At 46.3% G+C, this 288358-nt stretch overlaps 1 protein-coding gene across 1 annotated transcript; it reads left to right on the top strand.

Moving 5' to 3' along the window:
- Positions 1-97052: 97052 nt before the first annotated feature.
- Positions 97053-206934, top strand: LOC141155507 (cingulin-like). Its single transcript, XM_073642373.1, has 3 exons — positions 97053-98243; positions 105073-105201; positions 206785-206934. Exons 1-3 carry the CDS (start codon positions 97053-97055, stop codon positions 206932-206934), a joined length of 1470 nt encoding a protein of 489 aa, XP_073498474.1.
- Positions 206935-288358: the final 81424 nt, after the last annotated feature.

A 288358-nucleotide genomic window follows, 5' to 3' on the forward strand; every position in this document is an offset into this window, starting at 1 on the left:
GTACTCAAACTATGTATTTTTTGGCCTCTACTTAGCTTTTGCTGACAAATGTTACAGATAACACGAGTTGGGTCATCTTTATCGATCTGAAAAAATGCCCAGGCTATGCAAGGCTTAGCACCCATGCGACCTGAAGAGCCACCACGACTTGTGGTGAGAGGCAGAGTTGTGTTTGAGGATGCAGTTGTTGACGTGCTTCCAGTACTACGTCTCTGTCCAGGAAGGCGCAACCTGACCTCGTCGTCACTAGCATCTTCCTCCACCTCCTCTGCTGACCTCATCTCTTGGCTGACTGTGGGTTGACAGTAAGTGGGATCTCCAACCTCATCATCATCACCCTGTGTGTTATCACACCCGTCGTCCTCAGAGCCAACCTGTTCCTGCCCTGACAAAAAACTAAAGTTGTCGCTCCAATCAGGTATTTGAGTCTTATCATCGTCTTCCTCATTGTCTCCACCAACAGGAGTTACAGTTTGGGAATGAGGGTCTACATTATGGTCAGAACCTTCTGCGTCTGGTCCTGGATCCGACTCATAAAGATTCTGGGCATCAGTGCAGATCATTTCCTCGTCTGGATTCACAGAAGCGCTGGAGTCGACCTCTGATTCCCAGGCTATAGTATGAGTAAACAGCTCTGCAGACTCAACCATCTGTTCTACCTCATACTCAGACGGGCAGCTGGAGATTTGGGAGCTGTGAGGAAGCAAATGCGATTTGGGTGACACCTTTGAGGACTGGAGTATTTGTGATGTTGAAGTTGATGTGGAGGAGAGCCCACTTAAAGGAGCACTTGATATCCGTTGAAGCACCTGCTGTTTTTGTGCCTCATCTGGAATTTGTAGCGATTGGCGTGGCCGTAAGAAAGGGATCTTATCACATTGTTCGCTAAAAGAAGTAGACATTTTAGTTTGGCTGGAAGATGGTCTTTCTTCTGCAGATGTTACTGTTGCTTTAACACCTACCCCACGGACACAACCCTTTTTCCCCTTCCCAACACGCCTATTCCCCTTTCCACCAGCAGCAGGCCTTTTTCCACTCATTTTGGTGGTTAACTAATTCACAACTCTGGAGTTGTTTGCACAAAAAAACAATGGATGGTAACCAAGCAGAGCTGAGTGGCCAAACTGTGGTATTAGGCCAAAACTATTGGCTGGGTTAGATGCAGAAAAAAATATATTCAGTTTGCAACCTGATGGAGGTCAGTATAGATGGACTAATACAACAAGTCCCACACACAGCTAGAAGCCCAAATATTTTTTCAGAGGTACTGTAGATGCAGATACAAATTATTTTTAATTTGCAACCTGATGGAGGTCAGTATAGATGGACTAATACAACAAGTCCCACACACAGCTAGAAGCCCAAATATTTTTTCAGAGGTACTGTAGATGCAGATAAAAATTATTTTTAATTTGCAACCTGATGGAGGTCAGTATAGATGGACTAATAGAGAAAGTTCGACACACTGCTAGAAGGCCAAATATTTTTTCAGAGCTAGATGCAGAAAAAAATTATATTCAGTTTGCAACCTGATGGAGGTCAGTATAGATGGATTAATAGAACAAGACCCACACAAAGCTAGAAGCCCAATATTTTTTCAGAGGTAGATGCAGAAAAAAATATATTCAGTTTGCAACCTGATGGAGGTCAGTATAGATGGACTAATACAACAAGTCCCACACACAGCTAGAAGCCCAAATATTTTTTCAGAGGTACTGTAGATGCAGATAAAAATTATTTTTAATTTGCAACCTGATGGAGGTCAGTATAGATGGACTAATACAACAAGTCCCACACACAGCTAGAAGCCCAAATATTTTTTCAGAGGTACTGTAGATGCAGATACAAATTATTTTTTATTTGCAACCTGATGGAGGTAAGTATAGATGGACTAATAGAGAAAGTCCGACACACTGCTAGAAGGCCAAATATTTTTTCAGAGCTAGATGCAGAAAAAAATTATATTCAGTTTGCAACCTGATGGAGGTCAGTATAGATGGATTAATAGAACAAGACCCACACACAGCTAGAAGACCAATATTTTTTCAGAGGTAGATGCAGAAAAAAATATATTCAGTTTGCAACCTGATGGAGGTCAGTATAGATGGACTAATACAACAAGTCCCACACACAGCTAGAAGCCCAAATATTTTTTCAGAGGTAGATGCAGAAAAAAATATATTCAGTTTGCAACCTGATGGAGGTCAGTATAGATGGACTAATACAACAAGTCCCACACACAGCTAGAAGCCCAAATATTTTTTCAGAGGTACTGTAGATGCAGATAAAAATTAGTTTTAATTTGCAACCTGATGGAGGTCAGTATAGATGGACTAATAGTATGATGCTATGCCCAAAAGATTTTACTTCACTAGGTGCAGTAAAAAAATTGGTATTCTATACACAGGTGGTATATCTTGCAACACAGATAGGCTACTTCACTGACTAACACACTCTGCAATAGGCCAAAAAGGATTAGCTTTGCTAGATTCAGCCAAATGCTGTGAAAAAAACTTGCACAGCACTGGCACAGACCTGCCTGGCAAAAACTGATAGGAACTGATGTAACCTAGTCCTGAAAAGGACTCCAATTACAATTAGTCTTTACTCCCACAACCTATCTATTTAAGAGCACAGACCTACCTGATAAAAGTCATAGGAAATGCTGTAACCTAGTCCTTAAAAGGACTGCAATCACAACTATTCCCTACTCCCAAGCTATCTGTATATTTGTGCGAAAATTGGCTTGAAATTAACAAGGTATAACGCACACAGCAACAGCGGTGCCGTCTAACACGCAGCTGCAGCAGTGAGAAAATGGTGGCGACGGGGAAAATGGCTTGGTCTTATAGGGCAAGGACATGTGACATACACTGCCAATGACACATGCCCTTGCTTGTGTGAACAAAAGCACTTCGCTCCGTGTGTGCGCTGCTGATAGGCTGACAGATTGCACCTCCCCACTGCAAATGCGGGAAAGAGAAAAAAAAATGGAGATCTTCATTGTTCCTGCAGAGATCCGTCCCCTGCCCCTCCCCCCACCCCGCTGTACACTCAAACTGCGTATTAACATTAATTTTCATTATTACTGAGAAAAAATCCAGTTATGATTTTGGTGCACGAACAGTTATCGAACATAACCTCGAACAGCCGAATTTTTATCAAATTGTTCGTGTTCGCCGAACGGCTCGAACACCGCCCAAAACAGCTCGAATTTGAGATTGGCGAACAGTTCGAGTAGAACAACGCTCATCTCTATTTAGGACTTTTATTAGTTTTGTGTATGGGGCTAAAAACAGGCAGGAAGTTGCTAACTACCTGCCTGTTCTGCTTTGGATGATTTCTGTCGGCTCAGCTGTCGATTCTCCTGCTTCATTCAACTCTCGTCAACGGAGAAGCACCTTCTCTTCTGCTCTGTTGATGGGTTGCCGATGTAGACGTCATGCTGATTCACAGCCTGCTCCCAGCTGTCAATCAGCATGATATCGGCAGTGATGTCCCGTTGACAGAGAAGAGCGGAAGAGAAGATTGATGTCAGAGGATTTGCCAGCAGGATCTGTCCGTAAACCCTCTGAGCAGGCATAATTCCTTGCTGGACAGAACAGGCACATAGTTAGCAACTTTATTTCCTAGCCCCATACAGAAAAGTAATAAAAGTCCTGGACAACCCCTTTAACTGCCTTTACTCTGGGCCATTATCCATTTTTCATTTTCATTTTTTGCTCCCCTTCTTCCCAGAGCCATAACTTTTTTTATGTTTAGGTCAATATGGCCATGTGAGGGCTTATTTTTTGTGGGGCAAGGTTGCACTTTTGAATGACACTATTAGTTTTACAATATTGTGTACTGGAAAATTGGAAAAAAATTCCAAGTGAGGTGAAATTTCAAAAAAAGTGCCATTCCACAGTTGATTTTTATTTTTTTTACATTGTTCACTAAATGCTAAAACTGACCTGCCATTATGATTCTGCTCATTATGAGTTTACAGACACCAAACATGTATAGGTTAATGTTTATTTAAGTTGTGAAAAAAAAAAAGTCACTATTTCCGAGACCCGTTGCGTCTCCATTTTTCGGGATCTGGAGCCAAGTGAGAGCTTATTTTTTGCGCTCTGAGCTGACGTTTTTATTGATAGCATTTTGGGGTAGATGCAATATTTTCATTGCTCATTATTGAATTTGATTGCAATGTTGTGTCAACAAAAAACCCATAATTCTGGCGTTTTGATTTTTTTTCGTTATGCCATTTACCGATCGGATTAATTCTTTTTATATATTGATAGATCAGGCGATTCTGAATGTGGCAATACCAAATATGAGTATTTGTGATTTTGTTTATTGTTTTATTTTGAATGGGGCGAAAGGGGTGATTGTAAACTTTTATATATTTTTTATTTTTTTTGGATTTTTAAAAACATTTTTTTTTACTTTGCACATGCTTCAACAGTAGAGTTGAGCCACCCCCGTAGTGTTCGGGTTCGGTTTGGTTAGTTGAACACCGGTGTGTTTGCCGAACTGTTCGTCGAACACCTTCGAACACCGTTAAAGCCAATGGCAGGCAAACAAAAACACATAGAAACACATAGAAAACACCTTCAAAGGTGTCCAAAAGCTGACAAACTGCTCAGAAGACACAACTAACATATGGAAAAGTGACAAGTACATATAGTCATGCGAAAAGAAAAGAGGTGGAGGAGTAAAAGGAGGGGGAGACACAGACATAGGCATGTCATGCCCTTCTAAAATCAAGAAAGGCTGGAGTAAAAATCTAAAATCAGCCTACCAACACCCAGACGTCGTGACAAGAAAATTAAAAAAAAAAAATCTTTAGGTAGAATGGCGGTTCCATTCAGAACACTTTCCTTACAAGACGTAGTGGTATCCCAGTTGTGAGTTGTGCCAAAAACGGAACCCAATACATTCGGACTAATCCACCATTTGTCATATCCCAGGGGCAGGTCAGTAAACGACAACATCGACGCGGAACCAAGTACAGTAGTATATACTGTACATCGTTTGACAAGGCAATCAGGCGGATCAAGAAGTTTGGAAGGGTCACGCTAATGGCCAAAACAGACATTGATGCGGCGTTCCAGTTACTTACTACCTGTGCCTCCGAATAGTGTCCACCTATTGGGCTGCTTCTTGGAAGGAGCATACCACAGAATATAGATCGCTGTTTGCCCATGGGGTGGTCCAGATCCTGCTCACTATTTGAGGCGTTAAGTTGCTTCCTCGAATGGGTTGTAATGGACGTTTCTAAGGGGGCACATATTATCCATTAGCTCGACAACTTCATATGCCTGGGCCCAAAAGATTCGCCACAGTGTGAATACACGCGGTAGTCCACCTGTGAGAAGGAGAGAGCTGGAGGGAGAACGGACACCACAGAGCCGAGGGGTTAGAGGGAGAACGGAAGAAGGAAAGAGAGCGAGGGAGGTAAGGGAGTACAGTGGAAGGCCGACCTGAGCACCCCCATGTTCCTGCTGGGCGGGGAACAGCCCTGGGAAGAAAAGCCGCTTGCGCATCCCTTTGAGGTTACGGGCGCGAGCGGGCAGAGGGACTACACTGGAGTGCGAAGCCGACACGGCCAGTTCGTTCCTGCCCGTGCGACCTCCGTGCCGCCGCATTTGTGCCAGAGCCGCGGTGGACATTGATGGCCAGCCCCCCTCTCCCAATACTGGTGCCTGTCCGCTGGTGGGTCAAGCCCCACTGCGGTGGGGGGGGGTAACATCTGCAGAAGACAGACCATCTTCCAGCCAAACTAAGATGTCTACTTCTTTTCGTGGAAAATGTGATACGATCCCTTTCTTACGGACACGCCCATCGCTACAAATTCCAGAAGAGGCACAAAAACAGCAGGTGCTTCAACGGATATCAAGTGCTCCTTCAAGTGGGCTCTCCTCCACCTCAACTTCAACATCACAATTACTCCAGTCCTCAGAGGTGTCACCCCAATTGCACATGCTTCCTCACAGCTCCCAAGTCTCCAGCTGCCCGTCTGAGTATGGGGTAACACAGATGGTTGAGTCTGCACAGCTGTTTACTCATACTATAGCCTGGGAAATGGAGGTCTGCTCCAGAGCTTCTGTTAATCCAGACGAGGAAATCATCTGCACTGATGCCCAGAATCTTTATGAGTCGGATCCAGGGCCAGATGAAGAAGGTTCTGAGCATAATGTAGACCCTTGTTCCCAAACTGTAACTCCTGTTGGTGGAGACAATGATGAAGACGATGATGAGACTCAAATACCTGATTGGAGCGACAACTTGACTTTTCGGTCAGGGCAGGAAGAGGTTGGCTCTGAGGACGACGGGTGTGAGAACACACAGGGTGATGATGACGAGGTTGGAGATCCCACTTACTGTCAACCCACAGTCAGCCAGTCGATGAGGTCAGCAGAGGAGGTGGAGGAAGATGCTATTGACGACGAGGTTAGGTTGTGCCTTCCTGGACAGAGATGGAGAACTGGAAGCACGTCAACAACTGCATCCTCAACCACAACTCTGCCTCTGACCACAAGTCGTGGTGGCTCTTCAGGTCGCATGGGCTCTAAGCCTTGCATAGCCTGGGCATTTTTTCAGATCGATAAGGATGACCCAACTCATGTTATCTGTAATATTTGTCCCAAAAATCTAAGTAGAGGCCAAAAAATCCATAGTTTGAGTACTTCATACATGAACCGTCACATTGATATGAAGCATAAGTTGCAGTGGGAAGCTCACTGTGCTACAATGCGGCCTAGCGGGCCGGGCCAACCATCGTCTGCCCCATCTTGTGCATCCGCGGCCTCTTCATCCTCTGTGATTGGGGGGAAAGCAGTCACGCATGTTTTTGGACGTAGACCTGCCACCTCTTTATCCGCAACAGCCAGTGTGATTGGCAGGTCATCATTTCATTTGGAAGTGGAAACACCAGCTGGTGTTGAGCGCTCTCCGACATCGAGAGCACCACCTTTGGATCAAGGCAGCATAACTTTTCTGCCTGCATCTTCCTCACAGACCGGCTGTTTGCCGGTGTCACCCTACTCAACCCCGTCTAAGCACAACAGCCAGCCCTCGGTCCCTCAGATGTGGACAAGTAAAAGACCATTTCCTCCTAGCCATGACAAAGCTAAGAGGTTGAATTTGACCATCTGCAAGCTGTTGGCAACAGAAATGCTGCCTTTCCACCTGGTGGACACAGAGGATTTTCGAGACCTTATGTCCGTCGCAGTGCCCCAGTACCAGATGCCCAGTCGGCACTACTTCTCAAAGAAAGGTGTGCCTGCGCTACACCAGCATGTCGCACACAACATCACCGCTTCTTTGAGAAACTCTGTGTGTGACAGGGTGCATTTCACCACAGACACTTGGACGAAAAGGCATGGACAGGAGCATTACATGTTGCTGACTGGGCACTGGGTAACTATGGTGACAGCAGGGCAAGGGGCTGCTGTCCAAGTCTTGCCGTCCCCATGAGTTGTGCGTCAATCCTCTTTATCCAGAAGTTCCTCCACTGTTTCTGCCTCCTCAACCTCCTCTCGTTCCTCCACCTGCACCCAAAGCCTGTCTGGTAATGCCACCCGCTTTCTAACTGCGCAGAAGGAATCCTGCACACCTCCTTACTATGCTGGCAGCAGGGCTCAATGGCATCAGGCGGTGTTTACTTTGAAATGTCTGGGAAATGTGAGTCACACAGCTGAGGAGTTGTGGTCAGCTCTGTAGACCCAGTTTCATGAATGGTTGTCTCCACTGGACCTGCAACCAGGGAAGGCCGTGTGCGACAATGCTGCAAACCTGGGTGCGGCCCTTTGCCAGAGCAATGTCACACATGAGCCTTGTATGGCTCACGTGTTGAACCTGGTTGTCCAGCAATTTTTAGCCCACTATCCCGGACTAGATGGCCTTCTGCAGAGGGCACAGTCGCTGTGTGCTCACTTCTGCTGTTCGCATCCCGCAGCTCAACGACTTACATCTCTATAGAAGTCGTTGGGCCTGCCAGTTCACCGGCTGAAATTCGATGTGCCGACACGGTGGAAGTCAACTCTGCACATGTTGCAGCGACTGTGGCAGCACCGACAAGCCCTGGTGTAATACGTTCTGACGTATAGCCTGGGCCAACGAGATCCAGAGGTGGGGCAAATCACGCTGCAGGAGTGGTCTCATATCAGGGACCTATGAACCCTTCTGCACAGTTTTGAAATGGCGACAAAGATGTTTAGTGCTGACGATGCCATTATCAGCATGACTATTCCGGTGATATACATGCTGGAGCACACGTTAAACAGAATTCGGAGTCAGGTGGTGGGACAAGAGGAGGTGGAGGAAGTAGAGGAGGATTCGTATGCGGAAGGGATAACATTTCCAAGGTCCAGACGGTCGGCAGCACCAAGGCTCCAGGAATGGGTGGGTGGGAGAGAGGGATTAACCAGGGCGCATGGTAGCAGCCAAACTGTTGAGGAAGGTGCAGGAGCCAAGGAAGAAATGGAGGACGAACTGGCGATGGGCATGGAAGACTCATCAGATGAGGGAGACCTTGATCACATTTCTGTTGTGCGAGGTTGGAGGGAGAGGAAGCAAGCATGATTCTTACCTCGCTACCAACAAAACAAGGACTTGGTCCTCCTGGATGCGCAAGGCACATGAGTGCCTTCTTGCTGCACTACCTGCAACATGACCCTCGGTTTGTCAGAATTCGAAGTAATCCCGACTACTGGGTTGCCACACCCTTAGATCCCTGGCACAAAAATAAATTTGCCGAAATAATTCCTGCCATAGAAAGGGATTCACACATGCAGGAGTATCAGCAGAGGCTGTTGCAGAATCTTACATGTGCTTTTCCACAAAACACCAGTGGTGCACGTAGTGAATCTCACAGTTCTAACTTGCCAACCGTGGGACTATCGAGTCTTCATCACTCAAACCGTAACAGTAACACAGTATCTGCTGGTAACAGCAATTTTGTGGAATCGTTTCACCACTTTTTTAGACCATCCTTTGCAAGGCCACAGGAGACAAGAAGTCTGACACATAGTCAACGCCTAGAGAGGATGGTACAGGAGAATCTCCAAGTGACCTTCGAAGCCATGACTGTGTCACTGGACCCTTGCTCATTTTGGACTTCCAATCTGAAAAAATGTCCGGAGCTCGCCACTCACGCCTTGGAGATCTTGTCATGCCCTGCAGCCAGCGTTCTCTCTGAACGTGTGTTCAGCGCTGCTGGTGGTGTGCTGACAGATAAGCGCACGCGGCTGTCCACTGAGAATGTAGACAGACTCACGTCCATAAAGATGAACAAATCATGGATCCGCAAGGACTTTTCTCCCCCTGTGTCATCCTGGGGAGACTAAAAGCTTGAGGATTTGGTAAAATCACCTCACCAACCGTTTTAAGCAACTCTAGGGCAATTGATGCCACTTAAGTGGTGTCTGTGCCACAATTTTTGGAAAAAATGGAGACTCTTTTTGGAGTCCCCTTGCTGTGTTTTACGTGATGTTGGCATCGTCAATTCCAGGTGGGTTGGGTCGCTCCCCCCCCCCTTTTAACCATACGAAACTACATACACTATGGCCTGCGTAACACAGATGGTTGAGTCTGAAGAGCTGTTTACTCAGAGGTCTGCTCCAAAGCTTCAGTGTCTGCTAGTCAGCGTAGTAGCCCAGCTCTGAAGCAAGCTACACCGCCTGTGTATCTAATAAGAATTTTTAACTGCATCTAGCCTAGGCAATACTTTGGGCGTAGTAGCCCAGCTGTGAAGCAAGCTGCACCGCCTGTGTATCTAATAAGAATTTTTAACTGCATCTAGCCTAGGCAATACTTTGGGCGTAGTAGCCCAGCTGTGAAGCAAGCTGCACCGCCTGTGTATCTAACAAGAATTTTTAACTGCATCTAGCCTAGGCAGACTGTGGGGACCCCCAACCAAACCCAGACGCTCAGCCCCCCTACCGCCCCCCTTTCCTTGACAATACAATAATGTAACTCTTACAACTGGATGGGTGAGGATCGGTCACAGCTTTATTAACTCTTTATACTCATTCCATTAAAAAGGCATTTTATTTCTAAAATAGCTCATAGCCTCCCAGCAATAACAACTGCAGGGGTCTCCTGCGGGCCCTGGTTGTCTTGCCAACCCATCGGCAACCCGCGGTCATGTCACAAGAGCGCCGATGGGCGCCACTAATGATGTCCTTCCCGCGTGGCGATGTTAAATGCCACTGTCAGAGAGTGACAGCGGCATTTAGCATGTTAACAGGATCACGATTCCACCCGTAGCTGTTAGGGGCACAATGCAGTTGGACACATCAACTGTAATGTCTTCGGAAAGATGCGGGCTCATCGCTGGAGCCAGCACCAAAGGGAGAGACCTGACATGTGCCGTAGATATATGGCACATATCAGAAAGGGGTTAGTGCTGCAAATGTATCCTCCTTACCTTGTACAAATCTGGTCTGGCCACATAGACATCTTATGACAGAGTATTACAAAAGTAAGCATTTTATAATGCTGGTAATCTTGCCTCACACATCTCAGGATATGTAGAGGCAGCAAAAGAGGTAAGGAAGGATACAGCTGTATATTACTGTCATTAGTGTGTCACGTCCTGATGTGACCCGTGGGGGATCTGGGATCAAAAGGTCACAACATTTAATCAATCACAGGTCCTCTTTAGCATCCGTTTGTCTAGTACCTTGAACTTGAGTGGATTTACTTTCATTTGGTGCTGGAAGGGAATAAGGACCCTTTCCCTTCTGGCTGTGAACTTGTAGCTTGAGTACTCAGCTGTAGCACCTTGTGACCACTCCATTCCACTATATGCAAATTGCCTCTTCTCATACTTTGCACTGACGAGGGCCAACAGCCCGAAACACCATGTCTGCAAATTGAGATTCTGATTCGGCTTTTATCCTAAGTCATATTGCACGACTCATTAAAGGGTTGATTGTGACTTGTAGGATTGCTGCTTCCAATAGGTGGCACTATAGAGTTCAAGTCCTCTTTTTCTCTGAAGAGGCAATTTGCATATTAAATTTCGCTGTGGAGCATTGAACGGCGAATAAGCCTCCTTACCTTGACAAGCCAGTGCCGGTATGTCACTCTCCACAAGGAGAAATGTTGCCCCTTAGACCTCAGTCCAGAACCTCTCATCTAGCCAAATCAGTTCTCATACTTTGCACTGACGAGGGCTAACACCGTGTCTGCAAATTGAGATTCTGATTTGGCTTTTATCCTAAGTCATATTGCACAACTCGTTAAAGGGTTGATTGTGACTTGTAGGACTGCTGCTTCCAATAGGTGGCGCTATAGAGTTCAAGTCCTCTTTTTCTCTGAAGAGGCAATTTGCATATTAAATTTCCCAGAGCAGCATTGCACGGCGAATAAGCCACCTTACCTTGACAAGCCAATACTGGTATGTCACTCTCCACAAAGAGAAATGTCATTCCACTATATAAACCCACTGCTGGCTTCATTCCTTGCCGGTTAAAGATCTTATATACCGACCTCTGTGAAGGAGCCAGTTTCTGGATAAACTGTGGTATTCGTTCTGTTGCAGCAGCAGAGTTTTATTTTGGAGAAGCTGAGGAGCGTTATTTGTTGTGTCTTTTCCCTCCTGTTTGTCTTACCTTCCTTGTGTTGTTTTATTGTAGCAGTGGGACTAGTGTATCTCTGGCCTATGCACTAGACAAAGTAAGTTCAGGGCAAACGAGGGCTTAGGCATGTGATCATGCAAAGGGGAAAGGACCCCTCTAGGGACGATAGGGAATGCAGGGATCTGACTCAGGTGTATGTTCGGAGGTGACCACTCTCCCTTCTCCCTATTGCCAGGGCCTTCCTTGTACATCTTCACAAGTGTTCCCCTCAAGTTGTGCCACATGCTGGGCATCCTCTCGCCCCCAGCGTGACCATTACTATATATTCTAGTTGTAAATATTCTTAAACTGAGAACATGATAAAAAAAAACTATGTAAACTTAACAACAATGTCAGACACTGAAACTTTTTAATCTCACAACAAATCCATGTGAAAAGTTTTTACTAAGATCATCCAAGATCGATTTCTCAGTATTAACTACAAAGAAACGGTGATCCTTCATTGATTTTCTTAGGTTATTGATTCTAGGAAGAAAGTTGACTTTGCATATTAAATGAGTACTGAAACCCCAACTTTCAAGTGGAAGATGAAAGCATATTCACTGCTTCGTGATAGATGTCTATTACCATAGTTAAAGGGAAGACAGCACACTATGACATAATCCATCTTGAGTTGTACAGCAGCACAATGGTCTATTGTAAAAAATATATATATTCATAATGCATTTCTTTTTTGTGCAAATGAGCCATAGGATGCATCACACTCTGGATTTTATAACTGTTTTCAGTAACGCTTCTTGCATCTACTTTTGCAGAATAATGTATTTATCTATTCATCTGAATATTTATGTTGTGAAAGCACTAAAAGCATTGAACACTTAGCCTGCATTAACTTTAGGGCTGCTGATTGCTAATTTTAAATGTAAATATTCACAACTTTTCTTATAAACTTTATTTTGTAAGTTATACTGGATTAATAATCATTTTATTCTGCTTTTAAAACTTATCTAAAGGGGCTGAAAAGTCTTTCATAAATTTTGTTAAAAAGCCTCTCAGTTGGCTATTAATAACACTTACACCGCTTTAGCACAACCACCAAAAATTGTTGTAGGTCGGTCCTCTTATAAGAGGCCAATATATAGGCAAGATAAGGAATTAACAATCTGTCACGGAAAAATCTGTTCTTGACGGTGATCTACAGACATTATCATCCCTGTCCCCATTAGTGCTCACAATCTAAATTCGCTATAAGTATATCACCTTGAGAAAACCCACGCAAACACGGGGAGAACATACAAACTCCTTACAGATATCATCATTGGTGGAATTTGAACCCAGGACCCCAGTGCTGCAAAGCAACAGAGATAACCACTGAGCCATCGTGCTGTCCCTATTGGACAATGACTCATGATTAAACAATTGGCACTGGAGTAGGGTAAGTACACCCATGTTAAATGTTGAGATTCATAGTTTTAAAAAAGCTGGAATGCCACAGGTTACTCTAATGCATGGGTCTGAAACACGCGGCGTGTGGCCCTCAGGCAGCGTCCCGGCACAGTGGCGTATGACGTCACTGCCATGTGCAGATGATAGCTGCTAGCCTCTGATATGCCGATGGCTGGCATTGGTATTGCTGTGCAGAGAGCCGGTCTCTGAGTGGCAATACACTGAAATAAAGTGCTGATGTCCGCGGCTCCTGGATCGGGCCACGATTATCAAGGGGTCTATGGAGCCTGCGGCCCGCATGTGCAGAAAGGACGCTGAGGGAATGGAGGACAGGTTAAAAGAATCTTTTTTTTTCCTTTTTCATCTGTATGTGAAGAACGGCACAGGGGACATATCTACAATATGAGGACCTGGATGGGGACGTACGTATCTAGATTATGGGGACCTGGATGAGGACATATCTACAATATGGGGACCTAGATGGGGACATATCTACAATATGGGGACCTTAATGGGGACATATGTACAATATGGGAACCTGGATGGGGCCATACATACAATATGGGGACATGGATGGGGGACATACCTTCAATATGGGGACCTGGATGGAGGACATTACGACAAGATGGGGACCAGGATGGGGCACATTACTACAAGATAGGGACCAGAATGGGAAGATTACTCCAAAATGAGGACCAAGATGGGGACCAGGATGGGGCACATTACTACAAGATAGGGACCAGGATGGAGCATTACTACAATATGAGGACCAGGATGGGGCATTACTTCAAGATGGGGACCAGGATGGGGGACATTACAGCAAGATGAGGACCAGGATGGGGCATTACTACAAGATGGAGACTAGGATGGGGGACATTACGACAGATGGGGACCAGGATGGGGCACATTACTACAAGATGTTTGCCAGAATTACTATATGGTGCTAATTGTAAGACAATATTACTGTATGTGGCCAATTATGGGAAACAAAATTGTAGGAATTTATAAAAAAATATATTTCAAACTAAAGCATGAAAAAATATTTTGCCACTAAAAATGATTTTTTATATATAAACTAAAGTAAAGAAAAAAGTGCACGTTTATTATCGCCTCATCCGTAACGACCCAAGCTATAAAAAATAAAATACAACACGTCAAAAATGTTCAAAAGGTGTACAGAAAAAAAATGGTATTACTAAAAATGTCACTTTGTCCTGCAAAGAATGCGGCCCCCCAAATACAATTTTTTTGTGTGCGGCCCATATACCCGGCCGAGTTTGAGACCCCTGCTATAAAGAGACAATTTAAATTTTTCTTCAGTTGAGATGTTTTGCACACGTAAAAGCACTGCCCAAAAGTCTACCTGCTACCTGGATTACTACAAGGTGGAATATTGAGGCTGAACACTTGACATCACTCTTTTCTGATCAGTACTTTGTGCTAATGTAAAACTGAAAAACTGTCCTGTCTATAGATAAACATCTTTGTATTGACTAATAACCTACATTATGTTTAAAAGTTGTAAAGCCTCGGGCACTGACTTTAGGACCTGTGCACATGTTGCAGATTTGTAGCATTTTTTCTCATTTTTTTCTACACAGATATCTCAAAAAAACCTGAAGGGTTCCCTTATGCCCACAAAGTGAATGAGAATCCTGATGTCTCATGCATATTTTGACTTGCAGATTTGCAGATTTTATTGATACTAATGAGTGGGGGAAAATCTGCAACAAAAATTAGTGACTTGTACAGTTTGTAACCACTGTCCCACTCACTGCATGCACCACTCTGTCACGGGTGTGTCAGATGAGACTGACTGTCGCCCATCAGTTGGTTACAGAAGATCTCTTCATTTGGCATTACAGACACCTTCTTGAATCTGTCTCACTCTACGACCCAGCAGCTACCTCCCTCCTGTTCTAATTTACACACGGCCTGGGTGTTTAAATACTTTCTGTTTGCTACTGAGAGGTGGCGGTGATATTCACATGTTGTCTTGTGAAGGCTCGGAGTTGTTGCAGTCTGCTGACTCCCTCTCTGGTCCTAGGAGGATGTTTGGAGTAATCTCTCTGAAGTCAGCTCAAGCTAAATTACTTTCCCCCGTGTTTGTCTCCTTTTTTGTCTTTAGTTACTAGTGGGGACTGACTAGGGCTCACCCCCCCCTCTTTTCCTATCCAGGGCCAAGGGCTAGGGAAATACAGAGTTGAGGTTCCTGTGTGGCGATAGGGGAGACAGGATGATATCAGATCAGCCTAGGAGGTCTCCACTCCCCCCTTCCCTAGAGTCTGGGCCCCTTACCCTCTTCCCTTCGTGTTACACTTATTCTTTCCCACACTTTGCATGACAGCTCCTCTCAGTATCAAACAATCTCGCTGAGCTGCTTTAGCACTGCTACATCCACCTGTTGTTGGAGAATCTCCCCGTGGCTATAGGGAGGGGCATACAGACTCTGCAGGAGTTTAAAACCACTGTGTCCTACAGAGTTTTGCTTCCTTGGCCAATACTCTTCCAGTATCAACATGTTAGGCTATGGGTTGAACTAGATGGACTTAGTCTTCCTTCAACCTTAAAAACTATGTTACTATGTATGTTACTATATTAGGCAGCTCCTCCCTCCACACCTTGCCTGAGCTTTGGTCCTAATTAGTGTTGAGCCACCCCCGTAGTGTTCGGGTTCGGTTCGGTTCGTCGAACACCGGGATGTTCGAGGAACTGTTCGTCAAACTGTTCGTCGAACACCTTAGAACACCGTCGAACACCGTTAAAACCAATGGCAGGCAAACAAAAACACATAGAAACACATAGAAAACACCTGCAAAGGTGTCCAAAAGCTGACAAACTGCTCAGAAGACACTCTCTTTAAAAAAGCCGGCCGGCAAATTCAGCAGCGGCATACACCGGTACCCGACAATTTAGACAAGAAGGAATAGAGCATCACACATAGATTAGATAGATAGAAACATGTCAGTCACACATATAAGAAGCACAGTGACAGTGTTGGTTACTGCACTTGTCATTTAGTGTAAAGGATTTATTAAAAAAAATATTAGTGTTTTCATGCACCGTCTCTTTAAAAAAGCCGGCCGGCAATTCAGCATCTGTACCCGACAATTTAGAACAGAAAGAATAGAGCTTCACACATAGATTAGATAGATAGAAACATGTCAGTCACATATATAATAAGTACAGTGATAGTGTTGCTTACTGTACTTGTCATTTAGTGTAAAGGATTTATTTAAAAAAATAATAGTGTTTTCATGCACTGTCTCTTTAAAAAAGCCGGCCGGCAATTCAGCAGCGGTACCCGACAATTTAGAACAGAAAGATAGAGCATCACACATAGATTAGATAGATAGAAACATGTCAGTCACATATATATGAAGTACAGTGATAGTGTTGGTTACTGTACTTGTCATTTAGTATTAAAATAAAGGATTTATTATTAAAAAAATTGGCGTGGGGTTCCCCTTAATTTTAGGCTCTAGCGGAGGTTAAGCAGACGGCTGGGGCAGATGTTTGAAGCCTGGGAAGGGGGTAATACCCACGGAGCTTCCCAGGCTACTAATATCAGCCCCCAGCTGAATACATAGCCTTTACTAGCTATTAAAATGGGGGACCCCCCAAAAAAAATGACGTGGGGTCCCCCCTAATTTAATAGCTAGCAAAGGCTAGGCAGACAGCTGGGGGCTGATATTAATAGCCCAGGAAGGGAGCCATGAATATTGGCCCCCTCCCAGGCTAGAAACACCAGCCGTCAGCCGCCCCAGAAATGGCGCATTCATAGGATGCGCCAATTCTGGCACTTAGCCTCGCTCTTCCACGCTGTCCTGGTGCGGTGGCAGGGGGTAATAGGGTTGGGGTTGATGTCAGCTTATAATGCCAGCTGACATCAAGCCCAGGTTAGTAATGGAGAGGCGTCTATAAGACACCCCCATTACTAACTCCATAGTCAAAGTTAAAAAAAACACAAACACCCAGAATAAAGTCCTTTAATTGAAATAAAGACACAATCCTTTATTGTTCTAAATTAAACCATACTTACCATCACGCCCATTCCAGCTGAAGCCAACGATCTCCTGCAATAAAAGAAAAATAATAAAGCAACCTCATCCTTACCTTTCCATGGTTCCCACGACAGCTTCAGCTCTGCTACATCGAGATGACAGGCTGGACCGCAGCAGAACGCTGCCATCCAGCCTCTCATCCCGCAGACACTGAGAAGCGCAGGCTTGCTTGCGCTGCTCAGCCTCTCTCTGTGACGACATCCAGATGAGCCGAGTTCATGTCCAATGAACTCGGCTCACCTCATGCACGTCACTGACAGCGTGGGAAAATTCTCACGCTGAAGCGGTGAGTGCAGGAGAATTCTCCCACGCTGTCAGTGACGTGCATAAGGTGAGCTCATGTCCAATGAACTCAGCTCACCTCCTGCACGTCACTGACAGCGTGGGAGAATTCTCCTGCACTCAGCACTTCAGCGTGAGAATTTTCCCACGCTGTCAGTGACGTGCATGAGGTGAGCCGAGTTCATTGGACATGACCTCGGCTCATCTGGATGCCGTCACAGCGAGACAGTGAGGAGCGCAAGCATGCCTGCGCTTCTCAGTGTCTGCGGGATGACAGACTGGATGGCAGCATTCTGCTGCGGTCCAGCCAGTCATCTCGATGTAGCAGAGCTGAAGCTGTCGTGGGAACCATGGAAAGGTAAGGATGAGGTTGGTTTATTATTTTTCTTTTATTGCAGGAGATCGTTGGCTTCAGCTGGAATGGGTGTGATGGTAAGTATGGTTTAATTTAGAACAATAAAGAATTGTGTCTTTATTTCAATTAAAGGACTTTATTCTGGGTGTTGTGGTTTTTTTAAATACTTTACTAGAAATTCATGGCGGTCATGTCTAATACTGGCGTGACCCCATGAATTTTGAGCTTGGGGCCAGCTGATAATACCAAGCTGGCCCTAACCCCTTTATTACCCAGTGAGCCACCGCACCAGGGCCCTGGATGAGTTGGGTACAGCGCCAGAAGATGGCGCTTCTATGAACGCGACATTTTCCGGGGTGGCTGCGGACTGCAATTTGTAGCGGGGGGGGGCCCAGAAAGCTTGGGCCTCCCTGCGCTGCAGATTCCAGCCCCCAGCTGCCTAGTTGTACCTGGCTGGACACAAAAATAGGGCGAAGCCCCACGTACTTTTTTTTAAATTATTTCATGAAATTCATGAAATAATTAAGAAAAAAGGCCTTCCCTATATTGTTGTGTCCGGCCAGGTACAAATAGGCAGCTGGTGGTTGGGGGCAGCCCGTTCCTGCCTGCTGTACCTGGCTGGACACAAATATAGTGCGAAGCCCCACTTCAATTTTTTTTAATTATTTCATGAAATTCATGAAATAATTAAGAAAAAAAGGGCTTCCCTATATTGTTGTGTCCGGCCAGGTACAAATAGGCAGCTGGTGGATGGGGGCAGCCCGTTCCTGCCTGCTGTACCTGGCTGGACACAAATATAGTGCGAAGCCCCACTTCAATTTTTTTAAATTATTTCAGGAAATTCATGAAATAATTTTAAAAAAATTGACGTGGGGCTTCGCACTATATTTGTGTCCAGCCAGGTACAGCAGGCAGGAACGGGCTGCCCCCAACCACCAGCTGCCTATTTGTACCTGGCCGGACACAACAATATAGGGAAGCCCTTTTTTTCTTAATTATTTCATGAAATAATTTAAAGAAAATTGACGTGGGGCTTCGCCCTGTTTTTGTGTCCAGCCAGGTACAACTAGGCAGCTGGGGGCTGGAATCCGCAGCGCAGGGAGGCCCAAGCTTTCTGGGCCACCCCCGCTGCAAATTGCAGTCCGCAGCCACCACGGAAAATGGCGCGTTCATAGAAGCGCCATCTTCTGGCGCTGTACCCAACTCATCCAGGGCCCTGATGCGGTGGCTCACTGGGTAATAAAGGGGTTAGGGCCAGCTTGGCATTATCAGCTGGCCCTAAGCCCGAAATTCATGGGGTCACGCCAATATTAGACATGACCACCATGAATTTCTAATAAAGTATTTAAAAAAAACACAACACCCAGAAAAAAGTCCTTTAATTGAAATAAACACACAATTCTTTATTGTTCTAAATTAAACCATACTTACCATCACGCCCATTCCAGCTGAAGCCAACGATCTCCTGAAATAAAAGAAAAATAATAAAGCAACATCATCCTTACCTTTCCATGGTTCCCATGACAGCTTCAGCTCTGCTACATCGAGATGACAGGCTGGACCGCAGCAGAACGCTGCCATCCAGCCTGTCATCCCGCAGACACTGAGAAGCGCAGGCTTGCTTGCGCTCCACAGTGTCTCTCTGTGAGGGCATCCAGATGAGCCGAGTTAATGTCCAATGAACTCGGCTCACCTCATGCACGTCACTGACAGCGTGGGAAAATTCTCCTGCACTCAGCGCTTCAGCGTGGGAGAATTCTCACACTGAAGCGCTGAGTGCAGGAGAATTCTCCCACGCTGTCAGTGACGTGCAGGAGGTGAGCTGAGTTCATTGGACATGAGCTCACCTTATGCACGTCACTGACAGCGTGGGAAAATTCTCCTGCACTCAGCGCTTCAGCGTGGGAGAATTCTCACGCTGAAGCGCTGAGTGCAGGAGAATTCTCCCACGCTGTCAGTGACGTGCAGGAGGTGAGCTGAGTTCATTGGACATGAGCTCACCTTATGCACGTCACTGACAGCGTGGGAGAATTCTCCTGCACTCACCGCTTCAGCGTGAGAATTTTCCCACGCTGTCAGTGACGTGCATGAGGTGAGCCGAGTTCATTGGACATGAACTCGGCTCATCTGGATGTCGTCACAGAGAGACGCTGAGCAGCGCAAGCAAGCCTGCGCTTCTCAGTGTCTGCGGGATGAGAGGCTGGATGGCAGCGTTCTGCTGCGGTCCAGCCTGTCATCTCGATGTAGCAGAGCTGAAGCTGTCGTGGGAACCATGGAAAGGTAAGGATGAGGTTGCTTTATTATTTTTCTTTTATTGCAGGAGATCGTTGGCTTCAGCTGGAATGGGCGTGATGTTAAGTATGGTTTAATTTAGAACAATAAAGGATTGTGTCTTTATTTCAATTAAAGGACTTTATTCTGGGTGTTTGTGTTTTTTTTAACTTTGACTATGGGGTTAGTAATGGGGGTGTCTTATAGACGCCTCTCCATTACTAACCTGGGCTTGATGTCAGCTGGCATTATAAGCTGACATCAACCCCAACCCTATTACCCCCTGCCACCGCACCAGGGCAGCGTGGAAGAGCGAGGCTAAGTGCCAGAATTGGCGCATCCTATGAATGCGCCATTTCTGGGGCGGCTGACGGCTGGTGTTTCTAGCCTGGGAGGGGGCCAATATTCATGGCTCCCTTCCTGGGCTATTAATATCAGCCCCCAGCTGTCTGCCTAGCCTTTGCTAGCTAAAAAATTAGGGGGGACCCCACGTCATTTTTTTTGGGGGGTCCCCCATTTTAATAGCTAGTAAAGGCTATGTATTCAGCTGGGGGCTGATATTAGTAGCCTGAGAAGCTCCGTGGGTATTACCCCCTTCCCAGGCTTCAAACATCTGCCCCAGCCGTCTGCTTAACCTCCGCTAGAGCCTAAAATTAAGGGGAACCCCACGCCAATTTTTTTAATAATAAATCCTTTATTTTAATACTAAATGACAAGTACAGTAACCAACACTATCACTGTACTTCATATATATGTGACTGACATGTTTCTATCTATCTAATCTATGTGTGAAGCTCTATTCTGTCTGTTATAAATTGTCGGGTACCGCTGCTGAATTGCCGGCCGGCTTTTTTAAAGAGACAGTGCATGAAAACACTATTATTTTTTTTGATAAATCCTTTACACTAAATGACAAGTACAGTAATCAACACTGTCACTGTACTTCTTATATATGTGACTGACATGTTTCTATCTATCTAATCTATGTGTGAAGCTCTATTCTTTCGGTTCTAAATTGTCGGGTACAGGTGTATGCCGCTGCTGAATTGCCGGCTTTTCATGTTTCACTGTGAGCACTGTTCCCATCGATTTGGGCAATCACTGTAATGCCACAACCACCATGGCTGTGGCATTACAGTGAGTGGCAGACAATCCCTGCATGATTGGTGCTCTAAATAGCACCAGACATGCAGGACACGCTTTTGGTGCACGAACAGTTATCGAACATAACCTCGAACAGCCGAATTTTTTGCAAATCGTTCGGGTTCGTCGAACAACTCGAACACCGCCCAAAACAGCTCGAATTTGAGATTGGCGAACAGTTCTAGTCGAACACCGCTCATCTCTAGTCCTAATTGCAGTTTGTTTCTAGTTCCCTGTCAAGGTGCTTTATTGTTTATTCTCTCCTGTTACCGACTCAGCTTGTTTACTCATTTTGTCTGCCCTCTCCGCTCCTGACCCCACGGCTTCGTATTCTGAACCTGTGCTGCCCACTATGACCTCCCACTTCCTAACAACATCTCTGTCTTCGCCCTCAATGCCTCGTATTTTGCATTTGACCCATTGGTCAGATGCTGCAGGTCCAGGGACTGCCCTGGAGTGGCACCTGGTGACTACCCTAATGGCCCAAATCTATTTTCAACATCAAAGACTCAAGTGAACACTAAATAGTCACTTAGTTACGCACCTCCAGGGCAAGCACGGCCAGTGGCGCAGTAGATCCACACCCACCATTGCCATAGGGGTTAAGAACAATTTGATCTTTAGAGATCCCAAGATCAGGCCCTGGAACCCCGAGAATGAGGCTTGGCATCCCAATCTTAAATGGAGCAGATATGCACATGTTCAGCCTCTACTCCATCCAATGCCAATGGGACAGCTGGAAATAGCGAAACACAGACCTTAGGTTCTCTTGCAGTCCCATAGATAACCATTGCCCCCTCCTCAAATAGCTACCATATGTATTATACTGTAACATGCCTGGATATACTGTATACTTAAGATTTTGTCATATCTGTTTATTCTTTTGTTTAGAAACATACAAATAAACACAATTTACTTTTAATTTTAATTTAGTAGTATTCCTTCCATCCTGAGTTAAGCACACCCATGAGCAATTCAGCCACTATCTCTTTGATTGCTTCATATGAAGGCACTGTCCTCTGTTCACAAAAGCACAATCAACAAGGAAAAATGATGACTTATTTTGGCTTTTTGCTGTAAGAATACGGCAATTTAGCATTCAAATTCTGACAACTAATAATAGCAGGTGATGTACAAAATGCACTCAATATAACATTTTTTAGTATTCATTTAACATAACTCTACAAACACAAATGGAACAACTGACACTTTGATGATAACATTACTTTGAATAGGTAAATTCAGTTTTGAAGTCATATAATCTACAATACAAAATCAGAAGCAGCAACACCAGAGTGACCTTATGATATTAAGTAGCGTCCATAATGTATCTTGCATGTTCTGTTATGGACATGAACCTTATCTTGTGCTTGCATTTTTTTAAACATAATGATATATATATCTATAATATAACCGGGGATGCGTGTCTCTGTCTGAAGCCTTTATATTCTGCCCATGCGCGACGCGCAGTCTGGCTCCAGACAGCAGACCGCATCCAGCCGTTACAGGTAAGAGGAGTGTATGGCGCCAGAGATCGCGGTGTGCGTAGACACTGAACACATACAGCGAACTCCGGCGCCATACTTAGATACTTACCTGACCGGGAGGAGCGTTGCCGCGGCGCCTCTCTTCGCCGGAGACCAAGGCAGGAGTGAGGTGTCGGATCGGTGCATGCGCATAGCGCTATCTGGCGCCATTTTACTGAAGACACATTTGCAGTGTGTCTTCAGCGAAATGGCACCGGACAGCGCGGTGCTCCGGCTCCGCGCTCCTCCCCCGGCCCCTGGCAGAACAGGACACAGCAGCGCTGAAGCACAGAGAAGAAAGGTGAGTATAACTGTTTATATTTTTTATGTGTGTACAGCGTGAAAGGGACGAGGGGGCCACACATACCAGGATTGTGGGGTGAGGGGACCATGCATACCAGGATTGGGGGGTGAGGGGTACCACACATTTGAGGATTGGGGGGTGAGGGGTACCACACATACCAGGATTGGGGGGTGAGGGGTACCACACATGCCAGGATTGGGGGGTGAGGGGACCATGCATACCAGGATGAGGGGTACTACACATACCATTATTGGGGGATGAGGGGTGCCATGCATACCCGAATAGGGATGAGGGGTACCATGCATACCAGGATGAGGGGTATCATGCATACCAGAATAGGAATGATGGGTACCATGCATACCAGGATAAGAATAAGGGGTGTTATGCATACTAGGATGAGGGATTGGGTGCCACGCATACCAGGTTTCTGGGATGAGGAGGCCATACATACCAGAATAGGGATGAGGGGTGCCATGCATTCCAGGATGGGGGTGAGGGAGCCATGCTTACCAGAATAGGGGATGATGGAGCCATGCATACCAGGATAGGGATGAGGGGTGCCATGCATATCAGGATTGGGAATGAGGGGTGCCATGCATACCAGGATTGGGGATGAGGGGTGCCATGCATACCATGATTGGGGATGAGGGGTGCCATGCATACCAGGATTAGGGATGAGGGGTGCCATGCATACCGGGATTGGGGATGAGGGATGACATGCATACCAGGATTGGGGATGAGGGGTGCCATGCATACCGGGATGGGGGATGAGGGGTGCCATGCATACCGGGATGGGGGATGAGGGGTGCCATGCATACCGGGATTTGGGATGAGGGGTACCATGCATACCAGGATTGGGGATGATGGGTGCCATGCATAACGGGATTGGGGATGAGGGGTGCCATGCATACCGGGTTTCGGATGAGGGGCCATGCATACCAGGATAGGGATGAGGGGTGTCATGCATACTAGGATAAGGATGAGGGGTGCCATGCATACTAGGAAGAGGGATTGGGTGCCATGAATACCAGGTTTCTTAGATGAGGAGGCCATACATACCAGAATAGGGATGAGGGGTGCCAGGCATTCCAGGATGGGGGTGAGGGAGCCATCCTTACCAGGATTGGGGATGATGGAGCCATGCATACCAGGAAAGGGATGAGGGGTGCCATGCATATCAGGATTGGGAATGATGGGTGCCATGCATACCGGGATTGGGGATGAGGGGTGCCATGCATACCGGGATTGGGGATGAGGGGTGCCATGCATACCAGGATTGGGGATGAGGGGTGCCAAGCATACCAGGATTGGGGATGATGGGTGCCATGCATACCGGGTTAGGGGATGAGGGGTGCCATGCATACCGGGATTCGGATGAGGGGCCATGCATACCAGGAAAGGGATGAGGGGTGCCATGCATACCAGGATGGGGGATCAGGGTTGCCATGCATACCAGGATTGGGGATGAGGGGTGCCATGCATACCAGGATTGGGGATCAGGGGTGCCACGCATACCAGGATTGGGGATCAGGGGTGCCATGCACACCAGGATTGGGGATGAGGGGTGCATTGCATACCAGGATTGGGGATGAGGGGTGCATTGCATACCAGGATTGGGGCTGAGTGGTGCCATGCATACCAGGATTGGGGATGAGGGAGCCATGCATACCAGGATTGGGGATGAGGGTGCCATGCATACCAGGATTGGGGATGAGGTGTGCCATGCATACCAGGATTGGGGATGATGGGTGCCATGTATACCGGGATTGAGGATGAGGGGTGCCATGCATACCGGGATTCGGATGAGGGGCCAGCATACCAGGATAGGGATGAGGGGTGCCATGCATACCAGGATAAGGATGAGGGGTGCCATGCATACTAAGATGAGGGATTGGGTGCCATGCATACCAGGTTTCTGGGATGAGGAGGGCATACATACCAGAATAGGGATCAGGGGTGCCAGGCATTCCAGGATGGGGGTGAAGGAGCCATGCTGACCAGGATTGGGGATGATGGAGCCATGCATACTAGGATAGAGATGAGGGGTGCCATGCAAATCAGGATTGGGAATGAGGGGTGTCATGCATACCAGGATTGGGGATGAGGGGTGCCATGCATACCGGGATTGGGGATGAGGGGTGCCATGCATACCAGGATTGGGGATGATGGGTCCCATGCATACCGGGATTGAGGATGAGGGGTGCCATGCATACCGGGATTCAGATGAGGGGCCATGCATACCAGGATAGGGATGAGGGGTGTCATGCATACCAGGATTGGGGATCAGGGGTGCCATGCATACCATGATTGGGGATGAGGGGTGCCATGCATACCAGGATTGGGGATCAGGGGTGCCACGCATACCAGGATTGGGGATCAGGGGTACCATGCATACCAGGATTGGGGATGAGGGGTGCCATGCATACCAGGATTGAGGAAGAGGGGTGCCATGCATACCAGGATTGGGGCTGAGTGGTGCCATGCATACCAGGATTGGGGATGAGGGAGCCATGCATACCAGGATTGGGGATGAGTGAGCCATTCATACCAGGATTGGGGATGAGGGGTGCTATGTATACTAGGATTGGGGATGAGGAGTGTCATGCATACCAGGATTGGGGATGAGGGAGCCATGCATACCAGGATGGGGATGAGGGGTGCCATGCATACCAGGATTTGGGATGTGGGATGCCATGCAAACCAGGATTGAGGATGAGGGGTGCAATGCATACCAGGATTGGGGATGAGGGGTGTAATGCATTCCAGGATTGGGGATCAGGGGTGCCATGAATACCAAGATTGGGGATGAGGCGTGTCATACATACCGGGATTGGGGATGAGGGGTGCCATGCATACCGGGATTGGGGATGAGGGTTGCCATGCATACCGGGATTCGGATGAGGGGCCATGCATACCAGGATAGGGATGAGGGGTGCCATGCATACCAGGATGTGGGTGAGGGGCCCATGCTTACCAGGATGAGGGATACCATACATACCAGGATAGGGATGAGGGATGGGGTACCATGCTTATCAGGATAGGGATGAGGAGTACCACAGATACCAGGATTGGGGATGAGGGGTGCCACACATACCGGGATTGGGGGTGAGGGGTGCCATGCATACCAGGATTGGGGTTGAGAGGTGCCATGCATACCAGGATTGGGGGAGAGGGGTGCCATGCATACCAGGATTGGGGATGAGGGGTGCCATGTCTTCCAGGATTGTGGTTGAGCGGTGCAATGCATACCAGGATTGGGGATGAGGGGTGCCATGCATACCAGGATTGGGGTTGAGAGGTGCCATGCATACCAGGATTGGGGGTGAGGGGTGCCATGCATACCAGGATTGGGGGTGAGGGGTACCATGCATACCAGGATTGGGGGTGAGGGTTGCCATGCATACTAGGATTGGGGATGAGGGTTGTCATGCATACCAGGATAGGATGGTGGGGGCAGCACAAATACCAGGAGGGGGGCAGCACATTACAGCATGGGAGACCATATTCCAATAAAAATGCTCGCCACCCGGGCGTAGAAAGGGTTCAATAGCTAGTATATATATATATATATATATATATATATATATAATACACTGCTCAACACTTAAACAACAGAATATAACTCCAAGTAAATCAAACTTCTGTGAAATCAAAATGTCCACTTAGGAAGCAACACTGACAATCAATTTCACATGTTGTGAAATTGGAATAGACAATAAATGGAAATTATTGGCAATTATCAAGACACACTCAATAAAGAAGTGGTTCTGCAGGTGGGGACCACAGACCACTTCTCAGTACCAATGCTTTCTGGCTGATGTTTTGGTCACTTTTGAATGTTGGTTGTGCGTTCACACTCGTGGTAGCATGAGACGGACTCTACAACCCACAGAAGTTGCTCAGGTAGTGCAGCTCATCTAGGATGGGACATCAATGCGAGCTGTGGCAAAAAGGTTTGCTGTGTCTGTCAACGTAGTGTCCAGAGGCTGGAGGCGCTACTAGGAGACAGGCCAGTACACCAGTAGACGTGAAGGGGGCCCTAGGAGGGCAACAACCCAGCAGCAGGACCTCTACCTCCGCCTTTGTGCAATGAGGAAGAGGAGGAGCACTGCCAGAGCCCTGCAAAATGACCTCCAGCAGGCCACAAATGTACATGTGTCTGCACAAATGGTTAGAAACCGACTCCATGAGGGTGATATGAGGACCCGACTTCCACAGATGGGGGGTTGTGCTCACAGCCCAACACCATGCAATACTCTTGGCATTTGCCACAGAACACTAGGATTGGCAAAGTCGCCACTGGCGCCCTGTGCTCTTCACAGATGAAAGCAGGTTCACACTGAGCACATGTGACAGATGTGACAGAGTCTGGAGACGCCGTGGAGAGCGATCTGCTGCCTGCAACATCCTTCAGCATGACCGGTTTGTCAGTGGTTCAGTAATGGTGTGGGATGGCATTTGTTTGGAGGGCTGCACAGCCCCCATGTGCTCGCCAGAGGTAGCCTGACTGCCATTAGGTTCTGAGATGAGATCCTCACACCCCTTGTGAGACCATATACTGGTGTGGTTGGCCCTGGTTCCATCTAATGCAGGACAATGCCAGACCTCATGTGGCTAGAGTGTGTCAGCAGTTCCTGCAAGATGAAGGCATTGGAGCTATATATTGGCCCGCCCGTTCCCCAGACCTGAATCCGATTGAGCACATATGGGACATCATGTCTCGGTCCATCCACCAATGTCACATTGCACCACAGACTGTTTAGGAGTTGGCGGATGCTTTAGTCCAGGTCTGGGAGGAGATCCCACAGGAGACCATCCGCAACCTCATCAGGAGCATGCCCAGGCATTGTAGGGAGGTCATACAGGCACGTGGAGACCACACACAATACTGAGGCTCATTTTGACTTGTTTTAAGGACATTAGATAAAAGTTGGATCAGCCTGTAGTGTGTTTTTCCACTTTAATTTTGGGGGTGACTTCAAATCGAGGCCTCCATTGGTTAATAAATTTGATTTCCACTGATAATTTTTGTGTGATTTTGTTGTCAGCACATTCAAATTTGTACAGAACAAAGTATTCAATGAGAATATTTCATTCATTCAGATCTAGGATGTGTTATTTGATTGTTTCCTTTATTTCTTTGAGCAGTATATACAGTACAGACCAAAAGTTTGGGCGCACCTTCTCATTTAAAGATTTTTCTGTATTTTCATGACTATGAAAATTGTACATTCACACTGAAGGCATCAAAACTATGAATTAACACATGTGGAATTATATACTTAACAAAAAAGTGTGAAACAACTCAAAATATGTCTTATATTCTAGGTTCTTCAAAGTAGCCACCTTTTGCTTTGATGACTGCTTTGCACACTCTTGGCATTCTCTTGATGAGCTTCAAGAGGTAGTCACCGGAAATGGTTTTCACTTCACAGGTGTGCCCTGTCAGGTTTAATAAGTGGGACTTCTTGCCTTATAAATGGGGTTGGGACCATCAGTTGTGTTGTGCAGAAGTCTGGTGGATACACAGCTGATAGTCCTACTGAATAAACTGTTAGAATTTGTATTATGGCAAGAAAAAAGCAGCTAACTAAAGAAAAACAAGTGGCCATCATTACTTTAAGAAAGGAAGGTCAGTCAGTCCGAAAAATTGTGAAAAATTTGAAAGTGTCCCCAAGTACAGTTGCAAAAACCATCAAGCACTACAAAGAAACTGGCTCACATGAGGACCGCCCCAGGAAAGGAAGACCAAGAGTCACCTCTGCTTCTGAGGATAAGTTTATCTGAGTCACCAGCCTCAGAAAACACAGGTTAACAGCAGCTCAGATTAGAGACCAGGTCAATGCCACACAGAGTTCTAGCAGCAAACACATCTCTACAACAACTGTTAAGAGGAGACTTTCTGCAGCAGGCCTTCATGGTAAAATAGCTGCTAGGAAACCACTGCTGAGGACAGGCAACAAGCAGAAGAGACTTGTTTGGGCTAAAGAACACAAGGAATGGACATTAGACCAGTGGAAATCTGTGCTTTGGTCTGAGGAGTCCAAATTTGAGATCTTTGGTTCCAACCACCATGTCTTTGTGCGACGCAGAAAAGGTGAACGGATGGACTCTACATGCCTGGTTCCCACCGTGAAGCATGGAGGAGGAGGTGTGACGGTGTGGGGGTGCTTTGCTGGTAACACTGTTGGGGATTTATTCAAAATTGAAGGCATACTGAACCAGCATGGCTACCACAGCATCTTGCAGCGGCATGCTATTCCATCCGATTTGCGTTTAGTTGGACCATCATTTATTTTACAACAGGACAATGACCCCAAACACACCTCCAGGCTGTGTAAGGGCTATTTGACCAAGAACGAGAGTGATGGGGTGCTACGCCAGATGACCTGGCCTCCACAGTCACCAGACCTGAATCCAATCGAGATGGTTTGGGGTGAGCTGGAGAGCAGAGTGAAGGCAAAAGGGCCAACAAGTGCTAATCATGTCTGGGAACTCCTTCAAGATTGTTGGAAGACCATTTCCGGTGACTACCTCTTGAAGCTCATCAAGAGAATGCCAAGAGTGTGCAAAACAGTCATCAAAGCAAAAGGTGACTACTTTGAAGAACCTAGAATATAAGACATATTTTCAGTTGTTTCACACTTTTTTGTTAAGTATATAATTCCACATGTGTTAATTCATAGTTTTGATGCCTTCAGTGTGAATGTACAATTTTCATAGTCATGAAAATACAGAAAAATCTTTAAATGAGAAGGTGTGTCCAAACTTTTGGTCTGTACTGTATATATATATATATATATATATATATATATATATATATATATACACCGTATTTTTCGGACTGTAAGACGCACCGGACCATAAGACGCACGTAGGTTTTAAAGGAGGAAAATAGGGAAAAAAATGTAAGCAAAAAATGTGGTCATGATGCCGTGTTATGGGGGAAGGGGTCTGCTGCTGACACTGGTTTTGGGGTAATGTCCCCAATTCTGTTAATATCCTCCATCCTGGTATGTATGGCCCCTCCTTCGTGGTATAAGTGGCCCCTATCCCATCCTGGTATACCTGGCCCTCATCCCCATCCTGGTATGCATGGTACCCCTTGATTCCCCATCCTCGTATTCATGGCACCCCTTTATCCCCCATTCTGGTATGCATTGCAACCCTTTTTACCCCATCTTGGTATTCATGACACCCCTTGATTCCCCCATCCTTGTATGCATGGCACCCCTTGAGACCCCATCCTAGTATGCATGGCACCCCTTGAGCCTCCATCCTGGTATGCATGGCACCCCATCAGCCCCCATCTTAGTATCCATGGCACCCCTTGAGCCCTCATCCTGGTATGCATGGCACCCCTTGAGCCCCCATCCTGGTATGCATGGCACCCTCTGAGCCCACATCCTGGTATGCATGGCACCCCTTGAGCCCCCATCCTGGTATGCATGGCACCCCTTGAGCCAACATCATCATATGCATGGCACCCCTTGAGCCCCCATCCTAGTTTTTATGGCCCCTCCTTCCTGGTATAAGTGGCGCCCATCCCTTCCTGGTATACCTGGCCCTCATCCCCATCCTGGTATGCATGGTACCCCTTGATCCCCCATCCTGGTATGCATGGCACCTCTTGAGCCCCCATCGTGGTATGCATGGCACCCTCTGAGCCCCCATCATTGTATGTATGGCACCCCTTGAGCCCCCATCCTGGTATGCATGGCACCCCTTGAGCCCCCATCCTGGTATGCATGGCACCCCTTGAGCCCCTATCCTAGTTTTTATGCCCCCTCCTTCCTGGTATAAGTGTCCCCCATCCCCATCCTGGTATACCTGGCCCTCATCCCCATCCTGGTATGCATGGTAGCCCTTGATCCCCCATCCTGGTATGCATGGCACCACTTGAGCCCCCATCCCGGCATGCATGGCACCCCTTGAGCCCCCATCCTGGTATGCATGGCACCCCTTGAGCCCCCATCCTGGTATGCATGGCATCCTCTGAGCCCCCATTCTGGTATGCATGGCACCCATTGAGCCCCCATCCTGGTATGCATGGCACCCCTTGAGCCCCCATCCTGGTATGCATGGCACCCCTTGAGCCCCCATCCTGGTATGCATGCCACCCTCTGAGCCTCCATCCTGGTATGCATGGTACCCCTTGATACCCCATCCTGGTATGCATGGCACCTCTTGAGCCCTCATCCTGGTATGCATGGCACCCTCTGAGCCCCCATCATTGTATGCATGGCACCCCTTGAGCCCCCATCCTGGTATGCATGGCACCCTCTGAGCCCCCATCCTGGTATGCAAGGCACCCATTGAGCCCCCATCCTGGTATGCATGGCACCACTTGAGCCCCCATCCTCGTATGCATGGCACCCCTTGAGCCCCCATACTAGTTTTTATGGCCCCTCCTTCCTGGTGTTAGTGGTCCCCATCCCATCCTGGTATACCTGGCCCTCATCCCCATCCTGGTATGCATGGTACCCCTTGATCCCCCATCCTGGTATGCATGGTACCTGTTGAGCCCCCATCCTGGTTTCCATGGCACCCTCTGAGCCCCCATCATTGTATCATTGTATTCATGGCACCCCTTGAGCCCCCATCCTGGCATGCATGGCACCCCTTGAGCCCCCATCCTAGTATGCATGGCACCCCTTGAGCCCCCATCCTGGTATGAATGGCACCCTCTGAGCCCCCATTCTGGTATGCATGGCACCCATTGAGCCCCCATCCTGGTATGCATGGCACCTCTTGAGCCCCCATCCTCGTATGCATGGAACCCCTTGAGCCCCCATCCTGGTATGCATGGCACCCCTTGAGCCCCCATCCTGGTATGCATGGCACCCCTTGAGCCCCCATCCTGGTATGCATGGAACCCCTTGAGCCCCCATCCTGGTATGCATGGCACCCCTTGAGCCCCCATACTGGTATGCATGCCACCCTCTGAGCCCCCATCCTGGTATGCCTGCCATCCCTTGATACCCCATTCTGGTATGCATGGCACCCTCTGAGCCCCCATCCTGGTATGCATAGCACCCTCTGAGCCCCCATCCTGGTATGCATGGCACCCCTTGAGCCCCCATCCTGGTATGCATGGCACCCTCTGAGCCCCCATCACGCTGCCTACAAAAAAAATAAACAATCATACTCACCTCCTCTCTCCTCCAGCGCAGTCCTACTCTGCTGCTGGCACTCTCACTGTGTGAGCCGCGCATGGCAGGGCGCACATGGCTTCCCTGTCATACGCCCTCACACAGTGTGAGACGCTGTGCTGGAATAGTCACTGCTTCCCATGCCGGTACTCTGTGCGTGGGGAGCAGTGACCATTCAGTCGGTTCAATAGCCGGCACACTGTACCGCAGCGCGGCTCCTGCTGCCGCTCTGTGGTCAGTGTGCCTGCTGTTAAAGAACATGGATATTCACTACAACCCATGGGAGTGGGTTGTAGGGAATATTCATGAGCTTTAATAGCGGGCACACAGACCGCAGAGCGGCAGCAGGAGCCACGCTGCGGCTCCAGTGTGCCTGCTATTAAGAAAATTGAATATTCATTGCTCTCCACGCCCATATGCGTAGAACACTGCATAGAACAAATATGCGTAGAACACTGAATTCCCTTTGGAGTCAACTGAACACACGTTTGAGCTCTGTAATGCAATCACAGCCTTTTTAATGTACAAATCACTTCAACCTATCTGGCTATGGGAAAACAGATGGTAATAACCAGAGTTAACCAACTGCATATTTAAAAACATACTGCAGTATCAGACTTCTAGGCTACCTAAATTGTATAAACACAGTAGTGATGAGCGAGCGTGCTCGTTTAACCCTTTAACCGAGCATGCTCGGGTGCTTACCGAGTATCTTCAGCGTGCTCATATATTATGTTCGAGTCCCTGCGTCTGCATGATTTACAGCTGTAAGACAGCCTGAACACATGTGAGGATTCCCTAACAAACAGACAACCCTTGCATGTGTTGAGGCTATCTATCAGCCTTAAATCATGCAGACGCAGGGACTCGAACATAATATGCGAGCACACAGAAGCTACTCGGTAAGCACCCGAGCATGCTATGTTAAAAGGTTAAACGAGCACGCTCGCTCATCAATAATAAATAGTTTAAAATGCTCGGGTACTCGTTGCTCGGGTTGAGAAGATTGGAACGCTCGAGTGCTCGGTCCGAGTAACAAGCCCAATGTAAGTCTATGGGAAATTCGAGCATTTTTCCGGGGCCCCCCCTTGCGGTCAGCAGAGGGCATAAAAATTGCCCAAATTGAGGGGAACAGTGTCCAAATGACATGGGAACAGCATGGGGAAAACCCTTGGAAGCATCTCTGACTCCCAGGTCACTGCTGTCAACAAAGTTGTCAGAGGTATTATGCCACTTTTACGGACTCATAATAAAACATACAAAAACTAAACCAAAATGGATTTTCCTGGGAAATATGTTAAGGAACATCCTTTCCAGGGTAATGACTTGTATATAAGGCAAAATAAATAACCAAAAACAAAAATGCTCCTCCACACCTTGGGCTATGTTCACACGTAGCATTTTTGATATGTTTTTTTGCACTTTTGCATTGCTTTCAACGGTGAAAAATGCATTCACCAGTAAATGTCATTTTAACATATTACTACCTTATCTGGCCATGTGGTGTGTGAGACATCATAGGACACATCCTGTTTCATTTATGAAGGAGGGCCTCTGAAAGTCACAAACACTATTTTTATAGGGCCATCAGGCGGCCATTACTATTCTTAAAGGGCCAGAAGTCGGCTTTGCTTTGTTGTTCCCATTATTCAACAGTGTATCTCCTATACTGTTATTGGGTATGTAGTGACTGCAAGGGCTGCCAAAAATTTGGATGCACCCCAATACCCCTTTGAAGAGACATAGGAGAGGGTCTCAGTAACAAAAATGTTCCCATTATAAAAGAGTGTGTCTCCTAAAGTGGTAATGCCCATGCAGTGACTGCAAGGGCTGCCAAAATTAGGGAAAAACCCCAATACCAATTTAAAGACATAGACCTGGGCCACAGTAACGACATGTTCCCATTAGAAAGGAGTGGGTTTCCCATACTGTTTGCCTATGCAGTGAATGCAACAGCTGCCAAAAATTTGGAGGAACTCCAATGTCCCTTGCAAAAGACGTAGAGGTCGGAGGGCCTCCTGAAAACAATGTTCCCATTTTTAGGAAGTGGGTCTCCCTTACTGTTTGCCTATGCAGTGAATGCAATGGCTGTCAAAAATTTGGAGGAACTCCAATGTCCCTTGCAAGAGACGTAGAGATTGGTGGGCCTCCTGAAAACAATGCTCCCATTTTTAGGAAGTGGGTCTCCCATACTGTTTGCCTATGCAGTGAATACAACGGCTGCCAAAAATTTGGAGGAACTCCAACGTTCCTTGCAAGAGACGTAGATTTGGTGATATGGTAGATATCATGGTGATATGGTGGTGGAGGATGAGGATGAGGAGAAGGAGGAGGACAAGAGCAAATAGACAAAATCAGGAAGCTTATACCCATGTCTGGGTGTGAAGACAGAAGTGCATGCGAATAGAGTTAGACCTCCCAAAAAAAAGACACTGGATTTGAGTTTATGCTATGCTGCTATCATTTGGTGGTGTTGAGAAGTCTGACCCAATCCAACCCTTGTTCATTTTTATAAGAGTCAGCCTGTCAGCTTTTCAGTTGACAGGCAGATACACCTATCGGTTATAATTCCACCAGCAGCACTAAAAACCCGCTCTGACAAAATGCTAGCAGCAGGGCAGGCCAGGACCTCCAAGGTGTAGAGAGCCAATTCATGCCATGTGTCCAGCTTGGATACCCAATAATTATAAGGAGCAGAGAATCACAGAGGACATTGGTACGGTCGGCAAGGTACTCCCTCAGCATTTTGTGAGAATTTTCCCTCCTTGGGAGAGTACCCCGCGCCTCAGGGCCTATGCGATGGGAGGGTCTGAAAAAACTGTCCCAGAGCTTTGACAGTGTTCCCCTGCCTCTGCTGGATTACATTTGTATCTCTCTCATCTGTACTCTTTGGTTGTCTAACGAACTGTGATCTCTGCAGCCATTTTTTTCAGATGGGAATTTTTTTAATAATTTCGCAGCAAGGGCATTCTGGTACTGCCCCATTTTATTAGGCCTGTCCGGCAAGGGAATAAGGGATAGAAAGTTCTCCTTGTAGCATGGGTCTAGAAGTGTCACCAACCAGTAATGACTGTCACCCAAAATTTGGACAATGCGAGGGTCACGGAAAAGGCAGCGCAATGTGAGAGCAGGAGTTATACTTTATCTGTCCTAACTCCATTTTGATTTTGGTACGTGCATCTTCTGCTTACCAGGATGGAATTTGAGCTGGTATGTGTGAGATAAGGAGTATTTTGGAATGTCTTTGTCTAAAGACTCAGAGAAAACAGGGAAACGAAAGTCAGAAAGATGGGTGTCAGTAGTGTTACCTTTAGCCAATTAGATATATGTATGCTAATGCCAGCACATATTTAGAAATAAGCTGAGCCAATTATATTGTTTTAAAGTATGAATACTAATAACCTATATAAACCTTGACCAATGATGTAATAAACACAGATCTAGCCTGATGTTCAACTATATCAGTCGTAGTTCTTCCGTGCACGTATCTGAATTTAATTTGGAACAGGCACAACGTCTCAGAACGTCTCACATTATGTGGTGACGTCAGTAGCATAAACTCAGCCATGTGTTCCAGACTACAAAGAGGCAAGACTTCCGTGTCCTCACCAAGAGGATGACTGACCATGCTCTCCTCCTCATCCTCCTCCTCCTCTTCCTCCTCCTCCCTGTCCTTAGGCCATCCACGCTGAACAGACGGTATGACAGTTGTGCAGGTAGTACTGACTATAGTGCAGGAAAATAGCTCCTGTTCTTCCTCCTCCTCCTGCTCCTCATTGTCAGCCAATCCACGTTGGGATGAGATGAGGCTGGGCTGTGTGGAATCACCCTGTATGATTCCTTGCTCCATATCATCAAGCTCCACCTGCAATGCATCCTCTTAAATTGTGAGCAGAGAGCGTTTCAGAAGACAGAGAAGCCGGATGGTAACGTTAATTATGGCGTCATCGCCGCTCACCATCTTGATGGACTCCTCAAAGTTTTGGAGTATGGTACAGATGTCTGACATCCATGTCCACTCCTGAAGTCTTATGTGCGGAGTCTGACCTGAATACTGATGGCCGTGTTGATGCTGGTAGTCAACAACTGCCCTCCTCTGCTCACAAATCCTTACCAACATCTGCAATGTAGAGTTCCACAGCGTGGGGACATCACACACCAGTCGGTGAGCTGGAAGCTGCAAATGCTGCTGAAACATGGCAAGGGCGTCAGAGGCTGTAGCTCACTTTCTAAAATGGGCACACACACGGCATATTTTGACGAGCAGATGCGAAAGATCTGGGGAGGTTTTGAGAAACCGCTGAATCATGAGGTTAGGCACATGGGCCTGGCATGATACGTGTGTGAGCTCCCCTCGCTTCAGAGCCGCCACCAGGTTCCGGCATTGTCACACAAGACCATGCCTGGCTGTAGGTTCAGCGGTGAGAGCCACAGATCTGCCTGCTCTTTCAGAGCAGTCCACAACTCTTCAGCGGTGTGTAGTTTGTCACCTAAGCATATTAGCTTCAGCACAGACTGTTGTCGCTTGGCCGAGGCAGTGCTGCAGTGCTTCCAGCTTGTGACTGATGTGCTCATTTCGGAGATGGAGGCTGAAGAGGAGGAGGTGCAGGAGCTGTAGAATGTGGAGGAAACCCTGATTGACCCAGGGCCCGCAATCCCCGGCATTGGGAGGATGTGTTCAGTCCCAAGGTTGGACTGGGTCCTGGCTTCCACTATATTAACCCAGTGTGCCATCAGCAAGATGTATCGTCCCTGCCCACAAACACTTGTTCATGTGTCCATGGTTAGGTGGACTTTCCCAGTAACTGCATTGTTGAGGGCACAGCTAATGTTGTGGGACACGTGCTTGTATAATGCGGAGACGGCACACCGGGAGAAATAGTGGCGGCTGGGGACCGAGTACCAAGGGATGGCTGCAGCCATCAGGTTGTGGAAAACTTTGGTCTCCACGAGCGTGAAAGACAACATTTCGAGCGCAAGCAGTTGCGACATGTGTAAATTTAGTAGTGTGGCCTGTTGGGCGTTGGCTGCGTATTTGTGCTTGCATTCCAAGGACTGGGGTAGGGACAACTGAATGCTGCGCTGGGACAAGGAAGTGGATGTGCTTGCTGATGGTGCTATGCTAGTTGAGAGTGTGCACCGACAGGTGCAGGGCGGGAGGCATCTTTGCATGTGCCGTGGACAGGGGATTGGCGTGCACGCACAACAGCGAAAGAAGCAGTGGTGTCATCCACAGACACTGTTTCTGGACCCTGGGGTTCGGCCCACTTAGTAGGGTGCTTTGCTGCCATGTGCATGATCATGCTGGTGGTGGATGGGTTTTTTCTGTTTTTGCAGCTTAAAGATGGCTTGTTTCACCTGCATGGAGAGCTCCTTTGACCGCATGTTTACTTCACACCAAAACCTTCCAAATGCAAGCACCACACCTCAAATCAACTCCAGGCCTTTTATCTGCTTAATTGAGAATGACTTAATGAAGGGATTGCCCACACCTGTCCATGAAATAGCCTTGGAGTAAATTGTCCAATTACTTTTGGTCCCCTTTAAAAACAGGGTGGCACATGTTAAGGATCTGAAACTCCTAAACCCTTCATCCAATTTTAATGTGGATACCCTCAAATGAAAGCTGAAAGTCTGATCTTCAACTGCATTTGAATTGTTTTGTTTATAATTCATTGTGGTAATGTCTAGAACTAAAATTAGAAAAATGTTGTCTCTGTCCAAATATATATGGACCTAACTGTATGTGATATGTCTGACTGAGAACCACAGTTTTAAATAGCAGGCCTGTAATTTACTAAATTTATTCTTCACAGAGACCTAGTGTGAATAGCTTGACCGACACACTGCAACGAAATCGAAGGCAGAAATGGCTGATTTTGGAACACTGCTATATGTGATATATCTGACAGAGCACCACAGTTTTAAATAGCAGGCATGTAATTTACTAATATTATTCTACATAGACTACTAGTGTGAATAGTTTGACCGACACACTGCAATGGAATGGAAGGCAGAAATGGCTGATTTTGGAACATTTTTATATGTGATATGTCTGACAGAGAACCACGGTTTTAAATAGGAGGCCTGTAATTTACTAATATTATTCTACACAGAGACTTAGTGTGAATAACTTGACTGACACACTACAACAGAATAGAAAAGGAGGACAATATTTTCCAGGTTCAGTTCAAATTTCTGGATTTTTATCGCTGAAACATGACACAGATCTGGCTGTATTCTGGAGTGCTAACAAGCAAATGGAGTATAAAAATGGTGTTCTCTGGATTGCTTTTTAAACATATAACCAGAATCCAGAAAAAAAAAAAATATCTCTAACCCTGATACCTGGGGCTATGTCTACAATTATTTGTCACAGCAGGATCACTAAGAAGTAGTGTTGAGCCACCCCCGTAGTGTTCGAGTTCGGTTCGTCGAACACCCGTGTGTTCGCCGAACTGTTCGTCGAACACCTTCGAACACCGTTAAAACCAATGGCAGGCAAACAAAAACACATAGAAACACATAGAAAACACCTTCAAAGGTGTCCAAAAGCTGACAAACTGCTCAGAAGACACAACTAACACATGGAAAAGTGACAAGTACATATAGTCATGCGAAAAGAAAAGAGGTGGAGGAGTAAAAGGAGGGGGAGACACAGATATAGGCATGTCATGCCCTTCTAAAATCCAAAAAGTGAGAAGCCGACACGGCCAGTCCGTTCCTGCCCGTGCCTCCTCTGTGTCGCCGGGTTTGTGCCAGAGCCGCGGTGGACCCTGACGGCCAGCCCCCCTATCCCAATACTGGTGCCTGTCCGCCGGTGGGTCGAGGCCCCCCACGGTGGGGGGGGAGTAACATCTGCAGAAGAAAGACCATCTTCCAGCCAAACTAAGATGTCGACTTCTTTTCGTGGACAATGTGATACGATCCCATTCTTACGGACACGCCCATCGCTACAAATTCTAAATGAGGCACAAAAACAGCAGGTGCTTCAACGGATATCAAGTGCTCCTTCAAGTGGGCTCTCCATCACCTCAATTTCAACATCACAAATACTCCAGTCCTCAGAGGTGTCACCCCAATCGCACTTGCTTCCTCACAGCTCCCAAGTCTCCAGCTGCCCGTCTGAGTATGGGGTAGCACAGATGGTTGAGTCTGCACAGCTGTTTACTCATACTATGGCCTGGGAAACGGAGGTCTGCTCCAGAGCTTCTGTTAATCCAGATGAGGAAATGATCTGATCTGATGCCCAGAATCTTTATAAGTCGGATCCAGGACCAGATGAAGAAGGTTCTGAGCATAATGTAGACCCTTGTTCCCAAACTGTAACTCCTGTTGGTGGAGACAATGATGAAGACGATGATGAGACTCAAATACCTGATTGGAGCGACAACTTGACTTTTCGGTCAGGGCAGGAAGAGGTTGGCTCTGAGGACGACGGGTGTGATAACACACAGGGTGATGATGACGAGGTTGGAGATCCCACTTACTGTCAACCCACAGTCAGCCAGTCGATGAGGTCAGCAGAGGAGGTGGAGGAGGATGTGACTAGCCCTGGGGATGGGGATGACTCGGTACCCGGGCATTTGCCTGGCCTTGGGGATGTCGCGGTGGTCGGCTCCCTGGCCCGTACCCTGGGGTCTCTCTTTAAAAGGGTGGATAATTGTTAATTTTATAAGAGTTCATGACGCCACCTGTGGTATCTGGTGACAAGCACCAGCGCTGCAGCAGTCCACTGAGGCCGGTGATAAGGCAGCTCGATGGTATAGCTCCCCACAGGTGGACCTAGGTCTCAGGGCAGCGTATGCAGGGGGAATGCAGGACAGGCGAGACCCAGCTGGGTCAGAGCAAGAACGGGAACGGACATGGTAGTCACTTCAGTACCTTTTACTTGTGGAAATTCAGGCACATCCCGGAGCACTGTAGGGTGAAGGGTGCATATCAGGATCCTCCCCAATGAGCGGGTGTAGGGCCTCCTGTTTCTTGCCTCTGCGTAGTAAGTTTCTGACCTGCCTGGAGCTAGGCCTAACTTTGTCTCTGTCCTGCGCAGGCTGACCTTGTGGTAGGGCCTTCTCTTGGAGTTCACGCTCGCAGTATGCGGGGCCTAAGCGTCTCCTGGCTCTGTTACATATCAGCACCTTAGCGATCCTGGGACTTGTAGTTCTCCATGGATTCCGGTTATGCCTTACTGGGTCATAGAGATACCGGTAAGCTCGGATCCTGTGTCCGGTAAATGCTTCGGGGTTAGCTGGTTAAGCTCCTCTGCCCCTTATGTACTAACTCGCCACTCGCCTTCGGCCTACTCGGGCCCTCACTAGGCTATACACACTAACGGCAGCTTGCCGCGCTTCACTGATCTTATGGCACCGGCACACCTTAAGCTCTATCTGGGCTCCCTGAATCTAGCAAGCAGGAGCCTCGTGCTCCACTGCTGAACTATTAACTGCGTTCTCTAGACTAGAGTGAGCTCCACTGCAGACTGACCTCTCTTAGGCTTCTCTACTGCAGGAACTCTTCAGAGGAACTGAACTGCCTAGCTCCACTTTCCCTATTTATATCCCTAACGGGCTCCCTCTGCTGGTCTGAGGTGGAAGGTGGAGATGTGTGAATGTTTATGGGGGCCTCTTGTGGAGGATTCCATCAATGCACTCTTCTAGGATCTGTGATACCAAGCGCAGCGGGGCATCACAGATGCTATTGACGACGAGGTTAGGTTGCGCCTTCCTGAACAGAGACGGAGTACTGGAAGCACGTCAACAACTGCATCCTCAACCACAACTCTGCCTCTGACCACAAGTCGTAGTGGCTCTTCAGGTCACATGGGCTCTAAGCCTTGCATAGCCTGGGCATTTATTCAGATCGATAAGGATGACCCAACTCGTGTTATCTGTAATATTTGTCAGCAAAAGCTAAGTAGAGGCCAAAAAATCCATAGTTTGAGTACTTCATGCATGTACCGTCACATGGATATGAAGCATAAGTTGCAGTGGGAAGCTCACTGTGCTACAATGCGGCCTAGCCGGCTGGGCCAACCACCGTCTGCCCCATCTTGTGCATCCGCAGCCTCTTCATCCTCTGTGACTGGGAGGACAGCAGTCACACATGTTTTTGGACGCAGACCTGCCACCTCTTTACCCGCAACAGCCAGTGTGATTGGCAGGTCGTCAGTTCATTGGGAAGTGGAAACACCTGCTAGTGTTGAGCGCTCTCCGACATCGAGAGCACCACCTTTGGATCAAGGCAACCTAACATGTCCGCCTGCATCTTCCTCACAGACCGGCAGTTTGCGGGGGACACCCTACTCAACACCGTCTAAGCACAACAGCCAGCCCTCGGTCCCTCAGAGGTGGAAAAGTAAAAGACCATTGCCTCCTAGCCATGAGAAAGCTAAGAGTTTGAATTTCACCATCTGCAAGCTGTTGGCTACAGAAATGCTGCCTTTCCACCTGGAGGACACAGAGGATTTTCAAGACCTTATGTCTGTCACAGTGCCCCAGTACCAGATGCCCAGTCGGCACTACTTCTCAAAGAAAGGTGTGCCTGCGCTCCACTAGCATGTCGCACACAACATCACCGCTTCTTTGAGAAACTCTGTGTGTGACAGGGTGCACTTCACCACAGACACTTGGACGAGAAGGCATGGACAGGGGCGTTACATGTCGCTGACTGGGCACTGGGTAACTATGGTGACAGCAGGACAAGGGGCTGCTGTCCAAGTCTTACCGTCCCCACGAGTTGTGCGTCAATCCTCTTTATCTCGAAGTTCCTCCACTGCTTCTGCCTCCTCAACCTCCTCTCGGTCCTCCACCTGCACCCAAAGCCTGTCTGGTAATGCCACCTGCTTTCTAACTGCGCAGAAGGAATCCTGCACACCTCCTTACTATGCTGGCAGCAGGGCTCAACGGCATCAGTGTTTACTTTGAAATGTCTGGGAAATGTGAGTCACACAGCTGAGGAGTTGTGGTCAGCTCTGGAGACCCAGTTTCATGAAAGGTTGTCTCCACTGGACCTGCAACCAGGGAAGGCCATGTGCGACAATGCTGCAAACCTGGGTGCGGCACTTCGCCAGGGCAATGTCACACACGTGCCTTGTATGGCTCACGTGTTGAACCTGGCTGTCCAGCAATTTTTAGCCCTCTATCCCGGACTAGATGGCCTTCTGCAGAGGGCACGGTCGCTGTGTGCTCACTTCCGCCGTTCGCATCCCGCAGTTCAACGACTTACATCTCTACAGAAGTCGTTGGGCCTGCCAGTTCACCGGCTGAAATGCGATGTGCCGACACGGTGGAATTCAACTCTGCACATGTTGCAGCGACTGTGGCAGCACCGACAAGCCCTGGTGCAATACGTTCTGACGTATAGCCTGGGCCAACGAGATCCAGAGGTGGGGCAAATCACGCTGCAGGAGTGGTCTCAGATCAGGGACCTATGAAGTTGACGCGCCCCCTGGGCCATGGGGTACCCTGAGCCGGGCCGGTAGACGCTGGGGGTTGTAGTCACTGTGGCGGTGACCCAGTCCGTGACCCAGGGCGGTCAATCCAAGGGTAATTTGTATATATGGATTTTATAATGTCTGACTACGCCACCTGTGGAGTGCGGCCAAAGGGGCCGTCGCTGCGGAACAGTCCTCTGAAGCTTGTGGTTTTGCAGCAACGGTATTATTACAAACCACAGGAAGAGTGTAGCTTCAGGGCAGTGTGGGTGGATGATGGTGGTTGTAGTGCAGGGAGTCAGTAATGAACACAGAGTCCGTGTGATGCCGTCTCAAGATATTACTCACAGTTGTTGTAGTCCAGATTACAGGTACCAGAGCAATCTCCCCCGTCGTGCTGTGCATACTCAGTGAGGGGCTCAGTCCACCCCCAGATAGCTCCGGAGTACTTAGCAGGACCCCCTTCTGTGTGTCCTTTCTCTGGCCTTCTCCCTGCACCTCACACCCAGTGACACTTCTATCCGGTATACTCGGGCCTTGGCGGGTGACGTGTGTTCCGTCCCCTGGGTCCTATGTGGCTACCTTCTTAGTGAGACTGGTGTGGACTTTGGCCTGCAGTACATGAAATGCAGCAGCCTCCGGTTTCTAGTTGAGCCTTGCTGTTTCTCCGCTAGTTGAGGGACCGGTTCCCCTTATCTGGCCTGACCCCTCTACCTCCTGGTAGCAGCGGGAGTACGGGTGGCCTTCTGCACTGCCCGTAGCCGTAGGGTCCCTTCGGTTACTGGAGCCTTCCAGCTCCCACTCCTCTCTTCTCTCCTTCAGTCCTGGGCCTCCCAGGCTAGGCCCGCCTCCGGAGCAGAGCTCATGCCTAGTCTCTGCTCCTGTCACTTTTCCTCCTCTGTCTGGCTTGCTCTTTCTAAGATGGCTTCCTATTTATACTCTCCTTGTCATGTGCTCCCCTAAGCTGCTCCCCTAAGCACCCACTACATAGAACCCTCAAACCAGCTAGAGACCTGGGACTGTGCTCTCCCTTAGGAGCAATCTCGCCCTACCCCCACTGCGGGTATGTGTTGGATGCAGGAGTCAGGGTCCCGAGCCATACGCCTTCCTTACCTGAGGGTGAGATACCACACCTCTGGGTGAGATGCAGTAACTCTGTGGCTACTGAACCCTCAGGGGCGCCACACACCCTTCTGCACAGTTTTGAAATGGCGACGAAGATGTTTAGTGCTGACGACGATGCCATTATCAGCATGACTATTCCGGTTATTTACATGCTGGAGCACACATTAAACAGAATTCAGAGTCAGGTGGTGGGACAAGAGGAGGTGGAGGAAGTAGAGGAGGAGTCGTTTGCGGAAGGGATAACATCTCCAAGGTCCAGACGGTTGGCAGCACCAAGGCGGCAGTCATGGGAGGGTGGGGGAGAGGGATTAACCAGGGCGCATGGTAGCAGCCAAACTGTTGAGGAAGGTGCAGGAGCCGAGGAAGAAGTGGAGGACGAACTGGCGATGGGCATGGAAGACTCATCAGATGAGGGAGACCTTGATCACATTTCTGTTGTGCGAGGTTGGAGGGAGAGGGCAGAGGAAGGAAGCATGATTCTTACCTCGCTACCAACACAACAAGCACTTGGTACTTCTGGATGCGCAAGACACATGAGTGCCTTCTTGCTGCACTACCTGCAACATGACCCCCGGATTGTCAGAATTCGAAGTAATCCCGACTACTGGGTTGCCACACTCTTAGATCCCCGGTACAAAAGTATATTTGCCGAAATAATTCCTGCCATAAAAAGGTATTGACGAATGCAGGAGTATCTGCAGACGCTGTTGCAGAATCTTACATGTGCTTTTCCACAAAACACCAGTGGTGCACGTAGTGAATCTCACAGTTCTAACTTGCCAACGGTGGGACTGTCGAGTCTTCATCACTCAAACAGTAACAGTAACACAGTATCTGCTGGTAACAGCAATTTTGTGGAATCGTTTCACCACTTTTTTAGACCATCCTTTGCAAGGCCACAGGAGACAAGAAGTCTGACACATAGTCAATGCCTAGAGAGGATGGTACAGGAGAATCTCCAAGTGAACATCGAAGCCATGACTGTGTCACTGGACCCTTGCTCATTTTGGTATTCCAATCTGGAATAATCGCCGGAGCTCGCCACTCACGCCTTGGAGATCTTGTCATGCCATGCAGCCAGCGTTCTCTCTGAACATGTTCAGCGCTGCTGGTGGTGTGCTGACAGATAAGCGCACGCGGCTGTCCACTGAGAATGTAGACAGACTCACGTTCATAAAGATGAACAAATCATGGATTCGCAAGGACATTTCTACCCCTGTGTCATCCTTGGGAGACTAAAAGCTTGGGGATTTGGTAAAATCACCTCACCAACCGTTTTAAGCAACAGTGGGGCAATTGATGCCACTTAACCCTAGAACGCATGACCATAAAAATCTACACTTTCACATACCTGGGGCCCTTTAGGCCCGTGTGCAAATAACATGGAATAACTCAAACTCAAATGACAAACAACTATATACATGAAGAATACCTAGAGTTTCAAAATTCTAACTAAAGTAATCTTGCAGAAAATAGAAAACAATTAACTGGGCGGGCCTGCAAGGCCACAGGTATGCGTTCTAGGGTTAAGTGGTGTCTGTGCCACAATTTTGGGAGTCCCCTTGCTGTGTCTTACGTGACGTTGGCATAGTCAATTCCAGGTGGGTTGGGTCGCACCCCCCCCCCTTTTAACTGTAAGAAACTACATACACTATGGCTTGGGGTAACACAGATGGTTGAGTCTGAAGAGCTGTTTACTCAGAGGTCTGCTCCAAATCTTCAGTGTCTGCTAGTCAGCGTAGAATTTTTAACTGCATCTAGCCTAGGCAATACTATACAAGGGGGCGGTCCTTGTAAGGGAGCGGGTGGCAACCAGGCAGGCAGTCACAGCAGGTGACCGGGACAGTCTCTGGAAGAACGAGCAGGAGGTCACGGCAAGTGACCGGGGCAGTCTCTGGATGAAGGGTTGGTACGACCTGTAGCGGCTGATGATAGACGTGAGCTCCCAGGTGAGCAGGTGAGAGTCTCTGGATAAACGGGTGGTCACAGCATGTGACGGCGGAGCCTCCAGGAAGACCAACAGACAGGCAGCAGATGAGCGCTTCCAGGTGAGCGGGCAGAAGTCTCTGGACAGGCGGGTGGTCACAGCACGTGACGGCAGAGCCTCCAGGTAGGCTAGCAGACAGGCAGCAGATGAGCGCTCCCAGGTGAGCGGGCAGGAGTCTCTGGACAGGCAGGTGGTCACAGCACGTGACGGCGGAGCCTCCAGGTAGGCTAGCAGGTAGGTAGCAGATGTGCGCTCCCAGGTGAGTGGGCAAGTTGGTCCATAGACAGACTGACAGGAGTTGGAAGGCAGACCGTCGGACCTCAGGCAAGCAGGCAGGTAGCTGATGTGCGCTCCCAGGTGAGCGGGCAAGCTGGTCCTTAGACAGACTGACAGGAGTTGGAAGGCAGACCGTCGGACCTCAGGCTAGCAGGCAGGTAGCAGAATATCAGGCAGGCATAAGACAGCAAGCTGGCAGGAATCTGGCAGGTATCTGGCAATGGGACCTGAGGGCTGAAGCAGAGTAGTGAACAGTGCTACAACATTGCTCGGACACCTCCATTTTGGAGGAGGTGCCTTAAATATGGGAGGTCCTCCGGCAATTGGCCGGGGACTCCTTAGGACGGCGCGCGCGGTCCCTTTAAGGGAGGGGAAGCGCGCGCGCGCCCTAAGCACACTGCCGGGGAAGGAGCGCGTGCCGGAAGCAGCGGGGGAAGAAGCGCTGGAGGAGGCCGCGCCAGGAGCGGGGAGGTGAGAGGGACGGCGTCTCTGCCTAGTACGGAGCAGAGACGCCGATGCTACAGTACCCCCCCCTTTAGGCCCCCTCTTTTTTGGGCCAGAAAGAAATTTTTCAAGGAGAAGCGGGGCGTTGATGTTCTCCCTGGGTTCCCAAGTTCTCTCCTCAGGACCAAACCCCTTCCAATCTACCAGAAAAAAGGTCTTTCCTCTTACCCTCTTGGAGGCCAGAATACTCTCTACCTCAACGACGTCATCAGCGGAAACCGGAGCAGGAGGAGCACCTGGATTTTTGGAAAAAGAGTTAAAGACAACGGGTTTGAGGAGAGATACGTGGAAGGAGTTGGGGATCCGTAGGGTGGCCGGGAGTTTTAATTTGTAGGCCACAGGGTTAATTTGCCTGAGGACTTCGAAGGGACCGATGAAACGAGGACCCAACTTGAAGGAGGGTACTTTGAGCCGCACATGTTTGGATGAGAGCCAAACCTTGTCTCCCGGACGGAATTGAGGTGGATCCAGATGTCTCTTATCAACATATCTCTTCATCCGCTCAGAGGACAGAAGAAGAGCGGACCTGGTACTCTCCCAAATAGTAGAAAATTCGCTGACAAGAGACTCCGCAGCAGGGTTGTCCACAGAAACGGAGACAGGAAGTGGAATCCGGGGATGCTGGCCACTGACTATAAAGAACGGGGATTTGGAAGAGGATTCGCTCTCATGGTTGTTGTAAGAGAACTCGGCCCATGGTAGGAGATCCACCCAGTCCGAGTGGTGAGCATCAACGAAGTGCCGGAGGTAACTGGTCAGGATCTGATTAATCCGCTCCACTTGACCATTTGACTGTGGGTGATAAGCGGAGGAGAAGTCCAGGGTAATGTCTAGCAGCTTACATATGGCTCTCCAGAAGCGTGAGGTGAACTGAACCCCACGATCCGACACGATGTGGCGGGGCAGGCCATGGAGACGGAAGATGTGGCGGATAAAGTCTTTAGCCAGCTCGGGTGCAGACGGAAGACCAGGCAGGGGAATGAAGTGGGCCATCTTAGAAAAGCGGTCTGCAACAACCCAAATGACAGTACAACCGGCAGAAATAGGAAGATCGGTGATGAAGTCCATAGCGATGTGTTGCCAAGGAGCAGCAGGTACGGGAAGGGGCAGGAGATGGCCGGCTGGTAGATGTCTGGGAACTTTATTACGAGCACAGGAAGAGCAGGCCGCGACGAAGTCTACCACATCCTTACGCAGGGTAGGCCACCAGTAATGCCGGGTAATGAGTTGGAAGGTCTTCTTTTGGCCAGCATGGCCAGCAAGTTTAGAAGAATGACCCCAGCGAAGAACCCTCTCCCGATCTGGTACAGCTACAAATGTCTTACCGGGTGGGAGACGAGTCAGATCCAAGGGGGCCACATTCATCACTTTGGAGGAGTCGATGATGTGCGTAGGCTCCTCCTCCTGATCAGAGGACAGGAAGGACCGGGACAAGGCATCAGCTTTGACGTTCTTGTCCGCCGGACGGAAATGAATAATGAAGTCGAAACGGGCAAAAAACAACGACCACCGGGCCTGGCGAGGATTGAGTCTCTGGGCATTTTGGAGATATGCCAGGTTTTTGTGATCCGTGTAGATAATTACCGGGTAGAGTGCCCCTTCAAGCAGATAGCGCCACTCCCCCAGTGCCAAATTGATGGCTAGCAATTCACGGTCTCCAATGGAGTAGTTGCGCTCAGACGAGGAGAAGATCTTGGAGAAGAAACCGCAGGTTACCATTCTCCCGGTAGAAGATTTTTGGGTGAGCACCGCTCCGGCTCCGGAGGAGGAGGCATCAACCTCCAGGAAGAATTGTTTATTACTGTCCGGACGGTGCAGGACGGGAGCAGAGGCGAAGGCTTTCTTTAGGGAAAGGAAGGCCTCCTCGGCTTCAGGCGACCATGTCCTGGGATTAGCCCCCTTACGGGTAAGTGCAGATATGGGAGCAGTCCGAGACGAGAAGTGTGGAATGAAAAGACGATAGTAATTAGCGAAGCTCAGGGATCTCTGTATCGCCTTCAAACCTTCAGGACGAGGCCATTTTAGAACGGAAGAGAGCTTTTCGGGATCCATCTGCAGGCCTGTCTGGGAGATGACATAGCCCAAGAACGGTAGGGAGGTCTGATCGAAGAGGCACTTCTCGTATTTGGCATAGAGATGGTTCTGCCGAAGCCTAAGCAGGACCTGACGAACATCCCTTCGGTGTGTGGAGAGATCCGGAGAGAAAACCAAGATATCGTCCAGGTATACCACTACGCAGGAGTACAGGAGGTCACGGAAGATGTCGTTAACTAGTTCCTGAAAGACAGCGGGAGCATTACAAAGACCGAAGGGCATCACAAGGTACTCATAGTGACCGTCCCGGGTATTGAATGCCGTCTTCCACTCGTCTCCTTGTCGGATATGGACCAGGTTATATGCTCCTCGAAGATCCAGCTTGGAGAAGATCCTGGCGCCCTTGAGACGATCAAACAATTCGGAAATGAGCGGCAGGGGGTATTTGTTTTTTACAGTGATGAGATTAAGTCCTCTGTAGTCAATACAGGGGCGTAGCGAGCCGTGTTTCTTTTTGACAAAGAAGAATCCGGCTCCAGCCGGGGAGGTAGATTTTCGGATAAATCCCCTAGCCAGATTCTCCTCGATGTACTCAGACATGGCCCGGGTCTCGGCTGCAGACAACGGGTAGATATGCCCACGGGGCGGAGTGGAACCAGGTACCAGGTCGATCGGGCAGTCATATGGCATATGGGGTGGCAACGTCTCTGCTTCCTTCTTACCGAAGACGTCCGCATAGGGCCAGTAGGGAGCCGGGAGACCAGGTAAATTAGCAGGAGTAGGCGGAGGACGAAGTGGGCGGACCAGGACCAGGCAGGTCCTATGGCAGTCTGGACCCCATCGGAGTACTTCTCCGGATCGCCAGTTCAATACGGGTTCGTGTGTCTGGAGCCAAGGTAGACCTAGCAACAGGGAGTGAGAAAGTCCGGACAGCACATGGAATGAGATCTCCTCAGAGTGCAGCATTCCCACCTGCAGGATTATGGGTTCAGTGACGAACAGGATGGTCTCCGAGAGAAGTCTTCCATCCACGGAGGCGACTGACAATGGTTCAGCCAGGGACTTGGTGGGAATTCGGTATCTCTCTACCAGAGACTGGGAGATGAGGTTTCCAGCAGCTCCGGAATCCAGGTGGGCGAGTTCAAAGTGGCGGTTCTTTCCCCAAGCAATAGAGACCGGTAGAGTCAGAGACGGAGAGGGCTTACTTTTGTCTAGGACGACCTCTCCGAGCGGTCCTAGACACTGGCGTTTCCCGGCTTTTCCGGGCAGGAACGAATGAAGTGCTCCATACTGCCACAGTAGAAGCAACTCCCCTCGGCACGGCGTAAGTCCTGACGGGTTTTGACCATCTTGGTCTGGTCTACCTGCATAGGCTCAGGAGAGTGTACTTGGGGAGAGACGGAGGGAATGACGGGTTTCTGAAAAGTAGGAGCTAGACGTGGGAACCTCCTCTCACGGGTGACCTCCTTGGCACACTCCTGGAACCGTAGGTCAATCCGGGTGGCAAGAGTTATTAGGTCATCAAGAGTGGTAGGAATGTCCTGACCGGCGAGTTCATCTTTAATACGGCCGGACAGACCCTCCCAGAAGACAGATACCAGAGCGTCGTTATCCCAGGCCAGCTCCGAGGCAAGGGTACGGAACCGTATGGCATATTGGCCCACAGTGAGACTTCCCTGACGGAGGCGTAGCAGGGATGATGCGGATGAGGTCTTCAGTCCGGGTTCGTCGAAGACTTTCCGGAAAGCCGTGAGAAAGGCAGGCAGGTTGGACACCAGGGGGTCTCCTCTCTCCCAAAGAGGATTTAGCCAGGCCAGGGCCTCCCCGGTGAGATGGGACATGATGAAGGCAATTTTGGCCCGGTCAGAGTTAAACTGATGGGACAGGAGTTCAAAGTGCAGGGTGCACTGATTAATGAAGCCCCGAGCCTGAGCGGGGTCGCCTCCGAAGCGAGGAGGTGCAGAAAGCCGGGGTCCGGGGAAGGATACCATGGAATTGGTGGGCAGCGGAGCTGCCGGATTGCGAGTCATGGCACTGGCGGAGGTTGCTGGCGGAGCAGTCAGAGTGTCCAGGCGAGAATTGACATTCCGCAGGTGACCCAGGATGGACTCCTGTTGGGACCTCTGACGGGACAGTTCATGACACAGGTCCGAGAGCGAGGGAGCTTGGGTGCCACCGGGTTCCATGGTCCGAGCAAACTGTAACGAGTCTGGGAGGCGGAACCTCTGAGCTACTATACAAGGGGGCGGTCCTTGTAAGGGAGCGGGTGGCAACCAGGCAGGCAGTCACAGCAGGTGACCGGGACAGTCTCTGGAAGAACGGGAAGGAGGTCACGGCAAGTGACCGGGGCAGTCTCTGGATGAAGGGTTGGTACGACCTGTGGCGGCTGATGATAGACGTGAGCTCCCAGGTGAGCAGGCGAGAGTCTCTGGATAAACGGGTGGTCACAGCATGTGACGGCGGAGCCTCCAGGAAGACCAACAGACAGGCAGCAGATGAGCGCTTCCAGGTGAGCGGGCAGAAGTCTCTGGACAGGCGGGTGGTCACAGCACGTGACGGCAGAGCTTCCAGGTAGGCTAGCAGACAGGCAGCAGATGAGCGCTCCCAGGTGAGCGGGCAGGAGTCTCTGGACAGGCAGGTGGTCACAGCACGTGACGGCGGAGCCTCCAGGTAGGCTAGCAGGCAGGTAGCAGATGTGCGCTCCCAGGTGAGCGGGCAAGCTGGTCCATAGACAGACTGACAGGAGTTGGAAGGCAGACCGTCGGACCTCAGGCAAGCAGGCAGGTAGCTGATGTGCGCTCCCAGGTGAGCGGGCAAGCTGGTCCTTAGACAGACTGACAGAAGTTGGAAGGCAGACCGTCGGACCTCAGGCAAGCAGGCAGGTAGCAGAATATCAGGCAGGCATAAGACAGCAAGCTGGCAGGAATCTGGCAGGTAACTGGCAACGGGACCTGAGGGCTGAAGCAGAGTCGTGAACAGTGCTACAACATTGCTCGGACACCTCCATTTTGGAGGAGGTGCCTTAAATATGGGAGGTCCTCCGGCAATTGGCCGGGGACTCCTTAGGACGGCGCGCGCGGTCCCTTTAAGAGAGGGGAAGCGCGCGCGCGCGCCCTAAGCACACTGCCTGGGAAGGAGCGCGTGCCGGAAGCAGTGGGGGAAGAAGCGCTGGAGGAGGCCGCGCCAGGAGCGGGGAGGTGAGAGGGACGGCGTCTCTGCCTAGTACGGAGCAGAGACGCCGATGCTACACTTTCTATTTCCAGGCCACGGAGGATCCAGCGTACTCGTATGCAGGACGCTGACCCCCACCCATCACTCTTAATGCTTGTTCCACTCCGTCCTGGAGTCCTGACAGGAATATGTCCAGTCCAATATCTATTAAGTGAACACCGTCGGGCCGTATGAGGCCTGCTTTATCTCCTTCCAGTTGTCGGTGTCGTATCACTACACCGCCTCTGTCTCTTCTAAATTTTGCCATCCGAATATTTATTACCCGCCTTGTCCATTCGATGGCCGTGATGTCTCGCGCACCTTGCCATACCGCTATCGGCACAATCTCTGACCATACTATAGCTAATTTTGTGAAAAATTCTCTGAAGCGCTCAGTGTCTAGTTTCATTATTGCCATTAGTTATGCGCTCTTGTGATGACCTAGGTTGTTTCCCCCGGCCTGTATAACTAAGATGACCGGACCTCTTGCCTCTCTCCCTACCTTGATTACCTCCATTAGTACCTGTGGCCATAGCAGGCCTCTAATACCTCTCCAGTTGAAATATGTGTTATGAAACTCTAATTTCCTCCCACCTGGGCGGACTTTCGCCCTTTTTTGTGCCCAATATATATACGAGTGGCCTATCACTCACACTGTTGGCTTAGCGTCACCTGTAAAAGAAACAAACCACGTTAGGATAACAAGTCCGGTCTTATGTATCTCGCCAAACACGTGGATCGCCATCTCCCTATCCTCTGAACTTCCGTTTCTGACAGTCCTGCTCTTGCTGCTTCCGTGGCCGCACCTATGCGGAATGAGTGTGTCCCGTAATCTTTGGGGTGGTTCCCTGCCGATGTTATGCATTTATTAAATATAGCTTGGAACAGGTATCTTGATAATGGCGTTCCATCAATGTGTGATAGGAAGAAATTACTTTGTGATCTGATGGTTAGATATGTTTTTACTATTGTTACCCGACTCAGTGTACCGTTTGTGGGTTGTAGATGTACCCAAGTACCCCTGCCCGCTGGAACCGTTTTCGATTGGTGTATGCGTAGACGTATTGCATTATTGGCTATGACTACGTCCTGGTGTAATAAGCCTCCACTGGTGGTAATTTTGGATTGAGGGACTAATTCACTTATACATAGCGCCCCGAAGAAGGCGATCACAAATGCAGTAGACATTAGTGTTGCTTCAAATTGTGAGTGTCATGTTAATGGTGTTAGGGATATGATGTGAGAAATCAGTTTTAGTGACAAGGGACGGGACGTCTACATTCCTGACTTGGCTGACCCCTTTTCCACCCTTTTATGGATTGTCTGATGATGAATCTTTGTCACATCTCCCCAATTCAGTAGTTGGAAGTGAAATGCTACTCCGGTCAGACACCGCTGCGCTGACGCTCCTGATATGCCCCTCATCATTAGCTGGTGGAGAAATTCTATGGTGACTTGTGATCTGGCTTGTTCACATTGGTCAACCCGTCTGCCTGCTACTAGTCGTGTCCACTCTTCCCATGCCTTACCGTATGCTTGCCACGTTGACGGGGCAACTGACGCTCTGATTAATGGCATCAACAATTCGCCACTAGATCCCATAGGGAGGGTGGGCAACTGTTGCCCGATGGGTGGGCGTTGTGGAAGAGCTCTGTGAAAATCTGCCAATTGAATTGTTATAAAGCATTAGCAGCAGCTTTATACCCCTCGGCATAGTGGCTAGCGCGGACCCATACATTGTGTTTTAGGCACAGGAATGCTAGCCTGCGTAGTAGGCCTAGCACTGGGAGAGACGATGATGCCATCTTATTAATGCAGTGCGCTAGGCTGGTGTTTTGTGTTATGAAGCGTATATTTTTGTTAGCCAGGCACGCGCCCCATATTTCTATTGCTACCACTATTGGGAAAAATTATTTTCAGGGCTAGATGCAGCTAAAAATTATTATTAATTTCAAAGCTGGTGGAGCTTGGTATAGATGGCATAATACAATGAGTCCCACACACTGCTAGAAGCCCAAATATTTTTTCAGAGCTAGATTCAGAAAAAAATGATATTCAATTTGCAACCTGATGGAGGTCAGTATAGATGGACTAATAGACCAAGTCTCACACACTGCTAGAAGCCCAAATACTTTTTCAGAGCTAGATGCAGATAAAAATTATTTTTAATTTTCAACCTGATGGAGATCAGTATAGATGGACTAATAGACCAAGTCCCACACACTGCTAGAAGCCCAAATATTTTTTCAGAGCTAGATGCAGATAAAAATTATTTTTAATTTGCAACCTGATGGAGATCAGTATAGATGGACTAATACACCAAGTCCCACACACTGCTAGAAGCCCAAACATTTTTTCAGAAGTAGATGCAGAAAAAAATGATATTCAATTTGCAACCTGATGGAGGTCAGTATAGATGGACTAATAGAACAAGTTCCACACACTGCTAGAAGCCCAAATATTTTTTCAGAGCTAGATGCAGAATAAAATTATATTGAATTTGCAACCTGGTGTAGGTTAGTATAGATGGAATAATAGAACAAGTCCAACACACTGCTAGAAGCCCAAATATTTTTTCAGAGCTAGATGCAGAATAAAATTATATTGAATTTGCAACCTGGTGTAGGTTAGTATAGATGGAATAATAGAACAAGTCCCACACACTGCTAGAAGCCAAAATATTTTTTCAGAGCTAGATGCAGAAAAAAATGATATTCAATTTGCAACCTGATGGAGCTCAGTATAGATGGACTAATAGACCAAGTCCCACACACTGCTATAAGCCCAAATATTTTTTCAGAGCTAGATGCAGATAAAAATTATTTTTAATTTGCAACCTGATGGAGGTCAGTGTAGATGGACTAATAGACCAAGTCCCACACACTGCTAGAAGCCCAAATATTTTTTCAGAAGTAGATGCAGAAAAAAATTGTATTCAATTTGCAACCTGATGGAGGTCAGTATAGATGGACTAATAGAACAAGTCCCACACACTGCTAGAAGCCCAAATTTTTTTTTTGGTAGATGTAGAAAAAAATGATATTCAGTTTGCAACCTGATGGAGGTCAGTATAGATGGACTAATAGACCAAGTCCCACACACTGCTAGAAGGCCAAATTTTTTTTCAGAGCTAGATGCAGATAAAAAGTATTTTTAATTTGCAACCTGATGGAGATCAGTATAGATGGACTAATAGACCAAGTCCCACACACTGCTAGAAGCCCAAACATTTTTTCAGAAGTAGATGCAGAAAAAAATGATATTCAATTTGCAACCTGATGGAGGTCAGTATAGATGGACTAATAGAACAAGTCCCACACACTGCTAGAAGGCCAAATATTTTTTCAGAGGTAGATGCAGATAAAAATTATTTTTAATTTGCAGCCTGATGGAGGTCAGTATAGATGGACTAATAGAGAAAGTCCCACACACTGCTAGAAGGCCAAATATTTTTTCAGAGCTAGATGCAGACAAAAAATTATTTTTAATTTGCAACCTGATGGAGGTCAGTATAGATGGACTAATAGAGAAAGTCCCACACACTGCTAGAAGGCCAAATATTTTTTCAGAGCTAGATACAGATATAAATTATTTTTAATTTGCAACCTGATGGAGGTCAGTATAGATGGACTAATAGAGAAAGTCCCACACACTGCTAGAAGGCCAAATATTTTTTCAGAGCTAGATGCAGAAAAAAATTATATTCAGTTTGCAACCTGATGGAGGTCAGTATAGATGGACTAATAGAACAAGTCCCACACACAACTAGAAGCCCAAATATTTTTTCAGAGCTAGATGCAGATAAAAATTATTTTTAATTTGCAACCCGATGGAGATCAGTATAGATGGACTAATAGACCAAGTTCCACACACTACTAGAAGCCCACACATTTTTTCAGAAGTAGATGCAGAAAAAAATGATATTCAATTTGCAACCTGATGGAGGTCAGTATAGATGGACTAATAGAACAAGTCCCACACACTGCTAGAAGGCCAAATATTTTTTCAGAGGTAGATGCAGATAAAAATTATTTTGAATTTGCAGCCTGATGGAGGTCAGTATAGATGGACTAATAGAGAAAGTCCCACACACTGCTAGAAGGCCAAATGTTTTTTCAGAGCTAGATGCAGACAAAAAATTATTTTGAATTTGCAATGTGATGGAGGTCAGTATAAATGGACTAATAGAACAAGTCCCACACACTGCTAGAAGGCCAAATATTTTTTCAGAGCTAGATGCAGAAAAAAATTATATTCAGTTTGCAACCTGATGGAGGTCAGTATACATGGACTAATAGAATGATGCTATGCCCAAAAGATTTTACTTCACTACGTGCAGTAAAAATTGGTATTCTATACACAGGTGGTATGTCTTGCAACACAGATAGGCTACTCCACTGACTAACACACTCTGCAGTAGGCCAAAAAGGATTAGGTTTGCTAGATTTAGCCAAATGCTGTGAAAAAAACTTGCACAGCACTGGCACAGACCTGCTTGGCAAAAACTGATAGGAACTGATGTAACCTAGTCCTGAAAAGGACTGCAATTACAATTAGTCTTTACTCCCACAATCTATCTATTTAAGAGCACAGACCTGCCTGATAAAAGTCATAGGAAATGCTGTAACCTAGTCCTTAAAAGGACTGCAATCACAACTATTCCCTACTCCCAAGCTATCTGTAGATTTGTGCGAAAATTGGCTTGAAATTAACAAGGTATAGCGCACACAGCAACAGCGGTGCCGTCTAACACGCAGCTGCAGCAGTGAGAAAATGGTGGCGACAGGGAAAATGGCTGGGTCTTATAGGGCAAGGACATGTGACATACACTGCCAATGACACATGCCCTTGCTTGTGTGAAAAAAAGCACTTCGCTCCGTGTGTGCGCTGCTGATAGACTGACAGATTGCACCTCCCCACTGTAAATGCGGGAAAGAGAAAAAAAAATGGAGTTCTTCATTATTCCTGCAGAGATCCATCCCCTGCCCCTCCCCCCACCCCGCTGTACACTCAAACTGCGTATTAACATTAATTTTCATCATTACTGAGAAAAAATCCAGTTATGATTTTGGTGCACGAACAGTTATCGAACATAACCTCGAACAGTCGAATTTTTCTCAAACTGTTCGTGTTCGCCGAACGGCTCGAACACCGCCCAAAACAGCTCGAATTTGAGATTGGCGAACAGTTCGAGTAGAACAACGCTCATCTCTGCTAAGAAGTTGAACATGCAATGGACCCTCTTGTGCTGTATCATGCACTGCAGTCTGTCACATACCCTGCCTGCCTTGGTTTTCAAGCAAATAACCAGGATTAAAATAAAAAAAAAATTGCCCTGGTCCCTGATACCTGGGGTTATGTCTACAAATATATGTAAGCACAGCAGCAGCAGGAACATGCTATGGACCCTCTTGCACTATATGCACTGCAGTCTGCCACATACACTGCCTGCCTGCCTAACTCCTGCTATCACCTTCACCACTGAAAATATGCACCTGGATTAGTCCTCAGAGGGACTGTTAGTTCAGATGGATATATAGATATATGTTGTGGAATACTTATACTAACTCTAAACAAGCAAATCTCTCCCTGACTCAGCAGCAGCTTTCCCTGCTCTGCCTGATTCCGGGGTAGACTGTGATCAGCATAGCGGCGCCAGGTCTTATATAGACCTGATTATGCTGTGCTGCCAGGGATTCACTGTAATGCCCACAACCAACATGGCTACTGCATTACAGTGCGGGGCAAGCAATCCCTGCATGTTCGTAGTCTCTCTAAAGAGCACCAAACATGCAGGGAGGGGACCCGAGTTTCCGCCCAAGCAACCAGGAAATACTCACTGAGCGCCGAGCTTTGTAGAGCACCGTGATACTCGGGCGAGTACCGAGCAGTTTCGAGCACGTTCGCTCATCACTAATAATAAACAGTCAAAAACTTATCCTCTTTGTGCGGCAAATGCAAGCATTACTGTGGATATAGACAGGTGGTGCATATCAAAGAAGCCGTGGCGTTTGATCATTGCTTGGTGCAACAATTATCCCTGTTTGGGCAGCATAAAGAGGTTTGCACTTTGCTAAATAACAAAGCGATAGCTTTTTGATCAGTCATCCAAAAATTATCCCTTTAATATGGAGACAAAACAAGTGCACTGTAATGTTTTGATTGTGAAGAAGTAATGGCCTGTCAGCCAGAATTGAAAAAAAATATCTTTTTTTGTGGTGCACACCTGGTTTACTAATCACAAAATGATTAGGCTCATTTACAATGGATTTGTATCAAGCCTTCCAAGAATTATCTTATTTTTTTCTGGAAACAAAACAGAAGTACTATTTTGAAAGAGAAGAAGTTATGGATTGTTGTCACCAGCCTTTTAAAAAAATTAAGCCTATTTTGATAGCTGTTTCCATCAGATACAAAACATAAGAGTATTTTTTGCAATAGTCAATATTACTGTCTAGCACTATAAAACACAGTGGTCAGTCAGTAGAAGTGTGGCTGTGCAGTAGCTACAGCATGGGCAGCACAATAAAGTTAGAACAGGTCAAACAAAGAAATGCTTTGCTGTTTAGTGCCTGAAACGACAGCCCCGGCAGCAGCAGTACAGTTTAGCATTATGAAACACAGTGTACAGCCAGGAGGTAAGTGGCTGGCATAGCTTGGCAATGGCTATGGTACAATAGAAAGTTAGGATGGGCAGGCCATGAAATGCTTGTCAGTTTAGGGTCAGCAACTGCAGCCCTGGCAGCAGCAGTACTAGAGTATAGATGAAAAGATGGACAGCGAGTAGAGAGTAGATGTCCAGCAGAGTGTGGACCATTGCCACTGGCAGCAGCAGAAAAGTGTAGATGACAGTCATTGGACAGTCAAGCAGACAGACAAATGGTATAGCTATTTAAATCACTGGATCAGCCGATGTTGCAAGAAAGTCTGCCCTGATCCATGCCTGATTCATTTAGACAAATAAGAATTTTTTCACGCCTGAAGAGGATACCTTGGTCTCCTTTGGTCTGACAAGTCCATCGACCATGCTGAACACCCTCTCTGACATTATAATGGAGGCTGAACATGTTAGTATGCCCATAGCAAACTGGTCCACTTCTTGCAACTGTTCCAATCTGCTGACTCAAATGTCTATGGGGCATTCAGGGTATATACTGAATAAATTACATAGTCTAGGTATGACTGGCTGCTCTTGGCGGTGCTAATCTGTTTGCTATTTTGCATTAGGTAGCACTGCAGTACATAAAACACCTGTTATATTATGTAATGTATACCTTAATCACTGCTGCCTTGCCTAATTTATGTAGCCCTAGCACTGGTACAGGTGGGAGATTGTTGGCTCTGCAGGAAGTGGAAAGAGGCTTACTGGTCAGAAGTACAGTCGGCAAGCTTTGGAAGCTGGAAAATATTCCCCAATTTTGCTTTTATAATGAAGGTCAAAAAGCATGATTATAAAATATTCATAGCTTTGCTTGATTCTAATGATACCCTCTCAGTCCATGAGCAATTGAGCATGCAGCTTCCCATACTCACTAGCATGACCGAGGCCCCATTGGTTACCTTTCTGCATTCCTCTGCAATGGTTGGTCATCATGGTCAGCATCTTCATTGTTATCAACATTCACATGCTAAAGCTGCTCCCCCTCCCAAACTTCTTCCTCTCACACCTCTTTCATTTCCTGCTGCATGTAACATTGACTTTGAGGATTCTTAACAACTTCTTATAGAAGTTGCTGTTCTTCCTCCAACCCCTGTTTCATTCTTATGAGTATTTTTTCCAATGTAAATATGAGGGGATTGACAGTTAAATGGGCAAGGGTTCTTTACAGTTAGATAAGTCAAACTGTGGAATGCCCTACTGCGAAAGGTAATAATGACAGATATTATAATAGCATTTAAAAAAGGGGGTGACATGCTTATCTCACAACACATGTCATTGTGGGTTATAAATAATTTAATGATAGAGAATGTACAGTACAGACCAAAAGTTTGGACACACCTTCTCATTTAAAGATTTTTCTGTATTTTCATAACTATGAAAATTGTACATTCACACCGAAGGCATCAAAACTATGAATTAACACATGTGGAATTATATACTTAACAAAAAAGTGTGAAACAACTGAAAATATGTCTTATGTTCTAGGTCCTTCAAAGTAGCCACCTTTTGCTTTGATTACTGCTTTGCACACTCTTGGCATTCTCTTGATGAGCTTCAAGAGGTAGTCACCGGAAATGGTCTTAAAACAATCTTGAAGGAGTTCCCACAGATGCTTAGCACTTTTTGGCCCTTTTGCCTTCACTCTACGGTACAGCTCACCCCAAACCATCTCGATTGGGTTCAGGTCTGGTGACTGTGGAGGCCAGGTCATCTGGCGTAGCGCCCCATCACTCTCCTTCTTGGTCAAATAGCCTTTACACAGCCTGGAGGTGTGTTTGGGGTCATTGTCCTGTTGAAAAATAAATGGTGGTCCAACTAAACGCAAACCGGATGGAATAGCATGCCGCTGCAAGATGCTGTGGTAGCCATGCTGGTTCAGTATGCCTTCAATTTTGAATAAATCCCCAACAGTGTCACCAGCAAAGCACCCCCACATCATCACACCTCCTCCTCCATGCTTCACGGTGGGAACCAGGCATGTAGAGTCCATCCGTTCACCTTTTCTGCGTCACACAAAGACACGGTGGTTGGAACCAAAGATCTCAAATTGGACTCATCAGACCAAAGCACAGATTTCCACTGGTCTAATGTCCATTCCTTGTGTTCTTTAGACCAAACAAGTCTCTTCTGCTTGTCGCCTGTCCTTAGCAGTGGTTTCCTAGCAGCTATTTTAACATGAAGGCCTGCTGCACAAAGTCTCCTCTTAACAGTTGTTGTAGAGATGTGTCTGCTGCTAGAACTCTGTGTGGCATTGACCTGGTCTCTAATCTGAGCTGCTGTTAACCTGCGATTTCTGAGGCTGGTGACTCAGATAAACTTATCCTCAGAAGCAAAGGTGACTCTTGGTCTTCCTTTCCAGGGGCGGTCCTCATGTGAGCCAGTTTCTTTGTAGTGCTTGATGGTTTTTGCAACTGCACTTGGGGACACTTTCAAAGTTTGCCCAATTTTTCGGACTGACTGACCTTCATTTCTTAAAGTAATGATGGCCACTCATTTTTCTTTACTTAGCTGCTTTTTTCTTGCCATAATACAAATTCTAACAGTCTATTCAGTAGTAGTGTTGAGCCACCCCCGTAGTGTTCGAGTTCGGTTCGGTTCGTCGAACACCCGTGTGTTCGCCGAACTGTTCGTCGAACTGTTCGTCGAACACCTTCGAACACCGTTAAAACCAATGGCAGGCAAACAAAAACACATAGAAACACATAGAAAACACCTTCAAAGGTGTCCAAAAGCTGACAAACTGCTCAGAAGACATAACTAACACATGGAAAAGTGACAAGTACATATAATCATGCGAAAAGAAAAAAGGTGGAGGAGTAAAGGAGGGGGAGACACAGATATAGGCATGTCATGCCCTTCTAAAATCCAAAAAGTGAGAAGCCGACACAGCCAGTCCATTCATGCCCGTGCCACCTCCGTGTCGCCGGGTTTGTGCTAGAGCCGCGGTGGACCCTGAAGGCCAGCCCCCCTCTCCCAATACTGGTGCCTGTCCGCTGGTGGGTCGAGCGAGCCCCCCTGTGATGGAGGCAGCTCTAAGCTTTTTAATTTAAATTGTCTCTCTAATTTGAATGAATACACTTTACATCCTTTTACAAGGATCTATTGGAGGGCAAGTCTCTTGCCAGCAGCCACGTAATTCCAGCTCCAGTAGCGTCCACTAAAGCTGCTGCAGTTAAAAAGCTTTTATTAGGATCGAGCTCGGCTGTCCACCGCAAGGCATCCTACCGCCAATCCCAGCCCCTATGCCTTGGGGTGCCTCCTGATGCTCTTCACTGAGTATCCCGTGGTCCCGAAGCATTTCCTTTGAAAAAATTAAGTGTCCAAACTACAGGTGGTGTAGCTTGCTTAACAGCCGGGATAATCCGCTGACTAGCAGACACTGCTACTAGGCACAAAGTATTTCCTGGGCTAGATGCAGTTAAAAATTTATAATTAGATACTCTCGTTGGATGCTGAGAAAGCATTCCATAGAGTCTCCTGGCACGCCATATATTATTCTCTTAGAAAGCTTGGGGTAGGGGTCTAGGGGACCCTTTTATAGCCAAAATCACGGCCCTGTATCGCAATACATCACCTAGGCTGAAGATAAATGGAACTGTAGCACCCTGAGGGCTCAGTTGCTACAGAGGTATTGCACCTCACCCAAAGGTGTGATATCTCACTCTCAGGTAAAGATGGAGTGTGGATCAGGACCCGACACCTGCATGCATTACACCACATTGCCGTGGGGCAGGGCGACCAATATGCCCCTGAGATGGGCACGACAGTCCCTGTCCCTGGCTGCAGTGGGGGGAGGGAACACTGAGGAAGGGGAACCCTGTAGTGCAGGAGCAGGGAGGAAGCAGTTCCTGGGTGCATTGAGAAGGGAGTATAAAAGGTGGGTGTAGTGCCGGCGTCCCTGCCCTCTGCTAGGCAGGGACGCTGCTCCCCTCACCGCTCTGCTCCGTGCCCGGCTTCCTTCCCCCGCTCTGCTGTCAGCGCGCGCTCCGTCCCGGCGTCCTCCTCCTGCTCTGCTCTCAGCGCGCGCTCCTTCCCGGCCCCTGTGCTTAGGGCGCGCGCGCGCGCGCTCCCCTCCTCTTAAAGGGGCCGCGCGCGCCGCCCTAAAGAGTCCCCGGCCAATGGCCGGAGGACTTCATCATATATAAGGCACCTCCTCCAAAATGGAGGTGCCCGAGCAATGTTGTTTGCACCTGTGTCTCACCTGTGCTTCAGCCCTCAGGTCCCGTTGCCAGTTACCTGCCAGTTACCTGCCAGTTACCTGCCAGTTACCTGCCAGTTTCCTGCCAGTTTCCTGCTAGTTACCTGCCTGATTCCTGCCTGAATACTTGTTACCTGCCTGCCTGCCTGAGGTCCGACGGTCTGCCTTACAACTCCGGTCAGTCTGTCTAAGGACCAACTTGTCCGTTCACCTGGGAGCGCATCCCCGTTACCTGCCTGCTTGCCAGCCCGGAGGTCCCGTTGTCACGTGCGGTGACCACCAGCTATTCCAGAGACTCTTGCCCGCTCACCTGGGAGCGCTTCTCCGTTACCTACCTGCCTGCCAGCCCGGAGGTTCCGCCGTCACGTGCCGTGACCACCTGCTATTCCAGAGACTCTCGCTTGCTCACCTGGGAGCACACATCTACCATCTGCCTGCTAGCCTACCCGGAGGCTCTGCCATCACAGGTCGTACCTACCCCTTACCCAGAGACTGCCCTGATCACTTGCCGTAACTCCCTGTCCGTTCACCCAGAGACTGCCACCCGCTCCCTTACAAGGGCCGCCCCCTTGTATAGTAGCTCAGAGGTTCCGCCTCCCGGACCCGTTACAGTTTGCTCGGGCCATGGAACCCGGTGGCACCCAAGCTCCCTCGCTCTCGGACCTCTGTCTTGAACTGTCCCGTCAGAGGTCCCAACAGGAGGCCATCCTGGGTCACCTGCGGAATGTTAATACTCGCCTGAACACTCTGTCTGATCCACCAACAACCTCCACCAGTGCCATATCTTGCAATCCGGCAGCTCCGCTGCCCACTAATACTATGGTATCCTACCCCGGACCCCGGCTCTCTGCACCTCCTCGCTTCGGAGGCGACCCCGTCCAGGCTCGGGGCTTCATAAATCAGTGCACCCTGCACTTTGAACTTTTGTCCCATCAGTTTAATTCCGACCGGGCCAAAATTGCCTTTATCATGTCCCATCTCACCGGGGAGGCCCTGGCCTGGCTAAATCCTCTATGGGAGAGAGGAGACCCCCTGGTGTCCAACTTGCCTGCTTTTCTCTCGGCTTTCCGGAAAGTCTTCGACGAACCCGGACGGAAGACCTCATCCGCATCCTCTCTGCTACGCCTCCGTCAGGAGGGTCTCACCGTGGGCCAATATGCCATACGGTTCCGCACCCTTGCCTCGGAGCTGGCCTGGGATAACGACGCTCTGGTATCCGTCTTCTGGGAGGGTCTGTCCGGTCGTATTAAAGATGAACTTGCTGGTCGGGACATTCCTACCTCTCTCGATGATCTAATAACCCTTGCCACCCGGATTGACCTACGGTTCCAAGAGCGTGCCAAAGAGGTCACCCGTGAGAGAAGGATTCCACGTTTAGCTCCTACTTTCCAGAAACCCGTCATTCCCTCCGTCTCTCCCCAGGTACACTCTCCTGAGCCTATGCAGGTCGACCAGACCAAGATGGTCAAAGCCCGTCAGGACTCACGCCGTGCCGAGGGGAGCTGCTTCTACTGTGGCAGTAAGGAGCACCGGATCCGTGCCTGCCCGGAGAGGTCGGGAAACGCCTGTGTCTAGGTTCGCTCAGAGAGGTCCACCTAGACAAGAATAAATCCTCTCCATCCCTGCTGTTGTCTGTTTCGATCATCTACGGGGAGAACCGTTATTTCGAACTAGCCCAACTTGACTCTGGAGCAGCCGGGAACCTTATTTCACAGTCCCTGGTTGAGAAATACCGCATCCCCACCAAACCTCTGGCTGTACCCTTGTCTGTCGCTGCCGTGGATGGGGGCCTCTTACCTCGCCCCATTCAACTCATCACCGAATCCATTACCCTGCAGGTGGGAATGCTGCATTCTGAAAGTATCTCCTTTCATGTTCTGCCTGGACTCTCTCACGCCCTCTTGCTAGGTCTGCCCTGGCTCCAGAGACATGCACCCGTGCTAGACTGGCAAACCGGAGAGGTCCTTCGCTGGGGACAAGACTGTCATAAAACCTGCCTGGTTCCCGTCCATCCCGTCCGTCCTTCTCCTACCCCAGCTAATCTACCTGGACTTCCGATTCCTTATTGGTCTTATGCAGATGTCTTTAATAAAAAGGAGGCAGAGACATTACCACCACATAGACCATACGACTGTCCCATCGATCTGCTACCCGGTACTACTCCTCCCCGTGGGCGTATCTATCCTTTATCCGCTGCTGAGACCCGGTCAATGTCCGAATATATTGAGGAGAATCTGGCCAGAGGATTCATCCGGAAATCTACCTCCCCGGCGGGAGCAGGCTTCTTTTTCGTCAAAAAGAAGGACGGCTCTCTCCGTCCCTGTATAGACTATAGAGGCCTAAACCTGATCACGGTGAAGAATAAGTACCCCCTTCCGCTCATTCCAGAATTATTTGATCGTCTGAGGGGGGCTAGGATCTTCACCAAACTGGACCTTCGTGGGGCGTACAACCTGGTTCGTATTCGTCAGGGGGATGAATGGAAGACGGCATTCAACACCCGGGACGGCCACTATGAATACCTGGTAATGCCCTTTGGTCTCTGTAACGCTCCTGCCGTCTTTCAAGAGTTGGTCAATGACATCTTCCGGGACCTTCTCTACTCCTGCGTAGTGGTGTACCTGGACGACATCTTGGTCTTCTCTCCGGATCTCCAGACTCACCGGAGGGACGTTCGTCAGGTCCTGCTCAGGCTAAGGCAGAACCATCTCTACGCTAAATTTGAGAAGTGCCTCTTTGAGCAGACCTCGCTTCCGTTTCTGGGCTACATTATCTCTCAGACCGGCCTACAAATGGATCCTGAGAAACTGTCTGCCATCGAGAAATGGCCCCGACCGGAGGGGTTGAAGGCCATTCAGCGATTCCTGGGCTTCGCCAACTACTACCGCCTCTTCATACCACACTTCTCTTCCCGGACGGCCCCAATTTCTGCGCTCACCCGTAAAGGTACTAATCCCAAAGAGTGGCCACCCGAAGCAGAGGAGGCCTTTCTTTCCCTTAAACAGGCCTTCTCTTCCGCCCCGGTGCTGCATCGCCCAGATGGCAACAAGCAGTTCTTCCTGGAAGTTGACGCCTCCTCCTCTGGAGCCGGAGCAGTACTTACTCAAAAATCATCTTCCGGGAGGATGGTAACTTGTGGCTTCTTCTCAAAACTCTTCTCCTCCTCAGAGCGCAATTATTCCATAGGAGACCGAGAGTTATTGGCCATCAAACTGGCATTGGAGGAGTGGCGTTACCTGCTCGAGGGGGCTCTTCACCCGGTAATAATTTACACTGACCACAAGAACTTGGCTTACCTCCAGCATGCCCAGAGACTTAACCCGCGCCAAGCCCGGTGGTCCTTGTTTTTTGCTCGTTTTGATTTTGTCCTTCATTTTCGCCCGGCTGACAAAAACGTCAAGGCGGACGCCTTGTCTCGATCCTTTCTGGTGTCTGATCTCGAGGAGGATCCGAAACACATCATCGATCCCGCCAGAGTAATGCAGGTGGCTCCCGTGAGTCTAAATCGTCTTCCTCCTGGTAAGACGTTCGTACCAGTACCTGATCGGGAGAAGATCCTACACTGGGGTCATTCGTCTAAACTAGCTGGCCACGCCGGTCAGAAAAAGACCCTCCAGCTTATTACCCGGCACTACTGGTGGCCTAACCTGCACAAGGATGTAATTGACTTTGTTTCTGCCTGTGTGTCCTGCGCCCGCAACAAAGTTCCGAGACACCTGCCGGCCGGCCGCCTCCTACCTCTGCCAGTACCTGCTGCCCCCTGGCAGCATATAGCGATGGACTTCATAACTGATCTGCCCGTCTCTGCCGGTTGTACGGTCATTTGGGTGGTCGCTGACCGCTTTTCCAAGATGGCTCACTTCATTCCACTGCCAGGTCTTCCGTCTGCACCCGAGCTGGCTAAAGACTTTATCCGCCACATCTTCCGTCTTCATGGCCTGCCCCGTCACATCGTGTCGGATCGAGGAGTACAGTTCACTTCCCGTTTCTGGAGAGCCACTTGTAAATTGCTGGACGTCACCCTGGACTTCTCCTCCGCTTACCACCCACAGTCTAATGGTCAAGTGGAGCGGATCAATCAGAACCTGACCAGTTACCTTCGGCACTTCGTTAATGCCCACCATTCTGACTGGGTGGATCTCCTGCCATGGGCCGAATTCTCGTACAACAATCACGAGAGCGAGTCTTCCTCCAAATCCCCGTTTTTTGTAGTCTACGGTCAGCATCCTCGGATCCCGTTTCCCGTCTCCACCTCGGTGGACAATCCGGCTGCGGAATCTCTTGTTAACAAATTTTCCTCCATATGGGAGAGTACCCGGTCCGCACTCCTTCTGTCATCCGAGCGTATGAAAAGACACGCTGACAAAAAACGTCTGGACCCTCCTCAATTCCGCCCTGGGGATAAAGTCTGGCTCTCGTCCAAATATGTCCGGCTCAAGATCCCTTCCTATAAGTTAGGGCCTCGGTTCATCGGCCCACTGGAGGTCATCAGTCAGATCAACCCGGTGGCCTATAAATTGAAACTCCCGGCCAACTTACGGATCCCTAACTCCTTCCATGTGTCTCTCCTCAAACCTGTGGTGCTTAACTCTTTTTCCAAGTCTACAGGTACGCCTCCTGCTCCGGTTTCTGCTGAGGACGAGTTTGAGGTAGAGAACATTCTTGCCACCAAAAGGGTAAGAGGAAAGACCTTTTTTCTGGTAGATTGGAAGGGGTTTGGTCCTGAGGAGAGAACGTGGGAGCCCCGGGAGAACATCCATGCCCCTCTCATCCTAGCTAAATTTCTGTCTGGCCTAAAAAAGGGGGGGCCTAAAGGGGGGGGTACTGTAGTGCCGGCGTCCCTGCCCTCTGCTAGGCAGGGACGCTGCTCCCCTCACCGCTCTGCTCCGTGCCCGGCTTCCTTCCCCCGCTCTGCTGTCAGCGCGCGCTCCGTCCCGGCGTCCTCCTCCTGCTCTGCTCTCAGCGCGCGCTCCTTCCCGGCCCCTGTGCTTAGGGCGCGCGCGCGCTCCCCTCCTCTTAAAGGGGCCGCGCGCGCCGCCCTAAAGAGTCCCCGGCCAATGGCCGGAGGACTTCATCATATATAAGGCACCTCCTCCAAAATGGAGGTGCCCGAGCAATGTTGTTTGCACCTGTGTCTCACCTGTGCTTCAGCCCTCAGGTCCCGTTGCCAGTTACCTGCCAGTTACCTGCCAGTTACCTGCCAGTTACCTGCCAGTTTCCTGCCAGTTTCCTGCTAGTTACCTGCCTGATTCCTGCCTGAATACTTGTTACCTGCCTGCCTGCCTGAGGTCCGACGGTCTGCCTTACAACTCCGGTCAGTCTGTCTAAGGACCAACTTGTCCGTTCACCTGGGAGCGCATCCCCGTTACCTGCCTGCTTGCCAGCCCGGAGGTCCCGTTGTCACGTGCGGTGACCACCAGCTATTCCAGAGACTCTTGCCCGCTCACCTGGGAGCGCTTCTCCGTTACCTACCTGCCTGCCAGCCCGGAGGTTCCGCCGTCACGTGCCGTGACCACCTGCTATTCCAGAGACTCTCGCTTGCTCACCTGGGAGCACACATCTACCATCTGCCTGCTAGCCTACCCGGAGGCTCTGCCATCACAGGTCGTACCTACCCCTTACCCAGAGACTGCCCTGATCACTTGCCGTAACTCCCTGTCCGTTCACCCAGAGACTGCCACCCGCTCCCTTACAAGGGCCGCCCCCTTGTATAGTAGCTCAGAGGTTCCGCCTCCCGGACCCGTTACAGTGGGCACCATCTTAGTTCAGTGCAGAGAAGTCTGAGCAGAAGTGACAGGGAGCAGGGGCTCTGCATGAGCTCTCCTCCGGAGGCGGGCCTAGTAACAGAGGCCCAGGCCTGGAAGAGGGAGAAGGAAGGAAGAGGAGCAGAGAAGGCTCCAGGAACGAGGAACGAAGGGATCCCAGGGGTGCGGACGGGCGAGTCGCCACCGCACGCCCGAATCCACCTGCGTGGAGGGGTCAGGCCAAAGGGGGAGACCGGTCCCCGAAACTAGTGGAGGCAGGAAACGACCCTCAGCTAGAAACCGGAGGCTGTGACATTTTATGTGGTGCAGCCCCTCGCTACACCCGCTACGAAGGCACCACATAGGGTCAGGGAAACTGGCGCCAAGTTTACCAAGAGGAGGCCCGAGGCAGCCGGACAGAAGGGTTGGTAAGAAAGGCCAGACAAAGGACACACAAAGGGGGTCCTGTGAAGCGCTCCAAAGTTATCTGGGAGTTGTCTGAGCCCTTCACCTGGTGAGCACAGTACGACGTGGGCAGTCGTTACCTGCAGAAGTGGTCTGGATAATAAGAACTGTGAGTAAAGGCCCTGGACTGCATCACTGACTCCGTGTCGTTACTGCTGCTGCCCTGCACCATCACCCCCATCCTCCGCATACACTGCCCTGAGGCTATACTCCTCCTGTGGGGAGTTATGCTACGCTCTGCTGCACCCACAACACCAGCCTCAGTGGTCTGCCCTGCAGCGGCGGTTCACTCTGACCGCAATCCACGGGTGGCGTAGTCGGTCATTTAAACATCAAAACCACATAAATAGTTCCGCCACTGGTTTGACCGCCCTGAGCCACGGAACCGGGTCGCCGCCACGGAGACTACAACCACCAGCATCCACCAAAAAGGGCCTGGCTCCGGGTGTCCCAAGGCCCAGGGGGCGCGTCAGAACATTTTCATCACCTTTCATAATCACCAATGGGACAAGGCAGGGATGTCCTCTGTCCCCTCTCTTATACATCCTAGTGACGGAGCACCTGCTCTCATCAATTCGCCATAACCCCAATATTAGGTGGATTGAGGTGGGAGGCACCGAGTACAAGTGCTCTCTATTTGCTGATTATGTCCTAGTATATATCACTCAATCACATATATCCATCCCTGCTGTTATGGCTGAAATAGATCACTTTGTTACATGGTCAAATTTTAAAATCAATGCAGCGAAGTCTGAGGCCCTCGATGTCTCCCTCCCCAAATCCATACAGGATTCCATCCAGTCCAACTTTCCCTTTTCCTGGCCCTCACAGGGTATCAAATACTTAGGAATTCGAATTCATAGATACCTCTCCAGTCTATGTTATCATAATTTTGGGCCCTTTATTGAACAACTCCATACAGACCACGGTTGGCAAGTTAGAACTGTAAGATTCACTACGTGAACCACTGGTGTTTTGTGGAAAAGCACATGTACACTGTGTTCCAAATTATTATGCAAAAAGTGTTTAGGAGTGATAAGGGAAGAATTTGTTTGTTTGTCAGTTAAACTCATTGATGGTGATGTGTGTCAGGGCTCTTTATAGCACTGTAAGCAATTGCAGACACCTGTGCTAATTAGTTTGGCAGGTGTGTCCAATGAAAGGCAAGACTACTTAAGAAGGCTGTCCCATGTTATTAAGCAGCCTACATTTTCTGCCAAAATGGGAAAGAAAAAGGATGTGTCGGCTGCTGAGAAGCAACAAATTGTGGAGTGTTTAGGTCAAGGCATGACTACAATCAACATTGTGTGATGATCAGGATGAAGCGTCTTGGCAATCAAGAAGTATGTAGCTGATTCACAGTACACACGTGTGCGTCCTGGTAAGAGCAAATTGAGGACTCTTTCCTACAGGCAATTACGTCAGGTTAAAAGAGCAGCGGCAAAAAAGCCTTGTCACAGCAGCAGACAAGTTTTTGAAGCTGCTGGTGCCTCCAACGTCCCCCGAACAACAAGATGCAGGGTCCTTCAGAGGTTTGCAGCTGTGCGTACGCCATCCTGTCGACCTCCTCTATCCACTGCACACAAGCAGAAACGGCTCCAGTGGGCCAAACATTACATGAAGACTGATTTCAAAACTGTTTTGTTCACGGATGAGTGCCGTGCAACGCTCGATGGTCCAGATGGATGGAGTGGAGGATGGCTGGTTGATGGACACCCCACGCAAACACGGCTACAGCGCCAACAAGGAGGAGGTGGAGTAATGTTTTGGGCTGGAATCATGGGGAGAGAGATTGTCAGCCACTTTAGGATCCCTTAAGGGGTAAAGATGAACTCCATAATGTATATGGAGTTTCTCAAACAGCACTTCCTGCCATGGTTCAAGAAGAAGAACCATGTATTCCACAGCAAGATCATTTTCATGCATGATAATGCACCGTCTTATGCTGCACATAACACATCTGCATCTCTGGCTGATATGGGCATAAAAGGGGACAAACTTATGGTGCGACCCCCATGCTCCCCTGACCTCTACCCCATTCACAACCTCTGGAGCATCATCAAAAGGAGAGTCTATGATGGCGGGAGGCAGTTCACATCTAAGCAACAGCTCTGGGAGGGTATTCTGTCCTCATGCAAAACAATTGAAGCAGAAACCATCCAAAACCTGACAAATTCAATGGATGAGAGAGTTCAGAAGCTCCTTTCGAACAAGGGGTCCTATGTGCAAATGCAACATCACCTAGAATAAAGTTTTGAGTTGAAAACTGTTTGATTTCAGTTTCTAATAACCTGCTAATGCTCATATTTTCAAAAATGACCATTTTTTTGGTCTTTATTAAAATGAAAAGGTTGATCGAAGAGTGTGGGGGATCTAAGAGTGTGGCAACCCAGTAGTCAGGATTACTTTGAATTCTGACAATCTGAGGGTCATGTTGCAGGTAGTGCAGCAAGAAGGCACTTATGTGTCTTGCGCATCTAGGAGACCCAAAATTATTTTCTGGGCTAGATGCAGCTAAAAATTATTATTAATTTTAAATCTGGTGGAGCTTAGTATAGATGGCCTAATAGAATCAGTACTACAAACTGCTACAAAGCCCAAATTATTTTCCAGCCAAGATACAGATAAACATGATTAGTAATTTGAAAGCTTAAAACGGTTGGTGAGGTGATTTTAACCAATCATCAAGCTTTTACTCTCCCCAGGATGACACAGGGGTAGAAAAGTCATTTCGGATCCATGATTTGTTCATCTTTATGAACGTGAGTCTGTCTACATTATCAGTGGAGAGCCGCGTGCGATTATCTGTCAGCACACCACCAGCAGCGCTGAACACACGTTCAGACAGAACGCTGGCTGCGGGGCATGACAAGATCTCCAAGGCGTAAGTGGCTAGCTCCGGCCATTTATCTTGATTGGAAGCCCAAAAAGAGCAAGGTTCCAGTGACACAATCATGGCTTCAATGTTTACTTGGAGATACTCCTGTACCATCGTCTCTAGGCGTTGACTATGTGTCAGACTTCTTGTCTCCTGTGGCCTTGCAAAGGATGGGCTAAAAAAGTGGTGAAATGATTCCGCAAAATTGATGTTACCAGCAGATACTGTGTTTCTGTTACGGTTTGAGTGCTGAACACTCGACGGTCCCACGGTTGGCAAGTTGGAACTGTGAGATTCACTACATGCACCACTGGTGTTTTGTGGAAAAGCACATGTAAGATTCTGCAACAGTCTCTGCTGATACTCCTGCATGCGTGCATCCCTTTCTATGGCAGGAATAATTTCTGCAAATTTACTTTTGTGCCGGGGATCTAACAGTGTGGCAAACCTGTAGTCAGGATTATTTCTAATTCTCACAATTCGAGGGTCATGTTGCAGGTAGTGCAGCAAGAAGGCACTCATGTGTGTTGCGCATCCAGGAGCACCAAGTCCCTGTTGTGTTGGTGGCGAGGTAACAATCATGCTTCCTTCCTCTGTCCTCTCCCCCCAACCTCGCACAACAGAAATGTGATCAAGGTCTCCCTCATCTGATGAGTCTTCCATCAGTTCGTCCTCCACTTCTTCCTGGGCTCCTGCACCTTCCTCACTAGTTTGGCTGCTACCATGCGCCCTGGTAAAACCATCTCCCCCACCCTCACATGCCTGCCGCCTTGGTGCTGCCGACCGTCTGGACCTTGCAGATGTTAGCCCTTCCGCATACAACTCCTCCTCCTCTACTTCCTTCACCTCCTCTTGTGCCACCACCTGACTCCGAATTCTGTTTAACATGTGCTCCAGCATGTAAATCACCGGAATAGTCATGCTGATAATGGCATCGTCAGCACTAAACATCTTCGTCGCCATTTCAAAACTGTGCAGAAGGGTGCATAGGTCCCTGATCTGAGACCACTCCTCCAGCGTGATTTTCCCCACCTCTGGATCTCGTTGACCCAGGCTATACATCAGAACGTATTGCACCAGGGCTTATCGGTGCTGCCACAGTCGCTGCAACACGTGCAGAGTTGAATTCCACCGGGTAGGCACATCGCATTTTAGCCGGTGAAGTGGCAGGCCCAACGACTTCTGTAGAGATGTAAGTCGCTGAGCTGCGGGATGCGAACGGCGGAAGTGAGCACACAGAGACCGTACCCTCTGCAGAAGGCCATCTAGTCAGGGATAGTGGGCTAAAATTCCTGGACAACCAGGTTCAACATGTGAGCCATACAAGGCACGTGTGTGACATTGCCCCGGCGAAGGGCCGCACCCAGGTTTTCAGCATTGGCGCACACGGCCTTCCCTGGTTTCAGGTCCAGTGGAGACAACCATTCATGAAATTGGTTCTCCAGAGCTGACCACAACTCCTCAGCTGTGTGACTCACATTTACCTGACATTTCAATGTAAAAACCGCCTGATGACGTTGAGCCCTACTGCCAGCATAGTAAGGAGGTGTGCAGGATCCCTTCTGTGCAGTTAGAAAGCTTGTGGCATGACCAGACAGGCTGTTGGTGCAGGTGGAGGACCGAGGAGAGGTTGAGGAGGCAGAAGCAGTGGAGGAACTTTGAGATAAAGAGGATTGACGCACAACTCGTGGGGACGGCAAGACTTGGACAGCAGCCCCTTGTCCTGCTGTCACCATAGTTACCCAGTGCCCAGTCAGCGACATGTAATGCCCCTGTCCATGCCTACTCGTCCAAGTGTCTGTGGTGAAATGCACCCTGTCACACACAGAGTTTCTCAAAGAAGCAAAGATGTTGTGTGCGACATGCTGGTGGAGCGCAGGCACACCTTTCTTTGAGAAGTAGTGCCGACTGGGCATCTGGTACTGGGGCACTGCGACGGACATAAGGTCTCGAAAATCCTCTGTGTTCACCAGGTGGAAAGGCTGCATTTCTGTAGCCAAGAGCTTGCAGATGGTGAAATTCAACCTCTTAGCTTTCTCATGGCTAGGAGGAAATGGTCTTTTACTTGTCCACATCTGAGGGACCGAGGGCTGGCTGTTGTGCTTAGACGCGGTTGATAAGGGTGTCCCCGGCAAACTGCCGGTCTGTGAGGAAGATGCAGGCGAACATGTTAGGTTGCCTTGATCCAAAGGTGGTGCTATCGATGTCGGACAGCGCTCAACACCAGCTGGCGTTACCACCTCCAAAGAAAATGATGACCTGCCAATCACGCTGGCTGTTGCGGGTAAAGAGGTGGCAGGTCTGCATCCCAAAACAGGTGTGACTGCTGTCCCCCCAGTCACAGAGGATGAAGAGGCCGCGGATGCACAAGATGTGACAGACGGTGCTTGGCCCGGCCGGATAGGCCGCATTGTATCACAGTGAGCTTCCCACTGCAACTTATGCTTCATGTCCCTGTGCCGGTTCATGCATGAAGTACTCAAACTATGTATTTTTTGGCCTCTACTTAGCTTTTGCTGACAAATGTTACAGATAACACGAGTTGGGTCATCTTTATCGATCTGAAAAAATGCCCAGGCTATGCAAGGCTTAGCACCCATGCGACCTGAAGAGCCACCACGACTTGTGGTGAGAGGCAGAGTTGTGTTTGAAGATGCAGTTGTTGACGTGCTTCCAGTACTACGTCTCTGTCCAGGAAGGCGCAACCTGACCTCGTCATCACTAGCATTCTCCTCCACCTCCTCTGCTGACCTCATCTCTTGGCTGACTGTGGGTTGACAGTAAGTGGGATCTCCAACCTCATCATCATCACCCTGTGTGTTATCACACCCGTCGTCCTCAGAGCCAACCTGTTCCTGCCCTGACAAAAAACTAAAGTTGTCGCTCCAATCAGGTATTTGAGTCTCATCATCATCTTCCTCATTGTCTACATTATGGTCAGAACTTTGTGCCTCTGGTCCTGGATCGGACTCACAAAGATTCTGGGCATCAGTGCAGATCATTTCCTCGTCTGGATTCACAGATGCGCTGGAGCCGACCTCTGATTCCCAGGCTATAGTATGAGTAAACAGCTCTGCAGACTCAACCATCTGTTCTACCTCATACTCAGATGGGCAGCTGGAGATTTGGGAGCTGTGAGGAAGCAAGTGCGATTGGGGTGACACCTCTGAGGTCTGGAGTATTTGTGATGTTGAAGTTGATGTGGAGGAGAGCCCACTTAAAGGAGCACTTGATATCCGTTGAAGCACCTGCTGTTTTTGTGCCTCATCTGGAATTGGTAGCGATTGGCGTGGCTGTAAGAAAGGGATCTTATCACATTGTCCACTAAAAGAAGTAGACATTTTAATTTGGCTGGAAGATGGTCTTTCTTCTGCAGATGTTAATGTTGCTTTAACACCTACCACACGGACACAACCTTTTTTCCCCTTCCCAACACGCCTATTCCCCTTTCCACCAGCAGCAGGCCTTTTTCCACTCATTTTGGTGGTTAACTATTTCACAACTCTGGAGTTGTTTGCACAAAAAAAACAATGTATGGGAACTGAGCAGAGCTGAGTGGCCAAACTGTGGTATTAGGCCAAAACTATTGGCTGGGTTAGATGCAGAAAAAAATTATATTCAATTTGCAACCTGATGGAGGTCAGTATAGATGGACTAATAGACCAAGTCCCACACACTGCTAGAAGCCCAAATATTTTTTCAGAGCTAGATGCAGATAAAAATTATTTTTAATTTGCAACCTGATGGAGGTCAGTATAGATGGACTAATAGAACAAGTCCTACACACTGCTAGAAGCCCAAATATTTTTCCAGAGCTAGATGCAGAAAAAAATTATATTCAATTTGCAACCTGATGGAGGTCAGTATAGATGGACTAATAGACCAAGTCCCACACACTGCTAGAAGCCCAAATATTTTTTCAGAGCTAGATGAAGAAAAAAAATATATTCAATTTGCAGCCTGATGGAGGTCAGTATAGATGGACTATTAGAACAAGTCCCACACACTGCTAGAAACCCAAATATTTTTTCAGAGCTAGATGCAGAAAAAAATTATATTCAATTTGCAACCTGATGGAGGTCAGTATAGATGGACTAATAGACCAAGTCCCACACACTGCTAGAAGCCCAAATATTTTTTCAGAGCTAGATGAAGATAAAAATTATTTTAATTTGCAACCTGAAGGAGGTCAGTATAGATGGGCTAATAGAACAAGTCCCAGACACTGCTAGAAGCCCAAATATTTTTTCAGAGCTAGAAGCAGAAAAAAATTATATTCAATTTGTAACATGATGGAGGTCAGTATAGATGGACTAATAGACAAAGTCCTACACACTGCTAGAAGCCCAAATATTTTTTCAGAGCTAGATGCAGATAAAAATTATTTTTAATTTGCAACCTGATGGAGGTCAGTATAGATGGACTAATAGAACAAGTCCCACACACTGCTAGAAGCCCAAATATTTTTTCAGAGCTAGATGCAGAAAAAAATTATATTCAATTTGCAACCTGATGGAGGTCAGTATAGATGGACTAATAGAACAAGTCCCACACACTGCCAGAAGCCCAAATATTTTTTCAGAGCTAGATGCAGAAAAAAATTATATTCAATTTGCAACCTAATGGACGTCAGTATAGATGGACTAATAGAATGATGCTATGCCCAAAAGGTTTTACTTCACTAGGTGCAGTAAAAAAATTGGTTTTCTATACACAGGTAGTGTAGCTTGCAACACAGATAGGCTACTCCACTGACTAACACACTCTGCAATAGGCCAAAAAGGATTAGCTTTGCTAGATTTAGCCAAATGCTGTGAAAAAAACTTGCACAGCACTGGCACAGACCTGCCTAGCAAAAACTGATAGGAGCTGATGTAACTTAGTCCTGAAAAGGACTGCAATTACAATTAGTCTTTTCTCCCAACCTATCTATTTAAGAGCACAGACCTGCCTGATAAAAGTCGTAGGAAATGCTGTAACCTAGTCCTTAAAAGGACTGCAATCACAACTATTCCCTACTCCCAAGCTATCTGTAGATTTGTGTGAAAATTGGCTTGAAATTAACAAGGTATAGCGCACACAGCAACAGCGGTGCCGTCTAACACGCAGCTGCAGCAGTGAGAAAATGGTGGCGACGGGGAAAATGGCTGGGTCTTATAGGGCAAGGACATGTGACATATACTGCAAATGACACATGCCCTTGCTTGTGTGAAAAAAAGCACTTCGCTCCGTGTGTGCGCTGCTGATAGGCTGACAGATTGCACCTCCCCACTGTAAATGCGGGAAAGAGAAAAAAAAATGGAGATCTTCATTATTCCTGCAGAGATCCATCCCCTGCCCCTCCCCCCGCCCCGCTGTACACTCAAACTGCGTATTAACATTCATTTTCATCATTACTGAGAAAAAATCCAGTTATGATTTTGGTGCACGAACAGTTATCGAACATAACCTCGAACAGCCGAATTTTTTTCAAATCGTTCGTGTTCGCCAAACGTCTCGAACACCGCCCAAAACAGCTCAAATTTGAGATTGGCGAACAGTTCGAGTCGAACAACGCTCATCTCTATTCAGTAGGACTATCAGCTGTGTATCCACCTGACTTCTGCACAACACAACTGATGGTCCCAACCCCATTTATAAGGCAAGAAATCCCACTTATTAGACCTGACAGGGCACAGCTGTGAAGTGAAAACCATTTCCGGTGACTACCTCTTGAAGCTCATCAAGAGAATGCCAAGAGTGTACAAAGCAGTAATCAAAGCAAAAGGTGGCTACTTTGAAGAACCTAGAATATAAGACATATTTTCAGTTGTTTCACACTATTTTGTTAAGTATATAATTCCACATGTGTTAATTCATAGTTTTGATGCCTTCAGTGTGAATGTACAATTTTCATAGTCATGAAAATACAGAAAAATCTTTAAATGAGAAGTTGTGTCCAAACTTTTGGTCTGTACTGTATAGTTGGTGGATAAAGGTTGAAATTGGTAGACCATTGTCTTTTTTTAACCTATATAACTCCTGTATGTAAATGAATCACATCATTCATCCCACAGTTCTACCTGCTAGCAAATTTATTAACTTTTGAAGGGCTTCAGTAGATGAGATGAGTCCCCTATCAACTATTAATGGCTGATTTCAAAGTTACCCAAGCTTTAGTTTGACTGTTGTACAGTGGCATGTAAAAGTTTTGGCACCCTGGTCAAAATTGATGTTATTGTGAACAGTTAAGCAAGTTGATGATGAAATGATTTCTAAAAGGCTTAAAGTTAAAGATGACCCTGCATGGGTAGTACCTAGTAGCATCCCCTTTTGCAAGTATCACAGCTTATAAACTTTTTTTGTAGCCAGCCAAGAGTATTAATTCTTGTTTGAGGTATTTTCATCCATTCTTCCTTGGAAAATTCTTCCAGTTCTTCCACCGCTTTATGCTGTTTAAACACACACTCCAATATATGTAGTGTTGAATTCCACCATGTTGAAACATTGTACATCAGGTGACACACAGGCAGACCATTCCGTGTTGCAAAGCATTAAGGGTATGCTTCACCATATAAGAATGGTAAAATGCCCAGATACTCTCCTGGCCATGGCCACTATTTTTGTCAAAAGGATATTACTTTAAGAAATGTTGAATGAATAAATTCAGGACATTACCTTTGTCACAAACTGCGTTGGCAGCACTTAAACTTAAAAGAATGAAAAGACTGATTGTAGAAAGTAGGCGCAATGCTGTGCCCTGTTGCTTTTTGGGAAGAATTTTCTGTTTATTGAGGAGAATGCAGAGCTGGTGTAGGAGAAGGTGGATAACCGTTGCCTAGTGGTGGAATCAGACATAGTGCACAACTTTGAAGACTTCATCAAATGTCCTCATTGCGGTGAGGCATCGCTGGCACTCAAAACATCCACCCAGAGGGTCATGAATGACATGGATTTTCCCTGACCATGCTTGCTGCTCTACTTGTCTATGTTGTAGTGCACAGTCAAATTTAATGCCAAGTCAAAAACGTGGCCCATGTTCTCCTGCATGTGAGAGCTCACAGCAAGCACCCCTTTTTGCTACAAATAATGGTAGCTGGATATATTTTAGTAAGGCTGAGGGCAGACCACAATTTCTGAAAAAATATAGAAGTCAACTAGGTGATACGACAGTGACTGTGCCACCATCAACTTGACCAGGTGGGAATGGAGTTAGCAAAAAAGGGGATGACTGGAAACTGTAATGCAGCGGCTTGCTGCATTACTAAAATGTCCAGGGGGTGTGTTCTGGCTGACCACGTACCTCCCCTTCAGGTGACTGATCACATGACTGTGACATCATCACAGGTCAAGTGCGCAAAGAAGGATATATAAATCCTGGTGGTTTTGAAACAGAGGGGAGAGGCAAGAGGCCTGGTCCCTGTGTCTGGGACACTATTAGCCTTGGAGAGGCAAGAGGCCTGATCCCTGTGTCTGGGACACCATTAGCCATGAGAGGCAAGAGGCCTGATCCCTGTGTCTGGGACACCATTAGCCTTGGAGAGGCAAGAGGCCTGATCCCTTTGTCTGGGATACCATTAGGCTTGAGAGGCAAGAGGCCTGATCCCTGTGTCTGGGACACCATTAACCTTGGAGAGGCAAGAGGCTTGATCCCTGTGTCTGGGACACCATTAGCCCTGTAAGGCATGTGGCCTTAAAGCACAGCTTTGGCAGAACCGAGCTGATAGAAGCAGCCAAGACCCGCCAAATGTAAAAGCTGTGCGTTATATGGACATTAATGTTGTTACTAGAGATGAGCGTTGTTCTACTCGAACTGTTCGCCAATCTCAAATTCGAGCTGTTTTGGGCGGTGTTCGAGCCGTTCGGCGAACACGAACAATTTGATAAAAATTCGGCTGTTCGAGGTTATGTTCGATAACTGTTCGTGCACCAAAATCATAACTGGATTTTTTCTCAGTAATGATGAAAATTAATGTTAATACGCAGTTTGAGTGTACAGCGGGGTGGGGGGAGGGGCAGGGGATGGATCTCTGCAGGAACAATGAAGATCTCCATTTTTTTTTCTCTTTCCCGCATTTGCAGTGGGGAGGTGCAATCTGTCAGCCTATCAGCAGCGCACACACGGAGCGAAGTGCTTTTTTTCACACAAGCAAGGGCATGTGTCATTGGCAGTGTATGTCACATGTCCTTGCCCTATAAGACCAAGCCATTTTCCCCGTCGCCACCATTTTCTCACTGCTGCAGCTGCGTGTTAGACGGCACCGCTGTTGCTGTGTGCGCTATACCTTGTTAATTTCAAGCCAATTTTCGCACAAATATACAGATAGCTTGGGAGTAGGGAATAGTTGTGATTGCAGTCCTTTTAAGGACTAGGTTACAGCATTTCCTATGACTTTTATCAGGGAGGTCTGTGCTCTTAAATAGATAGATTGTGGGAGTAAAGACTAATTGTAATTGGAGTCCTTTTCAGGACTAGGTTACATCAGTTCCTATCAGTTTTTGCCAGGCAGGTCTGTGCCAGTGCTGTGCAAGTTTTTTTCACAGCATTTGGCAGAATCTAGCAAAGCTAATCCTTTTTGGCCTATTGCAGAGTGTGTTAGTCAGTGGAGTAGCCTATCTGTGTTGCAAGATATACCACCTGTGTATAGAATACCAATTTTTTTACTGCACCTAGTGAAGTAAAATCTTTTGGGCATAGCATCATTCTATTAGTCCATCTATACTGACCTCCATCAGGTTGCAAATTAAAACTAATTTTTATCTGCATCTACAGTACCTCTGAAAAAATATTTGGGCTTCTAGCAGTGTGTGGGACTTGTTCTATTAGTCCATCTATACTGACCTCCATCAGGTTGCAAACTGAATATATTTTTTTCTGCATCTACCTCTGAAAAAATATTGGGCTTCTAGTAGTGTGTCGGACTTTCTCTATTAGTCCATCTATACTGACCTCCATCAGGTTGGAAATTAAAACTAATTTTTATCTGCATCTACAGTACCTCTGAAAAAATATTTGGGCTTCTAGCTGTGTGTGGGACTTGTTGTATTAGCCCATCTATACTGACCTCCATCAGGTTGCAAACTGAATATATTTTTTTCTGCATCTACCTCTGAAAAAATATTTGGCCTTCTAGTAGTGTGTCGGACTTTCTCTATTAGTCCATCTATACTGACCTCCATCAGGTTGCAAATTAAAAATAATTTTTATCTGCATCTACAGTACCTCTGAAAAAATATTTGGGCTTCTAGCTGTGTGCGGGACTTGTATTAGTCCATCTATACTGACCTCCATCAGGTTGCAAACTGAATATATTTTTTTCTGCATCTACCTCTGAAAAAATATTTGGCCTTCTAGAAGTGTGTCGGACTTTCTCTATTAGTCCATCTATACTGACCTCCATCAGGTTGCAAATTAAAACTAATTTTTATCTGCATCTACAGTACCTCTGAAAAAATATTTGGGCTTCTAGCAGTGTGTGGGACTTGTTCTATTAGTCCATCTATACTGACCTCCATCAGGTTGCAAACTGAATATATTTTTTTCTGCATCTACCTCTGAAAAAATATTTGGCCTTCTAGTAGTGTGTCGGACTTTCTCTATTAGTCCATCTATACTGACCTCCATCAGGTTGCAAATTAAAACTAATTTTTATCTGCATCTACAGTACCTCTGAAAAAATATTGGGCTTCTAGCTGTGTGTGGGTCTTGTTCTATTAATCCATCTATACTGACCTCCATCAGGTTGTAAACTGAATATATTTTTTTCTGCATCTACCTCTGAAAAAATATTTGGCCTTCTAGTAGTGTGTCGGACTTTCTCTATTAGTCCATCTTTACTGACCTCCATCAGGTTGCAAATTAAAACTAATTTTTATCTGCATCTACAGTACCTCTGAAAAAATATTTGGGCTTCTAGCAGTGTGTGGGACTTGTTCTATTAGTCCATCTATACTGACCTCCATCAGGTTGCAAACTGAATAAATTTTTTTCTGCATCTACCTCTGAAAAAATATTGGGCTTCTAGCTGTGTGTGGGTCTTGTTCTATTAATCCATCTATACTGACCTCCATCAGGTTGCAAACTTAATATATTTTTTTCTGCATCTACCTCTGAAAAAATATTTGGCCTTCTAGTAGTGTGTCGGACTTTCTCTATTAGTCCATCTATACTGACCTCCATCAGGTTGCAAATTAAAACTAATTTTTATCTGCATCTACAGTACCTCTGAAAAAATATTTGGGCTTCTAGCAGTGTGTGGGACTTGTTCTATTAGTCCATCTATACTGACCTCCATCAGGTTGCAAACTGAATATATTTTTTTCTGCATCTACCTCTGAAAAAATATTGGGCTTCTAGCTGTGTGTGGGTCTTGTTCTATTAATCCATCTATACTGACCTCCATCAGGTTGCAAACTGAATATATTTTTTTCTGCATCTACCTCTGAAAAAATATTTGGCCTTCTAGTAGTGTGTCGGACTTTCTCTATTAGTCCATCTATACTAACCTCCATCAGGTTGCAAATTAAAAATAATTTTTATCTGCATCTACAGTACCTCTGAAAAAATATTTGTGCTTCTAGCTGTGTGCGGGACTTGTTGTATTAGTCCATCTATACTGACCTCCATCAGGTTGCAAACTGAATATATTTTTTTCTGCATCTACCTCTGAAAAAATATTTGGCCTTCTAGTAGTGTGTCGGACTTTCTCTATTAGTCCATCTATACTGACCTCCATCAGGTTGCAAATTAAAACTAATTTTTATCTGCATCTACAGTACCTCTGAAAAAATGTTTGGGCTTCTAGCAGTGTGTGGGACTTGTTCTATTAGTCCATCTATACTGACCTCCATCAGGTTGCAAACTGAATATATTTTTTTCTGCATCTACATCTGAAAAAATATTTGGCCTTCTAGTAGTGTGTCGGACTTTCTCTATTAGTCCATCTATACTGACCTCCATCAGGTTGCAAATTAAAACTAATTTTTATCTGCATCTACAGTACCTCTGAAAAAATATTGGGCTTCTAGCTGTGTGTGGGTCTTGTTCTATTAATCCATCTATACTGACCTCCATCAGGTTGTAAACTGAATATATTTTTTTCTGCATCTACCTCTGAAAAAATATTTGGCCTTCTAGTAGTGTGTCGGACTTTCTCTATTAGTCCATCTTTACTGACCTCCATCAGGTTGCAAATTAAAACTAATTTTTATCTGCATCTACAGTACCTCTGAAAAAATATTTGGGCTTCTAGCAGTGTGTGGGACTTGTTCTATTAGTCCATCTATACTGACCTCCATCAGGTTGCAAACTGAATAAATTTTTTTCTGCATCTACCTCTGAAAAAATATTGGGCTTCTAGCTGTGTGTGGGTCTTGTTCTATTAATCCATCTATACTGACCTCCATCAGGTTGCAAACTGAATATATTTTTTTCTGCATCTACCTCTGAAAAAATATTTGGCCTTCTAGTAGTGTGTCGGACTTTCTCTATTAGTCCATCTATACTAACCTCCATCAGGTTGCAAATTAAAAATAATTTTTATCTGCATCTACAGTACCTCTGAAAAAATATTTGTGCTTCTAGCTGTGTGCGGGACTTGTTGTATTAGTCCATCTATACTGACCTCCATCAGGTTGCAAACTGAAAATATTTTTTTCTGCATCTACCTCTGAAAAAATATTTGGCCTTCTAGTAGTGTGTCGGACTTTCTCTATTAGTCCATCTATACTGACCTCCATCAGGTTGCAAATTAAAACTAATTTTTATCTGCATCTACAGTACCTCTGAAAAAATGTTTGGGCTTCTAGCAGTGTGTGGGACTTGTTCTATTAGTCCATCTATACTGACCTCCATCAGGTTGCAAACTGAATATATTTTTTTCTGCATCTACATCTGAAAAAATATTTGGCCTTCTAGTAGTGTGTCGGACTTTCTCTATTAGTCCATCTATACTGACCTCCATCAGGTTGCAAATTAAAACTAATTTTTATCTGCATCTACAGTACCTCTGAAAAAATATTGGGCTTCTAGCTGTGTGTGGGTCTTGTTCTATTAATCCATCTATACTGACCTCCATCAGGTTGTAAACTGAATATATTTTTTTCTGCATCTACCTCTGAAAAAATATTTGGCCTTCTAGTAGTGTGTCGGACTTTCTCTATTAGTCCATCTTTACTGACCTCCATCAGGTTGCAAATTAAAACTAATTTTTATCTGCATCTACAGTACCTCTGAAAAAATATTTGGGCTTCTAGCAGTGTGTGGGACTTGTTCTATTAGTCCATCTATACTGACCTCCATCAGGTTGCAAACTGAATAAATTTTTTTCTGCATCTACCTCTGAAAAAATATTGGGCTTCTAGCTGTGTGTGGGTCTTGTTCTATTAATCCATCTATACTGACCTCCATCAGGTTGCAAACTTAATATATTTTTTTCTGCATCTACCTCTGAAAAAATATTTGGCCTTCTAGTAGTGTGTCGGACTTTCTCTATTAGTCCATCTATACTGACCTCCATCAGGTTGCAAATTAAAACTAATTTTTATCTGCATCTACAGTACCTCTGAAAAAATATTTGGGCTTCTAGCAGTGTGTGGGACTTGTTCTATTAGTCCATCTATACTGACCTCCATCAGGTTGCAAACTGAATATATTTTTTTCTGCATCTACCTCTGAAAAAATATTGGGCTTCTAGCTGTGTGTGGGTCTTGTTCTATTAATCCATCTATACTGACCTCCATCAGGTTGCAAACTGAATATATTTTTTTCTGCATCTACCTCTGAAAAAATATTTGGCCTTCTAGTAGTGTGTCGGACTTTCTCTATTAGTCCATCTATACTAACCTCCATCAGGTTGCAAATTAAAAATAATTTTTATCTGCATCTACAGTACCTCTGAAAAAATATTTGTGCTTCTAGCTGTGTGCGGGACTTGTTGTATTAGTCCATCTATACTGACCTCCATCAGGTTGCAAACTGAATATATTTTTTTCTGCATCTACCTCTGAAAAAATATTTGGCCTTCTAGTAGTGTGTCGGACTTTCTCTATTAGTCCATCTATACTGACCTCCATCAGGTTGCAAATTAAAACTAATTTTTATCTGCATCTACAGTACCTCTGAAAAAATGTTTGGGCTTCTAGCAGTGTGTGGGACTTGTTCTATTAGTCCATCTATACTGACCTCCATCAGGTTGCAAACTGAATATATTTTTTTCTGCATCTACATCTGAAAAAATATTTGGCCTTCTAGTAGTGTGTCGGACTTTCTCTATTAGTCCATCTATACTGACCTCCATCAGGTTGCAAATTAAAACTAATTTTTATCTGCATCTACAGTACCTCTGAAAAAATATTTGGGCTTCTAGCAGTGTGTGGGACTTGTTCTATTAGTCCATCTATACTGACCTCCATCAGGTTGCAAACTGAATATATTTTTTTCTGCATCTACCTCTGAAAAAATATTGGGCTTCTAGCAGTGTGTGGGACTTGTTCTATTAGTCCATCTATACTGACCTCCATCAGGTTGCAAACTGAATATATCTTTTTCTGCATCTACCTCTGAAAAAATATTTGGCCTTCTAGTAGTGTGTCGGACTTTCTCTATTAGTCCATCTATACTGACCTCCATCAGGTTGCAAATTAAAACTAATTTTTATCTGCATCTACAGTACCTCTGAAAAAATATTTGGGCTTCTAGCAGTGTGTGGGACTTGTTCTATTAGTCCATCTATACTGACCTCCATCAGGTTGCAAACTGAATATATTTTTTTCTGCATCTACCTCTGAAAAAATATTGGGCTTCTAGCTGTGTGTGGGTCTTGTTCTATTAATCCATCTATACTGACCTCCATCAGGTTGCAAACTGAATATATTTTTTTCTGCATCTACCTCTGAAAAAATATTTGGCCTTCTAGTAGTGTGTCGGACTTTCTCTATTAGTCCATCTATACTGACCTCCATCAGGTTGCAAATTAAAACTAATTTTTATCTGCATCTACAGTACCTCTGAAAAAATATTTGGGCTTCTAGCTGTGTGTGGGACTTGTTGTATTAGTCCATCTCTACTGACCTCCATCAGGTTGCAAACTGAATATATTTTTTTCTGCATCTACCTCTGAAAAAATATTTGGCCTTCTAGTAGTGTGTCGGACTTTCTCTATTAGTCCATCTATACTGACCTCCATCAGGTTGCAAATTAAAAATAATTTTTATCTGCATCTACAGTACCTCTGAAAAAATATTTGGGCTTCTAGCTGAGTGCGGAACTTGTTGTATTAGTCCATCTATACTGACCTCCATCAGGTTGCAAACTGAATATATTTTTTTCTGCATCTACCTCTGAAAAAATATTTGGCCTTCTAGTAGTGTGTCGGACTTTCTCTATTAGTCCATCTATACTGACCTCCATCAGGTTGCAAATTAAAACTAATTTTTATCTGCATCTACAGTACCTCTGAAAAAATGTTTGGGCTTCTAGCAGTGTGTGGGACTTGTTCTATTAGTCCATCTATACTGACCTCCATCAGGTTGCAAACTGAATATATTTTTTTCTGCATCTACATCTGAAAAAATATTTGGCCTTCTAGTAGTGTGTCGGACTTTCTCTATTAGTCCATCTATACTGACCTCCATCAGGTTGCAAATTAAAACTAATTTTTATCTGCATCTACAGTACCTCTGAAAAAATATTTGGGCTTCTAGCAGTGTGTGGGACTTGTTCTATTAGTCCATCTATACTGACCTCCATCAGGTTGCAAACTGAATATATTTTTTTCTGCATCTACCTCTGAAAAAATATTGGGCTTCTAGCAGTGTGTGGGACTTGTTCTATTAGTCCATCTATACTGACCTCCATCAGGTTGCAAACTGAATATATCTTTTTCTGCATCTACCTCTGAAAAAATATTTGGCCTTCTAGTAGTGTGTCGGACTTTCTCTATTAGTCCATCTATACTGACCTCCATCAGGTTGCAAATTAAAACTAATTTTTATCTGCATCTACAGTACCTCTGAAAAAATATTTGGGCTTCTAGCAGTGTGTGGGACTTGTTCTATTAGTCCATCTATACTGACCTCCATCAGGTTGCAAACTGAATATATTTTTTTCTGCATCTACCTCTGAAAAAATATTGGGCTTCTAGCTGTGTGTGGGTCTTGTTCTATTAATCCATCTATACTGACCTCCATCAGGTTGCAAACTGAATATATTTTTTTCTGCATCTACCTCTGAAAAAATATTTGGCCTTCTAGTAGTGTGTCGGACTTTCTCTATTAGTCCATCTATACTGACCTCCATCAGGTTGCAAATTAAAACTAATTTTTATCTGCATCTACAGTACCTCTGAAAAAATATTTGGGCTTCTAGCTGTGTGTGGGACTTGTTGTATTAGTCCATCTCTACTGACCTCCATCAGGTTGCAAACTGAATATATTTTTTTCTGCATCTACCTCTGAAAAAATATTTGGCCTTCTAGTAGTGTGTCGGACTTTCTCTATTAGTCCATCTATACTGACCTCCATCAGGTTGCAAATTAAAAATAATTTTTATCTGCATCTACAGTACCTCTGAAAAAATATTTGGGCTTCTAGCTGTGTGCGGAACTTGTTGTATTAGTCCATCTATACTGACCTCCATCAGGTTGCAAACTGAATATATTTTTTTCTGCATCTACCTCTGAAAAAATATTTGGCCTTCTAGTAGTGTGTCGGACTTTCTCTATTAGTCCATCTATACTGACCTCCATCAGGTTGCAAATTCAAAATAATTTTTTTCTGCATCTAACCCAGCCAATAGTTTTGGCCTAATACCACAGTTTGGCCACTCAGCTCTGCTCGGTTACCATCCATTGTTTTTTTGTGCAAACAACTCCAGAGTTGTGAATTAGTTAACCACCAAAATGAGTGGAAAAAGGCCTGCTGCTGGTGGAAAGGGGAATAGGCATGTTGGGAAGGGGAAAAAAGGTTGTGTCTGTGGGGTAGGTGTTAAAGCAACAGTAACATCTGCAGAAGAAAGACCATCTTCCAGCCAAACTAAAATGTCTACTTCTTTTAGCGGACAATGTGATAAGATCCCTTTCTTACGGCCACGCCAATCGCTACAAATTCCAGATGAGGCACAAAAACAGCAGGTGCTTCAACGGATATCAAGTGCTCCTTTAAGTGGGCTCTCCTCCACATCAACTTCAACATCACAAATACTCCAGTCCTCAAAGGTGTCACCCAAATCGCACTTGCTTCCTCACAGCTCCCAAATCTCCAGCTGCCCGTCTGAGTATGAGGTAGAACAGATGGTTGAGTCTGCAGAGCTGTTTACTCATACTATAGCCTGGGAATCAGAAGTCGACTCCAGCGCTTCTGTGAATCCAGACGAGGAAATGATCTGCACTGATGCCCAGAATCTTTATGAGTCGGATCCAGGACCAGACGCAGAAGGTTCTGACCATAATGTAGACCCTCATTCCCAAACTGTAACTCCTGTTGGTGGAGACAATGAGGAAGACGATGATAAGACTCAAATACCTGATTGGAGCGACAACTTTAGTTTTTTGTCAGGGCAGGAACAGGTTGGCTCTGAGGACGACGGGTGTGATAACGCACAGGGTGATGATGATGAGGTCGGAGATCCCACTTACTGTCAACCCACAGTCAGCCAAGAGATGAGGTCAGCAGAGGAGGTGGAGGAAGATGCTAGTGACGACGAGGTCAGGTTGCGCCTTCCTGGACAGAGACGTAGTACTGGAAGCACGTCAACAACTGCATCCTCAAACACAACTCTGCCTCTCACCACAAGTCGTGGTGGCTCTTCAGGTCGCATGGGTGCTAAGCCTTGCATAGCCTGGGCATTTTTTCAGATCGATAAAGATGACCCAACTCGTGTTATCTGTAACACTTGTCAGCAAAAGCTAAGTAGAGGCCAAAAAATACATAGTTTGAGTACTTCATGCATGAACCGGCACATGGACATGAAGCATAAGTTGCAGTGGGAAGCTCAGTGTGCTACAATGCGGCCTAGCCGGCCGGGCCAACCACCGTCTGCCATATCTTGTGCATCCGCGGCCTCTTCATCCTCTGTGACTGGGGGGACAGCAGTCACACCTGTTTTGGGGCGCAGACCTGCCACCTCTTTACCCGCAACAGCCAGCGTGATTGGCAGGTCATCATTTTCTTTGGAGGTGGTAACACCAGCTGGTGTTGAGCGCTGTCCGACATCGATAGCACCACCTTTGGATGAAGGCAACCTAACATGTCCGCCTGCATCTTCCTCACAGACCGGCAGTTTGCCGGGGACACCCTTATCAACCCCGTCTAAGCACAATAGCCAGCCCTCGGTCCCTCAGATGTGGACAAGTAAAAGACCATTTCCTCCTAGCCATGAGAAAGCTAAGAGGTTGAATTTCACCATCTGCAAGCTCTTGGCTACAGAAATGCTGCCTTTCCGCCTGGTGGACACAGAGGATTTTCGAGACCTTATGTCCGTCGCAGTGCCCCAGTACCAGATGCCCAGTCGGCACTACTTCTCAAAGAAAGGTGTGCCTGCGCTCCACCAGCATGTCGCACACAACATCACCGCTTCTTTGAGAAACTCTGTGTGTGACAGGGTGCATTTCACCACAGACACTTGGACGAGTAGGCATGGACAGGGGCGTTACATGTCGCTGACTGGGCACTGGGTAACTATGGTGACAGCAGGACAAGGGGCTGCTGTCCAAGTCTTGCCGTCCCCACGAGTTGTGCGTCAATCCTCTTTATGTCAAAGTTCCTCCACTGCTTCTGCCTCCTCAACCTCCTCTCGGTCTTCCACCTGCACCCAAAGCCTGTCTGGTCATGCCACAAGCTTTCTAACTGCGCAGAAGGGATCCTGCACACCTCCTTACTATGCTGGCAGTAGGGCTCAACGTCATCAGGCGGTTTTTACATTGAAATGTCTGGGAAATGTGAGTCACACAGCTGAGGAGTTGTGGTCAGCTCTGGAGAACCAATTTCATGAATGGTTGTCTCCACTGGACCTGAAACCAGGGAAGGCGTGTGCGACAATGCTGCAAACCTGGGTGCGGCCCTTCGCCGGGGCAATGTCACACACGTGCCTTGTATGGCTCACGTGTTGAACCTGGTTGTCCAGCAATTTTTAGCCCACTATCCCAGACTAGATGGCCTTCTGCAGAGGGCACGGTCGCTGTGTGCTCACTTCCGCCGTTCGCATCCCGCAGCTCAGCGACTTACATCTCTACAGAAGTCGTTGGGCCTGCCACTTCACCGGCTAAAATGCGATGTGCCTACCCGGTGGAATTCAACTCTGCACATGTTGCAGCGACTGTGGCAGCACCGACAAGCCCTGGTGCAATACGTTCTGACGTATAGCCTGGGCCAACGAGATTCAGAGGTGGGGCAAATCACGCTGGAGGAGTGGTCTCAGATCAGGGACCTATGCACCCTTCTGCACAGTTTTGAAATGGCGACGAAGATGTTTAGTGCTGACGATGCCATTATCAGCATGACTATTCCGGTGATTTACATGCTGGAGCACATGTTAAACAGAATTCGGAGTCAGGTGGTGGCACAAGAGGAGGTGGAGGAAGTAGAGGAGGAGGAGTTGTATGCGGAAGGGCTAACATCTGCAAGGTCCAGAAGGTCGGCAGCACCAAGGCGGCAGGCATGTGAGGGTGGGGGAGATGGTTTTACCAGGGCGCATGGTAGCAGCCAAACTAGTGAGGAAGGTGCAGGAGCCCAGGAAGAAGTGGAGGACGAACTGATGGAAGACTCATCAGATGAGGGAGACCTTGATCACATTTCTGTTGTGCGAGGTTGGGGGGAGAGGACAGAGGAAGGAAGCATGATTGTTACCTCGCCACCAACACAACAGGGAATTGGTGCTCCTGGATGCGCAACACACATGAGTGCCTTCTTGCTGCACTACCTGCAACATGACCCTCGAATTGTGAGAATTAGAAATAATCCTGACTACTGGGTTGCCACACTGTTAGATCCCCGGTACAAAAGTAAATTTGCAGAAATTATTCCTGCCATAGAAAGGGATGTACGCATGCAGGAGTATCAGCAGAGACTGTTGCAGAATCTTACATGTGCTTTTCCACAAAATACCAGTGGTGCACGTAGTGAATCTCACAGTTCCAGCTTGCCAACCGTGGGACCGTCAAGTGTTCAGCACTCAAACCGTAACAGAACCACAGTATCTGCTGGTAACATCAATTTTGCGGAATCATTTCACCACTTTTTTAGCCCATCCTTTGCAAGGCCACAGGAGACAAAAAGTCTGACACATAGTCAACGCCTAGAGACGATGGTACAGGAGTATCTCCAAGTAAACATTGAAGCCACGACTGTGTCACTGGACCCTTGCTCTTTTTGGGCTTCCAATCTGGATAAATGGCCGGAGCTAGCCACTTACGCCTTGGAGATCTTGTCATGCCCCGCAGCCAGCGTTCTGTCTGAACGTGTGTTCAGCGCTGCTGGTGGTGTGCTGACAGATAAGCGCACGCGGCTCTCCACTGATAATGTAGACAGACTCACGTTCATAAAGATGAACAAATCATGGATCCGAAACGACTTTTCTACCCCTGTGTCATCCTGGGGAGAGTAAAAGCTTGATGATTTGTTAAAATCACCCTACCAAACGTTTTAAGCTTTCAAATTACTAATCATGTTTATCTGTATCTTGACTGGAAAATAATTTGGGCTTTGTAGCAGTGTGCAGCACTGATCCTATTAGGCCATCTATAATAAGCTCCACCAGATTTAAAATTAAAAATAATTTTTAGCTGCATCTAGCCCGGAAAATAATTTTGGGGCTCCGAGTTGCGCAAGACACATAAGTGCCTTCTTGCTGCACTACCTGCAGCATGACCCTCATATTGTCAGAATTCGAAGTAATCATGACTACTGGGTTGCCACACTCTTAGATCCCCCAAACTTTTCGATCAACCTTTTCATTTTAATAAAGACCAAAAAAATGGTCATTTTTGAAATTATAAGCATTAGCAGGTTATTAGAAACTGAAATCAAACAGTTTTCAACTCAAAACTTTATTCTAGGTGATGTTACATTTTCACAAAGGACCCCTTGTTCGAAAGGAGCTTCTGAACTCTCTCGTCCATTGAATTTGTCAGGTTTTGGATGGTTTCTGCTTCAATTGTTTTGCATGAGGACAGAATACCCTCCCAGAGCTGTTGCTTAGATGTGAACTGCCTCCCGCCATCATAGACACTCCTTTTAATGATGCTCCAAAGGTTCTGAATGGGGTAGAGGTCAGGGGAGCATGGGGGTCACACCATAAGTTTGTCCCCTTTTATGCCCATATCAGCCAGAGATGCAGATGTTTTATGTGCAGCATGAGATGGTGCATTATCATGCAGAAAAATGATCTTGCTGTGAAATACACGGTTCTTCTTCTTGAACCATGGCAGTTAGTGCTGTTTGAGAAAATCCACATACATTATGGAGTTCATCTTTAGCGCCTTCAGGGATCCTAAAGGGGCCGACAATCTCTCTCCCCATGATTCCAGCCCAAAACATTACTCCACCTCCTCCTTGTTGGCGCTGTAGCCGTGTTTGCGTGGGGTGTCCATCAACCAGCCATCCTCCACTCCATCCATCTGGACCATCGAGCGCTGCACGGCACTCATCCGTGAACAAAACAGTTTTGAAATCAGTCTTCATGTAATGTTTGGCCCACTGGAGCCGTTTCTGCTTGTGTGAAGTGGATAGAGGAGGTCGACAGGATGGCGTATGCACAGCTGCAAACCTCTGAAGGACCCTGCATCTTGTTGTTCGGGGGACGTTGGAGGCACAAGCAGCTTCAAAAACTTGTCTGCTGCTATGACAAGGCTTTTTTGCCGCTGCTCTTTCAACCTGACGTAATTGCCTGTAGGAAAGAGTCCTCAATTTGCCCTTATCAGCACGCACACGTGTGTACTGTGAATCAGCTACATACTTCTTGATTGCCAAGACACTTCATCCTGATCATCGCACAATGTTGATTGTAGTCATGCCTTGACCTAAACACTCCACAATTTGTTGCTTCTCAGCAGCCGACACATCCTTTTTCTTTCCCATTTTGGCAGAAAATGTAGGCTGCTTAATAATGTGAGAGAGCCTTCTTAAGTAGTCTTGCCTTTCATTGGACACACCTGCCAAACTAATTAGCACAGGTGTCTGCAATTGCTTACAGTGATATAAAGAGCCCTGACACACATCACCATCAATGAGTTTAACTGACAAACAAACAAATTCTTCCCTTATCACTCCTAAACACTTTTTGCATAATAATTTGGAACGCGGTGTACATGTGCTTTTCCACAAAACACCAGCGGTTCACGTAGTGAATCTTACAGTTCTAACTTGCCAACCGTTGTCTGTATGGAATTGTTCAATAAAGGGCCCAAAATTAAGATAACATAGATGGGAGAATTCTCTATGAATAGGAATTCCTAAGTATTTGATACCCTGTGAGGGCCAGGCAAAGGGAAAGTTGGACTGGATGGAATCCTATATCTATTTGGGGAGGGAGACATCGAGGGCCTCAGACTTCGCTGCATTGATTTTAAAATTTTACCATGTAACAAAGTGATCTATTTCAGCCATAACAGCATGGATGGATATATGTGATTGAGTGATATATACTAGGACATCATCAGCAAATAGAGAGCACTTGTACTCGGTGCCTCCCACCTCAATCCACCTAATATTGGGGTTATGGCGAATTGATGAGAGCAGGTGCTCCGTCACTAGGATGTATAAGAGAGGGGACAGAGGACATCCCTGCCTTGTCCCATTGGTGATTGTGAAAGGTGATGAAAATGTTCTGACGCACCCCCTGGGCCTTGGGACACCCGGAGCCGGACCCTTTTTGGTGGATGCTGGTGGTTGTAGTCTTCGTGGCGGCGACCCGGTTCCGTGGCTCAGGGCGGTCAAACCAGTGGCGGAACTATTTATGTGGTTTTGATGTTTAAATGTCCGACTACGCCACCCGTGGATTGCGGTCAGAGTGAACCGCCGAAACAGGGCAGACCGCTGAGGCTGGTGTTGTGGGTGCAGCAGAGCGTAGCATAACTCCCCACGGGAGGAGTATAGCCTCAGGGCAGTGTATGTGGAGGATGGGGGTGATGGTGCAGGGCAGCAGCAGTAACGACACGGAGTCAGTGATGCAGTCCAGGGCCTTTACTCACAGTTCTTATTATCCAGACCACGTCTGCAGGTAACGGCTGCCCACGTCGTACTGTGCTCACCAGGTGAGGGGCTCAGACAACTCCCAGATAACTTTGGAGCACTTCACAGGACCCCCTTTGTGTGTCCTTTGTCTGGCCTTTCTTACCAACACTTCTGTCCGGCTGCCTCGGGCCTCCTCTTGGTAAACTTGGCGCCAGTTTCCCTGACCCTATGTGGTGCCTTCCTAGCGGGTGTAGCGAGGGGCTGCGCCACATAAAATGTCAGAGCCTCCGGTTTCTAGCTGAGGGTCGTTTCCTGCCTCCACTAGTTCGGGGACCGGTCTCCCCCTTTGGCCTGACCCCTCCACGCAGGTGGATTCGGGCGTGCGGTGGCGACTCGCCCGTCCGCACCCCTGGGATCCCTTCATTCCTCGTTCCTGGAGCCTTCTCCGCTCCTCTTCCTTCCTTCTCCCTCTTCCAGGCCTGGGCCTCTGTTACTAGGCCCGCCTCCGGAGCAGAGCTCATGCAGAGCCCCTGCTCCCTGCCACTTCTGCTCAGACTTCTCTGCACTGAACTAAGATGGTGCCCACCTTTTATACTCCCTTCTCAATGCACCCAGGAACTGCTTCCTCCCTGCTCCTGCACTACAGGGTTCCCCTTCCTCAGTGTTCCCTCCCCCCACTCCAGCCAGGGACAGGGACTGTCGTGCCCATCTCAGGGGCATATTGGTCGCCCTGCCCCACGGCAATGTGGTGTAATGCATGCAGGTGTCGGGTCCTGATCCACACTCCATCCTTACCTGAGAGTGAGATATCACACCTCTGGGTGAGGTGCAATACGTCTGTAGCAACCGAGCCCTCAGGGTGCTACAGTTCCATTTATCTTCAGCCTAGGTGACGTATTGCGATACAGGGCCGTGATTTTGGCTATAAAAGGGTCCCCTAGACCCCTACCCCAAGCTTTTTAAGAGAATCATATATGGCGTGCCAGGAGACTCTATGGAATGCTTTCTCAGCATCCAACGAGAGTATCTAATTACAAATTTTTAACTGCATCTAGCCCAGGAAATACTTTGTGCCTAGTAGCAGTGTCTGCTAGTCAGCGGATTATCCCGGCTGTTAAGCAAGCTACACCACCTGTAGTTTAGACACTTAATTTTTTCAAAGGAAATGCTTCGGGACCATGGGATACTCAGTGAAGAGCATCAGGAGGCACCCCAAGGCATAGGGGCTGGGACTGGCAGTAGGATGCCTTGCGGTGGACAGCCGAGCTCGATCCTTATAAAAGCTTTTTAACTGCAGCAGCTTTAGTGGACGCTACTGGAGCTGGAATTACGCGGCTGCTGGCATGAGACTTGCCCTCCAATAGATCCTTGTAAATGGATTTAAAGTGTATTCATTCAAATTAGAGAGACAATTTAAATTAAAAAGCTTAGAGCTGCCTCCACCACAGGGGAGCTCGCTCGACCCACCAGCGGACAGGCACCAGTATTGGGAGAGGGGGGCTGGCCATCAGGGTTCACCGCGGCTCTGGCACAAACCCGGCGACACGGAGGTGGCACGGGCAGGAGCGGACTGGCCTTGTCGGCTTCTCACTTTTTGGATTTTAGAAGGGCATGACATGCCTATATCTGTGTCTCCCCCTCCTTTTACTCCTCCACCTCTTTTATTTTCGCATGACTATATGTACTTGTCACTTTTCCATGTGTTAGTTGTGTCTTCTGAGCAGTTTGTCAGCTTTTGGACACCGTTGAAGGTGTTTTCTATGTGTTTCTATGTGTTTTTGTTTGCCTGCCATTGGTTTTAACGGTGTTCGAAGGTGTTCGACGAACAGTTCGACGAACAGTTCGGCGAACACACGGGTGTTCGACGAACCGAACCGAACTCGAACACTACGGGGGTGGCTCAACACTAGTTGTTACCTTGCTGAAGTCTGTATCTGAAGCCAAGCGGGCATAGCTGCCACTGAAAAGGCTCTAGGATATTACATGTGTAACATTCCTGCGAGCCACTGAGATGGACTATGTTATAAGCAGTTTATGATGTGTAATAAACTGCTGGACTTCATATTACCGGAAAACGTTGCATATGTGCTTAAATCGACCCAGTGAAGTGAGTGCCCCTCAACATGATGAATAGCGCTACCTTACAATTGGTTAGAGAATGCGGGCAACTGCAGCCTGGTTGCAAGGGGTAACGGCACAGGACGATGAACGTGGATGCAAGCATCTGGCTGTAACTCGCCGGGGTTACGAAAATTGTCGTCACACTCAAAACTGGTTTGCTGTGGATTGGTGGGGCCACGAAGATTATAGCATCTGGCTGTAACTCGGCGGGGTTACGAAAATTGTCGTCGCACTCAAACCTCGTTTGCTGTGGCTTGGTGGGGCCACGAAAATTTTTCCGGGGAGAGAGGTGTGAACAGCCTACCACAATGGCTATGAATGGAGCAGTATCCCCAGACGGAATGGTGAAGTGGCTAGATGATCGGCTGCAAACGTTCTTCAGCAAAATAGAGTGTTCTGAAGAAATGCAGGAGCTGAAAAAGATGGCTGTGAAGGGAGCAGCAAATGAAATTGAAGCTGTTGAATGATTAAAGTGCCTGTTAAAATCGCAGCAGCAGGCATTTGAGAAACGACAACAGGATTCGCAGCTGGCATTTGAGAAACAACAGCAGGTATTTGAGAAATGACAACAGGACTTGGTACAGGAATGGCAGGAGCTGTTGGCCCTTTACAGAATGGCAGCAGAGGACCATTCCTTGAGTCCTCCTGAGGCACTGGCACTATGCCAGAGTGCCCAGGGAGGTAGTAAGATATGTTGTGAACTGGGTCCTAAGTCTATTGCGTTTTTTTTTTTTTAAATACCCCCCTACAGGTGTGGTTGTCCAAAAGGGGGCAGAGTCTCAAAAGAGGGTGGAGCATAGAATACCAAAGTTGGTTACTGATTGTGTGTTGGTACCTCCTAAAAATGACAATTCGACCGTTGATAACTGGGTAGCGTCAATAGAAGGTGTTGACATCAAAGTGGAAGGTGACTTGTTGGTCCACAACACCATGGGGAGTGACACAGACCCCACAGATGACAGTGACACTACGAAAGTAGAAAGAGAGTTCAGTCAGGAGGAGTTAAACGAGGTGAGAAAGTCCCCCGCTCGTCGTCGAAAGCGTAAGGGCCACAAAAAAGTTGCTCCTGTAGACTTCGCTGAAAGGGTAAATAAAGAAAATGCAATCCTGGGTGCCTTTATTCCGAGTGTGGATCCTCCTTTAGAAGCAGAGATCAGGATGGAAGAGGAGGTGACGTTGCCAGTAGCAACCTCTGGTACAGTATCAGACAACAATGAAGATCAGGTGGAAGAGTTGGATGCAGTTCTGCCAATTCGTTACAAGCAGGATGATCTACTGAGACAAAAGGATCAGGAACCGACAGCCCTGAAAGGGGTGCTGAAAGAGGAGGTGGCCAATCATGACCAAGCGCTGGAGCCTATCAGGCAGCAGTATCAGAGTGACGTGCAGCAACTAAGGAAAAACATGGAGAAAGTGTCCCAGGACCAGCTGAACCTGGAGTCTGAACGGCAGAAAATAAACCACGTTGTGAGGAACTTGCAGCGAAAACTGGAGGAAAGCAGGGAGGAAATCAACAAATGGAAGGAAATGTTCCAGAAAAATAAAGAGAACCTCCGCAAAACCAAAGCGGAGGTTTTTCAGTTGAAGCTTGAGAAAGTGGAGTATGAAGATGAGCTGTACGAGATGAAAAATCGTCTCTCCCTGGTGCAGTCAGAGCTGATACAGGAGAAGCAAAGGCTGGATGAGGGTCTACACCAGAGGGATAGGGAGCTATCTGCCTTAAAAGGGGCGCTGAAGGATGAAGTTTCTGGACGTGATCAAGACCTAGAACAACTGCGCGAACAATTCCACCAGGAACTGTGTGAATCCAAGAAGGAGTATGATGAACTCATGAGGGAGCTGCAGCAATTCCAAGACCAAGTAAAGTCTCTAATGCAGGAGAAGGAGTGGCTGGAGGACTCTCTCTACCAGCGAGACTGGGAGCTATCCGCCCTGAAAGGGGCATTAAAAGATGAAGTGTCTGGTCACGACCGTGAGGCAGAAAAGATGCATGAAAAGTTCAATAGGGAACTGCAACAAACCAAGAGAGACTATGAGGATCTCCTCAAGGTTAAGAAAAAACTAGAGGATGATAAGGCGGATGCAGAGCACATGCGCCAAGTGATTGAGACTACTCTACAGGATACCCGTGATGAGAATGATGATCTCCGCAGAAAGATCTCGGGACTGGAAGCTCAGGTGAAGGAGCTAAAGATGTTCTGTGATGATCTCCAGAGGGCAGAGACGTGCCTTAAGGATAGAATCGGCAGGGTGGAAGCTGAACGGAAAAAGATGGAGGAGTCTATCGGAGAAGGGAGGTATGAAGCAAATGCCTCCTCGAATAATGTGAGCTTGGATGATTTGGTGGATGTAAGAGCCAAGAACAAGGAGCTCAAGGAGACGTTACAAGCCCATTTGAAGCAAGAGAAGCTTGGGAGACTGGCTGTCGAGAGCCGAGTGGGCGCATTGGAGACAGAGAGGTCTGAGCGAATTCTGCTGATAAAGGAACAGTTGAAGCAGGAATAGCTTCAGAGATGGGTTGCTGAGAGGCGAGTAGCTGAGCTAGAGGAAGAAGTTGTTGAGCTTAAAGGTCGCCTGGCAAAGTACCAATCAGTGAATGAGGCCTCCTTGGAGAAGGAGAAGGGCAAACAAATTGCACTTAATCCTTTAAACCATGAGAAGGTGGACCTGAGGAGAGCTGAGAGAGTGTTAAAAGAAGATAAGTATGGAATGAAAGTTGTCAAGATGAGAATTCTTGAGTTCATAGCTGTGAGTCAGCTCAGGGGAAGCATAGAGGGTGAAGAAGCTGAAAGTCAGTTGTCCCTGAAACCTGAGCCAGATGATTGTTTGGAAACCACTGGTGAGACAGAAACGTATCGGTACAAGTGCCTCATAGATGTACCCGAAGATTTGAGAGACGAATGCACCAGAGAGTCAGTGCATGAAGAGTTTAAGAAGGCCGTGGGAGCCTGTAAGGTGTACTCGACCTCAGAAGCTAAACAGCTGGTGGTCCTGTCCACAACCGAAGTCACAGTGAAGATGGTGGCTATCCTAAGTGACATGCACTGGCGATGTGTTCGCACAAAGTGGTTTGTCCGATTGAAAACGGAACAAGCCATTAGACAACTGGAGCTTATGAGAAAAGCTCAAAGTCTGTGGGAAGAAATCATCTGGGTGTCTCATGCTCTAGTAAGAAAGCTCATTGGGAGAAATGGCCGAACCATGCAAATGATGGTAAAGAAGTCTGGTGTGATAAAAATAAGCAGTCCACGTGATCATCAGGACTGGACACCGGATGAAGACGGCATGGTGTCATTCTCTGCTGTAGGCACAGAAGAAAATCTTGCATATATACGAATGTTGACAGAGTACCGAGTGACCTACCTGTGAGAGGTAGAACAGTTGAATCTCGCCAGACAGCAAATGGAAAGACAGCGTCGCCTGTGCAGCAGAAGATGGCAGCCATTTATAAATTGTGAGACCCGACAGAGAAAGGGCTCTCTAAATAATAGAACGGCTCCAGCAGAAGTTAGAGACCTTTCAAGATGTCCTGAGGATAGTGGGCGTGGGTTTAGAGGTAGTGAGACCTCCAGTAACTCAGGTCTGAGAGGCCCATGCAAACGTCCCAACAGAGTACGAGACAGTACGGAGTCGGACCGGACCTTAGATACAAGCACAAGTTAGTCACACTGCTGTATTGACCGCTGGGAGCGGGGGAGGTCTGACAAGGTTACGACTAGGAAATGTGACTTGACGAAGTTGGAGACAATGACGGATGGTAGGTCCCTAAGGAATGGGCTGATGTTGATGACTAATGTTCCAGGGGCTGAGCAGCGCAAATGTCAAGTACATGGTCTCTGTGTGAACTGTGGGTTATAATGTGATTGTGTATATTATGTGTTCAACCCCACAAGTTTGAACACAGGGGGGGATATGTAATGCAGCGGCTTGCTGAATTACTAAAATGTCCACTGGGTGTGTTCTGGCTGACCACGTACCTCTACTTCAGGTGACTGATCACATGACTGTGACATCATCACAGGTCAAGTGCGCACAGAAGGATATATAAATCCTGGTGGTTTTGAAACAGAGAAACAGAGGGGAGAGGCAAGAGGCCTGGTCCCTGTGTCTGGGACACCATTAGCGTTGGAGAGGCAAGATGCCTGATCCCTGTGTCTGGAACACCATTAGCCTTAATAGGCAAGAGGTCTGATCCCTTTGTCTGGGACACCATTAGCCTTGGAGAGGCAAGAGGCCTGATCCCTGTGTCTGGGACACCATTAGCCCTGGAAGGCACATGGCCTGGAGACCACGTCTGGTAAGCCTTAAACCACAGCATTGGCAGAACAGAGCTGATAGAAGCAGCTAAGACCCGCCAAAGGTAAAAGCGGTGCGTTATATGGACATTAATGTTGTTACCTTGCTGAAGTCTGTATCTGAAGCCAAGCGGGCATAGCTTCCACTGAAAAGGCTCTAGGATATTACATGTGTAATATTCCTGCAAGCCACTGAGATGGACTATGTTATAGACAGTTTATGGTGTATAATAAACTGCTGGACTTCATATTGCCAGAAAACGTTGCATGTGTGCTTAAATCGACCCAGTGAAGTGAGTGCCCCTCAACATGATGAATAGCGCTACCTTACAAAACGTACCCTTATTTTTTTCTCCACACAATCATGAATTTATGGATATATAAAAAAAAAAATCCGAGCACTAGCGCTGCAAAGCATATAAAATGTATTTCCATCTTAAAATAACACATCTCAGGGAGCATATTTTCCTTCCTCATATATAAAAAACAAGTGACAAATGCATAGTGAAGTGCAGGTATAAATACTGTTCATAGCACCACTCACGGTCTGAAGGGTCAGTGCGAGTGGCTACAATGAGGTTATGTCACTACATACCATAAAATAGTTATAAGAATTAACTGACAAATACTGAATCAGTTATATTATACATTAATACTAAAATCAAGTTTATTCAGTTAAAACAATCAAAGTTTATTTTATTCCACTGACATATTTCACTATTTCTGGTAATGAAATTGGCATGGTATTGGTAGCACTACTAGAAAAACTTTATTTGTTTATTATATATAGAGATGGCTACTCTTAGTTTTCACCTGTACACACCATTTTTCTGTTTGGAAGTGGCAGTCAGTCTTTTTGTTATTTGTATATTGGCTCTCTGACTGAGCAATCCACCCTCCAGCCTGTAGCGGTTTTCATTGCAGCAAGATCCTACCTATCCATAAATGTAGTCTTCAGCCTTGGAGAGGATTCACAGCAGCAGGAGATCACCTTGTCGTTGGCTCTGCTAGGCATGCTTGAATTGGCCAAATTATGGGCTAAGCATCTCAATTTTTTTTATTATCTAGAGCAGTAATGCAATTTACGTTTCAAATATTTGATGTTGACATGGTATAGCACTACAGAGTGCAACTTTATTTGCTTGTTAAAGGGAATCTGTCACCACTTTTGACCTATCTAAACTATTACTATGGGCATACAGGTTATAGACTGCTGAGGAGAGTGATCGCTGTATGCCTCATATCAGATGTGTTGTTGCTGAGAAATCATCTTTTATCACTTCATATAAATGGCCTCTTCCAGGCTCTGGGGCGGATGGTTCCTGGAAGATAACTCTGCCTCCAGAGCTTGTTTTAAATATAAGGTGGAGTTATTAGTGTGATGTGGGATGGCCACTCTCTGCTCTCCTGATCTCACCTCAGAGCTGTGTGTGATTATACCTGACACATCTGCAGGCTCCTCTCAGCTCCAGCTTCCAGCTCACAGGCAGACAGAGCTGAGAAGAAGCAAAAAATATGTTTGCAAAAAGACAAGGCTAATTTCTCCTGTTCTGTGTTAGTTACATGTCTCACACTGGTAACTCCACCTTCATGTAAAATAATCTCTGAAGGCAGAGTTATCTTCCAGACACCATCCTCCCCCATAGCCTGGAAGAGGTAATTTATACAAAGTGAAAAAAGATGATTTCCCAGCAGCAACACATCTGACATGAGACATATAGGTAGGACTTCTTTCTGTATTCTATAACCCGTATGCCCATAGTAATAGTTTAGATAGGTCAAATGTAGTGACAAATTCCCTTTAACTGTAGGAAGGGTCCTGAGCTCCTAGCTTCACCACCTGTTTCCTACCTCTAAGTTTGCCTTGACTTAACGTATCACTGCCACCTTGCCTACCACTGCCAGTGCCCCTACCACTGCCAGTGCCCCTACCACTACACCTTATGGAGACACTAACACAGCTAGGCTTTTTATTCATGTTCTCCTTTTTGTCCAGCCCCATGTCATACAACCACAAAGGCTGAATGTTCATCTCATCAAAAAAGAAAATCAACTCAAAGAGCCTGTTGTTATGAAATACTGTATCTTCGTTTGCCTCTGGAGTGCTGTGGTTTAGGGGACTATAGGGCATAACAAAAAAATAGGTTATTGACGGAATTGAAAGACTATAGTTTAATTAACTGTCATAGCAATCAAGGAGCTGGACTGTGCAGAAAACAGGCTCGAGCTGATGGTGTTGCTGTTGTTGAGAAAAGTGATGTGCCATATATTCAACAAATCCCCCCCCCCCCCCCCCCCAATTTACACTTGCTGGAGGCAAAGGAGGCCAGTTGGGTTCTGCATATGCTGGTACTACGCCAGGATGGCAAGTATCAATAGTGGCGGTGCTTCTGCTAATTGCTCCCACATTCCTAACCATGTTTTGTTTTGTTTTTCCCCTATATTACTACATCCATTGTCACTTTTTCTTTTACCATACATTTTTACAATAATGTACTTATCTTTTGAAAATCCTTTCAACCCCACTTATAACCTCCTTTCCAAAAAGGGTGTCACAAGCAATGCTAGATAGGTAGATAAAAATCCAGAAAACCAAGTGCAGCAACAGGCTCCAATATTGGTGAGGGTCATACATGTCAAATTTAACTAGTAACACAGGTGTGCAAAACAGATCTGCACATTTATATGTCTGGATTTTTTTTTATCATTGTTTTTTATGTATATATTTTTAACAAAATTACCCCCTTCCTACCAAAAAGGATGTACCTAAATAATAGAGTAGAAAGATCCACACATAAAAAGCCAGCAATTGCAACTGTAGTTTATATTGGTTTGGTGTGTATGGGGGTCAAATTGGACTAGTAAAACAGATGTGCAAAAATAAACATGCACTGTTACCTCTTTATATTTTCTTAATATATATTTTTTTTACGTTTTCTTTTAAACAATTCTGCATTTTTGGATGAATTGTAAGTCATAAATTTTGCAAATTGACTGGGTTAAAATTTGACACAAATTTGATTTCCATTGAATCGAATTATTCATCTCTAGTAAATATGCAAGTTTTCCATTATCTTCTACAAGCTGCACAAAGAAAAAAAGGAGGGTTCTGTTTTTCCATGTTCATCCTTTTTATCCTGTACAAACTTACGTTCACTTAGGTTCTGCATCTAGTAATACACTTTCTGAAACCATTCAGTGTAACAGGGAAAATTTTGAAAGAAGTAAATAATTTTTCCCAGCATTGTATATATGAATATTGTATTATGTGAATTGACTTAACCTTTGCTTGCATTTTCTCTGAATAAACTCCTGGTATAAATATATTGTACAAAATATAAAGTCTCCTGAAACATCCCTCACATTCAAAGTCCTTCAGTTTTGAGATTAATGGTCCTTATCTCAATGGAGTTTAACCTTTTAATTTCAGTGCATCATGGTGCCATGTCAGTAATGAAAATTTCACCAGGAAGAACCATTTGCATACATTTAGAGACATAAAACATAAGCTACTCTATAAGCAGGTGATCTCCTCTTCTAATTATTCTTTAGCACACTAGCATCGGGAGCTATTTATATGTCAATTCAGCAAAAGTACTGGCATAAAGAATATGAGATGACCTTGATGGGTTATTGTGTGAGCTGTTTACAATGCAAAATTCTTCAGTATCTACTTGAAGTTATTGTAAATACTTTATAAAGGGAAAAAAGTCTTTTACATTGATAAAAAGGAAGCATGTCATGCTTTAGCTTTTAAAAATAAAATAATGTTCACGAAGCTTGATTTTCGTACAATAAGTATTATCACCATGGGAAATATAATTTGAATACATGGCATTACAGTTACAACCAAGTCATTACCCTTAGATTAAAGAAACATGGTATCTCAACAGGACCCTTTATATGGGTGGAAAAAGGGTCAGTTGCCCTGAGACCTCCACCATGTAGGTGCATCAAAAACATAGTTCCCTCTAGCACTCCTCATACACTCAAAATCATATTAGAAACATTTAAAATTTGTTTCCAAATCCGGTATATGAAAGTTTTAAACTAGGGCAAAACTGGCAACTTCCCCTACCCCAATATTTATGAATATTGATCACTAATGGTAGGACAATCATTAAGATGAGCAAATCTGAAAAAATTAGAATTCAGTACATTGACTTATACGTACCTCTCCCCAGCCCTCTTTTTCAAGTTGCTGGCACTGACTATGCCTAGTAAAGTCATAATCTCATAGACAGACAAACGTCATGATATCACATGAGGTCTAGTCAATCCTGGATATGCCAAAACCCCCTGTGAAGATGGAGAAGACAACTAGAAGAAGACTGGAGTACTGGGTGGGAGCTGCATGAAGGGACACGTGAGCGTCTGGAAAAGATAAGTATTTTAATTTTTATTTTTAACCCTTTCCTGACATCTACAATTTATCAAAATGGTGGCCATGTGGCCCACATTTTCCTGCATTCATCCAAAGCAGGTTGAAAAAAATTTGAGCCAAAATCAATTCACCAATTCATTAAAGCAATATGTTCATCTGTGCGCATCAACCTTGTTTTGGCTGACTATCCTATCCCCAAAAACTAATATTCAACAGCATCGGAAATGGATTGGATATGGTGAATAATGTATTCAGCATACAATTGCCATCAAGATGATCAAGCTCTCAATACAAATTAGGTTTATCAACAAAATTGATGAACTTTCTGCTGTTTGCAATAAACTAATGAAACAAGCAATTTAAACAGTTTGCTTGAGTTTGGTCAGAAAATTTGGTTCACATTCGTGGCCAATACAATGAGCTTATTTGTGGCACAATAAATAACCCCCCAACCAATCTTGTATTAATGAACCATCCTAGTGTTTTTTGTATAAACCAGAAAAAGAGCACCATAAAAATAGAAAGTCACAGTGCAGTTGCAAACATATCTTCATACTTCATTCCTGTGATCATGGCATCCAAAGAGTTGAACCTCACCAATTGTCTTTATATGAGATATCTAGCTAAGGTAAAATGGTCAGAGTCACAATATCACAGGAATGCTAAAGAATTAAATTGTGAAGATACATTGGATATAGAAAGTCTGCACTCCCTTGCTAAAATGTCAGGTTTTTGACATGTAAAAAGTTCATACTTAGAAGAATCATTTCAGCACTATTTCCATATTTAATGTCACCCATAATTAGAGATGGGCGGACCCCTGGATGTTCGCCTCCGGCGATATTAAAGTACCCGAACATCTATTAAAAGTTTGGGTTCAGGTACCAGAAAATGAATGGGGGGCCTGAACAGCTGTGGTTTCCCACGCTGTCATCTGAGTGACAGCGCGGTTAACAGTGTCTCTGATTTGCGATACATTGTTACCGCCAGTCACAGTGCTGGGGGCTCACACTGTCAGATGTCAGCGTGAGCCCACAGCTGTGACTATGACCCTCGGTACAAAGCTTACCTTGTGTCACAGGCATTAGCCGAAGAGAGATTACTACCCCCTATCAGCCGACGACTGCTGTCACTGTTAACAGCAAGCATAGCCACGGATGGGAGTATTCATCAGCCAGCGCCTGTGCTCAAAGTAAAAATTATTATTTTTTAAATAAATAAATATTGAAATGAAAATAAAAAATGCAGTTATACTCACCTAACACCAAATTCCTGAAGTTATTGTCCCCTATAAAAAAAACATAAAATAAAAAACATAATACTCACCTAATACCTAAACCCCGAAGCCCATGTCACATGTAAAAAAAGAAAAAATAATAAACCACCATATCCCTCACCTCTCCGCCAAAATTCACCCTGTCCTACGATGATCATATCACTTGTAGAACAGTCACATCAGGAGATGTGACTGCTCTACCCTGCAAACGGCTACACACTGACTGGTGCGTAATCGCTCCTGTAGTGTATAGCGTTTGTGCTGTAAGTGATCACCGGGGTTCATCAGCTGATGAACTCCTTTAACCTTTCTCACATCAGCTCAGTGCTATACACTGCAGGAGCAATTACGCTCCTGACAGTGTGTAGCCGGCTGCCGGATAGAACAGTCACATCTGCTAATGTGACTGTTCTACAAGTGATGCGATCATCTTGGGACAGTGTGGATTAGTATTGTCTCATCAGCTTGACGCCTTTGACCAGCGGTAAGCATTTTACCGCAGGTCACAGTCACAGCTGCGGGATCAGACTGACATCTGACATGATAGATATTATTTAACATGAGTTTAAATGTGATTGACTAATTCTGAACACAACCATATCCCCAATGATAAGAGAGTGTTCACACTTATGAAACCCTATTATATTAGTTTTCTCATTTTTATATTCCCCCTCAAAATAATTTGTTTGTTTCTTAATGGATATTAACAGTAGAGATGAGCGGTGTTCGACTCGAGCTGTTCGCCAATCTCAAATTCGTGCTGTTTTGGGTGGTGTTCGAGCCGTTCGGCGAGCACGAACAATTTGAAAAAAAATTCGCGTGTTCGAGGTTATGTTCGATAACTGTTCGTGCACCAAAATCATAACTGGATTTTTTCTCAGTAATGCTGAAAATTAATGTTAATACGCAGTTTGAGTGTACAGTGGGGCGGGGGGAGGAGCAGGGGATGGATCTCTGCAGAAGTAATGAAGATTAGAGATGAGCGTTGTTCTACTCGAACTGTTCGCCAATCTCAAATTCGAGCTGTTTTGGGCGGTGTTCGAGCCGTTCGGCGAACACGAACAATTTGATAAAAATTCGGCTGTTCGAGGTTATGTTCGATAACTGTTCGTGCACCAAAATCATAACTGGATTTTTTCTCAGTAATGATGAAAATTAATGTTAATACGCAGTTTGAGTGTACAGCGGGGTGGGGGGAAGGGCAGGGGATGGATCTCTGCAGGAACAATGAAGATCTCCATTTTTTTTTCTCTTTCCCGCATTTGCAGTGGGGAGGTGCAATCTGTCAGCCTATCAGCAGCGCACACACGGAGCGAAGTGCTTTTTTTCACACAAGCAAGGGCATGTGTCATTGGCAGTGTATGTCACATGTCCTTGCCCTATAAGACCAAGCCATTTTCCCCGTCGCCACCATTTTCTCACTGCTGCAGCTGCGTGTTAGACGGCACCGCTGTTGCTGTGTGCGCTATACCTTGTTAATTTCAAGCCAATTTTCGCACAAATATAGAGATAGCTTGGGAGTAGGGAATAGTTGTGATTGCAGTCCTTTTAAGGACTAGGTTACAGCATTTCCTACGACTTTTATCAGGGAGGTCTGTGCTCTTAAATAGATAGGTTGTGGGAGTAAAGACTAATTGTAATTGGAGTCCTTTTCAGGACTAGGTTACATCAGTTCCTATCAGTTTTTGCCAGGCAGGTCTGTGCCAGTGCTGTGCAAGTTTTTTTCACAGCATTTGGCTGAATCTAGCAAAGCTAATCCTTTTTGGCCTATTGCAGAGTGTGTTAGTCAGTGGAGTAGCCTATCTGTGCTGCAAGATATACCACCTGTGTATAGAATACCAATTTTTTTACTGCACCTAGTGAAGTAAAATCTTTTGGGCATAGCATCATTCTATTAGTCCATCTATACTGACCTCCATCAGGTTGCAAATTAAAACTAATTTTTATCTGCATCTACAGTACCTCTGAAAAAATATTTGGGCTTCTAGCTGTGTGTGGGACTTGTTGTATTAGTCCATCTATACTGACCTCCATCAGGTTGCAAACTGAATATAATTTTTTTCTGCATCTACCTCTGAAAAAATATTTGGGCTTCTAGCTGTGTGTGGGTCTTGTTCTATTAATAAATCTATACTGACCTCCATCAGGTTGCAAACTGAATATAATTTTTTTCTGCATCTAGCTCTGAAAAAATATTTGGCTTTCTAGCAGTGTGTCGGACTTTCTCTATTAGTCCATCTATACTGACCTCCATCAGGTTGCAAATTAAAAATAATTTTTATCTGCATCTACAGTACCTCTGAAAAAATATTTGGGCTTCTAGCTGTGTGTGGGACTTGTTGTATTAGTCCATCTATACTGACCTCCATCAGGTTGCAAATTAAAAATAATTTGTATCTGCATCTACAGTACCTCTGAAAAATATTTGGGCTTCTAGCTGTGTGTGGGACTTGTTGTATTAGTCCATCTATACTGACCTCCATCAGGTTGCAAACTGAATATATTTTTTTCTGCATCTACCTCTGAAAAAATATTTGGGCTTCTAGCTGTGTGTGGGACTTGTTGTATTAGTCCATCTATACTGACCTCCATCAGGTTGCAAATTAAAAATAATTTGTATCTGCATCTACAGTACCTCTGAAAAAATATTTGGGCTTCTAGCTGTGTGTGGGACTTGTTGTATTAGTCCATCTATACTGACCTCCATCAGGTTGCAAAATAAAAATAATTTTTATCTGCATCTACAGTACCTCTGAAAAAATATTTGGGCTTCTAGCTGTGTGTGGGACTTGTTGTATTAGTCCATCTATACTGACCTCCATCAGGTTGCAAACTGAATATATTTTTTTCTGCATCTACCTCTGAAAAAATATTTGGGCTTCTAGCTGTGTGTGGGACTTGTTGTATTAGTCCATCTATACTGATCTCCATCAGGTTGCAAATTAAAAATAATTTGTATCTGCATCTACAGTACCTCTGAAAAAATATTTGGGCTTCTAGCTGTGTGTGAGACTTGTTGTATTAGTCCATCTATACTGACCTCCATCAGGTTGCAAATTAAAAATAATTTTTATCTGCATCTACAGTACCGCTGAAAAAATATTTGGGCTTCTAGCTGTATGTGGGACTTGTTGTATTAGTCCATCTATACTGACCTCCATCAGGTTGCAAACTGAATATATTTTTTTCTGCATCTACCTCTGAAAAAATATTGGGCTTCTAGCTGTGTGTGGGTCTTGTTCTATTAATCCATCTATACTGACCTCCATCAGGTTGCAAACTGAATATAATTTTTTTCTGCATCTAGCTCTGAAAAAAAATTTGGCCTTCTAGCAGTGTGTCGGACTTTCTCTATTAGTCCATCTATACTGACCTCCATCAGGTTGCAAATTAAAAATAATTTTTATCTGCATCTACAGTACCTCTGAAAAAATATTTGGGCTTCTAGCTGTGTGTGGGACTTGTTGTATTAGTCCATCTATACTGACCTCCATCAGGTTGCAATTTAAAAATAATTTGTATCTGCATCTACAGTACCTCTGAAAAAATATTTGGGCTTCTAGCTGTGTGTGGGACTTGTTGTATTAGTCCATCTATACTGACCTCCATCAGGTTGCAAATTAAAAATAATTTTTATCTGCATCTATAGTACCTCTGAAAAAATATTTGGGCTTCTAGCTGTGTGTGGGACTTGTTGTATTAGTCCATCTATACTGACCTCCATCAGGTTGCAAACTGAATATATTTTTTTCTGCATCTAACCCAGCCAATAGTTTTGGCCTAATACCACAGTTTGGCCACTCAGCTCTGCTCGGTTACCATCCATTGTTTTTTTGTGCAAACAACTCCAGAGTTGTGAATTAGTTAACCACCAAAATGAGTGGAAAAAGGCCTGCTGCTGGTGGAAAGGGGAATAGGCGTGTTGGGAAGGGGAAAAAAGGTTGTGTCCGTGGGGTAGGTGTTAAAGCAACAGTAACATCTGCAGAAGAAAGACCATCTTCCAGCCAAACTAAAATGTCTACTTCTTTTAGCGGACAATGTGATAAGATCCCTTTCTTACGGCCACGCCAATCGCTACAAATTCCAGATGAGGCACAAAAACAGCAGGTGCTTCAACGGATATCAAGTGCTCCTTTAAGTGGGCTCTCCTCCACATCAACTTCAACATCACAAATACTCCAGTCCTCAAAGGTGTCACCCAAATCGCACTTGCTTCCTCACAGCTCCCAAATCTCCAGCTGCCCGTCTGAGTATGAGGTAGAACAGATGGTTGAGTCTGCAGAGCTGTTTACTCATACTATAGCCTGGGAATCAGAGGTCGACTCCAGCGCTTCTGTGAATCCAGACGAGGAAATGATCTGCATTGATGCCCAGAATCTTTATGAGTTGGATCCAGGACCAGACGCAGAAGGTTCTGACCATAATGTAGACCCTCATTCCCAAACTGTAACTCCTGTTGGTGGAGACAATGAGGAAGACGATGATAAGACTCAAATACCTGATTGGAGCGACAACTTTAGTTTTTTGTCAGGGCAGGAACAGGTTGGCTCTGAGGACGACGGGTGTGATAACACACAGGGTGATGATGATGAGGTTGGAGATCCCACTTACTGTCAACCCACAGTCAGCCAAGAGATGAGGTCAGCAGAGGAGGTGGAGGAAGATGCTAGTGACGACGAGGTCAGGTTGCGCCTTCCTGGACAGAGACGTAGTACTGGAAGCACGTCAACAACTGCATCCTCAAACACAACTCTGCCTCTCACCACAAGTCGTGGTGGCTCTTCAGGTCGCATGGGTGCTAAGCCTTGCATAGCCTGGGCATTTTTTCAGATCGATAAAGATGACCCAACTCGTGTTATCTGTAACATTTGTCAGCAAAAGCTAAGTAGAGGCCAAAAAATACATAGTTTGAGTACTTCATGCATGAACCGGCACATGGACATGAAGCATAAGTTGCAGTGGGAAGCTCAGTGTGCTACAATGCGGCCTAGCCGGCCGGGCCAACCACCGTCTGCCATATCTTGTGCATCCGCGGCCTCTTCATCCTCTGTGACTGGGGGGACAGCAGTCACACCTGTTTTGGGGCGCAGACCTGCCACCTCTTTACCCGCAACAGCCAGCGTGATTGGCAGGTCATCATTTTCTTTGGAGGTGGTAACACCAGCTGGTCTTGAGCGCTGTCCGACATCGATAGCACCACCTTTGGATCAAGGCAACCTAACATGTCCGCCTGCATCTTCCTCACAGACCGGCAGTTTGCCGGGGACACCCTTATCAACCCCGTCTAAGCACAATAGCCAGCCCTCGGTCCCTCAGATGTGGACAAGTAAAAGATCATTTCCTCCTAGACATGAGAAAGCTAAGAGGTTGAATTTCACCATCTGCAAGCTCTTGGCTACAGAAATGCTGCCTTTCCGCCTGGTGGACACAGAGGATTTTCGAGACCTTATGTCCGTCGCAGTGCCCAAGTACCAGATGCCCAGTCGGCACTACTTCTCAAAGAAAGGTGTGCCTGCGCTCCACCAGCATGTCGCACACAACATCACCGCTTCTTTGAGAAACTCTGTGTGTGACAGGGTGCATTTCACCACAGACACTTGGACGAGTAGGCATGGACAGGGGCGTTACATGTCGCTGACTGGGCACTGGGTAACTATGGTGACAGCAGGACAAGGGGCTGCTGTTCAAGTCTTGCCGTCCCCACGATTTGTGCGTCAATCCTCTTTATGTCAAAGTTCCTCCACTGCTTCTGCCTCCTCAACCTCCTCTCGGTCTTCCACCTGCACCCAAAGCCTGTCTGGTCATGCCACAAGCTTTCTAACTGCGCAGAAGGGATCCTGCACACCTCCTTACTATGCTGGCAGTAGGGCTCAACGTCATCAGGCGGTTTTTACATTGAAATGTCTGGGAAATGTGAGTCACACAGCTGAGGAGTTGTGGTCAGCTCTGGAGAACCAATTTCATGAATGGTTGTCTCCACTGGACCTGAAACCAGGGAAGGCCGTGTGCGACAATGCTGCAAACCTGGGTGCGGCCCTTCGCCGGGGCAATGTCACACACGTGCCTTGTATGGCTCACGTGTTGAACCTGGTTGTCCAGCAATTTTTAGCCCACTATCCCAGACTAGATGGCCTTCTGCAGAGGGCACGGTCGCTGTGTGCTCACTTCCGCCGTTCGCATCCCGCAGCTCAGCGACTTACATCTCTACAGAAGTCGTTGGGCCTGCCACTTCACCGGCTAAAATGCGATGTGCCTACCCGGTGGAATTCAACTCTGCACATGTTGCAGCGACTGTGGCAGCACCGACAAGCCCTGGTGCAATACGTTCTGACGTATAGCCTGGGCCAACGAGATTCAGAGGTGGGGCAAATCACGCTGGAGGAGTGGTCTCAGATCAGGGACCTATGCACCCTTCTGCACAGTTTTGAAATGGCGACGAAGATGTTTAGTGCTGACGATGCCATTATCAGCATGACTATTCCAGTGATTTACATGCTGGAGCACATGTTAAACAGAATTCGGAGTCAGGTGGTGGCACAAGAGGAGGTGGAGGAAGTAGAGGAGGAGGAGTTGTATGCGGAAGGGCTAACATCTGCAAGGTCCAGACGGTCGGCAGCACCAAGGCGGCAGGCATGTGAGGGTGGGGGAGATGGTTTTACCAGGGCGCATGGTAGCAGCCAAACTAGTGAGGAAGGTGCAGGAGCCCAGGAAGAAGTGGAGGACGAACTGATGGAAGACTCATCAGATGAGGGAGACCTTGATCACATTTCTGTTGTGCGAGGTTGGGGGGAGAGGACAGAGGAAGGAAGCATGATTGTTACCTCGCCACCAACACAACAGGGACTTGGTGCTCCTGGATGCGCAACACACATGAGTGCCTTCTTGCTGCACTACCTGCAACATGACCCTCGAATTGTGAGAATTAGAAATAATCCTGACTACTGGGTTGCCACACTGTTAGATCCCCGGTACAAAAGTAAATTTGCAGAAATTATTCCTGCCATACAAAGGGATGCACGCATGCAGGAGTATCAGCAGAGACTGTTGCAGAATCTTACATGTTCTTTTCCACAAAATACCAGTGGTGCACGTAGTGAATCTCACAGTTCCAACTTGCCAACCGTGGGAACGTCAAGTGTTCAGCACTCAAACCGTAACAGAACCACAGTATCTGGTGGTAACATCAATTTTGCGGAATCATTTCACCACTTTTTTAGCCCATCCTTTGCAAGGCCACAGGAGACAAGAAGTCTGACACATAGTCAACGCCTAGAGACGATGGTACAGGAGTATCTCCAAGTAAACATTGAAGCCACGACTGTGTCACTGGACCCTTGCTCTTTTTGGGCTTCCAATCTGGATAAATGGCTGGAGCTAGCCACTTACGCCTTGGAGATCTTGTCATGCCCCGCAGCCAGCGTTCTGTCTGAACGTGTGTTCAGCGCTGCTGGTGGTGTGCTGACAGATAAGCGCACGCGGCTCTCCACTGATAATGTAGACAGACTCACGTTCATAAAGATGAACAAATCATGGATCCGAAACGACTTTTCTACCCCTGTGTCATCCTTGGGAGAGTAAAAGCTTGATGATTGTTTAAAATCACCCTACCAACCGTTTTAAGCTTTCAAATTACTAATCATGTTTATCTGTATCTTGACTGGAAAATAATTTGGGCTTTGTAGCAGTGTGCAGCACTGATCCTATTAGGCCATCTATAATAAGCTCCACCAGATTTAAAATTAAAAATAATTTTTAGCTGCATCTAGCCCGGAAAATAATTTTGGGGCTCCGAGATGCGCAAGACACATAAGTGCCTTCTTGCTGCACTACCTGCAGCATGACCCTCATATTGTCAGAATTCGAAGTAATCATGACTACTGGGTTGCCACACTCTTAGATCCCCCAAACTTTTCGATCAACCTTTTCATTTTAATAAAGACCAAAAAAATGGTCATTTTTGAAATTATAAGCATTAGCAGGTTGTTAGAAACTGAAATCAAACAGTTTTCAACTCAAAACTTTATTCTAGGTGATGTTACATTTTCACATAGGACCCCTTGTTCGAAAGGAGCTTCTGAACTCTCTCGTCCATTGAATTTGTCAGGTTTTGGATGGTTTCTGCTTCAATTGTTTTGCATGAGGACAGAATACCCTCCCAGAGCTGTTGCTTAGATGTGAACTGCCTCCCGCCATCATAGACACTCATGATGCTCCAAAGGTTCTGAATGGGGTAGAGGTCAGGGGAGCATGGGGGTCACACCATAAGTTTGTCCCCTTTTATGCCCATATCAGCCAGAGATGCAGATGTTTTATGTGCAGCATGAGATGGTGCATTATCATGCAGAAAAATGATCTTGCTGTGAAATACACGGTTCTTCTTCTTGAACCATGGCAGGAAGTGCTGTTTGAGAAAATCCACATACATTATGGAGTTCATCTTTAGCGCCTTCAGGGATCCTAAAGGGACCGACAATCTCTCTCCCCATGATTCCAGCCCAAAACATTACTCCACCTCCTCCTTGTTGGCGCTGTAGCCGTGTTTGCGTGGGGTGTCCATCAACCAGCCATCCTCCACTCCATCCATCTGGACCATCGAGCGCTGCACGGCACTCATCCGTGAACAAAACAGTTTTGAAATCAGTCTTCATGCAATGTTTGGCCCACTGGAGCCGTTTCTGCTTGTGTGAAGTGGATAGAGGAGGTCGACAGGATGGCGTATGCACAGCTGCAAACCTCTGAAGGACCCTGCATCTTGTTGTTCGGGGGACGTTGGAGGCACAAGCAGCTTCAAAAACTTGTCTGCTGCTATGACAAGGCTTTTTTGCCGCTGCTCTTTCAACCTGACGTAATTGCCTGTAGGAAAGAGTCCTCAATTTGCCCTTATCAGCACGCACACGTGTGTACTGTGAATCAGCTACATACTTCTTGATTGCCAAGACACTTCATCCTGATCATCGCACAATGTTGATTGTAGTCATGCCTTGACCTAAACACTCCACAATTTGTTGCTTCTCAGCAGCCGACACATCCTTTTTCTTTCCCATTTTGGCAGACAATGTAGGCTGCTGAATAATGTGAGAGAGCCTTCTTAAGTAGTCTTGCCTTTCATTGGACACACCTGACAAACTAATTAGCACTGGTGTCTGCAATTGCTTACAGTGATATAAAGAGCCCTGACACACATCACCATCAATGAGTTTAACTGACAAACAAACAAATTCTTCCCTTATCACTTCTAAACACTTTTTGAAATAATAATTTGGAACACAGTGTACATGTGCTTTTCCACAAAACACCAGTGGTTCACGTAGTGAATCTTACAGTTCTAACTTGCCAACGGTGGTCTGTATGGAGTTGTTCAATAAAGGGCCCAAAATTAAGATAACATAGATGGGAGAGGTCTCTATGAATAGGAATTCCTAAGTATTTGATACCCTGTGAGGGCCAGGCAAAGGGAAAGTTGGACTGGATGGAATCCTATATGGATTTGGGGAGGGAGACATTGAGGGCCTCAGACTTCGCTGCATTGATTTTAAAATTTGACCATGTAACAAAGTGATCTATTTCAGCCATAACAGCATGGATGGATATATGTGATTGAGTGATATATACTAGGACATCATCAGCAAATAGAGAGCACTTGTACTCGGTGCCTCCCACCTCAATCCACCTAATATTGGGGTTATGGCGAATTGATGAGAGCAGGTGCTCCGTCACTAGGATGTATAAGAGAGGGGACAGAGAACATCCCTGCCTTGTCCCATTGGTGATTGTGAAAGGTGATGAAAATGTTCTGACGCGCCCCCTGGGCCTTGGGACACCCGGAGCCGGACCCTTTTTGGTGGATGCTGGTGGTTGTAGTCTCCGTGGCGGCAACCCGGTTCCGTGGCTCAGGGCGGTCAAACCAGTGGCGGAACTATTTATGTGGTTTTGATGTTTAAATGTCCGACTACGCCACCCGTGGATTGCGGTCAGAGTGAACCGCCGCTCCAGGGCAGACCGCTGAGGCTGGTGTTGTGGGTGCAGCAGAGCGTAGCATAACTCCCCACGGGAGGAGTATAGCCTCAGGGCAGTGTATGCGGAGGATGGGGGTGATGGTGCAGGGCAGCAGCAGTAATGACACGGAGTCAGTGATGCAGTCCAGGGCCTTTACTCACAGTTCTTATTATCCAGACCACGTCTGCAGTTAACGACTGCCCACGTCGTACTGTGCTCACCAGGTGAGGGGCTCAGACAACTCCCAGATAACTTTGGAGCGCTTCACAGGACCCCATTTGTGTGTCCTTTGTCTGGCCTTTCTTACCAACCATTCTGTCCGGCTGCCTCGGGCCTCCTCTTGGTAAACTTGGCGCCAGTTTCCCTGACCCTATGTGGTGCCTTCCTAGCGGGTGTAGCGAGGGGCTGCGCCACATAAAATGTCACAGCCTCCTGTTTCTAGCTGAGGGTCGTTTCCTGCCTCCACTAGTTTCGGGGACCGGTCTCCCCCTTTGGCCTGACCCCTCCACGCAGGTGGATTCTGGCGTGCGGTGGCGACTCGCCCGTCCGCACCCCTGAGATCCCTTCGTTCCTCGTTCCTGGAGCCTTCTCCACTCCTCTTCCTTCCTTCTCCCTCTTCCAGGCCTGGGCCTCTGTTACTAGGCCCGCCTCCGGAGCAGAGCTCATGCAGAGCCCCTGCTCCCTGCCACTTCTGCTCAGACTTCTCTGCACTGAACTAAGATGGTGCCCACCTTTTATACTCCCTTCTCAATGCACCCAGGAACTGTTTCCTCCCTGCTCCTGCACTACAGGGTTCCCCTTCCTCAGTGTTCCCTCCCCCCACTCCAGCCAGGGACAGGGACTGTCGTGCCCATCTCAGGGGCATATTGGTCGCCCTGCCCCACGGCAATGTGGTGTAATGCATGCAGGTGTCGGGTCCTGATCCACACTACATCCTTACCTGAGAGTGAGATATCACACCTCTGGGTGAGGTGAAATACCTCTGTAGCAACCGAGCCCTCAGGGTGCTACAGTTCCGTTTATCTTCAGCCTAGGTGACGTATTGCGATACAGGGCTGTGATTTCGGCTATAAAAGGGTCCCCTAGACCCCTACCCCAAGCTTTTTAAGAGAATCATATATGGCGTGCCAGGAGACTCTATGGAATGCTTTCTCAGCATCCAACGAGAGTATCTAATTACAAATTTTTAACTGCATCTAGCCCAGGAAATACTTTGTGCCTAGTAGCAGGGTCTGCTAGTCAGCGGATTATCCCGGCTGTTAAGCAAGCTACACCACCTGTAGTTTGGACACTTCATTTTTTCAAAGGAAATGCTTCGGGACCACGGGATACTCAGTGAAGAGCATCAGGAGGCACCCCAAGGCATAGGGGCTGGGACTGGCAGTAGGATGCCTTGCGGTGGACAGCCGAGCTCGATCCTTATAAAAGCTTTTTAACTGCAGCAGCTTTAGTGGACTCTACTGGAGCTGGAATTACGCGGCTGCTGGCATGAGACTTGCCCTCCAATAGATCCTTGTAAATGGATTTAAAGTGTATTCATTCAAATTAGAGAGACAATTTAAATTAAAAAGCTTAGAGCTGCCTCCACCACAGGGGGGCTCGCTCGACCCACCAGCGGACAGGCACCAGTATTGGGAGAGGGGGGCTGGCCATCAGGGTTCACCGCGGCTCTGGCACAAACCCGGCGACACGGAGGTGGCACGGGCAGGAGCGGACTGGCCGTGTCGGCTTCTCACTTTTTGGATTTTAGAAGGGCATGACATGCCTATATCTGTGTCTCCCCCTCCTTTTACTCCTCCACCTCTTTTATTTTCGCATGACTATATGTACTTGTCACTTTTCCATGTGTTAGTTCTGTCTTCTGAGCAGTTTGTCAGCTTTTGGACACCTTTGAAGGTGTTTTCTATGTGTTTCTATGTGTTTTTGTTTGCCTGCCATTGGTTTTACCGGTGTTCGAAGGTGTTTGACGAACAGTTCGACGAACAGTTCGGCGAACACACGGGTGTTCGACGAACCGAACCGAACTCGAACACTACGGGGGTGGCTCAACACTAATGAAGATCTCCATTTTTTTTTCACTTTCCCGCATTTACAGTGGGGAGGTGCAATCTTTCAGCCTATCAGCAGCGCACACATGGAGCGAAGTGCTTTTTTTCACACAAGCAAGGGCATGTGTCATTGGCAGTGTATGTCACATGTCCTTGCCCTATAAGACCCAGCCATTTTCCCTGTAGCTACCATTTTCTCACTGCTGCAGCTACATGTTAGCCGGCACCGCTGTTGCTGTGTGCGCTATACTTTGTTAATTTCAAGCCAATTTTTGCATAAATCTACAGATAGCTTGGGAGTAGGGAATAGTCGTGATTGCAGTCCTTTTGAGGACTAGGTTACATCGTTTCCTATGACTTTTATCAGGCAGGTCTGTGCTCTTAAATAGATATGTTGGGAGTAAAGACTAATTGTAATTGCAGTCCTTTTGAGGGCTAGGTTACATCAGTTCCTATCACTTTTATCAGGCAGGTCTGTGCTCTTAAATAGATAAGTTGGGAGTAAAGACTAATTGTAATTGCAGTCCTTTTGAGGGCTAGGTTACATCAGTTCCTATCACTTTTTGCCAGGCAGGTCTGTGCCAGTGCTGTGCAAGTTTTTTTCACAGCATTTGGCTAAATCTAGCAAAGCAAATCCTTTTTGGCCTCTTGCAGTGTGTGTTAGTCAGTGGAGTAGCCTATCTGTGTTGTAAGCTATACCACTAGTGTTGATCGAGCACTAAAATGCTCGGGTGCTCGAAGCTCGGGCTGAGCTCGCCATGATACTCGGGTGCTCGACCGAGCAACGAGCCCAATGTTAGTCTATGGGTGACCCGAGCATTTTTGCGGTGGCACCCCCGGCAGTCTTTTAAAAGCCTAACAAGTGCCCAAAACGATAGTGACAGTGCTCAAATGACATGGGGACAGCATGGGGATCGCCCCAGGAAGCATTTCTGACCCCCAGGTCACTGCTGTCAACAACGTGGTCAGAGGTATTAAGCCACTTTTATGGGCTCACAATAAAACGTTCAAAAACTAAACTGAAACTTTTTTCCTGTGAAATATGTTAAGGAATTTCTTTTCCAGGGTAAAGACTTGTGTATAAGGTAAAATAAATAACCAAAAACAAAAACACTCCTCCACACCTTGGGCTATGTTCACAAGTAGCATTTTTTATGCATTTTTGCACTTTTGTATTGCTTTCAACTGTGACAAATGCATTCACAGGGAAATGTCATTTTAACATTTTGCAACCTTATCTGGCCATGTGCTGTGTGACACATGCATAAAGTGCTGAAAAGACATGGGAACAGCATGGGGAAGACCCCTGGAAGCATCTCTGACACCCAGGTCACTGTCTAAAAGTGTGGCCATCATAAGTGATCCTTGCCGCATCAAAAGATGTTGACTTGCAACTATTCCCGTGCAAGTTCTAGTCCCAGGGCAGTGTTCAATTGTACCTCCCCCTTTCCTTGCAATACAAGCGCAAGTATGCAGCCTGCCACCCACCCACCCCCAGGCTGCAACACTATACTGCTTGCTTGCTTGCACTTGAAATTGGGCCTTTTAGGCATGTGGAGGCGGAATCTGGCCACCACGTCATGGCTGGGTTGGCGGCCTGGAATCCATACTTAGTCCCCAGCCGCCCGGCGGCCAGGTGTCCATGCTCGGTCCCCAGCCGCCCCGCGGCCGGGTGTCCACACACGGTTCCCAGCCGCCTGGGGGCAGTCGGGTGTCCATAAACGGTCCCCAGCCGCCCCTATTTCTCCTTGGAACATCTCCCCAAACACTTTTCTTAGCCTGGCCTGCTTTAGGGCAGCATTGTATGAGCCCACCAGAGAACCAGACTCCTCCGGTGGGCCCTGGCTTCTCCATCAGGGGAGTTGAGAGTGCCAAGGTGAGGAGCATGATGATGATGACAGAAGTTAGCATCTGCTTTGTTTTATTTTAATGCAAGTGTAAGTGTGCAGCCTGCCACCCACCCACCTCAGACTGCAATGCCATACTGCTAGCTTGCACTTGAAATGGGGCCTTTTAATTTGGAGGAGGCCGAAGCTGGCCACTACCTCATGGCTGCATCGGCAACGAGGTATCCATACTCAGTCCCCAGCCGCCCCTATTTGTCCTGGTGTGCCTTATACATAAGATTAAGCGGGTATACCAAAACATTACCTGTGCCCTCCCCAGTGCATTTAGTGGGAAGGAGAGCCTATTCTGCTGTAGTGTGTGCATGCCAAAACCCTGTTCATGGTACATGCGAAGATGCCTCCCACCCTGCACCTGTCGTTGCAGATTTGCAACTATCCCCATTCAAGTCCTTGTCCCAGGGAAGTGTTCAATTGTACCTCTCCCATTCCTTGCAATGCAAGCGCAAGTATGCAGCCTGCCACCCACCCACCCCCAGGCTGCAACACCATACTGCTTGCTTGCTTGCACTTTAAATTGGGCCTTTTAGGCATGTGGAGCCGGAATCTGGCCACCACGCCATGGCTGCGTCGGCGGCCTGGTATCCATACTCAGCCCCCAGCTGCCCGTTGGCCGGATGTCCCAGCTTGCTCCCTAGCCTCCAGGGGGCGGCCGGGTGTCCATAATCGGTCCCCAGCCACCCCTATTTGTCTCGGTAACCTTTCCCACACTTTTCTTAGCCTGGTCTGCTTTAGGGCAGCATTGGCCGAGCCCACCAGACAACCAGACTCCTCCGGTGGGCCCTGGCTTCTCCATCTGGGGAGTTGAGAGTGCCAAGGTGAGGAGCATGATGAGGATGATAGAAGTTAGCATCTGCTTTGTTTTGTTGGAATGCAAGCGTATGTATGTAGTACCGCTAGCGTGTTCAGATGGGAATTTTTTTAAGGCAAGGGCCTTCTGGTACTGCCCCATTTTTGTAGACCTCTCCACCTCAGGAAAAAGAGAGTGAAAGTTCTCCTTGTAGCGGGGGTCTAAAAGTGTCACCAACCAGTAATGACTGTCACCCAACATTTTGACAACGCGAGGGTCACGGTTAAGGCAGTGTAACATAAAGTCAGCCATGCGTGCCAGACTGGTAACGGGCAAGACTTCTGTGTCCTCACCAAGATGACGACTGACCATGCTCTCCTCCTCCTCCTCCTCCTCCCCCCTGTCCTCAGGCCACCCACGCTGAACCGACGGTATGACACTTGTACAGGTACTACCGTCTACAGCGCATAATAGCTGCTCCTGTTCTTCCCTCATGTGTAGGCATTGCAGGACCTTAGGTATCCACGGTTGTGACCACTAGCAGCTAGATAACTAAATGTCACTATATCAGTGGACGTAATCATGGATACCTAAGGTCCTGTATTGCCTGCACATGAGGTAAGTGGAATAGTGAATCAAAAATACTATACTACATTTCTAATTGTAGGTATTTGCTAATATTATTATTATTATTATTATTATTATTATTACACCTACTATATATTGGGATAGGATCTTGGTGATGGGAATACCCCTTTAAAGGGATTGTCCAATGAACAAAGTACATTTTCATTAATAGATCTTGGAATAATAATAAGTTAAACAATTCGATGTGCTAATTTTTTTTCCTGTGCTGAGATAATCACTATATACTGTGTAATGGTTGTACATGAAGTGAAGGTGGCACGAATCGTTCCTTTAAAGTCCAGTTTTATTCAAACATCATATTAAAACTGGTACCAGGAACCTATGTACAATATCCATCCCTGTTATTAGTTTTAATGCGATGTTTGAATAAAACTTTGGATTTCAAAGGACCAGTGAGTGTGACCATTCTCTTCACTCTATGCATTATATGGACTAATTCTTGGTGAGCACTCGGATCCTGATGGTGTGGCTGCCAGACCCATACTTACTATATACGGAAACTCACATGTCCTTGGTGCCGGTTTTACCTCCTTTGACAACAATTGTGTATAATGGTTGTGTCTGACCATGCAGGAACATGGTCTGATCATCCCACATCTCCTGGGCAGGGGAGGATGCAAATGAGAGAATACAGACAGGACAACATGGGATTGCATCTGATTATTTCTGTGAAGTAAAATATGATTTTAAACAGAGAAATGTATTACCTCACAGAAAGAATCAGCTGTGATCACATGCTGCAATGTCTGTATACTCTTTTGTGTCCTCCCCTGCCCAGGAGCTGTGGTATGATCAGACCATGTTCCTGCACGGTCAGATACAGACATTACACAGTACACAGCAGGGGCACATTTATAAGATTATCTCAGCACAGGGACATTTTGTTAGCACATTTTATTGTTAAACTTATTGTTATTCCAAGATCTGTTGATTGAAACTTACTTTGTTCTTGGTAAAACTCCTTTAAAATATGTTGATGTTAGAAAGTAGTTGTTTCAAGAATGCAAATTTTCACTTATCCACAACTGGGACCTATCAACTGCTGACATCACTGACTCCTCTAAGCTGTGTGCTCTGGAAATGATAGCGTTAAAAAATACCATTCTGTGCAAACAATTATGTCCGTTATTGTGCTTGTTAGTCTCATTAGCAGGTTTTATTTTAACATTTAATTTCCAGAATGCTCACTGTAGAGAGAAGACTGTCTGAGACCTCCAATAATCATAAGAACAGCGCTCTAGAGGGACCTGTTTATCAGAGTAATGTACCCACATGTGCACCACTTCTTTATTCTTTTACCATAGGACTGCTGGAGATAGCTGAAAGCAGTGGTGCACAAGCAGGATCATTGTTTCAAATAGGTTCCTTCAGAACCTACAGGAGCTCTCTCTCCTGTAGAGTGTAAACTCTTATGATCAGCGTAGTCCTCTCTATCTCCTGTAGAATGTAAGCTCTTATGGTCAGAGGGGTCCTTTCTCTCTATCTAATGTAGAATGTAAGATGTTATGATCAACGGGGTCCTCTCTATCTACTGTAGAGTGTAAGCTCTTATGATCAGTGAGCTCCTCTCTCTGTCTCAACTGTAAAGTGTAAGCTCTTATAGTCAGTGGGGCCTTCTCTCTGTCTCCTAAACAGCATAAGCTCTTATGGTCAGCTGGGGTGTCTCTCTCCCCTATAGAGTGTATGCTTTTATGGTCAGCATGGTTCTCTTTCTCTATACACTCATCCACGAGTATTATCCAAGCAATTACAAACTTAGCAGTTTGAAGATTCGTTCAAATTTTTGTCGCAGCAAATCAATTTTTTGGGGAAAATTCAGCAAACTCAGCGAATTTGATTTTCAAAAGATCCACTCATTTCTAGAGTATAGATGATACTTTGCATTCTTAGAATAATCCCTTTAATGTAGACATGTAATTACTGTAATACATTTTGTCTAATCTCCCATCTGAAAAGAAAATGAACACGCTATTAGCATTATACAGTATATATGTTACTGTAAAAGTCAGAAGGCCGGTAAAACCTAGGATTTACCGGTCAATCTGGACATTTACCGAGGCCGTCGGTAAAAGCTCAAAATGAAAAATAAAATTGGACTTTTACCTGTGAAGTCTTGGTAAATGTTAACATTTACCGTCGAGCGTGGTAAAAGTCAGAAATATCAGGTGTGAAGATGGAACATCTGACTTTAACCAAGCGCAGTTGGTAAATGTGCACATTTACCACGTCTTCTTGGTAAATGTCAGAAGGCCGGTAAAACCTAGGATTTACCGGTCAATCTGGATATTTACCTAATCAGACACCTTTCCCGCGGTGGCTTGCACTTTTTATTACACCCTTCTCAGCTACATTTACCAAGAAGCCGTGGTAAATGTGCACATTTACCAACTGCGCTTACACCTCCTCTCGGTCCTCCACCTGCACACAAAGCCAGTCTGGTCATGCCACAAGCTTTCTAACTGCGCAGAAGGGATCCTGCACACCTCCTTACTATGCCGGCAGCAGGGCTCAACATCATCAGGCGGTTTTTACTTTGAAATGTCTGGGAAATGTGAGTCACACAGCTGAGGAGTTGTGGTCAGCTCTGGAGAGCCAGTTTCATGAATGGTTGTCTCCACTGGACCTGAAACCAGGGAATGCCGTGTGCGACAATGCTGCAAACCTCGGTGCGGCCCTTCGCCGGGGCAATGTCACACACGTGCCTTGTATGGCTCACGTGTTGAACCTGGTTGTCCAGCAATTTTTAGCCCACTATCCCGGACTAGATGGCCTTCTGCAGAGGGCACGGTCGCTGTGCGCTCACTTCCGCCATTCGCATCCCGCAGCTCAGTGACTTACATCTCTACAGAAGTCGTTGGGCCTGCCACTTCACCGGCTAAAATGCGATGTTCCTACCTGGTGGAATTCAACTCTGCACATGTTGCAGTGACTGTGGCAGCACCGACAAGCCCTGGTGCAATACGTTCTGACGTATAGCCTGGGCCAACGAGATCCAGAGGTGGGGCAAATCACGCTGGAGGAGTGGTCTCAGATCAGGGACCTATGCACCATTCTGCACAGTTTTGAAATGGCGACGAAGATGTTTAGTGCTGACGATGCCATTATCAGCATGATTATTCCAGTGATTTACATGCTGGAGCACATGTTAAACAGAATTCGGAGTCAGGTGGTGGCACAAGAGGAGGTAGAGGAAGTAGAGGAGGAGGAGTTGTATGCGGAAGGGCTAACATCTGCAAGGTCCAGACGGTCGGCAGCACCAAGGTGGCAGGCATGTGAGGGTGGGGGAGATAGTTTTACCAGGACGCATGGTAACAGCCAAACTAGTGAGGAAGGTGCAGGAGCTCAGGAAGAAGTGGAGGACGAACTGATGGAAGACTCATCAGATGAGGGAGACCTTGATCACATTTCTGTTGTGCGAGGTTGGGGGGAGAGGGCAGAGGAGGAAGCATGATTGCTACCTCACCACCAACACAACAGGGACTTGGTGCTCCTGGATGCGCAAGACACATGAGTACCTTCTTGCTGCAGTACCTGCAACATGACCCTCGAATTGTGAGAATTAGAAATAATCCTGGCTACTGGGTTGCAACACTGTTAGAACCCCGGTACAAAAGTAAATTTGCAGAAATTATTCCTGCCATAGAAAGAGATGCACGCATGCAGGAGTATCAGCAGAGACTGTTGCAGAATCTTACATGTGCTTTTCCCCAAAACACTAGTGCTGCACGTAGTGAATCTCACAGTTCCAACTTGCCAACCGTGGGACCGTCGAGTGTTCAGCACTCAAACCGTAACAGAAACACAGTATCTGCTGGTAACATCAATTTTGCAGAATCATTTCACCACTTTTTTAGCCCATCCTTTGCAAGGCCACAGGAGACAAGAAAACAAAAACAGTAGGAGCGCCAATGGTGAAGAGCCTGAGGTTTGGGGGGAGGGAAATGAAGGGGGAGATGTTGTGACCACTCACGTGGTCCTGTTGTGCAAAGGAGCCCCACACAACAAGGGAAAACGCTTCCAGATGGGAGTCTGTAAGATGACCACAACTTAGCAGGCACTGCTGTAGGGAGCTTTTGTCTGCTTCAGCGGTCACATGACCAGGACCGTGTGACCGAAGTGGGTGGTTCACAATGACATACGGCAGGTCCTGTAGTAGGCTAGTTGTAAACAGAGCAGCTTCCACCGCACTCCACAGGGGAGATTAGCAATCAAGAAATAAGGAATTGTGCGGTGTTATTGAAGCGCTAGAACAACTAGACAGGGGATTAGGTTATAACAAACAAATCTTTTATTGTTTAGTATGCTCTCTAATGTCACAACGCGTTTCGATAGCAGACGCTATCTTCCTCAGGTAGATCTACCTGAGGAAGATAGCGTCTGCTATCGAAACGCGTCATGGCGTTAGAGAGCGTACTAAACAATAAAAGGTTTGTTTGTTATAACCTAATCCCCTGTCTAGTTGTTCTAGCGCTTCACTAACACCGCACAATTCCTTCTTTCTTGACAGGAGACAAGAAGTCTGACACATAGTTAACGCCTAGAGACGATGGTACAGGAGTATCTCCAAGTAAACATTGAAGCCATGACTGTGTCACTGGACCAGTGCTCTTTTTGGCCTTCCAATCTGGATAAATGGCCAGAGCTCACCACTTACGCCTTGGAGATCTTGTCATGCCCCTCATACAGCGTTCTGTCTGAATGTGTGTTCAGCACTGCTGGTGGTGTGCTGACAGATAAGCGCACGCGGCTCTCCACTGATAATGTAGACAGACTCACGTTCATAAAGATGAACAAATCATGGATCCGAAACGACTTTTCTACCCCTGTGTCATCCTGGGGAGAGTAAAAGCTTGATGATTTGTTAAAATCACCTCACCAACCATTTTAAGCTTTCAAATTACTAATCATGTTTATCTGTATCTTAGCTGGAAAATAATTTGGGCCTTGTAGCAGTGTGCAGTACTGATTCTATTAGGCCATCTATACTAAACTCCACCAGATTTAAAATTACTAATCATGTTTATCTGTATCTTGGCAGGAAAATAATTTGGGCCTTGTAGCAGTTTGCAGTACTGATTCTATTAGGCCATCTATACTAAGCTCCACCAGCTTTCAAATTAATAATAATTTTTAGCTGCATCTAGCCTGGAAAATAATTTTGGGGCAATGAGTGCCTTCTTGCTGCACTACCTGCAACATGATCCTCAGATTGTCAGAATTCGAAATGATCCTGACTACTGGGTTGCCACACTCTTAGATCCCCCACACTCTTCGATCAACCTTTTCATTTTAATAAACAACAAAAAAATGGTCATTTTTGAAATTATAAGCATTAGCAGGTTATTAGAAACTGAAATCAAACAGTTTTCAACTCAAAACTTTATTCTAGGTGATGTTACATTTGCACATAGGACCGCTTGTTCGAAAGGATCTTCTGAACGCTCTCGTCCATTGAATTTGTCAGGTTTTGGATGGTTTCTGCTTCAATTGTTTTGCATGAGGACAGAATACCCTCCCAGAGCTGTTGCTTAAATGTGAACTGCCTCCCGCCATCATAGACACTCCTTTTGATGATGCTCCAGAAGTTCTCAATGGGGTTGAGGTCAGGGGAGCATGGGGGTCACACCATAAGTTTGTCCCCTTTTATGCCCCTATCAGCCAGAGATGCAGATGTGTTATGTACAGCATGAGACGGTGCATTATCATGCATGAAAATGATCTTGCTGCGGAATACACGGTTCTTCTTCTTGAACCATGGCAGGAAGTGCTGTTTGAGAAACTCCCCATACATTATGGAGTTCATCTTTACCCCTTCAGGGATCCTAAAGGGGCCGACAATCTCTCTCCCCATGATTCCAGCCCAAAACATGACTCCACCTCCTCCTTGTTGGCGCCGTAGTCGTGTTTGCATGGGGTGTCCATCAACCAGCCATCCTCCACTCCATCCATCTGGACCATCAAGCGTTGCACGGCACTCATCGGTGAACAAAACAGTTTTGAAGTCAGTCTTCATGTATTGTTTGGCCCACTGGAGCCATTTCTGCTTGTGTGCAGTGGATAGAGGAGGTTGACAGGATGGCTTACGCACAGCTGAAAACCTCTGAAGGACCCTGCATCTTGTTGTTTGGGGGACGTTGGAGGCACCAGCAGCTTCAAAAACTTGTCTGCTACTATGACAAGGCTTTTTGGCCGCTGCTCTTTTAACCTGATGTAATTGCCTGTAGGAAAAAGTCCTCAATTTTCCCTTATCAGCACGCACACGTGTGTACTGTGAATCAGCTACATACTTCTTGATTGTGCGATGATCAGGATGAAGTGTCTTGGCAATGTTGATTGTAGTCATGCCTTGACCTTCAAACTCCACAATTTGTTGCTTCTCAGCAGCCGACACATCCTTTTTCTTTCCCATTTTGGCAGAAAATGTAGGCTGCTTAATAATGTGGGACAGCCTTCTTAAGTAGTCTTGCCTTTCATTGGACACACCTGCCAAACTAATTAGCACAGGTGTCTGCAATTGCTTACAGTGATATAAAGAGCCCTGACACACATCACCATCAATGAGTTTAACTGACAAACAAAAAAATTCTTCCCTTATCACTCCTAAACACTTTTTGCATAACAATTTGGAACACAGTGTACATGTGCTTTTCCACAAAACACCAGTGGTTCACGTAGTGAATCTTACAGTTCTAACTTGCCAACTGTGGTCTGTATGGAGTTGTTCAATAAAGGGCCCAAAATTAAGATAACATAGACGGGAGAGGTCTCTATGAATAGGAATTCCTAAGTATTTGATACCCTGTGAGGGCCAGGCAAAGGGAGAGTTGGACTGGATGGAATCCTGTATGGATTTGGGGAGGGAGACATCGAGGGCCTCAGACTTCGCTGCATTGATTTTAAAATTTAACCATGTAACAAAGTGATATATTTCAGCCATAACAACAGGGATGGATATATGTAATTGAGTGATATATACTAGGACATCATCCTGAAATGCAGAGCACTTGTACTCGGTGCCTCCCACCTCAATCCACCTAATATTGGGGTTATGGCGAATTGATGAGAGCAGGTGCTCCGTCACTAGTATGTATAAAAGAGGGGACAGAGGACATCCCTGCCTTGTCCCATTGGTGATTATGAAAGGTGATAAAATGTTCCATTTATCTTCAGCCTAGGTGACGTATTGCGATACAGGGCCGTGATTTTGCCTATAAAAGGGTCCCCTAGACCCCTACCCCAAGCTTTTTAAGAGAATAATATATGGTGTGCCAGGAGACTCTATGGAATGCTTTCTCAGCATCCAACGAGAGTATCTAATTACAAATTTTTAACTGCATCTAGCCCAGGAAATACTTTGTGCCTAGTAGCAGTGTCTGCTAGTCAGCGGATTATCCCAGCTGCTAAGCAAGCTACACCACCTGTAGTTTGGACACTTAATTTTTCAAAGGAAATGGTTCGGGCCCCCGGGACACTCAGTGAAGAGCATCAGGGAGGCACCCCAAGGCACAGGGTCTGGGACTGGCGGTAGGACGCTTTGCGGTGGACCGCCAAGCTCGATCCTTATAAAAGCTTTTTAACTGCAGCAGCTTTAGTGGACGCTACTGGAGCTGGAATTACACGGCTGTTGGCATGAGACTTGCCCTCCAATAGATCCTTGTAAAAGGATTTAAAGTGTACTCATTCAAATTAGAGAGACAATTTAAATTAAAAAGATTAGACCTGCCTCCACCGCTGGGGGGCTCGCTCGAACCACCAGCGGACAGGCACCAGTATTGGGAGAGGGGGGCTGGCCATCAGGGTCCACCGCGGCTCTGGCACAAACCCGGCCACACGTAGGTCGCACGGGCAGGAACGGACTGGCCGTGTCGACTTCGCACTTTTTTGGTTTTAGAAAGGCATGACATGCCTATATCTGTGTCTCCCCCTCCTTTTACTCCTCCACCTCTTTTCTTTTCGCATGACTATATGTACTTGTCACTTTTCCATGTGTTAGTTGTGTCTTCTGAGCAGTTTGTCAGCTTTTGGACACCTTTGAAGGTGTTTTCTATGTGCTTCTATGTGTTTTTGTTTGCCTGCCATTGGTTTTAACGGTGTTCGACAGTGTTTGACAAACAGTTCGACGAACAGTTCGGCGAACATACGGGTGCTCGACGAACCGAACCGAACTCGAACACTACGGGGGTGGCTCAACACTAATTAACAGACTATGGGCACATTTAAGGTAGTAAATGTTTTGAAATAATTTTTCTTGGTATTATTTTTATATTTGACAAAAACTTGACTTTTTAACAGTGCTGTGTAGACTTTTCATGTCCACTCTATGTATGAGTTGTAAAAAACAAAGATACAGAATTAGGTGGACAGAGAAGTTGATAATTTTCATTGTACAATATTCTAATTACAAGTAATGAGTTTAGTTGCACTGCATAAATATTTCTCCAAAAACAAAAACAAGTGAGACAGTACAAACCATGCATTTATTACTACACAGATGCTTCATTGGGAAATATTGAAGAAATGATGATTTCTATGGCACCGCAAAAACCTAATTGTTCAATAGAACCCTTATGTCGTGGTCTGTGTTTTTTGGCTACTTTGTAACACACCATTTTATTCCTTAAGTTTTTACAAAGCATTTTTTAATGAACTTGTTTGCCAGGGAGCCAATCTCTAGTGAACAGCTTGTTGGAAGTTTAATTAGAACATTATCACACACAAAACAGATCAATTGGTGAGAGCTGGTAATGCATGCGAGCCTAGCTAGATTGCCGCATAAAATATATTTAAAGTAAAACCATACAGCATTAGAAATAAAACTTCCTTAATAAATTCCGCCATATTTCTCATCACATCAAATCATGCAAATATGAAGAATAAGTTCTCTTATTAAGCCAAAATGTAGTTGCCAAGGAAAAGGGAGTAAAATGTTTCACTTTTAGAGTGGATCGAATCCTTTGAAATTCACATTTATCAACTTCGGCTATTTTGTCCCACAAATTAAATTTGTGATGAATAAATTCTCATTTAATCAAAGGTATTCCAATTGCCCTGAAAAGACGTGCATTATTATCAAGTTTCTCTTAGGACTATATCCAATCTGAGCTCTTTAACGCAAGCAGCCTTAGTAATGTCTTAGTGACCTCCATATATACTCTATGGCTATGGGTAAACAATGAGTACTGGTTTTCACTGCTGTTTAATCATACACACCCTTTGTACAGTATATTCAGAGTTTTGGGGCTTTTTATCACTAATTATATTGCTAAGATGTGAGCTGTGACATCCTGTCTATTCTTTGCAATGGCTGTGTTATATTATTATTATTTATTTATATAGCGCCATTGATTCCATATAGTATGTGATATGTTAGTTGCAAGAGATCATGTGAGCCTTTCCTGGCTAATGCAATCTTTGACATTTTTGGTGATCAATGTAAATTGAATAGCAAATTATTTAAATATGACAGATGCAGTAAATTTCTTAAAATTTTACACCAATTTATTTGCTCATCAATACTAACCTATCTTACTTTTTCCAACTTGAAACCTTTAAGAAACATTTTCAATTTTACGTTATAATACACATGACAATGTGAATTTTTTAATTTTATTTTTAATTGCCTTCAGCTTGATTTCAAAGAATGGCGACTTGGTGGATTGGTGATCTGTAGGAAGATCGAACCTGTGCATGCCCAGACAGGTCCACCAGGGTCTTCTCCACCATTATCTTGATAGTATAAGCCATCGGGCTGCTGTTCTTCCTCTTCGCCTTGTTCCTTCTATTCTCTCAACCATGACGTTCTTCTCCAGTGATTCCTCTCTTCGTATGATGTGTCCAAAGTAGGCAAGTGGTAGCTTGGTGATCCTTGCTTCGAGTGACATGTCGGGCTTGATTTGTTCCAAAATTGAATTGTTTGTTCTTCTTGCCATTCACGGTATTGACAATATCCTTCTCCAGCACCACAATTACAGACCTCAATTTGTGACACATTAAGTTTTGTGCATCATGTTTCATTCTATATGGGTTAGTATTGAATACAACATATTGCAATGTACTCCATAATGTAACTCTGTATTGTCACTGTATTAACGATTTATTTTACATGGATCGTGCACCACAATCGTGTTCATGAGTTCCAAAAAACTGCATTGCAAGCACTGTTTGTTCTTATGGCTGCCATGATGATGCATCTATGCTACCGCAAGGGCCAATGAGGTGACGGAGGGAGCTCTCTCCCCCTGCATAAACTCCTAGATGCCACTGTTGCTATTGAGTATAGCATCTAAAGTGCTAAATAGTTGGAGTTGCTATAAATCTCCTGTTCCTATTGTTGCACTCACATTACAGCTGACACTGCAGTTGGTATGGACTGTCGGCTTCCACGGGGCTACATGATTCTGGGGATTGCAGTAACTGAACTGCAATCTGAAAATACAGCTTTATCCTTTTGTAGGAAGAAATAAATATTTTGTTGCTATCCCCTCATGCTGCCAAGACAGCTCTGAACCAGGATACATAAAATCAACAAGACCTCTGAAAGTGTCCTATGGTATCTGGCACCGATATAATAACAGCAGAGTCTGTATCTCAGCAGATCTTATATTGATTCCCAATTTACAGGCCCATGGTGACCAAAGAACATTGTTTCTCCCTTTCCACAATGATTTGTATAGATGAAAATTCCCAAATTTTATTTTTTTATTATTTTGAAGACATGGAATTTTGGAGACCTGGTAAGTTTTGTCAGCCGCATTAAATATACCTGAATATTGCGAAAGTTTGAAAACGTTAATGGAATATTGCTGCATAAACGACTGCATTCTAGAAGATCATAAAAACAAACGAAAAATGCATAAACACTTGGATAGATAAGCCTCATGAAAGAAGCAGTTTTTTTTCTACTTGGATCTTCTATTAAATTGGCAACTGTCCACTGAAGCAGGACTTCCAAATAGCTGCAGTCGTTCTTCTCTCTTCCCACTAGCACTGCATCATTTCAGCATGAAAAAATTATTATGATCATCTTTAATTCAAAGGATAATTACAAATGTCTCTGGCATAATTTACACCATTGTTTTCTGTTATTATTATGTTCTCATTATGGAGTGGAACAAAACAAACACCCTCCCCTGTATGTACCAAGAGCTCATAGAGCACCTCAGGATGTAAATGTCATCCGCTTTCATTTAGTTCATGGTTGAAATGTAGCATTTATGTGAAACTTACTACTAATCATCCCATTCCCATTTATCATTTGGGTAGTCAGCTGTAGATTATTACACATTACTGGTAAATAAAATGAGTCTATGTGTTACATGAGGCTATCTTATTCACTGTATATAAAACAAGTGCAAAGGCCTTAATGAAATTAATGAATTAATGATAATGTACTTTGTTCATTGGACAATCCCTTTAAAGGGGTATTCCCATTTCCAAGATACTATCCCAATATGTAGTAGGTGTAATAATAATAATATTAGCAAATACCTACAATTAGAAATGTAGTATAGTTTTTTCTGATTCGCTCTGTCTCTTTCCTCATGTGCAGGACATTGCAGGACCTTAGGTATCCACGGTTGCGACCACTAGCAGCTAGATAACTAAATGTCACTATATCAGTGGACGTAATCATGGATACCTAAGGTCCTGTATTGCCTGCACATGAGGTAAGTGGAATAGTGAATCAAAAATACTATACTACATTTCTAATTGTAGGTATTTGCTAATATTATTATTATTATTATTATTATTATTATTACACCTACTATATATTGGGATAGGATCTTGGTGATGGGAATACCCCTTTAAAGGGATTGTCCAATGAACAAAGTACATTTTCATTAATAGATCTTGGAATAATAATAAGTTAAACAATTCGATGTGCTAATTTTTTTTCCTGTGCTGAGATAATCACTATATACTGTGTAATGGTTGTACATGAAGTGAAGGTGGCACGAATCGTTCCTTTAAAGTCCAAAGTTTTATTCAAACATCTTATTAAAACTGGTACCAGGAACCTATGTACTATATCCATCCCTGTTATTAGTTTTAATGCGATGTTTGAATAAAACTTTGGATTTCAAAGGACCAGTGAGTGTGACCATTCTCTTCACTCTATGCATTATATGGACTAATTCTTGGTGAGCACTCGGATCCTGATGGTGTGGCTGCCAGACCCATACTTACTATATACGGAAACTCACATGTCCTTGGTGCCGGTTTTACCTCCTTTGACAACAATTGTGTATAATGGTTGTGTCTGACCATGCAGGAACATGGTCTGATCATCCCACATCTCCTGGGCAGGGGAGGATGCAAATGAGAGAATTCAGACAGGACAACATGGGATTGCATCTGATTATTTCTGTGAAGTAAAATATGATTTTAAACAGAGAAATGTATTACCTCACAGAAAGAATCAGCTGTGATCACATGCTGCAATGTCTGTATACTCTTTTGTGTCCTCCCCTGCCCAGGAGCTGTGGTATGATCAGACCATGTTCCTGCATGGTCAGATACAGACATTACACAGTACACAGCAGGGGCACATTTATAAGATGATCTAAGCACAGGGACATTTTGTTAGCACATTTTATTGTTAAACTTATTGTTATTCCAAGATCTGTTGATTGAAACTTACTTTGTTCTTGGGAAAACTCCTTTAAAATATGTTGATGTTAGAAAGTAGTTGTTTCAAGAATGCAAATTTTCACTTATCCACAACTGGGACCTATCAACTGCTGACATCACTGACTCCTCTAAGCTGTGTGCTCTGGAAATGATAGAGTTAAAAAATACCATTCTGTGCAAACAATTATGTCCGTTATTGTGCTTGTTAGTCTCATTAGCAGGTTTTATTTTAACATTTAATTTCCAGAATGCTCACTGTAGAGAGAAGACTGTCTGAGACCTCCAATAATCATAAGAACAGCGCTCTAGAGGGACCTGTTTATCAGAGTAATGTACCCACATGTGCACCACTTCTTTATTCTTTTACCATAGGACTGCTGGAGATAGCTGAAAGCAGTGGTGCACAAGCAGGATCATTGTTTCAAATAGGTTCCTTCAGAACCTACAGGAGCTCTCTCTCCTGTAGAGTGTAAACTCTTATGATCAGCGTAGTCCTCTCTATCTCCTGTAGAATGTAAGCTCTTATGGTCAGAGGGGTCCTTTCTCTCTATCTAATGTAGAATGTAAGATGTTATGATCAACGGGGTCCTCTCTATCTACTGTAGAGTGTAAGCTCTTATGATCAGTGAGCTCCTCTCTCTGTCTCAACTGTAAAGTGTAAGCTCTTATGGTCAGTGGGGCCTTCTCTCTGTCTCCTAAACAGCATAAGCTCTTATGGTCAGCTGGGGTGTCTCTCTCCCCTATAGAGTGTATGCTATTATGGTCAGCATGGTTCTCTTTCTCTATACACTCATCCACGAGTATTATCCAAGCAATTACAAACTTAGCAGTTTGAAGATTCGTTCAAATTTTTGTCGCAGCAAATCAATTTTTTGGGGAAAATTCAGCAAACTCAGCGAATTTGATTTTCAAAAGATCCACTCATTTCTAGAGTATAGATGATACTTTGCATTCTTAGATTAATCCCTTTAATGTAGACATGTAATTACAGTAATACATTTTGTCTAATCTCCCATCTGAAAAGAAAATGAACACGCTATTAGCATTATACAGTATATATGTTACTGTAAAAGTCAGAAGGCCGGTTAAACCTAGGATTTACCGGTCAATCTGGACATTTACCGAGGCCGTCGGTAAAAGCTCAAAATGAAAAATAAAATTGGACTTTTACCTGTGAAGTCTTGGTAAATGTTAACATTTACCGTCGAGCGTGGTAAAAGTCAGAAATATCAGGTGTGAAGATGGAACATCTGACTTTAACCAAGCGCAGTTGGTAAATGTGCACATTTACCACGTCTTCTTGGTAAATGTCAGAAGGCCGGTAAAACCTAGGATTTACCGGTCAATCTGGATATTTACCTAATCAGACACCTTTCCCGCGGTGGCTTGCACTTTTTATTACACCCTTCTCAGCTACATTTACCAAGAAGCCGTGGTAAATGTGCACATTTACCAACTGCGCTTACACCCTTCTCAGCTACATTTTAATGTGCACATTTACCAACTGCGCTTACACCCTTCTCAGCTACATTTACCAAGAAGCCGTGGTAAATGTGCACATTTACCAACTGCGCTTGGTTAAAGTCAGATGTTCCATCTTCACACCTGATATTTCTGACTTTTACCACGCTCGACGGTAAATGTTAACATTTACCAAGACTTCACAGGTAAAAGTCCAATTTTACTTTTCATTTTGAGCTTTTACCGACGGCCTCGGTAAATGTCCAGATTGACCGGTAAATCCTAGGTTTTACTGGCCTTCTGACTTTTACAGTAACATATATATATATATGTATATTTCTATATATATTTTCACACACATATCTATATATATGTATATATATATATATATATATTTTTATATATATATATATACAGTATATATCACTACACAGGTCTGCTATCGTTAATAGTTTATGTCACATGAGTGGCCTCAGATGCCCACTTCATGATGAATGTCTTTGCTGACACTTTATTTTTTTGCCTTACGGAAAAATGATCTCATCTTTTGCTGACTAAATAGTTTTTACAGAAATATTATCTGTTGGCTATTATAGTGAGTATAGAAAGCTAACTTTAAAGATATTTGTCCTTGTGTGGTGTGATATTCTCATGATCCACCAATTTAAGAACTATTAAAAGAAAAAGACAAAACAAAGATAAAATGTTTTGAAGGAAATATTTGATAAGGATCTAATAGTACACATCTATTCATTTTTTTCTGTTTTTTTTCTTTATTAACAGCATGGAAATCTGTCTGAGATGTAGAGATATGTAAGAAAAGTAAATGGTTGGGATCAATGTTGGACCTCTGTGAATGCCATAATGAATGTGCATTCGTACATTTGCTTGGAGAACTTAAACCAAAAGAGGTAAACAAATGGCAAATAGTGTACATATAAAAAAGTGGTGCACACTAACAATATATCACATTGATTAATCCGTGATTACCCCTGAAGTATTTTACATTTAAACAATTTTTTATTAAATTCCACATGCTGTACACCAGGAGGCTGTACTTATCTAAACTAGTACTCCACTTAAATTACATTTTGCAATACTATTTACATTTAAAAAGAAGTACTGGTTAGTGGTCTCCGATGAGTGTGGTGAGAACAAGAACTATCATTTTAATTTTCATAAAAATACTTGCAATTATGTGCCTTGTCTGCTATTAGTGAGGTTATTAATGGTTGTCTGAAGAATGTTCTTCCACGCTGAATGCACTTTGACACAAAAATCATCAAGATTCACTCCTGGCAGCTCTTTTAGCAATTGCTGACCAATGGTGTTCCAGATGTGCTCAATGGGAGACATGTCTGAAGACACTGTAGGATATGGTAGCATGTTTAGGCCATGATGGCTGCTCACATTAGCACAAGCAATATGTGGCATGGCATTGTCGTATTGAAAAACATCTCCTAGGACACTTTGGAGAAATGGCCATTGTAACGGGTCTGGGAGGCGGAACCTCTGAGCTACTATACAAGGGGGCGGTCCTTGTAAGGGAGCGGGTGGCGACCAGGCAGGCAGTCACAGCAGGTGACCGGGACAGTCTCTAGAAGAACGGGCAGGAGGTCACGGCAAGTGACCGGGGCAGTCTCTGGATGAACGGGCAGATGGTCACGGCAAGTGACCGGGGCAGTCTCTGGGTGAACGGGCAGATGGTCACGGCAAGTGACCGGGGCAGTCTCTGGGTGAACGTGCAGATGGTCACGGCAAGTGACCGGGGCAGTCTCTGGGTAAAGGGTTGGTACGACCTGTGGCTGCTGATGGTAGACGTGAGCTCCCAGGTGAGCAGACGAGAGTCTCTGGATAAACGGGTGGTCACAGCATGTGACGGCGGAGCCTCCAGGAAGACCAACAGACAGGCGGCAGATGAGCGCTCCCAGGTGAGCGGGCAGAAGTCTCTGGACAGGCGGGTGGTCACAGCACGTGACGGCAGAGCCTCCAGGTAGGCTAGCAGACAGGCAGCAGATGAGCGCTCCCAGGTGAGCGGGCAGGAGTCACTGGACAGGCAGGTGGTCACAGCACGTGATGGCAGAGCCTCCAGGTAGGCTAGCAGGCAGGTAGCAGATGTGCGCTCCCAGGTGAGCGGGCAAGCTGGTCCTTAGACAGACTGACAGGAGTAGTAAGGCAGACCGTCGGACCTCAGGCTAGCAGGCAGGTAGCAGAATATCAGGCAGGAATAAGACAGCAAGCTGGCAGGAATCTGGCAGGTAACTGGCAACGGGACCTGAGGGCTGAAGCAGAGTAGTGAACAGTGCAACAACATTGCTCGGGCACCTCCATTTTGGAGGAGGTGCCTTAAATATGGTGAAGTCCTCCGGCCATTGGCCGGGGACTCCTTAGGACGGCGTGCGCGGCCCCTTTAAGAGGGAGGGAGAGCGCGCGCGCCCTAAGCACAGTGGCCGGGAAGGAGCGCGCGCTGCCAGCAGAGCGGGAGGAGGACGCCGGGCACGGAGCAGAGAGGTGAGGGGAACAGCGTCCCTGCCTAGCAGAGGGCAGGGACGCCGGCGCTACAGTACCCCCCCCTTTAGGCCCCCCCTTCTTTAGGCCAGACAGAAATTTAGCAAGGATGAGCGGGGCATGGATGTTCTCCCGGGGCTCCCATGTTCTCTCCTCAGGACCAAACCCCTTCCAATCTACTAGAAAAAAGGTCTTTCCTCTTACCCTTTTGGTGGCAAGAATGTTCTCTACCTCAAACTCGCCCTCAGCAGAAACCGGAGCAGGAGGCGTACCTGTAGACTTGGAAAAAGAGTTAAGTACCACAGGTTTGAGGAGAGATACATGGAAGGAGTTAGGGATCCGTAAGTTGGCCGGGAGTTTCAATTTATAGGCCACCGGGTTGATCTGACTGATGACCTCCAGAGGACCGATGAACCGAGGCCCTAACTTGTAAGAAGGTATCTTGAGTCAGACATATTTAGATGAGAGCCAGACTTTATCTCCAGGACGAAATTGTGGAGGATCCAGGCGTTTTTTGTCAGCGTGTCTTTTCATCCGTTCGGACGACTGAAGGAGTGCGGATCGGGTACTCTCCCAAATGGAGGAAAATTTGCTAACGAGAGATTCCGCAGCCGGGTTGTCCACAGAGGTGGAGACAGGAAAAGGAATCCGAGGATGCTGACCGAAGACTACAAAAAACGGGGATTTGGAGGAGGATTCGCTCTCGTGATTGTTATAAGAGAACTCGACCCATGGTAGGAGATCCACCCAGTCTGAATGATGGGCATTAACGAAGTGCCGGAGGTAACTGGTCAGGTTCTGATTGATCCGCTCCACTTGACCATTGGACTGTGGGTGGTAAGCGGAAGAGAAGTTCAGGGTGACGTCTAGCAGTTTACAAGTGGCTCTCCAGAAGCGTGAGGTGAACTGTACCCCACGATCCGACACGATGTGGAGGGGCAGGCCATGAAGACGAAAGATGTGACGAATAAAGTCTTTAGCTAGCTCGGGTGCAGACGGGAGGCCTGGCAGGGGAACGAAATGAGCCATCTTGGAGAAGCGGTCAGCGACCACCCAAATGACCGTACAACCGGCAGAGACTGGGAGGTCAGTTATAAAGTCCATTGCTATATGCTGCCAGGGGGCAGCAGGTACAGAAAGCGGAAGGAGGCGACCGGCTGGCAGATGTCTCGGAACCTTGTTGCGGGCGCAGGACACACAGGCAGAAACAAAGTCTATTAAGTCCTTGTGCAGGGTAGGCCACCAGTATTGCCGGGTAATAAGCTGGAGGGTATTTTTCTGACTGGCGTGGCCAGCCAGTTTAGACGAGTGACCCCAGTGAAGGATCTTCTCCCGATCAGGTACTGATACGAACGTCTTTCCGGGAGGGAGACGATTTAGACTCACGGGAGCCACCTGCATTACTCTGGCGGGATCGATGATGTGTTTCGGATCTTCCTCGAGATCAGACACCAGAAAGGATCGAGACAAGGCGTCCGCCTTGATGTTTTTGTCAGCCGGGCGAAAATGAAGAACAAAATCAAAGCGAGCAAAAAACAAGGACCACCGGGCTTGGCGCGGGTTAAGTCTCTGGGCATGCTGGAGGTAAGCCAAGTTCTTGTGGTCAGTGTAAATTATTACCGGGTGAAGAGCCCCCTCGAGCAGGTAACGTCACTCCTCCAATGCCAGTTTGATGGCCAATAACTCTCGGTCTCCTATGGAATAATTGCGCTCTGAAGAGGAGAAGAGTTTAGAGAAGAAGCCGCAAGTTACCATCCTCCCGGAAGATGATTTTTGAGTAAGTACCGCTCCGGCTCCAGAGGAGGAGGCGTCAACTTCCAGGAAGAACTGCTTGTTGCCGTCCGGGCGATGCAGCACCGGGGCGGAAGAGAAGGCCTGTTTTAAGGAAAGAAAGGCCTCCTCTGCTTCGGGCGGCCACTCTTTGGGATTAGTACCCTTACGGGTGAGCGCGGAAATTGGGGCAGTCCGGGAAGAGAAGTGCGGTATGAAGAGGCGGTAGTAGTTGGCGAAGCCCAGGAACCGCTGAATGGCCTTCAACCCCTCCGGTCGAGGCCATTTCTCGATGGCAGACAGTTTCTCTGGATCCATTCGTAGGCCGGTCTGAGAAATAATGTAGCCCAAAAACGGAAGCGAGGTCTGCTCAAAGAGGCACTTCTCGTATTTAGCGAAGAGGTGATTCTGCCTGAGCCTGAGCAGGACCTGACGAACGTCCGTCCGGTGAGTCTGGAGATCCGGAGAGAAGACCAAGATGTCGTCCAGGTACACCACTACGCAGGAGTAGAGAAGGTCCCGGAAGATGTCATTGACCAACTCTTGAAAGACGGCAGGAGCGTTACAGAGACCAAAGGGCATTACCAGATATTCATAGTGGCCGTCCCGGGTGTTGAATGACGTCTTCCATTCATCCCCCTGACGGATACGAACCAGGTTGTACGCCCCACGGAGGTCCAGTTTGGTGAAGATTCGAGCCCCCCTCAGACGATCAAATAACTCCGGAATGAGCGGAAGGGGGTACTTATTCTTCACCGTGATCTGGTTAAGGCCTCTATAGTCTATACAGGGACGGAGAGAGCCGTCCTTTTTTTTGACGAAAAAGAAGCCTGCTCCCGCCGGGGAGGTAGATTTCCGGATGAATCCCCTGGCCAGATTCTCCTCAATATATTCGGACATCGACCGGGTCTCAGCAGCGGATAATGGATAAATACGCCCACGGGGAGGAGTAGTACCAGGTAACAGGTCGATAGGGCAGTCGTATGGTCTATGAGGGGGTAGTGTCTCTGCCTCCTTTTTATTAAAGACATCAGCATAAGACCAATAAGGAATCGGAAGTCCAGGTAGATTAGCTGGGGTAGGAGAAGGACGGACGGGATGGACGGGAACCAGACAGGTCTTATGGCAGTCCTGTCCCCAGCGAAGGACTTCTCCGGTCTGCCAGTCAAGCACGGGTGCATGTCTCTGTAGCCAAGGTAGACCTAGCAAGAGGGCGTGAGAGAGTCCAGGCAGAACATGAAAGGAGATACTCTCAGAATGCAGCATTCCCACCTGCAGAGTAATGGATTCGGTGATGAGTTGGATGGGGCGTGGTAAGAGACCCCCATCCACGGCAGCAACAGACAAGGGTACAGCCAGAGGTTTGGTGGGGATGCGGTATTTCTCTACCAGGGACTGTGAAATAAGATTCCCGGCTGCTCCAGAGTCAAGTTGGGCTAGTTCGAAATAACGGTTCTCCCCGCAGACGATTGAGACTGACAGCAGCAGAGATGGAGAGGATTTATTCTTGTCTAGGTCGACCTCTCTGAGCGAACCTAGACACAGGCGTTTCCCGACCTTTCCGGGCAGGCACGGATCCGGTGCTCCTTACTGCCACAGTAGAAGCAGCTCCCCTCGGCACGGCGCAAGTCCTGACGGGTTTTGACCATCTTGGTCTGGTCGACCTGCATAGGCTCAGGAGAGTGTACCTGGGGAGAGACGGATTTCTGAAAAGTAGGAGCTAGACGTGGAAACCTCCTCTCACGGGTGACCTCTTTGGCACGCTCCTGGAACCGTAGGTCAATCCGGGTGGCAAGAGTTATTAGGTCATCGAGAGTGGTAGGAATGTCCCGACCGGCAAGTTCATCTTTAATACGGCCGGACAGACCCTCCAAGAAGACGGATACCAGAGCGTCGTTATCCCAGGCCAGCTCCGAGGCAAGGGTACGGAACCGTATGGCATATTGGCCCACGGTGAGACTTCCCTGACGGAGGCGTAGCAGAGATGATGCGGATGAGGTCTTCCGTCCGGGTTCGTCGAAGACTTTCCGGAAAGCCATGAGAAAGGCAGGCAAGTCGGACACCAGGGGGTCTCCTCTCTCCCATAGAGGATTTAGCCAGGCCAGGGCCTCCCCGGTGAGATGGGACATGATGAAGGCAATTTTGGCCCGGTCGGAGTGAAACTGGTGGGACAGGAGTTCAAAGTGCAGGGTGCACTGATTTATGAAGCCCCGAGCCTGGGCGGAGTCGCCTCCGAAGCGAGGAGGTGCAGAAAGCCGGGGTCCGGGGTAGGATACCATGGTATTAGTGGACAGCGGAGCTGCCAGATTGCGAGTCATGGCACTGGCGGAGGTTGCTGGCGGAGCAGTCAGAGTGTCCAGGCGAGAATTGACATTCCGCAGGTGACCCAGGATGGACTCCTGTTGGGACCTCTGACGGGACAGTTCATGACACAGGTCCGAGAGCGAGGGAGCTTGGGTGCCACCGGGTTCCATGGCCCGAGCAAACTGTAACGGGTCTGGGAGGCGGAACCTCTGAGCTACTATACAAGGGGGCGGTCCTTGTAAGGGAGCGGGTGGCGACCAGGCAGGCAGTCACAGCAGGTGACCGGGACAGTCTCTAGAAGAACGGGCAGGAGGTCACGGCAAGTGACCGGGGCAGTCTCTGGATGAACGGGCAGATGGTCACGGCAAGTGACCGGGGCAGTCTCTGGGTGAACGGGCAGATGGTCACGGCAAGTGACCGGGGCAGTCTCTGGGTGAACGGGCAGATGGTCACGGCAAGTGACCGGGGCAGTCTCTGGGTAAAGGGTTGGTACGACCTGTGGCTGCTGATGGTAGACGTGAGCTCCCAGGTGAGCAGGCGAGAGTCTCTGGATAAACGAGTGGTCACAGCATGTGACGGCGGAGCCTCCAGGAAGACCAACAGACAGGCGGCAGATGACCGCTCCCAGGTGAGCGGGCAGAAGTCTCTGGACAGGCGGGTGGTCACAGCACGTGACGGCAGAGCCTCCAGGTAGGCTAACAGACAGGCAGCAGATGAGCGCTCCCAGGTGAGCGGGCAGGAGTCACTGGACAGGCAGGTGGTCACAGCACGTGACGGCAGAGCCTCCAGGTAGGCTAGCAGGCAGGTAGCAGATGTGCGCTCCCAGGTGAGCGGGCAAGCTGGTCCTTAGACAGACTGACAGGAGTAGTAAGGCAGACCGTCGGACCTCAGGCTAGCAGGCAGGTAGCAGAATATCGGGCAGGAATAAGACAGCAAGCTGGCAGGAATCTGGCAGGTATCTGGCAGGTAACTGGCAACGGGACCTGAGGGCTGAAGCAGAGTAGTGAACAGTGCAACAACATTGCTCGGGCACCTCCATTTTGGAGGAGGTGCCTTAAATATGGTGAAGTCCTCCGGCCATTGGCCGGGGACTCCTTAGGACGGCGCGCGCGGCCCCTTTAAGAGGGAGGGAGAGCGCGCGTGCCCTAAGCACAGTGGCCGGGAAGGAGCGCGCGCTGCCAGCAGAGCGGGAGGAGGATGCCGGGCACGGAGCAGAGAGGTGAGGGGAACAGCGTCCCTGCCTAGCAGAGGGCAGGGACGCGGGCGCTACAGCCATAAAACTAATTCCGCCACTAAATCAATATAATCCCAAGCTGATAGTGTAACAGGAATGAAAAGTAGAAGGATCCAGCTACCATATATTATGCTACCCCACACCATAATCCTGGAAATAGGACCAGTATGATGTTCCATCATGAAGTAGAAGGAGCTGTAGGGAAAGTACAAACAGCAAGGTGACCCTATTTAAGGAGGGAGAAAAGATGATAAAAAGGTATTGCTCTTTTAGGGGATGGTGGGTACTCCTGTTAAAAAGATCCACCTGCTGCTGCCTCATGGCTGGGGATAGTCCTCAGTAATACAGTTGAAACCAGAAGTTTACATACTCTATACAAAAAGACACATATGCATGTTTTTCTCAATACCTGACATGAAATCAGAATAAAGCTTTCTTGTTTTAGGTCAGTTAGGATTACCATAATGTTTAATATTTACCAAATGCCAGAATAATGAGAGAGAGATATTTTTTTAAGGCATTTTTATTACTTACTGCAAAGTCAAAAGTTTACATACACTAAGATTACTATGCCTTTAAACAATTCTGGACTGCCCATATGATGATGTCATGTGTTTGGAAGCTTCTGATGTTTTTTTTTGGCAATATCTGAGTTAATTAGAGAAACACCTGTGGATGTATTTTAATACACACCTGAAACACACTGCTCCTTTGTGTAGCATCATGGGAAAGTCTAAAGAAATCCGCCAAGATATCAGGAAGAGAATTGTGGACTTGCAAAAATCTGTCTCATCCTTGAGTACAATTTCAAGATACCTGAAGGTGCCTCGTTCATCTGTACAAACAATTAGACGCAAGTACAAACAATATGGGAATGTCCAGTCATCATACCACTCAGGAAGGAGACGGGTTCTTTGTCCCAGAGATGAACGTGCTTTGGTCCGACATGTGCATATCAACCCAAGGACAAAATCAAAAGACCTTGTGAAGATGATAGCGGAAGCTGGTAAGATTGTGTCAATATTCACAGTGAAACAAGTACTGTATCAACAATCAAATATAAAAAAGCCAGATTAATGTTTGCAAATGCACACAGGAACAAAGACCTTAACTTTTGGAGACATGTCCTGTGGTCTGATGAAACTAAAATTTCATTTTTTGGGCATAATGACCATCATTACGTTTGGAGGAAAAAGGGAGAAGCTTGGAAGCCTAAAAACACCATCCCAACTGTGAAACACGGGGGTGGCAGCATCATGTTGTGGAGTTGTTTTGCTGCAGGAGGGACTGGTGCACTTCACAAAATAGATGGCATCATGTGAAAAGAATATTATGTGGCAATACTGAAGCAACATCTCAAGACATCAGCCAGGAAGTTAAAGCTTGGGCGGAAATGGGTCTTCCAAATGGACAATGACCAGAAGCACACTGCCAAAATGGTAACAAAGTGGCTTAAGGATAGCAAAATTAATGTTTTGGAGTGGCCATCACAAAGCCCTGATCTCAAGCCTATTGAAAATTTATTTGTAAAGCTGAAAAAGCAGGTGCGAACAAGGCGACCTACAAACCTGGATCAATTACACCAGTTTTGTCAGGAAGAATGGGCTCAAATTCCGACCAACTATTGTGAGAAGCTTGTGGAAGCATATCCCAAAACGTTTGACCCAAGTCATTCAGTTTAAGGGCAATAGTACAAAATACTAATGAAATGTATGTAAACGTGTGACTTTGCAGTAAGTAATAAAAATGCCTTAAAACATTCTCTCTCTCTCATTATTCTGGCATTTGGCAAATATTGAAAATTATCATAATCCTAATTGACCTAAAACTGGAAAGGTTTATTCTAATTTCATGTCAGTAGTGTTGAGCGAGTATGTTCTGTTAACCCTTTCGCCGAGTATGCTCGGGCAAGCACTGAGTAGTTACAGCTGCTCAGTGTTATGTTTAAATCAGTCCCATGTGCATGATTTGTGACTGTTTGACAGTGTTAATACATGTGAGAAATGTCTATTTCTTACACATTCCTCACATGTAATAAAGCTGTCAAACAGTCTCAAATCATGCACACGGGAGTGATTTAAACATATCACCGAGCAGCTGTAAGTACTCAGTGCTCGCATGAGCATACTCGGCGAAAGGGTTAACAGAACATACTCGCTCATCACTACATGTTAGATATTGAAAGAAACATTCATATGTGTCTTTTTATATAGTGTATGTAAACTTCTGGTTTCAACTGTATGTTCAATTAAGGAATAAAAAACACTTTTGAAATTGGTGGAAGAAGATGACTTGCTGCAAGAGGATATGAAGAAGGATCTTTTATTTGGACAATGTGGTTCGACTTCGGACTGGCATCTTCAACAAGTCATAAACCCAACAGATCATCATATAGGTTATCCGATAAATTGCAAGTGCATTACTCAGAATTAAACAATATGAAAGCATTAATTATACTGCACAAACCCATGTCACCCATTCTGTAATTGGACCAATTCACATAACGGCTACACCTAAAGGTACTCTGTTCCAAAAAGTAAGAAAAAAGTAAAAGTAAAAAAAAAGCCTGTTTATGTCTCAATAAGTCTACATCCCCTCATACATCATACATGTTATATTTCTGTCAATCAAATTATTGCAGTCAACCAAGCCCTACTGTGCTTTCTTTGAGAGAACCGCTGTCAGACAACTCTGGTGGCAACTTATTCCATGGACAGCATAATATTTGGCAGTACAAGTTAAGGTATGCTGGTTCAGCTATTCCTACAGACCGCAGACTGCTTTCCCTCCCTGTGGCCCGCTGAAGGTTATTTCCATGCTGGAAGTTTGGCCAGAGCGATGCAAAGATGTCACTTGTGCTGACTCACTGCTGGACAAGCTGGATGAGGAGACATAGGCTGCTTTAGATGAACAGCCAGGATTAGGATTATTTTTACTATTAATATGGGGCTTAGGGTCTGTTGGGGTATCATACTATATATAGGGAGCTATAGGACCATCTTTCTGTATTTAGGGTGCTATGGGGCCATCATACTGTATATATTGAGCTGTGTGGCCATCATACCATATCTACTGGAGCTGTGGGGTCAATATACTACATATAGGGAGGTGTGGGGTCATCATACTATTTATTGAGAGCTGTGAAGCCATCATACTGCATATAGAAAGTTGTGGGGCCACTATATTGTATATAGAGAGATGGTGGGACATAACACTTACATAGGGAGCTCTTGGGACATCATACTATATATAGGGAGTTGTGGGGCGACATTACTGTATATGGGAAGCTATGAGGCAATTATACTGTAAATAGGGTGCTTGGGGGTGATTATATTGTATATAAGGAGCTGTGGGTCCATATTACTGCTTGGGGAGCTGTAGGGGGCATCATACTGTTTATGGGGACTGTGTGGTATCATTGTAAAGAAGCACAATGGGGGATAATTATCATTATATGGAAGCCCAAGGGTATTATTATTATAAATAAACAGAAGGGGTGCTTTTATTATTATAAGAAAGTATAGGGTATTTATTATAAAGGTTCAAGTGGAATTATGATTAAAGGAGGCAGAATAAGGATTATTATAAGACAGTACAGGTAAACATTATTTCTATATAATGTTGTAAAACTGCAAGTAGGCAGGGGAGAGCATTATTACTATGAAGAAGTACAAAGGAAGCATTATTACTGTGTAGAAACATAGAGAAGGCACATTTATTGTGTGGGGCACAAAAGGAGGGTACTATTAGTGTGCAGGGCACAGAGGGGGCAATATTACTGTTTAGGGCGCTAGTTTTAGCACTTAATGGTTTGCATAGAGGTAGGGGAAATTAAGGAAGGAGCTGAAAAAGGAGCCAAAGATGTCTCTGTTATATTTTGCAGGGATGAGTTATGGATGAAAGAAGTCATTAAAGTGGTCTGGGCCAAATGGAAAAGAAAAGGGAAAATTAAAGACTACGTTCATAGAGAACATCACTGGTGAGTATCTGTACAGTATATACAGTACATACTGTATATGGTCTGTAGAGCACTGGTATGGAACTGATATTTCACTCAAATGGTCACTTTATTGTGGTATTATCAGTTCTACTACTGTGATTTTGATTATTGAGTATGGTGCTATTATTATTACTGTATGTGTTGGTAATATTTGGTTATGGACAGGTGTTATTATTTATCTATTACATTGCAATATTGATGCTAATATTGGTCCTGATATAGTCATGTTTGAAAAAAGGGTTGTCCACCCCGAGTAAATTGTCGACAAGCACCAATACACCATTAGGATATGGCTCCGCTAGCTTCTTCCAGCAATTGTCACATAATCACAAGTATGTGATTTGCAAACTTGCTATTACATATGGACTAAAACAGAACATTGAGCAAAGTGGCCGAGACTCTATTCGACACTTGACTACATCTATGCAAATCTTTTTCTGCCCAGCCGAAGTATTGTAGTGCACATGTGCTTGTGCTCTTTGGACTTTCCCCGGAAGGCAGAGTGAAGTACGCCTGCGATGGAGTGCGATAGAAGATAAAGTGTGGATGACATAGGACGCTTCATCCACACGAACCAATAAGGACAACGGCGATCACAAGAAGAGAGAAGGTGCAGGATCAAGACCAGCGATGTCCATCGGTCTGGACCATGCTGTAAGTTAGTATAATTAAAGTTATTTTTAGTGTTATGCAGAATGCATTGAGGATATACAGTACAGACCAAAAGTTTGGACACACGTTCTCATTTAAAGATTTTTCTGTATTTTCATGACTTTGAAAATTGTACATTCACACTGAAGGCATCAAAACTATGAATTAACACATGTAGAATTATATACTTAACAAAAAAGTGTGAAACAACTGAAAATATGTCTTATATTCTAGGTTCTTCAAAGTAGCCACCTTTTGCTTTGAGGATTGCTTTGCACACTCTTGGCATTCTCTTGATGAGCTTCAAGAGGTAGTCACCGGAAATGGTCTTCCAACAATCTTGAAGAAGTTCCCAGAGATGCTTAGCACTTGAAGGCCCTTTTGCCTTCACTCTGCGGTCCAGCTCACCCCAAACCATATCGATTGGGTTCAGGTCTGGTGACTGTGGAGGCCAGGTCATCTGGCGTAGCACCCCATCACTCCCCTTCTTTGTCAAATAGCCCTTAAACAGCCTGAAGGTGTGTTTGGGGTCATTGTCCTGTTGAAAAATAAATGATGGTCCAACTAAACTCAAACCGGATGGAATAACATGCAGCTGCAAGATGCTATGGTAGCCACGCTGGTTCAGTATGCCTTCAATTTTGAATAAATTCCCAACAGTGTCACCAGCAAAGCACCCCCACACCATCACACCTCCTACTCCATGCTTGACGGTGGGAACCAGGCATGTAGAGTCCATCCGTTCACCTTTTCTGTGTCGCACAAAGACACGGCGGTTGAAACCAAAGATGTCAAATTTGGACTCATCAGACCAAAGCACAGATTTCCACTGGTCTAATGTCCATTCCTTGTGTTCTTTAGCCCAAACAAGTCTCTTCTGCTTGTTGCCTGTCCTTAGCAGTGGTTTCCTAGCAGCTATTTTACCTTGAAGGCCTGCTGCACAAAGTCTCTTTTCAGTTGTTGTATAGATGTGTCCGCTGCTAGAACTCTGTGTGGCATTGACCTGGTCTCTAATCTGAGCTGCTGTTAACCTGCGATTTCTGAGGCTGGTGACTCGGATAAACTTATCCTCAGAAGCAGAGGTGACTCTTGGCCTTCATGTGAGCCAGTTTCTTTGTAGCGCTTGATGGTTTTTGCAACTGCACTTGGGGACACATTCAAAGTTTGCCCAATTTTTCGGACTGACTGACCTTCATTTCTTAGAGTAATGATGGCCACTCGTTTTTCTTTACTTAGCTGCTTTTTTCTTGCCATAATACAAATTCTAACAGTCTATTCAGTAGGACTATCAGCTGTGTATCCACCTGACTTCTGCACAACACAACTGATGGTCCCAACCCCATTTATAAGGCAAGAAATCTCACTTATTAAACCTGACAGGGTACATCTGTGAAGTGAAAACCATTTCCGGTGACTACCTTTTGAAGCTCATCAAGAGAATGCCAAGAGTGTGCAAAGCAGTCATCAAAGCAAAATGTGGCTACTTTGAAGAACCTAGAATATAAGACATATTTTCAGTTGTTTCACACTTTTTTGTTAAGTATATAATTCCACATGTAATAATTCATAGTTTTGATGCCTTCAGTGTTAATGTACAGTTTTCAATGTCATGAAAATACATAAAAATCTTTAAATGAGAAGGTGTGTCCAAACTTTTGGTCTGTACTGTATATATACAACATTCTAGAGTGCTGTATATAATGGCTTATAAGCCCTAATTTATATGGGAAAAACCTGGTGACAGGTCCCCTTTAAATGCCACACTCTCTGATTATCAGTAGCTTTTAAATTGTCAAACAGCAGCAATGGGGGTAACTCTGGTCGCTGCTGTTACAGTAAAATGCCAGCTGTGTATCAGAGCATAACAGGCATCTCCCAGTTATGGTGCGATCTGAGTTCCTGAGCCCTCTCCTTACATTGGCACTAGATATATCATATACCGATAAGTGGTAATAACTAGTGTTGAGCGAGCACTAAAATGCTCGGGTGCTCGAAGCTCGGGCCGAGCTCGCCGTGATACTCGGGTACTCGACCCGAGCAACGAGCCCAATGTTAGTCTATGGGAGACTCGAGCATTTTTGCGGTGGCACCCCCGTCAGTCTTTTAAAAGCATAACAAGTGCCCAAAACGATAGTGACAGTGCTCAAATGACATGGGAACAGCATGGGGATCGCCCCAGGAAGCATTTCTGACCCCCAGGTCACTGCTGTCAACAACGTGGTCAGAGGTATTAAGCCACTTTTACGGGCTCACAATAAAACGTTCAAAAACGAAAGTGAAACTTTTTTCCTGTGACATATGTTAAGGAACATCCTTTCCAGGGAAAAGACTTGAGTATAAGTTAAAATAAATGACCAAAAACAAAACAACTCCTCCACACCTTTGGCTATGTTCACAAGTAGCATTTTTTATGCGTTTTTGCACTTTTTTATTGCTTTCAACTATGACAAATGCATTCACCGGGAAATGTCATTTTAACATTTTACAACCTTATCTGGCCATGTGCTGTGTGACACATGCATAAAGTTCTGAAAAGACATGGGAACAGCATGGGGAAGACACCTGGAAGCATCTCTGACTCCCAGGTCACTGTCTAAAAGTGTGCCCATCATAAGTGATCCTTGCCGCATCAGAATATGCAGACTTGCAACTATCCCCATGCAAGTTCTAGTCCCAGGGCAGTGTTCAATTGTACCTCCCCCATTCCTTGCAATGCAAGTGCAAGTATACAGCTAGCCACCCACTCACCCCCAGGCTGCAATACTATACTGCTTGCTTGCTTGAACTTGAAATTGGGCCTTTTAGGCATGTGGAGGCGGAATCTGGCCACCACGTCATTGCTGTGTTGGCAGCCTGGAATCCATACTCAGTCCCCAGCTGCCCGGCAGCCGGGTGTCCATACTCTGTCCCCAGCCGCCCCGCCGCCGGGTGTCCACACACGGTCCACAGCCGCCTGGGGGCAGCCGGGTGTCCATAAACGGTCCCCAGCCACCCCTATTTCTCCTTGGAACATCCCCCCACACACTTTTCTTAGCCCGGCCTGCTTTAGGCAGCATTGGACGAGCCCACCAGAGAACCAGACTCCTCCGGTGGGCCCTGACTTCTCCATTGGTGGAGTTGAGAGTGCCAAGGTGAGGAGCATGATGATGATGACAGAAGTTAGCATCTGCTATGTTTTCTTTTAATGCAAGTGTAAGTGTGCAGCCTGCCACCCACCCACCCCCAGACTGCAATTCCATACTGCTAGCTTGCACTTGAAATGGGGCCTTTTAGTTTGGAGGAGGCCGAAGCTGGCCACTACCTCATGGCTGCTTCGGCAGCGAGGTATCCATACTCAGTCCCCAGCCCCCCCTATTTGTCCTGGTGTGCCTTATACATAAGATTAAGCGCGTATACCAAAACATTACCTGTGCCCTCCCCAGTGCATGTAGTGGGAAGGAGAGCCTATTCCGCTGTAGTGTGTGCATGCCAAACCCCTGTTCATGGTACATGCGAAGATGCCTCCCACCTTGCACCTGTCATTGCAGACTTGCAACTATCCCCATTAAAGTCCTTATCCCAGGGCAGTGTTCAATTGTACCTCTCCCATTCCTTGCAATGCAAGCACAAGTATGCAGCCTGCCACCCACCCACCCCCAGGCTGCAATACCATACTGCTTGCACTTTAAATTGGGCCTTTTAGGCATGTGGAGGCGGAATCTGGCCACCACGCCATGGCTGTGTCGGCGGCCTGGTATCCATACTCAGTCCCCAGCCGCCTGGTGGCCGGGTGTCCCCGCTTGCTCCCCAGCCTCCAGGGGGTGGCCGGGTGTCCATACTCGGTCCCCAGCCACCCCTATTTGTCCCGGTAACCTTTCCCACACTTTTCTTAGCCTGGCCTGCTTTAGGGCAGCATTGGCCGAGCCCACCGGACTATCAGACTCCTCCGGTGGGCCCTGGCTTCTCCATCAGGGGAGTTGAGAGTGCCAAGGTGAGGAGCATGATGAGGATGATAGAAGTTAGCATCTGCTTTGTTTTGTTGTAATGCAAGTGCATGTATGTAGTAACGGCTAGGCCTGAGGTGGTCAGCGTTTTGGCGCATATCCTACCTCCTCCCAGGATTGCTGGATGTTTTCCTGCTACTATCCAAGTTCTATGACTCCCGTTAAAACAAAGCTTCAGGTGATAAATGATGGATGAGGTAGTGTCAAATGAGAAAGAGCAGGAGGAACAGGGACCATTCACATCAATATCAGGCCAGTCAACCAGATATGTCTTGTAGGATATGTTTCTGTAACAAAAGGAGCGGTTCGGCTACACAGTTATAGGGCATACAGTGAGTGCAATGCCTACCAAAAATTTCGAGGCACTCCAATGCCCCTTGGAAATGACATGGAGGTCAGAGGGCCTTAACTAAACCTTTTTTTCCATTTATAGCAACTGGGTCTCCTGTGCACTGTTGTCCTAAGCAGTGAATGGAAGGCTTTCCAAAAATTATGAGGAACTGCAATGCCCCTTACAAGAGCCATGTGTGGCACCCCACGGGTCTGGTCACCATAGTAATAGAGATATTACGTCGGAGAGCAAGTGGGAGGTTTCCTGGTCAGGATCCCTTAAACATGCAACATCCTCCTGCCCCAGTCCTGGGAGGGGAGAATTCTGCCCTTATAAACTGGATCTGGGGCTGGGTTGAGTGAGTCAGAGAACAGAGAACAGTCAGAGTCAGAGTGAGAGCAAGGGAAAGTAACAGCAAGGAGCTCTGTAGGAGCTAGGAGCTAAAGACCAGGGGCTGGAAGCTGAGCAGAGCTCGCCCTGGCAGAAGACAATAGGAACCGGACACAGGAGTCCGAGGCTGTGAGGACTTATATATCCAGCAGCAGAAACCAGCCGGCAGGGGATTTCAGGTCCTCTGGTCATAGAAGCCCGGAGGCTCAGTCACAAGCAAGGGACCAGCACCGCCGTCGTGGAGCGGAGGCTAACAGAAGGCCCCAAGTCACCAGCCATACGGGTGAGCACTACACGGTACACTCAGGGACGTGGGCTACTTCTACCCGCTTACAGCAAGGTAGCCAGGAAGAGTGCAGACAGACGGGGAGGCCTACAACTCCACCTGGCCAGGGGAACTCCTGCTTGCTCACAGACTGACCAGGCCTCTTATGCTAGCCAGTACTCCCAGGAGGGTCTACCTTATAATCATCAGTAAAGACCCTGAACTGCACTGCAAAGACTCTGAGTCGTTCCTGCTGCGCTCGTGCACCATCACCCCCATCATCCACACTCACTGCCCTGAGGCTATACTCCTCCTGTGGGGAGTTATCCCATTCTCTGCTGCGCACAAAACACCAGCCTCAGCGGTCTGCCTCGCAGCGGTGGTACTCCCTGACCGCAATCCACGGGTGGCGCAGTCGGACCATTAACCTCAAAACATAAGAAAGACTGCCACTGGTTTGACCAGCCTGAGACACGGGACTGGGTCACCGCCACGGAGACTACAGACCCCAGAGACCCGGCACCGGGTATCCCACACACGTGTACACACGGCCCAGGGGGGCGCGTCACATGCAGTACAGCATAATACAAACATAAGTCCCATTATTGGGGAGTGGGTGTCCCATATTATTTGCTTATGCCTTGCAAGCAAAAGCTGCCAAAAATTAGGACGGAGCAACTTGCAATGCCCCTTACAAGAGCCATGCAGTACAGCATTTTGCAAACATAAGTCCCATTATTGGGGAGTAGGTGTCCCATAGTATTTGCTTATGCCGTGCAAGCAAAAGCTGCCAAAAATTAGGACGGAGCAACTTGTAATGCCCCTTACAAGAGCCATGCAGTACAGCATATTACAAACATAAGTCCCATTATTGGGGAGTGGGTGTCCCATGGTATTTGCTTATGCTTTCCAAGCAAAAGCTGCCAAAAATTAGGACGGAGCAACTTGCAATGCCCCTTACAAGAGCCATGCAGTACAGCATATTACAAACATAAGTCCCATTATTGGGGAGTGGGTCTCCCATAGTTTTTGCTTATGCATTCCAAGCAAAAGCTGCCAAAAATTAGGACGGAGCAACTTGCAATGCCCCTTACAAGAGCCATGCAGTACAGCATATTACAAACATAAGTCCCATTATTGGGGAGTGGGTGTCCCATGGTATTTGCTTATGCTTTCCAAGCAAAAGCTTCCAAAAATTAGGACGGAGCAACTTGCAATGCCCCTTACAAGAGTCATGCAGTACAGCATTTTACAAACATAAGTCCCATTATTGGGGAGTGGATGTCCCATAGTATTTGCTTATGCCTTGCAAGCAAAAGCTGAAAAAAATTAGGACGGAGCAACTTGCAATGCCCCTCACAAGAGCCATGCAGTACAGCATATTACAAACATAAGTCCCATTATTGGGGAGTGGGTGTCCCATAGTATTTGCTTATGCTTTCCAAGCAAAAGCTGCCAAAAATTAGAATGGAGCAACTTGCAATGCCCCTTACAAGAGCCATGCAGTACAGCATATTACAAACATAAGTCCCATTATTGGGGAGTGGGTCTCCCATAGTATATGCTTATGCTTTCCAAGCAAAAGCTGCCAAAAATTAGGACGGAGCAACTTGCAATGCCCCTTACAAGAGCCATGCAGTACAGCATATTACAAACATAAGTCCCATTATTGGGGAGTGGGTGTCCCATGGTATTTGCTTATGCTTTCCAAGCAAAAGCTGCCAAAAATTAGGACGGAGCAACTTGCAATGCCCCTTACAAGAGCCATGCAGTACAACATATTACAAACATAAGTCCCATTATTGGGGAGTGGGTGTCCCATAGTATTTGCCTATGCCTTGCAAGCAAAAGCTGCCAAAAATTAGGATGGAGCAACTTGCAATGCCCCTTACAAGAGCCATGCAGTACAGCATATTACAAACATAAGTCCCATTATTGGGGAGTGGGTGTCCCATAGTATTTGCTTATGCCTTGCAAGCAAAAGCTGCCAAAAATAAGGACGGAGGAACTTGCAATGCTGGCACCCTGGTGGTATAGTGGTGGTGGAGGCTGAGGATAAGGAGAAGAAGATAAAACAACCGAAACGAGGAAGCGTATACCCATGTGTGGGTGTGAAGCGGTGCATGTGAATACACCTCCCGAAATAACACAGTGGGTTTGACTTTATGTTACTCTGCTGTCATTTGGTGGTGATGAGATGTCTGGCCCATTCCTGCCCTTGTTCATTTTGATAAGGGTCAGCTTGTCAGCATTGTCAGTTGACAGGCGATTGCGCTTATCAGTTATAATTCCCCCAGCGGCACTAAAAACACGCTCCGATAACTTGCTAGCGGCAGGGCAGGCCAGGACCTCCAAGGCATACAGAGCGAGTTCATTCCAAGTGTCCAGCTTGGATACCAAATAATTAAAAGGCACAGAGGAATCACGGAGGACGCTGGTACGGTCGGCAAGGTACTCCCTCACCATCTTTTGTAACTTCCACTCCTTGTGAGAGTACCCCGCGCCTCAGGGCCTGTAAGCTGGGCGGGTGTCAGAAAGCTGTCCCAGAACGTTGACAGTGTTCCCCTGCCTCTGCTGGATTGGAGTTGCATCTCACTCGCCTGTACGCCTTGGTTGGGCAACGAACTGTGACCTCTGCCGCTAGCGTGTTCAGATGGGAATTTTTTTAAGAGTTCTGCAGCAAGGGCCTTCTGGTACTGCCCCATTTTTGTAGACCTCTCCACCTCAGGAATAAGAGAGTGAAAGTTCTCCTTGTAGCGGGGGTCTACAATTGTCACCAACCAGTAATGACTGTCACCCAACATTTTGACAACGCGAGGGTCACGGTTAAGGCAGCGTAACATAAAGTCAGCCATGCATGCCAGACTGGTAATGGGCAAGATTTCTGTGTCCTCACCGAGATGACGACTGACCATGCTCTCCTCCTCCTCTTCCTCCTCCCCCCTGTCCTCAGGCCACCCACGCTGAACCGACGGTATGACACTTGTACAGGTACTACCGTCTACAACGCATGATAGCAGCTCCTGTTCTTCTTCCTCCTCCTCCTCCTCCTCCTCTCCCTCATTGTCCCCCAATGCACGTTGGGATGAGATGAGGCTGGGCTGTGTGTAATCGCCCGCTACGGCTTCTTGATCCATCTCATCATACTCTGGCTGCAATGCCTCCTCTTTAATTCTCTGCAGAGAGCGTTGCAAAAGACAGACAAGTGGGATGCTAACACTAATGATGGCGTCATCGCCACTCACCATCTTGGTGGCCTCCTCAAAGTTTGTCAGGATGGTACATATGTCAGACATCCAGGTCCACTCCTGAGGTCTTATGTGTGGAGTCTGACCTGAATATCGACGGCCTTGTTGCAGCTGGTACTCCACAACTGCTCTCTTCTGCTCACAAATCCTTTGCAACATGTGGAGGGTAGAGGTCCAACGTGTGGGGACATCACACACCAGTCGGTGTGCCGGAAGCTGCAAACGCTGCTGCAACACAGCAAGGGCGGCGGAAGCTGTAGCCGACTTGCGAAAATGAGCTGACAGGCGGCGTACTTTCACGAGCAGATCTGGCAACTCGGGGTACAATTTAAGAAACCGCTGAACCCTGAGGTTAATCACATGAGCCAGGCATGGTACGTGTGTGATCTCACCTCGCCTCAGAGCCGCCACCAGGTTACGGCCATTGTCACACACGACCATGCCGGGATGTAGGTTCAGCGGTCTCAGCCACAGATCTGCCTGCTCTTTCACAGCTGTCCACAACTCACAAGCAGTGTGAGGTTTATCACCTAAGCTTATGAGTTTCAGCACAGCCTGTTGCCGCTTGGCGGAGGCAGTACTGCAATGCTTCCAGCTTGTAACTGATGTGGTGATATTTGAGATGGAGGCTGAACATGAGGAGGAGGAGGAGGATGCGCAGGAGCTGTACACTGTGGGGGCAACTCTGACTGACATAGGGCTCGCAATCCTCGGTGTGGGGAGGATGTGTTCCGTCCCAAGGTCCGACTGGGTCCCGGCTTCCACTATGTTTACCCAGTGTGCCGTCAGAGAGATGTACCGTCCCTGGCCACAAGCACTTGTCCACGTGTCCGTTGTCAGGTGGACTCTCCCAGTAACTGCGTTGTTGAGGGCACGGCAGACGCTTTGGGACACGTGCTTGTGTAGTGCGGGGATGGCACACCGGGCAAAATAGTGTCGACTGGGGACCGAGTACCGAGGGACTGCCACCACCATAAGATTGCGGAAGGATTCCGTCTCCACCAACCTAAAAGGCAGCATTTCCAACGCAAGCAGTCATGAAATGTGCGAATTTAGGACTGTGGCCTCTGGGGCGTTAGCTGCGATTTTCCGCTTTCGTTCAAAGGTCTGGGATATGGACAATTGAACGCTGCGGTGGGACGTGGACGTTGAAGCTGTTTCTTGAGAAACTGCCATAACAAGTGAAGACTGAGAGGAGGGGGCATCTTTACATGCAGTATGGACAGGGGATTGCCTTGCACACACAACAGGGGGTTCTATTGCACGCACAACAGTGGAAGAAGCAGTGGTGACACCCGCTGACACTGGTCGTGGACCCTGGGTTTCGCCCCACAAAGTCGGGTGCTTTGCTGCCATGTGCCTGATCATGCTAGTGGTGGTCAGGCTGGTAGTTTTGTCACCCCTGCTGATGCTGGCATGGCAGGTGGAACATATGGCCTTTTTGGGGTTATCAGCAGAGTCTTTAAAAAAAATCCAGACTCTGGAAGACCTACCGCTTGTACTGGCAACGTCCCTCGTGTTGGTGTTACGGGGAACGGTTGCCTGCCTTCTGTCTGTGGCCACCACACTGCTTCTTCCTGCCTGTTGGGGTACTCTGCCTCCCTCCCCCTGTGTGCTGCTGGCCTCACTCTGCATGTCCTCCTTCCACGTTGGGTCAGTTACTAGATCATCCACCACCTCCTCCTCTTCCACTTGCGCACCACGATCCTCCTCCTCACTTCCTGGCAATTGTGTCTCGTCATCGTCCACCTCTTGTGACAGACTGCCAACATCGACTTCCTGTGGCCATGGCTGTTCAAATATTTGGGCATCGCAACATGGGATATCCTCTTCCACCATTTCAAGCGTATCAGGCGAGGGGCCCAAATATGGAAATGGACCAGTGAACAGCTCTTCAGAGTGTCCAAGTGTGGGATCACTGGCTGTCTGACGACACTCGGCATGGTGGGAGGAAGGAGCATCAGGGTGAGGAGGAGTATGCGGTCGAGACTCACGGCTACTAAGAGTTGACCGTGTGGAAGACAGACCGGAGGTGGTGGTGCCCAGGTAACTGGAAGTATTATCTGCTATCCAATTAATGACCTGTTCACACTGATCAGTTCTCAATACTGGTGTTGTTCTGTGCTTCCCTAGTAATTCGGTCAAGAAGTGGGAGCGAGAAGATGTGGCTGTTGGTTGTGGCACATTTTCACCTTGGCCACGGCCCCGTCCTCTGCACGAACCATCACCAGAACGTCCACTTCCACGTCCCTTGCCACGCGCCTTGCCCATTGTAAATGAAGTAAAATAGCTTACATTTGCACTATCAATGGAAAAAGGGTAATAAAGAGTAGATTAGAACCGTGGAAGAGGAAAACCACAATTATTGTTTACTGGAGTATACCACACCTTTTTAAATAGATATATTTGCGGCTGAACAGCGAGCGACACACTCAAACTGCTTTTTTTTTAGATACCAAAGGCCCAAAACGGAATAGTACAGCGATTTGACCCGTGGAACTGCGAAACCACACTGGGATGTCGGACCGACACAAGACTATTTTCAAAAGATACATTTTTGTGTCACAATAGTCAGGAGACACTACTGTTTTTCTTTACGGAAAAAACTACCAAAAGCTGAATAATAGAGATTTTTTACCGTGGGATGGCAAAACCACAGTTATTGTTTACTGGGGTATACCACACTTTTTTAAATAGAGATATTTGCGGCTGAACAGTGAGCGACACACTCAAACTGCTTTTTTTAGATACCAAAGGCCCAAAACTGGATAGTACAGCGATTTGACCCGTGGAAATGCGAAACCACACTGGGATGTCGGGCCTACACCAGACTATTTTCAACAGATATATTTTTGTGTCACAACAGTCAGGAGACACTACTCTTTTTCTTTACGGAAAAAACTACCAAAAGCTGAATAATAGAGATTTTTTACCGTGGGATGGCAAAACCACAGTTATTGTTTACTGGGGATACCACACTTTTTTAAATAGAGATATTTGTGGCTGAACAGTGAGCGACACACTCAAACTGCTTTTTTTTTAGATACCAAAAGCCCAAAACTGGATAGTACAGCGATTTGACCCATGGAACTGCGAAACCACACTGGGATGTCGGGCCTACACAAGACTATTTTCAACAGATATATTTTTCTATCACAACAGTCAGGAGACACTACTGTTTTTCTTTACGGAAAAAACTACCAAAAGCTGAATAATAGAGATTTTTTACCGTGGGATGGCAAAACCACAGTTATTGTTTACTGGGGTATACCACACTTTTTTAAATAGAGATATTTGCGGCTGAACAGTGAGCGACACACTCAAGCTGCTTTTTTTTTAGATACCAAAGGCCCAAAACTGGATACTACAGCGATTTGACCCGTGGAACTGCGAAACCACACTGGGATGTCGGACCAACACAAGACTATTTTCAACAGATATATTTTTGTGTCACAACAGTCAGGAGACACTACTGTTTTTCTTTACGGAAAAAACTACCAAAAGCTGAATAATAGAGATTTTTTACCGTGGGATGGCAAAACCACAGTTATTGTTTACTGGGGTATACCACACTTTTTTAAATAGAGATATTTGCGGCTGAACAGTGAGCGACACTCTCAAACTGCTTTTTTTTTAGATACCAAAGGCCCAAAACTGGATAGTACAGCGATTTGACCCGTGGAACTGCGAAACCACACTGGGATGTCGGGCCTACACAAGACTATTTTCAACAGATTTATTTTTGTTTCACAACAGTCAGGAGACACTACTGTTTTTCTTTATGGAAAAAACTACCAAAAGCTGAATAATAGAGAATTTTTACCATGGCATGGCAAAACCACAGTTATTGTTTACTGGGGTATAAGACACTTTTTTAAATAGAGATATTTGCGGCTGAACAGTGAGCGACACACTCAAACTGGTTTTTTTTTAGATACAAATGGCCCAAAATGGATAATACAGAGGTTTGAACCGTGGAAGTGCAAAACAACACTTCTGTTTCTCTAGCCTACACCAGACTATTTTCAACAGTTATATTTGTGTCTGAAAAATCAGAGACACGCTTTTTTTTGGGGGGGGGGGGACACACCAAAGGTTAATAAGACGGGTATTTGTACAGTGTGAAGGAGGAAAAAAAAAGAGGATTTAGATGAAAAAAATGGATTTATCCTGGCCCCCGACACCTGGTGCTAAGTCCAGCAATTTCAGTAACAGGAGCACACAGGACTGTAATGCAGCATTTGCTGGTATAACCACTGTGTCTCCTATACAGCCTGCCTGGTATCTGGGATGGATATTAGTCCTGAAAAGGACTGTTTGTTTGTTCTGGCAGCCTTTACAGACCCTACACTAACTATTTCGCAGTTTATATCTCTCCCTAAATCAGCAGCGCTGTCCCTACACTGTCTAATCCGGAGCGACTGTGTCCAAGATGGCGGCGCCCGGTTTTAAATACTCGAGGTGACGCTGTGCAGCCAGCCAATTACTGTAATGCCCACAACCAACATGGCTGCAGCATTACAGTGACTGGCTGGCATTTTCTGCATGTTCATTGGCTCTGTAAAGAGCGCCAAACATGCAGGGCGGAGACCCGAGCTCCCGCCCGAGTAACCCGGAAATGCTCGGTGCTCGCCGAACATCCCGAGTAGCGTGATGCTCGGGCGAGTACCGAGCAGTGTCGAGCATGTTCGCTCAACACTAGTAATAACCTATCCTTATAGGTGAGATGGGTGAGAGCTTGGCTTACAGACTAGAAGTAGCACAGCACTGTACTTTGCATAGAGGCCATGAAGGGCAAGCACTAGAGATGAGTGTTGTTCTACTCGAACTGTTCGCCAATCTCAAATTCGAGCTGTTTTGGGCGGTGTTCGAGCCGTTCGGCGAACACGAACGATTTGAGAAAAATTCGGCTGTTCGAGGTTATGTTCGATAACTGTTCATGCACCAAAATCATAACTGGATTTTTTCTCAGTAATGATGAAAATTAATGTTAATATGCAGTTTGAGTGTACAGCGGGGTGGGGGGAGGGGCAGGGGATGGATCTCTGCAGGAATAATGAAGATCTCCATTTTTTTTCTCTTTCCCGCATTTACAGTGGGGAGGTGCAATCTGTCAGCCTATCAGCAGCGCACACACGGAGCGACGTGCTTTTTTTCAAACAAGCAAGGGCATGTGTCATTGGCAGTGTATGTCACATGTCCTTGCACTATAAGACCAAGCCATTTTCCCCGCGCCACCATTTTCTCACTGCTGCAGCTGCGTGTTAGACGGCACCGCTGTTGCTGTGTGCGCTATACCTTGTTAATTTCAAGCCAATTTTCGCACAAATCTACACATAGCTTGGGAGTAGGGAATAGTTGTGATTGCAGTCCTTTTAAGGACTAGGTTACAGCATTTCCTACGACTTTTATCAGGCAGGTCTGTGCTCTTAAATAGATAGATTGTAGGAGTAAAGACTAATTGTAATTGGAGTCCTTTTCAGGACTAGGTTACATCAGTTCCTATCAGTTTTTGCCAGGCAGGTCTGTGCCAGTGCTGTGCAAGTTTTTTTCACAGCATTTGGCTGAATCTAGCAAAGCTAATCCTTTTTGGCCTATTGCAGAGTGTGTTAGTCAGTGGAGTAGCCTATCTGTGTTGCAAGATATACCACCTGTGTATAGAATACCAATTTTTTTACTGCACCTAGTGAAGTAAAATCTTTTGGGCATAGCATCATTCTATTAGTCCATCTATACTGACCTCCATCAGGTTGCAAATTGAATATAATTTTTTTCTGCATCTAGCTCTGAAAAAATATTTGTCCGTATAGCAGTGTGTGGGACTTTCTCCATTAGTCCATCTATACTGACCTCCATCAGGTTGCAAACTGAATACATTTTTTTCTGCATCTACCTCTGAAAAAATATTGGGCTTCTAGCTGTGTGTGGGACTTGTTCTATTAATCCATCTATACAGACCTCCATCAGGTTGCAAACTGAATATAATTTTTTTCTGCATCTACCTCTGAAAAAATATTTGGGCTTCTAGCTGTGTGTGGGACATGTTCTATTACTCCATCTATACTGACCTCCATCAGGTTGCAAATTGAATATAATTTTTTTCTGCATCTAACTCTGAAAAAATCTTGGGCTTCTAGCTGTGTGTGGGACTTGTTGTATTAGTCCATCTATACTGACCTCCATCAGGTTGCAAACTGAATATATTTTTTTCTGCATCTACCTCTGAAAAAATATTGGGCTTCTAGCTGTGTGTGGGACTTGTTCTATTAATCCATCTATACAGACCTCCATCAGGTTGCAAACTGAATATAATTTTTTTCTGCATCTAGCTCTGAAAAAATATTTGGCCTTCTAGCAGTGTGTGGGACTTTCTCTATTAGTCCATCTATACTGACCTCCATCAGGTTGCAAACTGAATATAATTTTTTTCTGCATCTAGCTCTGAAAAAATTTTTGGCCTTCTAGCAGTGTGTGGGACTTTCTCTATTAGTCCATCTATACTGACCTCCATCAGGTTGCAAATTAAAAATAATTTTTATCTGCATCTAGCTCTGAAAAAATATTTGGGCTTCTAGCTGTGTGTGGGACTTGTTCTATTACTCCATCTATACTGACCTCCATCAGGTTGCAAATTGAATATAATTTTTTTCTGCATCTAGCTCTGAAAAAATATTGGGCTTCTAGCTGTGTGTGGGACTTGTTGTATTAGTCCATCTATACTGACCTCCATCAGGTTGCAAACTGAATATATTTTTTTCTGCATCTACCTCTGAAAAAATATTGGGCTTCTAGCTGTGTGTGGGACTTGTTCTATTAATCCATCTATACAGACCTCCATCAGGTTGCAAACTGAATATAATTTTTATCTGCATCTACCTCTGAAAAAATATTAAGGCTTCTAGCTGTGTGTGGGACTTGTTCTATTAGTCCATCTATACTGACCTCCATCAGGTTGCAAATTGAATATAATTTTTTTCTGCATCTAGCTCTGAAAAAATATTGGGCTTCTAGCTGTGTGTGGGACTTGTTGTATTAGACCATCTATACTGACCTCCATCAGGTTGCAAACTGAATATATTTTTTTCTGCATCTACCTCTGAAAAAATATTGGGCTTCTAGCTGTGTGTGGGACTTGTTCTATTAATCCATCTATACAGACCTCCATCAGGTTGCAAACTGAATATAATTTTTTTCTGCATCTAGCTCTGAAAAAATATTTGGCCTTCTAGCAGTGTGTGGGACTTTCTCTATTAGTCCATCTATACTGACCTCCATCAGGTTGCAAATTAAAAATAATTTTTTATCTGCATCTAGCTCTGAAAAAATATTTGGGCTTCTAGCTGTGTGTGGGACTTGTTTTATTACTCCATCTATACTGACCTCCATCAGGTTGCAAATTGAATATAATGTTTTTCTGCATCTAGCTCTGAAAAAATATTGGGCTTCTAGCTGTGTGTGGGACTTGTTGTATTAGTCCATCTATACTGACCTCCATCAGGTTGCAAACTGAATATATTTTTTTCTGCATCTACCTCTGAAAAAATATTGGGCTTCTAGCTGTGTGTGGGACTTGTTCTATTAATCCATCTATACAGACCTCCGTCAGGTTGCAAACTGAATATAATTTTTTTCTGCAGCTAGCTCTGAAAAAATATTTGGCCTTCTAGCAGTGTGTGGGACTTTCTCTATTAGTCCATCTATACTGACCTCCATCAGGTTGCAAATTAAAAATAATTTTTATCTGCATCTAGCTCTGAAAAAATATTTGGGCTACTAGCTGTGTGTGGGAGTTGTTCTATTACTCCATCTATACTGACCTCCATCAGGTTGCAAACTGAATATTTTTTTTTCTGCATCTACCTCTGAAAAAATATTTGGGCTTCTAGCTGTGTGTGGGACTTGTTCTATTAGTCCATCTATACTGACCTCCATCAGGTTGCAAATTGAATATAATTTTTTTCTGCATCTAACCCAGCCAATAGTTTTGGCCTAATACCACAGTTTGGCCACTCAGCTCTGCTCGGTTCCCATCCATTGTTTTTTTGTGCAAACAACTCCAGAGTTGTGAATTAGTTAACCACCAAAATGAGTGGAAAAAGGCCTGCTGCTGGTGGAATGGGGAATAGGCGTGTTGGGAAGGGGAAAAAAGGTTGTGTCCGTGGGGTAGGTGTTAAAGCAACAGTAACATCTGCAGAAGAAAGACCATCTTCCAGCCAAACTAAAATGTCTACTTCTTTTAGCGGACAATGTGATAAGATCCCTTTCTTAAGGCCACGCCAATCGCTACAAATTCCAGATGAGGCACAAAAACAGCAGGTGCTTCAACGGATATCAAGTGCTCCTTTAAGTGGGTTCTCCTCCACATGAACTTCAACATCACAAATACTCCAGTCCTCAAAGTTGTCACCCCAATCGCACTTGCTTCCTCAGAGGTCCCAAATCTCCAACTGCCCGTCTGAGTATGAGGTAGAACAGATGGTTGAGTCTGCAGAGCTGTTTACTCATACTATAGCCTGGGAATCAGAGGTCGACTCCAGCGCTTCTGTGAATCCAGACGAGGAAATGATCTGCACTGATGCCCAGAATCTTTATGAGTCGGATCCAGGACCAGACGCAGAAGGTTCTGACCATAATGTAGACCCTCATTCCCAAACTGTAACTCCTGTTGGTGGAGACAATGAGGAAGACGATGATGAGACTCAAATACCTGATTGGAGCGACAACTTTAGTTTTTTGTCAGGGCAGGAACAGGTTGGCTCTGAGGACGACGGGTGTGATAACGCACAGGGTGATGATGATGAGGTTGGAGATCCCACTTACTGTCAACCCACAGTCAGCCAAGAGATGAGGTCAGCAGAGGAGGTGGAGGAAGATGCTAGTGACGACGAGGTCAGGTTGCGCCTTCCTGGACAGAGACGTAGTACTGGAAGCACGTCAACAACTGCATCCTCAAACACAACTCTGCCTCTCACCACAAGTCGTGGTGGCTCTTCAGGTCACATGGGTGCTAAGCCTTGCATAGCCTGGGCATTTTTTCAGATCGATAAAGATGACCCAACTCGTGTTATCTGTAACATTTGTCAGCAAAAGCTAAGTAGAGGCCAAAAAATACATAGTTTGAGTACTTCATGCATGAACCGGCACATGGACATGAAGCATAAGTTGCAGTGGGAAGCTCAGTGTGCTACAATGCGGCCTAGCCGGCCGGGCCAACCACCGTCTGCCATATCTTGTGCATCCGCGGCCTCTTCATCCTCTGTGACTGGGGGGACAGCAGTCACACCTGTTTTGGGGCGCAGACCTGCCACCTCTTTACCCGCAACAGCCAGCGTGATTGGCAGGTCATCATTTTCTTTGGAGGTGGTAACACCAGCTGGTGCTGAGCGCTGTCCGACATCGATAGCACCACCTTTGGATCAAGGCAGCCTAACATGTCCGCCTGCATCTTCCTCACAGACCGGCAGTTTGCCGGGGACACCCTTATCAACCCCGTCTAAGCACAATAGCCAGCCCTCGGTCCCTCAGATGTGGACAAGTAAAAGACCATTTCTAACTGCGCAGAAGGGATCCTGCACACCTCCTTACTATGCTGGCAGTAGGGCTCAACGTCATCAGGCGGTTTTTACTTTGAAATGTCTGGAAAATGTGAGTCATACAGCTGAGGAGTTGTGGTCAGCTCTGGAGAACCAATTTCATGAATGGTTGTCTCCACTGGACCTGAAACCAGGGAAGGTCGTGTGCGACAATGCTGCAAACCTGGGTGCGGCCCTTCGCCGGGGCAATGTCACACACGTGCCTTGTATGGCTCACGTGTTGAACCTGGTTGTCCAGCAATTTTTAGCCCACTATCCCAGACTAGATGGCCTTCTGCAGAGGGCACGGTCGCTGTGTGCTCACTTCCGCCATTCGCATCCCACAGCTCAGCGACTTACATCTCTACAGAAGTCGTTGGGCCTGCCACTTCACCGGCTAAAATGCGATGTGCCTACCCGGTGGAATTCAACTCTGCACATGTTGCAGCGACTGTGGCAGCACCGACAAGCCCTGGTGCAATACGTTCTGACGTATAGCCTGGGCCAACGAGATCCAGACGTGGGGCAAATCACGCTGGAGGAGTGGTCTCAGATCAGGGACCTATGCACCCTTCTGCACAGTTTTGAAATGGCGACGAAGATGTTTAGTGCTGACGATGCCATTATCAGCATGACTATTCCGGTGATTTACATGCTGGAGCACATGTTAAACAGAATTCGGAGTCAGGTGGTGGCACAAGAGGAGGTGGAGGAAGTAGAGTAGGAGGAGTTGTATGCGGAAGGGCTAACATCTGCAAGGTCCAGACGGTCGGCAGCACCAAGGCGGCAGGCATGTGAGGGTGGGGGAGATGGTTTTACCAGGGCGCATGGTAACAGCCAAACTAGTGAGGAAGGTGCAGGAGCCCAGGAAGAAGTGGAGGACGAACTGATGGAATACTCATCAGATGAGGGAGACCTTGATCACATTTCTGTTGTGCGAGGTTGGGGGGAGAGGACAGAGGAAGGAAGCATGATTGTTACCTCGCCACCAACACAACAGGGACTTGGTGCTCCTGGATGCGCAACACACATGAGTGCCTTCTTGCTGCACTACTTGCAACATGACCCTCGAATTGGGAGAATTAGAAATAATCCTGACTACTGGGTTGCCACACTGTTAGATCCCTGGTACAAAAGTAAATTTGCAGAAATTATTCCTGCCATAGAAAGGGATGCACGCATGCAGGAGTATCAGCAGAGACTGTTGCAGAATCTTACATGTGCTTTTTCACAAAACACCAGTGGTGCACGTAGTGAATCTCACAGTTCCAACTTGCCAACCGTGGGACCGTCAAGTGTTCAGCACTCAAACCATAACAGAACCACAGTATCTGCTGGTAACATCAATTTTGCACAATCATTTCACCACTTTTTTAGCCCATCCTTTGCAAGGCCACAGGAGACAAGAAGTCTGACACATAGTCAACGCCTAGAGACGATGGTACAGGAGTATCTCCAAGTAAACATTGAAGCCATGACTGTGTCACTGGACCCTTGCTCTTTTTGGGCTTCCAATCTGGATAAATGGCCGGAGCTAGCCACTTACGCCTTGGAGATCTTGTCATGCCCCGCAGCCAGCGTTCTGTCTGAACGTGTGTTCAGCGCTGCTGGTGGTGTGCTGACAGATAAGCGCACGCGGCTCTCCACTGATAATGTAGACAGACTCACGTTCATAAAGATGAACAAATCATGGATCCGAAATGACTTTTCTACCCCTGTGTCATCCTGGGGAGAGTAAAAGATGGATGATTGGTTAAAATCACCCTACCAACCATTTTAAGCTTTCAAATTACTAATCATGTTTATCTGTATCTTGGCTGGAAAATAATTTGGGCTTTGTAGCAGTGTGCAGCACTGATTCTATTAGGCCATCTATAATAAGCTCCACCAGAGTTAAAATTACTAATCATGTTTATCTGTATCTTGGCTGGAAAATAATTTGGGCTTTGTAGCAGTGTGCAGCACTGATCCTATTAGGCCATCTATACTAAGCTCCACCAGATTTAAAATTAATAATAATTTTTAGCTGCATCTAGCCCGGAAAATAATTTTGGGGCTCCGAGATGCGCAAGACACATGAGTGCCTTCTTGCTGCACTACCTGCAACATGACCCTCATATTGTCAGAATTCGAAGTAATCATGACTAGAGATGAGCGGTGTTCGACTAGAACTGTTCGCCAATCTCAAATTCGAGCTGTTTTGGGCGGTGTTCGAGTTGTTCGACGAACCCGAACGATTTTCAAAAAATTCGGCTGTTCGAGTTTATGTTCGATAACTGTTCGTGCACCAAAAGCGTGTCCTGCATGTCTGCCGCTATTTAGAGCACCAATCATGCAGGGATTGTCTGCCACTCACTGTAATGCCACAGCCATGGTGGTTGTGGCATTACAGTGATTGCCCAAATCGATGGGAACAGTGCCAACAGTGAAACATGAAAAGCCGGCAATTCAGCAGCGGCATACACCTGTACCCGACAATTTAGAACCGAAAGAATAGAGCTTCACACATAGATTAGATAGATATAAACATGTCAGCCACATATATACGAAGTACAGTGAAAGTGCTGCTTACTGTACTTGTCATTTAGCGTAAAGGATTTATCAAAAAAAATAATAGTGTTTTCATGCACCGTCTCTTTAAAAAAGCCGGCCGGCAATTCAGCAGCGGTACCCGACAATTTAGAATAGAAAGAATAGAGAATCACACATAGATTAGATAGATAGAAACATGTCAGTCACATATATATGAAGTACAGTGATAGTGTTGGTTACTGTACTTGTCATTTAGTATTAAAATAAAGGATTTATTATTAAAAAAATTGGCGTGGGGTTCCCCTTAATTTTAGGCTCTAGCGGAGGTTAAGCAGACGGCTGGGGCAGATGTTTGAAGCCTGGGAAGGGGGTAATACCCACGGAGCTTCCCAGGCTACTAATATCAGCCCCCAGCTGAATACATAGCCTTTACTAGCTATTAAAATGGGGGACCCCCCCAAAAAAAATGACGTGGGGTCCCCCCTAATTTAATAGCTAGCAAAGGCTAGGCAGACAGCTGGGGGCTGATATTAATAGCCCAGGAAGGGAGCCATGAATATTGGCCCCCTCCCAGGCTAGAAACACCAGCCGTCAGCCGCCCCAGAAATGGCGCATTCATAGGATGCGCCAATTCTGGCACTTAGCCTCGCTCTTCCACGCTGCCCTGGTGCGGTGGCAGGGGGTAATAGGGTTGGGGTTGATGTCAGCTTATAATGCCAGCTGACATCAAGCCCTGGTTAGTAATGGAGAGGCGTCTATAAGACACCCCCATTACTAACCCCATAGTCAAAGTTAAAAAAAACACAAACACCCAGAATAAAGTCCTTTAATTGAAATAAAGACACAATCCTTTATTGTTCTAAATTAAACCATACTTACCGTCACGCCCATTCCAGCTGAAGCCAACGATCTCCTGCAATAAAAGAAAAATAATAAAGCAACCTCATCCTTACCTTTCCATGGTTCCCACGACAGCTTCAGCTCTGCTACATCGAGATGACAGGCTGGACCGCAGCAGAACGCTGCCATCCAGCCTCTCATCCCGCAGACACTGAGAAGCGCAGGCTTGCTTGCGCTGCTCAGCGTCTCTCTGTGACGACATCCAGATGAGCCGAGTTCATGTCCAATGAACTCGGCTCACCTCATGCACGTCACTGACAGCGTGGGAAAATTCTCACGCTGAAGCGGTGAGTGCAGGAGAATTCTCCCACGCTGTCAGTGACGTGCATAAGGTGAGCTCATGTCCAATGAACTCAGCTCACCTCCTGCACGTCACTGACAGCGTGGGAGAATTCTCCTGCACTCAGCGCTTCAGCGTGAGAATTCTCCCACGCTGAAGCGCTGAGTGCAGGAGAATTTTCCCACGCTGTCAGTGACGTGCATAAGGTGAGCTCATGTCCAATGAACTCAGCTCACCTCCTGCACGTCACTGACAGCGTGGGAGAATTCTCCTGCACTCAGCGCTTCAGTGTGAGAATTCTCCCACGCTGAAGCGCTGAGTGCAGGAGAATTTTCCCACGCTGTCAGTGACGTGCATGAGGTGAGCCGAGTTCATTGGACATTAACTCGGCTCATCTGGATGCCCTCACAGAGAGACACTGTGAGCGCAAGCAAGCCTGCGCTTCTCAGTGTCTGCGGGATGACAGGCTGGATGGCAGCGTTCTGCTGCGGTCCAGCCTGTCATCTCGATGTAGCAGAGCTGAAGCTGTCATGGGAACCATGGAAAGGTAAGGATGATGTTGCTTTATTATTTTTCTTTTATTTCAGGAGATCGTTGGCTTCAGCTGGAATGGGCGTGATGGTAAGTATGGTTTAATTTAGAACAATAAAGAATTGTGTGTTTATTTCAATTAAAGGACTTTTTTCTGGGTGTTGTGTTTTTTTTAAATACTTTACTAGAAATTCATGGTGGTCATGTCTAATATTGGCGTGACCCCATGAATTTCGGGCTTAGGGCCAGCTGATAATGCCAAGCTGGCCCTAACCCCTTTATTACCCAGTGAGCCACCGCATCAGGGCCCTGGATGAGTTGGGTACAGCGCCAGAAGATGGCGCTTCTATGAACGCGCCATTTTCCGGGGTGGCTGCGGACTGCAATTTGCAGCGGGGGTGGCCCAGAAAGCTTGGGCCTCCCTGCGCTGCGGATTCCAGCCCCCAGCTGCCTAGTTGTACCTGGCTGGACACAAAAACAGGGCGAAGCCCCACGTCAATTTTCTTTAAATTATTTCATGAAATAATTAAGAAAAAAAGGGCTTCCCTATATTGTTGTGTCCGGCCAGGTACAAATAGGCAGCTGGTGGTTGGGGGCAGCCCGTTCCTGCCTGCTGTACCTGGCTGGACACAAATATAGTGCGAAGCCCCACGTCAATTTTTTTTAAATTATTTCATGAATTTCCTGAAATAATTTAAAAAAATTGAAGTGGGGCTTCGCACTATATTTGTGTCCAGCCAGGTACAGCAGGCAGGAACGGGCTGCCCCCATCCACCAGCTGCCTATTTGTACCTGGCCGGACACAACAATATAGGGAAGCCCTTTTTTTCTTAATTATTTCATGAATTTCATGAAATAATTAAAAAAAATTGAAGTGGGGCTTCGCACTATATTTGTGTCCAGCCAGGTACAGCAGGCAGGAACGGGCTGCCCCCAACCACCAGCTGCCTATTTATACCTGGCCGGACACAACAATATAGGGAAGGCCTTTTTTTCTTAATTATTTCATGAATTTCATGAAATAATTAAAAAAAAAGTACGTGGGGCTTCGCCCTATTTTTGTGTCCAGCCAGGTACAACTAGGCAGCTGGGGGCTGGAATCTGCAGCGCAGGGAGGCCCAAGCTTTCTGGGCCCCCCCCCGCTACAAATTGCAGTCCGCAGCCACCCCGGAAAATGGCGCGTTCATAGAAGCGCCATCTTCTGGCGCTGTACCCAACTCATCCAGGGCCCTGGTGCGGTGGCTCACTGGGTAATAAAGGGGTTAGGGCCAGCTTGGTATTATCAGCTGGCCCCAAGCCCAAAATTCATGGGGTCAAGCCAGTATTAGACATGACCGCCATGAATTTCTAGTAAAGTATTTAAAAAAAACACAACACCCAGAATAAAGTCCTTTAATTGAAATAAAGACACAATTCTTTATTGTTCTAAATTAAACCATACTTACCATCACACCCATTCCAGCTGAAGCCAACGATCTCCTGCAATAAAAGAAAAATAATAAACCAACCTTATCCTTACCTTTCCATGGTTCCCACGACAGCTTCAGCTCTGCTACATCGAGATGACTGGCTGGACCGCAGCAGAACGCTGCCATCCAGTCTGTCATCCCGCAGACACTGAGAAGCGCAGGCATGCTTGCGCTCCTCACTGTCTCGCTGTGACGGCATCCAGATGAGCCGAGGTCATGTCCAATGAACTCGGCTCACCTCATGCACGTCACTGACAGCGTGGGAAAATTCTCCTGCAATCAGCGCTTCAGCGTGAGAATTTTCCCACGCTGTCAGTGACGTGCATGAGGTGAGCCGAGTTCATTGGACATGAACTCGGCTCCTCTGGATGTCGTCACAGAGAGAAGCTGAGCAGCGCAAGCAAGCCTGCGCTTCTCAGTGTCTGCGGGATGACAGGCTGGATGGCAGCGTTCTGCTGCGGTCCAGCCTGTCATCTCGATGTAGCAGAGCTGAAGCTGTCGTGGGAACCATGGAAAGGTAAGGATGAGGTTGCTTTATTATTTTTCTTTTATTGCAGGAGATCGTTGGCTTCAGCTGGAATGGGCGTGATGGTAAGTATGGTTTAATTTAGAACAATAAAGGATTGTGTCTTTATTTCAATTAAAGGACTTTATTCTGGGTGTTTGTGTTTTTTTTAACTTTGACTATGGGGTTAGTAATGGGGGTGTCTTATAGACGCCTCTCCATTACTAACCTGGGCTTGATGTCAGCTGGCATTATAAGCTGACATCAACCCCAACCCTATTACCCCCTGCCACCGCACCAGGGCAGCGTGGAAGAGCGGGGCTAAGTGCCAGAATTGGCGCATCCTATGAATGCGCCATTTCTGGGGCGGCTGACGGCTGGTGTTTCTAGCCTGGGAGGGGGCCAATATTCATGGCTCCCTTCCTGGGCTATTAATATCAGCCCCCAGCTGTCTGCCTAGCCTTTGCTAGCTATTAAATTAGGGGGGACCCCACGTCATTTTTTTTGGGGGGTCCCCCATTTTAATAGCTAGTAAAGGCTATGTATTCAGCTGGGGGCTGATATTAGTAGCCTGGGAAGCTCCGTGGGTATTACCCCCTTCCCAGGCTTCAAACATCTGCCCCAGCCGTCTGCTTAACCTCCGCTAGAGCCTAAAATTAAGGGGAACCCCACGCCAATTTTTTTAATAATAAATCCTTTATTTTAATACTAAATGACAAGTACAGTAACCAACACTATCACTGTACTTCATATATATGTGACTGACATGTTTCTATCTATCTAATCTATGTGTGATGCTCTATCTTTCTGTTCTAAATTGTCGGGTACCGCTGCTGAATTGCCGGCCGGCTTTTTTAAAGAGACAGTGCATGAAAACACTATTATTTTTTTAAATAAATCCTTTACACTAAATGACAAGTACAGTAAGCAACACTATCACTGTACTTATTATATATGTGACTGACATGTTTCTATCTATCTAATCTATGTGTGAAGCTCTATTCTTTCTGTTCTAAATTGTCGGGTACAGATGCTGAATTGCCGGCCGGCTTTTTTAAAGAGACGGTGCATGAAAACACTAATTTTTTTTTAATAAATCCTTTACACTAAATGACAAGTGCAGTAACCAACACTGTCACTGTGCTTCTTATATGTGTGACTGACATGTTTCTATCTATCTAATCTATGTGTGATGCTCTATTGATTCTTGTCTAAATTGTCGGGTACCGGTGTATGCCGCTGCTGAATTTGCCGGCCGGCTTTTTTAAAGAGAGTGTCTTCTGAGCAGTTTGTCAGCTTTTGGACACCTTTGCAGGTGTTTTCTATGTGTTTCTATGGTTTTTGTTTGCCTGCCATTGGTTTTAACGGTGTTCGACGGTGTTCTAAGGTGTTCGACGAACAGTTCGACGAACAGTTCCTCGAACATCCCGGTGTTCGACGAACCGAACCGAACCGAACCCGAACACTACGGGGGTGGCTCAACACTAATCATGACTACTGGGTTGCCACACTCTTAGATCCCCCAAACTTTTCGATCAACCTTTTCATTTTAATAAAGACCAAAAAAATGGTCATTTTTGAAATTATAAGCATTAGCAGGTTATTAGAAACTGAAATCAAACAGTTTTTAACTCAAAACTTTATTCTAGGTGATGTTACATTTTCACATAGGACCCCTTGTTCGAAAGGAGCTTCTGAACTCTCTCGTCCATTGAATTTGTCAGGTTTTGGATGGTTTCTGCTTCAATTGTTTTGCATGAGGACAGAATACCCTCCCAGAGCTGTTGCTTAGATGTGAACTGCCTCCCGCCATCATAGACACTCCTTTTGATGATGCTCCAGAAGTTTTGAATGTGGTAGAGGTCAGGGGAGCATGGGGGTCACACCATAAGTTTGTCCCCTTTTATGCCCATATCAGCCAGAGATGCAGATGTTTTATGTGCAGCATGAGATGGTGCATTATCATGCAAAAAAATGATCTTGCTGTGAAATACACGGTTCTTTTTCTTGAACCATGGCAGGAAGTGCTGTTTGAGAAAATCCACATACATTATGGAGTTCATCTTTAGCGCCTTCAGGGATCCTAAAGGGGCCGACAATCTCTCTCCCCATGATTCCAGCCCAAAACATTACTCCACCTCCTTCTTGTTGGCGCTGTAGCCGTGTTTGCGTGGGGTGTCCATCAACCAGCCATCCTCCACTCCATCCATCTGGACCATCGAGCGCTGCACGGCACTCATCCGTGAACAAAACAGTTTTGAAATCAGTCTTCATGTAATGTTTGGCCCACTGGAGCCGTTTCTGCTTGTGTGAAGTGGATAGAGGAGGTCGACAGGATGGCGTACGCACAGCTGCAAACCTCTGAAGGACCCTGCATCTTGTTGTTCGGGGGACGTTGGAGGCACCAGCAGCTTCAAAAACTTGTCTGCTGCTATGACAAGGCTTTTTTGCCGCTGCTCTTTTAACCTGACGTAATTGCCTGTAGGAAAGAGTCCTCAATTTGCCCTTATCAGCACGCACACGTGTGTACTGTGAATCAGCTACATACTTCTTGATTGCCAAGACACTTCATCCTGATCATCGCACAATGTTGATTGTAGTCATGCCTTGACCTAAACACTCCACAATTTGTTGCTTCTCAGCAGCCGACACATCCTTTTTCTTTCCCATTTTGGCAGAAAATGTAGGCTGCTTAATAATGTGAGACAGCCTTCTTAAGTAGTCTTGCCTTTCATTGGACACACCTGCCAAACTAATTAGCACAGGTGTCTGCAATTGCTTACAGTGATATAAAGAGCCCTGACACACATCACCATCAATGAGTTTAACTGACAAACAAATTCATCCCTTATCACTCCTAAACACTTTTTGCATAATAATTTGGAACACAGTGTACATGTGCTTTTCCACAAAACACCAGTGGTTCACGTAGTGAATCTTACAGCTCTTACTTGCCAACCGTGGTCTGTATGGAGTTGTTCAATAAAGGGCCCAAAATTAAGATAACATAGATGGGAGAGGTCTCTATGAATAGGAATTCCTAAGTATTTGATACCCTGTGAGGGCCAGACAAAGGGAAAGTTGGACTGGATGGAATCCTATATGGATTTGGGGAGGGAGACATCGAGGGCCTCAGACTTCGCTGCATTGATTTTAAAATTTGACCATGTAACAAAGTGATCTATTTCAGCCATAACAGCATGGATGGATATATGTGATTGAGTGATATATACTAGGACATCATCAGCAAATAGAGAGCACTTGTACTCGGTGCCTCCCACCTCAATCCACCTAATATTGGGGTTATGGCGAATTGATGAGAGCAGGTGCTCCGTCACTAGGATGTATAAGAGAGGGGACAGAGAACATCCCTGCCTTGTCCCATTGGTGATTGTGAAAGGTGATGAAAATGTTCTGACGCGACCCCTGGGCCTTGGGACACCCGGAGCCGGACCCTTTTTGGTGGATGCTGGTGGTTGTAGTCTCCGTGGCGGCGACCCGGTTCCATGGCTCAGGGCGGTCAAACCAGTGGCGGAACTATTTATGTGGTTTTGATGTTTAAATGTCCGACTATGCCACCCGTGGATTGCGGTCAGAGTGAACCGCCGCTCCAGGGCAGACCGCTGAGGCTGGTGTTGTGGGTGCAGCAGAGCGTAGCATAACTCCCCATGGGAGGAGTATAGCCTCAGAGCAGTGTATGCGGAGGATGGGGGTGATGGTGCAGGGCAGCAGCAGTAACGACACGGAGTCAGTGATGCAGTCCAGGGCCTTTACTCACAGTTCTTATTATCCAGACCACGTCTGCAGGTAACAGCTGCCCACGTCGTACTGTGCTCACCAGGTGAGGGGCTCAGACAACTCCCAGATAACTTTGGAGCGCTTCACAGGACACCCTTTGTGTGTCCTTTGTCTGGCCTTTCTTACCAACCCTTCTGTCCGGCTGACTCGGGCCTCCTCTTGGTAAACTTGGCGCCAGTTTCCCTGACCCTATGTGGTGCCTTCCTAGCGGGTGTAGCGAGGGGCTGCGCCACATAAAATGTCACAGCCTCCTGTTTCTAGCTGAGGGTCGTTTCCTGCCTCCACTAGTTTCGGGGACCGGTCTCCCCCTTTGGCCTGACCCCTCCACGCAGGTGGATTCGGGCGTGCGGTGGCAACTCGCCCATCCGCACCCCTGGGATCCCTTCGTTCCTCGTTCCTGGAGCCTTCTCCGCTCCTCTTCCTTCCTTCTCCCTCTTCCAGGCCTGGGCCTCTGTTACTAGGCCCGCCTCCGGAGCAGAGCTCATGCAGAGCCCCTGCTCCCTGCCACTTCTGCTCAGACTTCTCTGCACTGAACTAAGATGGTGCCCACCTTTTATACTCCCTTCTCAATGCACCCAGGAACTGCTTCCTCCCTGCTCCTGCACTACAGGGTTCCCCTTCCTCAGTGTTACATAGTTACATAGTTTGTAAAGCCGAATAAAGACTTGCGTCCATCAAGTTCGACCTGTAAGTTCTGTAATTGCTAAAGTTGATCCAGAGGAGGGCAAAAACCCCAAATGATTTAGCCAATCTTCACCTGAGGAAAAATTCCCTCCTGACTCTGAAACCAGCAGTCAGAATAAATCCCTGTATCAACCTACTATTTTATTCTATTTTTAAGTATATGCAGAAATCTGCCTGGTATCTAGAAAAGCATCCAGTCCCCGCTTGAACTGGTGTAGTGAATCCGACATTACCGTCTCACTCCAGGGAGGGACAGGGACTGTCGTGCCCATCTCAGGGGCATATTTGTCGCCCTGCCCCACGGCAATGTGGTGTAATGCATGCAGGTGTTGGGTCCTGATCCACACTCCATCCTTACCTGAGAGTGAGATATCACACCTCTGGGTGAGGTGCAATACCTCTGTAGCAACCGAGCCCTCAGGGTAATACAGTTCCATTTATCTTCAGCCTAGGTGATGTATTGCGATACAGGGCCGTGATTTTGGCTATAAAAGGGTCCCCTAGACCACTACCCCAAGCTTTTTAAGAGAATCATATATGGCGTGCCAGGAGACTCTATGGAATGCTTTCTCAGCATCCAACGAGAGTATCTAATTACAAATTTTTAACTGCATCTAGCCCAGGAAATACTTTGTGCCTAGTAGCAGTGTCTGCTAGTCAACGGATTATCCCGGCTGTTAAGCAAGCTACACCACCTGTACTTTTGACACTTAATTTTTTCAAAGGAAATGCTTCGGGACCACGGGATACTCAGTGAAGAGCATCAGGAGGCACCCCAAGGCATAGGGGCTGGGACTGGCAGTAGGATGCCTTGCGGTGGACAGCCGAGCTCGATCCTTATAAAAGCTTTTTAACTGCAGCAGCTTTAGTGGACGCTACTGGAGCTGGAATTACGCGGCTGCTGGCATGAGACTTGCCCTCCAATAGATCCTTGTAAATGGATTTAAAGTGTATTCATTCAAATTAGAGAGACAATTTAAATTAAAAAGCTTAGAGCTGCCTCCACCACAGGGGGGCTCGCTCGACCCACCAGCGGACAGGCACCAGTATTGGGAGAGGGGGGCTGGCCATCAGGGTTCACCGCGGCTCTGGCACAAACCCGGCGACACGGAGGTGGCACGGGCAGGAGCGGACTGAACGTGTCGGCTTCTCACTTTTTGGATTTTAGAAGGGCATGACATGCCTATATCTGTGTCTCCCCCTCCTTTTACTCCTCCACCTCTTTTCTTTTCGCATGACTATATGTACTTGTCACTTTTCCATGTGTTAGTTGTGTCTTCAGAGCAGTTTGTCAGCTTTTGGACACCTTTGAAGGTGTTTTCTATGTGTTTCTATGTGTTTTTGTTTGCCTGCCATTGGTTTTAACGGTGTTCGAAGGTGTTCGACGAACATTTCGACGAACAGTTCGGCGAATACACGGGTGTTCGATGAACCGAACCGAACTCGAACACTACGGGGGTGGCTCAACACTACTCAGGAGGCATTATCCACGTTGATCAAAGCAGAAGGACGGCGAGCAGCAGCCTGTTGGAGGGATGAAGAGTAGAGATGAGCGTTGTTCTACTCGAACTGTTCGCCAATCTCAAATTCGAGCTGTTTTGGGCGGTGTTCGAGCCGTTCGGCGAACACGAACAATTTGAGAAAAATTCGGCTGTTCGAGGTTATGTTCGATAACTGTTCGTGCACCAAAATCATAACTGGATTTTTTCTCAGTAATGATGAAAATTAATGTTAATACGCAGTTTGAGTGTACAGCGGGGTGGGGGGAGGGGCAGGGGATGAATCTCTGCAGGAACAATGAAGATCTCCATTTTTTTTTCTCTTTCCCGCATTTACAGTGGGGAGGTGCAATCTGTCAGCCTATCAGCAGCGCACACACGGAGCGAAGTGCTTTTTTTCACACAAGCAAGGGCATGTGTCATTGGCAGTGTATGTCACATGTCCTTGCCCTATAAGACCAAGCCATTTTCCCCGTCGCCACCATTTTCTCACTGCTGCAGCTGCGTGTTAGACGGCACCGCTGTTGCTGTGTGCGCTATACCTTGTTAATTTCAAGCCAATTTTCGCACAAATATACAGATAGCTTGGGAGTAGGGAATAGTTGTGATTGCAGTCCTTTTAAGGACTAGGTTACAGCATTTCCTACGACTTTTATCAGGCAGGTCTGTGCTCTTAAATAGATAGGTTGTGGGAGTAAAGACTAATTGTAATTGGAGTCCTTTTCAGGACTAGGTTACATCAGTTCCTATCAGTTTTTGCCAGGCAGGTCTGTGCCAGTGCTGTGCAAGTTTTTTTCACAGCATTTGGCTGAATCTAGCAAAGCTAATCCTTTTTGGCCTATTGCAGAGTGTGTTAGTCAGTGGAGTAGCCTATCTGTGTTGCAAGATATACCACCTGTGTATAGAATACCAATTTTTTTACTGCACCTAGTGAAGTAAAATCTTTTGGGCATAGCATCAATCTATTAGTCCATCTATACTGACCTCCATCAGGTTGCAAACTGAATCTAATTTTTTTCTGCATCTAGCTCTGAAAAAATATTTGGCCTTCTAGCAGTGTGTCGGACTTTCTCTATTAGTCCATCTATACTGACCTCCATCAGGTTGCAAATTCAAAATAATTTTTATCTGCATCTACAGTACCTCTGAAAAAATATTTGGGCTTCTAGCTGTGTGTGGGACTTGTTGTATTAGTCCATCTATACTGACCTCCATCAGGTTGCAAACTGAATATATTTTTTTCTGCATCTACCTCTGAAAAAATATTGGGCTTCTAGCTGTGTGTGGGACTTGTTGTATTAGTCCATCTATACTGACCTCCATCAGGTTGCAAACTGAATATATTTTTTTCTGCATCTACCTCTGAAAAAATATTGGGCTTCTAGCTGTGTGTGGGACTTGTTGTATTAGTCCATCTATACTGACCTCCATCAGGTTGCAAACTGAATATAATTTTTTTCTGCATCTAGCTCTGAAAAAATATTTGGCCTTCTAGTAGTGTGTCGGACTTTCTCTATTAGTCCATCTATACTGACCTCCATCAGGTTGCAAATTAAAAATAATTTTTATCTGCATCTACAGTACCTCTGAAAAAATATTTGGCCTTCTAGTAGTGTGTCGGACTTTCTCTATTAGTCCATCTATACTGACCTCCATCAGGTTGCAAATTCAAAATAATTTTTATCTGCATCTACAGTACCTCTGAAAAAATATTTGGGCTTCTAGCTGTGTGTGGGACTTGTTGTATTAGTCCATCTATACTGACCTCCATCAGGTTGCAAACTGAATATATTTTTTTGTGCATCTACCTCTGAAAAAATATTGGGCTTCTAGCTGTGTGTGGGACTTGTTGTATTAGTCCATCTATACTGACCTCCATCAGGTTGCAAACTGAATATATTTTTTTCTGCATCTACCTCTGAAAAAATATTGGGCTTCTAGCTGTGTGTGGGACTTGTTGTATTAGTCCATCTATACTGACCTCCATCAGGTTGCAAACTGAATATATTTTTTTCTGCATCTACCTCTGAAAAAATATTGGGCTTCTAGCTGTGTGTGGGACTTGTTGTATTAGTCCATCTATACTGACCTCCATCAGGTTGCAAACTGAATATATTTTTTTCTGCATCTACCTCTGAAAAAATATTGGGCTTCTAGCTGTGTGTGGGACTTGTTGTATTAGTCCATCTATACTGACCTCCATCAGGTTGCAAACTGAATATATTTTTTTCTGCATCTACCTCTGAAAAAATATTGGGCTTCTAGCTGTGTGTGGGACTTGTTGTATTAGTCCATCTATACTGACCTCCATCAGGTTGCAAACTGAATATAATTTTTTTCTGCATCTAGCTCTGAAAAAATATTTGGCCTTCTAGTAGTGTGTCGGACTTTCTCTATTAGTCCATCTATACTGACCTCCATCAGGTTGCAAATTAAAAATAATTTTTATCTGCATCTACAGTACCTCTGAAAAAATATTTGGCCTTCTAGTAGTGTGTCGGACTTTCTCTATTAGTCCATCTATACTGACCTCCATCAGGTTGCAAATTCAAAATAATTTTTATCTGCATCTACAGTACCTCTTGAAAAATATTTGGGCTTCTAGCTGTGTGTGGGACTTGTTGTATTAGTCCATCTATACTGACCTCCATCAGGTTGCAAACTGAATATATTTTTTTGTGCATCTACCTCTGAAAAAATATTGGGCTTCTAGCTGTGTGTGGGACTTGTTGTATTAGTCCATCTATACTGACCTCCATCAGGTTGCAAACTGAATATATTTTTTTCTGCATCTACCTCTGAAAAAATATTGGGCTTCTAGCTGTGTGTGGGACTTGTTGTATTAGTCCATCTATACTGACCTCCATCAGGTTGCAAACTGAATATATTTTTTTCTGCATCTACCTCTGAAAAAATATTGGGCTTCTAGCTGTGTGTGGGACTTGTTGTATTAGTCCATCTATACTGACCTCCATCAGGTTGCAAACTGAATATATTTTTTTCTGCATCTACCTCTGAAAAAATATTGGGCTTCTAGCTGTGTGTGGGACTTGTTGTATTAGTCCATCTATACTGACCTCCATCAGGTTGCAAACTGAATATATTTTTTTCTGCATCTACCTCTGAAAAAATATTGGGCTTCTAGCTGTGTGTGGGACTTGTTGTATTAGTCCATCTATACTGATCTCCATCAGGTTGCAAATTGAATATAATTTTTTTCTGCATCTAACCCAGCCAATAGTTTTGGCCTAATACCACAGTTTGGCCACTCAGCTCTGCTCGGTTACCATCCATTGTTTTTTTGTGCAAACAACTCCAGGGTTGTGAATTAGTTAACCACCAAAATGAGTGGAAAAAGGCCTGCTGCTGGTGGAAAGGGGAATAGGCGTGTTGGGAAGGGGAAAAAAGGTTGTGTCCATGTGGTAGGTGTTAAAGCAACAGTAACATCTGCAGAAGAAAGACCATCTTCCAGCCAAACTAAAATGTCTACTTCTTTTAGCGGACAATGTGATAAGATCCCTTTCTTACGGCCACGCCAATCGCTACAAATTCCAGATGAGGCACAAAAACAGCAGGTGCTTCAACGGATATCAAGTGCTCCTTTAAGTGGGCTCTCCTCCACATCAACTTCAACATCACAAATACTCCAGTCCTCAAAGGTGTCACCCAAATCGCACTTGCTTCCTCACAGCTCCCAAATCTCCAGCTGCCCGTCTGAGTATGAGGTAGAACAGATGGTTGAGTCTGCAGAGCTGTTTACTCATACTATAGCCTGGGAATCAGAGGTCGACTCCAGCGCTTCTGTGAATCCAGACGAGGAAATGATCTGCACTGATGCCCAGAATCTTTATGAGTCGGATCCAGGACCAGACGCAGAAGGTTCTGACCATAATGTAGACCCTCATTCCCAAACTGTAACTCCTGTTGGTGGAGACAATGAGGAAGACGATGATGAGACTCAAATACCTGATTGGAACAACAACTTTAGTTTTTTGTCAGGGCAGGAACAGGTTGGCTCTGAGGACTATGGGTGTGATAACACACAGGGTGATGATGATGAGGTTGGAGATCCCACTTACTGTCAACCCACAGTCAGCCAAGAGATGAGGTCAGCAGAGGAGGTGGAGGAAGATGCTAGTGACGACGAGGTCAGGTTGCGCCTTCCTGGACAGAGACGTAGTACTGGAAGCACGTCAACAACTGCATCCTCAAACACAACTCTGCCTCTCACCACAAGTCGTGGTGGCTCTTCAGGTCGCATGGGTGCTAAGCCTTGCATAGCCTGGGCATTTTTTCAGATCGATAAAGATGACCCAACACGTGTTATCTGTAACATTTGTCAGCAAAAGCTAAGTAGAGGCCAAAAAATACATAGTTTGAGTACTTCATGCATGAACCGGCACATGGACATGAAGCATAAGTTGCAGTGGGAAGCTCAGTGTGCTACAATGCGGCCTAGCCGGCCGGGCCAACCACCGTCTGCCATATCTTGTGCATCCGCGGCCTCTTCATCCTCTGTGACTGGGGGGACAGCAGTCACACCTGTTTTGGGGCGCAGACCTGCCACCTCTTTACCCGCAACAGCCAGCGTGATTGGCAGGTCATCATTTTCTTTGGAGGTGGTAACACCAGCTGGTGTTGAGCGCTGTCCGACATCGATAGCACCACCTTTGGATCAAGGCAACCTAACATGTCCGCCTGCATCTTCCTCACAGACCGGCAGTTTGCCGGGGACACCCTTATCAACCCCGTCTAAGCACAATAGCCAGCCCTCGGTCCCTCAGATGTGGACAAGTAAAAGACCATTTCCTCCTAGCCATGAGAAAGCTAAGAGGTTGAATTTCACCATCTGCAAGCTCTTGGCTACAGAAATGCTGCCTTTCCGCCTGGTGGACACAGAGGATTTTCGAGACCTTATGTCCGTCGCAGTGCCCCAGTACCAGATGCCCAGTCGGCACTACTTCTCAAAGAAAGGTGTGCCTGCGCTCCACCAGCATGTTGCACACAACATCACCGCTTCTTTGAGAAACTCTGTGTGTGACAGGGTGCATTTCACCACAGACACTTGGACGAGTAGGCATGGACAGGGGCGTTACATGTCGCTGACTGGGCACTGGGTAACTATGGTGACAGCAGGACAAGGGGCTGCTGTCCAAGTCTTGCTGTCCCCACGAGTTGTGCGTCAATCCTCTTTATGTCAAAGTTCCTCCACTGCTTCTGCCTCCTCAACCTCCTCTCGGTCTTCCACCTGCACCCAAAGCCTGTCTGGTCATGCCACAAGCTTTCTAACTGCGCAGAAGGGATCCTGCACACCTCCTTACTATGCTGGCAGTAGGGCTCAACGTCATCAGGCGGTTTTTACTTTGAAATGTCTGGGAAATGTGAGTCACACAGCTGAGGAGTTGTGGTCAGCTCTGGAGAACCAATTTCATGAATGGTTGTCTCCACTGGACCTGAAACCAGGGAAGGCCGTGTGCGACAATGCTGCAAACCTGGGTGCGGCCCTTCGCCGGGGCAATGTCACACACGTGCCTTGTATGGCTCACGTGTTGAACCTGGTTGTCCAGCAATTTTTAGCCCACTATCCCAGACTAGATGGCCTTCTGCAGAGGGCACGGTCGCTGTGTGCTCACTTCCGCCGTTCGCATCCCGCAGCTCAGCGACTTACATCTCTACAGAAGTCGTTGGGCCTGCCACTTCACCGGCTAAAATGCGATGTGCCTACCCGGTGGAATTCAACTCTGCACATGTTGCAGCGACTGTGGCAGCACCGACAAGCCCTGGTGCAATACGTTCTGACGTATAGCCTGGGCCAACGAGATTCAGAGGTGGGGCAAATCACGCTGGAGGAGTGGTCTCAGATCAGGGACCTATGCACCCTTCTGCACAGTTTTGAAATGGCGACGAAGATGTTTAGTGCTGACGATGCCATTATCAGCATGACTATTCCGGTGATTTACATGCTGGAGCACATGTTAAACAGAATTCGGAGTCAGGTGGTGGCACAAGAGGAGATGGAGGAAGTAGAGGAGGAGGGGTTGTATGCGGAAGGGCTAACATCTGCAAGGTCCAGACGGTCGGCAGCACCAAGGCGGCAGGCATGTGAGGGTGGGGGAGATGGTTTTACCAGGGCGCATGGTAGCAGCCAAACTAGTGAGGAAGGTGCAGGAGCCCAGGAAGAAGTGGAGGACGAACTGATGGAAGACTCATCAGATGAGGGAGACCTTGATCACATTTCTGTTGTGCGAGGTTGGGGGGAGAGGACAGAGGAAGGAAGCATGATTGTTACCTCGCCACCAACACAACAGGGACTTGGTGCTCCTGGATGCGCAACACACATGAGTGCCTTCTTGCTGCACTACCTGCAACATGACCCTCGAATTGTGAGAATTAGAAATAATCCTGACTACTGGGTTGCCACACTGTTAGATCCCCGGTACAAAAGTAAATTTGCAGAAATTATTCCTGCCATACAAAGGGATGCACGCATGCAGGAGTATCAGCAGAGACTGTTGCAGAATCTTACATGTGCTTTTCCACAAAATACCAGTGGTGCACGTAGTGAATCTCACAGTTCCAACTTGCCAACCGTGGGACCGTCAAGTGTTCAGCACTCAAACCGTAACAGAACCACAGTATCTGCTGGTAACATCAATTTTGCGGAATCATTTCACCACTTTTTTAGCCCATCCTTTGCAAGGCCACAGGAGACAAGAAGTCTGACACATAGTCAACGCCTAGAGACGATGGTACAGGAGTATCTCCAAGTAAACATTGAAGCCACGACTGTGTCACTGGACCCTTGCTCTTTTTGGGCTTCCAATCTGGATAAATGGCTGGAGCTAGCCACTTACGCCTTGGAGATCTTGTCATGCCCCGCAGCCAGCGTTCTGTCTGAACGTGTGTTCAGCGCTGCTGGTGGTGTGCTGACAGATAAGCGCACGTGGCTCTCCACTGATAATGTAGACAGACTCACGTTCATAAAGATGAACAAATCATGGATCCGAAACGACTTTTCTACCCATGTGTCATCCTGGGGAGAGTAAAAGCTTGATGATTGGTTAAAATCACCCTACCAACCGTTTTAAGCTTTCAAATTACTAATCATGTTTATCTGTATCTTGACTGGAAAATAATTTGGGCTTTGTAGCAGTGTGCAGCACTGATCCTATTAGGCCATCTATAATAAGCTCCACCAGATTTAAAATTAAAAATAATTTTTAGCTGCATCTAGCCCGGAAAATAATTTTGGGCTCCGAGATGCGCAAGACACATAAGTGCCTTCTTGCTGCACTACCTGCAGCATGACCCTCATATTGTCAGAATTCGAAGCAATCATGACTACTGGGTTGCCACACTCTTAGATCCCCCAAACTTTTCGATCAACCTTTTCATTTTAATAAAGACCAAAAAAATGGTCATTTTTGAAATTATAAGCATTAGCAGGTTGTTAGAAACTGAAATCAGTTTTCAACTCAAAACTTTATTGTAGGTGATGTTACATTTTCACATAGGACCCCTTGTTCGAAAGGAGCTTCTGAACTCTCTCGTCCATTGAATTTGTCAGGTTTTGGATGGTTTCTGCTTCAATTGTTTTGCATGAGGACAGAATACCCTCCCAGAGCTGTTGCTTAGATGTGAACTGCCTCCCGCCATCATAGACACTCCTTTTAATGATGCTCTAAAGGTTCTGAATGGGGTAGAGGTCAGGGGAGCATGGGGGTCACACCATAAGTTTGTCCCCTTTTATGCCCATATCAGCCAGAGATGCAGATGTTTTATGTGCAGCATGAGATGGTGCATTATCATGCAGAAAAATGATCTTGCTGTGAAATACACGGTTCTTCTTCTTGAACCATGGCAGGAAGTGCTGTTTGAGAAAATCCACATACATTATGGAGTTCATCTTTAGCGCCTTCAGGGATCCTAAAGGGGCCGACAATCTCTCTCCCCATGATTCCAGCCCAAAACATTACTCCACCTCCTCCTTGTTGGCGCTGTAGCCGTGTTTGCGTGGGGTGTCCATCAACCAGCCATCCTCCACTCCATCCATCTGGACCATCGAGCGCTGCACGGCACTCATCCGTGAACAAAACAGTTTTGAAATCAGTCTTCATGTAATGTTTGGCCCACTGGAGCCGTTTCTGCTTGTGTGAAGTGGATAGAGGAGGTCGACAGGATGGCGTATGCACAGCTGCAAACCTCTGAAGGACCCTGCATCTTGTTGTTCGGGGGACGTTGGAGGCACCAGCAGCTTCAAAAACTTGTCTGCTGCTATGACAAGGCTTTCTTGCCGCTGCTCTTTTAACCTGACGTAATTGCCTGTAGGAAAGAGTCCTCAATTTGCCCTTATCAGCACGCACACGTGTGTACTGTGAATCAGCTACATACTTCTTGATTGCCAAGACACTTCATCCTGATCATCGCACAATGTTGATTGTAGTCATGCCTTGACCTAAACACTCCCCAATTGTTTCTTCTCAGCAGCCGACACATCCTTTTTCTTTCCCATTTTGGCAGAAAATGTAGGCTGCTTAATAATGTGAGAGAGCCTTCTTAAGTAGTCTTGCCTTTCATTGGACACACCTGCCAAACTAATTAGCACAGGTGTCTGCAATTGCTTACAGTGATATAAAGAGCCCTGACACACATCACCATCAATGAGTTTAACTGACAAACAAACAAATTCTTCCCTTATCACTCCTAAACACTTTTTGCATAATAATTTGGAACACAGTGTACATGTGCTTTTCCACAAAACACCAGTGGTTCACGTAGTGAATCTTACAGTTCTAACTTGCCAACCGTGGTCTGTAGGGAGTTGTTCAATAAAGGTCCCAAAATTAAGATAACATAGATGGGAGAGGTCTCTATGAATAGGAATTCCTAAGTATTTGATACCCTGTGAGGGCCAGGCAAAGGGAAAGTTGGACTGGATGGAATCCTATATGGATTTGGGGAGGGAGACATCGAGGGCCTCAGACTTCGCTGCATTGATTTTAAAATTTGACCATGTAACAAAGTGATCTATTTCAGCCATAACAGCATGGATGGATATATGTGATTGAGTGATATATACTAGGACATCATCAGCAAATAGAGAGCACTTGTACTCGGTGCCTCCCACCTCAATCCACCTAATATTGGGGTTATGGCGAATTGATGAGAGCAGGTGCTCCGTCACTAGGATGTATAAGAGAGGGGACAGAGAACATCCCTGCCTTGTCCCATTGGTGATTGTGAAAGGTGATGAAAATGTTCTGACGCGCCCCCTGGGCCTTGGGACACCCGGAGCCGGACCCTTTTTGGTGGATGCTGGTGGTTGTAGTCTCCGTGGCGGTGACCCGGTTCCGTGGCTCAGGGTGGTCAAACCAGTGGCGGAACTATTTATGTGGTTTTAATGTTTAAATGTCCGACTACGCCACCCGTGGATTGCGGTCAGAGTGAACTGCCGCTCCAGGGCAGACCGCTGAGGCTGGTGTTGTGGGTGCAGCAGAGCGTAGCATAACTCCCCACGGGAGGAGTATAGCCTCAGGGCAGTGTATGCGGAGGATGGGGGTGATGGTGCAGGGCAGCAGCAGTAACGACACGGAGTCAGTGATGCAGTCCAGAGCCTTTACTCACAGTTCTTATTATCCAGACCACGTCTGCAGGTAACGGCTGCCCACGTCGTACTGTGCTCACCAGGTGAGGGGCTCAGACAACTCCCAGATAACTTTGGAGCGCTTCACAGGACCCCCTTTGTGTGTCCTTTGTCTGGCCTTTCTTACCAACCCTTCTGTCCGGCTGCCTCGGGCCTCCTCTTGGTAAACTTGACGCCAGTTTCCCTGACCCTATGTGGTGCCTTCCTAGCGGGTGTAGCGAGGGGTTGCGCCACATAATATGTCACAGCCTCCGGTTTCTAGCTGAGGGTCGTTTCCTGCCTCCACTAGTTTCGGGGACCGGTCTCCCACTTTGGCCTGACCCCTCCACGCAGGTGGATTCAGGCGTGCGGTGGCGACTCGCCCGTCCGCACCCCTGGGATCCCTTCATTCCTCGTTCCTGGAGCCTTCTCCGCTCCTCTTCCTTCCTTCTCCCTCTTCCAGGCCTGGGCCTCTGTTACTAGGCCCGCCTCCGGAGCAGAGCTCATGCAGAGCCCCTGCTCCCTGCCACTTCTGCTCAGACTTCTCTGCACTGAACTAAGATGGTGCCCACCTTTTATACTCCCTTCTCAATGCACCCAGGAACTGCTTCCTCCCTGCTCCTGCACTACAGGGTTCCCCTTCCTCAGTGTTCCCTCCCCCCACTCCAGCCAGGGACAGGGACTGTCGTGCCCATCTCAGGGGCATATTGGTCGCCCTGCCCCACGGCAATGTGGTGTAATGCATGCTGGTGTCGGGTCCTGATCCACACTCCATCCTTACCTGAGAGTGAGATATCACACCTCTGGGTGAGGTGCAATACCTCTGTAGCAACCGAGCCCTCAGGGTAATACAGTTCCATTTATCTTCAGCCTAGGTGACGTATTGCGATACAGGGCCGTGATTTTCGCTATAAAAGGGTCCCCTAGACCCCTACCTCAAGCTTTTTAAGAGAATCATATATGGCGTGCCAGGAGACTCTATGGAATGCTTTCTCAGCATCCAACGAGAGTATCTAATTACAAATTTTTAACTGCATCTAGCCCAGGAAATACTTTGTGCCTAGTAGCAGTGTCAGCTAGTCAGCGGATTATCCCGGCTGTTAAGCAAGCTACACCACCTGTAGTTTTGACACTTAATTTTTTCAAAGGAAATGCTTCGGGACCACGGGATACTCAGTGAAGAGCATCAGGAGGCACCCCAAGGCATAGGGGCTGGGACTGGCAGTAGGATGCCTTGCGGTGGACAGCCGAGCTCGATCCTTATAAAAGCTTTTTAACTGCAGCAGCTTTAGTGGACGCTACTGGAGCTAGAATTACGCGGCTGCTGGCATGAGACTTGCCCTCCAATAGATCCTTGTAAATGGATTTAAAGTGTATTCATTCAAATTAGAGAGACAATTTAAATTAAAAAGCTTAGAGCTGCCTCCACCACAGGGGGGCTTGCTCGACCCACCAGCGGACAGGCACCAGTATTGGGAGAGGGGGGCTGGCCGTCAGGGTTCACCGCGGCTCTGGCACAAACCCGGCGACACGGAGGTGGCACGGGCAGGAGCGGACTGAACGTGTCGACTTCTCACTTTTTGGATTTTAGAAGGGCATGACATGCCTATATCTGTGTCTCCCCCTCCTTTTACTACTCCACCTCTTTTCTTTTCGCATGACTATATGTACTTGTCACTTTTCCATGTGTTAGTTGTGTCTTCAGAGCAGTTTGTCAGCTTTTGGACACCTTTGAAGGTGTTTTCTATGTGTTTCTATGTGTTTTTGTTTGCCTGCCATTGGTTTTAACGGTGTTCGAAGGTGTTCGACGAACAGTTCGACGAACAGTTCGGCGAACACACGGGTGTTCGACGAACCGAACCGAACTCGAACACTATGGGGGTGGCTCAACACTAGCAAGCACTTCTCCACACAAGTGAAAGGGAGAGAACTTATAGAAGCATTCACATCCACAAGAACAAAACCTACTGTGTTGCAAGTAGACACAACATGGTGCTTGCAAAGTAATATAAAAAATGGTACCATTTATGTTGGGTGGACATCCAAACCTAAATGTTGCATTATTAATCTTGAAAGTAAGTTAAATGATAGTGTCCTAGTATATGTGCTCTTATAAATCTTGTTAATATTTGGCTTATACCGACATTTATAATTTGACTTTAACTGATGAAGCCTTTTGAAAGCAATTAATCCATATTTAGGTTGTATTAAAATAAATTATAAAATGTTAATTCACCTTTAAATGTAGAAGATTATGTTGTCTATTTTATGTCTTAGTTACTGATAATTCTAATGTAGTTTCAATTCGGAGTAATGTTTGTCATTAAAAATTATCAACAATCCAAATATCTCCAATTTTCACAAACAAAACTCTTAGGTTGCAAGGAGAAACTCAAAATTCCCATAGCATATTACCGTACCTTCTCTGTTCACAGATAAAGACAATGTCATGGCACTCTGTAGAGGTGCAATTATTTGGACCATCAGTGCATGTTACACATATAATGAGCAAAGCATGGTACATTATTTATTATCAGTCAATTCATGTATTGGAAAATATCTATGAAGACATTGACATTTCTTTTGTAAATAATACTTTCATCACCTTCAGACACAATATACTGTATGTTACAACATAAACAATGTAGATTGTAAAAACAACTGATCAAATCTTTTAAATTCAAATTTGCCAGGTTCTACAACTTTTTTTTTTTTTTTTTTAAATCATGTTCGCAGTAAATTGATTCACTGCAAATCACAATAATGCAAAGCCCCCTATTGCTTTGAAATAGTGTGTAACAATCTGAGGTCTCTTAGGACTGTATCCAACCCCTTTCAAGCTATTTAACACAAACATAACCTTAAAGCAGTTGACCACTACTTAACATGTGCCCCCAAACAATTTGTCAGCCTGAGATGAGAATTTTCATAATTACATTTAATTACTAAAAGATCCTCTGAGGGGCGCTATCTCTACCGGTCAGCTGATGCTGTGACTGAGATTGCTCTAATTTTCTGTGATGTCACATCAACTCCAGCCCTGTTCCAGGCACTGAATATGGACATGACGTTACCCATACTCTCTCTGACTGTGGCCATGTGATCTAGATTGATTGCACTGTGGGCTTTCATCAGGCTGAGTGAGGAGAGAAGCGCTCACTGGTACCAGTGGATGGAGGGAGTGAGGCAGTCATGATTTACTGCCCCCTCCCCTCTTAGTCCAGGGGCTGTCAAAGTGGGTGACTCGGCACACATCCGCCCGCCTCCTCACAAGCTGCCCTGCTCCTCATACAGCTGGTACTGTGTCCTTTCTCTAGACTCATGGCCCCCCACACAGGCTCACCATCCCGGGATCTCCTGAGTCTGAGGTCTATTATACAGCAAGAAGAGAGAAAACAGTGAAGAGATCAGGAGTAGAAGACAGTGACAAAATAAACACATGAAGAGCTGAAATAAGGAAAGAGATACTGGTCAGGAGGAGGTAACTGACATGTTACCACTGATATCACCAACAAAACCAGCTCTATAGACATTACAGATGTAGCAGAGCTGACAACTTCAGCTATTCTGTAATGACAAACACAGCTCTGCTCCATCAGACAACCTCAGCTCTGCTACACTCATGAGCCTAGCTGTACATATGGAAACTTGTCTTCTCTACATCTGACATTTATAAGATCAACTCTGCTACATCTGAATAGCACAGCTATAGTAATAACAGACATGCACAGCTATACTGCCGGTTATCTTAAAGGGGTTTTCTCAAGTTTAGAAGGTATTCCCCGCCCAGGCTTGGACTGGCCCACAGGAGAACAGGAGAATCCTCTAGTGTGCCTCTGTGGAAGAGTGGGCCACCACCCTTATATATATCAGCAGCACTTGGCACAATATACTTAAATCACAATGTAGAGACAAAGGCAACATGTTAGTCATTTAACAATCTACCCAGTTCATGGTTATATAAATTTGTGATTGAGGATAATGTCATATATGCATTTAACTGAAAAGTGGGCCCTGAAGTTGGAAACTGATGGACCTTGGGCATTCCAGTTGGACACTGTCCCTGCCCATGGGATAGGTGATAACTTTCCCAATTGCTGGGAGGATGATCCCGAGAACCAGGTCTCAGAAGAGCCCCTTGTGATCGAAGCGGTGGTTGATCATGTATACTGCCTCTCCATTCATTCTTAATGGAGCACCAGAGATAGCTGAGCATTTTTTTCAGCTGATCTCCGGTGCTCCCATTAGAATTAATGGAGAGGCAGTGTACATGCTAGAGTAAAACGATTTACAGAACCCTGGTACAGTGGTCACAAAACCAGAGCCCTGCGCACCTACTTCTACCTCCTGGCATCCTTAACTCCTCTTTAGTTACCCAACGACAAGACGTTATTGTTGTGTCGAGACACAGGCAGTATCACAAGCACAGACAGTACAGCACCAAGCACTGCACACAACTATGGCAGTAAATCTTTTATCTGATCCCCTTAGTGACATACAGTGCATTGTGGAAGTATTTGGCCCCCTTGAACATTTCTACCTTTTGCCACATTTCTGGCTAAAGATATAAAATTCTAATTTTTTTGGGAAGAATCAACAACAAGTGGGACACAATCATGAAGTGCAATGAAATTTATTGGATATTTTAAACTTTTTTAACAAATTAAAAACTGAAAAGTGGGGCGTGCAATATTATTTGGCCCCTTTAATTTCAGTGCAGTAAAGTCACTCCAGAAGTTCAGTGAGGATCTCTGAATGAGGAGTCCTGAGGAGATAATTTGCATATTCCCACTGCATTTTGGGGTAAGTGAAGAGTCTCGGCGAGCTCAAAGAACACTGGATTTTGGCTGTTGGAGCTGAAAAGAGGACATCGGTAAACCAGGGGAGGAGTCCTGAGGAGATAATTTGCATATTCCCACTGCATTTTGGGGTAAGTGAAGAGTCTCCGCGAGCTCAAAGAACACTGGATTTTGGCTGTTGGAGCTGAAAAGAGGACATCGGTAAACCAGGGGAGGAGTCCTGAGGAGATAATTTGCATATTCCCACTGCATTTTGGGGTAAGTGAAGAGTGTCCGCGAGCTCAAAGAACACTGGATTTTGGCTGTTGGAGCTGAAAAGAGGACATCGGTAAACCAGGGGAGGAGTCCTGAGGAGATAATTTGCATATTCCCACTGCATTTTGGGGTAAGTGAAGAGTGTCCGCGAGCTCAAAGAACACTGGATTTTGGCTGTTGGAGCTGAAAAGAGGACATCGGTAAACCAGGGGAGGAGTCCTGAGGAGATAATTTGCATATTCCCACTGCATTTTGGGGTAAGTGAAGAGTGTCCGCGAGCTCAAAGAACACTGGATTTTGGCTGTTGGAGCTGAAAAGAGGACATCGGTAAACCAGGGGAGGAGTCCTGAGGAGATAATTTGCATATTCCCACTGCATTTTGGGGTAAGTGAAGAGTGTCCGCGAGCTCAAAGAACACTGGATTTTGGCTGTTGGAGCTGAAAAGAGGACATCGGTAAACCGGGGGAGGAGTCCTGAGGAGATAATTTGCATATTCCCACTGCATTTTGGGGTAAGTGAAGAGTGTCCGCGAGCTCAAAGAACACTGGATTTTGGCTGTTGGAGCTGAAAAGAGGACATCGGTAAACCGGGGGAGGAGTCCTGAGGAGATAATTTGCATATTCCCACTGCATTTTGGGGTAAGTGAAGAGTGTCCGCGAGCTCAAAGAACACTGGATTTTGGCTGTTGGAGCTGAAAAGAGGACATCGGTAAACCGGGGGAGGAGTCCTGAGGAGATAATTTGCATATTCCCACTGCATTTTGGGGTAAGTGAAGAGTGTCCGCGAGCTCAAAGAACACTGGATTTTGGCTGTTGGAGCTGAAAAGAGGACATCGGTAAACCGGGGGAGGAGTCCTGAGGAGATAATTTGCATATTCCCACTGCATTTTGGGGTAAGTGAAGAGTGTCCGCGAGCTCAAAGAACACTGGATTTTGGCTGTTGGAGCTGAAAAGAGGACATCGGTAAACCGGGGGAGGAGTCCTGAGGAGATAATTTGCATATTCCCACTGCATTTTGGGGTAAGTGAAGAGTGTCCGCGAGCTCAAAGAACACTGGATTTTGGCTGTTGGAGCTGAAAAGAGGACATCGGTACACCGCGCGCCTAGCGGCGCGCGCATTTTGAAGCTTTTTTTTTAGGCTTTTTTCACTGTTTTCAGAACATTAACAATAAGAACATGGGAGAGTCCAGGAGCCATTTGGTGAGCTGCATATCCTGCTACATGTTCACAGACTTGCCAGTGGAAAAGCCAAACTTCACATGCCAGGAATGCAAGCTTGTGTCCCTGTTGGAGGAAAAGTTGCGAAATCTAGAAGAGAGGTTAACTACCTTGAAAATCATTAAGGAAGGTGAAGAGTTCTTAGACAGAGCAGAATTATCTCTTCATGATTCAGAAAGGGAAGAAATTCGAACTGCACCTGACGAAACAGAGGAATGGAAGCATGTGACCCACAGAAGCCGGAGGATTGAGAGGCAGTCAGCACCCATACTGCTCAGGAACCAGTACCAGGCTCTCACGCAGGAGAACCATGAAGAAATACAGCAAAATAAGACTTTGCCAGCAATGAATAACCTTGTAAGCCCTCAGAATCCTCCTGGATGGAGAAAGAAGAATGTTGTGAAGAAAAAACGGAGAGTGGTGGTCATGGGGGATTCCCTGTTAAGAGGAACAGAGGCAGCTATCTGCAGACCAGACATAACCTCAAGAGAAATGTGCTGTCTTCCAGGAGCAAAAATTAAAGATGTGTCTGACAGGATATCAAGACTCTTCAGACCTACAGATCACTACCCATTCCTGCTAATACATGTGGGGACAAATGACACCGCAAGAAAGGACCTGGAAACCATCTGCAGTGACTTTGAAGACTTAGGCAAGAAAGTGAAAGAATTGGGAGCGCAGGTGGTCTTCTCATCCATCCTCCCAGTGGATGGCCATGGAACAATGAGGTGGAATAAGATTCTACAGGTGAACAACTGGCTACGTCGATGGTGCCGTCAACAAGGATTTGGATTTCTGGATCACGGAATGAATTACCTATACGATGGACTACTTGCTAGAGATGGGGTGCACCTTACTAAGACTGGAAAACACGTATTTGGAAGTCGCCTTGCTACACTCATCAGAAGAGCTTTAAACTAGAACAATGTGGGAAGGGAAGCAAAAGGCCAGAAAAAGCCATACAGCTGACAAATACTATTGAGATCTCTGCTACTGGAAGTGGAAAGGAAGAACAAAGACAAAACAATTTAAATAATAAAAATATGGGAGGAAGAGAAACCAATCACAAACTAAAATGTTTTTATACAAATGCACAAAGCATGGGCAACAAACAAGGAGAATTGGAACTACTAATGCAGGAAAAGGAATATGATGTCATTGGAATCACTGAAACTTGGTGGGACGATACACATGATTGGAATAAAAGGCTAAAAGGATACAACTTATTTGCAAGAAACAGACTTGATAAACGAGGAGGAGGTGTTGCATTGTATGTTAGAAAAGCGTATATCTGCACAGAGATTGAAGCTTCAGAGACTGGGAGTTCTGTGGAAACTGTTTGGGTAAGAATACAAGGAGAGAACAACGGAAAGGACACCATTGTAGGCATTTACTACAGGCCACCTGGGCAAGCTGAAGATATGGATGAACTCTTTATGTATCAAATGACCAAGTTCTCCAAAAAATATGACGTAGTGGTCATGGGAGATTTCAACTATCCAGACATTTGTTGGGAATCTCTCTCAAGTAAAACTAACAGGTCAAGCAAATTCTTATCCTCTCTTGCTGACAACTTTATCTTCCAAAAGGTAGGGGAGAAAACAAGGGGATCTGCTACTTTGGATCTAATCCTTATAAACAGGGAGGAAATGGTTGAGGAGGTAAAGGTGGCTGGGACCCTAGGAGGCAGCGATCATGCTATTATAGAATTTTGGATAACTAGAGGAGGAAGACATGTGAAGACTCAGACTTCAAGGTTAGATTTTAGAAAGGCAGATTTTAAGAGACTCAGAAAGAGAATAGGAGGGATCCAATGGCTGGATGTCCTTAAGGACAAAAATGTCCAGGAAGGATGGGAAATTTTTAAAAATGAGATTCTCAAAGCACAATCGTTAACAATCCCGAAAAGTAGGAAGAATGGGAAGCATTTAAGGAAACCAGGATGGATGAACACAGAACTTAAACACATGCTAAAAAGAAAGAAAGAAATGTTTATTAAATGGAAAGAGGGAGGCATATCTAAAGAAGATTATAATGCAGTCTGCAGATCCTGCAGGGCACGTATCAGGTTAGCTAAAGCTGACAATGAATTAAGGCTTGCAAGAGATGTCAAAAGCAATAAAAAAGGATTTTGGGGGTATGTCAAAAGTAAAAGAAAAGTCAAAGATGCTATAGGATTTTTACAGGATGAAAATGGAGAAATGGTAAGAGAGGATGTTGAGAAGGCCGAACTTTTTAATTCCTATTTTGCATCTGTTTTCTCTCAGAAAGAAAATGTAACATCAACTGATCTTCACTGTCCTTTTAAAGGAATAGAGGAATCCAAGTTATCTGTAAACAGAAAGATTGTGAGGGAATATTTAGCTAACATAAATGAGTTCAAGTCTCCAGGTCCAGATGAATTACACCCCAGAGTACTGAAGGAGATCGTAGAAGAAATTTTAGAACCACTCTCCATAATCTTTGAAAATTCTTGGAGAACAGGAGAAGTCCCAGAAGACTGGAGAAGAGCAAATGTTGTTCCTATCTTCAAAAAGGGGAAGAAGGTGGACCCAGGGAACTATAGGCCGGTGAGTCTGACTTCTATACCAGGAAAGATCTTTGAACAAATTATTAAACAACATGTATGTAAGTATATGGATAAGAATGAAGTGATTAACCAGAGTCAGCATGGGTTTGTAACTAACAAGTCATGTCAGACTGACTTAATTTCCTTCTATGACAGAATCACTGACTGGGTGGATCAGGGAAATGCTGTAGATATAGTATATCTTGACTTCAGCAAAGCATTTGACAAAGTATCTCACACCATCCTTATTGAAAAAATGACCAAGTATGCAATGGACCAGGCAACTGTTAGGTGGATTCATAACTGGCTTAGTGATTGGACTCAAAGGGTGGTTGTAAATGGCTTCACATCCAGCTGGATGAATGTCTCAAGTGGGGTACCACAGGGCTCCGTCCTGGGACCTGTATTGTTCAACATCTTTATCAATGATTTAGATGAAGGAATTGAGGGTAAACTGATTAAATTTGCTGATGACACAAAGCTAGGAGGGATAGCTAATACTAGAGAAGAGAGAGAGAGGATTCAAAAAGACCTAAATAAACTGGAGCAGTGGGCAGCAACCAACAGAATGGTTTTTAACAGGGAAAAATGCAAAGTACTACATCTGGGCAATAAAAATGAAAAAAGCATATACAGAATGGGAGGAATAGATCTAAGCAACAGTACATGTGAAAAAGACTTAGGTATACTAATAGATCATAGACTGAACATGAGTCAACAGTGTGATGCAGCAGCAAAAAAGGCAAATACAATTCTGGGATGTATTAACAGAAGCATACAGTCTAGATCACGTGAAGTCATTATCGGTCTTTACTCCTCTTTGGTCAGACCTCATCTGGAATACTGTGTACAGTTTTGGGCACCACATTTTAAAAAAGACATAGACAAACTGGAGCAAGTTCAGAGAAGAGCGACCAGAATGGTGACTGGTCTGCAAACCATGTCCTATGAGGAACGGTTGCAGGATTTGGGAATGTTTAGCTTGCAAAAAAGAAGACTGAGAGGAGACTTAATAGCTGTCTACAAATATGTCAAGGGCTGTCACATTGTAGAAGGATCATCTTTATTCTCATTTGCACAAGGAAAGACTAGAAGCAATGGGATGAAACTAAATGGGAGGAGATACAGATTAGATATTAGAAAAAACTTTTTGACAGTTAGGGTGATTAATGAGTGGAACAGGCTGCCACGAGAGGTGGTGAGTTCCCCTTCAATGGACGTCTTCAAACAGAGGCTGGACAGACATCTGTCTGAGATGATCTAGTGAATCCTGCTTTGAGCAGTGGGTTGGACCAGATGACCCAGGAGGTCCCTTCCAACTCTACCATTCTATGATTCTATGATCCAATGTTGTCCTAAATGACTGGTAATGATAAATAGAATCCACCTGTGTGTAATCAAGTCTCCGTATAAATGCACCTGCTCTGTGATAGTCTCAGGGTTCTGTTTCAAGTGCAGAGAGCATCATGAAGACCAAGGAACACACCAGGCAGGTCCGAGATACTGTTGTGGTAAAGTTTAAAGTCGGATTTGGATACATAAAGATTTCTCAAGTTTTAAACATGTCAATGAGCACTGTGCAAGCAATCATATTGAAATGGAAGGAGTATCAGACCACTGCAAATCTACCAAGACCCGGCCATCCCTCTAAACTTTCATCTCGAACAAGGAGAAGACTGATTAGAGATGCAGCCAAAAAGCCCATGATCACTCTGGATGAACTGCACAGATCTTCAGCTGAGGTGGGAGAGTCTGTCCATAGGACAACAATCAGTCGTACACTGTACAAATCTGGCCTTTATGGAAGAGTGGCAAGAAGAAAGCCATTTCTCAAAGATATCCATAAAAAGTCTCGTTTGAAGTTTGCCACAGCCACCTGGGAGACACACCAAACATGTGGAATAATGTGCTCTGGTCAGATGAAACCAAAATCAAATTTTTGGCCACAATGCAAAATGATATGTTTGGCGTAAAAGCAACACAGCTCATCACCCTCAAAACACCATCCCCACTGTCAAACATGGTGGTGGCAGCATCATGGCTTGGGCCTGCTTTTCATCAGCAGGACAGGGAAGATGGTTAAAATTGAGGGGAAGATGGACGGAGCCAAATACTGGACCATTCTGGAAGAACACCTCTTGGAGTCTGCAAAAGACCTGAGACTGGGATGGAGATTTATCTTCCAACAAGACAATGATCCCAAACATAAAGCAAAATCTACAATGGAGTGGTTCAAAAATAAACGTACCCAGGTGTTAGAATGGCCAAGTCAAAGTCCAGACCTGAATCCAATCGAGAATCTGTGGAAAGAGTGGAAAACTGCTGTTCACAAACGCCCTCCATCCAACCTCAATGAGCGCGAGCTGTTTTGCAAGGAAGAATGGGCAAGAATTTCAACCTCTCTATGTGTAAAACTAATAGAGACATACCCCAAGCGACTTGCAGCTGTAATCACAGCAAAAGGTGGTGCTACAACGTATTAACTCAAGGCGGCCGAATAATATTGCACGCCCCACTTTTCAGTTTTTCATTTGTTAAAAAAGTTTAAAATATCCAATAAATTTCGTACCACTTCACGACTGGGTCCCACTTGTTGTTGATTCTTCCCCCCAAAATTTGAATTTTATATCTTTATGTTTGAAGCCAGAAATGTGGCAAAAGGTAGAAAAGTTCAAGGGGGCCAAATACTTTCACAATGCACTGTATCTCACTATATACAGTTTAGTATACACTTTGTAAGTAAGGGGAACAGTTACAAGCTTTACTATCATGGCTGTGTGCAGTGCTTGGTGCTGGTGACATTGATGTGATCTCTCCTCATCAACAGTAGGTACTTGGACTGTGCCACTTGTAATAGGAAGCTGCAGATTGAAGATAGTGGAGGGAGGAGTTTGGGTGGGGTTTTTGAGTGGGTGTGATAGGTTCCGGCTTATAGGCCAGTGCAAAGCATGATGGAACTTGTATTAATAGAACACAAGAATTCTGGAAAGAGGAAGTTATCTATGTGTGCCTCAGAGCTGCAGCTAGCAAAGAGGAAAAGCATGATAACAAGTAAATACTGCTAAAATACGATTATAGATGTCATTAGAGACACATAAGTGCAAGATTTATTGAAAAAAATCAGTTAGGGTAGTGGATAACTTCTTTAATAATGTCAAGGTAACCTCACCATAGAAACAGTAACTTAGTAGTAAATAGCAATCTACATGATATCTCAGTGCTCTAAAATACTTTTTTAATTAACTAAAAGGTCCAAAAATTATCCCTTTTAATCATTTGTGATCAAACACATTGTTTTATACAGAACACTGACTCAAACTGACAGAGTCACTGTTAGAGGTAACATCATTCTGCAGTAAGTGAGAGGAATGAATGATGTGTGATATATTCCAGAACTCCCTCTGCTTCCTACTCACTAATATGTTTGCCAGAGCTAACGAGGACAAATATGACCTGTGTTTGGCATTACTACTACTGCTCAGATAGTTGATGCCATGGGTGGTGGTGATGCTTAGGCTATTGCTAGTGTAAGAGCAGGAGTTATTTCTCTGTCCTCACTTAATATTGTTTTTTGTCCATGTACAGTACTTTGCACACAAAGAGAAGCCGATGATCAGATAAGAAGGTCTTAGGAATGTCTTTGTTTAAAAACACATAAATAACAAGAAACAAGACTAAAGGCCCCGTCACACTAAGCGACGCTACAGCGATCCCGACAACGATACGACCTGTCACGGATCGTTTCTGCGTCGCTATGTGGTCGCTGGTGAGATGTCAAACAGTCAGATCTTCCCATCGATGCAGTAGCGAAGCAGCGACCCGTAACGATCTGTATAAGGATGCACGCCTATGTGTTTCTGTGTCTGAGTCGTTAACAAGGTCGTTGGTAAGGTGTCAAACACACCGATGCATGCTACCCAGCGGGGCTTCAATGATCAAAGAAATGTCCAGACCAGCGATCTCACAGCAGGGGCCTGGTCACTGCTAAGTGTCAAACGTAGCGAGATCGCTACTGAGGTCGCTGTTGTGTCACAAAACTTGTGACTCAGCAGCGATCTCGCTAGCGATCTCGCTTAGTGTGACGCGGGCTTTAGGTGGAGGGGAGGTGGTACACAACCTAGTTTCTTAAGCTTGGTGTCAATAGTGTTAACTTAACCAATTAGAAGTATGTATGCTAATGCCGTTACATATTTAGAGATAAGCTCAGCCAATTATATTGCTACAACAAATGTCCAAGAAATGTCTATATGTATATATGAGTGACTGATGATGGAGTAAAGACAGATCTACCCTTATTCTCAATGTATCAGCGTGGCTTTTTTGTGCACATATTTGAATTTTAATATTTAATTTGGAGCAGGCACAATGTCTCAGAACGTCCCACATTCTGTGGCAATGACAAAACCTGGGACAATGAACAAGGACTTGCTAGTTTAAAGGACAGCTTGATCCAAATGTTTTGCTAGCACCTAGACAGACTTACAAATCAGGACAGTTGCAGCAAGGTGATAAGTTTTATTCTTACAATACCTGAATTTGTCTTTCTCTATTGGCTTTGGTCTGTGTTGGGTAAGTGTGTCCGCAGATCATTCGATCTGTTCATAGTAAGTAAGTCCATTAGTGTTAGACAACGAACCCTGAGGAGACCTTGTGTACTGTGTTGAATTCCTGTGCTGTATGTTGTATGGGGAGTGTGAATTTGGTATTTCACTGGTCATCTGTTCGTGGGGTTGGATTGTAGCGATTAAGTTGATTGTATCCGGTGGAGCCGACGTTGGTGATTGGCGGCAGCAGCCTCTTGTATTACTAAGGAAACCTATATGGTTCCAGCTCCTAGACGTAGGGGCTGATGATTTTTATCTGATTATATATATAAGTCAGGCAAGGAGTGACAGAGCAGGAAATCATAGTGAGTGTGGTTAGAGTCCCCGCTAGTTGAATCTCTAGTTCTGTACTCCTGTTTTTAAAGAAACAGAAGATGGGTAATCTGTTCAGTAAGAGACAGATTGAGCATGGTAGAAGTGCTGCTGATTTGGTAAAAGAAAAAGAAGGGTAAAAAATTTGTGCAGAAAATGTATAGGTTATGTTCAGTGTCTGGTTGTTCATCAGGTGGCAGATTTAATGAGGGTTTCTGAACTAGAGACGAGTTGGAGAAAGAAAAACATGGTGATAAGTTTTTGTATGTTTAAGTATGTAACAAAGATAGCTTTGATCCTCCTGCCGCTCCCAGTTTGACTCCACCCCCTTACATGTCCCTGAAGGATGGACATGTTATGTGTGCAGGAATCAGAGCCCAGATTGAGTGGAAACTCGTTATTTGGTGCCCCCTGTTGGCACATAAGAACCATTAAACTTCCTACTCCTACGCAAGGATTGTACCCTTTTGTGATTGCCCCACAAAACATTTGCATAGTGTGGCCCCCCTTGGCCAGTGCCCCAAGTGCTATTCCCCCATAAGTCTCGGCCAGGCCCCCATTGAATATCTTGCATTCACTGGATGGGACCAACGTTCCTTCAGACTCTGCCCTCCAGCTCCTCCCCTGACAACCCAAAAGGATGCAGCAGTTATACGTCAATCTTTTGCTGATATCCAAGACTCACTAGGACAATTCCTCAGTCAAGGTGGGCAGCTCACCTCAACCCCCCCTGCTTCTCGGCCACAGCTCTCGCCCAGACTGGTACCACAAGGCCTCACACCCCAGTCTAGGGGACCTGATATTGTAGAGCCCCAGGAGGGTGTGTGGCGTCCTTTGAATCCTAGTGAAATGCTGGCTATGATGAGTAGAATGCCAGACCCTGAAATGTTTCCCATGTCATTTTTTAGAGAAGGTAGAGAAAGTTAAAAAGGCTTTCTACTGTTGTTGGAGGGAGTTGGAGGACCTGGTGTCAGCAAAGGCAGGGAATAGGAGCCCCACCCGCAGATGATATTTCACTTAATTCGGGGAAGAAGTATCTGAGAAAACTATCCCAGTGGGGTCAGGACAGGTTAGCTTCCCATTCAGCCACTCTTCATGATATCCAACAGAATGATACAGAGTCAGTAGAAAGAGATTATACCCGGCTCTGGCAAAGATGGCAGGATTTAGAATACTAGAACACATCCGAGGTCCACACCCCTTTAGTGTCCTGTGCCTTTTTGAAGGTTTAAAGCCCATGATTAAAGAGCCACTAATAGTGTCCCACTCGGAGTACTGAATAGTTTGTCTCCTAGATTCAGAGGAGAGCATGATAACCCCCCCAACTTCCCCGTCAGATCCTCACTAAGTCATAAATGCTGTGCAGCTCCTGGATGAGTCTGCTGGAATAGGTATCTTACCTAGGGGGCGGTGGCACGGGGGTCACAGGAGGCATGGTTCCCCAGGAAGCCGGCAGTGGAAGCTATGCTGCAGTCCCTGCGTGGGAGGAGGGGGTACCCCAGCAGCAGGGAATTGCAGTGGTGGTCGAGCGGAATTACAGGAAGCAGGGTCCCTCCCTCAGAAATCGGTGGGGGGGGCAGAATCAGTGAGATGCTGCAGGGCTGGTTTCAGTGGTCAGGCAGAGCGGCATGCATTGCTTTTCTGGCAGCCGCGGCCATCTTGCTGAAGCCGTGATCTACAGGGAAATGGCCGCCCGAGCTGGCACATGCTCAGACTGGGATCTTGGCGGCCATCTTCCTGAAAAGTTCAAGTGTTTTTCCACACCGAGGAGGCTATTTAAATGAAAAATACTAGCTATTTTCTGTCCACAGTCTCTAACATAATGTCCTCCTTTTGCCTGACACTGAATTTTTCCAAAACTTAACTTTTTGTGTTTCTTTCCTTTACTAAGCTACCTAAATTCAAAATTCCCAGTTTTGTGGGTGCCTATATGATAAATCCCATCTTCATGCCTACAGATTTACAGTATATTTGACTTGGATCTTTACTTCACTCCCTACATACAGTAGAGTCAATCAGAACTCATCATTCGCAGCCTGTTTTCTCCTCCCTACCTTAGAACATACATGCTTACCTCCTGTCTTCACTGATCTGCTGTGTACTATTTCCCCTCTCCCTTTTATCTGTAAGACAAAACATATTTCTGTTGTTGCCAATTAAATGAATAAAAAAAAATCGCAGATTAAGTAATAATAGAAGTGTATGGTATTTAGACGATTTCACCAAAAAAATACACCTAAAATTAATGTTTATTGGATCATTAAAAATTCAAATATTGCTGACCCTCAAAAAACAAAAAACACCAATAATGATTAAAAAGACCAGAGAACTCCCAGCCCAAAAAGAGGTTATCATATAGTGGGGAAGGGACAATGCCCTAAGCTGACCCCTAATCTGTCCCTACCTTACAGCGGAGGTTGGCACCCTCTTGAACACAAATGGCGCCCACGCTCCTTGTCGACTCACCCTAAAGGACACAATAAGTCCCTAATTAGATGAGAGTGATGAGAGTCAAATATCAGTGTAAGAGGACGCAAGAGGGTAATCATCATTCAATCCCCAAGACAACTGGAAGACCACCACTGTACCTGCAGTGCACGGGTGTGGTAAAAAAATTGAATAAAGAGGTATAATCACCAGATATTTAAGAGGATATCAGTCGTCAAAGAACAAATGACATTATATATAAATCTCTCTCTGGCTGTAAATGCAGAAAGGATATGTGTATTAGTCACACAAATAATCACAGGTGATATCCTTGCATCCCTCACCAAACCAGAAGATAAATATCTCTCTTTAACAGTTTAAGAAAATATAATAGATTAATCTCTCAAAGCACATTCAGCATAGAAAATATTTGCTAGTCAGTCATGGAGTCAAGAAGTATAGTATGGAAATGCCATTAGAACCTCCTAATCATAGGGACAAGATCAGTAATATAAATAGACCAGCCCCACATAAGAAAATATCGCTAAGTTCAAATAAAGATGCAGGTATGTACCAATTAAATGAACTGATTTAAATCTGAATCAAGAAAGCTCTCTGCCGTAGTGTTACCAAGCTTCACAAATTATGATAGACTTGCATGTACAGTCATGGCCAAAAGTTTTGAGAATGACACCAAAATTATATTTTCACATGATCTGCTGGCCTCTGGTTTTTATTAGTGTTTGTCTGATGTTTATATCACATACAGAAATATAATTGCAATCATATTATGAGTACCAATAGGTTATATTGACAGTTAGAATGAGTTAATGCAGCAAGTCAATATTTGCAGTGTTGCCCCTTCTTCTTCAAGACCTCTGTAATTCTCCCTGGGATGCTCTCAATCAACTTTTGGACCAAATCCTGACTGATAGCAGTCCATTCTTGCATAATCAATGCTTGCATTTTGCCAGAATTTGTTGGTTTTTGTTTGTCCACCCGTCTCTTGATCATTGACCACAAGTTCTCAATGGGATTAAGATCTGGGGAGTTTCCAGGCAATGGACCCAAAATCTCTATGTTTTGTTCCATGAGCCATTTAGTTATCACCTTTGCTTTATGGCAAGGTGCTCCATCATGCTGGAAAAGGCATTGTTGGGCGCGAAACTGCTCGGATGGTTGGGAGAAGTTGCTCTTGGAGGACATTCTGGTACCATTCTTTATTCATGGCTATGTTTTTAGGCAAGACTGTGAGTGAGCCAATTCCCTTGGCTGAGAAGCAACCCCACACATGAATGGTTTCAGGATGCTTTACAGTTGGCATGAGACAAGACTGGTGGTAGCGCTCACCTCTTCTTCTCCCAATAAGCTGTTTTCCAGATGTCCCAAACAATCAAAAAGGGGATTCATCAGAGAAAATGACTTTGCCCCAGTCCTCAGCAGTCCACTCCCTGTACCTTTTGCAGAATATCAGTCGGTCCCTGATGTTTTTTCTGGAGAGAAGTGGCTTCTTTGCTGACCTCCTTGAAACCAGCCCTTGCTCAAAGAGTCTCCGCCTCACAGTGCGTGCAGAAGCACTCACACCAGCCTGCTGCCATTCCTGAGCAAGCTCGGCACTGCTGGTAGTCCGATCCCGCAGCTGAAACAGTTTTAAGATACGATCCTGGTGCTTGCTGGTCTTTCTTGGGCGCCCTGGAGCCTTTTTGACAACAATGGAAGCTCTCTCCTTGAAGTTCTTGATGATGCGATAGATTGTTGACTGAGGTGCAATCTTTGTAGCTGCGATACTCTTTCCTGTTAGGCCATTTTTGTGCAGTGCAATGATGGCTGCACGTGTTTCTTTAGAGATAACCATGGTTAACTGAAGAGAAACAATGATACCAAGAACCAGCCTCCTTTTAAAGCGTCCAGTGATGTCATTCTTACTTAATCATGACTGATTGATCGCCAGCCCTGTCCTCATCAACACCCACACCTGTGTTAATGGATCAATCACTAAAACGATGTTAGCTGCTCCTTTTAAGGCAGGACTGCAATGATGTTGAAATGTGTTTTGGGGGTTAAAGTTCATTTTCTGGGCAAATATTGACTTTGCAAGTACAGTAATTGCTGTTAAGCAGATCACTCTTTGACATTCAGGAGTATATGCAAATTGCCATTACAAAAAATGAAGCAGTAAACTTTGGAAAAATTACTATTTGTCTCATTCTCAATACTTTTGGCCATGACTGTATAGAATAAATATAGCCATTAGGTAAAGTAACTTCAATGAAAAGAACAGCTGGTTGAACAAAGAATGGCGCTGAACCAATGGCAATTATAGTACAAGAGATTTACAGTAATTGTTATATCTGTTAACTGTCATTTTATAATTATTGGAAGTTTATTTATCTCTGTTAGAAATGTTATTGTAAATGTAAGGTATCAAAAATGATACAAATGTAGAACATTTCATATAACTAAAGAACAACTAACCATTATAAGCATAAACCTTGAAGGAACAATTTACTGAAGCTCCGTGTAGGCGACAAAAAAGAGAGGAATGAGGCACATGTTAGAAATATTTTTAAAAAACTTAAAAGTTACTAGACTTAAAGTATTATCGGGAGATTAAGCCAACCTGGAACAATTCACAAGTCGTCTTCCCTTGGACTTCTTTCAAAGATGGACCATTATTCTCATCCTGGCTTACCAAAACCATGGTGAGTAATTTCTTATCCCTCCGTAGATCGTGTATTAAATTCTGAGATTAAACAGGGACACATCTGGCTCTTGCATCTCCTTCTGTATTGGAGACTGCTCTCATTTCTCTTTGCCACCCATCCTCTCCATCCCTAACTCTACCCCCTTATTTTTTCCTCTTGTTTCCTAACTCAGATGCTTCTATTATGTTCTTTGCTAGGATAAACCTTTGGGGCTCAAAATCCAATATATTGTCTATTTACCATATCACATCTATTAGGCTGGATACTGGGCAACTCATGCAGTCTTAATTTGAATGTATTGCTAAAGGGAACCTGTCAACAGTTTTGTCACGTGTCAACTAAAACAATCATCTTAATCAGCACCTGTGTTGCATTGCATAAATGGCTATATAACCCCCTGACTTCCCCTGTATACCCCAAACCACGCTGTATGCTAATCCAGTTGGTCTGGGGTCTGATAGACATCTTTTCTGGGTTCCTTATTCCTCCTCCAGGCTACTGCTCGCTGTCCTCCTGCTTCGATCGACGTGGATAATGCCTCCTGCGTCATCTACATAGCGGGACGAAATTTTGCTCCTGCTCAGAGAAATCACCGGCTCGCACCTGCGCACTATGATCTGTCCTACTGCGGGCAGAGCCCGTAAGTGCACTTATGTTTTCGGCTCTGTCCGCAGTAGGACAGAGCATAGTGCACAGGCGCAAGCTGGTGATTTCTCTGTGCAGGTGCGAGATTTCACCTGGCTATATGAATGACTCAGGAGTAGAGATGAGCGTTGTTCTACTCGAACTGTTCGCCAATCTCAAATTCGAGCTGTTTTGGGCGGTGTTCGAGCGGTTCGGCGAACACGAACGATTTGAGAAAAATTCGGCTGTTCGAGGTTATGTTCGATAACTGTTCGTGCACCAAAATCATAACTGGATTTTTTCTCAGTAATGATGAAAATTAATGTTAATACGCAGTTTGAGTGTACAGCGGGGTGGGGGGAGGGGCAGGGGATGGATCTCTGCAGGAATAATGAAGATCTCCATTTTTTTTTCTCTTTCCCGCATTTACAGTGGGGAGGTGCAATCTGTCAGCCTATCAGCAGCGCACACACGGAGCGAAGTGCTTTTTTTCACACAAGCAAGGGCATGTGTCATTGGCAGTGTATGTCACATGTCCTTGCCCTATAAGACCAAGCCATTTTCCCCGTCGCCACCATTTTCTCACTGCTGCAGCTGCGTGTTAGACGGCACCGCTGTTGCTGTGTGCGCCATACCTTGTTAATTTCAAGCCAATTTTCGCACAAATCTACAGATAGCTTGGGAGTAGGGAATAGTTGTGATTGCAGTCCTTTTAAGGACTAGTTTACAGCATTTCCTACGACTTTTATCAGGCAGGTCTGTGCTCTTAAATAGATAGGTTGTGGGAGTAAAGACTAATTGTAATTGGAGTCCTTTTCAGGACTAGGTTACATCAGTACCTATCAGTTTTTGCCAGGCAGGTCTGTGCCAGTGCTGTGCAAGTTTTTTTCACAGCATTTGGCTGAATCTAGCAAAGCTAATCCTTTTTGGCCTATTGCAGAGTGTGTTAGTCAGTGGAGTAGCCTATCTGTGTTGCAAGATATACCACCTGTGTATAGAATACCAATTTTTTTACTGCACCTAGTGAAGTAAAATCTTTTGGGCATAGCATCATTCTATTAGTCCATCTATACTGACCTCCATCAGGTTGCAAATTGAATATAATTTTTTTCTGCATCTAGCTCTGAAAAAATATTTGGCCTTCTAGCAGTGTGTGGGACTTTCTCTATTAGTCCATCTATACTGACCTCCATCAGGTTGCAAACTGAATATATTTTTTTCTGCATCTACCTCTGAAAAAATATTGGGCTTGTAGCTGTGTGTGGGACTTGTTCTATTAATCCATCTATACAGACCTCCATCAGGTTGCAAACTGAATATAATTTTTTTCTGCATCTACCTCTGAAAAAATATTTGGGCTTCTAGCTGTGTGTGGGACTTGTTCTATTACTCCATCTATACTGACCTCCATCAGGTTGCAAATTGAATATAATTTTTTTCTGCATCTAGCTCTGAAAAAATATTGGGCTTCTAGCTGTGTGTGGGACTTGTTGTATTAGTCTATCTATACTGACCTCCATCAGGTTGCAAACTGAATATATTTTTTTCTGCATCTACCTCTGAAAAAATATTGGGCTTGTAGCTGTGTGTGGGACTTGTTCTATTAATCCATCTATAGAGACCTCCATCAGGTTGCAAACTGAATATAATTTTTTTCTGCATCTACCTCTGAAAAAATATTTGGCCATCTAGCTGTGTGTGGGACTTGTTCTATTACTCCATCTATACTGACCTCCATCAGGTTGCAAATTGAATATAATTTTTTTCTGCATCTAGCTCTGAAAAAATATTGGGCTTCTAACTGTGTGTGGGGCTTGTTGTATTAGTCCATCAATACTGACCTCCATCAGGTTGCAAACTGAATATATTTTTTTCTGCATCTACCTCTGAAAAAATATTGGGCTTCTAGCTGTGTGTGGGACTTGTTCTATTAATCCATCTATACAGACCTCCATCAGGTTGCAAACTGAATATAATTTTTTTCTGCATCTAGCTCTGAAAAAATATTTGGCCTTCTAGCAGTGTGTGGGACTTTCTCTATTAGTCCATCTATACTGACCTCCATCAGGTTGCAAATTAAAAATAATTTTTATCTGCATCTAGCTCTGAAAAAATATTTGGCCTTCTAGCTGTTTGTGGGACTTGTTCTATTACTCCATCTATACTGACCTCCATCAGGTTGCAAATTGAATATAATTTTTTTCTGCATCTAGCTCTGAATAAATATTGGGCTTCTAGCTGTGTGTGGGACTTCTTGTATTAGTCCATCTATACTGACCTCCATCAGGTTGCAAACTGAATATATTTTTTTCTGCATCTACCTCTGAAAAAATATTGGGCTTCTAGCTGTGTGTGGGACTTGTTCTATTAATCCATCTATACAGAGCTCCATCAGGTTGCAAACTGAATATAATTTTTTTCTGCATCTAGCTCTGAAAAAATATTTGGCCATCTAGCAGTGTGTGGGACTTTCTCTATTAGTCCATCTATACTGACCTCCATCAGGTTGCAAATTAAAAATAATTTTTATCTGCATCTAGCTCTGAAAAAATATTTGGGCTTCTAGCTGTGTGTGGGACTTGTTCTATTACTCCATCTATACTGACCTCCATCAGGTTGCAAATTGAATATAATTTTTTTCTGCATCTAGCTCTGAAAAAATATTTGGCCTTCTAGCATTGTGTGGGACTTTCTCTATTAGTCCATCTATACTGACCTCCATCAGGTTGCAAATTAAAAATAATTTTTATCTGCATCTACCTCTGAAAAAATATTTGGGCTTCTAGCTGTGTGTGGGACTTGTTCTATTAGTCCATCTATACTGACCTCCATCACGCTGCAAATTCAAAATAATTTTTTGTCTGCATCTAGCTCTGAAAAAATATTTGGCCTTCTAGCAGTGTGTGGGACATTCTCTATTAGTCCATCTATACTGACCTCCATCAGGTTGCAAATTAAAAATAATTTTTATCTGCATCTAGCTCTGAAAAAATATTTGAGCTTCTAGCTGTGTGTGGGACTTGTTCTATTACTCCATCTATACTGACCTCCATCAGGTTGCAAATTGAATATAATTTTTTTCTGCATCTAGCTCTGAAAAAATATTGGGCTTCTAGCTGTGTGTGGGACTTGTTGTATTAGTCCATCTATACTGACCTCCATCAGGTTGCAAACTGAATATATTTTTTTCTGCATCTACCTCTGAAAAAATATTGGGCTTCTAGCTGTGTGTGGGACTTGTTCTATTAATCCATCTATACTGACCTCCATCAGGTTACAAACTGAATATAATTTTTTTCTGCATCTAGCTCTGAAAAAATATTTGGCCTTCTAGCAGTGTGTGGGACTTTCTCTATTAGTCCATCTATACTGACCTCCATCAGGTTGCAAACTGAATATAATTTTTTTCTGCATCTAGCTCTGAAAAAATATTTGGCCTTCTAGCAGTGTGTGGGACTTGTTCTATTAGTCCACCTATACTGACCTCCATCAGGTTGCAAATTCAAAATAATTTCTTGTCTGCATCTAGCTCTGAAAAAATATTTGGCCTTCTAGCAGTGTGTGGGACTTTCTCTATTAGTCCATCTATACTGACCTCCATCAGGTTGCAAACTGAATATATTTTTTCCTGCATCTACCTCTGAAAAAATATTTGGGCTTCTAGCTGTGTGTGGGACTTGTTCTATTAGTCCATCTATACTGACCTCCATCAGGTTGCAAATTGAATATAATTTTTTTCTGCATCTAACCCAGCCAATAGTTTTGGCCTAATACCACAGTTTGGCCACTCAGCTCTGCTCGGTTCCCATCCATTGTTTTTTTGTGCAAACAACTCCAGAGTTGTGAATTAGTTAACCACCAAAATGAGTGGAAAAAGGCCTGCTGCTTGTGGAAAGGGGAATAGGCGTGTTGGGAATGGGAAAAAAGGTTGTGTCCGTGGGGTAGGTGCTAAAGCAACAGTAACATCTGCAGAAGAAAGACCATCTTCCAGCCAAACTAAAATGTCTACTTCTTTTAGCTGACAATGTGATAAGATCCCTTTCTTACGGCCACGCCAATCGCTACAAATTCCAGATGAGGCACAAAAACAGCAGGTGCTTCAACGGATATCAAGTGCTCCTTTAAGTGGGCTCTCCTCCACATCAACTTCAACATCACAAATACTCCAGTCCTCAAAGGTGTCACCCCAATCGCACTTGCTTCCTCACAGCTCCCAAATCTCCAGCTGCCCCTCTGAGTATGAGGTAGAACAGATGGTTGAGTCTGCAGAGCTGTTTACTCATACTATAGCCTGGGAATCAGAGGTCGACTCCAGCGCTTCTGTGAATCCAGACGAGGAAATGATCTGCACTGATGCCCAGAATCTTTATGAGTCGGATCCAGGACCAGACGCAGAAGGTTCTGACCATAATGTAGACCCTCATTCCCAAACTGTAACTCCTGTTGGTGGAGACAATGAGGAAGACGATGATGAGACTCAAATACCTGATTGGAGCGACAACTTTAGTTTTTTGTCAGGTCAGGAACAGGTTGGCTCTGAGGACGACGGGTGTGATAACGCACAGGGTGATGATGATGAGGTTGGAGATCCCACTTACTGTCAACCCACAGTCAGCCAAGAGATGAGGTCAGCAGAGGAGGTGGAGGAAGATGCTAGTGACGACGAGGTCAGGTTGCGCCTTCCTGGACAGAGACGTACTACTGGAAGCACGTCAACTACTGCATCCTCAAACACAACTCTGCCTCTCACCACAAGTCGTGGTGGCTCTTCAGGTCGCATGGGTGCTAAGCCTTGCATAGCCTGGGCATTTTTTCAGATCGATAAAGATGACCCAACTCGTGTTATCTGTAACATTTGTCAGCAAAAGCTAAGTAGAGGCCAAAAAATACATAGTTTGAGTACTTCATGCATGAACCGGCACATGGACATGAAGCATAAGTTGCAGTGGGAAGCTCAGTGTGCTACAATGCGGCCTAGCCGGCCGGGCCAACCACCGTCTGCCATATCTTGTGCATCCGCGGCCTCTTCATCCTCTGTGACTGGGGGGACAGCAGTCACACCTGTTTTGGGGCGCAGACCTGCCACCTCTTTACCCGCTACAGCCAGCGTGATTGGCAGGTCATCATTTTCTTTGGAGGTGGTAACACCAGCTGGTGTTGAGCGCTGTCCGACATCGATAGCACCACCTTTGGATCAAGGCAACCTAACATGTCCGCCTGCATCTTCCTCACAGACCGGCAGTTTGCCGGGGACACCCTTATCAACCCCGTCTAAGCACAATAGCCAGCCCTCGGTCCCTCAGATGTGGACAAGTAAAAGACCATTTCCTCCTAGCCATGAGAAAGCTAAGAGGTTGAATTTCACCATCTGCAAGCTCTTGGCTACAGAAATGCTGCCTTTCCGCCTGGTGGACACAGAGGATTTTCGAGACCTTATGTCCGTCGCAGTGCCCCAGTACCAGATGCCCAGTCGGCACTACTTCTCAAAGAAAGGTGTGCCTGCGCTCCACCAGCATGTCGCACACAACATCACCGCTTCTTTGAGAAACTCTGTGTGTGACAGGGTGCATTTCACCACAGACACTTGGACGAGTAGGCATGGACAGGGGCGTTACATGTCGCTGACTGGGCACTGGGTAACTATGGTGACAGCAGGACAAGGGGCTGCTGTCCAAGTCTTGCCGTCCCCACGAGTTGTGCGTCAATCCTCTTTATGTCAAAGTTCCTCCACTGCTTCTGCCTCCTCAACCTCCTCTCGGTCTTCCACCTGCACCCAAAGCCTGTCTGGTCATGCCACAAGCTTTAAAACTGCGCAGAAGGGATCCTGCACACCTCCTTACTATGCTGGCAGTAGGGCTCAACGTCATCAGGCGGTTTTTACTTTGAAATGTCTGGGAAATGTGAGTCACACAGCTGAGGAGTTGTGGTCAGCTCTGGAGAACCAATTTCATGAATGGTTGTCTCCACTGGACCTGAAACCAGGGAAGGCCGTGTGCGACAATGCTGCAAACCTGGGTGCGGCCCTTCGCCGGGGCAATGTCACACACGTGCCTTGTATGGCTCACGTGTTGAACCTTGTTGTCCAGCAATTTTTAGCCCACTATCCCAGACTAGATGGTCTTCTGCAGAGGGCACGGTCGCTGTGTGCTCACTTCCGCCGTTCGCATCCCGCAGCTCAGCGACTTACATCTCTACAGAAGTCGTTGGGCCTGCCACTTCACCGGCTAAAATGCGATGTGCCTACCCGGTGGAATTCAACTCTGCACATGTTGCAGCGACTGTGGCAGCACCGACAAGCCCTGGTGCAACACGTTCTGACGTATAGCCTGGGCCAACGAGATCCAGACGTGGGGCAAATCACGCTGGAGGAGTGGTCTCAGATCAGGGACCTATGCACCCTTCTGCACAGTTTTGAAATGGCGACGAAGATGTTTAGTGCTGACGATGCCATTATCAGCATGACTATTCCGGTGATTTACATGCTGGAGCACATGTTAAACAGAATTCGGAGTCAGGTGGTGGCACAAGAGAAGGTGGAGGAAGTAGAGGAGGAGGAGTTGTATGCGGAAGGGCTAACATCTGCAAGGTCCAGACGGTCGGCAGCACCAAGGCGGCAGGCATGTGAGGGTGGGGGAGATGGTTTTACCAGGGCGCATGGTAGCAGCCAAACTAGTGAGGAAGGTGCAGGAGCCCAGGAAGAAGTGGAGGACGAACTGATGGAAGACTCATCAGATGAGGGAGACCTTGATCACATTTCTGTTGTGCGAGGTTGGGGGGAGAGGACAGAGGAAGGAAGCATGATTGTTACCTCGCCACCAACACAACAGGGACTTGGTGCTCCTGGATGCGCAACACACATGAGTGCCTTCTTGCTGCACTACCTGCAACATGACCCTCGAATTGTGAGAATTAGAAATAATCCTGACTACTGGGTTGCCACACTGTTAGATCCCTGGTACAAAAGTAAATTTGCAGAAATTATTCCTGCCATAGAAAGGGATGCACGCATGCAGGAGTATCAGCAGAGACTGTTGCAGAATCTTACATGTGCTTTTCCACAAAACACCAGTGGTGCACGTAGTGAATCTCACAGTTCCAACTTGCCAACCGTGGGACCGTCAAGTGTTCAGCACTCAAACCATAACAGAACCACAGTATCTGCTGGTAACATCAATTTTGCGCAATCATTTCACCACTTTTTTAGCCCATCCTTTGCAAGGCCACAGGAGACAAGAAGTCTGACACATAGTCAACGCCTAGAGACGATGGTACAGGAGTATCTCCAAGTAAACATTGAAGCCATGACTGTGTCACTGGACCCTTGCTCTTTTTGGGCTTCCAATCTGGATAAATGGCCGGAGCTAGCCACTTACGCCTTGGAGATCTTGTCATGCCCCGCAGCCAGCGTTCCGTCTGAACGTGTGTTCAGCACTGCTGGTGGAGTGCTGACAGATAAGCGCATGTGGCTCTCCACTGATAATGTAGACAGACTCACGTTCATAAAGATGAACAAATCATGGATCCGAAACGACTTTTCTACCCCTGTGTCATCCTGGGGAGAGTAAAAGATGGATGATTGGTTAAAATCACCCTACCAACCATTTTAAGCTTTCAAATTACTAATCATGTTTATCTGTATCTTGGCTGGAAAATAATTTGGGCTTTGTAGCAGTGTGCAGCACTGATTCTATTAGGCCATCTATAATAAGCTCCACCAGAGTTTAAATCACTAATCATGTTTATCTGTATCTTGGCTGGAAAATAATTTGGGCTTTGTAGCAGTGTGCAGCACTGATCCTATTAGGCCATCTATACTAAGCTCCACCAGATTTAAAATTAATAATAATTTTTAGCTGCATCTAGCCCGGAAAATAATTTTGGGGCTCCGAGATGCGCAAGACACATGAGTGCCTTCTTGCTGCACTACCTGCAACATGACCCTCATATTGTCAGAATTCGAAGTAATCATGACTACTGGGTTGCCACACTCTTAGATCCCCCAAACTTTTCGATCAACCTTTTCATTTTAATAAAGACCAAAAAAATGGTCATTTTTGAAATTATAAGCATTAGCAGGTTATTAGAAACTGAAATCAAACAGTTTTCAACTCAAAACTTTATTCTAGGTGATGTTACATTTTCACATAGGACCCCTTGTTCGAAAGGAGCTTCTGAACTCTCTCGTCCATTGAATTTGTCAGGTTTTGGATGGTTTCTGCTTCAATTGTTTTGCATGAGGACAGAATACCCTCCCAGAGCTGTTGCTTAGATGTGAACTGCCTCCCGCCATCATAGACACTCCTTTTGATGATGCTCCAGAAGTTTTGAATGTGGTAGAGGTCAGGGGAGCATGGGGGTCACACCATAAGTTTGTCCCCTTTTATGCCCATATCAGCCAGAGATGCAGATGTTTTATGTGCAGCATGAGATGTTGCATTATCATGCAAAAAAATGATCTTGCTGTGAAATACACGGTTCTTCTTCTTGAACCATGGCAGGAAGTGCTGTTTGAGAAAATCCACATACATTATGGAGTTCATCTTTAGCGCCTTCAGGGATCCTAAAGGGGCCGACAATCTCTCTCCCCATGATTCCAGCCCAAAACATTACTCCACCTCCTTCTTGTTGGCGCTGTAGCCGTGTTTGCGTGGGGTGTCCATCAACCAGCCATCCTCCACTCCATCCATCTGGACCATCGAGCGCTGCACGGCACTCATCCGTGAACAAAACAGTTTTGAAATCAGTCTTCATGTAATGTTTGGCCCACTGGAGCCGTTTCTGCTTGTGTGAAGTGGATAGAGGAGGTCGACAGGATGGCGTACGCACAGCTGCAAACCTCTGAAGGACCCTGCATCTTGTTGTTCGGGGGACGTTGGAGGCACCAGCAGCTTCAAAAACTTGTCTGCTGCTATGACAAGGCTTTTTTGCCGCTGCTCTTTTAACCTGACGTAATTGCCTGTAGGAAAGAGTCCTCAATTTGCCCTTATCAGCACGCACACGTGTGTACTGTGAATCAGCTACATACTTCTTGATTGCCAAGACACTTCATCCTGATCATCGCACAATGTTTATTGTAGTCATGCCTTGACCTAAACACTCCACAATTTGTTGCTTCTCAGCAGCCGAAACATCCTTTTTCTTTCCCATTTTGGCAGAAAATGTAGGCTGCTTAATAATGTGAGACAGCCTTCTTAAGTAGTCTTGCCTTTCATTGGACACACCTGCCAAACTAATTAGCACAGGTGTCTGCAATTGCTTACAGTGATATAAAGAGCCCTGACACACATCACCATCAATGAGTTTAACTGACAAACAAATTCTTCCCTTATCACTCCTAAACACTTTTTGCATAATAATTTGGAACACAGTGTACATGTGCTTTTCCACAAAACACCAGTGGTTCACGTAGTGAATCTTACAGCTCTTACTTGCCAACCGTGGTCTGTATGGAGTTGTTCAATAAAGGGCCCAAAATTAAGATAACATAGATGGGAGAGGTCTCTATGAATAGGAATTCCTAAGTATTTGATACCCTGTGAGGGCCACACAAAGGGAAAGTTGGACTGGATGGAATCCTATATGGATTTGGGGAGGGAGACATCGAGGGCCTCAGACTTCGCTGCATTGATTTTAAAATTTGACCATGTAACAAAGTGATCTATTTCAGCCATAACAGCATGGATGGATATATGTGATTGAGTGATATATACTAGGACATCATCAGCAAATAGAGAGCACTTGTACTCGGTGCCTCCCACCTCAATCCACCTAATATTGGGGTTATGGCGAATTGATGAGAGCAGGTGCTCCGTCACTAGGATGTATAAGAGAGGGAACAGAGAACATCCCTGCCTTGTCCCATTGGTGATTGTGAAAGGTGATGAAAATGTTCTGACGCGACCCCTGGGCCTTGGGACACCCGGAGCCGGACCCTTTTTGGTGGATGCTGGTGGTTGTAGTCTCCGTGGCGGCGACCCGGTTCCATGGCTCAGGGCGGTCAAACCAGTGGCGGAACTATTTATGTGGTTTTGATGTTTAAATGTCCGACTATGCCACCCGTGGATTGCGGTCAGAGTGAACCGCCGCTCCAGGGCAGACCGCTGAGGCTGGTGTTGTGGGTGCAGCAGAGCGTAGCATAACTCCCCACGGGAGGAGTATAGCCTCAGGGCAGTGTATGCGGAGGATGGGGGTGATGGTGCAGGGCAGCAGCAGTAACGACACGGAGTCAGTGATGCAGTCCAGGGCCTTTACTCACAGTTCTTATTATCCAGACCACGTCTGCAGGTAACAGCTGCCCACGTCGTACTGTGCTCACCAGGTGAGGGGCTCAGACAACTCCCAGATAACTTTGGAGCGCTTCACAGGACACCCTTTGTGTGTCCTTTGTCTGGCCTTTCTTACCAACCCTTCTGTCCGGCTGACTCGGGCCTCCTCTTGGTAAACTTGGCGCCAGTTTCCCTGACCCTATGTGGTGCCTTCCTAGCGGGTGTAGCGAGGGGCTGCGCCACATAAAATGTCACAGCCTCCTGTTTCTAGCTGAGGGTCGTTTCCTGCCTCCACTAGTTTCGGGGACCGGTCTCCCCCTTTGGCCTGACCCCTCCACGCAGGTGGATTCGGGCGTGCGGTGGCAACTCGCCCATCCGCACCCCTGGGATCCCTTCGTTCCTCGTTCCTGGAGCCTTCTCCGCTCCTCTTCCTTCCTTCTCCCTCTTCCAGGCCTGGGCCTCTGTTACTAGGCCCGCCTCCGGAGCAGAGCTCATGCAGAGCCCCTGCTCCCTGCCACTTCTGCTCAGACTTCTCTGCACTGAACTAAGATGGTGCCCACCTTTTATACTCCCTTCTCAATGCACCCAGGAACTGCTTCCTCCCTGCTCCTGCACTACAGGGTTCCCCTTCTTCAGTGTTCCCTCCCCCCACTCCAGGGAGGGACAGGGACTGTCGTGCCCATCTCAGGGGCATATTTGTCGCCCTGCCCCACGGCAATGTGGTGTAATGCATGCAGGTGTCGGGTCCTGATCCACACTCCATCCTTACCTGAGAGTGAGATATCACACCTCTGGGTGAGGTGCAATACCTCTGTAGCAACCGAGCCCTCAGGGTAATACAGTTCCATTTATCTTCAGCCTAGGTGATGTATTGCGATACAGGGCCGTGATTTTGGCTATAAAAGGGTCCCCTAGACCACTACCCCAAGCTTTTTAAGAGAATCATATATGGCGTGCCAGGAGACTCTATGGAATGCTTTCTCAGCATCCAACGAGAGTATCTAATTACAAATTTTTAACTGCATCTAGCCCAGGAAATACTTTGTGCCTAGTAGCAGTGTCTGCTAGTCAACGGATTATCCCGGCTGTTAAGCAATCTACACCACCTGTACTTTTGACACTTAATTTTTTCAAAGGAAATGCTTCGGGACCACGGGATACTCAGTGAAGAGCATCAGGAGGCACCCCAAGGCATAGGGGCTGGGACTGGCAGTAGGATGCCTTGCGGTGGACAGCCGAGCTCGATCCTTATAAAAGCTTTTTAACTGCAGCAGCTTTAGTGGACGCTACTGGAGCTGGAATTACGCGGCTGCTGGCATGAGACTTGCCCTCCAATAGATCCTTGTAAATGGATTTAAAGTGTATTCATTCAAATTAGAGAGACAATTTAAATTAAAAAGCTTAGAGCTGCCTCCACCACAGGGGGGCTCGCTCGACCCACCAGCGGACAGGCACCAGTATTGGGAGAGGGGGGCTGGCCATCAGGGTTCACCGCGGCTCTGGCACAAACCCGGCGACACGGAGGTGGCACGGGCAGGAGCGGACTGAACGTGTCGGCTTCTCACTTTTTGGATTTTAGAAGGGCATGACATGCCTATATCTGTGTCTCCCCCTCCTTTTACTCCTCCACCTCTTTTCTTTTCGCATGACTATATGTACTTGTCACTTTTCCATGTGTTAGTTGTATCTTCAGAGCAGTTTGTCAGCTTTTGTACACCTTTGAAGGTGTTTTCTATGTGTTTCTATGTGTTTTTGTTTGCCTGCCATTGGTTTTAACGGTGTTCGAAGGTGTTCGACGAACAGATCGGCGAATACACGGGTGTTCGATGAACCGAACCGAACTCGAACACTACGGGGGTGGCTCAACACTACTCAGGAGGCATTATCCACGTTGATCAAAGCAGAAGGACGGCGAGCAGCAGCCTGTTGGAGGGATAAAGAGTAGAGATGAGCGTTGTTCTACTCGAACTTTTCGCCAATCTCAAATTCGAGCTGTTTTGGGCGGTGTTCGAGCCGTTCGGCGAACACGAACAATTTGAGAAAAATTCGGCTGTTCGAGGTTATGTTCGATAACTGTTCGTGCACCAAAATCATAACTGGATTTTTTCTCAGTAATGATGAAAATTAATGTTAATACGCAGTTTGAGTGTACAGCGGGGTGGGGGGAGGGGCAGGGGATGGATCTCTGCAGGAACAATGAAGATCTCCATTTTTTTTTCTCTTTCCCGCATTTACAGTGGGGAGGTGCAATCTGTCAGCCTATCAGCAGCGCACACACGGAGCGAAGTGCTTTTTTTCACACAAGCAAGGGCATGTGTCATTGGCAGTGTATGTCACATGTCCTTGCCCTATAAGACCAAGCCATTTTCCCCGTCGCCACCATTTTCTCACTGCTGCAGCTGCGTGTTAGACGGCACCGCTGTTGCTGTGTGCGCTATACCTTGTTAATTTCAAGCCAATTTTCGCACAAATATACAGATAGCTTGGGAGTAGGGAATAGTTGTGATTGCAGTCCTTTTAAGGACTAGGTTACAGCATTTCCTACGACTTTTATCAGGCAGGTCTGTGCTCTTAAATAGATAGGTTGTGGGAGTAAAGACTAGAGATGAGCGTTGTTCTACTCGAACTGTTCGCCAATCTCAAATTCGAGCTGTTTTGGGCGGTGTTCGAGCCGGTCGGCGAACACGAACAATTTGAGAAAAATTCGGCTGTTCGAGGTTATGTTCGATAACTGTTCGTGCACCAAAATCATAACTGGATTTTTTCTCAGTAATGATGAAAATTAATGTTAATACGCAGTTTGAGTGTACAGCGGGGCGGGGGAGGGGCAGGGGATGGATCTCTGCAGGAACAATGAAGATCTCCATTTTTTTTTCTCTTTCCCGCATTTGCAGTGGGGAGGTGCAATCTGTCAGCCTATCAGCAGCGCACACACGGAGCGAAGTGCTTTTTTTCACACAAGCAAGGGCATGTGTGATTGGCAGTGTATGTCACATGTCCTTGCCCTATAAGACCAAGCCATTTTCCCCGTCGCCACCATTTTCTCACTGCTGCAGCTGCGTGTTAGACGGCACCGCTGTTGCTGTGTGCGCTATACCTTGTTAATTTCAAGCCAATTTTCGCACAAATATACAGATAGCTTGGGAGTAGGGAATAGTTGTGATTGCAGTCCTTTTAAGGACTAGGTTACAGCATTTCCTACGACTTTTATCAGACAGGTCTGTGCTCTTAAATAGATAGATTGTGGGAGTAAAGACTAATTGTAATTGGAGTCCTTTTCAGGACTAGGTTACATCAGTTCCTATCAGTTTTTGCCAGGCAGGTCTGTGCCAGTGCTGTGCAAGTTTTTTTCACAGCATTTGGCTGAATCTAGCAAAGCTAATCCTTTTTGGCCTATTGCAGAGTGTGTTAGTCAGTGGAGTAGCCTATCTGTGTTGCAAGATATACCACCTGTGTATAGAATACCAATTTTTTTACTGCACCTAGTGAAGTAAAATCTTTTGGGCATAGCATCATTCTATTAGTATATCTATACTGACCTCCATCAGGTTGCAAACTGAATATAATTTTTTTCTGCATCTAGCTCTGAAAAAATATTTGGGCTTCTAGCAGTGTGTGGGACTTGGTCTATTAGTCCATCTATACTGACCTCCATCAGGTTGCAAATTAAAAATAATTTTTTTCTTCATTTAGCTCTGAAAAAATATTTGGGCTTCTAGCAGTGTGTGGGACTTGTTCTATTAGTCCTTCTATACTGACCTCCAGCAGGTTGCAAATTGAATATAATTTTTTTCTGCATCTAGCTCTGAAAAAATATTTGGGCTTCTAGCGGTGTGTGGGACTTGGTCTATTAGTCCATCTATACTGACCTCCATCAGGTTGCAAATTAAAAATAATTTTTTTCTGCATCTAGCTCTGAAAAAATATTTGGGCTTCTAGCAGTGTGTGGGACTTGGTCTATTAGTCCATCTATACTGACCTCCATCAGGTTGCAAATTAAAAATAATTTTTTTCTTCATTTATCTCTGAAAAAATATTTGGGCTTCTAGCAGCGTGTGGGACTTGTTCTATTAGTCCATCTATACTGACCTCCATCAGGTTGCAAATTAAAAATAATTTTTTTCTGCATCTAGCTCTGAAAAAATATTTGGGCTTCTAGCAGTTTGTGGGACTTGGTCTATTAGTCCATCTATACTGACCTCCATCAGGTTGCAAATTAAAAATAATTTTTTTCTGCATCTAGCTCTGAAAAAATATTTGGGCTTCTAGCAGTGTGTGGGACTTGGTCTATTAGTCCATCTATACTGACCTCCATCAGGTTGCAAATTGAATAAAAAAAATTTCTGCATCTAGCTCTGAAAAAATATTTGGGCTTCTAGCGGTGTGTGGGACTTGGTCTATTAGTCCATCTATACTGACCTCCATCAGGTTGCAAATTAAAAATAATTTTTTTCTGCATCTAGCTCTGAAAAAATATTTGGGCTTCTAGCAGTGTGTGGGACTTGGTCTATTAGTCCATCTATACTGACCTCCATCAGGTTGCAAATTAAAAATAATTTTTTTCTTCATTTAGCTCTGAAAAAATATTTGGGCTTCTAGCAGTGTGTGGGACTTGTTCTATTAGTCCTTCTATACTGACGTCCAGCAGGTTGCAAATTGAATATAATTTTTTTCTGCATCTAGCTCTGAAAAAATATTTGGGCTTCTAGCGGTGTGTGGGACTTGGTCTATTAGTCCATCTATACTGACCTCCATCAGGTTGCAAATTAAAAATAATTTTTTTCTGCATCTAGCTCTGAAAAAATATTTGGGCTTCTAGCAGTGTGTGGGACTTGGTCTATTAGTCCATCTATACTGACCTCCATCAGGTTGCAAATTAAAAATAATTTTTTTCTGCATCTAGCTCTGAAAAAATATTTGGGCTTCTAGCAGTGTGTGGGACTTGGTCTATTAGTCCATCTATACTGACCTCCATCAGGTTGCAAATTAAAAATAATTTTTTTCTTCATTTAGCTCTGAAAAAATATTTGGGCTTCTAGCAGTGTGTGGGACTTGTTCTATTAGTCCTTCTATACTGACCTCCAGCAGGTTGCAAATTGAATATAATTTTTTTCTTCATCTAGCTCTGAAAAAATATTTGGGCTTCTAGCGGTGTGTGGGACTTGGTCTATTAGTCCATCTATACTGACCTCCATCAGGTTGCAAATTAAAAATAATTTTTTTCTGCATCTAGCTCTGAAAAAATATTTGGGCTTCTAGCGGTGTGTGGGACTTGGTCTATTAGTCCATCTATACTGACCTCCATCAGGTTGCAAATTAAAAATATTTTTTTTCTGCATCTAGCTCTGAAAAAATATTTGGGCTTCTAGCAGTGTGTGGGACATGGTCTATTAGTCCATCTATACTGACCTCCATCAGGTTGCAAATTGAATAAAAAAATTTTCTGCATCTAGCTCTGAAAAAATATTTGGGCTTCTAGCGGTGTGTGGGACTTGGTCTATTAGTCCATCTATACTGACCTCCATCAGGTTGCAAATTAAAAATATTTTTTTTCTGCATCTAACCCAGCCAATAGTTTTGGCCTAATACCACAGTTTGGCCACTCAGCTCTGCTCGGTTACCATCCATTGTTTTTTTGTGCAAACAACTCCAGAGTTGTGAATTAGTTAACCACCAAAATGAGTGGAAAAAGGCCTGCTGCTGGTGCAAAGGGGAATAGGCGTGTTGGGAAGCGGAAAAAAGGTTGTGTCCGTGGGGTAGGTGCAGAAGAAAGACCATCTTCCAGCCAAACTAAAATGTCTACTTCTTTTAGCGGACAATGTGATAAGATCCCTTTCTTACGGCCACGCCAATCGCTACAAATTCCAGATGAGGCACAAAAACAGCAGGTGCTTCAACGGATATCAAGTGCTCCTTTAAGTGGGCTCTCCTCCACATCAACTTCAACATCACAAATACTCCAGTCCTCAAAGGTGTCACCCAAATCGCACTTGCTTCCTCACAGCTCCCAAATCTCCAGCTGCCCGTCTGAGTATGAGGTAGAACAGATGGTTGAGTCTGCAGAGCTGTTTACTCATACTATAGCCTGGGAATCAGAGGTCGACTCCAGCGCTTCTGTGAATCCAGACGAGGAAATGATCTGCACTGATGCCCAGAATCTTTATGAGTCGGATCCAGGACCAGACGCAGAAGGTTCTGACCATAATGTAGACCCTCATTCCCAAACTGTAACTCCTGTTGGTGGAGACAATGAGGAAGACGATGATAAGACTCAAATACCTGATTGGAGCGACAACTTTAGTTTTTTGTCAGGGCAGGAACAGGTTGGCTCTGAGGACGACGGGTGTGATAACGCACAGGGTGATGATGATGAGGTCGGAGATCCCACTTACTGTCAACCCACAGTCAGCCAAGAGATGAGGTCAGCAGAGGAGGTGGAGGAAGATGCTAGTGACGACGAGGTCAGGTTGCGCCTTCCTGGACAGAGACGTAGTACTGGAAGCACGTCAACAACTGCATCCTCAAACACAACTCTGCCTCTCACCACAAGTCGTGGTGGCTCTTCAGGTCGCATGGGTGCTAAGCCTTGCATAGCCTGGGCATTTTTTCAGATCGATAAAGATGACCCAACTTGTGTTATCTGTAACATTTGTCAGCAAAAGCTAAGTAGAGGCCAAAAAATACATAGTTTGAGTACTTCATGCATGAACCGGCACATGGACATGAAGCATAAGTTGCAGTGGGAAGCTCAGTGTGCTACAATGCGGTCTAACCGGCCGGGCCAACCACCGTCTGCCATATCTTGTGCATCCGCGGCCTCTTCATCCTCTGTGACTGGGGGGACAGCAGTCACACCTGTTTTGGGGCGCAGACCTGCCACCTCTTTACCCGCAACAGCCAGCGTGATTGACAGGTCATCATTTTCTTTGGAGGTGGTAACACCAGCTGGTCTTGAGCGCTGTCCGACATCGATAGCACCACCTTTGGATCAAGGCAACCTAACATGTCCGCCTGCATCTTCCTCACAGACCGGCAGTTTGCCGGGGACACCCTTATCAACCCCGTCTAAGCACAATAGCCAGCCCTCGGTCCCTCAGATGTGGACAAGTAAAAGACCATTTCCTCCTAGCCATGAGAAAGCTAAGAGGTTGAATTTCACCATCTGCAAGCTCTTGGCTACAGAAATGCTGCCTTTCCGCCTGGTGGACACAGAGGATTTTCGAGACCTTATGTCCGTCGCAGTGCCCCAGTACCAGATGCCCAGTCGGCACTACTTCTCAAAGAAAGGTGTGCCTGCGCTCCACCAGCATGTCGCACACAACATCACCGCTTCTTTGAGAAACTCTGTGTGTGACAGGGTGCATTTCACCACAGACACTTGGACGAGTAGGCATGGACAGGGGCGTTACATGTCGCTGACTGGGCACTGGGTAACTATGGTGACAGCAGGACAAGGGGCTGCAGTCCAAGTCTTGCCGTCCCCACGAGTTGTGCGTCAATCCTCTTTATGTCATTTTTCCTCCACTGCTTCTGCCTCCTCAACCTCCTCTCGGTCTTCCACCTGCACCCAAAGCCTGTCTGGTCATGCCACAAGCTTTCTAACTGCGTAGAAGGGATCCTGCACACCTCCTTACTATGCTGGCAGTAGGGCTCAACGTCATCAGGCGGTTTTTACATTGAAATGTCTGGGAAATGTGAGTCACACAGCTGAGGAGTTGTGGTCAGCTCTGGAGAACCAATTTCATGAATGGTTGTCTCCACTGGACCTGAAACCAGGGAAGGCCGTGTGCGACAATGCTGCAAACCTGGGTGCGGCCCTTCGCCGGGGCAATGTCACACACGTGCCTTGTATGGCTCACGTGTTGAACCTGGTTGTCCAGCAATTTTTAGCCCACTATCCCAGACTAGATGGCCTTCTGCAGAGGGCACGGTCGCTGTGTGCTCACTTCCGCCGTTCGCATCCCGCAGCTCAGCGACTTACATCTCTACAGAAGTCGTTGGGCCTGCCACTTCACCGGCTAAAATGCGATGTGCCTACCCGGTGGAATTCAACTCTGCACATGTTGCAGCGACTGTGGCAGCACCGACAAGCCCTGGTGCAATACGTTCTGACGTATAGCCTGGGCAAACGAGATTCAGAGGTGGGGCAAATCACGCTGGAGGAGTGGTCTCAGATCAGGGACCTATGCACCCTTCTGCACAGTTTTGAAATGGCGACGAAGATGTTTAGTGCTGACGATGCCATTATCAGCATGACTATTCCGGTGATTTACATGCTGGAGCACATGTTAAACAGAATTCGGAGTCAGGTGGTGGCACAAGAGGAGGTGGAGGAAGTAGAGGAGGAGGAGTTGTATGCGGAAGGGCTAACATCTGCAAGGTCCAGACGGTCGGCAGCACCAAGGCGGCAGGCATGTGAGGGTGGGGGAGATGATTTTACCAGGGCGCATGGTAGCAGCCAAACTAGTGAGGAAGGTGCAGGAGCCCAGGAAGAAGTGGAGGACGAACTGATGGAAGACTCATCAGATGAGGGAGACCTTGATCACATTTCTGTTGTGCGAGGTTGGGGGGAGAGGACAGAGGAAGGAAGCATGATTGCTACCTCGCCACCAACACAACAGGGACTTGGTGCTCCTGGATGCGCAACACACATGAGTGCCTTCTTGCTGCACTACCTGCAACATGACCCTCGAATTGTGAGAATTAGAAATAATCCTGACTACTGGGTTGCCACACTGTTAGATCCCCGGTACAAAAGTAAATTTGCAGAAATTATTCCTGCCATAGAAAGGGATGCACGCATGCAGGAGTATCAGCAGAGACTGTTGCAGAATCTTACATGTGCTTTTCCACAAAATACCAGTGGTGCACGTAGTGAATCTCACAGTTCCAACTTGCCAACCGTGGGACCGTCAAGTGTTCAGCACTCAAACCGTAACAAAACCACAGTATCTGCTGGTAACATCAATTTTGCGGAATCATTTCACCACTTTTTTAGCCCATCCTTTGCAAGGCCACAGGAGACAAGAAGTCTGACACATAGTCAACGCCTAGAGACGATGGTACAGGAGTATCTCCAAGTAAACATTGAAGCCACGACTGTGTCACTGGACCCTTGCTCTTTTTGGGCTTCCAATCTGGATAAATGGCCGGAGCTAGCCACTTACGCCTTGGAGATCTTGTCATGCCCCGCAGCCAGCGTTCTGTCTGAACGTGTGTTCAGCGCTGCTGGTGGTGTGCTGACAGATAAGCGCATGCGGCTCTCCACTGATAATGTAGACAGACTCACGTTCATAAAGATGAACAAATCATGGATCCGAAACGACTTTTCTACCCCTGTGTCATCCTGGGGAGAGTAAAAGCTTGATGATTGGTTAAAATCACCCTACCAACCGTTTTAAGCTTTCAAATTACTAATCATGTTTATCTGTATCTTGACTGGAAAATAATTTGGGCTTTGTAGCAGTGTGCAGCACTGATCCTATTAGGCCATCTATAATAAGCTTCACCAGATTTAAAATTAAAAATAATTTTTAGCTGCATCTAGCCCGGAAAATAATTTTGGGGCTCCGAGATGCGCAAGACACATAAGTGCCTTCTTGCTGCACTACCTGCAGCATGACCCTCATATTGTCAGAATTCGAAGTAATCATGACTACTGGGTTGCCACACTCTTAGATCCCCCAAACTTTTCGATCAACCTTTTCATTTTAATAAAGACCAAAAAAATGGTCATTTTTGAAATTATAAGCATTAGCAGGTTGTTAGAAACTGAAATCAAACAGTTTTCAACTCAAATCTTTATTCTAGGTGATGTTACATTTTCACATAGGACCCCTTGTTCGAAAGGAGCTTCTGAACTCTCTCGTCCATTGAATTTGTCAGGTTTTGGATGGTTTCTGCTTCAATTGTTTTGCATGAGGACAGAATACCCTCCCAGAGCTGTTGCTTAGATGTGAACTGCCTCCCGCCATCATAGACACTCCTTTTAATGATGCTCCAAAGGTTCTGAATGGGGTAGAGGTCAGGGGAGCATGGGGGTCACACCATAAGTTTGTCCCCTTTTATGCCCATATCAGCCAGAGATGCAGATGTTTTATGTGCAGCATGAGATGGTGCATTATCATGCAGAAAAATGATCTTGCTGTGAAATACACGGTTCTTCTTCTTGAACCATGGCAGGAAGTGCTGTTTGAGAAAATCCACATACATTATGGAGTTCATCTTTAGCGCCTTCAGGGATCCTAAAGGGGCCGACAATCTCTCTCCCCATGATTCCAGCCCAAAACTTTACTCCACCTCCTCCTTGTTGGCGCTGTAGCCGTGTTTGCGTGGGGTGTCCATCAACCAGCCATCCTCCACTCCATTCATCTGGACCATCGAGCGCTGCACGGCACTCATCCGTGAACAAAACAGTTTTGAAATCAGTCTTCATGTAATGTTTGGCCCACTGGAGCCGTTTCTGCTTGTGTGAAGTGGATAGAGGAGGTCGACAGGATGGCATATGCACAGCTGCAAACCTCTGAAGGACCCTGCATCTTGTTGTTCGGGGGACGTTGGAGGCACAAGCAGCTTCAAAAACTTGTCTGCTGCTATGACAAGGCTTTTTTGCCGCTGCTGTTTCAACCTGACGTAATTGCCTGTAGGAAAGAGTCCTCAATTTGCCCTTATCAGCACGCACACGTGTGTACTGTGAATCAGCTACATACTTCTTGATTGCCAAGACACTTCATCCTGATCATCGCACAATGTTGATTGTAGTCATGCCTTGACCTAAACACTCCACAATTTGTTGCTTCTCAGCAGCCGACACATCCTTTTTCTTTCCCATTTTGGCAGAAAATGTAGGCTGCTTAATAATGTGAGAGAGCCTTCTTAAGTAGTCTTGCCTTTCATTGGACACACCTGCCAAACTAATTAGCACAGGTGTCTGCAATTGCTTACAGTGATATAAAGAGCCCTGACACACATCACCATCAATGAGTTTAACTGACAAACAAACAAATTCTTCCCTTATCACTCCTAAACACTTTTTGCATAATAATTTGGAACGTGGTGTACATGTGCTTTTCCACAAAACACCAGTGGTTCACGTAGTGAATCTTACAGTTCTAACTTGCCAACCGTGGTCTGTATGGAATTGTTCAATAAAGGGCCCAAAATTAAGATAACATAGATGGGAGAGGTCTCTATGAATAGGAATTCCTAAGTATTTGATACCCTGTGAGGGCCAGGCAAAGGGAAAGTTGGACTGGATGGAATCCTATATGGATTTAGGGAGGGAGACATCGAGGGCCTCAGACTTCGCTGCATTGATTTTAAAATTTTACCATGTAACAAAGTGATCTATTTCAGCCATAACAGCAGGGATGGATATATGTGATTGAGTGATATATACTAGGACATCATCAGCAAATAGAGAGCACTTGTACTCGGTGCCTCCCACCTCAATCCACCTAATATTGGGGTTATGGCGAATTGATGAGAGCAGGTGCTCCGTCACTAGGATGTATAAGAGAGGGGACAGAGGACATCCCTGCCTTGTCCCATTGGTGATTGTGAAAGGTGATGAAAATGTTCTGACGCACCCCCTGGGCCTTGGGACACCCGGAGCCGGACCCTTTTTGGTGGATGCTGGTGGTTGTAGTCTTCGTGGCGGCGATCCGGTTCCGTGGCTCAGGGCGGTCAAACCAGTGGCGGAACTATTTATGTGGTTTTGATGTTTAAATGTCCGACTACGCCACCCGTGGATTGCGGTCAGAGTGAACCGCCGCTACAGGGCAGACCGCTAAGGCTGGTGTTGTGGGTGCAGCAGAGCGTAGCATAACTCCCCACGGGAGGAGTATAGCCTCAGGGCAGTGTATGCGGAGGATGGGGGTGATGGTGCAGGGCAGCAGCAGTAACGACACGGAGTCAGTGATGCAGTTCAGGGCCTTTACTCACAGTTCTTATTATCCAGACCACGTCTGCAGGTAACGGCTGCCCACGTCGTACTGTGCTCACCAGGTGAGGGGCTCAGACAACTCCCAGATAACTTTGGAGCGCTTCACAGGACCCCCTTTGTGTGTCCTTTGTCTGGCCTTTCTTACCAACACTTCTGTCCGGCTGCCTCGGGCCTCCTCTTGGTAAACTTGGCGCCAGTTTCCCTGACCCTATGTGGTGCCTTCCTAGCGGGTGGAGCAAGGGGCTGCGCCACATAAAATGTCAGAGCCTCCGGTTTCTAGCTGAGGGTCGTTTCCTGCCTCCACTAGTTCGGGGACCGGTCTCCCCCTTTGGCCTGACCCCTCCACGTAGGTGCATTCGGGCGTGCGGTGGCGACTCGCCCGTCCGCACCCCTGGGATCCCTTCATTCCTCGTTCCTGGAGCCTTCTCCGCTCCTCTTCCTTCCTTCTCCCTCTTGCAGGCCTGGGCCTCTGTTACTAGGCCCGCCTCCGGAGCAGAGCTCATGCAGAGCCCCTGCTCCCTGCCACTTCTGCTCAGACTTCTCTGCACTGAACTAAGATGGTGCCCACCTTTTATACTCCCTTCTCAATGCACCCAGGAACTGCTTCCTCCCTGCTCCTGCACTGCAGGGTTCCCCTTCCTCAGTGTTCCCTCCCCCCACTCCAGCCAGGGACAGGGACTGTCGTGCCCATCTCAGGGGCATATTGGTCGCCCTGCCCCACGGCAATGTGGTGTAATGCATGCAGGTGTCGGGTCCTGATCCACACTCTATCCTTATCTGAGAGTGAGATATCACACCTCTGGGTGAGGTGCAATACGTCTGTAGCAACCGAGCCCTCGGTGCTACAGTTCCATTTATCTTCAGCCTACGTGACGTATTGTGATACAGGGCCGTGATTTTGGCTATAAAATGGTCCCCTAGACCCCTACCCCAAGCTTTTTAAGAGAATCATATATGGCGTGCCAGGAGACTCTATGGAATGCTTTCTCAGCATCCAACGAGAGTATCTACTTACAAATTTTTAACTGCATCTAGCCCAGGAAATACTTTGTGCCTAGTAGCAGTGTCTGCTAGTCAGCGGATTATCCCGGCTGTTAAGCAAGCTACACCACCTGTAGTTTGGACACTTAATTTTTTCAAAGGAAATGCTTCGGGACCACGGGATACTTAGTGAAGAGCATCAGGAGGCACCCCAAGGCATAGGGGCTGGGACTGGCACTAGGATGCCTTGCGGTGGACAGCCGAGCTCGATCCTTATAAAAGCTTTTTAACTGCAGCAGCTTTAGTGGACGCTACTGGAGCTGGAATTACGCGGCTGCTGGCATGAGACTTGCCCTCCAATAGATCCTTGTAAATGGATTTAAAGTGTATTCATTCAAATTAGAGGGACAATTTAAATTAAAAAGCTTAGAGCTGCCTCCACCACAGGGGGGCTCTCTCGACCCACCAGCGGACAGGCACCAGTATTGGGAGAGGGGGGCTGGCCGTCAGGGTTCACCGCGGCTCTGGCACAAACCCGGCGACACGGAGGTGGCACGGGCAGGAGAGGACTGGCCGTCTCGGCTTCTCACTTTTTGGATTTTAGAAGGGCATGACATGCCTATATCTGTGTCTCCCCCTCCTTTTACTCCTCCACCTCTTTTCTTTTCGCATGACTATATGTACTTGTCACTTTTCCATGTGTTAGTTGTGTCTTCTGAGCAGTTTGTCAGCTTTTGGACACCTTTGAAGGTGTTTTCTATGTGTTTCTATGTGTTTTTGTTTGCCTGCCATTGGTTTTAACGGTGTTCGAAGGTGTTCGACGAACAGTTCGACGAACAGTTCGGCGAACACACGGGTGTTCGACGAACCGAACCGAACTCGAACACTACGGGGGTGGCTCAACACTAGTAAAGACTAATTGTAATTGGAGTCCTTTTCAGGACTAGGTTACATCAGTTCCTATCAGTTTTTGCTAGGCAGGTCTGTGCCAGTGCTGTGCAAGTTTTTTTCACAGCATTTGGCTGAATCTAGCAAAGCTAATCCTTTTTGGCCTATTGCAGAGTGTGTTAGTCAGTGGAGTAGCCTATCTGTGTTGCAAGATATACCACCTGTGTATAGAATACCAATTTTTTTACTGCACCTAGTGAAGTAAAATCTTTTGGGCATAGCATCATTCTATTAGTCCATCTATACTGACCTCCATCAGGTTGCAAACTGAATCTAATTTTTTTCTGCATCTAGCTCTGAAAAAATATTTGGCCTTCTAGCAGTGTGTCGGACTTTCTCTATTAGTCCATCTATACTGACCTCCATCAGGTTGCAAATTCAAAATAATTTTTATCTGCATCTACAGTACCTCTGAAAAAATATTTGGGCTTCTAGCTGTGTGTGGGACTTGTTGTATTAGTCCATCTATACTGACCTCCATCAGGTTGCAAACTGAATATATTTTTTTCTGCATCTACCTCTGAAAAAATATTGAGCTTCTAGCTGTGTGTGGGACTTGTTGTAATAGTCCATCTATACTGACCTCCATCAGGTTGCAAACTGAATATAATTTTTTTCTGCATCTAGCTCTGAAAAAATATTTGGCCTTCTAGTAGGGTGTCGGACTTTCTCTATCAGTCCATCTATACTGACCTCCATCAGGTTGCAAATTAAAAATAATTTTTATCTGCATCTACAGTACCTCTGAAAAAATATTTGGCCTTCTAGCAGTGTGTCGGACTTTCTCTATTAGTCCATCTATACTGACCTCCATCAGGTTGCAAATTCAAAATAATTTTTATCTGCATCTACAGTACCTCTGAAAAAATATTTGGGCTTCTAGCTGTGTGTGGGACTTGTTGTATTAGTCCATCTATACTGACCTCCATCAGGTTGCAAACTGAATATAATTTTTTTCTGCATCTAGCTCTGAAAAAATATTTGGCCTTCTAGTAGTGTGTCGGACTTTCTCTATTAGCCCATCTATACTGACCTCCATCAGGTTGCAAATTCAAAATAATTTTTATCTGCATCTACAGTACCTCTGAAAAAATATTTGGGCTTCTAGCTGTGTGTGGGACTTGTTGTATTAGTCCATCTATACTGACCTCCATCAGGTTGCAAACTGAATATATTTTTTTGTGCATCTACCTCTGAAAAAATATTGGGCTTCTAGCTGTGTGTGGGACTTGTTGTATTAGTCCATCTATACTGACCTCCATCAGGTTGCAAACTGAATATATTTTTTTCTGCATCTACCTCTGAAAAAATATTGGGCTTCTAGCTGTGTGTGGGACTTGTTGTATTAGTCCATCTATACTGACCTCCATCAGGTTGCAAACTGAATATATTTTTTTCTGCATCTACCTCTGAAAAAATATTGGGCTTCTAGCTGTGTGTGGGACTTGTTGTATTAGTCCATCTATACTGACCTCCATCAGGTTGCAAACTGAATATATTTTTTTCTGCATCTACCTCTGAAAAAATATTGGGCTTCTAGCTGTGTGTGGGACTTGTTGTATTAGTCCATCTATACTGATCTCCATCAGGTTGCAAATTGAATATAATTTTTTTCTGCATCTAACCCAGCCAATAGTTTTGGCCTTATACCACAGTTTGGCCACTCAGCTCTGCTCGGTTACCATCCATTGTTTTTTTGTGCAAACAACTCCAGAGTTGTGAATTAGTTAACCACCAAAATGAGTGGAAAAAGGCCTGCTGCTGGTGGAAAGGGGAATAGGCGTGTTGGGAAGGGGAAAAAAGGTTGTGTCCGTGGGGTAGGTGTTAAAGCAACAGTAACATCTGCAGAAGAAAGACCATCTTCCAGCCAAACTAAAATGTCTACTTCTTTTAGCGGACAATGTGATAAGATCCCTTTCTTACGGCCACGCCAATCGCTACAAATTCCAGATGAGGCACAAAAACAGCAGGTGCTTCAACGGATATCAAGTGCTCCTTTAAGTGGGCTCTCCTCCACATCAACTTCAACATCACAAATACTCCAGTCCTCAAAGGTGTCACCCAAATCGCACTTGCTTCCTCACAGCTCCCAAATCTCCAGCTGCCCGTCTGAGTATGAGGTAGAACAGATGGTTGAGTCTGCAGAGCTGTTTACTCATACTATAGCCTGGGAATCAGAGGTCGACTCCAGAGCTTCTGTGAATCCAGACGAGGAAATGATCTGCACTGATGCCCAGAATCTTTATGAGTCGGATCCAGGACCAGACGCAGAAGGTTCTGACCATAATGTAGACCCTCATTCCCAAACTGTAACTCCTGTTGGTGGAGACAATGAGGAAGACGATGATAAGACTCAAATACCTGATTGGAGCGACAACTTTAGTTTTTTGTCAGGGCAGGAACAGGTTGGCTCTGAGGACGACGGGTGTGATAACACACAGGGTGATGATGATGAGGTTGGAGATCCCACTTACTGTCAACCCACAGTCAGCCAAGAGATGAGGTCAGCAGAGGAGGTGGAGGAAGATGCTAGTGACGACGAGGTCAGGTTGCGCCTTCCTGGACAGAGACGTAGTACTGGAAGCACGTCAACAACTGCATCCTCAAACACAACTCTGCCTCTCACCACAAGTCGTGGTGGCTCTTCAGGTCGCATGGGTGCTAAGCCTTGCATAGCCTGGGCATTTTTTCAGATCGATAAAGATGACCCAACTCGTGTTATCGGTAACATTTGTCAGCAAAAGCTAAGTAGAGGCCAAAAAATACATAGTTTGAGTACTTCATGCATGAACCGGCACATGGACATGAAGCATAAGTTGCAGTGGGAAGCTCAGTGTGCTACAATGCGGCCTAGCCGGCCGGTCCGACCACCGTCTGCCATATCTTGTGCATCCGCGGCCTCTTCATCCTCTGTGACTGGGGGGACAGCAATCACACCTGTTTTGGGGCGCAGACCTGCCACCTCTTTACCCGCAACAGCCAGCGTGATTGGCAGGTCATCATTTTCTTTGGAGGTGGTAACACCAGCTGGTGTTGAGCGCTGTCCGACATCGATAGCACCACCTTTGGATCAAGGCAACCTAACATGTCCGCCTGCATCTTCCTCACAGACCGGCAGTTTGCCGGGGACACCCTTATCAACCCCGTCTAAGCACAATAGCCAGCCCTCGGTCCCTCAGATGTGGACAAGTAAAAGACCATTTCCTCCTAGCCATGAGAAAGCTAAGAGGTTGAATTTCACCATCTGCAAGCTCTTGGCTACAGAAATGCTGCCTTTCCGCCTGGTGGACACAGAGGATTTTCGAGACCTTATGTCCGTCGCAGTGCCCCAGTACCAGATGCCCAGTCGGCACTACTTCTCAAAGAAAGGTGTGCCTGCGCTCCACCAGCATGTCGCACACAACATCACCGCTTCTTTGAGAAACTCTGTGTGTGACAGGGTGCATTTCACCACAGACACTTGGACGAGTAGGCATGGACAGGGGCGTTACATGTCGCTGACTGGGCACTGGGTAACTATGGTGACAGCAGGACAAGGGGCTGCTGTCCAAGTCTTGCTGTCCCAACGAGTTGTGCGTCAATCCTCTTTATGTCAAAGTTCCTCCACTGCTTCTGCCTCCTCAACCTCCTCTCGGTCTTCTACCTGCACCCAAAGCCTGTCTGGTTATGCCACAAGCTTTCTAACTGCGCAGAAGGGATCCTGCACACCTCCTTACTATGCTGGCAGTAGGGCTCAACGTCATCAGGCGGTTTTTACTTTGAAATGTCTTGGAAATGTGAGTCACACAGCTGAGGAGTTGTGGTCAGCTCTGGAGAACCAATTTCATGAATGGTTGTCTCCACTGGACTTGAAACCAGGGAAGGCCGTGTGCGACAATGCTGCAAACCTGGGTGCGGCCCTTCGCCGGGGCAATGTCACACACGTGCCTTGTATGGCTCACGTGTTGAACCTGGTTGTCCAGCAATTTTTAGCCCACTATCCCAGACTAGATGGCCTTCTGCAGAGGGCACGGTCGCTGTGTGCTCACTTCCGCTGTTCGCATCCCGCAGCTCAGCGACTTACATCTCTACAGAAGTCGTTGGGCCTGCCACTTCACCGGCTAAAATGCGATGTGCCTACCCGGTGGAATTCAACTCTGCACATGTTGCAGCGACTGTGGCAGCACCGACAAGCCCTGGTGCAATACGTTCTGACGTATAGCCTGGGCCAACGAGATTCAGAGGTGGGGCAAATCACGCTGGAGGAGTGGTCTCAGATCAGGGACCTATGCACCCTTCTGCACAGTTTTGAAATAGCGACGAAGATGTTTAGTGCTGACGATGCCATTATCAGCATGACTATTCCGGTGATTTACATGCTGGAGCACATGTTAAACAGAATTCGGAGTCAGGTGGTGGCACAAGAGGAGGTGGAGGAAGTAGAGGAGGAGGAGTTGTATGCGGAAGGGCTAACATCTGCAAGGTCCAGACGGTCGGCAGCACCAAGGCGGCAGGCATGTGAGGGTGGGGGAGATGGTTTTACCAGGGCGCATGGTAGCAGCCAAACTAGTGAGGAAGGTGCAGGAGCCCAGGAAGAAGTGGAGGACGAACTGATGGAAGACTCATCAGATGAGGGAGACCTTGATCACATTTCTGTTGTGCGAGGTTGGGGGGAGAGGACAGAGGAAGGAAGCATGATTGTTACCTCGCCACCAACACAACAGGGACTTGGTGCTCCTGGATGCGCAACACACATGAGTGCCTTCTTGCTGCACTACCTGCAACATGACCCTCGAATTGTGAGAATTAGAAATAATCCTGACTACTGGGTTGCCACACTGTTAGTTCCCCGGTACAAAAGTAAATTTGCAGAAATTATTCCTGCCATAGAAAGGGATGCACGCATGCAGGAGTATCAGCAGAGACTGTTGCAGAATCTTACATGTGCTTTTCCACAAAATACCAGTGGTGCACGTAGTGAATCTCACAGTTCCAACTTGCCAACCGTGGGACCGTCAAGTGTTCAGCACTCAAACCGTAACAGAACCACAGTATCTGCTGGTAACATCAATTTTGCGGAATCATTTCACCACTTTTTTAGCCCATCCTTTGCAAGGCCACAGGAGACAAGAAGTCTGACACATAGTCAACGCCTAGAGACGATGGTACAGGAGTATCTCCAAGTAAACATTGAAGCCACGACTGTGTCACTGGACCCTTGCTCTTTTTGGGCTTCCAATCTGGATAAATGGCCGGAGCTAGCCACTTACGCCTTGGAGATCTTGTCATGCCCCGCAGCCAGCGTTCTGTCTGAACGTGTGTTCAGCGCTGCTGGTGGTGTGCTGACAGATAAGCGCACGCGGCTCTCCACTGATAATGTAGACAGACTCACGTTCATAAAGATGAACAAGTCATGGATCTGAAACGACTTTTCTACCCATGTGTCATCCTGGGGAGAGTAAAAGCTTGATGATTGGTTAAAATCACCCTACCAACCATTTTAAGCTTTCAAATTACTAATCATGTTTATCTGTATCTTGACTGGAAAATAATTTGGGCTTTGTAGCAGTGTGCAGCACTGATCCTATTAGGCCATCTATAATAAGCTCCACCAGATTTAAAATTAAAAATAATTTTTAGCTGCATCTAGCCCGGAAAATAATTTTGGGGCTGCGAGATGCGCAAGACACATAAGTGCCTTCTTGCTGCACTACCTGCAGCATGACCCTCATATTGTCAGAATTCGAAGCAATCATGACTACTGGGTTGCCACACTCTTAGATCCCCCAAACTTTTCGATCAACCTTTTCATTTTAATAAAGACCAAAAAAATTGTCATTTTTGAAATTATAAGCATTAGCAGGTTGTTAGAAACTGAAATCAAACAGTTTTCAACTCAAAACTTTATTGTAGGTGATGTTACATTTTCACATAGGACCCCTTGTTCGAAAGGAGCTTCTGAACTCTCTCGTCCATTGAATTTGTCAGGTTTTGGATGGTTTCTGCTTCAATTGTTTTGCATGAGGACAGAATACCCTCCCAGAGCTGTTGCTTAGATGTGAACTGCCTCCCGCCATCATAGACACTCCTTTTAATGATGCTCCAAAGGTTCTGAATGGGGTAAAGGTCAGGGGAGCATGGGGGTCACACCATAAATTTGTCCCCTTTTATGCCCATATCAGCCAGAGATGCAGATGTTTTATGTGCAGCATGAGATGGTGCATTATCATGCAGAAAAATGATCTTGCTGTGAAATACACGGTTCTTCTTCTTGAACCATGGCAGGAAGTGCTGTTTGAGAAAATCCACATACATTATGGAGTTCATCTTTAGCGCCTTCAGGGATCCTAAAGGGGCTGACAATCTCTCTCCCCATGATTCCAGCCCAAAACATTACTCCACTTCCTCCTTGTTGGCGCTGTAGCCGTGTTTGCGTGGGGTGTCCATCAACCAGCCATCCTCCACTCCATCCATCTGGACCATCGAGCGCTGCACGGCACTCATCCGTGAACAAAACAGTTTTGAAATCAGTCTTCATGTAATGTTTGGCCCACTGGAGCCGTTTCTGCTTGTGTGAAGTGGATAGAGGAGGTCGACAGGATGGCGTATGCACAGCTGCAAACCTCTGAAGGACCCTGCATCTTGTTGTTCGGGGGACGTTGGAGGCACCAGCAGCTTCAAAAACTTGTCTGCTGCTATGACAAGGCTTTCTTGCCGCTGCTCTTTTAACCTGACGTAATTGCCTGTAGGAAAGAGTCCTCAATTTACCCTTATCAGCACGCACACGTGTGTACTGTGAATCAGCTACATACTTCTTGATTGCCAAGACACTTCATCCTGATCATCGCACAATGTTGATTGTAGTCATGCCTTGACCTAAACACTCCACAATTTGTTGCTTCTCAGCAGCCGACACATCCTTTTTCTTTCCCATTTTGGCAGAAAATGTAGGCTGCTTAATAATGTGAGAGAGCCTTCTTAAGTAGTCTTGCCTTTCATTGGACACACCTGCCAAACTAATTAGCACAGGTGTCTGCAATTGCTTACAGTGATATAAAGAGCCCTGACACACATCACCATCATTGAGTTTAACTGACAAACAAACAAATTCTTCCCTTATCACTCCTATCACTTTTTGCATAATAATTTGGAACGCAGTGTACATGTGCTTTTCCACAAAACACCAGTGGTTCACGTAGTGAATCTTACAGTTCTAACTTGCCAACCGTGGTCTGTATGGAATTGTTCAATAAAGGGCCCAAAATTAAGATAACATAGATGGGAGAGGTCTCTATGAATAGGAATTCCTAAGTATTTGATACCCTGTGAGGGCCAGGCAAAGGGAAAGTTGGACTGGATGGAATCCTATATGGATTTGGGGAGGGAGACATCGAGGGCCTCAGACTTCGCTGCATTGATTTTAAAATTTTACCATGTAACAAAGTGATCTATTTCAGCCATAACAGCAGGGATGGATATATGTGATTGAGTGATATATACTAGGACATCATCAGCAAATAGAGAGCACTTGTACTCGGTGCCTCCCACCTCAATCCACCTAATATTGGGGTTATGGCGAATTGATGAGAGCAGGTGCTCCGTCACTAGGATGTATAAGAGAGGGGACAGAGGACATCCCTGCCTTGTCCCATTGGTGATTGTGAAAGGTGATGAAAATGTTCTGACGCACCCCCTGGGCCTTGGGACACCCGGAGCCGGACCCTTTTTGGTGGATGCTGGTGGTTGTAGTCTTCGTGGCGGCGACCCGGTTCCGTGGCTCAGGGCGGTCAAACCAGTGGCGGAACTATTTATGTGGTTTTGATGTTTAAATGTCCGACTACGCCACCCGTGGATTGCGGTCAGAGTGAACCGCCGCTACAGGGCAGACCGCTGAGGCTGGTGTTTTGGGTGCAGCAGAGCGTAGCATAACTCCCCACGGGAGGAGTATAGCCTCAGGGCAGTGTATGCGGAGGATGGGGGTGATGGTGCAGGGCAGCAGCAGTAACGACACGGAGTCAGTGATGCAGTCCAGGGCCTTTACTCACAGTTCTTATTATCCAGACCACGTCTGCAGGTAACGGCTGCCCACGTCGTACTGTGCTCACCAGGTGAGGGGCTCAGACAACTCCCAGATAACTTTGGAGCACTTCACAGGACCCCCTTTGTGTGTCCTTTGTCTGGCCTTTCTTACCAACACTTCTTTCCGGCTGCCTCGGGCCTCCTCTTGGTAAACTTGGCGCCAGTTTCCCTGACCCTATGTGGTGCCTTCCTAGCGGGTGTAGCGAGGGGCTGCGCCACATAAAATGTCAGAGCCTCCGGTTTCTAGCTGAGGGTCGTTTCCTGCCTCCACTAGTTCGGGGACCGGTCTCCCCCTTTGGCCTGACCCCTCCACGCAGGTGGATTCGGGCGTGCGGTGGCAACTCGCCCGTCCGCACCCCTGGGATCCCTTCATTCCTCATTCCTGGAGCCTTCTCCGCTCCTCTTCCTTCCTTCTCCCTCTTCCAGGCCTGGGCCTCTGTTACTAGGCCCGCCTCCGGAGCAGAGCTCATGCAGAGCCCCTGCTCCCTGCCACTTCTGCTCAGACTTCTCTGCACTGAACTAAGATGGTGCCCACCTTTTATACTCCCTTCTCAATGCACCCAGGTGCACTACAGGGTTCCCCTTCCTCAGTGTTCCCTCCCCCCACTCCAGCCAGGGACAGGGACTGTCGTGCCCATCTCAGGGGCATATTGGTCGCCCTGCCCCACGGCAATGTGGTGTAATGCATGCAGGTGTCGAGTCCTGATCCACACTCCATCCTTACCTGAGAGTGAGATATCACACCTCTGGGTGAGGTGCAATACGTCTGTAGCAACCGAGCCCTCAGGGTGCTACAGTTCCATTTATCTTCAGCCTAGGTGACGTATTGCGATACAGGGCCGTGATTTTGGCTATAAAAGGGTCCCCTAGACCCCTACCCCAAGCTTTTTAAGAGAATCATATATGGCGTGCCAGGAGACTCTATGGAATGCTTTCTCAGCATCCAACGAGAGTATCTAATTACAAATTTTTAACTGCATCTAGCCCAGGAAATACTTTGTGCCTAGTAGCAGTGTCTGCTAGTCAGCGGATTATCCCGGCTGTTAAGCAAGCTACACCACCTGTAGTTTAGACACTTAATTTTTTCAAAGGAAATGCTTCGGGACCATGGGATACTTAGTGAAGAGCATCAGGAGGCACCCCAAGGCATAGGGGCTGGGACTGGCAGTAGGATGCCTTGCGGTGGACAGCCGAGCTCGATCCTTATAAAAGCTTTTTAACTGCAGCAGCTTTAGTGGACGCTACTGGAGCTGGAATTAACGCGGCTGCTGGCATGAGACTTGCCCTCCAATAGATCCTTGTAAATGGATTTAAAGTGTATTCATTCAAATTAGAGAGACAATTTAAATTAAAAAGCTTAGAGCTGCCTCCACCACAGGGGGGCTCGCTCGACCCACCAGCGGACAGGCACCAGTATTGGGAGAGGGGGGCTGGCCGTCAGGGTTCACCGCGGCTCTGGCACAAACCCGGCGACACGGAGGTGGCACGGGCAGGAGCGGACTGGCCGTGTCGGCTTCTCACTTTTTGGATTTTAGAAGGGCATGACATGCCTATATCTGTGTCTCCCCCTCCTTTTACTCCTCCACCTCTTTTATTTTCGCATGACTATATGTACTTGTCACTTTTCCATGTGTTAGTTATGTCTTCTGAGCAGTTTGTCAGCTTTTGGACACCTTTGAAGGTGTTTACTATGTGTTTCTATGTGTTTTTGTTTGCCTGCCATTGGTTTTAATGGTGTTTGAAGGTGTTCGACGAACAGTTCGACGAACAGTTCGGCGAACACACGGGTGTTCGACGAACCGAACCGAACTCGAACACTACGGGGGTGGCTCAACACTAATAAAGAGCCCAGTAAGGACGCCTATCGAACTGGACCAACTGGATCAACATACAGCATGGGAGAACGTCAAAAGGTTTTTTGAAGTTATACAGGGGGAGTCAGGGGGTTATATAACCATTTATGAAATGCAGCACAGCCGGTGATTACGATGATATTTTTAGTTGACACTTGCCAAAACTGGTGACATGTTCCCTTTAAGTTACTATATCAGTGCAAGGAACCTCACCAGCTACACTATGTGAATTCTATTGCAAAGATGCTTTATGCAATTATATTAGTGTTTACTGCCTACACTAGGATTTATAGTACCCTTTACTTTTCTTAGTATATATTTTTCTTTGAAAAATGTCCTAAAATCAGGTCTGAAAATAAATAAATAAATAAATAAAACATTAACAGAAGACACAGCAGTTTCTAATGATTAGAGTCTTGATCTGGACTTTAATGAACATATTCAGCGTGAAATAATATTTTCCATTTTGATTAAATTCATCCTGATAATTAAGATTGCCTTAACCTAACAACCTAAATCTGCCACACACTGAACAGACCATGAAATAAAGTAGATGATATTGTGAGATTCCGCTGTTTGGGGCATTGCATGTCTCTTTGATATGTTTGGTGTCTGGTTTGTTTTACTGCACACTGTCTGTGCATTCCTTACAGAAGTTAAATATGACTAGTGATGAGCGAGCAGTAAAATGCTTTGGTACTCGTTGTTCGAGTCGAGCAAATTAGAATGCTCGAGTGCTTGGACCGAGTAACGAGCCCATTGTAAGTCTATGGGACACTCGAGCATTTTTCCGGCGACTACCCCCGACGGTCTGCAGAGGGACTAAAAATTGTCCAAATAGATGGGAACAGTGCTCAAATGACATGGGAACAGCATGGGGAAGACCCCTGTAAGCATTTATGACTCTCAGATCACTGCTGTCAACAATGTTGTCAGATGTATTACGCCACTTTTACGGACTCACAATAAAACATACAAAAACAAAACCAAAATGGATTTTCCTGGGAAATATGTTAAGGAACATCCTTTCCAGGGTAATGACTTGTATATAAGGCAAAATAAATAGCCATAAACAAAAATGCTCCTCCACATCTTGCGCTATGTTCAAACATAGCATTTTTGATGCATTTTTGCACTTTTGCATTGCTTTCAACCAAGACAAATGCATTCACTGGGAAATGTCATTTTAACATTTTACAACCTTATCTGGCCATGTGGTGTGTGACACATCATCAGACACATGCATACAGTGCTGAAAAGACATGGGAACAGCATGGGGAAGACCCCTGGAAGCATTTCTGACTCCCAAGTCACTGCCTAAAAGTTTGCCCATCATGTGATCCTTGGTGCATACAAAGATGCCTCCCGCCATACTCCTGTCGTTTGCAGACTTGCAACAATCACCGTCCACGTCCTTGTCCCAGCGCAGCATTCAGTTGTCCCTATCACATTCCTTGGAAAGCAAGCACAAGTATGCAGGCAGCCAGCCACCCACCCACAGGCTGCAATACTATAATGCCAATTTTTTGACAGCTGCTTGCACTTGAAATGTGGCCATTTAGGCTGGTGGAGGCGGAAACTGTCCACAACCTTAAGGTGGCAGCCGGGTGTCCATACTCAGTCTCCAGCCGCCACTATTTGTCCCGGTGTCATCTCCGCCTTCCACGAGAACAGGTCCTACAACATTACCGTGCCCTCCCCAGTGCACTTACTGGGAAGGACCGCCCAACCACAAACACATGGACAAGGGAAAGTGGCCAGGGACGGTACGGAGTCAGCCCACACAGCTTGTCGGTGACTTGTATTTCACCATAGCCACATTTTTTTAGCTCGGTGAAAGAACTGACTTTTGGGAAACCGTATCTACTCCAGCTGTCATTTCCCCCAAGAAGTCCTCTAAAGCTGCTTGCACTTGAAATGTGGCCTTTTAGGCTCGTGGATGCGGAAGCTTTTCACAACCTCATGCCGGCAGCGGCTGGGTGTCCATACTCGGTCCCCAGCCGCCACTATTTCTCCCGGTGTCGTCTCCGCCTTCCAGAAGCTTGGGTCCCACATCATTACCGTGCCCTCCCTAGTGCACTTACTGGGAAGGACCGCCTAACCACCAACACGTGGACAAGTGAATGTGGCAAGGGACGGTAAGGAGCCAGTCCACAGCTTCTCGGTGACTTGTATTTCACCACAGCCATATTTTTTAGCTTGGTGAAAGAACTGAATTTTGGGAAACCGTATCTACTCCAGCTGTCATTTCTCCCAGGAAGTCCTCTAAAGCTGCTTGCACTTGAAATGTGGCCTTTTAGGCTCATGGAGGCGGAAGCTTTTCACAACCTCAATCGGTGGCGTCCCGGTGTCCATACTCGGTCCCCATCCGCCACTCTTTCTCCCTGTATCATCTCTGCCTTCCACAAGCAAGGGTCCTTGAACATTACTGCTGGTACTTTTCTGTGGAAATCTGCTTGCCTCCTATCAGCCTGTAATATTTCCAGTGAACTATGGTACGACACCATGGTTTTAGCATTGCCCCAGTACCAGTAGGGAAGCCATCCCCAATTTCCTTCTTAGGAATTCTATTTGGTAGACTGAGTGGCTGCCCAAATACATTAGTTTCTCACAAAGGAGCTGAAGATAGAGTGCCAGTAGGTGCAAGTTTCTCCAGACTGTTAGATATCAGAGGGTGAACGGCAGCACATTGGCTCAGTGGTTAGCACTGAAGCCTTTTGCAGCGCTGGGATCCTGGGATCAAATCCCAGCAAGGACAACATCTGCAAGGATTTTGTATGTTCTCCCCGTGTTTGCATGGGTTTCCATCTCAGTAAAAAAGGAGCCAAAGAGTGTCCGGTAACCTTCCCACACACTTTTCTTAGCCAGGATTGCTTCTTGACAGGGTTGGACAGTCCCACCAGAAAATCTTTGGGTGGGCCCTGGCTTCTCCATCAGGAGAGTTCATGATAGCACAAACTTTGCAGCAGCCATGGGGCTCTTGACCGTGGGAGAAAGGTGAGCCCTCAGAATCAAATCCTCTGGTGGACTCAATGGTTTTCAGTTTGAAACTGCTTCTCAGTGGGAGTTGTATTTCACCACAGCCATATTCTTTAGCTCGGTGAAAGGACTGGCATAAAGGGAAACCGTATCTACTCCGGCTGTCATTTCTCCGTCACCAGGTTTCTCCCATTATCACACATGACCATGCCTGGCTGTATATTCAATGGTGAGAGCCACAGATCAGGCTGCTGTGTTACATCTTTTAACAACTCTGCAGTGGTGGGCGATTTGTCACCTAAGCATTCAGCATGTTATCTTCAGCACAGCCTGTTGCCGCTTGGCCAAGGCAGTTCTGCAGTGCTTTCAGCTTGTGACTGATGTGGTCATTTTGGAGATGGAGGCCGAACTGGAGAAAGAGGTTCAGGAGCTGAACAATGTGATTACATTGAGGTTACATTGGCGACTCTGGTTTTTATACTAAAGAAAAATCCTTCTGTGTTTTTGTTTTTTTTACGTTATTTTATAAGACAAATGCATTCACCAGGAAATGTCATTTTAACATTTTACAACCTTATCTGGCCATGTGGTATATTGCACATCATCAGACACATAGTTACATAGTTACATAGTTACATAGTTTATAAGGCCGAAAAAAGACAAGCGTCCATCCAGTTCAGCCTATTTCTTGTGCACTGCAGCTATTCCGCAGCGTTGATCCAGGGGAAAGCAAAAAAAAACCATGCGGTATAGGCCAATTTACATCATTGAGGAAAAATTCACTTCCCGACACCAATCTGGCAGTCAGATTAAATCCCTGGATTAATTAACTATCACTAAGCATAAGATGTAATTTTATTGTTCTCAAGAAAGGCGTCCAGGCCTCTCTTGAACTCATTAAGTGAGTTGGACATCACCACTTCCTCTCCCAGAGAGTTCCAGAGTCTCACGGCTCTGACCATAAAGAATCCCCTTCTATGCTGGTGCAGGAACCTCCTTTCCTCCAGACGCATAGGGTGCCCCCTCGTCTTTGTCACCATCCTTGGTATAAACAGGTCATGGAAGAGATCTCTGTACTGCCCCCTGATGCCATCCTGTTTCATTTATTATGGAGGGACTCTGAAAGTCACAAAGCCTATTTTTATAGGGCCTTCAGGCGGCCCTTACTATTCTTAAAGGGCCAGCAGGCGGCCCTCGCTATTGTTAGAGAGCCATCAGCCGGCTATGCTTTGTTGTTTCCATTATTAACGAGTGGGTCTCCTATACTGTTATTGTGTATGCAGTGACTGCAAGGGCTGCCAAAAATTTGGACGCAACCCAATACTGTTTTGAAGAGACATAGAGGAGGGTCTCAGTAAAAAAAACAATCCCATTGTGAAGGAGCGGATCTCCTATAGTGCTAATGCCCATTCTGCAAGGGCTGCCAAAATTTGGGAAAACCCCCACTAACAATATAAAGACACATAGAGCATGGCCACAGTGATGACATGTTTCCATTACAAAGGAGCGGGTGTGCTATACAGTTATAGGGTATGCAGTGAGTCCAACGGCTGAAAACATTTAGAAAAAAAAACACTAACAATTTGAAGATGCATAGAGCAGGGCCACAGTAACGAGTATGACACATTCCCATTAGAAAGGAGCGGGTGTGCTATACAGTTATAGGGTATGCAGTGAGTCCAACGGCTGAAAACATTTAGAAAAATCTCCACTAAGAATTTAAAGACACATAGAGTAGGGCCACAGTAACGACACATTCCCATTAGAAAGGAGAGGGTCTCCCATACTGTTTGCCTATGCAGAGACTGCAATGGCTGTCAAAAATTTGGACGAACTCCAATGCCCCTTGCAAGAGATGTAGAGGTCAGAGAGCCTCCTAAAAACAATGTTTCCATTATAAGGAAGTGGGTCTCCCATAGTGTTTGCCTATGCAGTGAAGCAACGGCTGCCAAAATTTTGGAGGAACTCCAATGCCCCTTGCAAGAGATGTAGAGGTCAGAGAGCCTCAAAAAAACAATGTTCCCATTATTAGGAAGTGGGTCTCCCATAGTGTTTGCCTATACAGTGAAGCAACGGCTAAAAAAATTTGGAAGAACTCCAATGCCCCTTGCAAGAGAAGTAGATATGTTGATATGGTACATATAGTGGTGATATGGTGGTGGAAGATGAGGATGCGGAGAAGGAGGAGGACAAGAGCTAGTAGACAAAGTCAGGAAGTGTATACCCATGTCTGGGTGTAAAGACAGAGGTGCATGGGAATAGAGTTAGACCTCCCAAAAAAGACACTGTATTTGAGTTTATGTTATGCTGCTATCATTCGGTGGTGTTGAGAAGTCTGGCACAATCCAGCCCTTGTCAGCCTGTCAGTATTTTCAGTTGACAGGCAGATGGCCTATCGGTCATAATTCCATCGACAGTACTAACAACCCGCTCTGACAAAACGCTAGCGGCAGGGCAGGCCAGGATCTCCAAGGCATAGAGAGCCAGTTCATGCCATGTGTCCAGCTTTTAATACCCAGTAATTATAAGGCACAGATTAATCACGGAAGATGTTGGTATGGTCGGCAAGGTACTCCCTCACCATCTTCCGAAACTCCTTGTGAGAGTACCCTGTGCCTCAGGGTCTGTGCGATTGGAGGGTCTGAGAAAACTGTCCCAGAACTTTGACATCATTCCCCTACCTCTGCTGGATTTGATTTCTGGCTCTCTCGCCTGTACTCCTTGTTTGGCCCAACGAACTGTGACCTCTGCCGCCAGCATTTTCAGATGGGAATTTTTTAAATAATTCCGTAACAAGAGCTTTCTCATACTGCACCATTTTATTAGGCCTGTCCTGCAAGGCAATAAGAGACAGAAAGTTCTACCTGTATCATGGGTCTACAAGCGTCACCAACCAGTAATGGCTGCCACCCAAAATTTTGGCAACGTGAGGGTCACGGGAAAGGCAGCGTAACATAAACTCAGCCATGTGTGCCAGAGAGCAAAGAGGCAAGACTTCCGTGTCCTCACCAAGAGAACTACTGACCATGCTCTCCTCCTCATCCTCTGCCTCTTCCCCCTCCTCCTTGTCCTCAGGCCATCCACGCTGCACAGACGGTATGACAGTTGTGAAGGCAGTACCGTATATAGCACAGGAAACTATCTCCTGTTCTTCCTCCTTCTCCTCCTCTTCATTGTCACCCAATCCACGTTGGGATGAAATTAATCTGGGCTTGGTGTAATCACCATGTATGGTTCCTTGCTCCATCTCATCGTGCTCCACCTGCAATGCATCCTCTTTAATTGTGAGCAGAGAGCATTTCAGAAGACAGGGAAGCGGGATGGTGATGCTAATTATGGCGTTAATGCCGCTCACCATCTTGGTGGAGTCCTCAAAGTTTTGGAGGATGGTACAGATGTCTGACATCCATGTCCATTCCTGAGGTTTTATGTGTAGAGTCCAACCTGAATACTGACTGCCTTGTTGATGCTGGTACTCAACAACTGCCGTGAAACCGCTGAACCACGAGGTTAAGCACATGGGCCAGGCATGGTACGTGTGTGACCTCGCCTCACCTCAGAACCGCCACCAGATTCCGGCCATTGTCACACACACCATGCCTGGTTGTAGGACCAGCGGTGTCAGCCACAGATCTGCCTGCTCTTTCAGAGCTGTCCACAACTCTTCAGCATTGTGTGGTTTGTCATTAAGCATATTAGCTTCAGCACAGCCTGCTGCTTCTTGGCCGAGGAACTGCTGCAGTGCTTCCTGCTTGTGACTAATGTGGTCATTTCCAAGATGGATGCTGAAGAGGAGGAGGAGGAGGTGCAGTAGCTGCAGAATGTGGGGCAACCCTGATTGACCCAGGGCCCGCAATCCTCGGTGTTGGGAGGACGTGTTCCGTCCCAAGGTCCGACTGGGTCCCGACTTCCACTATGTTAACCCAGTGTGCCGTCAGCGAGATGTACCATCCCTGCCCACAAGCACTTGTCCATATGTCCGTAGTAAGGTGGACTTTCCCAGTAACTGCATTGTTGAGAGCACGGCTAATGTTGTGGGATATGTGCTTGTGTAATGCGGTGACCGCACACCGGGAGAAATAGTTGTGGCTGGGTACTGAGTACCGAGGGACGGCTGCCGCCATCAGGTTGCAGAAAGCTTCCATCTCCATGAGTCTAAAAGGCAACATTTCAAGTGCAAGCATTCGCGAAATGTGTGAATTTAGTAGTGTAGGCTGTGGGGCGTTAGCTGCGTATTTGCTCTTGCGTTCCAAGGACTGGGGTGGGGCAAGTGAACACTGCACTGGAACAAGGATGTGGACGTGCTTGCTGATGGTGCTAGTTGAGAGTGTTCATTGACAGGTGCAGGGCGGGAGGCATCTTGGCATGCGTCATGGACAAGGGATTGGCTTGCACGCACAACAGTGGAACAAGCAGTGGTGTCACTCGCAGATACTATTGCTGGATCCTAGGGTTTGGCACACTGAATTGGGTGCTTTGCTGCCATGTGCCTGATCATGTTACGGGGAACGATTGCTCGCCTTCTTTCTGCGGCCACCACACTGCTTGTTCTTGCCTGTTGTGGTGCTACGCCTCCCTCCCCCTGTGTGCTGCTTCCTTGCTCCACATGTCACCTTGCCAGGTTGGGTCAGTGACTTCAACATCCACCACCTCATCTTCCACTTCTGCACCCTGGTCCTCCTCCTGACTTTCTGACAATTGTGTCTCATCATCATCCACCTCTTGTGACAGTTTCCCACCGTCGCCTTCGTGTGACCATTTGTGCTCAAATATTTGGGCATCGCTACATGCGATCTCCTCTTGCCCAGCTTCAAGTGGACCGGGCGATAGGCCAGAATCCATAAGTAGAAAAATGAACCGCTTTTTGGAGTGTCCAAGTATGGGGTCAGTTGTCTCCGGGCACTTGGCATGGTGGGAGGAAGGAGGTTCAGGGTGAGGAAAATGCAGTCCAGACTCACGTCTACTGAGACTTGACCATGTGGAAATCAGAGTGGTGCTGGTGGTGGCTAAGTGACTGGAAGCATTATCTGCTATCCAATCAATAACCTTTTCACACTGCTCTGTGTTCAATAGTGCTGTTCTGCGGTCCCCTATTAATTGGGACAGGAAGGTCGAGCGACAAGATGTGGGTGTTTCTTGTGGCACAATTTCAGCTTGCCCATGGCCTCGTCCTCTGCATGCACCATCACCATCACGTCCACTTCCCCATCCCTTGCCACACGCCTTGCCCATTTTAGTTGGAGAACAATATTTTTCACGTTCACTACAAATGGCTGTATTTGAACCGCAGTGATATGTGATAAGTGTGATGGAAAACCACAGTTTTCAATAGCTGGCCTGTAGTTTAACATTTTTCACAGCAACCTGGTGTCAATAACTTCACTAACACACTGCAACAAAATTTAAATGGAGGCCAGAAATGGCTGAATTTGGAGCGAACTTATATGTGATCAGTGTGACGGAAAACCACAGTTTTAAATAGCTGGCCTGTAAGTTACTATTTTTCACAGCAACCTGGTGTCAATAACTTCACTAACACACTGCCACAAAATTTAAATGGAGGCCAGAAATGGCTGAATTTGGAGAACACTTATATGTGATACGTGTGACGGAAAAACACAGTTTTAAATATCTGGCCTGTAGGTTACTATTTTTCACAGCAGTCTGGAGTCAATAATTTCACTGACATACTGCAACAAAATTTAAATGGAGGCCACTATTTTCCACATTCACTACAAATTTCTAGATTTTTATCAATGTGATATAAAAAGGATCTGGCTGTATTCTGCAGTGGCAACAAGCAAATGGAGCAGAAAAACGGTGCTCTCTGGTTTGCTTTTTAAGCAAATAATCAGGATTAAGATAACAAAAAAAATTATCCTGGCCCCTGATACCTGGGGCTATTTCTAGAAATATCTGTAACAGCAGCAGACAGAACTGCAATGATTCCTCTTGTGCTGTATGCACTGCCGTCTGCCACATACACTGCCTGCCTTCCTAGCTCTGATATATATATATATGTATATATATATATATATATACAGTACGGACCAAAAGTTTGGACACACCTTCTCATTTAAGATTTTTCTGTATTTTCATGACTTTAAAAATTGTACATTCACACTGAAGGCATCAGAACTATGAATTAACACATGTGGAATTATATACTTAACAAAAAAGTGTGAAACAACTGAAAATATGTCTTATATTCTAGGTTCTTCAAAGTAGCCACCTTTTGCTTTGGTGACCGCTTTGCACACTCTTGGCATTCTCTTGATGACCTTCAAGAGGTAGTCACCGGAAATGGTCTACACTTCACAGGTGTGCCCTGTCAGGTTTAATAAGTGGGTTTTTTTGCCTTATAAATGGGGTTGGGACCATCAGTTGTGTTGTGCAGAAGTCAGGTGGATACACAGCTGATAGTCCTACTGAATAGACTGTTAGAATTTGTATTATGGCAAGAGAAAAGCAGCTAAGTAAAGAAAAACTTGTACTTCAAGAAATGAAGGTCAGTCAGTCCGAAAAATTGGGCAAACTTTGAAAGTGTCCCCAAGTGCAGTTGCACAAACCATCAATCGCTACAAAGAAACTGGCCCACATGAGGCCCGCCCCAGAAAAGGAAGACCAAGAGTCACCTCTGCTTCTGAGAATAAGTTTATCTGAGTCGCCAGCCTCAGAAATCGCAGGTTAACAGCAGCTCAGATTAGAGACCAGGTCAATGCCACACAGAGTTCTAGCAGCAGACACATCTCTTCAACAACTGTTAAGAGGAGACTTTGTGCAGCAGGCCTTCATGGTAAAATAGCTGCTAGGAAACCACTGCTAAGGACAGGCAACAAGCAGAAGAGACTTGTTTGGGCTAAAGAACACAAGGAATGGACATTAGACCAGTGGAAATCTGTGCTTTGGTCTGATGAGTCCAAATTTGAGATCTTTGGTTCCAACCACCGAGTCTTTGTGCGACGCAGAAAAGGTGAACAGATGGACTCTACATGCCTGGTTCCCACCGTGAAGCATGGAGGAGGAGGTGTGGGGGTGCTTTGCTGGTGACACTGTTGGGGATTTATTCAAAATTGAAGGCATACTGAATCAGCATGGCTACCACAGCATCTTGCAGCGGCATGCTATTCCATCCGGTTTTCGTTTAGTTGGACCATCATTTATTTTTCAACAGGACAATGACCCCAAACACACCTCCAGGCTGTGTAAGGGCTATTTGACCAAGAAGGAGAGTGATGGGGTGCTACGCCAGATGACCTGGCCTCCACAGTCACCAGACCTGAACCCAATCGAGATGGTTTGGGGTGAGCTGGACCGCAGAGTGAAGGCAAAAGGGCCAACAAGTGCTAAGCAACTCTGGGAACTCCTTCAAGATTGTTGGAAGACCATTTCTGGTGACTACCTCTTGAAGCTCATGAAGAGAATGCCAAGAGTGTGCAAAGCAGTCATCAAAGCAAAAGGTGGCTACTTTGAAGAACCTAGAATATAAGACATATTTTCAGTTGTTTCACACTTTTTTGCTAAGTATATAATTCCACATGTGTTAATTCATAGTTTTGATGCCTTCAGTGTGAATGTACAATTTTCATAGTCATGAAAATACAGAAAAATCTTTAAATGAGAAGGTGTGTCCAAACTTTTGGTCTGTCCTGTATATATATATATATTGTAATGCAGCGCTTGCGGCATTACTGTAATGGTCCAGGGTGTGTTCTGGCTGACCATGTACCTCTCCCTCAGAAGGACTGATCACATGACTGTGACATCAGTACAGGCCCTGTGTGCACTGAAGGACTGATCACATGACTGTGACACCATTGCAGGTCCTGTGTGCGCTGAAGGATATATAAGTCCTGGTGCTTTTGAAGCAGGGTGTGAAAGGCGTGAGGCCTGTTCCCGTTTGTGGGACACCATGAGAGTGTGAGGCCTAGTGAAGCCTGGTGAAGCCTGAAAGGCAGAGGCTGGATCCTTGCGTGTAAGAGATGCCAGTAGCCTTGGAGGGCAAGAGGCTTGGAAGACAAGAGTCCTGAAAGGCAGAGGCTGGATTCTTGTGTGTATAAAGAGATGCCAGTAGCCTTGGAAGGTACGAGGGCTGGAGACCCCCATCTTGGAAGTGGTAAAGCCACAGCTGTGGCAGAACAAATCTGATGGAAACCGCTAGACCCGGCAAAAAGTAAAAGCGGTGCGTTGTATGGACATTGATTTAGTTACTTTGCTGAAGGCTGTAACTGGAGCCAAGTGGGCCTGTCTGCCACTTGAAAGGCTCTTGGATGTTATGTGTGTAAACATGCCGGTGAGCCACTGAGATGGACTATGTTATAAGCAGTTTTGAAGTGTAATAAACTGCTGGATTTCATGGTACTGGAAAACGTTGCAGGTGTGCTTTAATTGACCCTGTGAAGCGAGTGTCCCCCAGCATGATGACTAGCGCTGCCTCACATGTGGTTGGAGAATGCGGGCAACTGCAGCCCGGTTGCTAGGGGCAACTCTAGCCCTGTTGCTAGGGGCAACTGCAGCCTGATTTCTAGGGGTAACGGCACAGGATGACGAGTGTGGATGCAAGCATCTTGCTGTGGCTCGGCGGGGTCACGAAGATTAAAGCATCTTACTGTAACTCGGCGGGGTTACGAAAATTGTCCTCGCACTCAAACCTGGTTTGCTGTGGCTCGGCGGGGTCACGAAGATTAAAGCATCTGGCTGTAACTCGGTGGGGTTAAGAAAATTGTCCTCGCACTCAAACCTGGTTTGCTGTGGCTCGGCAGGGCCACGAAAATTTTCCGGGGAGAGCGGTGTGAAGTGTCTAGTGTGAATAGTGTACCGTGATGGCTGTGAACGGAGCAGCAAATGAAACTAAAGCTATTGAGCGATTAAAGTGCCGGTTAAAACCGCAGCAGGTATTTGAGAAACGTCTACAGGACATGGTGCAGGAATGGCAGGAGCTGTTGGCACCGTATAGAATGGCGGCAGTGGACCATTCTGTGAACTCTCCAGGGGCGCCAGTATTGTCCCAGAGTGCCCGGGGAGGTGGTAAGAGATGTTGTGAACTGGGTCCTAAGACTATTGCTGATTTTTTTTAAAAAAAAAAATCCCCCTACAGGTGTGGGTGTCCAAAAGGGGGCGGAGTGTCAAAAGGGGGCGGATTTTCAAAAGAGCATGGAGTATAGAAAACCAAAATTTGTTACTGGTTGTGGGTTGGTACGGCCTAAAAATGACAATTTGACCATTGATAACGGGGTATCTCCAGTAGAAGGGGTTGACGTCCAGGTGGGAGGTGACTTGTTGGTCCACGACACCATGGGGAGTGACACAGACCCCACAACTGACGGTGACGCTATGAAAGTAGAAAGAGAGTTCTGTCAGGAGGGGCTAGACGAGGGGAGAAAGTCCCCCTCTCGTCGTCGACGGCGCAAGGGCCACAAAAAGGTTGCTCCTGTAGTCTTTGCTGAAAGTGAAAATGAAGAAAATGAAATGCTTTGTGCCTTTGTTCCAAGTGTGGATCCTCCTTTAGAGGCAGAAGAGGAGGTGATGTTGCCAGTAGCAACCTCCGGTACAGTACTGAGACAGAAGGATCAGGATCTGACAGCCTTGAAAGAGGAGGTGGCCAGTCATGACCAAGAGCTGGAGTCTATCAGGCAGCAGTGTCAGAGTGATGTGCAGCAACTATGGGAAAACCTGGAGAACGTGGCCTCAGACCAGCGGAGCCTGGAGTCTGAATGACAGAAAATATACCAGGTTGGGAGGAACTTACAGCGAGAATTGGAGGGAAGCAGCGAGGAAGTTAACCAATGGAAGGAAATGTTCCAGGAAATTAAGGAGGACCGCCGCAAAACCAAGGAGGAGGTTTTTCAATTGGAGATTGACAAAGCGGAGTGTGAAGATGAGTTGTGCGAGGTGAAAGATCGTTTCACCCTGGTACAGTTAGAGCTGTACCAAGTGAAGAAAGAGCTGTGTGAATCCAAGAAGGAGTATGATGAACTCAGTGGGGAACTGCAACAAATTAAGAGAGACTATGAGGATCTCCTCAAGGTTAAGGAAAAACTAGAGGATGATAATGTGGATGCAGACCACATGCGCCAAGTGGTTGAGACCACTCTGCAGGACACCCGTGATGAAAATGATGATCTCCGCAGAAAAACCCTAGGTCTGGAAGCTCAGGTGAAGGAGCTGCAGATGTTCTGTGATAATCTCCAGAGGGCAGAGACGTGCCTTAAGGAAAGAATCAGCAAGATGGAAGCTGAGCGGAAAAAGATGGAGGAGTCTATCGGAGAAGCCACAGACCATGGCCAGGAGTTTGCCACTGGAGGTGGGAGGTATGAAACAGATACATCCTCGACTAATACGTGCTCGGGTGATTCGGTGGATGTAAGTGCCGAGATCAAGGAGCTCAAGGAGTCGCTACAAGCACATTTGAAGCAAGAGAGGTTTGAGAGACTGGGTGTCGAGAGCCGAGTGGGCGCATTGGAGACAGAGAGGTCTGAGAGAACGCTACTGTTAAAGGAGTAGTTGAAGCAGGAAGAGATTCAGACATGGGCTGCTGAGAGGCGAGTAGCTGAGCAAGAGGAAGAAGCTTTCGAGCTCAAAGGTGGCCTAGCAAAGTATCGCTCAGTCAACGAGGCATCCTTGGAGAAGGAAAAGGGCAAACAAGTTGCACTTACTCCTTTATACCATGAGAAGGTGGACCTGAGGAGAGCTAAGAGAGTGTTAACAGAAGATAAATATGAAATGGAAGTGGTCAAGACAAAAATTCTTGAATTTGTAGCTGTGAGTCAGCTCAGGGTGAAGAAGCTGAAAGTCAGTTGTCCCTGAAACCTGAGCCGGTTGATCATCTGGAAACTACTCGTGAAACAGAAACGTCTCGGTATAAGTGCCTCATAGATGTACCCGAGGATATGAGAGAAGAATGCACCAGAGAATCAGTGCATGAAGAGTTTAAGAAGGCCGTGGGAGCCTGTAAGGTGTACTCGACCTCAGAAGCTAAACAGCTGGTGGTCCTGTCCACAACCGAAGTCACAGTGAAGAAGGTGGCTATCCTAAGTGACATGCACTGGCGATGTATTCGCACAAAGCGGTTTGTCCAGTTGAAGACGGAAAAAGCCATTAGACAACTGGAGCTTATGAGAAAAGCTCAAAGTCTGCGTGAAGAGGTCATCCGGATGCCTCAGGCTCTGGTAAGAAAGCTCATTGGAAGAAATGGCCGAACCATGCAAATGATGGTAAAGAAGTCTCGTGTGATGAAAGTAAGCAGTCCACGTGATCGTCAGGACTGGATAGCAGATGAAGACGGCATGGTGTCATTCTCCGCTGTAGGAACGGAAGAAAGTCTTGCATATATACGCATGCTGATGGAGTACCGAGTGACCTACCTGCGAGAGGTAGAACAGTTGAATCTCGCCAGACTGCGAATGGAAAGGCAGCATCGCCTGAGCTGCAGAAGGTGGCAGCCATCTGGAAATTGTGAGACCAGACAGAGAAAGGGCCCTTTGAGTAATGGAAGGGCTACAGTAGAAGTCAGAGACTTTCCAAGATGTTCTAAGGATAGTGGGCGTGGGTTTAGAGGTAGTGAGACCTCCAGTAACTCAGGTCTGAGTGGCCCATACAAACGACCCAATAGAGTACGGGACAGTACGGAGTTGAACCGGACCTTAGATACCAGGGCATGTGAGTCACACTGCTGTATTGCCCACTGGGAGCGGGGGAGGTCGGACAAGGTTACGACTGAACGCTGGGAGCGGGGGAGGTCGGACAAGGTTACTATTAGAACTCTCCTGTTAGGTTTTTTCTATTTTGCTGGTCACATGACCTTTTTGCCTATTTAATCCTGCTCCGCCCTTCTGGCCATGTTGGACTTCATTGTAATTTCTACCCTTAAGCTAGGCAGGTGCTTTGTAACCTTTCTCAGTCAGTTTAGCTAGGTCTTTTGACCTTTATGTTCTATGTTGTGTGTTTGTCTTTTTACTGCTACAATTTCTGCTAAGAGGTGTCCATCTTTTCTCCCAGTCCCTAGTTCTTGTAGGGATCCCTCCCTCACATCTATAGGTCTTCGTTCAGACTAGCTGAGGACTTTAGCGGGTCTGATCGCAGGATCAGGTTCCCCGTTACATCGTAGGGATCTAGCTTAGTTCTATTGTAGGGACAGATCTCCTGTCTTTCCTCAGTGCTTGTAGCCTATCATCACAGTAAGTCCAGCCCAAAAATATCTCTAAGGAAAGACCTCCAGTTTCCATCATGGTGTCGGTTCAGGATTTGGCTCAACGCCTGCAGGGACTCTCTCTGGAGGTGGCCGAGCTCCAACAACACGTGAGTAGCTGTTCTGGAGCGCATTTTGTGGAGCCAAAGGTACGATTGCCTGATTTATTTTTTGGTGAACAACAAGATTTTTTTTCCTTTAAAAATGCTTGTTTATTGTATTTTCGTTTGAGACCCAGATCCTCTGGTGATGAATCACAGCGCATAGGGTTCATAATGTCACTTTTGCACAAAAAACCTCAGGGATGGGCCTTTTCTCTCCAACCTAGTGATCCGTGCTTTAGATCAGTGGATAGTTTTTTTTCTGCCTTGGGGTTGTTGTATGATGATCCTGATCGTGTCTCATCAGCTGAGACGGAATTGAGACTTTTGAGACTGGGATCAGGTAATGTGGAAAATTATTGTACTCTCTTCCGTCAGTGGTCTGCTCAGGTGGGGTGGAACGATTCAGCTCTGAAAAGTTTGTTTCTTGCTGGGCTAGGTGAAAGGGTTAAGTATCTGCTGATTGCTTATCCTACACCTGGAAACTTGCAGGAGGCAATGCAATTAGCTATACGGGTGGACAGGAGTCTGCGTAAATCCTTTGCCATGTCAGCTCCTAGTCTTGAGAGGGTCTGTACTGACATTGGAGAGCCGATGGAGATTGAGGCGATGTCACCCCGCTCTCAGGAAAAAGAATGCAGGTTTTCTGAAGGTTTGTGTTTTTATTGCGGAAAATCTGACCATTTCATTAAGAACTGTGTGCTTCGTATGAACAAAGAAAAAAAAAAGGTCAGTTACGCCTGTATAGCCTGTTTAAACACTAAGGGGGTATTTCTTTCTGCTACTACTGCAGCTCAGGAAGAATTAATTGAATTTCGGGTATTTGTGGATTGTGGTTCTACTCTGAATGTGATTGATGGGGGATTCTGGGAAAAACTTAAATTAAAACCCAAACCTTTGTCATCCCCTATTGCCGTGGTTTCTGTCGATGGCTCTCCCTTGAAATGTGTTACTCACAAGATTTATGAATTTCCCCTCACTATTAATGGTATTCACCAAGAAAATTTAAATTTGGTAGTATTAAATAATTTGCCTTCTCCAGTAATTTTGGGGTTACCCTTGTTACAATTGCACAATCCTGTACTGGATTGGTCTACTAATGAAATTAAGTCCTGGAGCCCTAAGTGTTATGACAAGTGTTCTAATGGGCGCATTGCTGCTGTGGATAAAGGGGAATTACCTGTACCTATTCAGGATTTTTGGAAAGTTTTTTCTGAGGAGGAGTCGCAAATTTTGTCTCCCCATAGAGACTATGATTGTACCATTGAATTTGTCTCTGGAGCGACTCTTCCTAAAAGTCGTTTATTTAATCTTACTATTCCTGAGAGAAAGGCTTTGGAGGAATACATACAGACGAGCTTGGCCGCCGGTCATATCAGACCCTCTAAGTCACCTGTGGCTGTTGGATTTTTTTTTGTTAAAAAAAAGGACGGCGGCTTACGTCCTTGTCTGGACTTTCGCGAGATTAATAAAATTACTGTACATAATCCCTACCCACTGCCATTGATTCCTGATTTGTTTAACCAGTTAGTGGGGGCCAAATGGTTCTCTAAAATTGATCTCCGGGGGGCATACAATTTGTTGCGCATGAAGGAGGGTGATGAATGGAAGACTGCTTTTAACACTCCTGTGGGTCATTTTGAGAATCTGGTTATGCCTTTTGGTCTTACCAATGCACCAGCATTTTTTCAGAATCTTATTAATGACATCCTTAGACCTTTGATCGGCAAAAATGTGGTTGTGTATTTGGATGACATTTTGATTTATTCGCCTGATCTGGAGTCTCATTGGCGGAGCGTACGTGAGGTATTACAGTTATTAATTGACAATTCGCTTTTTGCTAAGCTAGAGAAATGTGAGCTTGCTGTACAGAGAATTAGTTTTTTGGGCTACATTATCTCCAGCGAGGGCTTTGAGATGGACCCGGTGAAAGTTCAAGCTGTGCAGGAATGGCCTAGGCCTATTGGTTTGAAATCGATACAGATGTTTTCGGGTTTCGCCAATTATTACAGAAAATTCATTCAAAAATTTTCTATTATTGTTAAACCACTGACCAATCTCACCAGGAAAGGTGCTAATACGGTTCAGTGGACTACTGAGGCCATTGAAGCGTTTGTGTTTCTAAAGGAGAGGTTCAGCTCTGCCCCCATCCTTATGCAGCCTGATGTGACTAAGCCGTTTTTGGTTGAGGTTGATGCTTCTTCTGTGGGGGTCGGTGCGGTGTTGTCTCAGGAAAACAAGGATGGAGTACATCCCTGTGCCTTTTTTTCAAAAAAAATTTCTGAGACTGAACTTAATTACGATATTGGTAATCGGGAATTGCTGGCTATTAAACTCTCATTTGAACACTCGCGTCATCTCTTGGAAGGTGCTGCCTTTCCCATTCAGGTTTTCACTGATCATAAAAATCTGATCTATCTTGATGCTGCCAAGCGCTTGAATGCCCGTCAGGCTAGGTGGGCACTTTTTTTTTCGCGGTTTAATTTTTCCGTTACTTACATCCCGGGTACCAAGAATGTTAAAGCTGATGCGTTGTCTCGCAGCTTTTCTCCCATGGTCGGTGCTGAGGAGGAGGAGAGCATTTTACAAGAAGCTGTTGTGATTGCTGCATTGGACTCCGTTTTGGAAGATGAGATTCTTAAAGCACAGGAGAATGCCCCATCTAACACTCCCCATGGGAGGTTGTTTGTGCCTAGGACCTTTAGGAGAGATTTGTTTGTTGAGTGTCATGAGTCTCAGTTGGCAGGTCATCCTGGAATTTCTGAGACCAAGAGACTTGTGGGTCGCAGTTTTTGGTGGCCTGGATGGCAGAAGGAAGTCATTAAGTGGGTGCATCAATGTACTGTGTGTGCTAGATCTAAGTCTTCTCATACTCCTGATGCGGGGTTGCTTTTCCCTATGGAGGTTCCTAGTGCACCTTGGACACATCTGGCTATGGACTTTATTACTGACCTTCCCTCCTCTGAGGGTTTCACGGTCATCTGGGTGGTCGTGGACCGTTTAAGCAAGATGTGTCACTTGGTTCCCTTCATCAAACTGCCCTGCGCTAAGACACTCGCTAAGGCCTTTGTCAAGGAAATTGTCAGACTCCATGGTGTTCCTACTGACATTGTTTCTGATAGGGGACCTCAGTTCGTGGCTCGTTTTTGGCGTGCCTTTTGTGACAGGTTGGAAGTTCATTTGTCGTTTTACATCTGGATATCATCCTGAGTCTAATGGCCAGACAGAAAGGAAGAATCAGGATGTTGAGAAGTTCTTGCGCTGTTTTGTGGCAGACAGTCAAGAGGGGTGGTCTGAGTTTCTGCCGCTTGCTGAATTTGCTCTTAACAACCATACATCCTCTTCTGCTGGGGGTTCGCCTTTTTTTTGTTGTTCTGGGAGACATCCGTCTTTTGGGTCATTCTCCAAATTGGTATCGGCTGTGCCTGAGGAGGAGAGTTTTTCCGGTGATTTGGAGAGAGTTTGGACGGATGTGCGTGGTAATCTTCAGGAGGCTAACAAAAAATCTAAGAGGTACTTTGACAGGAAACGTCAAGAGGTTTTGTTTACGGTTGGTGACATGGTTTGGTTGTCCTCTAAGAATCTGCGGTTGAGGATTCCTTCTAAAAAATGGGGTCCCAAGTTTGTAGGGCCCTTTAAGGTGCTTCAGGTAGTTAACCAATCTGCTGTTAGGTTGGAGGTTCCCACCTCCTGGAAGATTAATCCGGTGTTTCTTGTTTCTCTATTGAAAAAAGCTGATGTATCAGATAGAGACGGCACTGCCACTGTTCCTCCGGTGGTGAAGGATGGGGAATATGAAATTTCCCGCATCCTTAATTCTAGACGGTATAGGGGGAGTTTGCAGTATCTCGTCGCTTGGAAGGGTTTCGGTCCCGAGGATAACTCATGGGTGAGGGCGGATGATGTTTCTGCTTCCAGACTTGTCAGAGCGTTTCACAAGAGGTTTCCTGATAAGCCTGGGCCTAGGGGATCCGGAGGATCCTCTTAGAAGAGGGGGTACTGTTAGAACTCTCCTGTTAGGTTTTTTCTATTTTGCTGGTCACATGAACTTTTTGCCTATTTAATCCTGCTCCGCCCCTTCTGGCCATGCTGGACTTCATTGTAATTTCTACTCTTAAGCTAGCCAGGTGCTTTGTAACCTTTCTCAGTCAGTTTAGCTAGGTCTTTTGACCTTTATGTTCTATGTTGTGTGTTTGTCTTTTTACTGCTACAATTTCTGCTAGGAGGTGTCCATCTTTTCTCCCAGTCCCTAGTTCTTGTAGGGATCCCTCCCTCACATCTATAGGTCTTCGTTCAGACTAACTGAGGACTTTAGCGGGTCTAATCGCAGGATCAGGTTCCCCGTTACATCGTAGGGATCTAGCTTAGTTCTATTGTAGGGACAGATCTCCTGTCTTTCCTTAGTGCTTGGAGCCTATCATAACAGTTACGACTTGGAAATGTGACTTGACGAAGTCAGTGACAATCACAGATGGTAGGTCCCTAAGGAATGGGCTAATGTCGATGACTAATATTCCAGGGGCTGAGCCGCGCAATTGTCAAATACAAGGCCTCTGTGTGAACTGTGGATTATAATGTGATTGTGTATATTATGTGTTCAACCCCACAACTTTGAACAGAGGGGGGGATATGTAATGCAGTGGCTTGCGGCATTACTGTAATGGTCCAGGGTGTGTTCTGGCTGAACATGTACCTCTCCCTCAGAAGGACTGATCACATGACTGTGACATCAGTACAGGCCCTGTGTGCACTGAAGGACTAATCACATGACTGTGACATCATTGCAGGTCCTGTGTGCACTGAAGGATATATAAATCCTGGTGCTTTTGAAGCAGGGTGTGAAAGGCGTGAGGCGTGTTCCCCGCGTGTGGGACACCATGAGAGTGTGAGGCCTAGTGAAGCCTGGTGAAGCCTGAAAGGCAGAGGCTGGATCCTTGTGTGTGTAATGGGGCCGGGTGGTGGAACTTCTGTGCCCTGGAGCAAGGAGGGACCCCGAGGGGCAGGTGTTATACTGAAGACGACCTTGTATTAGAGCAGGTGGCTCCCACAGGTCAGACAGCTGGGACTGACCGGAGTAGCGGGTGGACACAACAGGTAGATGGCAGTCTCTGGGTGAGCAGGCGGGTGGTCACGGGAAGTGACGGAAGAGCAGGTGAGAGTCTCTTGGCTGACAGGCGGGTGGTCACGGCAAGTGACGGCGGAGCCTCCAGGTAGGCTAGCAGGCGGGTAGCAGGTGAGCGCTCCCAGGTGAGCGGGTAAGAGTCTCTTGGCTGGCAGGCAGGTGGTCACGGCAAGTGATGGCAGAGCCTCCAGGTAGGCTAGCAGGCGGGTAGCAGGTGATCGCTCCCAGGTGAGCGGGTAAGAGTCTCTTGGCTGGCAGGCGGGTGGTCACGGCAAGTTACGTCGGAGCCTCCAGGTAGGCTAGCAGGCGGGTAGCAGGTGAGCGCTCCCAGGTGAGCGGGTAAGAGTCTCTTGGCTGGCAGGCAGGTGGTCACGGCAAGTGATGGCGGAGCCTCCAGGTAGGCTAGCAGGCGGGTAGCAGGTGAGCGCTCCCAGGTGAGCGGGTAAGAGTCTCTTGGCTGGCAGGCAGGTAGTCACGGCAAGTGATGGCGGAGCTTCCAGGTAGGCTAGCAGGCGGGTAGCAGGTGAGCGCTCCCAGGTGAATGGGTTAGCAGGTACGGCAGGTAGCAGGCAGGTAACTGGCAGGTGCTTCCTGTTCCGCAGGTGGACTTGCCCATAGACAGACTGGCGGATGCAGGAGACAGACTGTCGGGCTGAAGGGAAGACAAGCAGGCAGACAGGACTGGAAGCCAAGCTGGCAACGGGACCTGAGGGCTGAAGCAGAGGTGAGTATGCTTTGCAACAACTTTGCTCGGGCACCTCCATTTTGGAGGAGGTGCCATATATATGGGAACTCCTCCGGCTATTGACCGGGGACTCCTTAGGATGGCGCGCGGTCCCTTTACGAGAGGGCAGCAGCGAGGGAAGGAGAGCAGAAGGATGCCGCGCGCTGGGCAGGAAGGAGAGAGGGATGGCGTCTCTGCTTAGCAGGAGTCAGAGACGTCGATGCAACAGTACCCCCCCTTTAGCCCCCCCCTTTTTTAGGCCAGAGAGAAATTTCTCAAGGAGAAGCGGAGCGTTGATGTTCTCCCTGGGTTCCCAAGTTCTTTCCTTAGGACCAAACCCCTTAAAATCCACCAGGAAAAAGGTTCTCCCTCTTACCCTCTTGGTGGCCAGGATACTCTACCCTTCAAAGACGTCCTCAGCAGAAACCGGAGTAGGAGGAGCACTTGGATTGTCGGAAAAAGTGTTAAGGACAACGGGTTTGAGGAGGGATCCGTGGAAGGAGTTGGGAATGCGTAGGGTGGCCAGGAGTTTTAATTTGTAGGCCACTGGGTTAATTTGCCTGAGGACTTTGAAGGGTCCGATGAACCGAGGGCCCAACTTGTAGGAGGGTACTTTGAGCCGCACATGTTTGGAAGAGAGCCAAACCTTGCCTCCCGGACAGAATTGAGGTGGATCCAGACGTCTATTATCAGCAAATCTCTTCATCCGCTCAGAGGACAGAAGAAGAGTGGACCTGGTACTCTCCCAAATAGTAGAAAATTCGCTGACAAGAGACTCTGCGGCAGGGTTGTCCACAGAAGCGGAGACAGGAACTGGAATCCGGGGATGTTGGCCACCGACTATAAAGAACGGGGATTTGGAAGAGGATTCGCTCTCATGGTTATTATAAGAGAACTCAGCCCATGGTAGGAGATCCACCCAATCCGAATGGTGGTCATTAACGAAGTGCCGGAGGTAGTTGGTCAGGATCTGATTGATCCGCTCCACTTGACCATTGGACTGTGGGTGGTAAGTGGAGGAGAAATCCAGGGTGACGTCTAGCAGCTTACATGTGGCTCTCCAGAAGCGTGAGGTGAACTGAACCCCACGATCCGACACGATGTGGAGGGGTAGGCCATGGAGACGGAAGATGTGGCGGATAAAGTCTTTAGCCAGCTCGGGTGCAGATGGGAGACCAGGCAGGGGAATGAAGTGGGCCATTTTAGAAAAGCGGTCAGCGACCACCCAAATGACTGTACAACCGGCAGAAACAGGAAGATCGGTGATAAAGTCCATAGCAATGTGCTGACATGGAGCAGCAGGTATGGGCAGGGGCAGGAGATGGCCAGCTGGTAGATGTCTGGGAACTTTGTTACGGGCACAGGATGAACAGGCCGTGACGAAGTCTACAACGTCCTTACGCAGGGTAGGCCACCAGTAATGCCGGGTAATGAGCTGGAAGGTCTTCTTTTGGCCAGCATAGCCAGCTAGTTTAGAAAAATGTCCCCAGCGAAGAACCCTCTCCCGATCTGGTACTGCTACCAACGTCTTACCGGGTGGAAGACGAGTCAAATCCAAGGGGGCCACATTCATCACCTTGGAGGAGTCAATGATGTGTGTAGGCTCCTCCTCTTGATCGGAGGACAGGAAGGACCGGGACAAAGCATCAGCTTTGACGTTCTTGTCCGCCGGGCGGAAATGAAGAATGAAGTCGAAGCAGGCAAAAAACAACGACCACTGGGCCTGGCAAGGATTGAGTCTCTGGGCATTTTGGAGATATGCCAGGTTTTTGTGATCCGTGTAGATGATTACAGGGTAAAGAGCCCCTTCAAGCAGATAGCGCCACTCCCCCAATGCCAATTTGACTGCTAGCAATTCAGGGTCTCCTATGGAGTAGTTGTTCTCAGACGAGGAGAAGAGTTTGGAGAAGAAGCCGCAGGTTATCATTCTCCCGGTAGAAGATTTTTGGGTGAGTACCGCTCCGGCTCCGGAGGAGGAGGCATCAACCTCCAGGTAGAATTGCTTATTACAGTCCGGACGGTGCAGGACGGGGGCAGAGGCGAAGGCTCTGTTTAAGGAAAGGAAGGCCTCCTCGGCTTCAGGAGACCATACCTTGGGATTTGCCCCCTTACGGGTAAGCGCAGATATGGGAGCAGTCCGGGACGAGAAGTGTGGGATGAAAAGACGATAGTAATTGGCGAAGCCCAGGAATCGCTGTATCACCTTCAAACCTTCAGGACGGGGCCATTTAAGAACAGAAGAGAGCTTCTCAGGATCCATTTGCAGACCTGTCTGGGAGATAACGTAGCCCAAGAATGGAAGGGAGGTCTGGTCGAAGAGGCACTTCTCGCATTTGGCATAGAGGTGGTTCTGCCGAAGCCTAAGAAGGACCTGACGAACATCCCTCCGGTGTGTGGGGAGATCCGGAGAGAAGACCAAGATATCGTCCAGGTATACCACTACGCAGGAGTACAGGAGGTCATGGAAGATGTCGTTGACCAGCTCTTGAAAGACAGCGGGGGCGTTACAGAGACCAAAGGGCATCACAAGGTACTCATAGTGACCGTCTCGGGTATTGAATGCTGTCATCCGCTCGTCTCCTTGACGGATACGGACCAGGTTATATGCTCCTCGTAAATCCAGCTTGGAGAAGATCCTAGCGCCCTTGAGACGGTCAAACAGTTCGGAGATGAGCGGCAGAGGGTATTTGTTTTTAACAGTGATTAGATTGAGTCCTCTGTAGTCTATACAGGGACGTAGCGAGCCGTCTTCCTTTTTGACAAAGAAGAATCCGGCTCCAGCTGGGGAGGTAGATTTTCAGATAAATCCCCTAGCCAGATTTTCTTCAATGTATTCTGACATGGCCTGGGTTTTGGCTGCAGACAACGGGTAGATACGCCTATGGGGAGGAGTGGCGCCAGGTACCAGGTCGATCGGGCAGTCATATGGCCTATGGGGTGGCAAAGTCTCTGCTTCCTTTTTACCGAAGACGTCCGCATAGGACCAGTATGGAGCCGGGAGACCGGGTAGATTAGCTGGAGTAGGCGGAGGGCGAGCTGGATGGACCGGAACCAGGCAGGTTTTATGGCAGTCTGGACCCCACCGGAGTACTTCACCGGATCGCCAGTTCAATACGGGTTCATGTGTCTGGAGCCAAGGTAGACCTAGCAACAGGGAGTGAGAGAGTCCGGATAGCACATGGAAGGAGACCTTCTCAGAGTGCAGAATTCCCACCTGCAGAGTTAAGGGTTCAGTGATGAGCAGGATGGGCGCTGGAAGGAGTTTACTATCCACGGAGGCAACTGACAAAGGTTCAGTGAGAGGCTTGGTGGGAATATGGTATCTCTCTACTTAGGACTGGGAGATGAGGTTCCCAGCAGCTCCAGAGTCCAGGTGGGCGATTTCAAAGTGCCGATCCTCTCCCCAGGTGAGAGAGACAGACAAAGTCAGGGAGGGAGAGGACTTACTTTTGTCTAGGACGACCTCTCCGAGTGATCCTAGACACCGGCGTTTCCCGGCCTCTCCGGGCAGGAACGGATCAGGTGCTCCTTACTGCCACAATAGAAACAGCTCCCCTCGGCCCGGCGTGACTCCTGGCGGGATTTGACCAACTTGGTCTGGTCGACCTGCATGGGCTCGGGTGAGTGCGCCCGGGGAGTGACTGAAGAAGAGACAGGTCTCTGGAAGTTAGGAGCAAGGCGGGGAAACCTTCTCTCACGGGTGGTCTCCTTGGTATGTTCCTGGAACCGGATGTCAATCCGGGTAGCAAGTGACACCAGGTCGTCTAGGGTGGTAGGGATGTCCCGACCGGCAAGTTCATCTTTAATCCGACCGGAAAGACCCTCCCAGAAGACGGACAGCAGGGACTCGTTATTAGAGATGAGCGTTGTTCGACTCGAACTGTTCGCCAATCTCAAATTCGAGCTGTTTTGGGCGGTGTTCGAGCCGTTGGCGAACACGAACGATTTGAGAAAAATTCGGCTGTTCGAGGTTATGTTCGATAACTGTTCGTGCACCAAAATCATAACTGGATTTTTTCTCAGTAATGATGAAAATTAATGTCAATACGCAGTTTGAGTGTACAGCGGGGTGGGGGGAGGGGCAGGGGATGGATCTCTGCAGGAATAATGAAGATCTCCATTTTTTTTTCTCTTTCCCGCATTTACAGTGGGGAGGTGCAATCTGTCAGCCTATCAGCAGCGCACACACGGAGCGAAGTGCTTTTTTTCACACAAGCAAGGGCATGTGTCATTGGCAGTGTATGTCACATGTCCTTGCCCTATAAGACCAAGCCATTTTCCCCGTCGCCACCATTTTCTCACTGCTGCAGCTGCGTGTTAGACGGCACCGCTGTTGCTGTGTGCGCTATACCTTGTTAATTTCAAGCCAATTTTCGCACAAATCTACAGATAGCTTGGGAGTAGGGAATAGTTGTGATTGCAGTCCTTTTAAGGACTAGGTTACAGCATTTCCTACTACTTTTATCAGGCAGGTCTGTGCTCTTAAATAAATAGATTGTGGGAGTAAAGACTAATTGTAATTGCAGTCCTTTTCAGGACTAGGTTACATCAGTTCCTATCAGTTTTTGCCAGGCAGGTCTGTGCCAGTGCTGTGCAAGTTTTTTTCACAGCATTTGGCTGAATCTAGCAAAGCTAATCCTTTTTGGCCTATTGCAGAGTGTGTTAGTCAGTGGAGTAGCCTATCTGTGTTGCAAGATATACCACCTGTGTATAGAATACCAATTTTTTTCCTGACCTAGTGAAGAAAAATCTTTTGGGCATAGCATCATTCTATTAGTCCATCTATACTGACCTCCATCAGGTTGCAAATTGAATATAATTTTTTTCTGCATCTAGCTCTGAAAAAATATTTGGGCTTCTAGCAGTGTGTGGGACTTGTTCTATTAGTCCATCTATACTGACCTCCATCAGGTTGCAAACTGAATATAATTTTTTTCTGCATCTACCTCTGAAAAAATATTGGGCTTCTAGCTGTGTGTGGGACTTGTTCTATTAATCCATCTATACAGACCTCCATCAGGTTGCAAACTGAATATAATTTTTTTCTGCATCTACCTCTGAAAAAATATTGGGCTTCTAGCTGTGTGTGGGACTTGTTCTATTAATCCATCTATACTGACCTCCATCAGGTTGCAAACTGAATATAATTTTTTTCTGCATCTACCTCTGAAAAAATATTGGGCTTCTAGCTGTGTGTGGGACTTGTTCTATTAATCCATCTATACAGACCTCCATCAGGTTGCAAACTGAATATAATTTTTTTCTGCATCTACCTCTGAAAAAATATTTGGGCTTCTAGCTGTGTGTGGGACTTGTTCTATTAATCCATCTATACAGACCTCCATCAGGTTGCAAACTGAATATAATTTTTTTCTGCATCTACCTCTGAAAAAATATTTGGGCTTCTAGCTGTGTGTGGGACTTGTTCTATTAATCAATCTATACAGACCTCCATCAGGTTGCAAACTGAATATAATTTTTTTCTGCATCTACCTCTGAAAAAATATTTGGGCTTCTAGCTGTGTGTGGGACTTGTTCTATTAGTCCATCTATACTGACCTCCATCAGGTTGCAAACTGAATATAATTTTTTTCTGCATCTAGCTCTGAAAAAATATTTGGCCTTCTAGCAGTGTGTGGGACTTTCTCTATTAGTCCATCTATACTGACCTCCATCAGGTTGCAAATTAAAAATAATTTTTATCTGCATCTAGCTCTGAAAAAATATTTGGCCTTCTAGCAGTGTGTGGGACTTTCTCTATTAGTCCATCTATACTGACCTCCATCAGGTTGCAAATTAAAAATAATTTTTTGTCTGCATCTAGCTCTGAAAAAATATTTGGCCTTCTAGCAGTGTGTGGGACTTTCTCTATTAGTCCATCTATACTGACCTCCATCAGGTTGCAAATTCAAAATAATTTTTTGTCTGCATCTAGCTCTGAAAAAATATTTGGCCTTCTAGTAGTGTGTGGGACTTTCTCTATTAGTCCATCTATACTGACCTCCATCAGGCTGCAAATTAAAAATAATTTTTATCTGCATCTACCTCTGAAAAAATATTTGGCCTTCTAGCTGTGTGTGGGACTTGTTCTATTAGTCCATCTATACTGACCTCCATCAGGTTGCAAACTGAATATAATTTTTTTCTGCATCTAGCTCTGAAAAAATATTTGGCCTTCTAGCAGTGTGTGGGACTTTCTCTATTAGTCCATCTATACTGACCTCCATCAGGTTGCAAATTAAAAATAATTTTTTGTCTGCATCTAGCTCTGAAAAAATATTTGGCCTTCTAGTAGTGTGTGGGACTTTCTCTATTAGTCCATCTATACTGACCTCCATCAGGCTGCAAATTAAAAATAATTTTTATCTGCATCTACCTCTGAAAAAATATTTGGCCTTCTAGCTGTGTGTGGGACTTGTTCTATTAGTCCATCTATACTGACCTCCATCAGGTTGCAAACTGAATATAATTTTTTTCTGCATCTAGCTCTGAAAAAATATTTGGCCTTCTAGCAGTGTGTGGGACTTTCTCTATTAGTCCATCTATACTGACCTCCATCAGGGTGCAAATTAAAAATAATTTTTTGTCTGCATCTAGCTCTGAAAAATATTTGGCCTTCTAGCAGTGTGTGGGACTTTCTCTATTAGGCCATCTATACTGACCTCCATCAGGTTGCAAACTGATTATATTTTTTTTCTGCATCTACCTCTGAAAAAATATTTGGGCTTCTAGCTGTGTGTAGGACTTGTTCTATTAGTCCATCTATACTGACCTCCATCAGGTTGCAAACTGAATACAATTTTTTTCTGCACCTAGCTCTGAAAAAATATTTGGCCTTCTAGCAGTGTGTGGGACTTTCTCTATTAGTCCATCTATACTGACCTCCATCAGGTTGCAAACTGAATATAATTTTTTTCTGCATCTAGCTCTGAAAAAATATTTGGCCTTCTAGCAGTGTGTGGGACTTTCTCTATTTGTCCATCTATACTGACCTCCATCAGGTTGCAAATTAAAAATAATTTATATCTGCATCTAGCTCTGAAAAAATATTTGGCCTTCTAGCAGTGTGTGGGACTTTCTCTATTAGTCCATCTATACAGACCTCCATCAGGTTGCAAACGAAAAATAATTTTTTGTCTGCATCTAGCTCTGAAAAAATATTTGGCCTTCTAGCAGTGTGTGGGACTTTCTCTATTAGTCCATCTATACTGACCTTCATCAGGTTGCAAACTGAATATATTTTTTTTCTGCATCTACCTCTGAAAAAATATTGGGCTTCTAGCTGTGTGTCGGACTTGTTCTATTAATCCATCTATACTGACCTCCATCAGGTTGCAAATTAAAAATGATTTTTTGTCTGCATCTAGCTCTGAAAAAATATTTGGCCTTCTAGCAGTGTGTGGGACTTTCTCTATTAGTCCATCTATACTGACCTCCATCAGGTTGCAAATTCAAAATAATTTTTTGTCTGCATCTACCTCTGAAAAAATATTTGGGCTTCTAGCTGTGTGTAGGACTTGTTCTATTAGTCCATCTATACTGACCTCCATCAGGTTGCAAACTGAATACAATTTTTTTCTGCATCTACCTCTGAAAAAATATTTGGGCTTCTAGCTGTGTGTGGGACTTGTTCTATTAGTCCATCTATACTGACCTCCATCAGGTTGCAAATTGAATATAATTTTTTTCTGCATCTAACCCAGCCAATAGTTTTGGCCTAATACCACAGTTTGGCCACTCAGCTCTGCTCGGTTCCCATCCATTGTTTTTTTGTGCAAACAACTCCAGAGTTGTGAATTAGTTAACCACCAAACTGAGTAGAAAAAGGCCTGCTGCTGGTGGAAAGGGGAATAGGCGTGTTGGGAAGGGGAAAAAAGGTTGTGTCCGTGGGGTAGGTGTTAAAGCAACAGTAACATCTGCAGAAGAAAGACCATTTTCCAGCCAAACTAAAATGTCTACTTCTTTTAGCGGACAATGTGATAAGATCCCTTTCTTACGGCCACGCCAATCGCTACAAATTCCAGATGAGGCACAAAAACAGCAGGTGCTTCAACGGATATCAAGTGCTCCTTTAAGTGGGCTCTCCTCCACATCAACTTCAACATCACAAATACTCCAGTCCTCAAAGGTGTCACCCCAATCGCACTTGCTTCCTCACAGCTCCCAAATCTCCAGCTGCCCGTCTGAGTATGAGGTAGAACAGATGGTTGAGTCTGCAGAGCTGTTTACTCATACTATAGCCTGGGAATCAGAGGTCGACTCCAGCGCTTCTGTGAATCCAGACGAGGAAATGATCTGCACTGATGCCCAGAATCTTTATGAGTCGGATCCAGGACCAGACGCAGAAGGTTCTGACCATAATGTAGACCCTCATTCCCAAACTGTAACTCCTGTTGGTGGAGACAATGAGGAAGACGATGATGAGACTCAAATACCTGATTGGAGCGACAACTTTAGTTTTTTGTCAGGGCAGGAACAGGTTGGCTCTGAGGACGATGGGTATGATAACGCACAGGGTGATGATGATGAGGTTGGAGATCCCACTTACTGTCAACCCACAGTCAGCCAAGAGATGAGGTCAGCAGAGGAGGTGAAGGAAGATGCTAGTGACGACGAGGTCAGGTTGCGCCTTCCGGGACAGAGACGTAGTACTGGAAGCACGTCAACAACTGCATCCTCAAACACAACTCTGCCTCTCACCACAAGTAGTGGTGGCTCTTCAGGTCGCATGGGTGCTAAGCCTTGCATAGCCTGGGCATTTTTTCAGATCGATAAAGATGACCCAACTCGTGTTATCTGTAACATTTGTCAGCAAAAGCTAAGTAGAGGCCAAAAAATACATAGTTTGAGTACTTCATGCATGAACCGGCACATGGACATGAAGCATAAGTTGCAGTGGGAAGCTCAGTGTGCTACAATGCGGCCTAGCCGGCCGGGCCAACCACCGTCTGCCATATCTTGTGCATCCGCGGCCTCTTCATCCTCTGTGACTGGGGGGACAGCAGTCACACCTGTTTTGGGGCGCAGACCTGCCACCTCTTTACCCGCAACAGCCAGCGTGATTGGCAGGTCATCATTTTCTTTGGAGGTGGTAACACCAGCTGGTGTTGAGCGCTGTCCGACATCGATAGCACCACCTTTGGATCAAGGCAACCTAACATGTCCACCTGCATCTTCCTCACAGACCGGCAGTTTGCCGGGGACACCCTTATCAACCCCGTCTAAGCACAATAGCCAGCCCTCGGTCCCTCAGATGTGGACAAGTAAAAGACCATTTCCTCCTAGCCATGAGAAAGCTAAGAGGTTGAATTTCACCATCTGCAAGCTCTTGGCTACAGAAATGCTGCCTTTCCGCCTGGTGGACACAGAGGATTTTCGAGACCTTATGTCCGTCGCAGTGCCCCAGTACCAGATGCCCAGTCGGCACTACTTCTCAAAGAAAGGTGTGCCTGCGCTCCACCAGCATGTCGCACACAACATCACCGCTTCTTTGAGAAACTCTGTGTGTGACAGGGTGCATTTCACCACAGACACTTGGACGAGTAGGCATGGACAGGGGCGTTACATGTCGCTGACTGGGCACTGGGTAACTATGGTGACAGCAGGACAAGGGGCTGCTGTCCAAGTCTTGCCGTCCCCACGAGTTGTGCTTTAATCCTCTTTATGTCAAAGTTCCTCCACTGCTTCTGCCTCCTCAACCTCCTCTCGGTCTTCCACCTGCACCCAAAGCCTGTCTGGTCATGCCACAAGCTTTCTAACTGCGCAGAAGGGATCCTGCACACCTCCTTACTATGCTGGCAGTAGGGCTCAACGTCATCAGGCGGTTTTTACTTTAAAATGTCTGGGAAATGTAAGTCACACAGCTGAGGAGTTGTGGTCAGCTCTGGAGAACCAATTTCATGAATGGTTGTCTCTACTGGACCTGAAACCAGGGAAGGCCGTGTGCGACAATGCTGCAAACCTGGGTGCGGCCCTTCGCCGGGGCAATGTCACACACGTGCCTTGTATGGCTCACGTGTTGAACCTGGTTGTCCAGCAATTTTTAGCCCACTATCCCAGACTAGATGGCCTTCTGCAGAGGGCACGGTCGCTGTGTGCTCACTTCCGCCGTTCGCATCCCGCAGCTCAGCGACTTACATCTCTACAGAAGTCGTTGGGCCTGCCACTTCACCGGCTAAAATGCGATGTGCCTACCCGGTGGAATTCAACTCTGCACATGTTGCAGCGACTGTGGCAGCACCGACAAGCCCTGGTGCAATACGTTCTGACGTATAGCCTGGGCCAACGAGATCCAGAGGTGGGGCAAATCACGCTGGAGGAGTGGTCTCAGATCAGGGACCTATGCACCCTTCTGCACAGTTTTGAAATGGCGACGAAGATGTTTAGTGCTGACGATGCCATTATCAGCATGACTATTCCGGTGATTTACATGCTGGAGCACATGTTAAACAGAATTCGGAGTCAGGTGGTGGCACAAGAGGAGGTGGAGGAAGTAGAGGAGGAGGAGTTGTATGCGGAAGCGCTAACATCTGCAAGGTCCAGACGGTCGGCAGCACCAAGGCGGCAGGCATGTGAGGGTGGGGGAGATGGTTTTACCAGGGCGCATGGTAGCAGCCAAACTGGTGAGGAAGGTGCAGGAGCCCAGGAAGAAGTGGAGGACGAACTGATGGAAGACTCATCAGATGAGGAAGACCTTGATCACATTTCTGTTGTGCGAGGTTGGGGGGAGAGGACAGAGGAAGGAAGCATGATTGTTACCTCGCCACCAACACAACAGGGACTTGGTGCTCCTGGATGCGCAACACACATGAGTGCCTTCTTGCTGCACTACCTGCAACATGACCCTCGAATTGTGAGAATTAGAAATAATCCTGACTACTGGGTTGCCACACTGTTAGATCCCCGGTACAAAAGTAAATTTGCAGAAATTATTCCTGCCATAGAAAGGGATGCACGCATGCAGGAGTATCAGCAGAGACTGTTGCAGAATCTTACATGTGCTTTTCCACAAAACACCAGTGGTGCACGTAGTGAATCTCACAGTTCCAACTTGCCAACCGTGGGACCGTCAAGTGTTCAGCACTCAAACCGTAACAGAACCACAGTATCTGCTGGTAACATCAATTTTGTGGAATAATTTCACCACTTTTTTAGCCCATCCTTTGCAAGGCCACAGGAGACAAGAAGTCTGACACATAGTCAACGCCTAGAGACGATGGTACAGGAGTATCTCCAAGTAAACATTGAAGCCATGACTGTGTCACTGGACCCTTGCTCTTTTTGGGCTTCCAATCTGGATAAATGGCCGGAGCTAGCCACTTACGCCTTGGAGATCTTGTCATGCCCCGCAGCTAGCGTTCTGTCTGAATGTGTGTTCAGCGCTGCTGGTGGTGTGCTGACAGATAAGCACACGCGGCTCTCCACTGATAATGTAGACAGACTCACGTTCATAAAGATGAACAAATCATGGATCCGAAATGACTTTTCTACCCCTGTGTCATCCTGGGGAGAGTAAAAGCTTGATGATTGGTTAAAATCACCCTACCAACCGTTTTAAGCTTTCAAATTACTAATCATGTTTATCTGTATCTTGGCTGGAAAATAATTTGGGCTTTGTAGCAGTGTGCAGCACTGATTCTATTAGGCCATCTATAATAAGCTCCACCAGATTTAAAATTACTAATCATGTTTATCTGTATCTTGACTGGAAAATAATTTGGGCTTTGTAGCAGTGTGCAGCACTGATCCTATTAGGCCATCTATACTAAGCTCCACCAGATTTAAAATTAATAATAATTTTTAGCTGCATCTAGCCCGGAAAATAATTTTGGGGCTCCGAGATGCGCAAGACACATAAGTGCCTTCTTGCTGCACTACCTGCAACATGACCCTCATATTGTCAGAATTCGAAGTAATCATGACTACTGGGTTGCCACACTCTTAGATCCCCCAAACTTTTCGATCAACCTTTTCATTTTAATAAAGACCAAAAAAACGGTCATTTTTGAAATTATAAGCATTAGCAGGTTATTAGAAACTGAAATCAAACAGTTTTCAACTCAAAACTTTATTCTAGGTGATGTTACATTTTCACATAGGACCTCTTTTTCGAAAGGAGCTTCTGAACTCTCTCGTCCATTGAATTTGTCAGGTTTTGGATGGTTTCTGCTTCAATTGTTTTGCATGAGGACAGAATACCCTCCCAGAGCTGTTGCTTAGATGTGAACTGCCTCCCGCCATCATAGACACTCCTTTTGATGATGCTCCAGAGGTTCTGAATGGGGTAGAGGTCAGGGGAGCATGGGGGTCACACCATAAGTTTGTCCCCTTTTATGCCCATATCAGCCAGAGATGCAGATGTTTTATGTGCAGCATGAGATGGTGCATTATCATGCAAAAAAATGATCTTGCTGTGAAATACACGGTTCTTCTTCTTGAACCATGGCAGGAAGTGCTGTTTGAGAAAATCCACATACATTATGGAGTTCATCTTTAGCGCCTTCAGGGATCCTAAAGGGGCCAACAATCTCTCTCCCCATGATTCCAGCCCAAAACATTACTCCACCTCCTCCTTGTTGGCGCTGTAGCCGTGTTTGCGTGGGGTGTCCATCAACCAGCCATCCTCCACTCCATCCATCTGGACCATCGAGCGCTGCACGGCACGCATCCGTGAACAAAACAGTTTTGAAATCAGTCTTCATGTAATGTTTGGCCCACTGGAGCCGTTTCTGCTTGTGTGAAGTGGATAGAGGAGGTCGACAGGATGGCGTATGCACAGCTGCAAACCTCTGAAGGACCATGCATCTTGTTGTTCGGGGGACGTTGGAGGCACCAGCAGCTTCAAAAACTTGTCTGCTGCTATGACAAGGCTTTTTTGCCGCTGCTCTTTTAACCTGACGTAATTGCCTGTAGGAAAGAGTCCTCAATTTGCCCTTATCAGCACGCACACGTGTGTACTGTGAATCAGCTACATACTTCTTGATTGCCAAGACACTTCATCCTGATCATCGCACAATGTTGATTGTAGTCATGCCTTGACCTAAACACTCCACAATTTGTTGCTTCTCAGCAGCCGACACATCCTTTTTCTTTCCCATTTTGGCAGAAAATGTAGGCTGCTTCTAATGTGAGACAGCCTTCTTAAGTAGTCTTGCCTTTCATTGGACACACCTGCCAAACTAATTAGCATAGGTGTCTGCAATTGCTTACAGTGATATAAAGAGCCCTGACACACATCACCATCAATGAGTTTAACTGACAAACAAACAAATTCTTCCCTTATCACTCCTAAACACTTTTTGCATAATAATTTGGAACACAGTGTACATGTGCTTTTCCACAAAACACCAGTGGTTGACGTAGGGAATCTTACAGTTCTAACTTGCCAACCGTGGTCTGTATGGAGTTGTTCAATAAAGGGCCCAAAATTAAGATAACATAGATGGGAGAGGTCTCTATGACTAGGAATTCCTAAGTATTTGGTACCCTGTGAGGGCCAGGCAAAGGGAAAGTTGGACTGGATGGAATCCTATATGGATTTGGGGAGGGAGACATCGAGGGCCTCAGACTTCGCTGCATTGATTTTAAAATTTGACCATGTAACAAAGTGATCTATTTCAGCCATAACAGCAGGGATGGATATATGTGATTGAGTGATATATACTAGGACATCATCAGCAAATAGAGAGCACTTGTACTCGGTGCCTCCCACCTCAATCCACCTAAAATTGGGGTTATGGCGAATTGATGAGAGCAGGTGCTCTGTCACTAGGATGTATAAGAGAGGGGACAGAGGACATCCCTGCCTTGTCCCATTGGTGATTGTGAAAGGTGATGAAAATGTTCTGATGCACCCCCTGGGCCTTGGGACACCCGGAGCCGGACCCTTTTTGGTCGATGCTGGTGGTTGTAGTCTTCGTGGCGGCGACCCGGTTCCGTGGCTCAGGGCGGTCAAACCAGTGGCGGAACTATTTATGTGGTTTTGATGTTTAAATGTCCGACTACGCCACCCGTGGATTGCGGTCAGAGTGAACCGCCGCTGCAGGGCAGACCGCTGAGGCTGGTGTTGTGGGTGCAGCAGAGCGTAGCATAACTCCCCACGGGAGGAGTATAGCCTCAGGGCAGTGTATGCGGAGGATGGGGGTGATGGTGCAGGGCAGCAGCAGTAACGACTAGTGTTGAGCCACCCCCGTAGTGTTCGAGTTCGGTTCGGTTCGTCGAACACCCGTGTGTTCGCCGAACTGTTCGTCGAACTGTTCGTCGAACACCTTCGAACACCGTTAAAACCAATGGCAGGCAAACAAAAACACATAGAAACACATAGAAAACACCTTCAAAGGTGTCCAAAAGCTGACAAACTGCTCAAGACACAACTAACACATGGAAAAGTGACAAGTACATATATTCATGCAAAAAGAAAAGAGGTGGAGGAGTAAAAGGAGGGGGAGACACAGATATAGGCATGTCATGCCCTTCTAAAATCCAAAAAGTGAGAAGCCGACACGTTCAGTCCGCTCCTGCCCGTGCCACCTCCGCGTCGCCGGGTTTGTGCCAGAGCCGCGGTGAACCCTGACGGCCAGCCCCCCTCTCCCAATACTGGTGCCTGTCCGCTGGTGGGTCGAGAGACCCCCCCTGTGGTGGAGGCAGCTCTAATCTTTTTAATTTAAATTGTCTCTCTAATTTCAATGAATACACTTTAAATCCATTTACAAGGATCTATTGGAGGGCAAGTCTCATGCCAGCAGCCGCGTAATTCCAGCTCCAGTAGCGTCCACTAAAGCTGCTGCAGTTAAAAAGCTTTTATAAGGATCGAGTTCGGCTGTCCACCGCAAGGCATCCTACTGCCAGTCCCAGCCCCTATGCCTTGGGGTGCCTCCTGATGCTCTTCACTGAGTATCCCGTGGTCCCGAAGCATTTCCTTTGAAAAAATTAAGTGTCCAAACTACAGGTGGTGTAGCTTGCTTAACAGCCGGGATAATCCGCTGACTAGCAGACACTGTTACTAGGCACAAAGTATTTCCTGGGCTAGATGCAGTTAAAAATTTGTAATTAGATACTCTCGTTGGATGCTGAGAAAGCATTCCATAGAGTCTCCTGGCACGCCATATATGATTCTCTTAAAAAGCTTGGGGTAGGGGTCTAGGGGACCCTTTTATAGCCAAAATCACGGCCCTGTATCGCAATACGTCACCTAGGCTGAAGATAAATGGAACTGTAGCACCCTGAGGGCTCGGTTGCTACAGAGGTATTGCACCTCACCCATAGGTGTGATATCTCACTCTCAGGTAAGGATGTAGTGTGGATCAGGACCCGACACCTGCATGCATTACACCACATTGCCGTGGGGCAGGGCGACCAATATGCCCCTGAGATGGGCACGACAGTCCCTGTCCCTGGCTGGAGTGGGGGGAGGGAACACTGAGGAAGGGGAACCCTGTAGTGCAGGAGCAGGGAGGAAGCAGTTCCTGGGTTCATTGAGAAGGGAGTATAAAAGGTGGGCACCATCTTAGTTCAGTGCAGAGAAGTCTGAGCAGAAGTGGCAGGGAGCAGGGGCTCTGCAAGAGCTCTGCTCCGGAGGCGGGCCTAGTAACAGAGGCCCAGGCCTGGAAGAGGGAGAAGGAAGGAAGAGGAGCGGAGAAGGCTCCAGGAACGAGGAACGAAGGGATCCCAGGGGTGCGGATGGGCGAGTCGCCACCGCACGCCCGAATGCACCTGCGTGGAGGGGTCAGGCCAAAGGGGGAGACCGGTCCCCGAAACTAGTGGAGGCAGGAAACGACCCTCAGCTAGAAACAGGAGGCTGTGACATTTTATGTGGCGCAGCCCCTCGCTACACCCGCTAGGAAGGCACCACATAGGGTCAGGGAAACTGGCGCCAAGTTTACCAAGAGGAGGCCCGAGGCAGCCGGACAGAAGGGTTGGTAAGAAAGGCCAGACAAAGGACACACAAAGGGGGTCCTGTGAAGCGCTCCAAAGATATCTGGGAGTTGTCTGAGCCAGTCAACTGGTGAGCACAGTACGACGTGGGCAGCCGTTACCTGCAGACGTGGTCTGGATAATAAGAACTGTGAGTAAAGGCCCTGGACTGCATCACTGACTCCGTGTCGTTACTGCTGCTGCCCTGCACCATCACCCCCATCCTCCGCATACACTGCCCTGAGGCTATACTCCTCCCGTGGGGAGTTATGCTACGCTCTGCTGCACCCACAACACCAGCCTCAGCGGTCTGCCCTGGAGCGGCGGTTCACTCTGACCGCAATCCACGGTTGGCGTAGTCGGACATTTAAACATCAAAACCACATAAATAGTTCCGCCACTGGTTTGACCACCCTGAGCCACGGAACCGGGTCGCCGCCACGGAGACTACAACCACCAGCATCCACCAAAAAGGGTCCGGCTCCGGGTGTCCCAAGGCCCAGGGGGCGCGTCAGAACATTTTCATCACCTTTCACAATCACCAATGGGACAAGGCAGGGATGTTCTCTGTCCCCTCTCTTATACATCCTAGTGACGGAGCACCTGCTCTCATCAATTCGCCATAACCCCAATATTAGGTGGATTGAGGTGGGAGGCACCGAGTACAAGTGCTCTCTATTTGCTGATGATGTCCTAGTATATATCACTCAATCACATATATCCATCCATGCTGTTATGGCTGAAATAGATCACTTTGTTACATGGTCAAATTTTAAAATCAATGCAGCGAAGTCTGAGGCCCTCGATGTCTCCCTCCCCAAATCCATATAGGATTCCATCCAGTCCAACTTTCCCTTTGCCTGGCCCTCACAGTGTATCAAATTCTTAGGAATTCCTATTCATAGAGACCTCTCCCATCTATGTTATCTTAATTTTGGGCCCTTTATTGAACAACTCCCTACAGACCACGGTTGGCAAGTTAGAACTGTAAGATTCCCTACGTGAACCACTGGTGTTTTGTGGAAAAGCACATGTACACTGTGTTCCAAATTATTATGCAAAAAGTGTTTAGGAGTGATAAGGGAAGAATTTGTTTGTTTGTCAGTTAAACTCATTGATGGTGATGTGTGTCAGGGCTCTTTATATCACTGTAAGCAATTGCAGACACTTGTGCTAATTAGTTTGGCAGGTGTGTCCAATGAAAGGCAAGACTACTTAAGAAGGCTGTCTCACATTATTAAGCAGCCTACATTTTCTGCCAAAATGGGAAAGAAAAAGGATGCGTCGGCTGCTGAGAAGCAACAAATTGTGGAGTGTTTAGGTCAAGGCATGACTACAATCAACATTGTGCGATGATCAGGATGAAGTGTCTTGGCAATCAAGAAGTATGTAGCTGATTCACAGTACACACGTGTGTGTGCTGATAAGGGCAAATTGAGGACTCTTTCCTACAGGCAATTACGTCAGGTTGAAAGAGCAGCGGCAAAAAAGCCTTGTCATAGCAGCAGACAAGTTTTTGAAGCTGCTGGTGCCTCCAACGTCCCCCGAACAACAAGATGCAGGGTCCTTCAGAGGTTTGCAGCTGTGCATACGCCATCCTGTCGACCTCCTCTATCCACTTCACACAAGCAGAAACGGCTCCAGTGGGCCAAACATTACATGAAGACTGATTTCAAAACTGTTTTGTTCACGGATGAGTGCCGTGCAGCGCTCGATGGTCCAGATGGATGGAGTGGAGGATGGCTGGTTGATGGACACCCCACGCAAACACGGCTACAGCGCCAACAAGGAGGAGGTGGAGTAATGTTTTGGGCTGGAATCATGGGGAGAGAGATTGTCGGCCCCTTTAGGATCCCTGAAGGCGCTAAAGATGAACTCCATAATGTATGTGGATTTTCTCAAACAGCACTTCCTGCCATGGTTCAAGAAGAAGAACCGTGTATTTCACAGCAAGATCATTTTTTTGCATGATAATGCACCATCTCATGCTGCACATAAAACATCTGCATCTCTGGCTGATATGGGCATAAAAGGGGACAAACTTATGGTGTGACCCCCATGCTCCCCTGACCTCTACCCCATTCAGAACCTTTGGAGCATCATTAAAAGGAGTGTCTATGATGGCGGGAGGCAGTTCACATCTAAGCAACAGCTCTGGGAGGGTATTCTGTCCTCATGCAAAACAATTGAAGCAGAAACCATCCAAAACCTGACAAATTCAATGGACGAGAGAGTTCAGAAGCTCCTTTCGAACAAGGGGTCCTATGTGAAAATGCAACATCACCTAGAATAAAGTTTTGAGTTGAAAACTGTTTGATTTCAGTTTCTAACAACCTGCTAATGCTTATAATTTCAAAAATGACCATTTTTTTGGTCTTTATTAAAATGAAAAGGTTGATCGAAAAGTTTGGGGGATCTAAGAGTGTGGCAACCCAGTAGTCATGATTACTTCGAATTCTGACAATATGAGGGTCATGCTGCAGGTAGTGCAGCAAGAAGGCACTTATGTGTCTTGCGCATCTCGGAGCCCCAAAATTATTTTCCGGGCTAGATGCAGCTAAAAATTATTATTAATTTAAAATCTGGTGAAGCTTTAGTATAGATGGCCTAATAGGATCAGTGCTGCACACTGCTACAAAGCCCAAATTATTTTCCAGTCAAGATACAGATAAACATGATTAGTAATTTTAAATCTGGTGGAGCTTATTATAGATGGCCTAATAGAATCAGTGCTGCACACTGCTACAAAGCCCAAATTATTTTCCAGCCAAGATACAGATAAACATGATTAGTAATTTGAAAGCTTAAAACGGTTGGTAGGGTGATTTTAACCAATCATCAAGCTTTTACTCTCCCCAGGATGACACAGGGGTAGAAAAGTCGTTTCGGATCCATGATTTGTTCATCTTTATGAACGTGAGTCTGTCTACATTATCGGTGGAGAGCCGCGTGCGCTTATCTGTCAGCACACCACCAGCAGCGCTGAACACACATTCAGACAGAACGCTGGCTGCGGGGCATGACAAGATCTCCAAGGCGTAAGTGGCTAGCTCCGGCCATTTATCCAGACTGGAAGCCCAAAAAGAGCAAGGGTCCAGTGACACAGTCATGGCTTCAATGTTTACTTGGAGATACTCCTGTAGCATCGTCTCTAGGCATTGACTATGTGTCAGACTTCTTGTCTCCTGTGGCCTTGCAAAGGATGGGCTAAAAAAGTGGTGAAATGATTCCGCAAAATTGATGTTACCAGCAGATACTGTGGTTCTGTTACGGTTTGAGTGCTGAACACTTGACGGTCCCACGGTTGGCAAGTTGGAACTGTGAGATTCACTACGTGCACCACTGGTATTTTGTGGAAAAGCACATGTAAGATTCTGCAACAGTCTCTGCTGATACTCCTGCATGCGTGCATCCCTTTCTATGGCAGGAATAATTTCTGCAAATTTACTTTTGTACCGGGGATCTAACAGTGTGGCAACCCAGTAGTCAGGATTATTTCTAATTCTCACAATTCGAGGGTCATGTTGCAGGTAGTGCAGCAAGAAGGCACTCATGTGTGTTGCGCATCCAGGAGCACCAAGTCCCTGTTGTGTTGGTGACGAGGTAACAATCATGCTTTCTTCCTCTGTCCTCTCCCCCCAACCTCGCACAACAGAAATGTGATCAAGGTCTCGCTCTTCTGATGAGTCTTCCATCAGTTCGTCCTCCACTTCTTCCTGGGCTCCTGCACCTTCCTCACTAGTGTGGCTGCTACCATGCGCCCTGGTAAAACCATCTCCCCCACCCTCACATGCCTGCCGCCTTGGTGCTGCCGACCGTCTGGACCTTGCAGATGTTAGCCCTTCCGCATACAACTCCTCCTCCTCTACTTCCTCCACCTCCTCTTGTGCCACCACCTGACTCCGAATTCTGTTTAACATGTGCTCCAACATGTAAATCACCGGAATAGTCATGCTGATAATGGCATCGTCAGCACTAAACTTCTTTGTCGCCATTTCAAAACTGTGCAGAAGGGTGCATAGGTCCCTGATCTGAGACCACTCCTCCAGCGTGATTTGCCCCACCTCTGGATCTCGTTGGCCCAGGCTATACGTCAGAACGTATTGCACCAGGGCTTGTCGGTGCTGCCACAGTCGCTGCAACATGTGCAGAGTTGAATTCCACCGGGTAGGCACATCGCATTTTAGCCGGTGAAGTGGCAGGCCCAACGACTTCTGTAGAGATGTAAGTCGCTGAGCTGCGGGATGCGAACGGCGGAAGTGAGCACACAGCGACCGTGCCCTCTGCAGAAGGCCATCTAGTCTGGGATAGTGGGCTAAAAATTGCTGGACAACCAGGTTCAACACGTGAGCCATACAAGGCACGTGTGTGACATTGCCCCGGCGAAGGGCCGCACCCAGGTTTTCAGCATTGTCGCACACGGCCTTCCCTGGTTTCAGGTCCAGTGGAGACAACCATTCATGAAATTGGTTCTCCAGAGCTGACCACAACTCCTCAGCTGTGTGACTCACATTTCCCAGACATTTCAATGTAAAAACCGCCTGATGACGTTGAGCCCTACTGCCAGCATAGTAAGGAGGTGTGCAGGATCCCTTCTGCGCAGTTAGAAAGCTTGTGGCATAACCAGACAGGCTTTGGGTGCAGGTGGAAGACCGAGAGGAGGTTGAGGAGGCAGAAGCAGTGGAGGAAAAATGACATAAAGAGGATTGACGCACAACTCGTGGGGACGGCAAGACTTGGACAGCAGCCCCTTGTCCTGCTGTCATCATAGTTACCCAGTGCCCAGTCAGCGACATGTAACGCCCCTGTCCATGCCTACTCGTCCAAGTGTCTGTGGTGAAATGCACCCTGTCACACACAGAGTTTCTCAAAGAAGCGGTGATGTTGTGTGCGACATTTTGGTGGAGCGCAGGCACACCTTTCTTTGAGAAGTAGTGCCGACTGGGCATCTGGTACTGGGGCACTGCGACGGACATAAGGTCTCGAAAATCCTCTGTGTCCACCAGGCGGAAAGGCAGCATTTCTGTAGCCAAGAGCTTGCAGATGGTGAAATTTAACCTCTTAGCTATCTCATGGCTAGGAGGAAATGGTCTTTTACTTGTCCACATCTGAGGGACCGAGGGCTGGCTATTGTGCTTAGACGGGGTTGATAAGGGTGTCCCCGGCAAACTGCCGGTCTGTGAGGAAGATGCAGGCGGACATGTTAGGTTGCCTTCATCCAAAGGTGGTGCTATCGATGTCGGACAGCGCTCAACACCAGCTGGTGTTACCACCTCCAAAGAAAATGATGACCTGCCAATCACGCTGGCTGTTGCGGGTAAAGAGGTGGCAGGTCTGCGCCCCAAAACAGGTGTGACTGCTATCCCCCCAGTCACAGAGGATGAAGAGGCCGCGGATGCACAAGATATGGCAGACGGTGGTTGGCCCGGCCGGCTAGGCCGCATTGTAGCACACTGAGCTTCCCACTGCAACTTATGCTTCATGTCCATGTGCCGGTTCTTGCATGAAGTACTCAAACTATGTATTTTTTGGCCTCTACTTAGCTTTTGCTGACAAATGTTACAGATAACACGAGTTGGGTCATCTTTATCGATCTGAAAAAATGCCCAGGCTATGCAAGGCTTAGCACCCATGCGACCTGAAGAGCCACCACGACTTGTGGTGAGAGGCAGAGTTGTGTTTGAGGATGCAGTTGTTGACGTGCTTCCAGTACTACGTCTCTGTCCAGGAAGGCGCAACCTGACCTCGTCGTCACTAGCATCTTCCTCCACCTCCTCTGCTGACCTCATCTCTTGTCTGACTGTGGGTTGACAGTAAGTGGGATCTCCAACCTCATCATCATCACCCTGTGCGTTATCACACCCGTCGTCCCCATAGCCAACCTGTTCCTGCCCTGACAAAAAACTAAAGTTGTCACTCCAATCAGGTATTTGAGTCTTATCATCGTCTTCCTCATTGTCTCCACCAACAGGAGTTACAGTTTGGGAATGAGGGTCTACATTATGGTCAGAATCTTCTGCGTCTGGTCCTGGATCCGACTCATAAAGATTCTGGGCATCAGTGCAGATCATTTCCTCGTCTGGATTCACAGAAGCGCTGGAGTCGACCTCTGATTCCCAGGCTATAGTATGAGTAAACAGCTCTGCAGACTCAACCATCTGTTCTACCTCATACTCAGACGGGCAGCTGGAGATTTGGGAGCTGTGAGGAAGCAAGTGCGATTGGGGTGACAGCTTTGAGGACTGGAGTATTTGTGATGTTGAAGTTGATGTGGAGGAGAGCCCACTTAAAGGAGCACTTGATATCCGTTGAAGCACCTGCTGTTTTTGTGCCTCATCTGGAATTTGTAGCGATTGGCGTAGCCGTAAGAAAGGGATCTTATCACATTGTCCGCTAAAAGAAGTAGACATTTTAGTTTGGCTGGAAGATGGTCTTTCTTCTGCAGATGTTACTGTTGCTTTAACACCTACCCCACGGACACAACCTTTTTTCCCCTTCCCAACATGCCTTTTCCCCTTTCCACCAGCAGCAGGCCTTTTTCCACTCATTTTGGTGGTTAACTAATTCACAACTCTGGAGTTGTTTGCACAAAAAAACAATGGATGGGAACCGAGCAGAGCTGAGTGGCCAAACTGTGGTATTAGGCCAAAACTATTGGCTGGGTTAGATGCAGAAAAAAATTATATTCAATTTGCAACCTGATGGAGGTCAGTATCGATGGACTAATAGAACAAGTCCCACACACAGCTAGAAGCCCAAATATTTTTTCAGAGGTAGATGTAGAAAAATTTTTTATTCAGTTTGCAACCTGATGGAGGTCTGTATAGATGGATTAATAGAACAAGTCCCACACACAGCTACAAGCCCAATATTTTTTCAGAGGTAGATGCAGAAAAAAAATATATTCAGTTTGCAACCTGATGGAGGTCAGTATAGATGGACTAATAGAGAAAGTCCCACACACTGCTAGAAGGCCAAATATTTTTTCAGAGCTAGATGCAGACAAAAAATTATTTTGAATTTGCAACCTGATGGAGGTCAGTATAGGTGGACTAATAGAACAAGTCCCACACACTGCTAGAAGGCCAAATATTTTTTCAGAGCTAGATGCAGAAAAAAATTATATTCAGTTTGCAACCTGATGGAGGTCTGTATAGATGGATTAATAGAACAAGTTCCACACATAGCTAGAAGCCCAAATATTTTTTCAGAGGTAGATGCAGATAAAAATTATTTTTAATTTGCAACCTTATGGAGGTCAGTATAGATGGACTAATAGAGAAAGTCCCACACACTGCTAGAAGGCCAAATATTTTTTCAGAGCTAGATGCAGATAAAAATTATATTCAATTTGCAACCTGATGGAGGTCAGTATAGATGGACTAATAGAACAAGTCCCACACACAGCTAGAAGCCCAAATATTTTTTCAGAGGTACTGTAGATGCAGATAAAAATAATTTTTAATTTGCAACCTGATGGAGGTCAGTATAGATGGACTAATAGAGAAAGTCCCACACACTGCTAGAAGGCCAATTATTTTTTCAGAGCTAGATGCAGATAAAAATTATTTTTAATTTGCAACCTGATGGAGGTCAGTATAGATGGACTAATAGAGAAAGTCCCACACACTGCTAGAAGGCCAAATATTTTTTCAGAGCTAGATGCAGATAAAAATTATATTCAATTTGCAACCTGATGGAGGTCAGTATAGATGGACTAATAGAACAAGTCCCACACACAGCTAGAAGCCCAAATATGTTTTCAGAGGTACTGTAGATGCAGATAAAAATTATTTTTAATTTGCAACCTGATGGAGGTCAGTATAGATGGACTAATACAACAAGTCCCACAAACAGCTAGAAGCCCAATATTTTTTCAGAGGTAGATGCAGAAAAAAATATATTCAGTTTGCAACCTGATGGAGGTCAGTATAGATGGAGTAATAGAACAAGTACCACACACAGCTAGAAGCCCAAATATTTTTTCAGAGGTAGATGCAGATAAAAATTGTTTTTAATTTGCTACCTGATGGAGGTCAGTATAGATGGACTAATAGAGAAAGTCCCACACACTGCTAGAAGGCCAAATATTTTTTCAGAGCTAGATGCAGATAAAAATTATATTCAATTTGCAACCTGATGGAGGTCAGTATAGATGGACTAATAGAGAAAGTCCCACACACTGCTAGAAGGCCAAATATTTTTTCAGAGCTAGATGCAGATAAAAATTATATTCAATTTGCAACCTGATGGAGGTCAGTATAGATGGACTAATAGATCAAGTCCACACACAGCTAGAAGCCCAAATATTTTTTCAGAGGTACTGTAGATGCAGATGAAAATTATTTTTAATTTGCAACCTGATGGAGGTCAGTATAGATGGACTAATAGAGAAAGTCCCACACACTGCTAGAAGGCCAAATATTTTTTCAGAGCTAGATGCAGAAAAAAATTATATTTAGTTTGCAACCTGATGGAGGTCAGTATAGATGGACTAATAGAGAAAGTCCCACACACTGCTAGAAGGCCACATATTTTTTCAGAGGTAGATGCAGAAAAAAATATATTCAGTTTGCAACCTGATGGAGGTCTGTATAGATGGACTAATACAACAAGTTCCACACACAGCTAGAAGCCCAATATTTTTTCAGAGGTAGATGCAGAAAAAAATATATTCAGTTTGCAACCTGATGGAGGTCTGTATAGATGGATTAATAGAACAAGTCCCACACACAGCTAGAAGCCCAATATTTTTTCAGAGGTAGATGCAGAAAAAAATATATTCAGTTTGCAACCTGATGGAGGTCAGTATAGATGGACTAATACAACAAGTCCCACACACAGCTAGAAGCCCAATATTTTTTCAGAGGTAGATGCAGAAAAAAATATATTCAGTTTGCAACCTGATGGAGGTCAGTATAGATGGACTAATACAACAAGTCCCACACACAGCTAGAAGCCCAAATATTTTTTCAGAGGTAGATGCAGATAAAAATTGTTTTTAATTTGCTACCTGATGGAGGTCAGTATAGATGGACTAATAGAGAAAGTCCCACACACTGCTAGAAGGCCAAATATTTTTTCAGAGCTAGATGCAGATAAAAATTATATTCAATTTGCAACCTGATGGAGGTCAGTATAGATGGACTAATAGAGAAAGTCCCACACACTGCTAGAAGGCCAAATATTTTTTCAGAGCTAGATGCAGATAAAAATTATATTCAATTTGCAACCTGATGGAGGTCAGTATAGATGGACTAATAGATCAAGTCCACACACAGCTAGAAGCCCAAATATTTTTTCAGAGGTACTGTAGATGCAGATGAAAATTATTTTTAATTTGCAACCTGATGGAGGTCAGTATAGATGGACTAATAGAGAAAGTCCCACACACTGCTAGAAGGCCAAATATTTTTTCAGAACTGGATGCAGAAAAAAATTATATTTAGTTTGCAACCTGATGGAGGTCAGTATAGATGGACTAATAGAGAAAGTCCCACACACTGCTAGAAGGCCACATATTTTTTCAGAGGTAGATGCAGAAAAAAATATATTCAGTTTGCAACCTGATGGAGGTCTGTATAGATGGACTAATACAACAAGTTCCACACACAGCTAGAAGCCCAATATTTTTTCAGAGGTAGATGCAGAAAAAAATATATTCAGTTTGCAACCTGATGGAGGTCTGTATAGATGGATTAATAGAACAAGTCCCACACACAGATAGAAGCCCAATATTTTTTCAGAGGTAGATGCAGAAAAAAATATATTCAGTTTGCAACCTGATGGAGGTCAGTATAGATGGACTAATACAACAAGTCCCACACACAGCTAGAAGCCCAATATTTTTTCAGAGGTAGATGCAGAAAAAAATATATTCAGTTTGCAACCTGATGGAGGTCAGTATAGATGGACTAATACAACAAGTCCCACACACAGCTAGAAGCCCAATATTTTTTCAGAGCTAGATGCAGAAAAAAATTATATTCAATTTGCAACCTGATGGAGATCAGTATAGATGGACTAATAGAATGATGCTATGCCCAAAAGATTTTACTTCACTAGGTGCAGTAAAAAAATTGGTATTCTATACACAGGTGGTATATCTTGCAACACAGATAGGCTACTCCACTGACTAACACACTCTGCAATAGGCCAAAAAGGATTAGCTTTGCTAGATTCAGCCAAATGCTGTGAAAAAAACTTGCACAGCACTGGCACAGACCTGCCTGGCAAAAACTGATAGGAACTGATGTAACCTAGTCCTGAAAAGGACTCCAATTACAATTAGTCTTTACTCCCACAATCTATCTATTTAAGAGCACAGACCTGCCTGATAAAAGTCGTAGGAAATGCTGTAACCTAGTCCT

This window comes from Phyllobates terribilis, unplaced genomic scaffold, assembly GCF_046119375.1.
Source record: "Phyllobates terribilis strain yellow unplaced genomic scaffold, ASM4611937v1 Scaffold_7__3_contigs__length_470593459, whole genome shotgun sequence".
In the NCBI taxonomy this organism is placed as follows: domain Eukaryota; kingdom Metazoa; phylum Chordata; class Amphibia; order Anura; family Dendrobatidae; genus Phyllobates; species Phyllobates terribilis.

Bases quoted from the DNA above. Each gene is read 5' to 3' on its own strand.
- LOC141155507 (XM_073642373.1), top strand. From the start codon at position 97,053: ATGGAAGAGGAGGTGACGTTGCCAGTAGCAACCTCTGGTACAGTATCA. The intron at 98,244-105,072 runs GTAAGAGCCAAG...TGTATAAACCAG, and splicing joins GCTTGGATGATTTGGTGGAT to AAAAAGAGCACCATAAAAAT. The intron at 105,202-206,784 runs GTAAAATGGTCA...TTCCTCCTCCAG, and splicing joins ATATGAGATATCTAGCTAAG to GCTACTGCTCGCTGTCCTCC.